The sequence below is a fragment of the Adiantum capillus-veneris genome, chromosome 16 (assembly GCF_014529385.1).
Source record: "Adiantum capillus-veneris isolate H3 chromosome 16, ASM1452938v2, whole genome shotgun sequence".
NCBI lineage: Eukaryota > Viridiplantae > Streptophyta > Polypodiopsida > Polypodiales > Pteridaceae > Adiantum > Adiantum capillus-veneris.
Genome location: NC_140946.1, coordinates 121623101 through 121828100, shown reverse-complemented (window position 1 = coordinate 121828100; position 205000 = coordinate 121623101). Strand labels below are relative to the sequence as shown.

At 45.4% G+C, this 205000-nt stretch overlaps 1 protein-coding gene and 1 pseudogene across 2 annotated transcripts; both read right to left on the bottom strand.

Annotated features, from left to right (window-relative positions):
* Positions 1-43738: 43738 nt before the first annotated feature.
* On the bottom strand, positions 43739-44601 carry LOC147439771 (uncharacterized; annotated as a pseudogene).
* A 5884-nt stretch (positions 44602-50485) lies between these two features.
* LOC147439770 (uncharacterized) lies at positions 50486-189271 on the bottom strand. 2 transcript variants are annotated; one of them, XM_086485539.1, is made up of 11 exons: positions 187762-189271; positions 142331-142522; positions 128376-128457; positions 128099-128290; positions 101818-101931; positions 101542-101635; positions 101291-101448; positions 71554-71988; positions 51541-51879; positions 51175-51249; positions 50486-50981 (listed from the first exon to the last, which is right to left on the bottom strand). In XM_086485539.1, the coding sequence occupies exons 1-11, from the start codon at positions 189207-189209 to the stop codon at positions 50844-50846; spliced, it is 3267 nt and encodes a 1088-aa protein (XP_086341665.1). In that variant the 5' UTR covers positions 189210-189271; the 3' UTR covers positions 50486-50843. The 2 variants fall into 2 exon arrangements, with proteins under 2 accessions (XP_086341665.1, XP_086341664.1); XM_086485538.1 differs by lacking the exon at positions 142331-142522 and having other exon boundaries at positions 50486-51879.
* Positions 189272-205000: the final 15729 nt, after the last annotated feature.

The window sequence follows — 205000 nt, the reverse complement described above, 5'->3', positions numbered from 1 at the left end:
AGGCTATACAGGTGGTCGGGCAGCGTATTACTACACCTACACAGCAATGGCACTAGCTCTTGGTAGACAAAACCCAGATGAACTTTTAGAGTATGGCAAACATCTCATGATTCGTTACAAGGGTGACGTGCCAAAAAACAAAATTGAACCTACAAAATCTTGATACACTTCAAGTAGCAATTGTATAAGATCATGTATTACATAAATTTTGTACAATGTCATCCACTCAGAGTATCTTTCTCCACTTGTGATTCACATACACCATTGTCTCTCTCCACCTTCGTTGACTTTCACGAGCTCCGGAGTTGTTGTATGCCATTGATCTTTTAGCTTTTTGTTGTTGTAAATGTCTGATGGCTTGTGCTGTTGCTGAATTTGCCAAGACTTCTTTTGCCTGCATTCGATGAATGATTCTACGATAGAACCATTCAAATAGTTCTCTCAAACTGTTAGCCTTGATTCGAGAGCCACCATGTCGTGTGTGCCTGAAACAAGCATTTCTCGCCATGTAATGAGACTTTTCCATCCCTTGGGTATTCCATATTGCCGGGTTCCCATACTTCTGTATAAAATATGGCAAATGATTGAAGATGATGTGCTGGATATGAAAACAGATTAGTTAGAATGTTTTACAGTCACATATTTGCACATAAGAGAGAAAGAAATACATTATAATACCATGTAGTGAGTAATCTGGGTGTCTGTCCATGCTGTCTTGAATGATTTTTTCAGAAGGTTGAGATTTTCCTTGAACTTGTTCATATCACCTTGTGACCAGTCATCTTTGTCGCACATCAAAAATAGGATGTCTATTGATCGCCAAACCTCAGCCTTCGCGTTACGAGTAGTTGGTTCGTGGTCTTTGACTGCAATATGTAGCTTTTTCCAGCTCTGATACTCTGCCTTGCTAACATAAGATGTGTTATATATTTTTCCATGTTTTGTTAGCTTTGGATCTCTTGTACCTTGGGGCTTAGATAAAAACCTCCGTGCCTTCACCCCACCGATGGATGGTTTGCATGGGACATCCTTCTCAGCAGTTGATCTCTTTTCATCCCGCTGGATTTTCACATTGCCACCATAAAGCCCCATATCCGACAGTACCATTTCTAAGCACTGCAGGGCTACTTGTCGTTCTGCGGAGTTCTTAATCTTCCAAGCAAACCCGATGTATAAGTAGACCAATTTCTCCACAATTCTACAAAGGGCATGCATTGTACAAATGTGGACATTCACAAGTGGTATTTTCAAAACCGGTCGAAAAGCAGGATCCTCAATGTGACGTGTTGGAGCTTTTCTCCACCACTTTGGGTCCATGACCTTTGCAGGCTCCATGCAGAACAAACACGGTGACTTTGCCATTGCACCCATTCCACAATTATACATGCACTTTAATGTTTTAAGGTAACCTGCAAGATGCCACTGAACTTGAAAGTCTCCCCTTCCATCTAGACGTAGTACCTCTCCTTGGTTAGTCTGTCGATCAATCACCTCCGGAATATTAACACCCAATATAGAATCTCATGATCTTCTTTCTTTACCTGCAACACAAAATAAATGAGACTTAAGTAGATCTGAACATTTGAGCTTACTTGAGAATGTCGCTTACCTCAAACGCACCAAGCCACCATATGTTAGATTCCGATTGAACACTAAAATATAAAGGATCATCACTGGGACACTTTGAGAGGGCTCTATTCATTAAAGTAATAGTAACACGCTCTAGCTTTTTCTCTTTAACAAGCTCACACTCATCCAGTTTTAACACAAAATGTAATAGCCCACGTGACTCTTCAAATGTGATGTTGTAAAACTCCACCATTCTCTTCTGTAGTATCCGCAGGTCCATAAAAATATTGTTGAACTCATCATATGCCATGTTCGCTCCATGGCCACTGTAAGTTGCTTTAATATGAAAGGGCTGTCCAAGATAGTCTCCCTGTGCCTCGTTAGGCTGAAGCCTCTCTTTCCAAACACTTGAGGCTGATGGTAGAAGTTTGGATTTTATACCCTTCCTAACAAAGATGGATGAGACAGACTTTTGGATAGCCGAATATCCTCTTTTGCTTACACCAAGTGAATCAAGTGTGCCTTGTATCTCTTTTGCAGGCACTGAGTTCTCTGAAATAAAGCGGTCCACTACATTTCGTTGTAGAACCTTAAACTTCTTGTCATGTACTATATCTGCTGCCAGGCTTCTACTTATAAGTGGCTTCAATCTCTTTCCTATATTGGCTTTGGGGTCAATGTTTTCCTTGTCAGGATAGATTGAATCTTTACATGAAGACAATGCATAAGTAAATAACAGAAAATTTGCTTCACTAACACTATTTAGGCACATGAAAACAATGCATAACAAGAAAAAACAAAAAGATTACTTAACTAAGACAATGTAGCCAACCAAGAAGCATCACCTTAATGCTCGGATTCTTTTCTTGAGACCTCCTGATGCAACCTGCAATGTTTCAAGATTGCGCAATTTCTTCTTTCGCATACGACCACCCAAGATGGTGTCCTTCATTTGACAACTTCGCACCTTTCCTTTCAGTTCTTGTACCTCTGTTTTATGTTGCAAAATGGTAACCTGATCTGTAGAATGTAAATGTGAAAGTCGAACAATCTCACATTGTTGAGCTTGGAGAATGCTCTTGTAAGTTTCAGCTTCTCTTGTAAGTGATTTACAATAACCCAGAAGGCCCTTTTCTCCATCACCAGCACAGGTCAATAAGCTTGTAGGATTGACAAACGGTGGAGACGCATTAGTTATTGGATTCTTTGGGTAGAGAGAGCCTCTCGTCCAGATATCTATGTGTTTAGCTCCTTGAGCTCTGAGCGTGTCTATGGAAGCGGGAGGTATATGTGTGTTGGTTTTACTGCGCTTAATCAATGGTTGGTACTCATTGTCCAAATCAATGTGAAGGTGATATTTGGCTCGTTTCTGGGTAACATTTGTGCCATTTGAGGAGTGTGCCATTAGCCAAATGTGCAGGTTTAATGGAAAGTGAATAGCGGCTGCGGATTCGTCCCTCCATGTTAGCCTCATTCCCTCCATATTGACGAGGTTCATTCAATGCAACTGAAAAGAGGATTATCCCTCAATCACTACGAACGAATGTTCAGAAGAGTAAGGAATCTACTTAAAGTACACTTTTTGAAGTTTTACTATGAAAGACCCAACTCTTTTATTTGCCATTTTTTCTAGAGAGAGAGTGCAAAAAATACATTTTCTTAGAAGGCCCTCCAAATGACCTCCGAAATTTCCTAATGGCTGGCAGCACTTCGTCTGGCAATTTTGATAATAAGGGCAAAAAGAAGATGCCTTGCCATTATTGTAAACTAATGATCACTTGATCAAGCAATGTCCGAAATTGAAGACAAAAGAGGCTAAGAAGAAGAGGCTGGATCCACTAGTGGGTCCAATACAAGTGCATCGATTGTAGAGTCTTCTGTCAAAGGATATTGTGACGCTAATGTTGATTTAGAATGGGCATTTAGTGCCGAGTGCACTTATGATCCTATTGTCCATGATGCATGTATATCAGTTGATGCAGATTCACATGTGTGGTATTTTGACAGCGGTGCTACAAAGCACATTACCTCACGTTTACCTCTATTGAGTCTGTCCCTCATGGGAATACGGTGACTTGTGCCAACAATACCTCTTATCCTATTCAAGGAGTTGGAAATATTGTGCTTACTGTTTCAAATGGTAGTTCCTTCACACTTGTTGATGCACTTTATGTACCTGGGATCAAGAGGAATCTTTTGTATGTATCTGCACTTGCTAGACTTGGACTTGTAGTCAAATTTGTGGATGACAGATGTATTGTTCATGATCTCAGTTTTGGTGATGAAATTGTTGCATCTGGACTTTTGTGCCATGGGTTGTATAAGCTCACTTTGTATGACAAGTAAGGACAAAATTTTGCAAATGCATTTGCAGATTCAAGGGCTGTTTTAGATGCAAAACTGTGGCATGCACGTTTTGGGCATTTGAATTTTGCCAGTTTGCTGCGTTTGTAGAAATATGATATGGTTGCTTCTTTGCCGCCTCTTGAAGCACCTGTCAAACAAGTTCGTGAAGGCTGTATTTTGGGTAAAATGAAGTGTTCTAAGTTTCCAAAGGATGGGTCAGTTCGTGCTACATGCAGATTGCAACTTGTGCATAGTGATGTTCGTGGGTCTATGCAAACTCCGTCCTTGGGAAATTACTTGTAGTTTATGACTTTCATTGATGATTACTCCAGGCATGCATGGGTATATCCGTTGAAATCTAAGTCCGAAGTGTTCATGTGCTTCAAGCAATTTATTGCTATGGCTGAAAATGTCTCAAAATGTACTATGGACACCCTCCGTTCTGATCGAGGGGGGAGTATACATCTCATGAATTTTATGCATTTCTGGCTAGTCGTGGGATAAAACACCAATGTACAGTGCCTTATACACGTCAGCAAAATGGTGTTGCTGAGAGGAAAAATAGATCACTTACAGAAATGGCACGATGTATGGTCAAAAGTCAAGCTTTGCTGCATTCTTTTTGGTTTGAGGCCATCATGTGTGCCACTTATGTACTAAACAGGTGTCCTACAAAAGCTTTGCAGTCTATTACTCCATATGAAGCATGGCATGATAGAAAGCCTTCTATTGAGCACATGCGTGTTTTTGGATGTTTGACATATGCTTTGGTGCCACAAGCACATCGCATAAAATTGGATGATAAGGTTGTCAAATGTATTTTTGTTGGTTATAGTGCTGAAAGAAAAGGTTACTGGTTGTATCATCCACAAACAAAGCGTATTATGGTTTCACTGGATGTTGTGTTTGGAAGATTTTGTTCAGTCTTTGTTGTCATGTACTAGAGACAATAACGTAAGCTCATAGGACATTTATGAAACTTTGTTGCCTCTTTTCAATGGTGGAAGTTCGAATGTAAATTCCAATGAGGCAAATGTACAACAGGTGGGGGTTTCTGAAAATGTTACAGATCAGCCTATTACTGATGTAGATATCCATGATGTACTTGATGAGGAAAGGGCTGAAAATGAGCAGGCTAGAGGTATGCCAAAATGGCTAGTGCATACATTGTGTGACAGTAAATTGGATGCACCTTTGCCTAGTTATACTCGTTCAGGCTCTTGCCATGCATCTTATGCATCAGATTGTTATGCTTTGACTATGTCTAGCCTATATTGAGGAACCTTTGTCTTTTGATGAAGCACATAATTCAAAAAATTGGATGGCTTCCATGCAATTAGAATATGATGCACTTATAGAAAATGACACATGGACTTTATGTGATTTGCCTCCTGACAAAAAGGCCATTGGTACAAAGTGGGTTTACAAGTTGAAGTGGAAGCCGGATGGTGAGGTTGATCGCCATAAGGCGCGACTTGTCGCAAAAGGCTATGTGCAAAAAAAAGGCATAGATTATGAAGAAACTTTTACTCCCACTTGTCGTATGACTACTGTTCATTTTCCATGTGCATTGGCAGCTCATTTTGGTTGGGATGTACATCAGTGAGACATTGTTACCGCTTTCTTGAATGGTGACATATTTGAGGAAAGTTTATGTAACGCAGCCTCACGGTTTGGTCAAGAAAGGACAAGCGTGCAGATGTAAGAAGGCTTTGTGTGGGTTGAAGCAATCTCCTTGTGCTCAGTCTAAGAAAGTTGACACTCATTTGGTCAAACGAGGCTTTTGTAACAGTCCAACAGATAGCACATTGTATGTCAAGCATGAGGGCAATGTACTTCTCATTGTTGTTCTTTATGTGAATGATTTGCTGATCACTGGTCCCAATGAGGCACGTATTACTGAATTTAAGGTTGATTTGAATGCTACTTTCAAGACGAAAGATTTGGGGTTGTTGCATCATTACTTGGACATGCAGTTTAAGCAGTGTGATGGTGGTATTGCCTTGTGTCAGAAAAGTTACATAGAGACACTGCTATGTAAGTTTGGACTTGAGGATTGCAAACCTATAGCCACTCCCATGGAAGCAGGTTTGAAGTTGAGTCTACATGATGCTGATGATCCTATTGATGTCACTCTTTACCAAACTACTGTTGGTTGCCTCATTTATGTATGCAACAGGAGGCCGGATATTCAGTTTGCAGTCTCATAGGTCATCAAATTTATGCATAGCCCAGGGTCTAATCATTGGCAGGCTGTCAAAAGAATTTTCCGCTACTTGAGTGGCACTTTACATCTTGTCTTGTTTTATCCCAAGGGGGGATCATTGCCGCCAAACTTACATGCTTTTTCAGCAGACTCAGATTGGACTAGTTGTTTTGACACACGAGTGTCCATAACTGGTTTTTGTTTCATGCTTGGCAGTTCATGTATATCATGGTTGAGCAAGAAGCAACCTACTATGGCCACTCTAGTTGTGAGGCTGAGTACAGGGCAGTCTTCATAGCTACGATTGAGTGTGTATGGCTCAGACGCCTTATGGACTGATTTGGGTGTTGGACAAGACACTGCGAACACTATCTACATTGAAAGTCAGAGTGCATTGGCAGTTGTGAGGAACCCAATTTTTCATGCTCGCACAAAGCACATTGAGGTGCATTACCACTATGTCACAGAGAGGCTCTCAGCAGGAGGGATCAGATTGGCTTATGTGCCAACACACGACAACCTTGCATATCTTTTCACAAAGGCATTGTCTTGTGAGTAGTTCGAAGCTTTCCAAAAAGCTTTGGGCTTACTCCCCTTTGTGGACTAATCATGTCCTCAGGGCATGACATTTCCCTTTACTCATGTGCTAGCTCTCATTCACCGCATCACTCTAGGAGGAATTTGTCACCATATACATGTGGTAGTGATGAGCGTGAACACACATGGGACCGTCGGGGCATTTTTTCCCTTTGTAGGAGGTTTTTTCCCCCGTGCATTGTATATACGCCCATTCATTCTAGGCTATCTATCTTTCCATTGCACACTAAGTAATACACTCTTTGTTGTGTGCCTTGAGCTTCCTTCATCTTCTCCAAGTTGTGTGAGTGTTTTCCTGCAACCCTAATTCCAACATTTGCTGGCAACAACTCATCTACAAATTTTGGTGAAAAAGGAAAGAAGAAAACGTGTTGCCGTTATTACAAGGGTAATGATCACTTCATAAAGCAATGTTCTAAGTTGGCAAAAGAGGCCAAGAAGAAAGAGGTTGGATCTACTATAAGTGCATCTATTGTAGAATCTTTTGAAAATGGAGATTGTGTTGTTGATGTAGATGCAAAGTGGGTATTTAGTGCAGAGTGAACTTATGATCCTTCTATCCATGATGCATGTATATTGTTAGTTTCTACAAACTCACATGTTTGGTACTTTGATAGTGGTGCTACAAAGCACATTACTTCACGTCGTGACTTGTTTTCCTCTCTCGAGGCAAACAAGTTTGGTACTTTGGTAGTGGTGCTACAAATTGCTTCACATCGTGACTTGTTTGCCTCTCTCGAGGCTATCCCTCGGGGGAGTACGGCCACTTGTGCCAACAATGACTCTTATCTAGTCAAGGACGTTGAAAAGATTGTGCTAATTATTGTGAATGGTAGTTCTTTTCGACTTGTTGATACACTTTATGTACCAAGGATAAAATGCACATGTAAATGATGCACTTGATGAGGACATGACTGAAAGCGAGGAAGTTAGAGGTATGCCAAAATGGTTGGTGCATAGTTTGCGTGACCCTAAATTGGATGCACCTTTGTCTAGTTGTATGCGTTCGGGCTCTCACTATGGTATTTGTGCATTGGATTGCTATGCTTTGGCTATGTCAAATATGTATGATGAGGATGAACCTCTTACATTTGATGAATCACAAAATTCAGATAATTGGATGGCTCCTATGCAAAATGAATGTGGTGCACTTATGAACAACAACACTTGGACTTTATGTGACTTGCCTTTCGGCAAGAATGCCATTGATGCAAAGTGGATCTATAAGCTAAAACGTTAGCTGGATGGTATTATTGATTGCTACAATACAAGACTTGTTGCAAAAGGTTATGCTCAACAAAAGGGAATTGATTAATGAAGAGATTTTTTATCCCACTTATCGTATGACTAGTGTTCATTTCTTTTGTGCATTGGTAGCTTATTTTGTAAGGGATAGTAGTTAGACATTAAAACTACTTTCTTAAATGGTGTCTCATTTGAGGAAGTGTATGTAATTCAGCCACGTTGTTTTGTTAAGAAAGGACAAGAAACAAAAGTGTGCACATGTATAAAGCATTATATGGTTAAAAAAAATCTTGTAACGATTGGTTTGAAAAGATGGATAATCATTTGACTGCATGTGGCTTTAGAAATAGTCCAACTTATAGTACTTTGTATGTAAAATGTGTAGATAATTTCTATCTTTTTGTTGTTGTGCATGTCGATGATTTACTTATCACTCATCTGAATGAGACACATATTGCTGAATTTAAGACTGAATTGAATGCCACATTTGAGACGTTAGATTTTTGGCTTTTGCATCATTATTTGGGCATTCAATTTAAGCAGTGTGATGAAGGTATTATGCTATCTCAGACAAAGTATGTATAACTTTGCTAGATAAATTTGGACTTGATGATTGCAAGCCAATTGCCACTCCTATAGAAGCTGCTTGACCAAAGCGCTTGTGAAGACATCTATTGGGTTGCAAGATTGCTACATGTTGGCCAGTCTTAGAGTCCGACGAGTTATAATTGGGAACCACTCAATCTATAATAGATGGATCAAACTCACCAGATTTGGGAACGTGCTGCAAATAAACGCGTTTTATCCATCACACAACATGCTTGCATTGATTACAAGGACATAAGATCCTTGTTGAGAGATAGGTGTTTCGGTTGGATGGCCCCACATCCTCGTCTCTACTCATAATGAATGTAAAAACCTTATAACCTGGACATAAATTTAATCTTCTATTGGGATCATCCGTCTTTTATCTCTCTCTCTCTCTCTCTCTCTCTCTCTCTCTCTCTCTCTCTCTCTCTCTCTCTGACTGTCTCTGTTCACACTGTAAACTACCTCACATTCTCTAGTCATGTCCGATCCCCGCACACCTCGGTCTAGAGGTGCACGGAGATCAGAACCACCGGGTTATAATCTCGTCTTTATTAGTCAATGCCTATATTTATGGATACGAGAAATCTACACACCCACGTCTACACGATAGTGCATGTAGTGGACAAAACCCCTTTGCCTCTTCTCTAGCTATAGCAATTCACAGCATCTTAACATCTCTTCACAACAGATCCTTGTTCGAGGGATTACTTAGCACATTACATATTGGCCTCCAATCTGAGTATCATACCGTTGAAATATTTCCAACTTAAGGTCGTATCCGTAGAGAGGAAGAGAGGGATCACCGTTCGCCTACCTCTGATTTTTTTCCGTAATCCCAAAGGTAGACTTTAATATAAAAACTAAATCCAAAATCTAACCTAATTGAACATATGGTGATTCTGAGCTTTTCCTCTGCTTCCTTGCATCAAGCATTTCTTTGAATGTAAGTCCATGACCGCCCTAGCATCATGGCACGAGGAGAATAGATCTTCGGATGGTGTGCTACGGATTCTTGCAAATTGTGTAGCCTGGAAACATATAGACGATACATGGCGGGATTTTGCAAGGGAAGCTCGAAATTTGTGCATAGGCCTGGCTATGGATGGCATAAATCCATTTGGTTAGAGATCAACATCTTACAGTGTATGGCCCATTGTCATCGTCAACTACAACATTCCCCCGTGGTTGACTACCAAGAAGGGGCACCTGTTTCTAAGCTTGATTGTGCCAGGCGGTATAAAGCGAAGAATATGGATGTGTATCTTTGTCCACTATTAGAAGAGCTACAACAATTATGGATTGGCATAGAAGTGGTGGATATGAGCTGACACACAGGTCGACGGAATGCTTTGATCAAAGGCATTCTAATGTGGACCATGCATGACTATCTCGGACTAACAGAATGCCCAGGTGATTTACACTCAAACTCAAACACTATAAATCTTGGTTTTTCTCAAGCTTATCTATTGTCATGTGTATACATGCAGGGATTCAAATAAGCGGATACAGAGCATGTGTCACATGTGGACCTAGACTTAATGCACGTCGGGCGCCCTCATTGAAGAAGCAAATCTACGAAGGTCATCAAGCGTATCTTCTAGAGAATCATGAGTTACACAACAGCTTTTTGGGAAGAGAGTCACCAAGGATGTCTGCACAAGCATGGTTAGAGTAGAAGGAGATGTGTGATGACGGTTTGCCCCCAGGGATAAAGAGACTCTCTCTATGGTATGAGTTACCGTATTGGCCCAGACTCATGATCAATCACTTGCTCGATCCAATGCAAATATTCAAGAATGTGGGTAATCTGCTGTGGGACCATTTGACCGGCAAGAAAGATACTTTGGGAGCGAGGGTTGACCTTAGAAATGTGGATCGTATGGAGCAATATTGGCTGCAAACAGCTCCCGATGGATCGATAAAACTCCCTAACGCACCATGGATTTTGACAAGAGCCCAAGAACGCAAAGTAAAAGAGACCATTTGATATATGCGGACCCCCACTGGTGTAATGCACTCGCTCCGAACGTGTTTCACTAAAGAAGGGAAGCTTATTGGTTTGAAGTCACACGACTGGCATAAAATGTGTCAGGTATGTTTGAAGTGAAATATATCATAGTGGAGGTTGGGTAAAAAATTCGTGTGTGGACTTTAATATCATTGTTTGATGTGTTTTGCAGTTTATTTTACCGGTGGCCATTGAGGGATGTTTGTCTCCTGACGTCCTACAAACTTGTGAAGTTGGTGCAATGGATCTCACAAAAGGAGATCAATGTAGACTCCATACCATTCACCAAACTAAACGCTGTGGAGGTTATGTGCATGTTTGAGAAACACTTTCCTACTACCATGCTAACCATTTAGGTACATCTTCTTGTTCACATAGTTGATGAGGTGGAAATAGCTGACACAATACATTCCAGATGGATGTTCTTTTTAGAACGTTTCATGAAAACACTCAAGGGATATGTGCGTTAGAAGGCACATCCAAAGGGTAGCATGGCACAAGGTTGGCTGGTATCAGAGTCCTTGTTTATATTGGAGAGTGGCTAGACGGATTTGATAAAACCCGAGACACGCTATGGTGAACCATAGATAATGAGTGCATATCTGGGATTTTCATGTGCAATCTCATTGTTGAGAAAAAGATGACGGAAGATCTAGAGGCTAAAATCAACCGATTTTGCATGCTTCACAATCCAGTGATGTAAAAGTGGATTTCACAATACGAGGATGCAAAGCAAGAGCGACAAAGGGCACGAATCGAGTGGAGACGGGGAAGACGACCACCGATGCATTATCCGGCGGGTGTGGAGAGCCTACCAACATTCATGAGCTTAAGATGGTTTCACAACCAATTGAAAAGCGCACAACAGTGCGGTGAAGAAGTGACTGAGGAGGAGTGGGAGTACTCTCGGGGTTGCGCGACCAAGGTAAGTTTGCAATGTATGACTAGCAACTTTCTAGCTGCTTGAACGACAACTCATAATCTTAAGTCATACATAGTAGCATGGTGAAAAGGTCGACATTTTAGGGTGGAACGGATCGACAAAAAGCGTTTTACTCAAGATTGTGGAATCATAGCAAAATTTGAATAGTCTAGTCGACGACGGTCCTCTGATGCAGATCTTGTGGTGGCGAAACTCACTTACTTTGGCACGCTACAAGAGATTTTGAGGATCGATTATAGAGGACTTTTTTTCGACTTGTTCAACGTGCAATGGTTCAAGATATACATGGAGGGTCACAACGCTACGGTGCGCACAGGAGAGTTTAGTTTCCTTGAGGTGGATTCAACTAAAAAATGGATCGACCTAAGAGACACTTTCGTACTACCCGAGCATTGTGAACAAGTAAGTCTGTAAATAGTTAACATCCAATTTTAAAAGTTATGTGCTTGGAAGCTCTCATGTAAGTTATGTGCCTCTGGCAGGTGATATTTTATCCTACAAAGTCTGCATCAAACTGGTGGTACGTCATAGAGGTAGCTCCTCGTAGTGCATGGACGTATGAGGGCTACCATGTGCCAATCACAGCGGCATCAATGGAGGAGATCGGAGAAGATGCTCAGTCAGAAGCCGTTGAGGTGGTGCCAGACGAGCATCAAGATGCTACTCTCTATGGGATGCATGCAGAGGATCTACAAAATGAAACGGAGGATGTCTGCCTAAATGAAACGGAGGACGTCTGCCTAAACGGAGAGCTCTATATAGATATAGGGAGTTATGCTGAGCTATGGGAGGATGAGAGAGAGACCTCTTAAAGCCATAAACATTGTATTTGAACAATTTTGCTCCGTTTTATAATATATATTGTATTCACGTGGCTTTTTGTCCATTCTTATCTATATGCTATACTTGAGAAATTCAAATCGTGTTTAATCATCATTGCGTCAACTCTAGGTATGCTCCAGGTATGTTCTCACAAGCAGGGACACTCCTCGGTGTGTTGTGAAAGTTTGATATGCTGACGGAGCACTGCGCTCCGAGTGAGATGGAGACTGAGGCTACAATCACGAAGGAGGTGATCCGTCTCTGCTCATAGATGTTGCTCCTCCCTCCACTAGATCTAGTTGATCGGGTGAAAGAGGCGCTAAGAAGCACTACTCTGGGGCCAGAGTAGTGCTTCTTAGCGCCTCTTTCACCCGATCAACTAGATCTAGTGGAGGGAGGAGCAACATCTATGAGTAGAGACAGATCACCTCCTTCGCGATTGCAACCTTAGTCTCCATTGCACTCGAAGCGCAGTGCTTTTACAAGATACGTAGAATGCACATGGGAGACAAATTCACAAGAACTTCATAGGAATCTCTCTACACAAGAATCCCTCCCCCTTTATGAGTCCTCTCTCTCTCTCTCTATACATATGATCTATAGTATAGATTATAACTTGTCCATGTTTTCTTCTACCATTCAATGTCAAGATTAATTGTTTGTGTGTTTAATGGAGGTATGGATGATGGCGATTTTCTTTCTTCTTTATTACCCCAACAGAGGAAGTGGTACAAGGAGTGTCATCGCTCTGGAGCACCATCACGTCGTTCCACTCCTTTAGCATCTCCCTCTGTTTCGGAGCATTCAACACACTCCAAAGCTTCGGTGTTGACGAGACGATCTTCACACTCGTCTAGGCACTGTTGCTCTAGTGGTGGCGGCGACGGTTGCTATGGGGATGCTGCCGCTGATGTCTCGACACCGCCTCATGTTCGACGAGGCTCCTTACCTTCCCCTTCTTTGCCCGTCCCCACACCGGCCACGACATCGCTATCTACGCCACATTTTGCGCAACTATCGGCCGTTCCTGGCTACACACCACTAGCTACTTCTCTGCGAGTCACCCCATTCGACACTCCTCGCATCGGGGCCCAGAATCCAGTGGAGACACACTGACGTCCGTACCCCCATCGAGACACCACTAGAGACCCCTGCCAAGACACCCAGGTTCACGCATCACAGGCGAAAGGGCTTGCCGTACTCGATCGACATCAGCGGCGGCATCATCATGGATGACGAAGGTAAGAAGGTGATCTCGTGCATGCGCAGCCTTTGCTCTTAGGTGTTTAGACACTAGATACTAAACACTTGGAGTGAAGTGCCAAATAAATTAAAAGATAGAATCATCAGCATGCTGGATGAAGAGTTTCCCGTGTCAAGTCGGGATGAGCGTTTCAATGAAGACCTGATGAAGGTTTGAATGCGCAAATACTGCAAGCACAAGTGTTTTGAAGTACAAAAAGCAATAAAGCATGGGTCGAACAGACCAGATTGGCTGGCCAAAGAAGATTGGAAGAATGTGAAGCGAGCAGTGAATACGGAGAAGCTTCTGGTAATGGTTCTTGATTTATAAAATTCTTGCTATTCGCAAGCACTTTGCCTTGGCGTGATTCATACTTTAATATATGCAGGGCTAACAACTTCGGGATACAATGCATGTCCAATTTGCGGGCAGTCTTTGGATGTGCACTATTCTGCCTCTCTTCGAAAGACAATTTATCAAGGCCACCACCGTTATCTTCCAGATGGCCATCACTTGCGCGAAGGTCAGCTTGGTCGTGTCGAATGTCGTCCTATGCATGTACAAGAGTGGCGTCGCCGATGGGAGCAACATGAGGGGCAACCTGTTCCAGGAATGAAACGTTTGTCTATTCTGCATACGTTGCCGTACTGGGGTGATCTACTAATTAACCATTTGTTGGATCCAATGCATATATTCAAGAATGTGGGAGAGCTCCTCTGGAAGAAAGTCATGGGAATGAAAGACAATCGAGCTTCACGAGATGATTTGCAGTCAGTTGGAAAGATGCCAGAGCTGTGGCCTTTCACCAATGCAGCTGGCCAAATAAAACTTCCAAGAGCACCATGGGTATTGCTAAAAAACGAAGAGCGACAAGTTAAAAGGGTGATTTCAGAGTTCAGGATGCCAACAAGATATACGCAATGTCTCAAGACAACATTCACCCCTGACGATCAACTGTCAGGACTGAAATCGCACGACTGGCATAAGTTCTTGCAATTCATTCTTCCAATTGCGATCAAGGGGTGTTTAACGGAGGAAGTGCGGACCTGCATATACAAGATTTCAGAGTTAGTGCGGTGGATCTCTTCCAAGGAGATACGGGAGGAATCTATTGCATTCGCAAGGGCTAACTCCATTGAGGCAGTTTGCATGATTGAGAAGTATCTACCCACGAGCTGCCTAACTATCCAAATGCACTTGCTCGTCCATGTAGTAGATGAGGTTGCAGTGGCAGGTACAGTCCACAGCCGTTGGATGTTCTTTCTAGAGCGGTTCATGGAAACACTTAAGGGTTTTGTTCGCCAAAAAGCGCGTCCAGAGGGGAGCATGGCAAAAGGATGGCCGGTGCAAGAGTCTCTTGTATTGACGACCGAATTTCTATCTGTTTCTGACCCAGAAATGCCTCGACTATGGAGCGATGAGGAGGATGCAAGACTGGTGGGAGAGGAGCCGCAAGGGCAAGGGGTGCCGAAGAAAATGAACGACGCCATGCGAGAAAAGATCATGAAGTTCTATATACTAAATTCAGTGCCGATGCAAAAATGGCTTGAAAGGTGCGAAGAAGAGAAAGAGAGACGCAATAGGGAGCGACACGATTTTAGGCGAAGCCGAACGACTAGAGGCTTACCCTTGCCAGACTATCTCGCTCCTCTACCTGAATTTCCTACAATGGCATGGTTGGACAAGACAGTGAGAGCAGCTCGACAGATCGGAGAACCCATATCTCTAGAAGAGGAAGAGCTGGCTATTGGATGTGACTGGAAGTATCATACATACATGGCACTGTGGTCGCATGGAAAGCATTTCAGAACACAACAAATTGACAATAGAAGAAACACGTTTGACAGTGGGGTAATGGTTAGTTTCATGCAAAAGAGCAGGGCCAGTGCCAGAGACACGAATGAGAGCACTAGCAACCTGGATTACTGTGGTCTAGTGTGAGATATTCTGAAAGTCAGCTTCAGGCGGTTTGAGATGTTTTTGTTGGATGTGAAGTGGTTCAAGATGATTACTTCTGGTCACAATGCAACGGTATGCAGAGATGGAAACAAACTTGTGCAAATAGATTCTACAAAGGTTTGGACAGATGCGAGCGACACATTTGCTCTCCCTGAACATTGCGAGCAAGTGGTCTTTGTACCGGACCCTCGAGAGCGACAATGGTGGTTTGTGGTTCAGGTTGCTCCAAGAAATAAACAAGTATTTGAAGGGCAAGAGCTCCTGGAGGAAAGTCAGTCAGACGACGTCCATACTACTGTGACATTAGATGAGATGGACGAAGGTATGGCAGAGGAAGCTGACAGATATACGAGGGATGACGCAGACGAGGTAGAATTGACACTTGTAGATGAAGATGCAATGGATGAAGACAATCTACCAGAACGAGTTGGGGCAGAGTTATGTTTGCTAGTAGAGATAGACGATGATACAGTGCAAGATCTTATCGATGATGCTTCACTCGTCGAGGCCTAGACCTGTAAGTGTTTGTGTGAAGACGTTGATTTAAAATTAAGCTTAAAGTTAATTTAAACAAAGGTATTCTGACGCTTTATTTTACTTTCTTTGTGCAGGACTTTAGTATGGCAGACCAGTTTCCAGATCCCGCTTCTATGAGTGCAGATGCATTCATGGGCTTCGTCACACGGATGACGCCTGCTCAGATGGTAGAGGCTTCTCAGTGCTGGGTAGCCAGGGGCACGGGTACTACGCCTCCGGGCTTCACACCCGAGGGTCCGACGCCTATGGGGGGGACACCTAGGGGGGGGACGCTTACGGGTACGACGCTTGCTTCTCCCATCACGGCCGCTTTGACACCTAGGGGTGCATCAGAGGCGGGTACGTCCTCATCTCTGCAGCACATGCGCACTCGCCGATCTCGGCGATCGTCAGGTGGAGGTGGTGGTTGTTGTGGAGGAGGTCCACAGATGCTTCGACCCCGCCTCGCTCACGACCCCCATCCTACCCAGGCACACCTCTCGACACACCTCTTGGCACACCTCGGACACCTTGGGGGGCACACGATCCTAATGCATCCAATCTCTATACTGTATGGGAAGACGGTTTAGTTGACATGGATAGAGTCGGGACTGAGATGAGACAGTGGATTTGCTAGCTCGTGGAGCTGCAGTTTTCGACCAGCATTCTGACGCATTGGCTTGAGCAGGATGAGGACAAAGTCAGTTACATAGTGGAGACCATCCTGAGAGAGTACCAGCCTGCTCCGGGTTCAAAGGCTGTTCCGAGGAGGTGGATCAAGGGTGTTGCACGGGACACCGTGAAACATCGACGAGATGCAACTGGGCAGGCTTGCAGGACCGGCTTGCCGAAGCCTTCGGGCATCCCACACGAGACGTGGCTGTGCAGATCAGGGAGGATGAGCGGACAGTGGACACGCGGTTCAGACAGCAGCGTCAGGCCGTGCAGATACGACAGATGACCAGGGGGACATCTCATCTTGGCAGCGGAGGCTTCGACACCTTTCGCTATGAGTTTGCGAGTTTCTAATCCAATCCTAACTATGGAATTTTTAAAAACGCGATGAATCATGTATTCTTATTACTTTGATTTTTGTATAAACGCAGAATCTTGCGATGCATCGAGCCCTGACACGCCAGGAGGAGACAGATGGATATCGCAGAGGTATCTATGAAGTATTGAATGATCTTGATGCTTCAGGAGAGCCTGTAGAGTGGGAGGCCTTAGAGTCTCGCTGATCACTTGAGGTGAGATGTTAATATGTGTGAGTTGATTTAATTAAGTAAGTATATGTGAAGTAATATCAATACTAATTTTGTGACTTGTCCTATGTGCAGGTTGTGACGCCTAGTCATCAGTGGACCGGATTTCATATATGCTTTGTGAGACACAGACACGCTTCTGTGTCTCTTTTTTGTATAGACATATACGGTTATGGTTATTATTCAGACAGTTTTTGTTTTCCTTATGGTTATGGTTATTGTCATTGTCATTGTATAGACATGGTTATTTCTTCTATTCTTGTATAGACATGCATGGTTATGGTTCTTGTTTTGTTTATGGTTATGTTTAACTTTCTGCTTATGCTTATGGTTATTGTTAATTTTGTTTATGGTTATGGTTATCTGCATTATGGTTTTGATCAAAGTGGTTATGGCCGGTTATGGTTTTAATTTGGTTATGGTTTTGCACAAATTAAGTTCGTTATGGTTATGCTTTTAAGTTGATACGGTTATGGTTTTGCACAAAGTTCATTTCATTTCTTTCATTGGCCTTAAATCTCATGTGAGATCCTACATGGATAGCATGTAGGAGGCGTATACATGATATGGTTTGTTTTGAAAAGTTTATGTAAAAACGAAGGGAACTCTGCCGAAATTTCTGCAGGAGCACGGTTGATTTTGGTGTTGCTCGCTTTCTTGGGCAGAGGACAGGCAGTCTGGCTGTGGCTGTGTCCATCTTTTCATTGGGCACATGCCAAGCTGCCTATCCTCTGCCCAAGAATTTTTTTTCTGTTATGGTTGTCGCTATGCACGTCGCTAAGCTCGTCGAAATATGCGTCGATAATATTACCTTTCGACGCGTATATCGACGCATATAGCGACGATTTCGTAGGGACGCGTATATCGACGGACTTTTCGACGGAATGTGTCGAAACTTGCGTCGAAGGTCCCCTTTTTTGTTGTAGTGGATGACCGTAGCACATGGCAACAAGTCAGGAACTTTGTACACTTTACATGTTTCAAACATTAAAAATCATGTAATTAATGTGATTGAGTAGCCAAGTGTGTCACTGTGGCATCGTAGGTTGGGACATATGTCAAAAAGAGGAATGGAAATACTTTCTCGTTATGGTTATTTGCTTGGATTTTCATTTCAAGATTTTGAGTTTTGTGAGCATTGTGTTTATGGTAAGCAAACACAGGAACCGCACAGATCAAAGAGGAATCGTAGGGACGAACGGTTAGCTCTTGTGCACAGTGATCTATGCGGACCAATGCCTAGTTTGTCACTAGGGGGAGCAGCGTACTTTTGTACATTCATAGATGACTATTCTCGCAAAGTATGGGTTTATTTTGTGAAGCACAAGGATGAGGTGCTCAAGGTCTTTAAGACATTCTTGCAGCTTGTGGAGAATCAGAGTGGTCAGAAGCTAAAGTGCTTGAGAACTGACAATGGTGGAGAGTACGTTTCCAAGACTTTTGTGAAGCAAAAGGGATAAAGCAAGAACTTACTGCACCATATAATTCTTCACAAAATGGAGTTGCAGAACGTATGAATAGGACCATACAAGAGAAGGTTAGAAGCATGTTGTCAAATGCTGAGTTGCCTGATGGATTTTGGGTGGAAGCAGTGGCTACAACAGTCCATTTGATCTACAGGTCTCCTAGTAGGGTTCTGGATAAGAGTGAAGTGGCCGAGATGCTATGGACAGGCGAGGCACCTTCGTATAAGCATCTCAGAGTCTTTGGTTGTGAAGCTTATAGCCATATTTCTAAGGATTTGAGGAATAAGTTAGAACCAAAGAGCAGGAAGTGTATATTTCTTGGCTACGGAGAATTGGGCAAGATGGGTTACCGGCTTTGGGATCCTGAGTCCAAAAAATTTATTCGTAGCAATGATGTGCATTTCAATGAAGCCAAGTTTCACGCTAAGCCAGAGAAGACAGAGGAGATCGAAAGAGTTGTCTTCAGGGAAGATGGACCTAGTGCTAGCACATCAAGATAGCATGGTCAGGCTCAGGAACAGCCTATAGTGGCTAGAGAGGCAGAATCAGTTGTGGTGAGACGTTATGAGCGTGTCTCCAAACCACTTGATCGTTATGTGCCACCTCTAAATTATGTCATGCTCACGGATTGCGGAGAACCATCTTGTTACAAGGAGGCATTACAAGTGGTTGACTCGAAAAAATGGCAGTTGGCCATGCAATCAGAGATGACGGCTCTGCATAAGAATCAAACGTGGGATTTGGTTCAATTGCCAGAGGGCAAGAAAGCTCTACCTTGTAAGTGGGTTTACATGTATAAGCTTACTCCTCATGATGGACAGCCAAAATACAAAGCACGGTTGGTTGCTAAGGGTTTTAAACAAGAACACATAATATATTTTGATGAAGTCTTTTCACCGGTTGTCAAGATGACAACATTGAGAAGTGTACTTGCCAAACATGATTTGCATTTACATTAGATGGATGTGAAAACAACATTTCTTCATGGAGATTTGCATGAGGAGGTTTATATGCATTAGCTAGAAGGGTATGTTGAGAAAGGCAAAGAGAAATTGGTATGTCGTTTGAGAAAGAGTCTCTATGGCAAGTTTCACCAATTTATGCTTTCTCAAGGATACAAGAGAAGTGAAACAGATCATTGCTTGTATACTCGACAAGCTAAGGATGGTAGCTTGATAATCCTCATCTTGTATGTGGATGACATGTTACTTGCTGGTAGACAAGTGGCAGAAATTTCAGCTCTTAAGTCAAAAATGGCAAAGGTTTTTGACATGAAAGACATGGGTGAGGCAAGTCATATACTGGGTATGCGTATCCAGCGAGATAGGTCGAAGAAGATGCTTTACTTATCTCAGGAAGAGTATATTGACAAGGTGTTGCAACATTTTCATGTGGACAGGGGAAAGGCATTGATGACACCATTGCCGTCATATGTGAAATCAAGCAACCAAGATTGCCCACAGTCTGAGGTGGAAAAGGTTGAAATGGATACGGTGCCGTATGCGTCTGCATGTGGGAGTTTGATGTATGCAATGATTTCTACACGTCTGGATATTGCATTTGCAGTGGGAGTGGTTAGTAGATATATGTCAAATCTCGGCAAGAAACATTGGGAGGTAGTGAAAGGTATCATGAGATACTTAAAACATACAAAGAGTATGCGTATATGCTATGGTAGTCAGTATTTGAATGTTAGAGGATACACTGACTCAGATTATGCAGGAGACTTGGATAAGAGGAGATCTACATCAGGCTATGTCTTTACATTGGCTGGAGGTGCCATATCATGGCGATCTCGATTACAAGATTGTATTACGCAGTCTACTATAGAAGCTGAGTATGTTGCAGCAAATGAGGCATGCAAAGAAGCTAGTTGGCTTGGTAGATTGGTAGCAGACTTGGGAATCAAAGTAGATATGCCAGAGTTATATTGTGATAGTCAAAGTGCTATATAATTGGCAAAGAATCCAATGTTCCATTCGAACTAAGAATATTGATGTGAAATATCACTTCATTAGGGAAGTACTTGAAGACAAGCAGATACAACTGATGAAGATCCACACTAAGGACAATCCCGTTGATCTACTCACAAAGGGACTTCCAGGAGAGGTCGTGAGTTATTGGGCATTGGATAGATGGCAGCCATGTAAATCTTTGTACATTTATGTTCATAGATTTACAGTTACTTAAAGTGCCACATTGGACTTTAAGTGGGAGGTTGTTGGGATTAAAGCCCAAGTGGCCTCTTATACGGATATGGTCGGCCGCCCGCCTAACTTGCTTATCACTAACTCTTTGTATATACTCACTTATACTTGTGTGAATATTAAGATTTGGGAGATAACCCTTCAACGAATTCTTTGCGTACTGTGTAAGCTCTCTGTGTGTGTGTGTGTGTGAGTCGATCTAAGCTCCGCTCCGCGACTTCAATTTTGTAATTATATGTTTATACTTACAGAAAGTACGTCTTATTGTTTTTTTTTTGCAGAATCTGACAAATACACCACTTGGATGCGATGAGATGTCTGATTAGACGACGTCAGTCTAGCCGTAGCCAGATAGCATTAGTTTCCTTTTGTCATAGCATGTATAATGAGATGATGTCTATACGTCTTTTTGTAACTATTGGAAAACCATGTATTTTCTCAGTAATGACAATTGTGTTGTAACTATTACATTTGCAAAGCTTAACAATCAAGTGATTTTGCCTATAATGTGCATAATTATCATTGATTTACTTTTGTCAATTTACTTTCGTCCAATTACTTTTGTCTGTTTTGTATCTTTATTCTGCAAATACTATGCATGATGGAGTTAATGGTTATATTGTCTTATGAGTGACTACTTTGGGTCTATACCTTGCACTTTTTTTCAAAGGTGAATCTGGGCTTATCTTGGATTCATTTAGGTTTACTCTATTCTGGAGACATTCAATATGGTTGATGGGTGAATGCCTTGCCACCCAAAACATTTTACTCTCAAGCGTCGCTATAAGTGTTTCTATATAAGGTTCTGCAACGTTGCTATAAACGTCGCTACAAAAGGACTGTAACAGTTGCTATAAGCATCGATATATGCGTCGCTATATAGCGACGTTCCGGTAGCGACACTGTTAGCGACAATCTTAGCGACACCGGGGAGTATAAAAATCCAATGTATTTTCGTCACTAAAAACGTCATAAGTGCACATAACCTCTTATAGTGAATCAATTCCGATTTGGCATGGCTGTCATACCATCTGCCACGAGTCGCAGTCCCCCCCCTCCCCCCGCGGGGCCGATTTGGTGTAGTTGTCATACCATCTGCTGCCCCGAGTCCTGACAGTCTGCTAATGGCCCGCATTATTCAATAGCTTTGACCTTGCTTTAGCTTCTGAGTCCTTGCGACGGTCTTCAGTACTTGGCGCTGCCCATTACTCTCACGGCCACTCTGTCTACCTGATAAGGTCTCTTCTTCCTCTTGAGGATATTGCCTATTGAAATGTAGCCATTTTAGCAATATTAGCCTACATTTTAATTAGCCTCTATATTAGCCCAATAAGGGAAGAATAAGAAAACTATCACCAAAGAAAAGTAGGGCCTACTCTCTAGATATAATCACATATGCTTGCATCTTGAAGGCATGTGCAATTATGGAAGAAGTTGACCGATAAGTTAGACATAAGCAAACAAGTTAATAAAGAGATTGCAAGTGAAGGATTCTTGGGCAAATAACATTGTGCTTAGGATTTCTTTGATTGACATGTACGTCAACTTTAGAAGAGGGGTTTTCTTTATATTAGCTTTGGAAAAAAAAAACATTGTGCTTAGGATTTCTTTGATTGACATGTATGGCAAGTTTAGAGCAATCTTAAGTTAATAGGTTCTCTCTCAAAAGACATGCAAGAATCTCTCTCTCTCTCTCTCTCTCTCTCTCTCTCCCCCCCCCCCCCCCCCCCCCCCCCCCTTCAAGTTCACCAATGGTGGGTATATTTTGAAGGCATATGACAAATGTAGAACATGGGAAAAAAATTCATGGCACAATTAAGAACTAGAGGCCATTAAAGTAGCATGATACATGGTAGAGCTTTTTTGATATCTGTAAATGCAATCACCAATGTGTGCTTTTGAAGATGTGGCATTATAAAATACCTTTACATGGGCAAAAAAATACATATGATATTGTTGTACAATGTTGTCATTGACTTTGGTGGCCTTATATAACTTTTCTCTTAGTGGCTTCGACTGCGGGATTCCTATTTACATCAGCATGATTGGTGTAAGATTTGTTTATGGTAGACACCATATAAGAACATAAAAGTAAAAACTTACATCACATGGAATCCTCCCTAATTTGTACATGAGCCGTGGACATGCTGCTTCTACAAAGCTGAATATTGTTTTTCTTTTGGTCTTCCTTGATTGCTAGGGCATACAAGACCAACAACCTTTGTAGGTAACTCCTTTTGTAATGATCCCTTGCCATACCATATGTCCATCTCCAAAACATGTTGCTCATGACATTCATCTTTCAATAAACGACAACAAGGGAAATGCTTCATGTCAAACTCCCACATGTCGTAGCTAACAACTTCTACTTGAAACATTTTCATGCATTCATACTGCCCTTTGGAACATCTGATGTGCATTTTACACCTTGTAGCTCACAAAAACATTTTGCATTGATCTCTGACCATACACACATGAAAAAGACTAAGCCAGAGCCCTTGGCCCTCATACCTCCACCATTGCTTGTGGAGAATTTCCATGCACATATGGCACTTAGTTTATCACTAGGTTTGTGCTTGAGCCACAAAGTGGCTTGGAATCTCATTCTATAAAATTGGCACTAAGACTATCCATTTCTCAAGAAACCGTGATCATAGGATATCATTGATATCCTATGCCTTATTCGAATAAGCTCTTTTGTCTCCAAATGTTGGTTTAAGATTATTACATACTTTATTGATAAGAGAGACATTTATAGAAAATTGTGGTTTTTGTTTAGGCCGATTTCCTGTATTCTTGACCGATTTTTTGTGCTCTTCAACTTTGCGGAAGAAAGTTCTCTCAAAATCTTTATCGATTTTGAGATATATACATCGCTTAAACTGCCTGCATGTTGTGTAGGACAGTAGGCTGCAAATTTTGTAGATCAAATTTCTCTTGGTTAGAACCAATGTTTCAGGTCGATTCTTGTTACTTCGAAACGTTTTCGCGTGCTCTATAACTTTTTGTAGAATAAGTTTTTTGCAAATTTCGCACGATTTGGGAGATATCTACTTCAAACAACAGGGTGGTCTACTTTTGCACGATCTTCGGCATATGGATTTTCATTGCAAACTCTTTCTGCAATCTTTGTTACATGCATATTAAGATCTTGAGGGTCTATTAAATCAGAAAAATCACGGCAACGGTTAAAAGAACATTTATGTGGTTGATGTAAGATCTTATGTGGTTTATGTATTGATGAAAATATGCAAAGCCTATTGTTGAGGGTCATGGTAAGGTTTTATTGAGTTGGGGGATTCTCAAATATGGAGATCTTTTCGGTGATATAGATTTTGGAGTGCACCTCTGATATCCCCATAGTTTCGGCATCGATATAGGATGTAGGGTTTATGCGGTAAGTACAATATTGGTGTGCATTTGTTGACCTGCCATTGTTGTCATCTTTATGCGTATGCGTTTGACGGTGTCTAGTTGGTCAAAGAAACTCTTTTAAAGTTGGAGGAGACACTAACAATGACAGTTTTTTGAGATTTTATCTTGCGAGTTTAGCCACTTTGATGTGTACTTCAAATATAGGTCAGTTTTCTAGGGGAGACTATTATCTTGTTTAGTTCAGCGGATCTACCACTTCCGTTCTTTGCCGAGTGATGGCTTCATCATCGGAGAACTCTTTGTTCAACATTGAGAAGTTAGGAGTGTGTTTTTGTAGCGAGCTTCTAATTTTGAGCTTTTGCAATCAAACAATTTTTGCAAGCTTTTTGACATTTAATTTAGAGCCTTTCTTTAATGGCACAAAATACTAAATGTCAAAAAATCCACAAAATTTTTTTAGCGAGCTTTTTGACATTTAATCTAGAGCATTTTTTTAATGGTACAAAATACTAAACCAAAAAGCATACATTTATATACGATAAGACACCAAAAAACATACATAAGTTCCACAAAGTCTTAACTTTAAGCTTGAACATCTGACAACGTATGAACCTTAAAGCATACATCTAACAAGAGAGAAATTCAATGCTCAATGCCCAAATAATATTCTCTTAAAACTAGGGTTATGTAAACATGAGCCACTTTTGTGGCTATAAGAAACTTTTTTGTAAATTCTCATAGATCACAAACAATCTCATTAAAGTCTTTCAGAGATGTTTTCTCAAGGCATATAGGGAGTTAGAAAAAAAAAGAAACATAGGCTACAATGCAATCGTTTGTCGTCTTCCCATGAGTACACCTATCACATGGATTGTGGGGTCTAGCATTCCGAGTTGGAATCGGCTAGATACACGTTAACTATCCCATCTCTTCCTCCTTGCCTGTGAATACTTGGATATTAGTGACAATCTAGTGGTGCTAGCTTGGAGGGACCATGCCTTCCAATTGTCTAGCCCAAGCACATGGGTTTTTCTTGGACCATTCGGTGGTGTTTGTGTGTTCCTCTCCATTTAGTATGAAAAATGGTCGCGCAACATTAGGAGAAATATGAACCTTGCATGGGCCTTGTAAGGAATCCTAATTTTTAGGGATTAAGGCTAATGTTGTGTGGGGTTTAGGGGGCAAGGGCATTGAAGAAGGTAGTTTTGAGTAGGCTTTTCTAGCCTTTTTTTAAGACAAATGTAGGATGTGGACCTAAAGGGTTGCTTTCTCTCTCTAGCGTTTTTTAAAGTGAAGGAAGCATAGGGGTGTGTCCACATCAGCAATTCCGTGGGTCAAAAAGAGTCAAAATTTGACTTTTTAAAAAAATTTTCATTTTTATTTGTTTTTTACTTAAAACTCCCTCCCAACATATATACATATCCAAAAATCATTTTTTGACCCATTTTTTAACCAACAAGCTTAGAAAGTCCATTTTTTCAAAAATCTTTTCTCCCAAAAAGTAATAAACATTTTGTTCTCTCATCCTCCTCCCTCCTCCCTCCTCTCTCCCTCTCTGCCCCTACCTTCCTCCTCCCCCCCAATCTCTCCCTTCCCTCCCTCCCTCCTTCTCTCCTCCCATTCTGCTCGACCTCTCTACCCTTCCCCCTCTATCTTTTCATCATTTGCTTCCTCACACAACAGCTTCCATGGTGCTCACGGACATCACAAATGGTTTGCTTCCACCACCACGTACTCCGCACACCAAAAGCATACATATTCGCTTACCCACGGCATTTGCACCGAAGACCACTAGTGAAGGTGATCAAAGGTCATCACAGGAACGTCGCACCGCTTGTGAGACCAATGTTGACATTTGGGTGGATGGCCATTTGTACCCTTACGATCCTATAAGCCGCTTCCATCCACCGTTTAATAGCCTTTCCACATTTCTTCAATTTCTTGGGAGGGGAGAAGCAGGCTTGTTAGGCTATTGCAAGCGGCTGTGTATGGGTGCAGGTGCTTCTTTGCATATGTGGATGCACGAATGTCAAGCTCTTCACCTCAAGACGACGGCATTACAAGAGAGTGTTGCCTCTTCGGAGAGGGTAGTTAAAAGTCTTGAACAACAAATGCAAGAAAAGGAGTCCCACATCCAGAAGCTTACCAACACCATCACATACTTGAAAGAAACACCCCTTGGTGCAAGGGAACGCAAACGCCCGTATTCATCCATTGAAACTCTTGCACATTCCGGAGGAGCACGCAAACGACGAGTTATAGCCACAAGGTGATTTGGTCTTTACTTGCATGCTGCATTCTTAATTCACACTATTTTCTAACATTTATGTTTATTTGTTGCTAGAAACTTCATCCAGGAGGCATGCGGCGGAACAAGCCAAGATAATCGAGTCAACCTTCTCACTAGTTGTCTCAATACCGAGGACGTTATTTCTATCTTACAATCACCTGGAGATAAGCACATTAAGGATGCAGTCACCAAGGACCTTATGCGTAAATTAAGAAATGTGGTTAATGATGATGACGTTCAACAAGCTTGTGATGAGGCTGGAATCAGCACCAAAGCCTATCAAGCTATTTTTCAACTCCTAAAGGATGCCCTCAAAGAACATGGCATTGTGGAAAACCTATTTCCCGTTCCTCACAAGGTCAAGCTCGCAAAGAAGGCCACAAACGAAGATGTGTTCTCCCGCATTGGGACATACCTACACATTGAGGACACAATGCCAACTTCCCTTTATGCTTCGTGTGCAACAAACACAAGGGGAAAAGGTAAGAAACAATCCATAAGACCTTCGAATAAGGGCTTTTCTTACACAATGTGGAACAATATTTTCGTGGATCTTAGAAGGCTTCAAGAAGCCATGCTTAGATTTTACGAGTTACCTGAAGAAGGTGACACACTTTACTTTTTTCTTTGGTATTATTCTTTTCATAGAAGCTGAAGTTTAAGGTCTTAGCACTATTTATTTTGTAGTGCTTGGCACAAAAGTCGCTTTTGTGCTGAAACTCGATGAGTGTCAAATAGTGAAAGGCCGAAGGTTAGAGAGGCTAAGTGTCACTCTAATGAACGAGGCCCTTCTGCAAACCAAGCGAAGGGATTCAGTCGAGCCATATCCCACCCTATCTTTTAGCGTGCAATCAGAGAAAGACATTTGGTGGTTGGGTGCTATTGAGGTGCCCAAAGAGACCAATGGAGTACTTTCGTGGATTTTTGAGAGAACTCCATGGATCACAGAAGTAATACACTCCCAAATTGCAGGTCAGAAGTTGGAGATTGAGGGCTTTGGTAGTTATGATGTGGAGTGGCACTTAGGTGGGGATTTGAAGACCATAAAGTGTTTGCTTGGCTGCAAACAAGGGGCTTCTTCTCTCATGCCTTGTCCATTTTGCACTCGAGGGTACAAACCTAATGGACAAAAATCACATAAGAGCACTGCAAAGGCCAGTTACATGCTTCCATGGCAAGGGCATGGAGAACAAGGGTTAGATTGTCATGATGTCGGAGATGAAGGTAGAGAATGGGAAGCGTCTATTATGAGATGTCCCATGCTCAATGCCCCAGACCGTGATCAAAAGGACCACACTTGGAATCCAATCTTTCGATTTCCTCTATCGAATGTACATTTTTGTACATTACACGCATTCATGCGTATTTTTGATAGGCTATTGAAGCTTCACATTGACTATGCTTTCACAATGAAACCGTTGGAAAAGTCCCAGGAAGCGATCGAAAGAGTGGAGTGACTCTTGAATTCCATTGGCTGTCACGGTGGAAATGTGTCTATAGTTGCTGCAAAGAACACAGGGGAGGCCCATGAAATTGCTCAACAAGTATCAATGAGTGGACAAAAAGCTAGACACTTTTTGAAGAAATTTTCCCAAGGAAAGCCAAGTCGATATGATGCTCAAAGCAGCTCCAACTAGCAGGCAGGTAACCTTTGGGAGCTTTGGAAGGAGTTATGCAAAGCTACTACTGACAATGATTCAAATGGCGAGCTTGCAAACAAGCGCAAGCAAGTTTGGGCCCATTTTGATAAAATGGTCAAGCTTATGAGCCTTAACAACACAACAGAAGAACAACGGCAATCATTTCAAGAAGCTTTGGCGGATTTTACCAAGGTCTTCACCCTTTCTTGGGGTGAAAATAACATCACACATTACATGGTAAGTCATTCATGGTGTATTCATTACAAGGGATTGTTTTTATTTACTAATGTGGATCGTTTGCTCATGTGAACAGCATATCTTGTTTGCGCATGGTGCATTTTTTATGCACAAGTATGGATCGCTTGAAATTTTTAGCACTCAAGGCATGGAGAAGTCCCATTATCGAGCAAGGGGAGTGTACTTCAAAAATACTCGACATGGTGGTGGAATGGTGCAATCCAATTATTTGGAGGAGATGTTCAACTGGTTTTTTCGCACAACATTTGCTCGTAAGCTCACAATGGAGCGTGCGCGACAATCCAAGATTGCTATTGAAGTGCGCAAATGGAGTCGTCAAGAGCATAGCAACAAGTGGCAAATGTCGCAAGGTCCCACCAAGCATGCTGCATGGCGGTGATGCAGAGTGCGACAAGGATCAAAGTGGATACTGCGCGAGTCACTAAACGTGAACGCAGGGTCCAACTCTTAGCGACATGTTTATTTAAAAAATAATACTTCTTTTAAAAAAATTAGTGTGAACAGGGCCCTTTTTAAATGGGCCCTTATAAATATTGCATGCTCTCATAAATCACTCATTTCTTAAGAACAGGTGAGCTCTTACCAACGAAATGGCGCGCACCAAACAAACCGCGAAAGAGCATCCGCCTGCCAACAAAAACACCCTCCAAGGATGTGAGAAGCCGTCATGGCTTAAAGGCACAAGAAAACGGCCACGAACACCTGGCCGTTCCAGAAACTCTTCTGGTAGTGGGCATGGTGGTAGGGCACGAGAGTCATCAAGGACTGTTGAATCTCCACCTCCTCAAGATATAACACCTAGAAAGAGAATGAAGCAACGTGCCCAGCGCTGGAGAGAAGGAGAGGGCCAGCAAACATCAGAGTCTGATAGGGAGCAGCCGTCGCGCCCCCAATCACAAGCAGGACCATCCAGGACTCGGGTGGTCAATACAGACACCGAATCAGAGAGTGAGCCACCATGGCTGCGAGAAAAAATACCGCGCACACACCGGGTGGCCGTTGGGGGGAAGACATTGCCTCAAGGCAAGGGAGCTCTCCCCACACGACAAGATCGGCAACCAAGGGAAGAGGAAGAATCAGAACAGGCTGCAGAACCAGCCCCTAAGCATGTAAACAGACGCAAGTCTAAGTTTTTCAAGAAGCCTTCACGCCGCCCGCTAGCAAATGTGCAAGTGCCCCCAAGACAACCGCAGCGGCGCAGAAAAATAGCAAGGGCATTTGCAGAAATCCGCCACTACCAGAAGACGATGGAGCTCTTGATTCGACGCGCCCCCTTTGCTCGCACTGTGAAGGAAGTGCTTCAAAGCTATGGAAATCAGTATAGAATGCAAGCAATAGCGCTAGAGGCTATTCAAGAAGCTGCAGAGGCCCACATCATTTCAGTGTTGGAAGATACCAACCTATGTGCCATTCATGCAAAGCGAGTGACAATACAGCCAAAAGATATGCAGCTTGCACGACGATTGCGACGAGACTTCGAGCATTAGCCGAAGTTACCCCTCTTTTTGTATTGCACACCCTTATCTTTGTAATGATTTGACTTTCCAATGACAATATGATCAACAGTTGTGTCTACTCTGTCTATTATCTTTGTAATTTCAAGTTCTGTATGTAATTGTGGTCAATTTCAGTAAATTTGTGCATTTTAAGTACCCTTAGGGGTAGATAAGCCTACAAGGGGCAGAAAAAGGCCTGGCCACAAGGGCGCGCAAATGGCCCATCCAAAACTGATGGATGGGCCATTTGCGCGCCCTTGTGGCCAAGCCTTTTTTTGCCCCTTGTAGGCTTATCTACCCCCAAGGGTACTTAAAATAACCAAATTTACTAAAACCTATTGGTTTTGCATCAATATTTTATATGGATCCTTATGGACACCTTTTTTTGGTCATTTCAAGCTTTGAATTCCTTATAGGATATCAAAACAAATAACATATTGTGAAACCAAGTGTCCAATGTAATTTGACTTTTTGGTGCAAGGGTGTAGTAGGTAGAGCTAAAGCAAGTGATAGTTTGCTGGAAACTTCATTTCATAATTGATTTGAGCTTTTCTAGTGTCCTTGAGTGTGAACATATACTGGAATTGCCATAAAAAGGTTGCATTTAAATGAATGATGCAAAACCAATCCATTGCAATAAATTTGTGCTTTTTAAGTACCCTAGGGGGTAGATTGGCCTATAAGGGGCAAAAAAATGCCTGGCCACAAGGGCGCGCAAATGGCCCATCCAAAACTGATGGATGGGCCATTTGCGCGCCCTTGTGGCCAGGCATTTTTTGCCCCTTATAGGCTAATCTAACCCCCTAGGGTACTTAAAAATCACAATTATACTCAAATTGACTGCAATTACATACCTTGAAATAACAAAGTCAAAAAACAATTCATATCACCAATTGAAACAATTTTCAAGATTGACAAGTCAGATTGAAAAGAATTTGCAATATAGAGAGACAATTTCAAATATTTTTTATTCCTTCTAGCACGGTGATTTTACATCATGTATCTGAGGAGTTCAGAATTTTTTTGACCATTTCCTGGCGCCTATTTTGCGCGTAAGGCAACTCCCCAGTCAAGAGGGACTGCGCTATGGCATTTGGGTCAGTTGAGCCAATGGAAGCATGTATCCCTATCTGGGTAAGCACTTTACCACGAAAGCCAGTGCCAAACGCTGTGCATACAAGGGATCTACGCACTAGGAACACTTGATGCGCAGTTTGAGCAATGGTACTCAAACACAAAAACATGCTCAAAGGTTTTAACGACCAAGTCATAAAATGGGCTTGGGGAGTAAATTCATTATGGATAATGGCCACATCGCCAGGGGGGAGTTGTCCGAGGTAATGCGCAAGGGAAGCTTGAGGTCCAAAGCCCGTCTGCTTGCCACCCGTCCTTGCAGCAAAATCATCAACCTCCACAACATCCTGTCATAAACCGATGAAGGTTGAGAAAAAAGACAACGAAGGATAAAATAGTAACATGAAAATTAGGATACAGTTTACCTCCTGCTCCTTGTCATCCTCCTCCCTGTTGCCCTTTGCATCCAAGTCAATGGTCCCATGCACCACAGATACAAGCTTTGGATCATCAAATGGGAGGTTGCATAATGGCATAGGCATCCTAGCAGCCTCAACCTTGGCTTGCGTGGCTTGGAAATCTTCATCAGCCACGTGCAACTGCTCTGCTGCCAGGACCTCCGCACATACAACTGCAATAGTGTCAGCAACAGAGTCCCCATCTGGCAAGAGCTTGCTTTCTAGGGCATCTGGCGTATTGTCTAAGGGACATTTGCTGCTGTTGCATAGCACGCTCAAGCATTCATCCATGCGCAGGCCAAATGCTTTTTCCAAATCATGCAGGAACACAAACTCCTCCCCATCCACTAACACTGAGGAGAAGCGGCTAATTTCTACCTCTGGGATAGCCACATCCGTCAGTGGTAGTGGCACTGGAGTGTCACTAGGGCCAGCAGCAACTATGGATTTCTCAACCACTTCCTCAAGATCCCTAGGGTACTCGAGCTGGTGTGCTTTTCCTTCCACTGCAGGGTTCATGGGGATAACCTGCTGCTCCTTGGTGTCCTTGATAAAGGACCCAACTTGAAGGTGTGGTAAGCGGAGCTCCTCCAAATTAGGTTCCTCGCTCACCAAGAAGATAAATGTTGCGAGCCGAGAAAGGTACTCCACCCCCAACTTGAGCTTATTGAGCGCTGACACCCCAGGGGCTTGCTCGTCCAAGTAATGGCATGCATTGGTTGCAATTTCTTGGAATCGTTACAACCGCTTGGCGAATGGGCGATCACCTTTGTGTATATAGCGCAAAAGATCGCAAGGCACCCAGATCCCTGCATGTGGGGGGATAGATACAAAATATTTTATGATGTGCTCCTCCATGAACGCAGAAATCTCCTCAAATGCATCCATGTAAAGGGCAACTGTCGCGTCAAGGTCAGGGAGACGAGTAAAAAAGGTGTGGAGGTCCAACTTCCCTTTGTATTTGGTGTCCTCGAGGAAGAGGATGAAGCGTGACAAAGGGGTGGATGTGGGTACAGATGCAGAGGCTGTGGCAGCATCCATGTTTAGCCTGGGGTGTGGATAGAGAGTGGAGGAGCTCAGGAGTTGCAAAAGTGAAAATAGTGAATGAGTTAGGTGGCCCCCCTTTTATAATGTACCCTTTTTTTAAGACATTAAAAAAAAAAATGCACTTTCACCAAAAAATGATTTCTCATCCCAATGCAAAAAATTACATTCAAAGGCATGATTTACCGAAGCAAATCATGTTGATTACAGCGGGGATCAATATGAAAATTGCAAGAGTTACAAAGTTATAAGATCGATAGCATAGTTCCATCTATCCCCCAATCCTCCTCGACCTTCAATTTGTCTTCCATTCTCTTCCCAATCTGCGGACATTCATTACAATAAGCATCTAATGATCGACAAACCATGATGTATTGAAAATGTGGTGGAAGGATTCTCACCTTGTGACCTTGTAAACGAAATTGTGCTTGTTGAAGGGCCTCAAAACCCATAATAACCAAATGTTCTCGAACATTACTGAGAGTCCAATGCTTGTTCACTTGGACTGCCTCCAAAGCATCGTTGGGCATCTTCACTGCAATGTCAAAGTTTGCAATAGCGCCGTCTACACTCTGTAAGGGAGTCCACACTCCAAGCTTGCACATCCAACGATCATAGTGAAATCGTATGTACAAGGAGGTGCGGGATTTCAAATAGTGCATTCCAATACCTGAAGCTCCAACCTTACAACGGTACCAGTCCCCGTTGTGCATGCCCTCCACAAAACCCCAGTCCTCTTCTAAAAGCCTTCCTAATTCCTCGTAATGCGCATCTTTACATACAAGCATTGTGGTAGTCTCCACAAATCCAAACTCTTTAAAAATGTGCACAAAACAATGAACAGGCAAACACCAGCTCAAGCCCACAGACCTAGAAGCTTTAGAGTATTTCGAAGAGTTTTGGACATCCATTATCATCTTTTGCTTGAAAGATGCTATCGACCACAAATCTGGGACCGGCCACTCCATACTTAATAAGGAAGTTACTTTGATGGGTTCAAGCGTTCCAAATGCTTGTGTAGAAGTAGGGACAATATAGGAGTGAGAATAGAAGAAAATCCTTCTTTGAACCAGTTTGGTTGGGCAAAGATGCGGGAACATTATTGCTCCAATATCCGCATGTATAGCATTGAATGTGCCGGAGAGACTATGTAGTGGCTGCTCCTCCACCAACGTGGATGGAAATATGACTATAAATGCATAACAAATGTTAAGTATGAATCCATAATAACATTACACTATGATTTCACACCTAGCTTTGTATTCTCAAAACATGTACTTACAATGTGTTGGAAATCGAGGTGGTTGTTGCAAGTGCATGGTTGACATTGAGAAAACATGTTGCACAATGGCTATGGTCCCCTTGTCTTTGAGGTTCTTGAAACCAAGGAGCTTTCCTTTCCAATGAAGATCCAAGTTTGCACGATTCCGCACACGATGAGGGCCAACAGTAGATGGTTGCATGTATACCCAAGCACCTTTGGTGAACTCTTGTGGCACCCACTCATCATCTACACCTCTAGTGTTGTGGCATGCAAGTGCTGTGACCTCATCCTTTGGTCGCCTTTGCGAAGTAGAGTTGGCCATGGTTGAGCAAAGCAAACTAGGAGGAGGAGAAGAACCTTGCTTGTTGCTACAATGTAGGTGTGATAAAGTGATATGAGAAAATGGTCAACCCTTGTGGCAATGGGAGGAGAAGGTGGACAACCCTTGCTTGGTGTGGCACTGGGAGGAAAAGGTGGATAAGCCTTGCTTGGTGTGGCAATGGAAGGTGGTAGGGGAGGAGAGAGGAGCTTCCTTGTTGTAGCAATGGAGATGGTGTAAAGAGAGAGAGTGTTGGAGTAGAGGATGAGTGTGATGGTTGCAACCAAGGAGAGGTTGGAAAAGGGGTTCTAGAGAGAGAAAATCCCTTTTTGCCTAATAACTAATTTTGGGGGAGCTCTGGATAGCAAAAAAAGATTTTTTAAAAGTTTTTAAAAAATTTTGAATTTTAGGGTTTTTGGATGCACGTTTTGACTTTTTGAGATCAAAAAATGCTTTTTTGACCATAAAATAGTTTTAGGGGGGTTTTCAGAAGATGAAATTTGAGTTTTGAAATTTTTCATTTTTGGAATTTTTTCAAAACCGGATCAAAAAGGAGGGAAGTTGGAGGTTCCATATGGCCCACCCCCCCCCCCCCCCCCCCCCCCCCCCCCCCCCCCCCCTCCCCCACCCCACCTTCTTACTAGGTAAGAGCCCATTTAAAAAGTGTAAGACTACTTTGTCCCCCTACATTTTTGAGGGCATAGAGTGTGTCCACCACCCTCTTCTCATTGGCTGGCCTCTAATTAACCTTAATCCCAAAGGGCCCCTAGAGGGTTCATATTTTTCCTAATGATGAGTAATGGTCCAAGAAAAATCCATGTGCTTGGCGTATAGGCCTGGCTATGGATGGCGTAAATCCATTTGGTCAGAGATTAACGTCTTACAGTGTATGGTCGGTTGTCATCGTCACCTACAACATCCCCCCGTGGTTGACTACCAAGAAGGGGCACCTGTTTCTAAGCTTGATTGTGCCGGGGTGGTATAAAGTGAAGAAGCATAATGAAAATGTTGGATTCATTTATGCTTTTTTTCCCCCCTGCAACAACTGGTAGTGGTGTCATAAAATATAATATCTAACTTTACCAAATGATTTTCTCATATTAAACTGATCACTTAATATGGAAAGATAAAAGGGGACCAAGAGTTAGGATATATATATGTGCTTCTAGACCTATCTCAATAGGGGACCAAAAGGAGAAATGGTTGCATCTCAATAGGGGTCCAAAAGGAGACGGTCTACCAAAGAGCAATGTGTAATAAGTGCTTCTAGGTTTACCTCAACAAGGGACCAAGAGGAGAGATGGTTACATCTCAATAGGGGTCCAAAAGGAGGTAGTTTATCAAAGAGCAATGTGCATCTAGTGGAGCTTAAAAGACCTTAGAATTAGCTTCATTAAAGACCTCCAAAATTTAGTGTTAAAAAAGTCCTTTGACCTTACGCAAGGTAGGGCTAACCTCGAGGTGGGAATCCTACTTAAGCATGAGGTGCTAAGATGCTTAAAGTGGTCATGGGAACCTTGTCCAAAGCTTGAGGTGATTTTTATGCTTAAATGACTAAGGTTTTTGAAATGTTAAATTCAAAGATAAATTCTCAAGAGGCATGAAAGTTTCATGCTTGATTGACTAAGGCTTGAAGTATTCAATTCAAACAAATGACTTAAGAAGCATAAAAGACACATGTTTGCTTGATTGACTAAGTCCTTGAAGTATTTAATTCAAGCAAATGACTTAATAAACATAAAAGACACATGTTCAAATGACTCTCCACATATGGCCCTCATGATGTGCTTGAATGCTATTGGATAGGTTTTAAAGGGGTCTAATGAGAATTTAGATACATAAAAATAAATAATTAGGTTCTTTCTCTCAAAGAGGAAAAGGAAGACACATGTCCAAATGAAATAATAAAATAGAGAGAGAGAGAGAGAGAGAGAGAGAGAGAGAGAGAGAGAGAGCTGTGGACCAAGCATGAGAGGGGGGTATACTCTCCCACACACACATACACATACACACACACACACACACACACACATTCTCTCATTGTGTGGAGTGCAAAGTGCAAGAGCTCCATCTCCTTCTTCAAGCTTGTTGAGAAGTGGAGAGCCTACACCAACACTCTTGGCTATGAAATGCAAATCCAACCAAGAGCCATGCTTCAATGCTTAAGCTTGCCATCTTCTTCATCTTCATTACTATGCTATTATGCTATGCTAAGCAAGAAGAGTGATGATAAGTGAGGAACTATTTTTTTCTCCTATGAATGATTCTTCTTCTTCTTCCCTATCCTCATTCCCTGCTAGCTCTCTCCATCTTCGAAGGTGTTTGAGGCCTTGGCACTGTGGCTTGGGATAGTTAATGCTTTTTGCAAAGTTTATGTTATGCTCGTGATGCATGAAGCTTTCCATCTTCATAGCATTACCAAGGTCACAAGGAACACAAAGATTGTTGTGACAAGTCTCTCTTGATGGGAGAATCTATAATACAAACGCCTTTTGAAGTTGAAGGGGGGACTGGCTCCAAGTAAATCCGGTCCTCAACTATTGTCATGTTCTCTAATACTCTCTCTCTTGCAAAAGTATTGTTCATGCCAAGTTAATTAAGTACTATGTTCATGTTGTTACCATCAATTAAGTTCACCCTCTATGTTCTCAAAGTAATCTCACAAAAATGCTCACTCTAATTCTCTTAATTCCATTATTTTCAAAGTTCATACGCCATTTCCGTTACATTAGTATCAGAGTATTTGGTTTCTCTTTTCTTGCTTAAGAAGAGAGATCCTTATGTAGACTATTAATGGTTGATTTTGTTAATTATATTAGGGTAAGTGGGATTGGGATCTATTATCGGTTTTGTTGAGCCCACTATGTGGGATGTGGTGCACACCTCGACAGCTCCTTTGGTCTTAATAATGGGATCTTTTTAGACTTGCCTATAGCTTTACCATTAATGAGCCATAAGAAGTCTGAAAGGAGCTATCCCTCGGCAATTCTGCTATGCTAGACCCATCCCACTACTCTCTATAATTAACCAATTCGAGCCGTGGGTGTAGATACTTTAGTGCTTATTTTCAAAGGCTAAGAGGAGTAGCAACTAAGGTTTTGAATTGCGAAAGAATACACTAAGTAAACACATAAGTATAATTAGCATGGCCGACAATAACCACGAGAGTAGAATGAACATTGATAGCTTTGATTTTGCACATGAAGGTGCTACTGATGATGCCCCCATGTTTATCAATTATCTTATTACTAGGTTGCATCAAGCTATGGGAACCCTACTTTGCAAGCCGAAGTTACCTAACAACTTCGTGCTTATGGGATTTCTCTTCCTCTCCAAGAGGAGAGAGAGAGACTCCCAAAAGAAGACTCTCTCCCATAAGAGAGGAGGAATCCAAAGAACAACAAAGAAGTGAATCCCTAAGTTCCTCTAAAGATATATAGCTCCATGAAGACGACGGTTTAGACTATGCCAACTCCTTCCAAGAGGAAACGGTCAACCCATAGTCCTTCCCCTCGTCATTCCAAAAGGGAAGAGAAGAAACAAAGGAAGAAAAAGGCAAGAAAGAGGTCACCGTCTTCTCTTTCTTCTTCACCTTCCTCCTCTTCCGGCGAAAACAATAGTTATTCTCCTAGAGAATACAAGAGGAGAGGACATTGCAAAACTTATCCTGCATGGCGAAGATCCCAAAAGCTTAAGAAATTCAAAGGGGGAGGAAAGAGTATCGCTTTTCTGACCTATGATGGCACCTTTGGTGCCACCAACAAAGTATTGGCCTTCATCCAACAATTTGATGAGAACTTTGGAGATGAGGGCTTCACGGAGTCCTCCAAGTTATGCCATGTAGCTATGCACTCCCAGAAATCTACTCGTCAATTGTGGGCTAGCCTTCATGAGAACGGCGAGGCCCCAAAGACATGGAAAACTCTACGAGTTTCCATCATGAAGCAATTCCTTGCAAGCGATGCAAAGGACATAGTGCTTACCAAATGGCGGAGTTTGAAGCTACTCTTCAATGAGTCTATCCACAAATATGTAAAAAAGTTTTGGGATTTACTTCTCAAAGCTACAGTCTTTCAAAGGATAGACTTCATCGAAGAAAAGCAACAATTTTGTGTGGTATTACCTGAAGAAATGGCCGAGTATGTCAACTCACAACGGCCTACCACTATCACCAAAGTCATCCACCAGACTATGGTTGCTTCAATGATCGATTTCCAACAAGGGGCGAGAAGAAATTTCAAGCCCATGAAAAACAAGGATCGAAATGAAGCTAAAGGGAAGAGCAATGCTCAAAACTCTTCCCAATGCAACACAAACACCAACCAACAACAAGGCCAAGGAGAAAGGAGCTTACAAAGGTAAAAATAAGCTCTCTCCTAAAGAATTGGAGGCCTTTCATAAAGACCATAAATGCTTTAAGTGTGGGGAGCAAGGACATGGTTATCGTTCTTGCCCCAAAAGACATGTACTCAATGACACTCCTAGAGCTTCCATGGTTGAAGCTCCGAAAGAGGATACTCATTGCAAAGGCTCATTCCTCTCCTATGCTTGGGAAAAAGTAAGGGAGCATGATGCCTTCATCTTGTTTGACCCTGGCTCTACTCACAACTTCATATCAATGGAGTTGGCCACCAAGTTGGACATTCAAGCTTTTGAGATGGGAGATACTGTAACTACTGACACAACTTTCAAGAGATAGCAAGCCTCCCTTACTCCCTTGATTGGGAAGTTGAGGCTTCATGTCCAAAGCTACGTTGACAAAGAAGTTTTCTTTTTTAATCTCTCCTCTCCAACATGAGGATGTTATCCTAGCACCATGGTTCAATTACATGGCTGCCAAATTGAAGTCCCCTGAAAGGAGAATCTATTTCACCTACAAGAAAAAGAGCATGTACGTAGATGCTAATGATTCGGGGAACACCATATCCCTGGTAAATACGCTTGCTTTTGATAAGTCAATGAAAAGCTCTATTTTTGCGTATATGATTTTTGTTAGAGAATCTGTAAATGATTCTAAAGTTTTCACAAGTATCAATAAAGGGAATCAAGAGGAATTAGAGTTGTCTAATTTCCTAAATGGATTCCAAGATGTTTTCATTGATGACATCCCTAGTGAGCTACCTCCAAAACGAGGGGATGATGACCATGCAACAGATCTTCTACTAGGAAGCTCACCGCCTAATAAACCTCCTTATTGAGTTTCACAAGCTCAACAAGAGGAGATCATGATACAAGTGCATGAATTGGTGGAAAAAGGAATGGAGAGGCCTAGCTTCTCTCCATTCTGTTCATCAATACTTTTAGTACAAAAGAAAGATGGCACATATCACATGTGTGTCGACTTAGAGCACTAAATAACATCAATACAAAAAAATGATTTTTCGTGCTGCAGGTAGAAGATCTATTTGCAAGTTTTGGCCTGAAAAATGCTCTAGCCGCATTCAAACTCACGATGGACAAAAATCTTCAGGCCACTCAAATTCTCTTGAGGAGTACAAGTGACACCTCCAGGTAATCTTTCAAGTTATGAGAGAGAATACGCTTTTCATTAATCAAAAGAAAAGTGAATTTTTTCTACAAGAGATTCAATATTTAGGTCACATTATCTCTCAAGATGGTATATGTATGAATCCATCAAAGTTGGAAGTAATAAAAGCATGGCCTAATCTAAGGAATCTGCATGAGCTAAGAAGCTTTATTGGTATGTGTGCATACAATAGACGCTTAATAGCAAAATTCTCTTAAATGGTAGGACCTTGCATGACTTAACAAGGAAGAACGTTAAGTACTCATGGATTGCTAAAGGACAAAATGCTTTTGACAAGCTCAAAGAGAAGATTACCTCCCAACCAGTCCTTATGCTTCCGGATCTCTCAAAGCCATTTGAGGTTCAATGTGATGCTTGTGGTGATTGCCTTGGAGCAGTTTTGCTTCAAGAAGGGCATGCCATAGCATACGAGAGCCGAAGGCTCAATGCTGAGGAACGGGTCTTGGGCATATACAAAAAATAGCTTTTAGCTGTTCTACATGTCCTAGACACAGGGAAGCACTATCTCTTGGGGGCTCCATTCATCCTACGAATGGATCACAAAGCCTCAAATTCATGACACAAACCAAGCTCTCCGACAAACAAATCAGGTGGGAAAATTTTCTTTCCCAATTTAAATTTTATATTGCTCACATTATTGGCAAGCACAATCAAGTGGTCGATGCACTTTCACAACGGCCAAGGATAAATATGGGGTCTTTAACAACTCACAATGATCTATCTTTTATGATAGATGAGTATGCTACTGACCAAGATTTTAAGTAGGTAATTACAGCCTTTGCATTAGGGAAGAAAAAAAGAACAATTCGCCTTGGAGGATGGTTATCTTCCAAACAACAATAGGCTATGTGTTACTCATCAATACACTAAGAAAGTCATATACGAATCCCATGCTTCTCCTTATGCGGGGCAAAGAGGGATTCCATAATCTCCTCTTCAAGGAGTAGAAATGTATTTCTGTTGGTCTACCATGAAAAGTAAACATGCAAGAGTATGTTTCAAAATGCGTGGTATACCAAAAATTGAAATTTGATCGAGGGAAGCAACTTGGATTATTTCAGTCAACATGCTTAGCAAGAAAACACACTCTATGTCTGTCAAAAAGACTATTAAGGAACATCAAACGGTAACCCCCTGTAGATCTCAAATTTTCAAGTATCATGGCTTGCCAACATCCATAGTGTCGGACAAAGATCTTAAAATGACCAGTAATTTCTAGAAGAGTCTCTTTGAGAATCTAGGAAGTAGGTTAAATTTCTCTTTTGGCTTATCATCCACAAACGGATGACCAAAGTGAAATAACTAACGATTCTTGAATCTTCTAAAAGTCTCTATCATAGAAGTAGATCAACGTTCTCAATTAGAGAAGTACCTACCTCTTATAGAGTATCCGTACAATAACATTGTACATACTTCTATAGGAAAAGCACATTTCGAGGTTAAAGAGGGAAAATCCAAAAGTCCCCTACTACTTAAGGTATATGGGAAGATCTTCGCTGCTGATGAATATAGTCGAGACTTACAAAAATCTTTTCCAAAGATTAAAAAGGGTTATATCCATCTTATAGAATGCAAAAAGGGCTGCTGCTAATAAGCACAAAAGAGCCTTAGCCTTTAAGAAAAATGATTGGGTTTTGCTAAAGTTTCTCAAAGCTTATCTAAAGCATACTACGGGTAAGATTCCTACAGGCCACCAAGAGTATTATGTTAAACTAGCAAAAAGATACTATGGTCCTTTTTAAATTTTTAGGCCAATCAATGAGATAGCTTATCAATTAAAGTTGCCCAACCATTGGCTCATTCACAATGTTAACCATGTGAGCCTACTCAAGCCTTACAAAGGAGAGCCACAAAAAGAACCAATAATGGAGGACCCGCTAGAGATCAAAGATCAAGAAGAGGTGATGCAGTCCGAATCGATTCTTATGATTTCAAGAGAGAGATAATGTCATAAAATATAATATCTAACTTTACCAAATGACAAAGCTTGAGGTGATTTTTATGCTTAAATGACTAAGGTTTTTGAAATGTTAAATTCAAAGATTCTCAAGAGGCATGAACATTTCTATGCTTGATTGACTAAGGGTTGAAGTATTCAATTCAAAACAAATGACTTAAGAAGCATAAAAGACACATGCTTGCTTGATCGACTAAGTCTTTGAAGTATGCAATTCAATCAAATGACTTAATAAGCATAAAAGATACACGTTCAGACCCTCATGATGTGCTTGAATGCTATTGGATAGGTTTTAAAGGGATCAAATGAGAATTTAGATATATAAAAATAAATAATTAAGTTCTTTCTTTCAAAGAGTAAAAAGAGGATACATATTTAAATGAAATAATATTATGAGAGAGAGAGAGAGAGAGAGAGAGAGAGAGAGAGAGAGAGAGAGAGAGAGAGAGAGAGAGGTGGACCAAGCATGAGAGGAGGGGTATACTCTCCCACGCGCGCGCACACACACACACACACACACACACACACACACACACACACACACTCTCATTGTGTGGAGTGCAAAGTGCAAGAGCTCCATCTCCTTCTCCAAGCTTGTTGAGAAGTGGAGAGCCTACATCAATACTCTTGGCTATGGAATGCAAATCCAACCAAGAGCCATGCGTCAATGCTTAAGCTTGCCATCTTCTTTATCTTCATTACTATGCTATTATGCTATGCTAAGCAAGAAGAGTGATGATAAGTGAAGAACTATTTCTTTCTCCTATGGATGATTCTTCTTCCTCTTCCCTACCCTCATTCCCCGCTAGCTCTCTCCACCTTCGAAGGTGTTTGAGGCCTTGGGATTGTGGCTTAGGATAATTAATGCTTTTTGCAAAGTTTATGCTATACTCTACTGGGAGAACCTAAAATAAATTCATATCTTCAGAGATACTTCAGCATCTTTGAGTAGGACATTAGCAAAGAAAATCACACATTACACATAACACTATAGAGTAGGAGTCTCCCATTCAATTCTTTTAGAACAAAACTTTGGAGTCACATTCAATCACAAATGGAAAAAGGAGTCGATTGCTGTGCAAAGCTGCAGGCTGATATTTCATTTTGAAGAAAAACAGTTTCACATAAACTTCAATTTCTTGAGAAACAATTTTACATAACCTTCGATTTCGCCAATGACTTTGAGCTCCACATGCTTAACGATAATAAGACGTCATGCGACAGAAAATAAAAGAGAGTGACAGAAGATAATTGCAAACAAAATCAACGACGAATTCTATTACTCATGTTATTGAAGCGTGTTACAATAGCATTGAGCCTATTTAGTTGTATCTTAAGAGATGCCACCTCTCTACGTATACTGTGAACTTGCTCTTCAAGCTGAGTGATTTGGACATCAGTGACATTTATTTGAAAATCACTTATCATGGTATTAATATTTTCTATGGAATTGGTTATGAATGTGCGAAGTGTGGTAGAGTCCTCCACAGTGTCTCCACGAAGCTGGTGCCACATCTACAAGAGTATTTCCTGCAGTCTTTCCATCGTTGCATCCTCTTCAAAGGTTTGCTGTTCAGAATGTTGGGTATCAGCATTTTCGCAGGGACTACTCTCCATGGAAGCTGCAGCGGACAAGAAGATTGTGAGATAACGCTAATAGAAACAAAAGTAAATGACATGACAACATCTACTATACATCATTCTAGCTAGCAATAGTAGTCACTCCTCTCTTCGTTACAAGAGGAATGAAATTAGCGCCTAAGATGTCGTCGCTTTCATCGTCACTGTCGTCGAAAAAAATGGTCTCTTTCTCTTTTGAACTTCCCGGGTTGCTGCCCAAGGTGTCATGCGGAGGTAACGACGAGGGACCAGGAAACGCATCCAGATTCACAGGGTAGGAGGGCGAAGGATGCCGTGGGATAGCTAGATTTGTGTGGTCACTGTAAACAAACGAGGAACAAGTAAACAACCAATGATGACAGAGAAGATTTTGCACGAAACAAGAGAGATCCTTCTGCAAGCATACCTATGAGTTTCTTGCTAGCGTCTGAGAAACCAATCGACTCGAGGTTGCGCATTGGTGTATGCTTCGTCGAGCACGAAAATATCGATCACATCCTGATACGAAACTGTGGACGAGAAGATCATGCACTGCCAGAGTGCCTTAATCTTCTTCATCGACATGCCACGGCCTTGAAAAGACGTTATCCAAGATGAAGAGGGATAATATTTGCCGGATCTCAACATGTGATGCAAAGTGGAGAGGAAGTTGTTACCGACTGGATGTTGTAGGTGGAACTTCCAATACATGAGCGCTCGGTCGAAGATGTTAGTGTGCGTCAAGCACACGCGGTTCTTGAGCTCATCAGTCCCATACCGCGTGTAGAGCAGAATACCCTTGTTGATATCATCAACGGAAACATTGTGTGCGAAGTTTTCGTAATGTGGCCGATCCATGTCTTTCATGCAGTAACCAAGCATGCCATGGAACGTATGCATATTTTTTTGCTTCAAAGCACGGCATAAAACGTTAGCGCCTATGGGGCTATCTGTCTCCCAACCCAAATACTGCTTAATTTTCTTGCTGACGGCAACAATAGATGTCGCCATCACGCGCACCACCATCTGAAAGTGGAGGTGGAAAACAGTGCCGCCGCGCTCAATGGAGCACATGCCGGCAACTGCCTCCTCCTCCAAGAACATTTTAAGCCTCGGAAACAAGGCAACATCGATATCGTTACCGCCTGTTGAAACTGTCACACTCAACTCCAACATCTTCTTCGGCTTGCCTCTTTCCCTTCGAGCCATTTTCTCCTCCTCCGAAATTCTTGGCCTCCCACGGCCCCTCTTCGAAGCAGAAGGGCTAGCCGCTTCACCGGACCGCGTGAGGTTTTTCATTCTAGCCATGACGCGGACAAACTACGCAAAAACTACTTTTACCAGACAAGACAATAGGTGTAACCAATTTGCCTATTCGTCAATGTAAATGGCAATCACCTTCTGCAAATGCTAAGTTGCTTAAGAAACTGAAAAAAAATGAGGTTATTACCTTCTGCGTGGGGTCGGCAGCTTATGGAATTAATTGAAAATGAAGCTTTCACAGCATCTCCGCCGATTAAGGCTGTAAGAGAAACAGGCTGGCTGCGCCGCTTGAGCACCCCTGCCTGCGCCGCTTCAGCCTTGATGACCTCCCATCAACTGCGCTCTCTCTCTCCCTCTTGACGCTTGCGACAACTGCTCACTAGCGTTGTACAGGATACGCCTTGGTGACGACGACCGCTATGCAACGTGCAATTCTGACGCTACTACACTTGCAGCGACCTCCTTGACGCACAGGGAGGTGAACCTGCGGCAAGTGCAGCAGGTCTGTCATGCACGCCAGCCACGACTACAATCTCCCTTTTAAATTAAACAGCGCAGCCTCAAACTTGCGTTCTCGACGGCCATGACTGAACCATGCACATGCATAACCAAAACAGCTGCCAATCCAACGAAATCGATTGCTTTTCCTTCTCCAATGCCCCTTCGCTTTTCCATCTTTCGTTAATGTATCCAGTTTCTGATTTTACGCCAAATGGTACCTCCTACTCGCGATGCATGAATCTTTCCATCTTCATAGCATCACCAAGGTCACAAGGAACACAAAGATTATATTGTAACATGTCTTTTTTGACGGGAGAATCTATAATACAAACACCTTTTGGAGGGAAGACCCGCTCCTAGTAAATCCGGTCCTCGACTATTGTCATGTTCTCTAATACTCTCTCTTACAAAAATATTGTTCATACCAAGTTAATTAAGTACCATGTTCATGTTGCTACCATCAATTAAGTTCACCCTCTATGTTCTCAAAGTAATCTCACAAAAATGCTCTCTCTAATTCTCTTAATTTCCTTATTCTCAAAGTTCATAGGCCATTTTCATTACATTAGTATCAGAGCATTTGGTTTCTCTTTTCTTGCTTAAGAAGAGAGGTCCTTAAGTAGCCTATTAATGGTTGATTTTGTTAATTATATTAGGGTAAGTGGGACTGGGATCTGTTATCGGTTTTGTTGAACCCACTATGTGGGATATGGTGCACACCTCGAGAGCTTTGGTCTTAATAATGTGACCTTTTTAGATTTGCCTATGGCTTTACCATTATTGAGCCATAAGAAGTCCGAAAGGAGCTATCCCTTGACAATTCTGCTATGTTAGACCCACCCCACTACTCTCTATAATTAACCAATTCGAACCGTGGGTGTAGATACTTAAGTGCTTATTTTCAAAAGCTAAGAGTAGCAACTAAGGTTTTGAATTGCCAAAGAATACACTAAGTAAACACATAAGTATAAATAGCATGGCTGACAATAACCAAGAGAGTGGAATGAACACTGATAACTTTGATTTTGCACATGTTTTAAGCCTCAAAAACATTTATATTACTAAATTTAAAAGCCAGTTTTGTGGCTTCTTACTATTTTTTTAAAAATAATTTTTTATATTTTACACTTTTTGGAGATAAATGATATACTAAAAATTTCCTCCATGGAAGCTTGTTCCACAAGCTTTATCTCTTCCATTCAAAGTTGCTCCTACCCCTTTATCTCTACAAACTAATACCTTTGAGATTGTTATCACCCTCGTATCCAAAGCAATCTCCATGCTCTAATGTTAGACTTATTTAAACACCAAGAGACGTCTATGCCTTCACAAGACTCACCAACATTACTTCACATATTCAGATGATAAATGATAGTCAGAGTTAGACAATGAAGAAACACACAGACAAATAAACCAAGTCTCATTGCTCCTTCTAGAGGGTCATTGTAATGATCAACTATTTGTCAATAAACTTATGACTCAAAATGCTTTCGAGTTTAAAGGAGCATTAATTGTGAGATTACATTCATTTTTAAGGACGGGGCCTTCCCTTGTCATCAATTGAATTACTCCTGATAATAGCACGGTGAAGGTTCATGTTGGCATTTTAAAATGATAAAATAATGAGGAAGTCAAGTAATGTAAGGCTATGAAATGAAGGGACCTTCCGACAAAAAAAATCGATGCTTCGCATGAGAAGTTAGGTCTAATTAATATAGGAAATAATACAATATGAAAAGTACATCTAACTCTCTTCTTCTCTAATGCTTGTTTTAGAAAGCCAATAAGGTCTCTTTTTGAGCACAGAAGTTTATAATGAAGTGGGTCCCAACAACTGTACATATTTGATTTAATCTCTTTCAATTATATCTCAACTATACACTTGCTTTGAGACGGGTGCGTGCTGGAACATCCAATCACATCATTTGTTGAGAGAGTCATTGGGCTTGTGTAAAAAATTCTCCCATGTTTCTTTGTCTCTTCAATCTTGAAAATCTTGGATAACAGGCATTACTTCATATCCATCAATCCTCTCTTCCTTGCTCTTGGTTGCGATTGTGTGTATGCCCTTGTTGTATCAAATGGACTGAGACATTCTCAAGTTGATTGGTGATTCGATTGAGCAAGTCTTGCTGATCTTCAATTGGTTCTTGTGGTTGAATCCTCTAGGCGGCTGTTGTAGGTGATGCTAGAGGTGGTCGGGTCCTAACGGCTTCCTCTTCATCGATATTCTTGGCTTGTAGGTGCAACTTCTTGTCTTTAAAGCGGGCCACTTCAACTGCTAGCTCATACGTAGCAAGAAACCTTCCCTTCACCTTCTCTTTAAGAGTTGGCCATAACTCAGCCTAAACCGATCCTTCTTTAGAAAATCAGGTGCCTCCTCATCCTCTCTTAGCGATGCAACCCATCGCTCCCATAAATCTAGAAACTTTGACTCATATGATGCATATTCTAGCATACTACCCTGCTTCAACTCTGTCAACAATTGCCATAGCTTCTCTGATGTTGTACCCTCTCCAAAACGCTTGACAAAGGCTGCTCTTAATAAGTCCCACTGTTCTTTGGTTTCTTGTGCCAAGGCATTGTATCATGATCTTGCCTCCACCTTCATTAGAAGTGGGAAGATGCGCAAGCGCGAAACATCATCATCTCTCGCAGAGATGATACATGCTATTTCCAAGTTGTCTAGAAAGTCTGCAGCATCCTCACCCACCTTACCAATAAAGGTTGGAAATGCTACACTTGCCATTGTGAGAGTGAGAAAATTAACTCGACTTAGATTTTTTAATTTATTTTTTATGTATAGAGATTCAATACATGAGTGCTCGGTGGATGGAAAACATACTATACAAGGATGAAAATAACTACATCAAAAGACACTTCATGATTAATCATAGGGAGGATAAAGGGTAGAGAAGAGGTGTTTATCTCTTGCAGTCGTTCTCTACCAAACATGGTTGTAATGATCTGATGATAAAACATCTTGCGGTCCAAGATTACTTTGATTGATTGAATTCGTTGTGGTGCATAAGTTTGGTTCCTTGCAAAAGGTTGATGTGCTGGGTCCATCACATGATAATTCGGAAAGGCTCTCTCCTTTGTGGTGGAAGGTTATAATCGGAGATGTAGAGCTCTTGGTAGTCAAGGTCAAATTTATAGTACCACAGGACAAGGTTGTCTTCGTCTTCTAGCTCTAGGACTGCCCCTCTAGCAAGCTCTTGGAAAAGCTTGAACTCTTTCTCTTTGAGCAACTTCACTTTCCTGCAAGATAGAGTGCCATGTAGTATATACACAAGTGTGATGAGGTAGGTGGTGAGTCTTACCACTTGTATTAATCCAAGTTGGATGGATACATAGCAAGCTATAAAGTCATCATAGCCTTGATTCACAAGCAACACTCCTTGAAGGTGGAGGGTCTTGTCTTTCCGCCAAGCAAAACCAATGTCAAAAACCTTGTCGATGACAAGCTCCGTCACTTCACTCGGTAGACGACGTAGAATCCATGCTGCTGTTTTTAGTTCCTTACTCATGAGATGAGAGTGAGGTATAGAAAGACTTTGGAGGATTTACTCTTTTGTTTTGGAGACGGGGTGATTGTCGGCACTTGAAAACCCTTGAATCTTTTGGTGCAAGGGAGAGGGAGGGACCACGCGTTCGTAGTAACTTCCTCAAGTTGTGAAGGCTTGTTGTGGATGTAGGTGAAATAGGTAACAAAGATAGGGACGTAGATGTAGAGAAGCCTGGTGCTACTTGAAAGCCTACCGTTGTGAGAACGCCTGTGCGGATGTCGAGGGAGAAAATGATGACCTTTTCTTCACTTTGGGTTGCACTCATATCGAAGGTGCGATTTTTGGCTACAATGTGAGCATGATACAGCTTGTACCTTGCTTTTACGCTTGCGGGGATGATGAAAAATGTAAACAATTTGAGTAAGGAAAGAGAGTCTTACCACCTCTTCTATGCTAACAATACAACACCCTGACAAGAGTGTCTTGATGACTTGAGTCAAACCTTCTTGAAGCTCCTCCTCTTCAGTGCTCCAATTAGAGAATTCAAGAAGCCACTCGTCCATAAAGAGAAGTAAACATGTCAGCCTTGTAAAATGAAAGTCTTGAGTTCGATCCTCCGTGGGGACACCAAATGAGAGGCGGAAGTGAAAAAATAGACGCAGTGGCCTCTACACCAAGATTATGCACAATGGTCTCATCATGGGGGATACACAATAGGGACACCACCTATCAAGATATGCGGCTAAGACGCATACAGATACACAATGAAGCATGCCATGGAAAACAATTTCAAGATCCACGCCCAAATGTAGAATGGGGTGGTCAGAGAATAAGGTGAGAGGAGTGGTGAATGAGTGAGAATGAGCTTGCTACTCGTGCATGTTAGTAAGGAAGATAATGAGGTAGGGAAAATTTACGAGTATGCTCACTTATCATACAAGAGGTGGCGAATCCGCACACCTCAAGATGGAAGTAGCAAGATGATAAGAATATGAAAGGGAGAGAAAGAGTGTGTGTATGGTGACGATTCCGCACACCTTTATATAAGCAGAAAAAAAAAGCAAGGAACAAGCATATACCATACTCACAATGAGATGTATCCAAAACGACACAAAGTATGACACCAAGATGGAGTGTGTTGATTGCTTGGAAAAGATGAATACAATAGGTAACGTATGGTCGAAAAATGAGAAGGAGACAAAATCGTAAGAGGCATAATGGAGAGATGGGAGTTGATGGCGAGGAATATCATGAGTGTGTCTACCCTTCTTCTTCTTGAAATTGTGCCTTCAACCCTTAATTACAAGTGGTGTGGAAGTGTGGTGCTCATCTTTTGTGTATGGTGATGGTGATAATGATGGTGTTGTGATTATGTGATTAGGGTTCATGCTACAAGCATGTAGCACAAGAGTGTGTATGGATAGGGGTGTGTGTGTGTTTTTTTTTTTTTTTTTTTAAGTGAACTCTCATGGCCTCCTTATATAGGGAAAGAGGGAAGGTTTTAGCAATATTTCTAATTGAGGTGAGTGTCCCACTCTGGTGACTAGCAAAATGGGGTGCATGTGACTGTGGCTCCCATCTTGTCATATCATTCAAGAAAACTAGAACATTGTGAAACCTCTTTGCTTTTACACTTGAAAGAATTAGAGCTTCATAGAAGCACAAATATGTTGCCTCTCCTGACTTTCTAAGCCTTCATCAGCCACATTGATCTACATCAATGAAAAGTTAATTGAGCAGAAAAAGCGAAAGATTCCTTTAAAAACTGAACTCATCATGTTGATGGAAGCGCGACCGAGCTACCACTCTTGAATTTCCAAGCCTTTGTAACATATCATCAGCCACATTGATCTGCAAGAAAATTTAATTGAGCAAAAGATTTGAACCCATCATGTTGATGCAAGCAAGGATGCGGTAAATGACCTGAACTCTCTTGATAATTCATTTATCTCCTTCAAGGAGCGAAAGCATAAAAAAGTTGCAAAAATATTCGACACTCATTCATTATTCGAGTAGCAGAGCTTGGATGAATAACTCAAATATAAGGAGAGATGAACTCAGCTATATGCATTGCTACTAATTCTAGATAGGGTGGAGACAGTGTCATAGCACATTTAACATCAACCCACAACATGCTCCACATCTGCTTCTTGAGGTAACCCCATTACAAACAGGTTGATCTTAGTCTTTCTTTCTTCTTGTGTTTCTTCATTGTCTTCTTCCACTTTCTCCTCAATCACTTGCACCTCTCATTGAAGAAAATGGCAGTTAAATCTCGGCATGCTTGAGCTCATCAACTAGCCAGGGCCCAGCACTGTGCATCCTCTTCAAAATGCAACAAGCACTGGCTCTGAGCTCTGCTGGATTGTATTCATAAAAAAACCTCAGCTCTGATGACCTGAAAACCTGCTGCATTTGAAATCACTTAGATTTCTGGCGTGCCTATTAATGAGAGGAGGAAGTCAGCTGTTGTTGTGTGATGTCAGAATGAAAATACCATGGCTTCAAAACTTCTTTTGTCCGCCTTAATAACCTTGGTACCACCGAGCTGGTAATTAACAATACAACTTCTTGTTATTTCGTGCAAAGAAAAACATACCCCAGCTTTTGTTGTGATTGCTTTAAACTCGACAGCACCAACTTGAGGGCTACTCTGTTCATGCTTCAGAAATCCCTATGCATGAGGTTAAGCATGTCTGGTGTTGAATCACTGCCGCATAACTGCTAGGCCTTTGATATTTTTACATTGGTTGCTCTCTCTCTCTCTCTCTCTCTCTCTCTCTCTCTCTCTCTCTCTAATAGCCTCATCTGTTCCACAGATCCAGCAACACTTAAGAAGCAATCTGATTTATGATGGCGTTGCCTTCCCCTGTCATACATTGAATGACTTGTAATAATAATAAGAGCTCTTTCCAAGCAATTTTTTTTGTTATGATGCGGGCCCCACCAGATGTACGAAATTTACCAAATCTCTTTCAGCTGTGTCTCCGCCGTACACTTGCTTGGAAAAATGTGCCTGCTTGAACATCCAATCACATAACTCTTTGTGAAATATGCGGTAAATCAGAGAGTCATTGGCCTCGTGTAAAAAATTATCCCATGTTTCTTTGTCTGTTTGATCTTGAAGATCTTGGATAACAGGCATTACTTCATATCCATCTATCCTCATATCATTCAAAAAAACTAGAGCATTGTGAAACCTCTTTGCTTGTACACACGAAAGAATTAGAGCTTCATAGAAGCGCAAGTGTGCTACCTCTCCTGACTTTCTAAGCCTTTGTAACATATCATCAGCCACATTGATCTGCATCAAAGAAAATTTAATTGAGCAGAAAGAGCATAAGATTACTTTATAAACTGAACTCATCATGTTGATGGAAGGATTCTGTGAGACCTCTTCCACTCTCTCGATATTTCATTTATCTACTTTTAGGTGCAAAGCATCAAAAGAAACAGCAAGTTCCTACACTCATACATTATGGTAAGCCATAACTATTCATTATTCAAGTAACAGAGCTTGGATGATGTATAACTCAAAACTAAAGAGTTGAACTCAGCTGATTTATGTGTATTATACACTTGACTGTTGCCAGCATAAGTTTCTCTATTGGTTAGATAGAGTGGAGACAACGACATAAACAAGACAGCAAGAAAGAAAGAAAGAGAAAAGACAATAATTGGAATTTCAAAGAGGCAATGTGGCCTATGAGAAGCCTACAGCTACAAGGCTACTAACTATGTATGTAATAACTAGGCTTTCACATTCACCACACCTGCAGCAGCCGTTGCCCTACCATTGCTTTCACATTCGGGTCATTCATTGCTTTTGCATGCTGCAAACAGCTGTACCCATTTGCATACAACCAGGTTGCATTCAGCTGGCCTGCTCGCAGAATTGCAGAGTTAGCGCATTCTTCATTTGGAGATTCGAGAGTACAAGTGATGTCTGCGACGTGGCCTTGCCTCCTTACAACGGACATAAGAGAGAGAAACAGAAAGCTCTTGGCTAGAGACTCAGATCAGCCAAGCTAGAGACTATGATTTCCATACACAAAGACAGGAGATCATTGAGCTTGAGGAGCGACGACATGATTATCTTTCTCATAGACAGGCTTATGAGTGGACTGAGGTCAGGGATTGGGTCATTAGGAGGTTCTTTAAGAACAGTCCATCCCATTGTTCCTGGTCAAGAATTTGTCTGTGAAGACGGAAGGAGAGCACACTGGCAAAGGAGCCTGAGGAGATTAGAGATATCGCTACTGCTTTTAAATGGTAACCTCCTTAAGGATCCTTTCGGTAAAGATGATTTTAGGAGAGAGCTTTGGGCCCATATCAGACAGAGTGTCACAGATAGCATGTGTTGGCTTGGAGAAGAGGCTTCTCACAGAGAATGTGGTGTTTGATGCTTTGTGGGCACTCTTTTGTCGCAGTTGTCCTGGGAAGGATGGCCTCACTCCAGTGTTATTGAAAGCTTCCTTTTTTTTTTTTCCGAGAAAATGATCCTTCCATTAGTTAAGTAAAACTGCCCATAGGGCTACAAAACCACCTCCTACTAGAGAGGGCTACATCAAAAGCATGGGAAGACTCTCCTAGTGAGTAAACAAAATATGTACAATGAGGCTAAATCACAAAATGGGAGGAGGAGCCACACAGGTGGCCTGTAGTGCCATCTGGGCACACCCTGGACCACGGTGAAGAAGGGCCCTGGGCGCCAGAGTCACAGGAAAGCCTCTCTGCTCTCCCGCATGCGGTCGGAGCTGCCCTGCAGTCTCTCGAATTGACCCGTGAGAGTATGGATCAACTCCAGCCAAGAGTCACGAACAGTCTCCATCGGTGGGACAGCCTCGAAGATGCGGAAGCAATGGCCCGCCAAATGAACCAGAGTGTCAGGCCACAAACGAGCTCCCAACACACCTCTCTCTCACTGCAGGACTCCTGAGGGGTAAGCTCTGTAGCACACTGAAGTGTAGATCGACCCCCCTGGATCACTATCATCCTGCTGGTGGAGGATAGCTAAAACTGGAGTGCAAGGCCCATGAGGGTGGACCAGGAAGCAGCACCCCAAGTGTACTATCGCGCTGTGGAAAGAGCTGGCATCAGTAGAAGACCCTAAGCCAAACCTGCTGTGCCATGGGGCAGTCCCACAGACAGTGACACTGACTCTTCAAAGGATGGTCACAAGCTGCACAGGCTACCGAAAAGCCACTATGTACCAGCCAACTCCCCACGGCTGTAGCTCTGTGTGCAACTAGCCACTAGAACAAAGTGACTCGCCTCGGCTGTCTGGAGTCCCACAATCGCTCCCAAAAGCTAGACAAGAACTCAGTCGTGAGATCCTCCTCCTGCCAATGAAGTGCTGCAGCAGGGCGAGCCTCTCTCCGTGCTGCCAGTATGTGTCGCCCCAGTCGAACAGTGTACTGAAAGAAAGGGATCCCAGGGTGGTCGGTTGAAGAGAAGGGATCTCTCCAAAACCACTCTCCAAGGTCCCACTGCACTCGTGTCAAAGGGAAGCTCTCCCAAGCCCAAAGCCTCGAGTGGCCTGTCTCAAGATCTGCTGGGTCAGGATCCGTGACACAGGTCCTCCCACGGATGCCTACTATTCGTATCCTCTGAAAATAGCACTCTACAACCTGTGGAGCCTCTACTGAGACTCTGTGTAGTCGACCCTCGCCCTGGATCTTAAAGAACATGGGGGGTACGGACTCCGAGCAAGCACGAATTGCGATGAGGACCTCCAATTGCGTGAAGGCCCCCATCCATCTAGGAGCTGCTGTCTCTAGAGGGGTGAGTCACTTTGCTGGTAGAGCCTCGGTAATGTCCTAGCACATGCTCTGCACCCCTCTCTCTCATGCCTCGTAGCTGGATGCTCTATGCCTCCTTTGGCAACCTGAAAACTAAAGCTAGTCGCCGAGAGTGCGGGCTGGGCCCTCTGCCATGGGACCCCAAGAAACATGGGGCCTACTACCAACCAAGTGGCCTCTCTGAGTGCTAACCATGGGGTTCCAAACAAGGTGTTGTCTCAAGCGCTCCTCCGTGCAAGTGGGCTGGTGCTGCTCTAGGCCACTCCGCAACTGCTCCCAAGAGCGAAGCAGGTTCGCAGCAAATCGATCCTCCAACCTCCTGCTCACACCAACTCTTTGCATCTTTGTAAAGATCCACCTTGTGGAAGGGCTCCAAGGGCCTCCTGCATGAGGAACTCGAGCTCGAAGCCGTTGAAGCAACAACTCCTTCCAGGGCTCCTCCCCTAGAAGCAGTCCTCTGACGACAAACTTCCCAAGGATTGCTCTCATCTACTGTGTTGGGTTGATGATCCCCAACCCCCCCTGAGAACACGGTAAGGTGATGACCTTCCAGGCTACTTAGGCCCGGGCTAATTGTGTGTTGCGCCCTCACCAAAGAAAGTTCCTGATCAGCCTCTCTAGCTGGCTAATGCAGGAGCTCGAGAAGATCCAGCAAGATGTGATGTACCACAAAGTAGCCAATAGCATCTGGTTGGCCACTATAACTCTGCCTACCAAAGAGAGCCGTGCCGAACTCCAATGCAACAACTTCCTCCTAATGGACAGGAGGAGGGCAGCAGTCTGCTGCTCAGGGACAAGTCTAGGCCAACCTGACAACCCAGGTAACGAACTACAATCCTTGGGGGGAATCCATCTGAAACCCTCACCTAATGACGAATCAGGCGTAGGAGCACTGCCAGCCTAGAAAGATACTGTCTTCCACCAGTTGATCAGTGCGCCTGATGCACAACAGAACACCTCAAGAGCCTGCTCACGCTTGTGCAAATTGGCCTCCTTGCCCTCCAAGTACAAGGCTGAGTCGTCAGTAAACTTAGCGTCAAGAAGCTCATCTGTCCTAATAGGAAGCTCAAGACCACGCAAACCAACCTGCTGAGAAGTCAAAAATCTGCTCATTACCTCAGCATAGGACAGAAAGAGGAAGGGGGCAAGAGGTCAACCCTGTCTGACTGAACGCGTGAGTAAGAAGCGTTCTCCTCTTCCCCCTCCCAAGAGCACCTGACTGTGCGCACGCCTATAGAGAGCTCACACCTCTGATCCAAGCATCTGAGAAACCCATCCTATGTAGAGTGCTCTCCATGAAGTCCCAGTCAACTCTGTCGTAGGCACCAGATCCTCTCCTCGAAGACGCGCGAGGGCAGATGCCTCCCAAAAAGTGAAGATGTTGTCAAGGATACTACGCTCCTTGACAAAACGTGTCTGGGTCCTCAAGCTCAGAGCCTTTGCTAGAATTTTGTAGGATGAGTTGAAAATGGTAATGGGTCGCCACTGTCGAATCTCATCCAAGGAGCCTCCCTCCTTGGGAATCAGGTAGATCAAGCCCTCACTCATGCTGTCAGGCATCTCACTAGTGTGCAAAACGTACTGGAATGCGCTGCAAAGATCTGAACCAAGCAAGTCCCAATACTCCAAGAAAAAGCTGGGAGTCAAACCATCCTTCCCTACCTTGGGGGAGTGATCTGAGGGCCTCAGGGAGCTCCTCTAGCTAGAGGGGAAGATCAAGTCTCTGTTGCGTCTCCTCAGTAATAACAAGGCAAGGCATCTGTGCCCAAACTTACTCTCTGCATGCATCCTGACGCTCTAGCTGAGTCTCAACATACAATAGATCACGGTGGAAGTCAGTAGCAATTGCACGCATATCCTCAGACTTTGTAGCAACTGATCCGTCGGATCTAATTGACTAACACTAGTGTGTGCATGGCGTGGCCCCATTGTCTCAAGAAACTCCCCAGTAACTCTATCAACCACCTAGGTCCACTGAGATGCCTGCCGATGGAAGGCAAACTCATGACGCCGCTCCTCAATGCTAGCCCAGCTTCTGTCTAGCATGCTGCATCTGCTCCTCCAATTAAGGATTGTCTGGATGCTGCTCCTGCATCCTCTGCAAGTAAACAATGCCCCGTCAAAGACGCTTCTCCTCCTCTCACGCTGCAACCAAAGCGAGCTGCAGACTCCTGAAAGAAGAAGCGACTAAGCTCAGCCAACAATCCAAAGGCCACTCTACTGACAGGGGTGTCCTGCATGTCCATGCTCTCAGTCCAAAGTGCCTCCATATGCTCTCTAAGCTCTGGATCCAGCAAGATCCTCTCGGGGATGCGTAGCATAGCATCGCACCTCCCCTCCTCTGTCTGTTTGTCACACTGAAAATCTGTAGCGCGGATAACGTGTCGTGCTCTCTACAGTGTGGGTGCCCCTCAGTGCAATGTGCGTGACAATCTCACTCAACAAATGGAAACTCTCTCAAACAGAATGAAACACAGAAACAATGGATCACAACAGAGACAAAACAGTGGACCAGAACATGTGGACTCGACTAGCTCAAAGAACCATGTACAGACTCTGGCGTGGCAGCACACTCAGCTCCAGCCCAGGACTCACAGGTACAAAATGGGGTGTCGAGGCTCAGATGTGCAGGGATGGTGAAGCAGTGCTTTGTGTAAGACTCGCTACCTAGATGATGAACCGACCATCTATATAAGATAATGATAATGACCCAACGGCTACTACTCATAGATACAATCATAAAGAGCCACCAACGGCTCATAAATGTCGGCCAGCTAAGTGTGACCTGGCCACATGTCCACTAGGCCACCATCCGTATCCCTGCCACGTGTCACTACCCAGAGTGTCCGTCCAGTGTGAACAGACGGAACCAACTGTACTAGCTGTAACTGTGTCCTGTGAAAGTGACACTGTAGCTTGCTACAGGTTGCCCGCCACAAGACTAGTCACCGTCTCGATGAGCCAAAACTGAATGAAACTGCAAAAGTAACTATATGTACAATGAAAGGTGGGACAAGAGCACAGTCCTGTCACCCAAGGGAAAGTGTCGTCGCCACTGCTGCTCCAGAAGTATCCGGATCGGGAGGAGCCATTAGATCGATTGTGTAACTATGCGGTTGCTGTACTGTGCTTTGCATAACCTGGCTTCCTGTGGTTGTAGCAGCCATCTGCTGCACAACGGATGGAAGCACCTGCCCTGAAGTAAACTCCGGACGCCTAGTAACACAACCATGGTGGTGTGCACCAGCAACACCGTCACAACAAGGAACACTCTGGCTCTGCATGTGTGGCATCTGGACCTGAGACCCCTGCTGAGTAAAGTACTGGAACTGGGGCTGTGGGTCGTGTCCCATGAACTGCTGAGAGGGCTGAGAGGGACCTGCTGGGTAGTGTCCCATGAACTGCTGAGAGGGACTTGCTGGCGCTGCAAAGCCTGCTGGATTCTGGACTTGTATCCCTGGCCCAGTCCATCCATATCCCACAGGAGCCTGGGTAGGCGTGTTACCATACATAAGCATTTCTTGAAATCCCTGCACCTGTGCTTTTAGGTCATCAATAATCCTCGACTTTATCTTCAATGCCTGCTGTAGTGCAAAAATCGTTGCATCTCGATCTGCGATGGCACTCTCGGCAACTCGCAGAGATCCCTCCATAGCTGCGTATGTGGCGGAGTGATACTGGTGGGTTGCAGCTAGCTGCTCCGCGCCTAGCTCGATGGTGGCAATAGCAGCTCTGGAGTCCTGAAGTAACTTCTCTGAAAGCTGAAACAGAGAAGTGGAGTCGGTCCTACTTGAAGATCCCTCAGATGGATGTGATGTTGGAGGGCGCACAGGTGGCACAGCCAGCGAGCTAGAAGTAGGTACAGTTGGTGTAGTAGGTGCCTCGGAGATTGGTGTTGTAGGTGGAGCGAGAGATATGTTGACCGTGTATGAGTGAAGATGGGAGAAGAAGGAAGAGGATCCTGTATGGGTGAAGTGACCATCCTGTCCTGGGGAGCGGCAATAGACACTGATGCCGGCATAGCAGAACCAGGGGTAGAAGTAGACGTGTGACGCTGAAGATGTACCCTAGTCTGCTAGCTCTCAGAAACTGGTTGTTAGGGAATAAAGGCCTAAGTGCCTTGTACTTATTAACTTATAAGTTAAAAGACTTATAAGTGAGGGGGCCCAAGTGTGAATGGCCCCCTAGTCACTTACTCATATACTCAAAGGTCAAGCCCAAAAATTAGCCAGCGTGACTTTTCCCATATCTCTCTACGAGCTCTCTCTCTCTCTCACGTTTTCTCTCTGCGTGAGCTTCTTCTGCGCCAATCTCCTCTTCTCCTTCACTCTCATTGCATAGAGTAGTAAGTGGGCTCTCTCTCCTGCTCCCCCACACATGGTATCAGAGCTTTAGGGTTTCCAAGAGAGCCATTCTCGCAACACAGATCAGAATTCTGTTCTTGCTCGCTGCGGGAAGGATATTCAACCATTTTCGATTAACTCTGTCGCGAAGGGATCCTCTCACCGTGTAGAATCGACCTCCGGTGACAGTTTCCCCAAAATTAGGGTTTCAAAAACTGGCGAACAGCAGCCTATTTCTGCTGAAATTGACCAATTTCGGGGTCAATTTGATGCAATTTCATTAGGGCAAGTCTCACACGTCAATCTTACAGGTGTTTCCACCAACGAGGTTCTGAAAATTCAGCAAAACAGGTGTTTACAGGTCTGATTTTTGCCCCAAAACAGGGAATTTCAGCAAGCAAATGATGTATACACCTTGTGGAAACCTTTGGTAAGGGTTTGGCAGTGAATGTACGCCGTTTTGGGGTGATTTCGCGTGAAATTTGCTCGCTGTTTTTCTGTAACAGCAAGTTGTTTTTTGCCCGATTGCGCACATTTGGGCGTGTTTAGGTCGGCAAAACAGGGTTTCAGTGTTTGCAATCACTCAGAATGGCTTCTAGCAGTGAAAGTGGCAATTTGTTGCACATTCGCAAGCTAGAAGGTGCCCATAACTTTGCTATATGGAAGAAGCAATGTTATAATGTGATGTTGCAGAAGAAACAGGCGAAACCTATTAAGTTACAGGGTGTGAAACCGGTTGATATGGAGGTTGAAGAATGGGAAGAAGTGGACGAGTTGACTCGCTCCACGATCATGCTTTCGGTGTCTGACAATTTACTCTTCAATGTAGAGAATGAGCAGACAGCATGGGGCATGTGGAAGCGTTTAGACGAGTTGTATGCACAGCAGAGTGCTGCCAGTAAAGTGTATTGGCTTAAGAAGCTTATGGATCTCCGCATGAAGGAGGGCACGCACATGTCAGTGCACCTCAATGAATTCAATTCTATTTTCAGCCAACTGACAGAGCTGAAATTCACGATTGATGAGGAGTTCAAAGCTACTTTTCTGCTATGCACATTGCCCGAGAGTTGGGATGTATTCCGGACAGCTCTTAGTAACTCAAGTGCGTCACTTAAGTATGCAGATGTAGAGAGTTCTCTCTTGATGGAAGAGATGAACAGGAAGAACACCACAGGTGGGTCTTCTAATGCATTGCACTTGAGAGGCAGGTCTCAACAGAGGGAGAAATCTGACAGTAAGGACAGGGCACGCAACAAATCTCGTAGGAAAGATGTTGTGTGTCATCATTGTGGAAAGAAAGGGCATTATAAACGGGAATGCTATGAGTGGAAGAAAGAGAAGAACAAGGGTGCTGAAACTGATGCAAAGGACAAGGGAAATGCCAAGAAGAGCACTGTGTTGATTGAGGAAATCAATGTTGCTAGTAGTTGTGACAGTGACAGCAGCACTGATGTACTCAATGCCTATTTTGTGGATGCACATACCCTTGCTATGGGTTCTGATGTGGACATGCATACTTGGATTCTTGATTCAGGTGCCTCCTTTCATGTAACACCTCATAGGGATTGGTTTACACAGTACTCAGGTGAGGTGCAGGGCACTGTTTATTTGGGAGATAACTATGCATGTGACATTGCAGGTATTGGCAGTGTCCAGTTTTCCTTTGCTGATGGTATGACTTTTGTTTTGCACAAAGTGCGCCATGTGCCACAACTCAAGAAGAGTTTGATTAGTACAGGGGAGTTTGATTAGTACAGGGCAGCTAGATGATGCAGGCTATCACACCACTTTTGGTGATAGCAAGTGGAAAATTTGTAAAGGGGCCCGGATTGTAGCCAAGGGTTGTAAATCGGACACTTTGTATCCTTTGCATGTATCTAGTGTGCGTGACCATGTTGTCGCCGTAACCAAGCAGCCAAGTGTTTCTTTGTGGCATGGCCGGTTGGGACACATGAGTAAAAGAGGAATGGAAACTCTGTCTCGTTGTGGTTATTTGCCGTGTTTGAGGTATGCTGATTTTTCTCATTGTGAGCACTGTATTTATGGTAAGCACAGTCAAACACCGCACAAAAGGTCTCTTTCTTTGAAGCCTGACAGGTTAGACTTAGTGCATTCCGATGTATGTGAAATGCCACAGTTGTCCTTAGGGGGAAAGAAATATTTTGTCTCGTTTATCGATGATGCTACACGTAAGGTGTGGCTGTATCCAATACGTGCTAAAAGCGATGTTTTGGATACTTTCAAGAAGTTTCTTGCGTTTGTTGAGAATCAAACTGACAAGAAGCTTAGGTCTTTGCGCTCAGACAATGGGGGGGAGTATGTATCAAAAGCATTTATTGACTTTTGTGCTACTAAAGGTATTAAAAGAGAGCTCACGGCTCCTTTTAATCCCTCTCAGAATGGAGTTGCAGAGAGGTTGAACCGGACTATCCAAGAGAAAGTTCGGAGTATGCTGTCACATGCTGCATTACCTCATGGTTTTTGGGCAGAAGCTGTGCAAACAGCTATTCACTTGATTAATCGCTCACCTAGCAAGGCTTTGGGTGGAAAGGTGCCTGAGGAGGTGTGGTCTGGCAAGCCACCCTCATATGCACATTTAAGAGTGTTTGGTTGTGAGGCCTATGTTCACATCCGGAGTGAACTGCGCACCAAACTAGAACCAAAGTCTCATAAATGTATTTTCCTAGGATATGGTGAGGATGGTGAAATGGGGTATAGATTATGGGATCCCGCATTATGGAAAATCATACGCAGCAATGATGTCATCTTCAATGAGAATTGCATGCACAAACAGCCCACAAAGGTCGAGGAAGTGCGCCGGGTTGTTTTTCGTGAAGATGTTACATATGGACAGCCAAGAAGGCCCAATGTTCAGCAGCCTTTACATGCTGAAAATGGTGCTGAAAATCAGCCATTAGCTGCTGAAAATCAGCCCCAACAAGTTGCCATTGATGCACCACAGGTAGGGGAACAGGTTGATGCTCCTAGACCGCCCGTTGTTGCGATGCAACCGGCTGAACAGCCTGCTGTTTTTGATGGTTTACAGGCTGAAAATCCACCTGCTATGGATCATTGGGTGCGTAGGTCTACTCGGGTGACAAGGCCCCCCGATAGATATGAACCGTCTTTGGACTATGTCATGCTTACTGATTGTGGTGAGCCGTCTTGCTATAAAGAGGCTATGCAACGGGAAGACAGTAAGAAATGGTTCAAAGCAATGGTTTCGGAAATGCAGTCTTTGGAGAAAAACCATACATGGGACTTGGTTGATTTGCCTAAAGGGCATAAGGCTCTGCCATGTAAATGGGTTTACAAGACCAAGGTCACATCTGATGCTTCTTCTAAGTACAAGGCACGTTTGGTTGCTAAAGGGTACAAGCAAAAGCATGGTGTTGATTTTGATGAGATTTTTTCTCCTGTTGTAAAGCTTGCCACATTACGTCTTGTTTTAGGCCCGGTTGCTTCTGAAGATATGGAGTTAAAGCAAATGGATGTCAAAACAGCGTTTTTGCATGGCGATTTGCTTGAGATGATCTATATGATGCAGCCAGAAGGTTTTGTGTCAAAGGGGCAAGAGAAGAAAGTATGTAGACTCTTGAAGAGCTTGTATGGTTTGAAATAGTCTCCCCGTGCATGGTATCACAAGTTTGATACATTCATGAGGTCTCAAGGATACAAAAGAAGTAATTCTGATCACTGTTTGTATATCAAAACGGCAAGTGATGGATCTCTTCTATTGCTGATTTTGTATGTTGATGACATGCTTATTGCGGGTAACAATGTCACGGAGTTGGATGCATTACAGCAAAGCTTAAAGAATCGCTTTGACATGAAGGATCTTGGTGATGCTAATCATATTTTGGGCATGCATATCTCTCGAGATAGACCCAACAAACATCTGTATCTATCTCAACGAGATTATGTTAATAAGGTGCTACATCGCTTTCATATGGATGGGGGAAAGGCACTTGGTACTCCGCTGCCTCCATATGTAAAACTGACTGCACATGACTGCCCAAACACAGATGATATGCGGGCTGAAATGGCCAAGATTCCTTATGCATCAGCCGTTGGCAGTTTGATGTATGCTATGGTTGCTACACGGCCGGACATTGCATTTGCGGTGGGAGTGGTAAGCAGGTACATGAGCAATCCTGGCAAAAAGCATTGGGAAGCAGTGAAGTGTATCTTGAGATACTTGAAAGGCACTAAAGACTTGTGCATTTGTTTTGGGAAGAGTGAGACATCTGTGCATGGCTTTACAGATGCAGATTTTGCTGGACATCCAGATTGCAGAAAGTCTACCTCTGGATATGTGTTTACATTCACAGGAGGTGCAGTTTCTTGGATTTCTCGACTGCAAAAATGTGTTGCTTTGTCTACCACTGAGGCTGAGTATGTGGCTGCCACTGAGGCATGCAAAGAAGCTTTGTGGCTCATGCGTTTGGTAGAAGATCTTGGCATTAAGTCACCGGTTCCTGTGCTACACTGTGATAGTCAAAGTGCTATTATGCTTGCAAGGAATCCTGTTTTTCATGCCAAGACAAAGCACATAGAGGTGAAGTATCATTTTATCAGAAGTGTGCTTGATGACAAGAGCATTACACTTGTCAAGGTGCACACAGATGACAATCTTGCAGATCTTTTGACCAAGAGTCTTCCAGCAGAGCGGTTTGCATATTGCCGTCAGATGATGGGTGTTGGAGGAGTAAGTGCATGATCAGCTGATGTATTATAGTTAGTTGATTCTTTGATCTCCCAAGGTACATTGCCTTTAGGTGGGAGGTTGTTAGGGAATAAAGGCCTAAGTGCCTTGTACTTATTAACTTATAAGTTAAAAGACTTATAAGTGAGGGGGCCCAAGTGTGAATGGCCCCCTAGTCACTTACTCATATACTCAAAGGTCAAGCCCAAAAATTAGCCAGCGTGACTTTTCCCAAATCTCTCTACGAGCTCTCTCTCTCTCTCACGTTTTCTCTCTGCGTGAGCTTCTTCTGCGCCAATCTCCTCTTCTCCTTCACTCTCATTGCATAGAGTAGTAAGTGGGCTCTCTCTCCTGCTCCCCCACACTGGCAAGGAGAGTAGAGACTTCACTGTATCCTTCACCACTTTCGCCTTGATCTTCTTTTTCTTGGTGACTGTGGGGTCAACCTGCATGCTCACGGTTTTCCTTTTCCCTTTCGAGGTTCCCTGCTCTTCATCCACTTCATTGATGTTAATAGGTATGTTTATGACCCATGCCAAGAGAGGTGCCGCAAAACATTTAAAACTTAACTGCACAGACTGCACTTGGGGCCGAAATCTTTTAGCCCTAGACTGCAAAGAGCTGAAGAGAATTTGGTGGAATCCACATGGGGTAGTGTGGATTAAACAGTATAGCCCGTCGCAGTGGGAGAATGTAGTGAGAAGATTAGTTTTTTCCTTGTCTTCTTTGGCATCTCGAGCCAGAAAGTAATACCTGAAAATTGCGAGAAGTCGTCTGTTTCGCTCATAATTTGGGTGATCTGAACTCAATAGCTCGACATGCTTGAATTGTCGCATCCTTGGACAGTAAAGAGAAAGTGCGAGTAGTAGACTTCACAGCAGGAAAGTTGGTCATACCCATGGCATGGTCAATCCTTGTAGCTGTTAGCTTGTGGCCCCGGACCTTTGGAAAGTCTTTCAACAGTTGATGTATCAGCTCTGCTAGAACCGTATCAGGTAAATCTGCATCAGCCAATGCTGTGAGGCCCAGAGTCCGTAGCTGAGCAGTCGAAAGCACCTCACTGAGAGATGGTTGAGGTTGCTGCATATGAAAATTTAATGAGAATGCTGTGCGATTTTTCGAAGAAGCAGGCCTCTTGATTTCATGAGTGATGATTGGCTGTTTGTCTTTTTTCTGAGCCACTTTTGAATGTTCCTCCTGATCACTGGAAGCACCTGACTCGGAATTTACATCTGAATCATCAGATGCTGCTGAGTCTGCTTTGTAGCTCTCATCACTTGGGTCACTGGAGGTAAAGTCATCTATGTCATGGTTGCTGCTGCTGCTTGCAGATACTTCCTCTGCTTCGCTCTCTGATTCTGCAACCAAAGCTTTCCTCTTCTTCAACTCTACCTTTTTCTTGCTACTTCCTTCTGGCTGTTTCTCCTGTTGCTTGCTACCTCTTGCCATGGTGAGGTCGGGTGGATGACAAACAGTGAGCAGTTGAGTGGACCAAGTGATGAAAAGCACCACGATCAGACGGAGGCCAAGGTGGAGTATAGACCCGATTTGGATTTGGCTAGGCAACCTCTGGACAGAAGGGGACTTGGGGTGATTTATTGTGAGGCTGGGCGAGTGGGTGGGTAGAGGGTAGGGGCGAGGGGGTATAGGGTAGGGGCGAGAGTTAGAGGGTAGGGGCGAGAGGTGTGCTGAGAGGGTAGGCGCGAGAGGGTAGAGGGTAGGGGCGAGAGTTAGAGGGTAGGGGCGAGGGGTATAGGGTAGGGGCGAGAGGGGGTGCTGGGAGAGGGTAGGGGCGAGGGGTATAGGGTAGGGGCGAGAGGGGTGCTGAGAGGGTAGGGGCAAGGGGTATAGGGTAGGGGCGAGAGGGGGTGCTGAGAGGGTAGGGGCGAGAGAGGGGGTGCTTGGTAGGGGCGAGGGGTAGAGGGTAGGCGAGAGGTAGGGAAAATTGAACAGGGGCGAATTATGAAGGATAGGCGAATTTTACAAGGGACTGAGGCGAATCCAGGCAGAGGAGTGCGAATTTCACAGGCCCAAATTCTGGCAGCCTTGCAGCCGGCAGCTATGAAAAAGGGACGAATTGGGAGGGAAGGGAGCCGAAGTTGGAGAGAGCAGAGGAGGGCGAATTTAAGAGATAGGGGAGGGAGACTTATTGGACAAATTGGATGATTGGCAGCCAATGCTGAAGACGAAAACTTGAGTTGTGCCCCTCCGGTGAGGATACCATACATCACTTTGCACACCTTAGAGAGAGGCATACAAGCATGTCTTGGAAATTTGCCCATTGTGACCACAGTGGGAACAATGCTCAGCCATTTTCGAAGAAGGCCAAGCAAGGCCAAGACTAAGAACTTACTTACCAAATCTTTACGGACAAACTACTTATATGTGGCAGACCTTGAGAGGAGTTAGTACCCTTAAAGAAAAGATCACCAAAGAGGCTAGGAGCTTCACTGGATAACACTGATGATAGAACAATTAGAGAAAGAGTGATTGAATTGTAAGAAGTTGAAGACAATGCCCAATTACCGAGACTGAGTGGGAAATGATACTTCAGACTGAAAGATGGAAACTTCTACAAACCTAGCAGAGATTGAGACATAGCAGAACCTTCCGTTCTGGTGGTGGAAAGGTAGTTGGGATGAGAGAGATGGGATATTTGAACCAACATATGGCGAAATGCTGCACATTGCTTACTCAGAGTAATAGCACTTGATTCTGGAGCCATTTACCAGAGGCAGTGGGACACCTTCTAAAGTGACTAACTGGACTGCCCCCTGTGGTAAAATCTCGTCCACCACGAATGGCCCTTGCCAAGCTGGAACCAGCTTCTTTGCTTTTTTCAAATATTTTGCCTGATAGAGTAGCACCAATGTGCCTTGCGTTATTTTCGGCTTTCTGAGGTGGCGATCATGCCACGCTTTGCGACGAAGTTGCTCCTCTTGCAGAGCATGAGAAGCTAAAAGGCGGCTTTCATCCAATAAGGTAAAACGGGATATAGAAGCAGCTTCCATGCCCCAACTTGCACGCAAACTGCCCACCCTAGGGGATCCGGAGTTGAACTCAAATGGAGCTATGGCTTCCAAACCGAAAGCGAGTTGAAAAGGCGTGTAATTCGTTGTTGCTTTGAAAGATGTGCGGTATGCCCAAAGAGTGCCGTGCACAGCCTGAGTCCATGATGCTGGATGGAGATGACATGCTTTCCTCAGGAGTGCGATCAGAACCTTGTTGGTGCCCTCGGCCTGCCCATTGGTTCTAGGGTAATAAGAGCACGACCTGCGATGAAAAATCTTGTAATTGGCCAGTAAAGTTGAGATCATGTCATTGACAAAATGACTGCCCCTATCATTGGTGATCTCTAAGGGACATCCAAATCTACATAAAATGTTTTCATATAAAAATTTGGCTACTGTATTGCCAGTGCAATCTACTGTCGCTAGTACCTCCGCCCACTTTGTTGCATAGTCTGTAGCCACTAGCAGATATTTGCGATTACCTGGTTGAGCCGAGGGATATATTGGACCCACAAAGTCCAAGCCCCATCTCTCAAAAGGTAGCTACGCCATCGAGACCTGCAGAGGACGGTTGGATTGCTTACTTGGCTTCGGCCCACAGCGCTGGCACACATCGCAAACCTTTGAATATGCTATTGCATCCTTAAAAACGTAGGGCCACCATAGACCACTCTGCAGAATCTTCTGGGCAGTGATGTGACCAGGGTAATGGCCACCAGTGGGACCATTGTGGGCATCCTCCAGAATATGCTCCACCTCATGAGGCGAGACACAACGCTTCAGAACACCATCTGGTCCCGATTTGTAGAGATGACCCCCAATCAGAGTGAAAGGCCTGGACTTCAACAGCAATCTCCTCTTCTGTAGTGGAGATGCCTTCTCTGGGTACAGCCCAGTAGATAGAAAATGTAGGACCTCGCCGTACCATTCCGGCGTTGTATCGATTTTAAAAAGACTGCTATCTGGAAAGTCATCCGCAATCCCGGTAGCTTCTTCACCTATGTGAATGCGAGAGAGGTGGTCAGCCATTACATGATGCTTACCAGGACGGAGTACCACTTCAAAATCAAACTCTTGGAATAGGAGGAGCCATTGCCATACTCGACCTGCGACCTGTGGCTTATTAAGCAGATAGCGCAAGGCATGGTGATCAGTAATAATTGTGAAGTGGACCCCTAGCAAATAGGGACGAAATTTTTGTAGAGCATACACTATAGCCAAACCTTCCCTCTCTGTGGTGCTATAGTTGCGCTCTGCTTTGGTGAGCAGGCGACTTGCATAATGTACAGGGCGATCCAAGTTGAACTCTTTGCTAGGCTAAGTCAGCACAACACCCACAGCCAGCAGACTGGCATCTGTATGCACATGAAAAGGTAGGGCCCAATCCGGGGAAACTAGAATAGGCGCTTCAGTGAGGCGTTTTTTGAGGTATGCAAATGCCTCGGCCTCAGGTGTTGACCACTGGAAGGGAACAGCAGCACTGGTGAGCCGGGTCAATGGTTGAGCCACCTGTGCATACATACGTATAAACCTGCGATGATAGCCGGTGTGGCCCACAAAGCTCTGAACACCTTTGGGATTTATGGGAGGAGGTAACTTCAAGATGGCCACTATCTTCTTTGGGTCAGGTGCCAAACCTTGAGCAGACACCACATGGCCCAACAGTGTGCCCTCTGTGACCAAAAAATGACACTTGTTCGGATTGAGCTTCAAACGTGCCTCTCTGCACCTGAGGAAGACTGCAGAGAGCTGAGCAAGATACTCCTTTAGATTTTCTACTGGGGTCGAACATTGAGCACCCGAGAAGGTGGAAAAGTCGTCCATGAATATGCAAAGGTGATCAGTAAGCAGAGGACAAAAGATGAGGTATACTAAGTGATTGAAAGAAGGCGGTGCATTTTTAAGCCCAAAAGACATTCTAGTGTAGATGAAAATACCCAAGGGAGTCACAAAAGCTGTTTTGATTTGGTCGTCAGGATGTATTCCTAACTGATTGTAGCCGCTGAACCTGTCCATAAAACTATACAATAAATGGCCAGCGACATCTTCGAGGACTCTCTCAGTGAAAGGTGTCGGAAATCCATCCGGGATTGTGACCTTATTCAGAGCCCGGTAGTCGACGCAAACTCGAATTTTGTTGGACTGCTTCTTTGGGGCAATAACCATAGGGGACAACCATTCTGAGTGCTCTACTGGTACAATAATACCTGCTTCTTGCATTTTTTCCAACTCGATTTTGACTGCTTCTGCATACTTGGGATTCAGTTTGTAAGCCCGTCCTCTGACTGGCTTAGCCCCCTCAGCCAGAGGAATTGTGTGGACTCCTAGCTCTGCTAGGATTCCTTCCAAATCGTGGTAAGACCAGGCAAACACATCCTTGAAAGAGCGCACGAAAGAGATTACCAGGTCGTGTAGAGCAGGGTGATCCCATAACCAAGTGGCTAACAAGATGGGCTGATGGTTGTCAGGGCCGCCTAGGTTGACCTCTCTGACTGGGTCAGGTGGTGCAGTAGGCGAGGCTGCGTCAGGGAGAGAAGACCGTGCCGCCTCTGTTAGCTTCTGGACATTATGAGCTGGCGTCTGATCAATGTTGAAATCAACATACTCTTCCTGCAACCATCCTGATGGAAGCTCTGCAAATGGTAAATCCTCAGATACCTCAAAGTGCTCCGGCATGGGTGGAGAGTCAGATGGAGTAGAGGCTAAAGAAGGAGCTGGGGTGTTGGCCAACTCTTGCAAGGGAGACTTTTTCCCCCTTCTATGGTGGGTTATACGCTCACCCAGGCCGACGGTTTCCATCAAGGGACCCTCTGAAGGATGGGCACCAGAGACCGGTCCACTTGGTTCTGGCTCACTTGGCTGACGGGGATTACTGGCTTCAGCTGTAGCTTCAGGTTTAGCTTCAGGTGTAGGGTCAGGGGGAGAGGGTGAATCTGTTGGCAAAGGAGAAACTTACTACAATAACCAAAGCATCAGTGCCTCGGGCTGCTAGAAAGAGGACGTGGACCCGAAAGCAAGCATCCTCTAGGTCGAGAGAAGAGTCACCATGGAAGCGTGTGAAGCTGTAGTCGAAGAGGTCCCATCGTCTGCGAATGTCAAAGCTGGTCAAACCTCGAGGGACTGCTACAAAAGGAGAGGTCTGAACCAGAAGTGGCATCCTCAGGTGGGGCTGTCCCTCCCGAGCCATGCGACTCGTAGCGAAAGCACTACCAAGAGATTGTCTCGCTGCGGATGTGTGTCCAATCCCATGCATCTGAGGAGGAGTGTGGGATGGGTCGGGTGATGAGGCTGAGGGAGGTGGGGGTGAGGGTGGAGGAGGGGGAGGAGGAGGAGGCCGAGAGGAGGAGTTTGAGGGTGGAGAGGAGGGAGGCAGTGGAGGTGGTGGAGCTGAGGTGGAGGAGGCCTCCTGAGGGGGCTCTTGCTGGAGGGGGTCGAAACGGTTCCCTATCGGAACCCAATGTTGCTGAGCTGAAGGAGGTCGGTCACCAGGGGGGCAGTGTGGTGAGCCCGTCCTTGTTGACGGCGGCCGAGCACCTGCTACCAATCGTCAACTCTCTCATCGCTGGTCTTTGTCGAGGTACCAACCTGTGTGTCCGGGGTACTTGTCTGCTGGGCATGCTCAGCTTTGGGAGGCTACGCATGCGCTGTGGATTGAGATCTCTTGCGAGGACATGCCTTTGCTAAGTGGACCATCTTCCTGCAAATGAAGCATTGGTTCGAGAGTCCCGAATACTCCACCCTCTGGCGTAACCATCCCCCACTCACTCTAGGTAGAAGGATCACCTTCGGGAGAGTGGGTGTCACGAACCAGAACGTGTACTGTAGGAAAACCGGCAGCCTTGGCTGCAACTGAAGCTGCCGTGTGCGGGGTCTCCAAGTCTGTCCCGATCTCGGAACCAATCCTGAAAAGAAGCGGTAAGTACTCCCTTTGTAGGCCAAGGAAGCAGACAGAAATAGGCAAGTCTGCATCCTCGACAAGACCATCTAATGCTTGATCGAAACCATGGCGCCATTGTTGGAAATGAGCTCTGACCGCTCGGATGGCCAACGGGCTCATCGAGATGACCTTGGCAGCCATCTCAGGAGTCTCAAACTCTTTCTGATAGTATCCTTGCCCGAGAAGCTGGATGTCAGTGATCTTCCCCACCTCTGCTAAAGGCGGGCCTGCAGAAGGTGGTGTACCTCTCCGCGACTCAGATGACTGCCAATAATCTTGCAGATGACCGAGGTGGCCTGAAGGCGCTCCACCTCTGCTGCAAGGCTTGCTTGCTCTGCTGGTGACATAGCAAGTCGGATGGTAGGCTCGGTGGGGTTGGGCGAGGGGGCTTCATCTGAGTCCCTTTGTGGCGGAGCACGAGCTTCCATCTGTGTCTGCTTACTGTTGATGGAAGGGAGTGTCGACACTGAACTTAATGGTGAGAGTCCTTTCGCTCAAGGGATGCAGAGCAACAGAGACAGTGCCGGGAGAGAATGGAAGGCGACTGACGGAGGGGGGGGGGCGCTGCACCTGCTCAGGTGTGCAGGGCTGGGCGGGCAACGCGAGCGAGGGAGAAGCAGGCGGGGGTGGACGTGAGCGAGAGAAGGGGGCAGGGTGGGGGGGTAAGCGCGAGCGAGGAGGGTGAGGGACGAGCAGTGAAGCGTGCGCAGAGCAGCAGCAAGCGAGCAGCTTCGTACACATAACTTATTGAGAGCTTCTTGTCCGTAATGCCTCAAAGCTTGATAGAGGGTCTAGTATATAAAGGAGAAGGAACGCTAGATGACATTCAGCAGTGGAAACCCATTATGATCCTCAAAGCCAACAAGATTCTTGCAAGACTCTGAGTGTGACGGTTCAGCCACTCCTTGGGGAATCAATGCAAGATACATAGACCAGATTTGTCGAGGAGAAAGCTAAGATAGTATCCTTGACAACGTCTTCACTTTTTGATAGGCGATTGCTCTAGCTCATATGTGTGGTGAGGACATGGTGGTGCGGAAGGGGACGTATTGTATATGGTTGATGGGCCAGAGGGCAGACTGAGACCCTTAAACCAGCATTCTTGGGATCTTACAAATGTAAAACAAACAGAACAAACCATCAAGAAGAAAAGACCACTATTTCAATTGATCAGAAGTTACCTTTTTTTGCCGTGCTACTTTCAGAAGTAACCACTGATTTGTTCTTCCACATAGATAATAGCCTTGTGATATCATGTCCCAATAAACTGCATCAAAATAGCCCCATTGTTCTGACACAACAGCTGCCTTCAACATTAACTCAAAGGTAAAAGAATCACAAGAAAGTCTCGTAGCATTATCAAAGAGAATACAAGAGTCCAGTTTTCCTTTTTTGACGCCTTCATAAACCTTTTTTGCCTCTTCAAACATCTTATTCCACCCATAAATCTTGATCATCTCATTACATGTACGCACATTTGGGACACATGTCTGTTGCATGTGCTTGAACAGAAAGATAGCATCCTGAATCTGTCCCACTCTATGACATGTTCGAATCAACCCTGTGAAGGTTACAACATCTGGCTTACTGGAAGGTGATTCTTTAATTCTTCTCACCTGCAACACCCAATTCAATGTCAGAGAGGGCCTACCAGACCCCTTTGCTTTTTTAGAGGTGCTTAAATAGCAATCAGCTCCTTTCTTCTCTTTTCCTAAAGGTTAACACAATTGCTAAAAGCATCAAGTAAATTGTAGCACAATACTGAAGCTCATGACAAAAAATAGCATGGAGATGGAAAGATTGAGTGAAAGAAGTCCAATCCACAAAGAAAACAGTGTGAGCTTAACATGTTACCATGTTGAAAAGACTCTTAAAATGACAGCGTAGAAATAGCGGGGGGGGGGAAAACCATGCTCAGCAATTTTCATACTCCAGCACAAGCTAAATACTCCAATGCTACTTGCCTTAGACTTTTCCTGAAGATTTACGAGAACGACATTGGACTTATGTCATATGAAATGCTCGAAGCATGAAAACATACTTCTGATGTACCATGAGGACAACTTGGCAGCTTTGAATCAGCTGTAGAGACTGAGTCAAGGCGAGCAATTTGGGGAACATAGAGTAGATGCCTTTTTTAGTCCTTTTATCTCATGTGCTTTTGAGATCTCACCCCAAATAGAACATGAAAGTGTGGAATAAAAACATTTGTATTGATATCATATCATATATGTAGGACTACAGTTGGTGAGAGAATGCAAAACCTGGGTCTCGACGCACTTGGAAATGTGGACCAATACTGTTGACTCCTCCCACACAAAGTGACAGTGAAGCCAACTGTTGAATCAATAGCCTCCTCCCCTCTAGCTGGCTCCAAGAAGAAATGAACTCTAATAGGGGGGTGTGATATCTACCTTTGTATCGCTAAGATAACGCATGAAGGAGTAGCCAAAACCTCTATCCTCTGAGGCTCATATAAAAGCCAACCAATCCTCCAAGACTTGGGGAGGAGGGCAGGAGGGGGTGGGTGGGGGAGGGGGGTTACGTCCCCAGACATCAGGATGGGCGCCTACAGTTATGTCCGGCCAGTGTGCTCATGGCCCTTTGGTTAGGAAGTCCTATAAATAGGACTTGAGCCTCATTTGTGAGACATCTTGTGTGATCACCCCACTTGGCCCTTGGCAGCTCTACCCGCACACTCGTATTGGTGTGGGCGGGGTCGCTTGGCTGTAGGCTCCTAGGATCGGGGGTGAGCCCGTGTTGGCTCTATGGCTAGGAGGTGAACCTGATGTTGCCGTGGTGGGTAGACTGCTTCCTCTTTTGCTTTGGACACGCCTTGTCGCCGCAGAAGTGGCCGGTTTGGTGGCAGTCGAAACAGCGGTTCTTCTTTTGATCCTCCATGCAAGCTGCCTTTGAATTTCCGTCATGCTTCGGTTTCTTCTGCGGAGGGTCCAATGATTGACTTGTGGCTGCCGAAGCGTTTGAATGCTTATACATTGACGTGGAGGGACCACGGCAGGGAGTCTCCCCATCCTTCGGGCCACCTCCACAAGCCGCCAAGGTATTTTCATAGTTCTTGGCAAACTTGTAGATGTCCTTGAGCGAAGTGATGGGATTCCGCAATACCTCATTTTGGTAAGCCGGCGGTAATTTAAACAGATAAAGCATCTGCAATATAACCTGCGGATTCTCCAAGGCTTTCGTCTTGTGGACGAAGTCCTTGAATTCCTGTGAGTAAGCGTCCAGGGTTTTCTTACACATCTCCGACTTGAACAGCTTCTTGAAGCACTCGATCTTATCGACTTGCACAAAGCGAGCACGAAAGACCCGTCTGGAAGTCTGCCCAAGTCCTTGGCTTAGGTTGTAACCCAACCCACCATGCATATGCCTTGCCCTGGAGCATGATTTGTATTTGACTAATGCCTTGGGCATCAGTGTAATGATACAAATCAAAGTAGGCTATCGATTTCGCCAACCATGAGTCGATGGCGGTCTCCTCACATTTCTTTTTTTTTTTCCTTTGAAGGGGTCGGGATGGAACTTAAGAGGCAAAGTGCTCATGGCCGTGGGCGAAAACGGGACTTGCGTGGCACACAACTCCCCAAGTTGCCTCTGCATCTTTGCTAACTGCTGCTGCAGTATAGCGATGAGAGATGCGTAGGAGGCAGAAGACGGGGGAGAAAGAACCTCGGGACGAAGCCCGTGCATGCGTGTGGAATCGGGAGGAGAAAGAGGCGTCTCTTCATGGGTTGATGCGTCTATCTATCTTTCTCTCTCTTTGTGTGTGTGTAAGCACAAACATACATGCACCTTCATGCTCCATCTCTTCTAAGGTTGTGTTGCGTGGGCGTCAAGCTCACGCGCACAGAGCCTGCCTAACGCACGTAGCTGCACCTTGCAGCTCTATAGAGAGAGAGAGAGAGAGAGAGAGAGAGAGAGAGAGAGAGAGAGAGAGAGAGAGAGAGAGAGAGAGAAATGAAATGTTATATTAACGTCTTCAAAAGGCCATAGTGACCTATGAGACCAGAAAGTTACAAGGTGGTGGATCTAATACAAAGTCAGAGTAACAAAATAACCTAACAACAGTACAAAACAAAGATATTTACTATGGGATCCTAGATTGGTCGATGTGAGCTAAGCAAAAAACTAAGCAAAAATGGGCGGCTTGTTGGGATAGCTGAATCACAAGAGATCTAGCATCGGTCGTTGGCGAATCTCATCAATTTCCTCCATGGTTAGTAGTCTGACCGAGCGTCGTGCATGCCTGGCCAGCGTGCTCCGAATCTTTTGACGTAGCCTCCGTCGATGCTGTGTAGTCCTTCGCAGTCGTGGGCGCCTGGCTTTCCCCAGTTCAATCGCTCAGTCGATCAGGGTGCCTCTGGTGTGAGACGAGGGGGAGCAAGGAGCTCTGCTGTGGAAATGGCTCTTGCGGCTGTCCCGTGTCTGCTCTGAAGAAGTCTATGATCCGTCTTTGAGACTGGCTAGCCTCGCCATTCATCAGGCTCTCTCTGTGTCTGCGCAGCTCGAGCAAGAACAAACCTAGGCATCTATGATCTTTGTATCCCATTATTCTTGAGAGTGGTCCAAAACCCTCTCTGAACAAGCAATGGAAGCGGCATCGTATCTCGTAGTAGACGGGGCAGCGGCATGTATAATGCAGCTCTATCTCAGGTTCCATGTCACACAAGGGGCATGTCCTGGCCTTTGCTGGTACTCCGCTGTATCTCCTAGTTTCAATCCGCAGCTGGTGAGACGATGTGCGTAACTGGCCAATAGCACATCGTATCCCATGAGACAAGTGGGTATCCATGTATCTTGGTCTCGTCACAAAGCCATCTTCCGTAAGCTGGAGAAGGTGGTCTCTGTAGAAAGCCATCTTCGTGCCCAATTCTTGTGCTGGTTGTATCCATGTCCTCCTGGTGTCTAGCTGGGTCAGGTCTTGGCGGATGAGCTTGGTGATCTCCGACTGTGTAAGAATGAGAGATGGTGCATCCAATGAGTACTGGAATGGTGGCAGCCTGTCTATGTTGAACCCATGCGCTTGAAACCATGATGTCATCTCCCCATACCAGCATGTTGTATCTCCTTGTATGGCTAACTGTCGAGAGGACTCAAGTGCTATGCGAGCATATCTGTCTCTGGGAAGTTCCCATGTGAGGTTTATGAAGGAGACTGATCTGGTGAGCACCTCCACCACCCACCACTGGTGGGGGGGCCGCTAGCTCTGCTCGGATAATGGCCCATGGTACTGATGCCTTGGCTCTAATGAGCCGCGAGATCATAGAGGCGAGAGGTTTCTCAATGTTCCCCCATCCGTCTGTGCGACCCGACCTCCTGTGGTGATCCAATGAAGGTCCCCATATCTCAGCCCCATAGAGCAATGCTGAAGCCACCAAGGTGTCAAAGAGCCAAAGCTTCGCCCGGGGTTCCTGAAATTGAACCTGCGAACACATCCTCTCCAATCTACCCAAAGCTGCATGGGCTCTAGTCAGTCTGGTCTCTGCTGCTCTTCTGAGTGAGAATGTAGGTCCGCTAAAAACCACTCCAAGGTAAGTGTAAGCGTCTGTGTACTCCACAGTCTCCTGGCCGTATGTGAATGTAGGTGCTGACCTCCTGATCCATTGTGGGGTGGTATTAAACACCATAACCTTGGTTTTACCAAGGTTGACAGACAAACCACTTTCGTGGGCAAACGTATGCAAAACATCCAATTGACGTTGCATTCCCTCTGGCGATTCGGAGATCAACACAATATCATCAGCATATAACAAAAGTGGAATCCATGTCCCTGCCAGCTGTGCACCTTTATCCCCATCGCTATCAATGTAGTCAGAAACCTCATCCACATACATACCGAAAAGAGTAGGAGAGAGCGGGCAGCCCTCCTTCACCCCAATAGTGGAGTGAACCGGTGTAGAAAGTCCCTCCGGGGTGCGTAGATGCCCTACTACTGATCTGTACAATGCCATGATCCCCCAAATGAGCTCTGTGGGTACTCCCATTTCCTGTAATCTGCGCATCAATCTAGCTCTGGGTACTGTGTCAAAAGCTTTGCGGAAGTCCACAAAGCTACAATAGATCCATCTCCCATGAGATCTGCCTTCCTTGATGATGGCCCTGAGTGTCAAGATATGGTCAAGAGTAGAGAAGCCTCTCCTGAACCCTGCCTGCCCAGTTGCACGCATTCCTTCCCTCTCTGCCCATCTACTCAGCTGTTGCTCAAGAATGGATGTATACAACCGTGCCAGTGTGTGCCCAATCATAATAGTGCGATACTTCCCAGGCTCCATGGGGTCTCCTGACTTGAAGATAGGTACGATCGTAGATAGGCTCCAAGTGTCCGGTAGGCCCTCACACATGGCACAGTTAAACATAACTGCTAGAAGCTCTGCTAGTAGGTCTTTGGCATGCATGAAATGCTCAACGACTAAGCCATCATGATCATATGCTCTCCCAGTCCTCATCCTGTCAATAGCTTTCTTCACCATCTCAACGGTGAAAAAAGCACATGTGTGTGGGCATGGGTCGGGGGGGGGGTTGGGGAGGGGCGGCTGTCCAGGTACTGTGTACAAAGATGATGCGTACTGACCCCAGGTCTCTATGGAGGAAATAGCAGAGGGGGGGGGGGGGGGGGGGGGGGGGGGGGGGGGCTGCTCATGAAAGAGCCGCCACGCCTCACGCAAGTCCTGACTCAAGAATAGCTGATATAGATCCTGCTCGAGTCGAGCCAAAAAAGCCCTCTTCTTCCGCCGTACCAGGCGTCTGAAGTCAATCTGTGACTGTTTGTGAGTGACGTCCCCCAAAAGCACCTCCCTCTGAAGTCTGGCTCTAGTCTGGCGGCACTCCTCATCGTACCAGCTGTTCTGAGGCATGCTTCTTGATCGGCGGCTTTGCTTAGGCTGGGTGTGTGGGTATGCTTCTGCTGCTGCCTCATGTAATGTCTGTGTCAGTATAGTAGTTAGCTCCTCCAGAGGTCGCCCCGGGTCCTCAGTGCATAGGCGTCTGTAGATCCCGTCCATGTATACAAAATCCATCTCCCGTGTGAATGTGTAGCGAGTAGGGGCTGCTACCCGTGGCCTGTGTGCTACACTGAACTGGAAAGAGATGGTCATCGACACCAGAGCATGATCTACTGCTACCCCGACCGGTCTGGGCCCAACTGTGAGATCCTGGATACTAGAGATGAGATTCGGCTGTGCCATGACATAGTCCACTGTGCTGGCTCCATGCCTATGTGGGAAGCATGTAAAACCTCCCGTAGCAGGAAATCTCTGTAGGCCGTTCAAGATGGCCAATCCATGTGCAGTGCCCATGTCTATCAGGTGTCGCCCATACTCAGTATATTCCACATCGTGTGATAGTCTGGACAGGCCCGTCTCCACAACATCTAGCTCTCTTAGCATCTCCTTTGAAGTATCATAAAACACTGCCTGGTGATGGGCAGTCCTAGCATTGAAGTCCCCTAGGATGATAATGTCACCATCCCTAGAGAACTCCCATATGTCATCATCCAAAATAGAGAAAGGGGAATGTCCTCTGGGTGATGCATAAACTGATGTACTCGGCGGAAGTAGCAAATAGCTAGGTAGAGATATCTGCTGTCTCTGCTTTCAATCTCACCCACATGTACCTAGCCTGCTCATCCCTGCGGGCTATATGTATCAATGGCTGTAGATCCTCTCTAAATAACACTGCCACTCCCCCCGAGCCCCGCCCTTTGTGCTCTGAGCGTGTCTCCTGTCTGTAAGCTGTCTCCCACCTGTATCCACTGATGTGAGGCATGGATTGCCCAGGGGCCTGGTGTGTCTCAGAGTAAAAGATGATGTCTCTTCCAGTAAAGCTATCCTCAAAAGCACCTACATCAAGACGCATAGATCCATTACAGTTCTAGGCAGCCACTTTGAGTGTGGTCCCATAAGTCTCGCACCGTCATGTGGAGCGTCGCTCTAGTATTACCACTTTTCCATCTCGGTAAAAGGCAATCTTGCCTTTTCCCCTTGCCGTTCTAATCTCCGGCATTACTTCTTGCATATGAGCGATCTGCGAGAGGGTGAGATCATCCCCGAGAAAGATGCCAAGTCTCTTTAAGAGTTGGCCTTTTCTTCAAGAAGGACTTCTTTGCTTCCATGGAGGGAAAACAGAGGATGAGTGCTCTTTCTTTTGAGGTTTCTCCACTGCTTCCATTTTTCTTTATGTTGCCCACTCTCCATGCCCTTGTGTGGGTCGGCTCATGAACCCCCATCAAGGTTGTGAGTTCGTTTACTCCTTCGTCCACATTGCCTTTGTCTTTAAGACCGCAAATTCTTACATGTAAAGCGCGCACCCGTCTCCTTTGCTCCTTCTCTAGTGTCTGATTAATGATAGTGGGTGTGAACGTGGGCGTTATCTCCTTGCCTTTTCCTTTCTTGGCCACCTTGATCCATTTCTCGGCTTCATCCGCCTTCTGTTGAGTTTTGGTAAGAACATCCACCCAAGAAGTCGTCATTTCTTTGTGTTGCTCTTCTCCCTCTTTGATGGCCCGTACTTGCTCCTTGATTGTGTTGATTTCTTCGATTACTGAGGGTTGCAGTTCGCCCTCTTCCAGTGTGTTTCTTGATCGTGCTTGGCGAGATCTTTCTTGAGCGACGCAATCTCTTCCTCTTGAGTCGTCACTTGGTCTTCCAACGTACTTATCTTGCTCTCTTGGATCAGCACGCGTCCTTCGAGCATGTTTATTGTGCCCAAGAGATTGCGGTTCATCTTGGTAATGATCTCTGTCATTTCCTCTTTGCACTTTTGAATGGCATCCTCTAGGGGGTCGGCTTTATCGTTTAGCTTCCTCATGCTTGATCGCCGTCCGCCAAGGATTCACTAAACGTACGTGTGCACCCACACTAGGAGCGGGCGCGGTAGCTGGGCGAGTGGGGGAGCATGGGGCGGTATGGCAAGGGAGGGGGAGCGATAGAGTGCAGACGAGAGAGAGAGAGAGAGGGGGAAGAAGGGGGGGGGGGGGGGGGGGGGGGGGGGGGGGGGGGGGGGGGGGGGGGGGGGGGATATATTAACGTCTTCAAAAGGCCAAATTGACCTATGAGACCAAGCTGATACAACATAGTGAGTCTGATGCCATGTCCCGAGAAAAAAATAAAAAAATAAAATAAAAATAAAAATGACTTTCTACGTGTAGAAGAAAGGGTGGGACATCCTACGCGTAGAAGAAGAAGGGGGGGGGGGGGACATCCTACGCGTAGAAGGAGCTGTAGGCAGAGTGAGGGGGGGGCGGGGTTGCAGAGGTAGCGCGAGGGGAGGCGGCAGCGTAGGGGTAGAGAGAGCAGGAGCGGGAGGGTAGGGCAACGAGCAGGGGCGGGGGGAGCCGGGCAGCGAGCAAAGCGAGGAGGGGGCGGGCACAGCAACGCAGAGGCGGCAGCGCAGAGAGAGAGCAGTAGAAGCAGCGCGAGGGGAGGTGGCAAAAGCAGCGCAAGGGGAGCAGCAGAGAGAGAGAGAGAGAGAGAGAGAGAGAGAGAGAGAGAGAGAGAGAGAGAGAGAGAGAGAGAGAGAGAGAGAGAGAGAGAGAGAGAGAGATGAAAATGAAATGAAATGTTATATTAACGTCTTCAAAAGGCCAAAGTGACCTATGAGACCAGAAAGTTACAATGTGGTGGATCTGATACAAAGTCAGAGTAACAAGATGACAAAATGACATAATGACATAATGACAAAATGACAATAAAATACTGTAGAATCCTAAACTGCTAGGTGTGAACTAAGCAGCTAAACAGCTAGCTGCGATAGCTAGATCACAGGAGATCCAGCATCGGTCGCTGCCGAATCTCATCAATCTCCTCCATGGTCAGTAGTCTGACCGGGCGTCGTGCATGTCGAGCCAAAGTGATCCGAATCCTCTGATGTAGCCTCCGTCGATGTTGTGTAGTCCTCCGCACTCGTGGGCGTCTGGATCTCCCCAGCTCAGTCGCTCGGTCGATCAGTGTGCCTCTCGTGTAAGGCGATGATCTCTGCTGTGGTAGTAACTCCTCCGGGTGTCCAGTGGCAGCTCTAAAGAAGTCTGTGATTTGTCTGAGAGACTGGCTAGTCTCTCCTCTCATCAGGCTCTCTCTGTGTCTGCGCAGCTCGAGCAAAAACAAACCCAGGCATCTGTGATCCTCGTACCGCATGACTCTAGAGAATGGTCCAAAGCCCTCTCTGAACAAGCAATGGAAGCGGCCTCGTATCTCGTAGTAGACGGGGCAGTGGCATGTGTAGTGCAACTCTGTCTCAGGCTCGATGTCACATAGGGGGCATGTCCTGGCCTCTGCTGGTACTCCGCTGTATCTCCCAGTATCGATCCGCAGCTGGTATGAAGATGTGCGTATCTGGCCAATAGCACATCGTATCCCATGAGATAAGTGGGTGTCCATGTATCTGGGCCTCGTCACAAAACCATCCTCCGTAAGCTGGAGGAGATGCTCTCTGTAGAAAGCCATCTTCGTGCCCAGCTCCTGTGCTGGCTGTATCCATGTCCTCTTGGTATCTAACTGAGTCAAGTTTTGGCGAATGAGCCTGGTGATCTCGGACTGTGTAAGAGTCAGAGAGGGCGCATCCAGTGAGTACTGGAAGGGAGGCAATCTGTCTATGCTGAACCCATGCGCTTGAAACCATGATGTCATCTCCCCATACCAGCATGCTGTATCTCCCTGCATGGCTAACTGTCGAGAGGACTCAAGTGCAAGGCATGCATATCTGTCTCTAAGAAGTTCCCACATGTAGTGTATGAAGGAGACAGATCTGGTGAGCGCCTCAACCACTAGGGGGGGGGCAGCTAGCTCTGCTCGTACAATAGCACGTGGTACTGAAGCCTTGGCTCTAATGAGCCGCGAGATCATAGAGACCAGAGGATTCTCCATGTCCCCCCATCCATCACTGCGGCCTAGCCTCCCGTGATGATCCAGTGAAGGTCGCCAAATCTCAGCTCCATAAAGCAATGCAGAAGCCAGCAAAGTTTCAAAGAGCCAAAGCTTCGTCCGAGGCTCCTGAAACTGAACCTGTGAACACATCCTTTCCAGTCTACCCAATGCTGCATGGGCTCTGGTCAATCTAGTCTCTGCTGCCCTCCTCAATGAAAATGCTGGCCGACTAAAAACCACTCCAAGGTAAGTGTAAGCATCTGTATACTCCACCTTCTCCTGGCCGTATGTGAATGCGGGCGCTGACCTCTTGATCCACTGTGGGGTGGTATTAAATACCATGACCTTGGTTTTGCCAAGGTTGACGGACAAACCACTTTCCTGAGCAAACCTATGCAAAGCATCCAAGTGATGTTGCATCCCCTCCGGAGAGTCGGAGATCAACACAATATCATCAGCATATAACAAGTGGAATCCATGTCCCTGCCAGCTGTGCACCTCTATCACCATCTCTCTCAATGTAGTCAGAAACCTCATCCACATACATACCAAATAGAGTAGGAGAGAGCGGGCAGCCCTGCTTCACCCCAATAGTGGAGTAAACCGATGTGGATAGACCCTCTGGGGTGCGTACATGCCCCACTACTGACTTGTATAATGCCATGACCCCCCAAATGAGCTCTGTGGGTACTCCCATCTGCTGTAATCTGCGCATCAATCTAGCTCTGGGCACTGTGTCAAATGCTTTGCGGAAATCCACAAAGCTACAATAGAGAGAGAGAGAGAGCAACTAGATTGATAGATCATAGGACTAAACTCAATTTCAACACATCTACCTTTAAAAATATAATTTCAACAATATTACTAAAATTCAATGCCAATTATGAATAGAATATAGGGAAAATTACCAAAATACCCCTCTAATTTGTGGAAATTTCCAAAATACCCCTCAAATTTCAAAAATTACCAAAACACCCTTCCATCTATTTTGGTTGGATTGTTCAAGATTTTCTAATCTTTATTCATTAGATCCGTTTTTGAGTGCTTAGCATGTAATTTGTCACAAATTACCTTGCAAAAAGGGCGATTATGTCTAAAAATAATGAAGAAATTCATCTCCAAAGCCTACGTAACACACCCAAATTCTAGTTTTAGCATCTTGTATTGATAGACAATCTGTCTTCTTATGAAAAGCTACAAATTTTTTCGTCTTTCAAGAAATTTAATCTCACAACCAGGGGTACTTTGGGAATTTTGGAAAAATTGAAGGGCATTTTGGGAATTTGTGACAAAATATTTGGGGTGTTTTGAGAATTTTTGAAATTTGAGGGGTATTTTGGTAATTTTCCCTAGAATATAACATCCTTGCTAACACACAAAGAGATTCAACATATAAAACCAACTCATTACAAAATTCCACGCAAATCACTTCCCTCATTTTGGTCAGAGCAACAGTATTATAGGACATGTGAAAAGCTACAATTTTGTGTTCTTCATGAACTCCTCATTTATTTGGTTATCATCCATTTTCTCCTTTTCTTTTGAGCTCTTCCCAATTCTCCACCATGTTGTAAGTGGCGCCATTCTCGTGCGGAGAAGCATCGTGTGACGCCATGGCGCTTGGATGTGCGAGTAAATACGAGAGTATGTAGCAAAGGCTCGCTTGGGAAAAGGCGTCCAAGCCATGAAATAATTAGTAACAACAAGTAGCAGGGGAAAGAGAGAACATAGGAGATAGGGCGAGAGATTTTTTGTTTTTTTCACGCGCGAGTGTCACAAATTGCTGACGTGTCAAGTCACTGAAGAACGGAGCCAACCTGCAGATCCCGGCCGAGGGGCCTAAACCCTAAGATGCAGAAGCAATAAAAGAAGAAGAAGCGGATGAAGTTTCCACTAACTTATGGGACTCCGTCTCGATGGGGCCCAAGTGACATAGAGGCATTAAAATAAAGTTGGACCCAGCACACACACATACACAGAGGCTAGTTTGCGAGTAGCTTGATGACGTGGTAGATTGTACAGAATTCCGCATTTCACGCTGGCTGCTGACGTAGCAGAGCTATACAAATTCTTGCTTTTGCGCTAGCAGCTATGGAGCACCTGCTTTTGAAGACCAGTTGCTTTTGAGTTCGAAAGATTTTCATATAACTGCTTTTTATGGCCAAGGGCCTTTAAATATGAGCTAAGGGCTCATTCTCTGGCACGCTTCAGTACGAAGGTGCAGAGGGTGGAGTACCGGCATTGTACTGAGTTCAAATAATATAAAGCAATACCGAAAGGGGCGCCAAGGTTTGGGGGGCCAATACTCTCTGAGGTGGAACTTCGCCACTCCCCGTGCCGTCTCTCTTTTTTAGTTCAGTTGTTATTGAAGTGCTAAAGGTCTGTCGCACGTGGTGCCCGTCCTGTGATAGCGAGATGGGGTTGCAGTAACGTAAGTGTTACGCCTAGACTCGCCTGCGTGAATGAATTATAGGGCCCGGGGGGGGAGGGGGTTTGAAGATGCTAATTGCCCTAGGGTTTGACAGGGCGGTTCCAACTTATAGCCGGTTGATGAGTAAAAAAAGTGCGAAGTGCAAGGGGCCACCCCATTTTGTTAATAGGGCCTATTCACACTTAAGTTTTAAAAAATGAGTCGGACGGAGCATAAAAAAACGCCGCCCTCGCGCTGTCTTCCTATGCCGCCCTTGTGTGTACGACTTTGCAGACCAGTGTGCTGTCTTTGTAAGCCACGACTCTGCGCAACCCTGCTGCCCCTGCCCTGGAGCCTGTGCGCCCGCGTGCAGCCAATCCTACATGTGCCAGGACAACGCTGCAAGAACTGACGCATGCCGCCCTACAAGCTCTAAGTAGGTTCAGCTCTTGCTGCACTTGTTGTTGCGGCCTCTTCTCTCAAACAAAACTTGGTACAACAGTACCCTAAATATAAGCGTGTTCAAGGTATATGTAAATGGAAGCACCTGGTTAAATCACCATTCCCCAAACACAAAACCACATAATGCCTACGGAGGGTGCTGCCATGTCCTCAGGGTGGCAACTCCCGAGGTCACCCTCAAGAGCACACAGCTTTCGGAGAGGACAAGAAGACACACCAAGCATCCATGTGATTGCTACTGACAATCAACATCCCACACACGAAAACCTGCGAGAAAAAACTCACCAAGTTTCACCACTGGCTAGCATGTGCCCCCTTGCCCTCCTCTCTCGCTAGTAGCGTCCTATACCACCTTATACGGGAGTTGGGAGAGCCTATCAGGCTGGACCGTCACGGCCCCATGAGCTCTAGTGGTTTTGTGCACGTTGCCATGTCGTGCATCCGAGCAGGAAGGAGCTCTGATACCAATGTAAGTCCCTCGCCGGATCCAATCCTGCACACATGACATGACACAAGCCAAACTCACACCTAGACACACGTAATGAGCGGACATCAAGCTCACCTCCCAGCCATAGAGCCAACACGGGCTCACCCCCGAGTCTGAGAGCCTGCAGTCAAGCGTGCTAGCATCTGCCACAAGGGCCGGTGTCCCATACCACCCTGCCCATAGGACTTCATAACCAAAGGGCCATGTTCACACTGGCCGGACATAACTGCAGTCGCCCATCCTGATGTTTGGGTGTAACAAGGGGGGGGGGGGGAATGTGGCATTAGAGGCTGGGATGAGACGATGGTGGAAGCGGGGAGGTGACGGGGGTAGGGGTGGGTGGATGGCAGGCCAGCATGAGGGGTTGGTGCTGCTATCAGTGCCAATTGGATCAGTCACTGAAGGTTGGGTCGCATCCTCCTAATGAGGCTGCTCTTGACGACCCATAGGATCGAACTGGCTCCTTGTAGGAACCCAATTCTGAGCTTGTTGTCCATTGTCCCCAAGCCAAAGACGTGCGGCCTTGATGGTCTCGTACCTCCTGCCAACCATGATCATCCTATGCTCTTGAGGTCGATAGCTAGATGTCTGTTAAGGCTGTAGCTGTATGCTGCTTACCTTGCTGCTACTTCATATACCGAGGCTGGTGCACTCAATGAGGTCTGTGATGAGGGCAAGCCTTCACTAGATGAAAGACTGATTGGGTAGCCCCGAGTACTCGACTCTCTCTAATCCCACCAATACCAACTGTCATTAGCAATGTCTCGTTTAGGAGGGCATGGTGTTGTGTGCAATGGAAGTGGTTGATGGTGAATGCTCAAGATGTGTGCTCACTGTGTACTCAAGGTTCCTTTTATTGCATGAGAGAGTTCCTTGTACTTCATGAGAGAGATGTGCAATAGACTAGAGAAAAAAGAGAGAATAATGCTCTATGAGTGAAGGTTCTTTGAGTGATAAAGAGAGAGAGGAAGACTAACACCGGATAGGGTCCCAAACCCCCTCCAAGGGCCCCCCTCTCTATCGCTAGAGAGGTATTTGCTTTAGATTGCACAAATGCTAATACAATGGTCCTAGATGCTAGGGTGCTGACGAGATCTTGCTACTGATGCTTGGATCTGAGAGACTAGGGGCTGAAATGCAAAAGCGCTCGTGGCACTGACAAGATTTGCAACCGTTGATGAGGCTATGGCTAATCTACTATGGCCGCCATCGAGGGTGGGCTGAAAACTGAAAAACACTGGCTGATCTGAGGGATGAATCTCAAAACGCTGGTGTGACTGTTGGATTTGCGACGGTATGGCGAGGTAATGGCCGAAAACTGCTAACGCTAGGGCTGATCTGGTATTGCAGTCTAGATCTAGTACTGTAGGCTGATGCTAGGCAAAAACGCCAAGGTTGTTGGAGGTGATGGTGGAAAACGCTAGCATGCTGAGGTACTGCCGGTACTTGGTACTTGGACTGAGGGTACTGACTTATTATTGAAAAGTGACCCCTAGGGTCACTTATATATGGAATTAAAACTGGTTCGGGCAATGCCAATTAAAAAACCACGATTTTAGTTGGCTGGCTAAAATGTCACTTATTAGTAAGTTAATGAACTCACTTATAAGAGGTGGCTTCACATGCATGTAAAAACCTAGGATGGATATTAATGCAGGAACACTCCCCCGGTGCCTAACCTAGCAGACATTGGCTGTGCTCATGTGCAATCAGAGGGTATGCAACTAATCTAAATGCCTGGACAAGCACTGCTTGTCTTGCGTACAGGCTCGCAAGGGTGCCTGAACACTTCCTAGGCTGCCCTAAACCCTAGAGGTAGGAGTTAGCTTGTCCACATGCACATAGGGTTAGATGTGCACGTGACACATGGGGATCTCGAACCAAAATCCGAACGGTGGGTAAACCTGCTACTTTCTGGGACCACTGTCACAGGTGTCCTCAAGGACTTAATAAACGATCCAATATGGTCCCCCATCCAAGGAAGCAAGGGAAGGTTCAAGGTACTAACGAAGCAAATTAGAGAAGCATATCAAAATTAGAAAGTCTGCCTCCTCGAAAGTGAAATCATTTGCATAGTTGAAACCATGCACCTCTGTCTAAAATAGACCCCCAAAGGGAATGGGCATTTTCAGGTCCCCATTCCTCGTTTCCATCCGAATTTTCCGTTCCGTGTTTCAAATGTGAGTATCCGAAACAGGGAATGGCATTTAATGCATGTTGCCGTTCCGTGTTCCCTGTTCCGATTTCCCGTTCCGGATAACTATGATAGAAGTACCTTGCCCACCATATCTTGACCCTCAAAGGTTAGCTGGTAGTAGCCTTGACCAAGAATTTGTAGGTCTATAAGCCTGCCACCTCGGTTAAGAGGAGAACTTGCACCAGATCTCAAGCATTCCCTTGAATAGGACGAGTGCTGACTATCCTACAAATGACAGAGATCGCTAGGCTACGTCACTTTCTCTTCCAACAATAGAGAAAGTTGAATGGAAGCCCCCGCAAGGGTAGGCAAGGGGGGCTTTGTACCATCCCTCTGTGGCACAGAAGCTAAGGTCTCCATTTGTGTCTACAACTACTGTAGGGAGGAAGGAGTGAGTGAACACGGAGAAACCTCTCTGGTGTGTGTGTGCAAGCGTGTGAGATTGAGGGTGAATGTGAGTGAAGGATGAACGCTGGTCGCCACCGAGCAGTGTAGAGCATGGGAGCAAAAGGCGAGGGGGGCGGTGCATGAGCGGGGAGCACAGGTGGAGGTTGTGAGATAGTGGAAGAGTGGGCTGCGGGGGGGGGGGGTAAGGGGGGTGGGCTGTGAGCTACGAGGAGGGGAGAGGTGAAGTGGTCTAGCAGTCTAGTAGGTCAGGTTGACTAGTACAAGGAGGACAACTATCTGGGCAAGGAGGTCTTCTCCCCACTAAGGTCGTTGGTTCATAGTCTTCTTATGTGTAGATGATACAAGAAAATCTAAAGACTGTTCCAATATTCTCAAGAGTCCTCTGCAATACTACCATAGGAAGCGACAACCTTTCTTATCCAGAAGAAGCCCTCCCCTCCACTTCCACTACCTTCCTAGGCATCCACCTTAGCCACCTAGGTCTTCATCACCCTTGTTACCTCTTTTACCACACACTTTACAAACTCTAGCATTCTCTCTAGAGGCAGCTCTAGAGTACACAGAGCTCGCAACAATTGTGCAAGACCTAACCAGCGTTCTGGCCAGAGTTAATATTAAGTTTCCTACATCAAAAAGTCTCTCTAAAGAAGATCCAAATTCGTAGAGGTCATGATGAGAACAAAGGCACTAGTAGTTAAGCTTCCCCAGCAGCCATGGGACTTTATGGTAAAGAAGAAAAGGCTCTTCCCAAGGCTTCCCAACAGAAGCTAAGAAGGTCACTTAAACCTGATGCTACACTGGATGAGTTTGTTGTTGAAGCCACTAGAATTGAAGGAGCAAGGAGACTCTTCAGAGTCCCTCTTGGAGTTGGGCCGGCTTCAATTTTTTTGGAAAGTGCATCTGACCCTCTGGTTTCTTTACGCAAGGAACTGGAGGCACTCAAGCTGCAGCAAGATTTTCAAGGGGGAAGATCTCTCTCTTGACAAGATAAGTCTTCACAACAAGAAGCATTGGATTGGCTTAAGACGGAGCTCGAAGAGCTCAAAGCACAGCAAGACTCTGAGGCCTAGTCTGGTGCAGCTCATGTCGTTCCATAGGGCATCCTCCCCAAGAATGCCCCCTTAGAGCTTATTGCCACTTTTGTGAGAAAGATGGACATAAGGATAAAGCTTGTTACTATCTCAAGGGGCTTTGACACCTTCAACAAAGTCTAGCTCCTACTCTTCAACATGGGTGGGCTCCTGCATCGAACATTGTCTCTCCCTATAGTCCCCAAAGTCACGACTCACATCTTGTCGACCCCTCCTATGCAAGGTAGTTTTCTAGATTCAAGATTTTATCATGCTAAGACCATCTCTGGCACCTCACAGCTGCTGCTGCTTCCCAAGCCGTCCCTGAGCAAACACAATGACCACCCGATCCTCCTCCTCGCCCACCCAACCACCCTATCTTACACTACATATGTGGTGAGTATGGGCACAATCATAGCAATTGTAAAGGATCTTCACCATGCCGACTTTTCCCTGATGCAAAGGACCAGTGGAACAAGGATTGCCCAAAGCAATGTGCTTCTACATCCAGTCAAGGCCAGAGCCAATTTGACTTCACCTTCCCAAATACCAATTTGATAGCGTCATTACCTCTACGATGCCCACTTTGTGGTATGGACTGACCACCATTCTTTGAAATATCTCTATGATCAACTTGGCCTTTGAGGTCACAAGGCAAGGTGGGCCGAGCTCATGCAAGAGTTTGACTTTGAGATACGCTACTGTAAGGGCGCTACCAATGTGGTGGCCGATGCCCTTAGTAGGATCTTGGAGGTGAATGTTCCTTCGTTTATTGAAATCTTGACTGACTTCTATCTCTCTCTCAAAGGGCATTGCCGGATAGATCCTGAAATTAGAGATTACGTAGCCCAAAGAGCAATGGCGGTCCAAATGCCCGCCACCTTGCTAGGGAGCGAAAGGTAGCAGAAAAGTATCCCATTTGTGGTAGATAACTTTTCAAGCAAGGCAAAGTATGTGTGCCTGTTGATAAGATATAATCTCTATGGTTTGCCGAAGGAAACTGTCAGTGACCATGATCCCAATTCCATTGGTAATTTCTGGTAAACGGTCTTCCAAAAATTGGAGACCCGTTCGTTCATGTCGTCCTCGGATCCTGAAACTCATGAAGTTTGAACAAATGAAACACACTAATCAGACGATGGGGACATGCTTCACGCTGTGAGCGGGATGAAAACACACACAGCGTCTCTATAACGACCCGACACACACTCTTGGGAAGATACACACACACACTATGGGGCACCACTCGGCTTACACAACACACCTGGCCGAGACAGGGAACACACCTCTGGAGTGAGAGGAGAGAGACTATCCACTTGCCCACTCCACACAGACACACACATACACACACACACACCCAAAAAACTCAGCTCAAAAGAGGAGAATTTCTGATGTTTAGATACAATTGAGCTTGGGCCAACACCAATGGGGCAAACAGCTCACACAATATGGGTAAAATAAGCCAGATACAATCACAAACTGGAGCAGAAACTTCGCTCATAGGAGAAACTTACACAGAAAAACAGCAGGAAAAGAGTGAGGAATTTGGCAAAATGGACAGCGCCATCGCGTCCGAAACAGCCCAAAACCCAAGTCTACAATGTCAAAGTGCTCAAATCCGCCGACCTCGGATGAGCAGTTTACGGCCAAAACAGGCTCCAAAATGAGCAAAAACACACCTGCGGCTGTTCCTCCTCTCTTCTCCACGTTTTTTCTGGTCTTCTCTCTATTTTTTCAGTTCCCACACTTAGCTTTATTACTTGGGCACCCTTGGCCTTTTAGATGACCTCAAACGGACCCCGAACAGGTCAAAAACTGACCTCGCAGTGCATAGTTGTCACCCTTTTTGCATCATCCGCACACCTGGCACTCAGTTTTTCCAAATAATGCATCCCGCAACCACGTGAAGTGGCCCCAAAAAGTGGTCCTCATGAAGACCTTTTCTGCAGAACTCTCACAAGAAAACACCCACGTTGTGTCCTCCTCATCCGCGTGCAAATATTGACCTCGTTCGCCCTCCTAACGCCACTAGATGCCATCTGACGCACCTGCTGACCTCACGTCGTCGGCCCGCGGATAGCTTCCTCGAGAAGTTTTACGCGCTATAAACTCCTCATTATTGTAGAAAAACACAGTGGTACTGGTAATAGTGAAAATCGATGCACTATGTACATGCTGTCCTACCTGTACACATGTGGGCCCCACGTAACCACCTGGCTATGGAAATTGGGCAATCCTTTATTCGATGCACCATACATGTATATGTACATATGCGCAATCCCTTGCTCCAAAAAACTCCTAACATAATTTGCCCACCCCCTAGCCTGCTAGAGCATTCATGCTCAGCAGCAGCACTAGTAGATGCTCATTCCACCTGGATCAAAAGGCCAAAGGCATATTGCCTCATTCACAAGAAGCATCAAAACACCACACCTACATTTGTTAACAATCAACCAAAATGCACCATAGGCATATCCAACTAACACATCCGCCCTATCTGGAGTTCCAAACGCATAAATATTGCATGCCACATTCAACCCAACCGATAGAGACAACTCAAGTGACTCATCACCTGGCATCTTGGCTTCACCAGCCATAGCAACAACCTGAAAATCATGCACCCAAGTAGCTAAAAGCATTGTGTGAAGGTAAACTTGTTGATATCCAAAGCACAAAAGTATCCCCGCAGCACACATATCCCTAGCATAGGCATCCACATAGCTGAGATTGGACTCATATATGCCAAACCCCTTCTCATCATCATAAGCATACTCATCATCACACATAACTTCATCCACATCAAATAATCTATGGCTACACCACTATCCATAGCTTCTAGCATGGGTTCATCAGTCTCCAAGAATACAGATCTCTGCTCTAAACCACAATCATGCTCATAAATCGGTTCAATCACTGCACATACATCAAAATATGGCTTCAAAATAAGCTCCACATCCAACAAATCCACAAAATGGCTCTCAACCTTGCCCTCTTCCCTAATTTCCAAGGAACTAGTATCCAAAGATACGTGCTCATCATCAATAACCTCAACCTCACACTCACCCCAGAATCACAAGGTACACAAGTAGCCAATGCATCCTCTTCAAGACTTTTCAATCCTGTATCCAAAGCGTTACTCACCTCTTTAGGCTCTTCCATAAACCTGTCAACCTGCAAGACCTCTTTACGCTTCACAATAGACCTTGGGAAGAAACGAGAAACATCATAGGATAGGCTACTTTTCACCTGCTTAGGCTTAACTTCATCTTCCATGTCAAATCCACCTTGCACATGCATACCTGTACTAATACCATGTTCCTCAAGACGCTTACACTTCCATTCCTTGTGCTTTGCAATGCATACCGCATCTTCAAAAGACTCGGGCCTCTTCAACTCAACCTCGAACCGCAACCAAGGTGACAAACCACCAACAAAAAAACTTTTCTTCAATGAACAAGGGGGGTTTCATCCTAAGAGCAACACACCAACGAGTCCATAAATCTGTAAAACCTTGTACATAGGCATCAACACCTTGACAAGAACCTTGCTTAAGAGCATTGAGCTCATTCCATACTGCATTTGCATCTTCAAAAACCTGGAAACGCTCCAAAAAAGCTTCTATAAACTTGTCAAGACTCAAACCATAAGAAGAAGCCACTGCTTCTTTAGCTTCCAAATCCATGAACCAAACACGGGCCTCATCTTTCAAAAGCAATCCAAATAGCCTCAAAATCTTGTCCTCATCACACATTTTGTTGCTTATGCATGCCACCTCGACTTGCTCTAGAAAGTCTTCCGCATCTTCACCACTTCTTCCATGAAATTCCGGATAAGAGAAAGCCATGGCTACCCAAGTTTAATGCTTTGAGAACCCCTTCGAACACACGTGCAAGAACCCAAAACTTTTTACTAACCAATCCCCAGAAACCTCAATGGAGCTCAGCTTTAGATGAGAACAAACACATGCACATCAAATAAGTTTTCATAGTTGATCATCGGAATTACAACAGGCAAAGGACATTCCAGGATCTCTCTCAATCTTCTTGGCCCAAACATAAAGACTATGCGCTGCTGGAAAAAGATCTTCCTAGACACATGAACATTAATCTGAATTCTTTGAGTTAAATGAAAAGGAGTGAACTGAGGGCCATTTTGATCATCCATTAAAGCCAACCATGAAGCTCCCAAGAAGGCACACCTGACTCAACCTCTGATTTTGCCAAAATTTCAGCAGCATAACAACATAAATGGCTCAAAATACCAAAAAACCAGCCATCATAACTTCGGAAAATTTCGACAGAGTTTCCCCAGAAGTAGAGCAGTAGGAACCCAAAATATAGACTGTCTATGTATGCATAAACTGTCAACAATAGAACCCGAGCATCAAGTAGGAATCACTAGTACATAGCCTATGGCGAGGTCACAAAAAGGGTGCTCCAGCTACCTGTATCACCGAAAGGATCTCCACATTTGAGAATCTCCCAGCTCAATAAAAACCTCACGCTATCGACCCTCACACGAAGGCTAATGCAAATCGCATATAGTCAAGTCTCAGAAATGACTATCTTCCAGACCAAGTCTCAGAAATGGCTGGGACTGCCAAATACAACCAAGTATGGCTCCACAAATGCGTACAATGGCAGTTTCCACAAGTAACGTACAATTCAGCAGACAATGCGCTCAAATAGGCGCCAAGTGATGCATTCCCACAACAACTGCAAGTGACATCACTGCTAGTATATCACTGTACTCCAGCTACCTGTACCTATGTGAATCACCTGTACCAGTATCTGTACCTGTAACCGTAACCTGTAACCTGTAATCTGCAACCTGCAACCTGTAACCCCGAATCTCGAAGCTTGAAGCTCGACGCAGAAGGTACTCGAAGAAGATCCTCCGTGGGGGCACCAAAAGAATGTGAGCGGGATGAAAACACACACAGCGCCTCTATAACGATCCGACACACACTCTTGGGAAGATACACACACACACACTATGGGGCACCACTCGGCTTACACAACACACCTGGCCGAGACAGGGAACACACCTCTGGAGTGAGAGGAGAGAGACTATCCACTTGCCCACTCCACACAGACACACACATACACACACACACACCCAAAAAACTCAGCTCAAAAGAGGAGAATTTCTGATGTTTAGATACAATTGAGCTTGGGCCAACACCAATGGGGCAAACAACTCACACAATATAGGTAAAATAAGCCAGATACAATCACAAACTGGAGCAGAAACTTCGCTCATAGGAGAAACTTACACAGAAAAACAGCAGGAAAAGAGTGAGGAATTTGGCAAAATGGACAGCGCCATCGCGTCCGGAACGGCCCAAAACCCAAGTCTACAATGTCAAAGTGCTCAAATCCGACCTCGGATGAGCAGTTTACGGCCAAAACAGGCTTCAAAATGAGCAAAAACACACCTGCAGCTGTTCCTCCTCTCTTCTCCACGTTTTTTCTGGTCTTCTCTCTATTTTTTCAGTTCCCACACTTAGCTTTATTACTTGGGCACCCTTGGCCTTTTAGATGACCTCAAACGGACCCCGAACAGGTCAAAAACTGACCTCGCAGTGCATAGTTGTCACCCTTTTTGCATCATCCGCACACCTGGCACTCAGTTTTTCCAAATAATGCATCCCGCAACCACGTGAAGTGGCCCCAAAAAGTGGTCCTCATGATGACCTTTCTGCAGAACTCTCACAAGAAAACACCCACGTTGTGTCCGTCCTCATCCGCGTGCAAATATTGACCTCGTTCGCCCTCCTAACGCCACTAGATGCCATCTGACGCACCTGCTGACCTCACGTCGTCGGCCCGCGGATAGCTTCCTCGAGAAGTTTTACGCGCTATAAACTCCTCATTATTGTAGAAAAACACAGTGGTACTGGTAATAGTGAAAATCGATGCACTATGTACATGCTGTCCTACCTGTACACATGTGGGCCCCACGTAACCACCTGGCTATGGAAATTGGGCAATCCTTTATTCGATGCACCATACATGTATATGTACATATGCGCAATCCCTTGCTCCAAAAAACTCCTAACAACGCATATGTCTCTTGTCATCAATTTGATGGGAACGTTATCTCCCACAGATTGAATTTGCTTATAACAATACACTCGGCTACTGGTTATAGCCTGTTCATGCTTATGTACCATTATGAGTTGAAGCCACCAATTGCCATTGGGCCGATTTCTCGCACAACATGCAAGAAATGCTCGTGATCACTAAGGAAAGCATAAAGACCACTCAAGATTGGGCTACCTTATATGCTAACCAACATCGACAACCTCGTGACCTCCAGGAGGGAATGTGGGTGTACCTAAAGGTACCTAAGGATTCTGAACTCCATATTGGCCAATGCTCAAAATTATCTTCGCGATATTGTGGGCCATTCCAAATTATCAAGAAGATTAGTAATGTCTCCTACAAATTGGATCCACCCTCCAACATTACTGTCCATCACGTGCACGGTGCTTCACATTAGCCGCTTGAAGGAGTGGTTGGGAGAGGATGAACAAGTTGTTCCTCTCGAGGAAGTCCCGAGTTTAGAGGACACCGCTTCTTACATTCCACTTGAACCCGAATCAGTTTTTGATCAAAGGGTCAAGTGGTCTCGAAAGACTTCTTACCCCGAGTATTTGATCGAGTAGAAGCATAGATGTGAGTCCACTGTAACTTGGGAATTGATGCAATCATTTGACAAAACATTTCCCTGGTTTCATAACTGAGGATATTGCTAAGGACAACAATTAAAAATTAGGGGGAAGTGTTATGTCCCTAGACATCAGGATGGGCACTTAAGCTATGTCAAATGTGAACATGGCCCTATGGTTAGGGCTATTAAGGAATCCTATAAATAGGACCCTCAGATCATTTGTGAGCCTCATAAATAGAATTTATCACTTGATACTGAAGCCAATCGATATAAATATAAATAAGTAAATAAATAAATAAATTATATAATTAAATAAATAATAATAATTATATATATATATATATATATATATAATTATATTTTATATATATATATATAAATAAAATTATATATATATATATATATATATATATATATATATATATATATATATATATATATATATATAGAGAGAGAGAGAGAGAGAGAGAGAGAGAGAGAGAGAGTATTGGGGACCAAAGATGGGTTGGTCCCTCTCCCCCTCTATCTTTACTATTACGAAGAAGTCTTTATACAAGCACTTGAACCAAACATATTACCATGTCCGTTCTAGATCAGACTTGATGGTACTCGGAAGCCTCTGCTTCCTAATCTCACGGCAAAACCCCTAGTCCTAGGAACCTCAATACCTTACTCAGACTTAGGGCATTGCATCCCTATAACTCTATGTCCAGAGTCCTCTTCCGTAGAAATCTTAGCAACAACTCTGATATCTTGGACATGAAGTCCCTCCTTGGGAATCTTACTCCTGGACTCACCTTTCAGACTCAGGGAATGACATTCCTATAAATATTTTGAATCTATTCCCACAGTCCTCTTCCGTAGAAATCTTAGTAGCAACTCTGCTATCCTGGACGTGAAGTCCCTCCCCTGGTAGCCTACTTCTTTTTGTTTTTTGTTGAGGCTATAACTCTGCTATAGCCACTCACCCACTGTTGGTTTATCTTGATCACTTGACTTCTATTGAGCGTCTTCATGGTTTGCAGTTACCTTTGGGTCGTACCTTCGTTGGCCCGTTGTTTATGCCTCGTAATCAAAAGGCTGGTGTTGAAGTGATTATGGAATTTTTGGAGCTTTTTGGCATTGCGGCTGGCTTAAAGTCAACTTTTGTAAATCAAAGCTTTTGCCCCTTTGTTCTTCTAATTCTATTGTGGCAAGGTGAGATTGTTTCTCCAAACATGATTACGAGGCATTTGGGTTACCCAATTGGATGGAATGTCACTCATTCTCAGAAAGTGGATTGCGTTATGCAACGTTTGAATGTCAAATTACACTACTGGAAGTTATCCACTTGGCCGTTACATGTTTGTCTGCGAATTGTTCAGAGCATCTTGTTGGCATATGTTCAGTTCTTTTTGCCACTGATGCATTGGCCTCGTCGTTCTATTGTCCCATCTGTGGCGGACCCATACTCAGAAAAAAGGCTTGTGCTTGATGTCTATGGAGAAGCTTTGCACTCCTAAACGCCTGGGTGGCCTTAACATCTTGGATTTGCGTAGGCATGTTCTTGCTCGGAAAGCTACGTTGTTGCCTACACTTGCGCAACAAATTCAGCCTTGGACTCTTATGTTTGCATACCTTGGTCAGCATGTTGTTACTTCCTCTTTTGGCCATTGTCAACCATCTATCTGGGAGGTGGTTTTCGGCAAGATGGAAGGGTACATTCCTGGCTGTCCTCTTGCTGTCTGCCTAGAAAGAGGTCACGATTCATCTTTCATGGAATCCTCGGCAGGAAGGTGATTCGATTCGTTTGGAGAGTCTCCATTGGAGCCGAGCATTTTCTCTTACTTTGGTCGACCGCTCCCCTTGCCAGGCTTACTTTCTCTCCGGCCGTGGTATTCGTGTGGTTGAGGATGTAGTCGATGAGGCTGGATATACCTTTGAGTTTCCATTCGCCGTTCGTCGTTTTGGATTGGGCATGCATTACCGTCAGTTTTGGAGAGAACTTCAAAGTATGTTGCTTGACTTTTTGCCAGTTTCGGCTTTACCTGCTGGTGATCGCATGTCTGATTGGGATCTTCGGGAAAGCCTTTTCGAGATATTTCTACGGCTCGAATTTATGCTCTTCTTCTACCACAATCATGGCTTGCTGATCATTGCAATGCCCTTTGGCACATCATAAATCTGATCTCTGGTGGAGGAAGCTTCTCTCTGCCTTGTGGAAAAGCCGTCTGCCTTTGAAGGAGCGACTGTTTCTTTGGCGCTGTTTGCTTAGAGTGCTTCTTGTTGGCACTTTTCTTAGGGTGCGTCATATTCGCCCCTCCTCTTGCGTCCGTTGCTCCATTGCAGAAGAGGATATTTGCCACCTGTTGTGGGATTGCTGCATTACTAAAGACTTCCTTCGTTGTGTATCGGCCTGTATGCGGCTCTGCTTTCCTAGGGTTGTTTTTCACAAAAGGTTCTGGGTATTTGGTATTTTCTCTTCGGCCCTACAGCGTTTTGCGGTCTTCTTTATGTAGGTTAGATACTGGGCTTATTGGACCCTGTGGAGTCAGCGTAATGCTTACATGTTTCGTCGTATGACACTTGACCACGAAGTCATTGAGACACATTCATTTTGCCTAGAGAGGAGGGAGGACTAGGGATTATTGATCCAGAGATGTACAACAAGGCATTGCTTACGAAGCTCATAGTACGCGAATTGTTTCCAGGGGTAGTTTCTGCACCATGCTGTCACATACCTCTCCTCACTTTGGATCTTTAGATACTACCGGTGTTTGGCACCCGATCATCAGATTCATCTTCACAAATGCACCCTTGGATACATCCGATTTGTCATCATTTACGCGCTGCACGGATTTGGAATTATGTCTTCCTTTGATTCGCCACCTGCCTTCGTGTGTCGAGGAGGTAGCGAGGTAGCCACATGTATGGAATGCATATGTGACAGATTCACAAGGCCATCAGCTAGGCGAGCGGACATACATTGAATGGCTGAGATGGGATGATGGGCTAGCAGGCTCTTTACAATGTTGGTTAGATGCCTCCTTGGTTGGGGCACATGTGATTGGAGCTACCTACGGGATCCGCAGAGGGGTTGCTGCCCCTATGAGAGAGATTGACGAGGCTATTCCACATGACTGGCAGGCAGGCCCTCAGTGGGGGACAGACTCTTTTACTTTCTCATCACGGATGGTGGGTGTACTTCGATCCTCACTTAGGAGACTCGATTGTTGCTCAATAGGGGACTCTCCTCTTTAGCATTGCGGAGACTCGCCATCTTGGACGTCACATCATATTGGAGTTATAGGGTGAGGTTTCGCCTGATCAACAATCGATTGCCCATTGGCAACCTGTTAGAGTGGTAGGTTCTTTCCAGAGGAGGTATGTGTTGACTCTGTTTTCACTGTTGAGGACTTTGGAGATTGTGGATTTGGCAAGGAACGCCACTTGTTCAGTTGGACTGGGATTGTGGTGAGGCAGCGGCCTACGTTGAGCGATGATGGAGCCTCTCTACCCTTTTTGAGTGGTCTGTCTCGCTCGGGAGGAGGCTTCTTTCATAGACATGCCACCCTCCTCACCGTTCACAACAGTCAAAGGTATGGCAGGATCAACGCATCCTCCCCGCAAGATATATTTTTTCATGTGGATGATAGCACATGCAGGATTGCCTATTGATACTTGTCAGCAGTCACCGGTCATGATCCGACTTGTCAAAGATGTACTTCAGAGCTCGAGTCTTTGAGGCAATGTTTCTGGGTTTGTCCTTATGCGTAGCAAGTGTGGATGGAAATTTGTTGTTTGTTGAGTAGAGTGGGCATCCATGATGGATTCGTGACATGGGGGCCAATTGCATGGCTTTTGCAGTTTCCAGGGTCACACACCTTTTTTTAAGGCTTGCCCACAGATCTGGTCTTCCTGCTTACCCCCTTGGGTTACAGACCGGGCACTCTACAAGTGATTCCAGATGAAAGTCAACAGTTGGATTTCTGCCAACGAGAGACAATTTTCACCACATATGCAGTATCACGCTTTGGACCATGTGGAAGGCTCGATGTGCACACATTCTGGGCTCACAATCCTCCTCTACGTGCATTATTTTGATAGCCATCTGGACAGAGCTCCTGCATACTCTTCGCAGGCTCCTCTAGGGCAGCAGAGCAGCCTTGATGCGTCTTTCCTCACACATGGGGGCGTTTGTCAATTCTTTTCCGTTGGGATCAGGGTCACATCACATGGCATTATGCACCTTCACAGTGGTTCATTTTACATTCATCATACATACTACCTTGATGTTTACATATACCTAGATGAATCCAGGATAAGCCCAGATTCACCCTTAAAAGTAAAGTGCAAGGTACAGACCAATGGTAGTCACCCACAAGACAATATAACCATCAGCTTCATCATGCATAGTATTGACTAAATACCACGACATCCCCACTAACGTTGTCCGTGCCCAATAGTGGGTGTAGAACTAGGTACTAACATATGCTCCCAAACACAACACACACCACACGCGCACACACACGAACATGTATCAACACAAAGTTCAACGTACTGAGTTTCTGTCATGACTCTGGAGATCAAGGGCAGACTCAGCCATAATGAAGCCTAGCACTAAAAGAAGCATTAAATCGGAAAAATTAGCACAAAAATGAGGTAGTTGATAGGGCATACGCACCACAAAAGATAGAAAGAATTAGCACAATATCAACTGGTCGTAACTCGGACGAAATAGCCTACACATTGTCACTCCTCCTTTGTACTTCCTCTTGGTGATAGGCCATTGAGCGTCTCTCAAAGTCTCTCAAAGTCTCTTATATACACAGAATACAACCCCTTTTCTCGCCCTCAAAAAAAACAAAAAACAAAAATAAAATCTTTACTCCTGGATCCCAACTGAGAGTCTACCACTCTCGGATCTAAGGATCCAATCCCGAAATCTAGGGTGCGAAACCCTTGCGCTGATCTGGCTCTGTTGCCACAGAGCTCTTTTCTCCCGTAGAGGCTCATGCCTTCCTATGCTCCTACTTTCTTGTGCAGAGTAAGTGTCCTGTGCAAACAAACACTCATCCCCAGAAGAGATCTCTACGCTGAGAATCCTCTCTTCCAATCCTACACACAGAAGAGGTGTGCTCTTGGGTCTCCTTCTTGTAAATCAACCTCGTCTACGACATTTATGGGCTGAAAACAGAGAAAAACAGCAGCTTGTCGCAATGGAAACAACCTCCAAAGGCACTTCTTCGCAATGGAACTCGCCTACTTGGTCCACGAGACGTTTGGTGCACTTTGGGCAGCCATAGGGGTCGTCCGCGGCATGGTCTTGGCTATGCACAGATGCAATGCAAACATAGACTCCTTAACGGGAAAGCATCTGCTTTTCCAAAAAGAAACTCGTTTTTTTAGAAAGTAACTGCATTTCCTCAAAGCTTACTTAGACCCATCTTAACCACTCAACAGAAAGTTGTGCACTAGGTGGCGCAGACATGCCATGACTCCAGTGAAAAGTCATGCAGGATGTAGTAAACCACGTTGTCGCAAGGGCTTGATTCACCACAAGGGCTCTGCAGTCAAAGACGAATGCAAGAAAGACCAATGACAAAGCTTCCTCTTGATAGAGGCTCAAACTCCTGCTCATTAGACACATCAATGGTGACATGAAAATATCTGCAAGTTTATCCTCTTTGCAGCCATGTGAAATTGTCCACCCCATGCCTGTCAACTCCTGCAAGAAAACTAAAAGACTTGTGCCAGTTGATGAGCGCACCAGCGATCAAGCAAAAGGTAGCAAGGGCATCCCATAAACTATTCAATGTGTATGTGTCATGTGCAAAAAGCAAAGTGTCATTTGGATAGCAAAGCGTCATTTGGATGCATGAAAAAATACAGAAGTGTTATGCATATGGCACTCCACAAAGAGTAACAAAGTAACCATTGCTCTTAGAAGTACATCAGATGCCAAACATTCACGCAGCACAGCACCCTACACCATAACAATATACACCTAACGCAAACAAAGAAACTTGTGAACCTGATGCGGTAACTACTCCTTGACAACATGTGTCAACAAAAAACAGTTGACTTTTTGTCAAATCAAAGTATGGCTTTTTTTGCAGGCAAGACAGAGAATCCACAACCTAAAAGACTCGGAATGAAGTGTCAACAACAAAACAACAATTTAATTAGGACTACAAAACTTGCACTGTGCAATTTTGAATATACTGCTTTGTCCAGTGCAAGACCTTAAACATGCATAGCTTGGATAATAGCTACAACGTCGTTGCTGATTTGTCCAAACAGTAAACAGAAGACCGTCACATTTATCGTACATGAGGGAACAGTGAACATACCTGGGCAAGAGCCTCTTTCAATTTTCCTGCTATGCAAAAGCTGCATGCCAATGCAAAGTACACACTTGCAGTTCCAACAATTCCTGATGCTTCCATCTCCTTCACTAGCTCTGATGCCTCCTCAATCATTTTTTCATTTCCAAAAGCCTCTACCAGACCTGCAATTTATGAAACAGATTAGAAAACAAACCTGTGCTTCCCTAGCTGTGGTTTTTTCTGGTTTCATCAGCCAAAAAGAGAACTAGCTTTACATGTATAAGTTTGTGCATTTGGAGGAAATCCAGCCCGTTCCATTCTTTTGTAAAATCGAACCACCTGATCAAAACTCTTCGCTTTCACCATAGCCTGCAAGTCCAGGAAATTTTTAAGCATTTCAATTGCTGTTGGTCAGATTAGAACATGTAGGTATCTTAGCACGGAAGCTAAGAAAGAAGGGGGGATGAAGGTGGCTTTTTTGTTGATGATGGTGGTGGGTTGTTTTTGGGGAAGAGGAAGGGGGGGTGAGGGATCCTATATTGCAACCTCACCTCTATAGTTAGACCAAAGGTGGCACCATTCGGTTTCATCCCCGTCTTCTCAAACTCTTCCCATGTCCAGAACACTCCCGTCCATTCTTTAGTTGCAATACAAGCAGTCAGAACCTTTCCAAAATACAAAAAAAGGTTTTGTCAAGAGGAAAAAACACACTCTTTCATTCCTAAAAGCAGAAAAAGAAATACTTTATTGCTAATTGAACGACCAAAGTATGCAGTCAATAAACACGAAGTCCACCATGCTTCGAAAATACCTACTACAATTCAGCACTTCAAGCACTGTTGCATATGGGTCTGGCATTAAGTTAAGCAGATTTGGTGGCAGATTGCATCTATGCTACAGTGTGCTAGCCAAGGAAGTCACGAGACTGGCAGTATTCATTGAACAGAAATAGCCCCAGACACTCATGATTGTGCATTTTTATGATTGATTTCTAAGACCCTCGTTTGGACACTTGAGATCGTCCAGCTGCCATTTGGTAAACCTGAGGGCACCTGTAGTAGGACAGTAAGTCTTGTGGTCTCTGTGAGAGGGGTTGCCTCTATGCAATATGATGAAGTCTACACACACACACACACACACACTCTTTTTTTCTGTAAATCTGCTTTGATTAATTGACGAGTGGGAAACCTCAAAGCGAGGAAAACCCACGAAAAGAAAGGGATATAAAACACGGAGCACTATGAGGCTCTGAAGGCTAGAAACAGTCAAAAGTAAATCATATAGATATAAGAGTGATGTCTCCAGCGTCATAGGCAAAATGCAGCGCTTGACCAAGAGATAATTTGAAATAGGGAAAGGGGTCAACAAAAGTGCCCTGGAACATTAAGGAGTTCCTATGATGCCAGATGGCCCACATAGTCCAAAATCTGACCCTGGTGAATAAGACCGCAAACTGAGATTGTGGTGACCCAAAAAGCCAAAATCGTTTGTGAAAAGAGCCGGAAGGAAAACGCAGTCGAAGAGCAGTCAACACTTGCCGAATGAAGGCTCTGGAGTGACGACAACACCACAGTAAGTGTGGCACGGTCTCCTCAGCTTCAAGGCATCTGGGGCAGCGGGAAGGCGCAATATGCCGAGCATGCAACACACTGCCAACAGGTAGAGCTCCCACCAAGCACCGCCACAAGAAAACACGTTCCTTCAGAGGCAGATGACTCTGCCAAATGCGAGACAATGTGTGTTGCCACCTCAAGGATGACTCGGAAAGCGACCACAGCTGATTACCCCGATGCACAATCCATGCATCAGACTGAAGGATGGCATAGACACTGGCAGCTGAGATGCAGTTCAATCTAGTAGTAGACAGATTCCAATCAGAGAAGCGAGAGTCCACATCCAGAGGAGGAATGGGTGAATGAGCAGCAAGCATCCTTTGAATCTCCCGCCAGAGAGGAGAATAGTGAAGGCCCAACCGAAAGCGGGAGACGGCATCAACGAAAGAAAGAACATAACCCAAGTCATCAACCACCTGATGCACCTGACAGATTCCTTTTTGGGAAAGAAAATACGCTTGGCGAGGAGACTGTTGAACCAAAGTCGAAGCAAAAACCCTGCTCCAATGCAGACCCTCCAGGCAAAGAGAATTACCCCCAGAGGATTGTCGACCATCCAGGCCAAATGCGAAGTGACAACCTTCCAATCAACAATTAGAGAAGAAGTAAATGGACATCCAGGAATGTGTCCTTCAAGCTTCCCAAAAACAACATCCCAATAAGTCGGTTTCCAACGACCAAAAGAAGGGGTGACAATGTGCAAACACAAATGTGTGACCATGAGAGCCCAGTGTTGCTGCTGCTCCACCAAAACTGACAACAACATAGCTTTCCGAGCCAGAAGATGACGTCTCAAGTCCAAAATATTCAACCCTCTGAGCCGCTTGGGAGAACACAGCTTGTCCATAGATAGAAACCGAAGGCCCCTCTTGCTAGACGAGGTCCACCAAAAATACTCTAAAATATTGGACATGAGGGATTGCAAGCGCAATCGAGGCCAGGATAACAAAGGCAAGTAAAACTGTAGATAAGCCACAAGGATGCATTGGACAATCCTGAGACGCACATGAAGTGGCCACGTGGACAATTTCCAATAATTCAACTTGGAATGCAGACGTTGGATCACCCAATCCATTTTCTTCATAGCCGATACATTCCAACCCAGCAGATAACCCAAATGGTGAACCAGAACATGTGGAGGAACAATCTCCCCAGGCCACAATATCTTATGCTAGTCACACTCTTTCAGAGACAATAGCTTGGATTTGCAAAAGTTAACTTTGAGACCTGCTGCCAATCCAAACAAGTGAAGAGTATGCATAATCTACTGTACATCATCATAGTTATTACGAGGCATGAACAAAGAGTCATCTGCATAAGCCTGACCAGCAAACTGTCGACCAGAAGGTAAAGGCAGGCCATGTAGCCTATCAGTGGAGGTCAAGGAATCCAAATACATAAACAAGGGATGAGTAGCGATAGCATAAAGCAAAGCACTCAGAGGGCAGCCCTGCCTTACCGACCGTCCCAAAGTCCAAGATTCTGTGAGAAAACCATCCAGCAAGCCTGCAGAAGTACTGTATGCATACAAGAAAAGCACGACACGGGATAGACTAGGCCCAACGCCCAAACGTCTCATGGTATCCGCGATGTAATCCCAAAGAACAAAATCAAATGCCTTTTCAATGTCGATCTGCATGATTAAGACATCCTGTCGAGTATATTTTGCATATTCCAAACGACCCAAATCAAGCAAGCTGGCATACAATTCCGACTCAGTGTAAACAGCTTCCAAGTCTTGAGCCTGCCGCATCGAAAGAATGGATGTAACATGTGATAGAAACATGTGACGTGCTTGGCGAGCTCTCTCGTGGGAGGAGAAGGGGCCTCAAAAATCTTGCCATAATGAGAGTGTAGGGCTAGTGCTAGCTCTCAGAAAGTGGAGGTCCACTCCCCTGATGGTAATTTAACTCTCCGTATAGCTTGAGACTGCCTCGAGTGATGCAAATGCTGAAAGAATTGTTTAGAAGCACATCCTTTATCTACAAAAGCCTCTTGACGAGCTTGAGTCTGCCATTTGACTCCTTTAGTTTGAACCTCAGTAGAAGATTTCGAAGGCAAGCGAGGTTGAGGGGCAGGGAGGGTTGAAGGAGGTGGTTGCAGATTTGGTTCGGACATTCGGACTGCATATGACAAAATTTGCCACATCGGAAGCAAGAATTTGCAAACTTGCCCCATTTAAGCTTAAATGGGCGCTTTCCAACCACTGCATCCCTGGAATCGATCGAAATACCTGCTGGAGTGGGAAAATCCGTGTCCCACAGAATACAAAAACGGTTTGTGTTTGCGTCCAGCTTAGGAGGGCAAATGACTTTACCCAGTTGAGCAGCCAACAAAGGAAGAAAATGACGCCAAGTGCGAGGAAAGTCGACCACCTCAACCCAGACAGGACACTTGTAACGAATGAGACTTTGATAGTCCTTGATAAGAGCCCAGGGCAGCACATGAGTCATCTGCGTATTGAAGAAAAGAGGAGACATTTCCAGCAGAGCATCCCGAGCATCCATGTCAGCCAGCAAGACTTCGTAGAACCCTCGCGCTCCAAAGTAAACCCCTCGGACTGCTTGCCGTTTGAGTAGGCAATCAACCCATTGGCCTACATCCTGAGCCGTAGGCATTCTACCCGAGAAAAAAAGAATCACCGCGTTGAGTGCATATTGAGCAACAGGATCCATAAGCTCCTGTATAGGGATGCGCACTTCCATGACAGGAGCGGATCCTTCTCAGGTTTGACGTGCATCTTTGAAGCCCTCATGCAAACATTCTTTGATAAGACTCAAAGCATCCATCTCCGAAGTTTACATGGCTTTCCGACGCTTATATATACACTGATCGGTCGAATCCATGTGAAGCTCTCTCACACACACACGCACACACGTCCATAGCTGAACACTCAGAGAGCAAGGTGGATACACTGCAATACAGTCAAAGCACACCACAAAACACCATACGAGAACACTTTTAACATACTGAGAAAAAGGAGCGACTCACTGTATTGGCACTGCTAAACAGCTACTACAAGCCCATGACAAGAGATTGATCGCTAATGACCAGTTGGCAGCACTCCAAGCTCGAGACCAAGACTCGGAGTACACGTACAATGGGAGTGCAAAGGCTAAGGTGCAATGGAGGGGTGGTGCTGACTCTAGACTCCGACTAGTATTCTGTAGAGAGCACTACAACTGACTCATAATGACTGAAGATACTGGCTTCGGCTTTAGACACAGATGGAGGCTCTTGCCCAGCCTCAAAGGGACTCACATGAAGCCAACCCCGCAGAGCCCACCATCCGACTTGCCTTTTCGCTGACAGAGCAAGTGAGCCTTGCAGTAGAGGTGGAGTGCCTTCAAGCCACTTCTGTCATCTGCAAGATTATCGGCACTCACCCCAGTAGAGATGAGGTGTGTGATCTCTTCCAGGTCCGCCTTCTCTTAAAGATCATTGACGTATAGTTCCTCGGGCATGGCTACTACCATATCGTGTTTGAGACTCCCGAGATGGCAACCAAGGTCATTTCGATGAGCCCGCAGGCCATCCGAGTTGTCAAGGCCCATTTTTGACAGTGATGCCATGGTTTCCCTGGTCAAAGCTTCCGATGTTCTTGTCAAGAAGGCAGACTTTCCCATTTCGGTCTGCTTCTTCGACGTGAGGAGAGAGTACGTCTTGCTGTTATCCAGGATTGGTTCTTAGATTGGGACCTCTTGGAGACATTGCGCACGACAGTAGGTATACCTCCGGTACATGTTTTGGTTTGGGACACCCACTCTCTCCCGAAGGTAGTCCTACTGCCTAGGGTGAGTGGTGGATGGTTCTGCGAGAGCGTGGAGTATTCGGGACTAGTGCTTCATATGTAGACATAAGGGCCATCTTGGGAAGGCTTGTCCTCGCAGGAGAACACGAGCCATGCCACAGACTCAGCCTACCAAGGCTGGCCAGGCACAACAGACAGACTCATGGTGCACACGCTGGCACCATTTCACAAACAAGTGCCCGTTCAACTGATGGCTGGCTGCAGGTGCATGGCCATCTCCTGACCTCAAGGCAACTTGCTTCAGAGTACATGTTCTTTTCCTAGCAGCCAAAGGTGGGGATGCCTTGGACACAACAATTGGTTTCTCTTTTCTGCAATGTGGCAGGGATCACATAGAGTTGACTGTGCATACAATAGTAGATTGCCTCCGTGTCCAAGCTCTTGAGTTCCCTCACCACAAGGGCAACTTGGAGTAGTGACAGACTTGATACAGACCCTATGGCCACTGGCCAAGTTCTCTTTGACGCTGCCTGACGTAGCAGTTTGTAGACACATTGTGGATTGATCATGGGCCAAACAGACACTTCAAGCTCGCCTATCTCAGGGATGCTCAAATGAGGACTACTCGCCATCCAAGCAGGACTTGAAGATTGCAAGGTTGGCTGCTGCGGCAACATTGGTTTTCTCTCATTGACCCCATGAGGATTGTCCATGGAATATGCAGTTGCTTAGTAGATTGCAGTTTTTACGTATGAGGGGTCGACTGAGACAAGAGCTTCAGAGATGCCTTGTGGGTGGCACGATAGATATGCTTTAGGAGCATCACCTTTGTGAGGGCCGTATTTGGCGTTGTGGACAGATCTTGTGTGACTGCTATGAGACTTTAGTCAGCTGCTTTTGGACCTCAAGGCATTCAGGGAGACGTATGTATGACTATATGGCAGAAGGCAATTGTGGGCAGAGGTATTATTGTGCCAAGTAGGGCCCAGTGGATCACTATGCAGGTTCAAGGTTGCCTTGTGGGCTTCTTGAACATTTATGCGCCCAACTATGTGAGTGCATGGGTTGAGTTTTGGTCACATATTGAGCAGTGGTGCATTGGGGGGGGGGGGGACTTCAATATGATTGAGGACCCTTTAGATAGGAGTGGGGGCAACCATGCTACTGTACATGGAGCTGAGTTGGCTGTTTGAGAGTACCTCTGTATGACTCTGGGGATTTCGAATGTATGGCAGCATGCAGGCCTTGTGCAGCCTTCAGACAACCTCTGTTTCTCTCAATTCGATCGCAGAGTAGGAGGAGCGAATCTATCTAGGATAGATCGTTTTTACGCTAGTGACTCTACGATATGGGCAGTTCAATATGCATTTTGGCAAAGACTACTTTCTCTGATCATACACCAATGATTCTTACTTTGTCAGATAGATAGAAGAGAGAGTACCAATCCAGGATTGCTTCTGAGATTGGGACCTTGCACACGACAGTAGGTATACCTACGATACATGTTTTGGTTCAAGACACCCACTCTCTCCCGAAGGTAGTCCTACTGCCTAGGGTGAGTCGTGGATGGTTCCGCGAGAGCGTGGAGTATTCGGGACTCCCAAACCAGTGCTTCATACGTAGACAAATGGGCCATCTTGCGAAAGCTTGTCCTCACAGGAGACCCCGACCCACGCAACAAAAAATCTCAGGGTGCACACGCTGGCACCTCTTCACAAACAGGTGCTTGTTTAACTGATGGCTGGCTGCAGGTGCATGGCCGTCTCCGTCAAGGACAGCCTCGCCATACAGGCCCCCCTGGTGGCTGACCTACGATAGGCTAGCAACATTGGGTTCTTATAATTACCTGATTTGACCCTCTTATCTAAGGACACTCCTCCCACCTCAGCCTTGCCCCCGCCAACTCCCCGGCCTCCCCCGCCTCCCGACTCCACCACTCTGCCTCCACCTCCCCCACCCTCCCATGACCTATTACAAACTTGGACACTCCAAGTCAAGATTCTACCGCGACACAGCAGAGATTCAGTGTTCACAATTCACACTTGATTCGACACGGCCCGGTGTAGTTCCGTGCCTAGAGATATTGGCCCCAAAGACTGGCGCCCCTTTCGGTATTTCTTTTTGTATTAATCTGTGTTCAAAGTACAAGAGAGTGGGAGGGTGCTCACTCTTAGACTCTGCGTCCAGATGCTCTGAGAAGTGAGGGCCCTACCCACTTATTTATAGGTTACAAGGGATGCCCAAAAGCAGAGCCCCAAAATCAGTAATCAAAAGCTTCTAAAATTAAAGCATCGAGTTCCAAAAGCTATCCTAAAAACTCAGCCAACGTAAAATCTGTAATTCCGTACGCTTTGCCACGTCAGCAATGCAGCGGATTTTGCACGGAAAATTCCGGGTCTCCCCCTCGAGCTTGTCTCCGCGTTTCACGTTTGCTGCCAGCCAGTATGAGCGTGTCCGGGCATGCCACATCACCAGTTTGTGACATCACCCCATTAGCCCCTCACCCTCGTCTTTTCACCCATCTTATACCCCACCACCGGCTCACGGAATAGGACAGTCCTCAGCAGCTCGGATCTCTTCGCAATGGTTTTGCCACGAGCCAACTGGCTGGAGGGGGACAACCCTACATGAGGACGGCACTTTTGGTGCTGTCCCTCGTGGGCTAACCAATTTTGATAGTCGTCGGTGATGGGATTTCTTCAACTACGACTTTACATGCTTTCTTGGCTACCCATCTCCTGACCTCAAGGCAACTTGCTTCAGAGTACATGTTCTTTTTCTAGCAGCCAAAGGTGGGGATGCCTTGGACACAACAGTTGGTTTCTCTTTTCTGCAATGTGGCAGGATCACATAGAGTTGATTGTGCATACTGTAGTGGATTGCCTCTGTGTCCAAGATCTTGAGTTCTCTCACCACATGGGCAACTTGGGAGTGACAGACTTGATACAGACCCTATGGGCCATGGCCATTGGCCGAGTTCTCTTTGACGCCGCCTAATGTAGCAGGTTGTAGACACATTGTGGTATACTTTTATGTAGACACCCAGAGTTCGCCTTGCTATGTATATGTACATGAGGATACCTGAATAGAGGATGTAGCTCTACGGAATGCACGTGCATCTTGAGCATGGGTCAAGCAGACACTTCAGGCTTGCCTATCTTGGGATGCTCAAATGCGGACTACTCCCCAACCAAGCGGAATTGAAGATTGCAAGGTTGGCTGCTGCGACATCGGTTTTCTCTCATTGACCCCATGAGGATTGTCTCATGGAATATGCAGGGGCTTGGTGAACCAAGATTTTACGTAAGAGGGGTCGACTGAGACAAGAGCTTCACAAAGTTATACTTATGCTCTAGGAGCATCATCTTTGTGAGAGTTGTATTTGGCGTTGTGGACAGATATTGTGTGGACATTATGAGACACTTTAGTCAGCTGCTTAGGATCTCAAGGCATTCAGGGAGGCGTATATATGACTATTGCAGACTCATGGCAAAAGCCCATTGTGGGCAGAGGTATTATTGTGCCAAGCAGGGCCCAATGGATCACTATGCAAGTTCAAGGTAGCCTTGTGGGCTTCTTGAACATTAATGTGCCCAACTATGTGAGTGCACGGACTGAGTTTTGGTCACATATTGTGGAGTCTTTGCCTCAAGCAATGGTGCATTAGGGAGGACTTCAACATGCTTGAGGACCCTTCAGATAGGATTGGGGGCAACCATGCTACCGTACGCAGAGCTGAGTTGGTTGTTTGGGAGTGCTTATGTATGACTTTGACGATTTTGAATGTATGGTAGCATGCAGGCTTTGTACAGCGTTCAGGCAGTCTCTCTTTCTCTCGGTTCGATCGCAGAGTAAGAGGAGTGAATCTATCTAGGATAGATCATTTTTACGCTAGCGACCACATCTATGACAAGTTCAATATACATTTTGACAAGGACTACTTTCTCAGATAATGCGCCAATGATTCTTACTTTGTCAGATAGATAGTGGAGTGGAAGTCTTATGCTACATATACCGGAGAGGATTTTTCTGGAAATAGAGCTCGGAGAGTAGGTTGTGGTGCTTTGAACAACGAGTCTAGACAAACCGGGCCACCCTGTTGCTAGAGCGGTCATTGACCTTGTGGAGCTTAGTCGTTTCTTTCTTCAAGAGTTGGCTACGATACTTCTTGACACAGTCAAAGTTATCCGAAAAGCATATGCGATGGGCAAACATTCTTTCTATGTTCCACTTCCAGATTATGCATGTGGAAGGCAAGAAGAATGTGGTGGCTGATGTGTTATCAAGAAAGCCACAAATTTCAGCTGTGTCAATTCCTTATCATCATGAGCTTGATGACATGAAGGAACAATATGCTATTGATGAAGATTTTGCAAGGATCTTTGAACAGTTGCAAGATGGACAATGCCATGAGCACTACCTCCTCAAGGATGGTTTTATGATGATGCATGGTAGACTATGTGTCACTAGGCCATTGCGACATTAGGTTATGATAGAAAGCCATGTCCCACCGTATGTAGGGCACCGTGGAATTGATGCGACAGTGAAAGCGGTAGAGACATTCTGTTATTGGCCTACTTTGAGGAGAGACGTGGATGCCTTTATGCGAGCATGCGTGATTTGCCATGTGTCAAGTTTGACAGGTAAAAGGAAACACGGTTATTACAACCACTGCCGATTCCGAATAAGCCATGGGAAAGCATTGCTATGAAATTTATTCTTGATCTTCCAAGAACACCGACAGGGAATGACGGTATATGGACCATTATTTGCAGGTTCAGCAAGCAGGCCCATTTTATTCCTGTCTCAGGAAAAAGATAAAATCTGACCAGATGGCACGACGATTCATGTACAATGTGTTTAAGTTACCATGGTATACCATAGTCGATTGTCAGTCGCATGACGAGTTTGTTTTGGAGAGGATTGTTTGAGAACATGGGCACTACGCTCAAGTTCTCGTCTTCGTTTCATCCACAAACTGATGGTGGACACTCAGAAGAGGCTAATTCTACTGTCTTGGATCTGCTGAAATGTTATGTGTCAGATAATAAGGGCAAGTGGGAACAGTATTTGCCTATGCTTGAGTGTGTGTACAACAATACGGTGCATTCCTCCATAGGCAAGGCACCTTTTGAGATTGTTGAAGGTGGCAAAAAGGTTCCTCCCATTTTGCATACAAAGCACAATTTTTTTGAGGCAGATCGATATGTTGAGAACATGGATGAATGGAAGAGGGTTCCTCTTCAAAAGGCTCTTGCCTTGGCGAACATGCATAAAACCCATAAAATGTACATGGTCATCTGAGAAGCCCAACTAGTGGGGCATTACCATTCGTGTAAAGGAGAGAGAGAGAGAGAGAGAGAGAGAGAGAGAGAGAGAGAGAGAGATGCATGAGAGAAAATCATCACGCTACATGAAACAAGGGAGAAGGCAGACTTTCCTTCAAAGCTTCAAACCTGAAAATCCACTCAAAGAAACTGACAATCAGCCTCCCTTCTCATATTTGGGCGCCCCTAGCTAGGATGAGGTTTCTGGATGTGTGTTGGCCTGCAGGTTGCTCTCCGACCGCCATGTGTCCATTTACTAGTCTGATTCCAGGGCTGATCGGCCCCAACCATCTTGTGGCTGCCTATCCTTGACTCCTACGGGTGAAACTCTCAGTCAACAATTGTTTCACACTGGCCATGCAATGTCCGGGCATTTGTGATTTCAAAAAGAGAGTCCCAAAAATTAAATAAAAATCAAGGGAAGGAAACCAACAAATAAAGTTAGTGTTTGTCACAAACACTAACTTTGGGCCATTGTTAGTGCTAACTTTAGTTCTAGGCGTGTGAGTCGCCTATGATATAGTGCCCTAAAAGCCAGTTGGTTGCTCTCCAAGATGAAGTGATGTAAGCGGGCTACGTGAATCCTTAATGACTTTGGGGCACTTGCTGAGTGTCAACACCTTCTCTGCCAGCACCTCTCAGCCAAGAAGGTATTGGCCAAGAGGTGCTGACACTGTGGACACTAAAACCAGTCTACTCTGGCAAAGATTATCACTCTGTTTGCTACAAGAAGCTGCACCACCCAAGAGAGAAGTTGTGCAGAATGACGCAATCGAAGTGATTGATGGTTATAACTTAGGATGAGTGCTCAATGCAATTTGAAGGTTCCTTTTTCTTGATGAGAGAGTTCCTTCTACTTCATAAGAGATGTTGTGAGTGAAGGTTCTGTGAGTGTTAGAGAGAGAAAGAAGACTTAACACTCGATGGGGCACCAAACCCCCCTCGAAGGGGCCCCCTCTCTATCGCTAAGGAGGTAATTGCTTTAGATAGATTGCACAAATGTTGATACCATGGATCTGATTTGACTTGGATCTGCAAACTGACGAAGAGGCTAGGGCTGAAATCTGGAAGCATAGGCTGAAATGTGCAAAAACCCAGGGGCTGATCTACTCCTACGGTGTAGATCTACAAGCGCTATGGGTGCTGATGTAAAAGCTGATGCTTGCAAGTTCTAGGAAATACCAGGGTACTTGAAAACGCCAGGGTGCTAAGAAACTGCAGGTACTGAACGTATGCTTTGAGTGGAGGCCAAGGGCTGTCTATATAGCCCCTGGCGACGCTGGGTTGAGCAGAGTAAGGGCCAGAAGACACCCATGACTTGCTGATAAATATGTGTATCACTTATTAACCTGTGCTTAATGAACAATCGTGCTACATCTTGTGCTATGACTCTGGCCATACAAGGGACTAACATGCAAAACTTGTTGAAATGATCAACGATTATTAAGCATTGTGTATTTCTTAAATGCAAACTAGGTGGAAGTTTAGTCACAAAATCCATAGAAATGTCCTAAAATGAGCTTTGAGAATAGGCAAAGGCATCAAAAAAGACCTTCTTGCTTACCCCTAGGGGATTTTACTTTTTGACAAATGGAACACTGTTAAAACACATCTTTTCGCATTTTAAGAATCTTTCTACTTGTTCTAGAGTGGTAATCATGCCTCTGTGCCCACCCATGAGTGCATCATCTGCATCGTGCAAATGTGGCTAACCTAAGAGAAGGTAACGCAAAAAGACGGTGACGAAAATACAAGAGACCATCATGAATGAGACAGTTGTTGGACCCTTGAGAGGCACGAGCCTACAACCATTGGTTACCAAACTCGGAATCTGTATACTGATTTTTCAGGTTGTGTCAAGATCTGTCCTTTGTGACTTAATGCATTTGCAATGGCGTTAGCTTTACTAGGAACATATTCAATCAAACCACCAAATTGCTCAAAAAAATTGAGACCGCCTTGCTTGGCCATCACTCCAATGTGCACTAGGCATAGACTAGAGCCACTTGAGGGCTTGATGATCAGTACAAACAATAAAATCTCTACCATATAAAAAATGCTTTTAATCCTTGAGAGAATGGATGAAAGAGAGAAGTTCCTTATCGTACATTGAGTAATTCTTTTCTACACTGTTTCACTTTCTACTGAGAAATGCAATTGGACTGCCATGCTACTGCAACATAGCTTCTATGACGACGTTGCTCTCATCCGTCCATACCTCGAAGAGGTCATCCCAAATGGCGAGGATGACAGAGGTTCAATCACTGCAACCCTGAGAGCTTCGAAAGCCTCAACGGCTGGCTTGGGCAAGACAACGCATTGACGACGAGTCTTAACCCTTTTCAAAACATCAGTTGTTGGTGCAGCAATGCGTGCACAATTCTCTATACACGAACTATATGCCTAAAGAAGAACGAATATCATATTTTGTTTCCGACAAATCCCAATTGCGAACTTATTCTAACTTTGCGGGGTCCAGCTTGACATTGTTTGCAGAGATGATATAGCCTAGATAAGTAACCTCAGTCAAAAAAAATTCCAACTTCTCAGCTGCATTATACAAATGGCACTCATTTAAACGAGCTAAAACCTTCTCTATATCCCGTTCGTGCCGTTCTCATGATGCAAAAAAAATGAAAATGTCATCTAGAAAAATAAACACACATGCCGATCATGTCACCAAAACGACCTACAATGAGACAATCAAAAGTACCCACGACATCTGTCAGTACAAAAGGCATAACAACATACTCCCACTGCCCTTGCTCAGTCCTAAAGGCAGTTTGGTATGTCGCCTTCTTCCATTAGTTCGATGTGATGATTCTCTAGCCGCTAAGGAGGGAGATGGGGTGGGAGATCATCATGCAACAATAGATACTTAGACCAACCTGAATTTTGTTATGTAGTCTTGAGGTCCTGAGCCACTAAAGTGGCATAAATGAACGCCGCTTGAGCTCCTCGACGTAGCCCACGCTTAGCTTGCACATGAGAGAATAGAGGCAAAGAATGGATGCCCTGCTCACCACAAATGACCACGGGAGAGACATCCGCCTGAGAGATAGCGAACATATTGTCATCCCAATCTATTTGTGGCTTATGCTCACGAAACCATTTAATGCCTAAAATCATATCACATCCAGGTAGAGGAGACACAACAAACTTACGACGAAAAGCTGCTTGTTGAACAGAGACAAGCACACTAGGACATTCATGCATGATTGAAGAGTTCATGCCAGGAGCGAATCTAGACACATCAATGAATGTTGCTAGAGTAGCTTCTAAGCGTATCCTCTTCACAAGAAATCACAAATCACATCATGCACACTGCCAAGATCATAACACGACCATAACACTTGATGAGAGACTCCTTAGGATGATAATCAAAAACTTGGGGTGCACTACTGGGCTCAAGCATAACACTAACAAAAGATGTGGATTCTTTCTTAGGTGATTCCTTAGGACAATCTTTTTTCATGTGACTCTATAGTGACACTTACAACAACTTCCTTCTTTTCCGTAAGTGGTTCTTTCTTCAAGACTTAACCAACCTCCTACGATTCCTTTAGCAAATTTTTTTATCAAGAGTTAACTTAGGGGTTTCCTAATCTTTAGCTTTCTTTTATTATCACTATTAGCTGAAGAATGTTGTGCTTTAGGTGTAGAGAAAGATTGAAAAGAAGAACTACCATTGTTTTTACCATTCTGTTGGTTCTAAGAGTTATGCACGGTAATTGAAGATGACTTGTTCTCCTTAAGCTTACCTTTGTTATGCTTCATTTCTTGTGCAAGCGCGATACTGACGGGGGCATTCAGTAGGGTTGAAGACTTTCACATCGTAATTGATGTACTCATCGAAACCAAGAGGAAAGCCTCCTTGTGATCCGCATCCGACTTACATAATTGCACATCTAGCTGCAAAATATGCTTAGAAAAAGACACAACATAAGTCTCATTTTGCTTGAGAGCTTGCCAATCCTCCTCAACCGATCAAGGTACTATGGTGGCATAAAACGCGCCTTGAGCTTGCCTTGGAAGTCGACCTAACTGAAAGGTAGTGGCTCGCCATCCGTGGCACGCTCAAGGTACTCGGCCATCTGTGCCTCTTGCCAAGCTTGATACCAATTAATGGCATCACCCAACAAATAAATGGCACCAATCAAAACTTCACTGTTACTCTTAGTAGCAAAATAAGTGTTAAATTGATGCAACCAAGAATAAATCATAGATGCATACATCCTACCATCATACTTATTGAAAGTCAGCTTTTCAATGACTACATTGTTGGAATCATCGTCTCTACCTGGTCTACATGATGACTTGTCGACCTCCTTGAGTGGATCGCTCTTCAAGGAGAGCACATGTAGGACCAAGTCTTGCATGCATTGGTCTCGCAGCGCCTCACGCTCTAGCTCCATAGCGGCCCTCCTTTCTTCAACTGCTATGCATTGAGCTTCGTGTGCCTCCCGAGTCCCACGCTACAGCTCCATAGCTACACTCCTTTCTTCAACAACTACACGTTGAGCTTCGCGTTCCCTGTCCACGGCAGCCCATTGAGCCTCCTTTTCCCTTTTGGCTTCAGCTTGCTAAGCTTCCTTTCTGTTTTTGGCTGTGGCTTGGTGAGCCTCTTGCTGTAGCATCATCTCCATCATGGACTTTACCAAAGCCTCCTTAGAATTTGGTGCAATCCTTGGCGTAGATGGGAACGGGGGAGGATCCGGAGAAGGTCCTCTTGATGTAGAGACTTCTTCTCCAATTCCACTCTCATCACCTTCACGCAAAGTATCCATTCCCCTTCGGGTGATGACCATACACTGAGTACTGAGATACTTAGGGTACTTAGGTACTTGGGGTTCTTGGTACTTGTTACTGCTTGCAAACTGCATTTAAGAAGGCTTTTCGCTTACCCAAGCTCAACTCCTTCCTATGGGTGCACCCCTTGGTAGCCTTGCGCTCACATCAAGGTTGCTTCTTCCCACCTCACATCGATTGGCCTGCTGCAATGTGCAAGGTCTGCTATCAATGAGTCAAAAAGAGGAACGAGGGGAGGCTGGACAAGCTCTTCTGTTCTCGGTTAGCTGCAACTCTTCAAAAACATAGATTAGAGAGATCGACATGACCAAGTGGTCTTTGGTTACATGCAATCTCAAACAAGCAAAAAAATTATATAGTTCTTTTATGGCTTACTGGCCCTTGAAACAGAGCAATGAAGACGGGAGCGCCCGATACGTGATGGACTAAGGGTGGGAGTGGCTAATAAGTCTAGGGTAGGGACATGAATATTCTTTGAGAAAACAAATATGAGAGAGGTTCTTTAGGTTCTTTTCTTGAGTGATGATACCGAACACTGCCAAAGAGCTCTGATACCAATGTTATGTGCATCGAAAGTGATTTATGGTGATAACTTAGGATGAGTGCTCAATGCATACTCAAGGTTCCTTTTTCTTCATGAGAGTTCTGTTTACTTCATGAGAGACATGTGCAAACACTAAGGGAGAGAAGAGAGAGGGAGAGAGATAATGTGAGTGATGGAGAGAGAGAGAAGACTAATACCGAATGGGGTTCCAAACCCTCTCTATCGCCATAGCGATATTTGTTTTAGATTGTACAAATGCTGATACAATAGATCTAGATGATGAGATGTTGACGAGATCTTTCGGTGGATGGTTGGATCTGCGAGGCTAAGCGTTGAAGACTGAAAACACTAGGGCTGATCTGGCTTGGATCTACAAACTAACGATGTGGCTAGGACTGAAAATCAATGATGCATAGGCTGAAATGTGCAAAAACGCTCGGGTTGATGTGTTCCTACAGTGTAGATCTGCAAGCGCTATGGGTGCTGATGTAAAAACACTCATGGCCGATGTAAAAACGCTGATGCTTGCAAGTTCTAGGAAATGCCAGGGTGCTGAGGTACTGCGGATTGAACTGGGTACTGAACTTATGCTTTCAGTGGAGGCCAAGGGTTACCTATTGTAAGGTGCAACGGATGTGAATGTTGAACTTTGCTCAAGATGAGTGCTCCGAACTGTGCTCAAGAGTTCCTTTTTACTTACAGAAGGGAGAGCCTTCCGTTCCTTTAGTGAGAGAGTGCAAATGATCGCAATAAAGTGGGTAAACACTGTGAATGAAGGTGCAAGACTAAGAGATACATAGAGAAGAATACGACAGCAAAATGTTGTCAAACCCTCCTCCGAAGGCCCCCGCTCTCTATGGAAAGAGCGGTCTACTATTTATTGCACAAATCTCTACAATGCAATGGACTTGCCGACAATGAGAACGGCGATGAGACGGGCTGAAAACTGAAAACGCTAAGGGCTGAAATCTGCAAATCTTGTATCTGCTGAATTCTGACTCTATGTCAATGACGACGGCGATGACAACGATGCGACGACGACGCGCTGAAAACGCAGATGCTGAAATCTGCGAATAGCGGGCTGAATCTGCAAACTCATGCTGATCTGGCCATGTGGCGAGGATCTGCTGTGGGAAGGTGAGATCTGCGAGGTTCGGGGGCAGCGGTACGAAGTCTATATGCTGAAAACGGAAAACGCTGATGCAGAAAAGGGGCTTGTCGCCAGGAATCTGCAAAACGCTAGGCTATCCTGCTGATCCAGAAACGCTAGGCTGATTTGCTCATCTGCTACAAAAACGCTAGGTTGAATGCTGGGATCTGTTAACGCTAGGGCTGATCTGCAATTGCAAAACGCTAGGCTTGATCTATGAAGAAACGCTAGTTGTCTTGCCGGGGAGTCTTGCTGAGAAGGTGCATTTCACATGTGGTCTGCTGCCTCTTCTGCCAGAAAGTGCTAGCGCTAGGTTTCTTATATATTAGCTTGGCCAATTTGCCCTTCCCAGTTTCCCAACAAAGTCACTTATTAATAATAAGTGAAAAATGGCTAAAATAGGGAAAATAGGTTTTCTGCACTGTAAAATGCTCCTGATGGAATCTGATGGTAATGTTGAGGATCATGTTGTGTGCAACCAGAGGATATGCATCTACTCAAAGTGTCTGGACATGCATGGTCTGTGAACAGACTCACAAAAGTGCCAGAACACTTCCTAAGCTAGGCTGACTGAAGTCATGAAGTAGATTGTCCACATGCACATAGGGTTAGATGTGCACGTGACATCCCCTCCTTTTAAAGTGAGGTACTGGTACCGATTTGCATGGCTTCCTTGTAAGCTGCCAACATTTCGAGATAATCTTTGAAAAACTCTTCATCAACCCACACTGCTTCGTGGGTTCCTCGATTCTTGAACTTCAAAAAGTACTGTCTCACTTGCTTCTTTGAACCATGGCGAAACCAATGCAACAACACTTGCTCCGGCTCCATGACTTCAGCTTCATCGATGATCTCCGATTCTTCTTCTTTTGAAATGTCCTTTGGAGGTGTTCCCTAAAACACTTTCAACCATGAAACACTTTCAACCAAGAAACATGAAAAACGTTGTGCATTGACCATGAGTTAGGTAATTGCAATTTCATTGAAACCTCATTTATCTTTTTAATGATAGGAAATGGACCATACATTCTGAAAGACAACTTTGGACACTTCTTTCCAACTTGCTTAAGACGTTGCTTCGTGATTCTTAAATACACCCAATCCCTTCATTGATCAAAACATCCTGACGATGCTTATTAGCCTACCGTGAGTAAGACTCTTGAGCCTTGCTTAGCCGAAGCTTCACACTCTTAGAAATCTCATTCAACGACTGACTTTCAGCATCAGGCATTTGACTGACTGAGCGAGCCAAAGTGACTTGAACGGACGACCAAAAGCTGCCTCATACGGTGTTCGACCAATGGCAGAGGAAAAAGAGTCATTCAAAATAGCCTGAACTAATGGGAGATAGAGCTCCCAATGAGATTGCTGATCATGCACATATGACTTTAAAACATAAAAAGCCGACTGATTGTAAATCTCTATCTGAGGACACTCTCGTGGAAGCAATTATCAAGGTCAACGACATTCTACAACCAATCAATATCAAGCCAGAATCTATCTCTTGGATTGACAACACACATCGACATGTGCCTAGCACTATCTTCTCACTTTCAAGGATAAAGAGGAGCGGATGAAGCTGTCGCGACAATCCCGCCTCCTCAAGGGAATAAATGTCTGGATCACCGAGGAGCTAACCACAAGTCAACTCAAGCTTTAAAAAAAAGAGCTTTTGTTGGAGTATGGACTAACCCTATCTCCATGGTCTGTTTTCACTGATGGTGGTGTGACACCACAAATTTGGTCGTTCTCTTGCCATTTTGTGATTTGTCAGTATTAGTTGTGGGACAGGTTTGCAAACACTTTTCGGGTGGTATTCTTGATGTTCGACAACAAATTTGTCAAGATCCCATGGGTGGCAGGTTTGCATGCAGCGTCAATAGCTGGTGGGGACGTTTAGTTTCTACTTCCACGGTCAACAACTTTTGGATGCTTCTCCCGTACGTCCCCTTGAAGAGCTCCAACCTTGGAGCAGCCCATTCCGATCTTAGTGGGCATGTTGCAGTTCCCTTGGGTGGTTCCTTTAATCTTATCTTGAAACTTGGTGTTATGTTGGGTATTGTTTGTTGATTGCACAATTCAGTGGTGGGTATATTCCCTTCAACACAAATGGTAAGGACAATTTTGTTGAAGATTTTAAGGAAGCAAGTTACAACAGTGGGAGTATATAGACTCTTCCGACTTTGGCATATTGTATTGGATTGTACCTTCAAGGTGATCTTGGAAGATGCAGAGGAGTACTAGACATGTGGTTTGATCCTCCAGAGTTTGCTTGAGTAGCTAGGTCCTATTGGACCCCCACAACTTCTTTGGCAAACATGACCCTCTGGTGACAACCTTTCCGTTCCTCCGATCCTTGGCAATTCGAGTTTACTGATGGCGTCTGTCACAAAATGATGGCATGGCATGACCAGATGGATAAAAGACTACTCTATAAGTTGTTCCCAACTTATGGGTCCCCATCCGATGGGGCCTAGGGGACACATAAATAAATGAAAAAGAGAGAAGGCCCAAATCGCGTGGAACTGAGATGACGTGGTAGATTTCCGTAAATTGCGCTGATTGGCTAACGTGGTAGGCTGTATGGAAACCCGCGATTTGCACTGCCAGCTTTTGGTGCTGATGCTTTTGGGCCAGATGCTTTTGAGGAGCTTTCCATGTAACTGCTTTTGAGAAGGCCTAGGGCCTATAAATATGTACCTAGAGGCTCTCTTCCCTCAATTTTGAGGGGAGCACTGAGCAGAGAAGAACATCTGTCTTTGTATAAAAATAAATACCGAAAGGGGAGCCAGACTTTGGACCAATACCTCTAGGCATGGAACTACGCCGGGCCGTGTCGTCTCTTGTTAAATTGTGACAAAGTTTATTAAGTGATTCTCTCGTGTGTCGTGCCGGATTTCCGGCTTGGGGTGTCCAAGTCTATTACAATGGTATCAAAGCTTAGTAGATTTTCCTTCCAAGGAGAATCCGATCCCTTCTACTGCGACACACATGGATTCCGTCGACGAATCCCGCAAGGATCAGAACAACCCACCTGACAACTCCAGGTCGGGAGAAAACATGGAAGATTCAAACGGACGACAACCACCTCCTGGAGATTCGGACGAAGAGTACGGGCCACCCCGACCCACGGAGTATGAACAAATGGAGATTCAGCGTCAACAGCAGGTTGATGCCTTTGCTCGACGGATGCTCCAATATTCTAAAGATCCCCAATATGTGAAATTTTTGACCCGGCACCCGATTGATGAGATGCATTCTTGATGGCGTGTGGCCATCGATTCACCTTTGAAGCCAGCTTTGAAGAAAGCTCCTGTTCCATGGATGTACATTGAAGATGAACTAGACGACGTAATCGACAGACTAGTCAACCGACTCCTGAAGGCTAAGAAGCATTCAAAGGAACACAGCCGATCAGCAGACTACCCTGGCTATTTGGGTCACAAGTTTGCTTTTACAAATGCACGAAAAACAAAGAAACGTGTACGCTTTGAGGGTGTGTCCAATTCGTCCTCATCCTCTTCTGATAGTTCCGACAGCTCTTCCTCTTCTAATTCCAATGATGATGAAAGAAAGGGCAAGAAAGGACGAAAGATCAAGGGAAAGAAACGACGAAGGATCCAAAGACATGGAAAAAACAAGAAGAAGTCCAAGAAAAGCATATCCCACCGAAGATCTCGGAAATATTTAGATAGCTTGGCGGAGACTTCATCCTCTTTTGAGAGTTCGGGCTCCGATAAACCGATGTTTTATTCTAAGAGGAAGCATTTGTAAAGAGCCAACCAATTTGACTTTCACGAGGACAAGAGCAAGAAAACCAAAGATTTCAAGGAGGGTGGACAAGCACTTAAGTTTGATACTTTTTCACGCTTCTGAGATACCCACAAGGCCCTCGCTTTTATTCAACAATTCGAGATAGCTTATTCTTGAGGGCGCTATTCAGAGCACTCCAAGGTTCGGAGGGCAGCATCCTAATTGAAAGGAAATGCACAGACATGGTGGTCCACTCTCTTGCTACCGAAGGAAGCACCGACAAAGTGGTTGAAGTTCAAGCGACTTTTGACTTCCTCTTGGCTCACTCAGAAGTACGAACATGATGTGATTACCTCTTGGAATCACCTCCGACTAATCAAGGAAGTTACTTTGGATACTTATTGTCATAGATTTTGGGATACCTTCTTACCGGCCTCTTCTTTTAAAAAGATTACTTTTAGGAATAGATCGAGCGATTTTGCTATGGATTACCAAAAGAGATTCAAGACTATTGTCTCAACCAGAAGTTTGTCTCTATTCAGAGACTTATGGGACATGCTAAGCAACGATTTGGAATGCATGCCGGCTCATTGACTTATCCTACGGACAGGATAGTATCCACCTCAACACGACAAAAGTCTGCCAGTGAAGAAAATGAATCAAGGGAACCGGATGATAGCTCATCACAGGAGTCTGGAGAATCAGATGGTAGCACATCCAAAGGTTCCGATGAACTAAGGGAACTATCTGTAAATTCATCAGAGGATTCCGGAGAAGAAAGGGGATCAAATGATAGTGCGTCTCAGGGTTTCGATGATTGAGACTGACGTGCCAATGGACAAGGGAAGCTAGCGAAGCTACCCATAGGTCCCAGGGCACAAGGAAAGAAAGGAAAAGGGGAATCAACTGGTAATCAGTGATTTCCCCAGACCCAGGATGAGAGTTTTAAAGCAGATTAGTATGATTTAGATCTTGATAATGCTTTTGCCAAGGTGGATGAGGCTCTTGAGAAGTCTCAAGCAAGGCATAAGAAGGCAGCGGACAAGCATCGATGCCACTTGCAACTAAAGGAAGATGATTGGGTGCTCTTACGGTTTGAGAAGGCACACCTAAGGAAACAAAAGGGAAAGGAGCTCCAGATTCAAGAGAACATCAATGATGTATCCTTCAGAATGAAGTTGCCAGATACTTGGAAGATTCAAAATGAGTTTCGTGTGTCGACAGGGAGCTTGAGGAGCAACCTGAAGTAGAAGAGAGCGAGGAGATTCTTGTTCCAGACCATATATTGGCTCACAAGCAAAGGAAAGAGAAAGGTAAATTGAACGGCAATTCTTAGAGAAATTCAAGAACTATCCGGCATTGGATGCGAAGTGGATGGAGGAGGAGGACCTAGCAAATACTCCTCAGATACTGAAACTTTACCTTGAGGATTTCAGTCTAGCTTCAACTATTCCGAGAGATCCCGCAGATCAGCCAAGGTTGAATCTGGTGCAGATGGGACTACATGAGGGGAGTCACTCCGTTCCTTTGTCACAAGTTACCCAGATGGAATGAAGTCGTTGATTTTCCTTTGGATTTCAGGGATACTGACAGGCTGACAGTATGACTTTATGAAAGAAGTGCTTTGACATGGGAATTCCCGGAATGATTCTGATTTACATGTGCTCTCTCATGTGAGTCGTGTCTGAGTGCAAGTTTGAAAGACGATATAACTGCAACATTTCGTTCTTGAGATTCCATATGAGATGGACATGATAGCAATAAGAATTAGTCAATCCGACATCAGTGAGATCCGGTATCGATCTAGATGCGATTGCTAAACAGGTTACCGAGAGATCATAGTCTGAGATCTCGATGAACTTTTGAATGTGATGTGGATGCTTAATGACTGTCGTCTATGTGCAAGTGCTATATTTGTGTCGTCTAGTGCGTCAGTACTTAGAGTCAGTGTCTACTAAACTAGTTTGTGGCTTGTGTCTCATTTTGCAGGCGTAATTGAGGGCGATTACAATTCTTTCAAGAGGGGGGTTATGTCACAAAATGATGATGTGGCATGACCAGATGGATAAAAGACTATTTTATAAGTTGTTCCCAACTTATGGGGTCCCGTCCGATGGGACCCAAGGGACACATAAATAAATGAAAAAGAGAGAAGGACCAAATCGCATGGAACTGCTGATTTTCGTAAATTGAGTTGATTGCCTGACATGGCAGGCTGTACAAAAATCCGCGATTTGTGCTACCAGTTTTTGGCGCTGATGCTTTTGGGCCAGAAGCTTTTCATGTAACTGCTTTTGAAAAGGCCTAGGGCCTAAAAATATGTACCTAGAGGCTCTCTTCCCTCAACTTTGCGGGGAGCACTGAGCAGAGAAGAACCTCTGTCTTTGTACTTGATCAAGCATTAATATAAAAATAAATACCGAAAGGGGCGCCAGACTTTGGGACCAATACCTCTAGGCACGGAACTACGCCAGGCAGTGTCGTCTCTTATTAAATTGTGACTGAGTTTATTAAGCGATTCTCTCGTGTGTCGTGCCAGATTTTCGGCTTGGGGTGTCCAAGTCTGTTACAGTATGATCCTCTTTGGATCTAGAGTGTTGCTATTCAGTTACAAAGAAAACAGCTTTACTCAAGGGTGTTAGATTTCTTTCTGGTGGTACTTATCCTCGTTTCCCAAGATTGAGCGGAAAGGGGGGGGGGGGCTTCCTATCTTTTGAGGGGGATCTCGCCTTTGGCTCTAGAGTTTTTAGTGACATTGTTTGCTTTGTTCCAGCATGGGATTGAGTCAGCTGCTACCTCAGAGCGGGACTCTAGGTTATTATCTTCAGTTGACTTTCTGTGCTCCATTTAGCGGAGTACCACATACGGTGTCTTCAAGTCCTTGGTTTCCTTGTCCATTTCTTGTGGCTTTGAATGTTGTGTTTTAGCCCACAGTGCAGTTAGTATTCGGACAGATGTTTTCTTGACCCACTTCAGTGGTTGCTTCGTCTTTTGGATTTGTATAGAGACAATTTCTCTTTCCAATGCATCTAAGCAGTAGTTTTGGTGCTTTTGTCTTTCAGATTGATCCCTAGCGACGACTGAACCATTTAGGACATACCCACTTCCCTTATCCTTAGACTAGGATGTAGTTTCTTAAAGGTGGACAGTGGTCCTTAAACTGGGCTCCAATCACAATTAGCCATGGCATTCATCCAAGTGAGGAGATGTTCTTCTCAATTCCATTCAGAGTCACCTACCTTCGGTGATCCAAATACATAGGATAGGGACTCTTGGAGAGTTGTGGCACTTATCCATGGTCCGTTGTTCTCCCTTTAGAGGGGGATGTGAAGTCAGCTTGGGAGTCATTTTCCGGGAGTACTTCCTTTCACTTCTAGTCTATATGGTGTCTTTCTATAGCACCTTGTTCTTCTCTTGCAGAACTTGGTTGCAGGGTTTCTTGATTGTGCTGTATTAGTTGCAGTCTCACTGTTGATGTTCCTTTCTAATGGACTATGTTTCCGATTTGCTCTGAGAGTGGGGCGATATTCTTTTGGGATGTGTTCCAGACACATGAAGATCAGTAGCAATTTTCCGATGGAGTTTCTTGAGGCACAGTTTGTAGTTCATCATGATATATGATGGCGGTGGCACTTCTTTGGTTCTTTGTCATCAGATAGCTCATTTCTTAGTAGCCTCGATTGTCTGCATTCTTTGGACTTCCCATAGCAGCTTGGAGATTCTGGCACGTAGTATGTGACCAGAGGTGCAAGTTTTCGACTCTTTCCTCGAAGGTGGAGCACTTGAGAGTTGGGAAATGATCCAGCTACCTAGAGTTATGCCTTTACTCTCTGTTATGATGCTTTCTCTTGCAGCGGCCAGCAATAGTGCCTTCTGCAGTTTCCGGCTGTGCAATTTGTGAGTTAGTTGAGTTGAGGAGATTCTTGTTAGAGCTGGTTTCTTCTCTAGTGAGTAGCATTTTACTTCTCGGACGTCTTGTGAGGGTAGCAATTGGATCGTATATTGAAGGATACTTTTCTACTGCAGAGATTTGTTGCAGATATCCTCATCCACAAAACCCACACCTTGCACTTGCAGATTGCTCACTCCAACCTCCTGGTCTGTCTTCCTTTCCAGGAGTTGAGAGGGGTGTTAGAGTTATGGCATCTCTCTCGATTCGTCCAAGTCGGTCCCGGTTTCTCCCAAGGACAGGTAATAGGGAGTGAGGGCCGTTTGGTGGCTGTGCCCGATCGGAGTGAAGTTGTTTTCTTATGTCGAGATGTGTCTAGCCATGTTTAGCTTCGGTTTTGGCTTCTTTCCATGGCCTGTAGACTCCTGTAGGTTGGAGGCATTTTTCCCAGCTTGAATATCTTTTTCCCCATGAACACATTATGCCTCTAGTACCCATCTGCCATATTTCCCTATTTTCCAATCGTGGGGGACTGGTGGACAGCTGGCCAACCTGGAGACTTGGGACTACATATGAGTGGGCAGGGGTACCATAGGGAGAGAGTGTGCATAGAGCCCTTGTTGTGCAAGGCGCCCCGAGTGGGAAGCCCTAGGGTGATGCATGGGTAGGCGGGTACATTTGCTTGCGTTTCAAAGCAGCACCTCCTAGCGTTTTTCATGGAGCCCAATGTTCTTCACCATGAGCAGGGAAGCACCACTGGCAGGTGAGATGGGCAGTAGGGGGCTTCCCCTTGCGCTTTCGTCTCATAGCATCTTCACCGAGGACGATGTGATCATCCAGATGCAGAGCACCACAATCGAGGTGCAGGCAATGCAGAGGATATGCTCCATGCTCTCTAGATGGCATCCATACCATGAGACATGTCTTTCTCCCTACAGATCAGTTCTCTTGCTAGGAGATCCCACCAAAGCCTTGCTTTCATAGGAGGCTGGGGTGGCAGTGCATGTTGAGCCCGAGTTAGTGGTCTCGTGTGTAGGAGCAGTGGGTAGTAGCAGTCACAATTGTGTGTACCTTGGGTCTATCCATTGAGGCATGTCAGTTCTATGCCGGACCCGGGACACCCCTTGGTCACTCGTTTTGGCAGTCTATTATCAGCACGGAGAGCCTTTCCCAGATCTCTCTTTCGCTCTCATTCTCGAATGTCCTATCTCTTTGTACCTCAGCGATCTCTCTTCTCCACAATTGCCTTGTTCATGTATGTGGCATTGCAGGTGTTCTCTAGTGTCAGAGGATCTTATCGGAGTCGAGCCAGATCAGAGTCAAGGTGTCCACCGGATCGGAGGCCAGTTCTTGTCTTCATTGCAGCTTTTGCTGCCTATTCTGACAAGGAGAAGATCGCAATCAGGAGAAAAATTACAGTTCATTGTAGAGTAGTTGCGTTGGGTGCCTCTTAAGGTAGAAACTCGAACGGCAAGTGGGGATGAGAGCTATCACAGAACTGGAAGCGCACGATAATATTAAATATTCAAGATAAACCCATTTTCATATAAGAACCCTGAGAAAATAGACACACATCGACACAATATTGCAGACCATAAGATGGGCCGGTCCCCCATAAAGAGATATCTTTATCTTTGGGGTATGTTATTTTTACTAGAACATGGACTGGAAATAGAGTGTTACTGCTCTCTCTGCCATCCTAACTCTTAGTCTTACAGAAAGAGAACAAATTCTCTATCATTATGAGAGGATAACAAGATCCTTTCTCAGCTGAAATATCATGGATGACACTATGGACTGAAGTCCCTGCCATTCTGAAGGAGACTCAATTCCCACAAAACGTTCCTATTTAATTATTCTTGGCCAACAATGAAATGCATAAAACAAGTTTGTGGCCACAATTAAGAACTATAAAATGTTTAGATTGATTAGTTTGTCTTTGTTGAATTTCAGTATTTCTTGTAAACAATCATAATTAATTACCACAAATACTTACAGCATTGTACACAAAAATGTCTGGATGCAAGGATGGATTCCAGTTTATCATTCGTATGAATTTAATTGGTTTCGGAGGCCCAACTTTGAGGGATTCAATGAGGTGAAGAAGCTCTCTCAGCTGTCCCGCTTGACCCAAAATAGTCGCAATTGCACGATATGCCGCCATATCAGGGTAAGAAGAGAAATTCTCCTAGAGCACATAGAAAGGTCATTTGATAGTTGATCTAACAAACTGTTAATATTGCAAGTAAAGTTGGGAAAGGGAGAGAATTTACACGCATCACATCAAAAACATTCAGGGCTTCCACATGCCTTCTTGCTTTGCCGAGTATTGAAAGCAAAGTGGTTAGCACAAACCTGCAGAATCCATATAAAAGTGAAAATCTAGCAACTAACCTAGGAAGAATGAACTGTTGCACAATAGCATCGCAAAAGTTCAACTTTCCAGATAATCATAACACAAATATAACAATCTTGAACTTTAAATAACAGAGGACACAAACAGGGTCTATTCTAAATCAGAATCCATTTAAGAAATTATTGGACAAGCTGTTATAGATCAGAGTTACCGGGGAACGGCATTTTAGGGCCTTGGAACGCCGGAATGGCGTTCCGGCCGGCTGGAGGTTTCTGGAACGCGTCGGAACGGAACGGCGTTCCGGCTGAAAGCTGTCACCGGAACGGACTGGAATGGGACGGAACGGGCCGGAACGGCCCCAACGGCAGTTTTTGAAATTTAAAAAAATGACTGTTGGGCAGCCAACAGCCATTTTCAGCAGTGAAAAAAGTATATAATGCCCCCCTCCTCCCCCATTCTTCACACACTCATCAAGCCTCAAGACCCATTCTCCCTTGCTTGAGCCTTGCTCTCAACTCTCAAGCCAAGCTCATTCTCCCTAGCTTGCTCTCAACTCTCAAGCCATAGTGTGGCGCCGCGGCATGCCTCAAGGCTCAAGCTCTCAACCTCTCTCTCTCTCTTGGGCTAACTTCTAAGTTCTAACCCTCAACTTTCAAGGCTCAAGGCTCAAGCTCTCTTTCAAGCTCTCACGGAATCAAGCGGCAAGCCTCTCTCTCAAGCCCTCTGTCTCTCTCAAAGTTCAAGATCAAGCTCTCTCTTTCACGGATAATCCATCATCCATGGCCTCTTCTTCTCGTTCAACCCCCTCCGTTCATGCGGGCAACACTCAAAAGGCGAAGGAATGGTCGTGGTGGGATGAAGTGACCTGGGAGGGCACCTTGTCGGTGGCGGGAGGTTCTCGTGCATGGGGATGCAAGCTATGCTCTTACACGCGGAAAGGGGGGCATGACAAAGTGAGGGCACACTTTCTTCGAGTGCCGGGACATGAGGTGAAATTTTGTGCCAACGTAACCATCGAGAAGAGGAAGGAGCTCGAGGAAAAGGATCGGCAATTCAACCATAAAGCCAAGCCGGCACGCAAAGGTATTGATCCAAAGACCCTCATTTTCCCTTCTTCCTCTCTACCCGGTGTAGGTGTTGGTGCATCTTCAAAAGGTCCAATTCGTCGCCAAAAGACCCTTGCCACCTCTTGGGACCCAAAGAAGAAGGAAGAGGTGGATGCGGCCGTGGCCCGATTCTTCTATCACGACCATATCCCATTTGTCGCAGCGAGGTATGTTCATTGTTTTATGATTCATCAATCTTCTCTCTCATTTCTTCCGTTATCGTCGTTTCCACTTTTTTGATACTAACCTCTTCTATGTTTGATCGAAATAGGTCGGAGTATTGGAAAGTCATGGTGCAACGGATAGGAGAGTATGGCACCGGCTATGTGCCGCCATCTTCAGAGGCTCTCCGAACCACCTTGCTCGATCGAGAGAAGGCTATTGTGGAGCAAGCAACCCACAACATTCAGCGTCTTTGGGCAAAACATGGTGTTTCCCTCATTGCTGACGGGTGGAGCGATACAAGGAAGAGATCTATCCATGGTCTCGTCGCATACTCCAGTGGAGAGATGTACTTTGTGCACTCTCATGATGCCACTGAGAGTGGCAAGTCCGCCGATGTCCTCTCTGCAGAGTGGACAGCGGCCATAGAAACCATCGGTGAGCAACACGTGGTGGCCTTTGTCACAGATGGGGAGGCATCAAACACGGCAGCAGCAGCTATCATAGAGGGCCACTATCCGCATGTGACAGTGTGCTTTTGCATGGCACACTGCTTGAACAACCTTCTAAAAGACATCGGCAAGCTAGACTGGATTGCTCCAGTCATTGCTGATGCAGTGAAGATGGTTACTTTCATCAACAATCACAACTTGGTTCGGAGTGAGTACCTCAAGAGGTCAGGCGGCAAAGTGCTTCTAAAGTATTCAGATACCCGCTTCGCATTCAACTTTCTTCTTGTACGCAGGCTGTCTGAATGTCAAAATGCGGTCCGACAGGTCTTCATCAGTGATGAGTTCACCACCTCCCCCTATGCAAAGACAGTTGCAGGGATTTTGTGCAAGGATAAGGCAGAGGATCTTGAGTTCTGGAAGGAGCTCAAGAGTCTAGATGCACAGGTAAAACCGGTGGTTCATTTGCTTCGAGTTCTGGATGGCATGGATCCTTGCATTGGCAAGATTTATGAGGCAATGGACCGCATGATTGAGCAGCTTGCACAGCTTGAGCCGAACGCAGAGCGATATGAGGAGATCCATGCGCTTTGCAGCTCGAGGTGGAATTCATATGCCTCTCCTTTACACGGGGCAGCGTACATGGTGGATCCAGAGTTCCAAGGTGCAGGGCAAGAGACAGATAGGGAAGTCATGAACCAATTTACAGAGATCTTAAACAAGATGGTTCTAGACAGAGATGGGCGACGCATTGTCAGAGATCAGCTAAGACAGTACAGAGAGATGCGGGGGTCATTTGGCAGTCCAGATGCTCAGATTGATCGCAGGAAAATAGGTTCAGTGCTTTGGTGGGAGGACTATGGCTATGATGGCCTTGAGCTTCAGAGATTGGCGATCCGTATTCTCAGCCAGTCAGTTAGTACCTCATGCTTGGAGCAATTGTGGAGTACCTTTAGCCACATTGCTTCCAAGAAGAGAAATCGGCTTGGAGTGGAGAAGGCTAATGATCTTGTCTTCGTCAGCGCAAATTTGAAAATGCTTTGCAAGTGTACAGACAAACAAACAGATCCTTTTACACAGTGGGAGATGGAGCAAGAGGCTTCTCAGGCGGGTGGAGATGCACATCCACCAACACCAGGTACTTCATCTGTGGCTGAGATCGAGCCGGACCTAGACCTCGATGATGAGGAATGGGAGGATGTGCATGATTTACAGCCAGCTACTACGGATTGGGAGGCCTCTCAGGCTAGTGGCTCTTGAGTCTTGAGTCTTTGCCATTTATCCACCTTTTTGTATGGCTGCTTGAGCCTTGCCCTCTTTGCCATTTGTAGCTACTAGCATCTTTATGGTATTTGTCACCTTCAGTCTTTTGGTATTGTGGTCACTGAAGTCTGGTTTGAACTTTGCCCCCCTTTGGTTTTTTTGTAGCACCTTGGCCGCTGGCGGCCCTTGAGGCTTGTTACTATGTTAGCCATAATTAATTCCAAAGTGTTATCTCTGACTACTACTCTTGCAATTATTTGAGAGCATTGTGTATGTACTATGGGCATTGTGTTTGCTCATTGTTGTTCATCTGGCTATGTACTCTGGGAACCTCACATCCCAATCAAGTCATAATAAGGTTAAATGGTCTTCGAATCGTGTTTTTTGTGGGTATTAGAGTCAAAGAACTCTAATACTACTTGTATTCAAACACATAACGCTAAAAAAAAAAATATTTGGGTGTTTTTTTAGCCTGCCGTTCCCGTTCCCCCGTTCCGCAGGGAGGCCTGTCGCCATTCCCGTTCCGCGTTCCGGGTAACTCTGTTATAGATATGTATATCTAAGATATGAAAACCTTTAAGCATTCATGAAGGTGGTACATAGCTCCATCTTTCTCTACCTTTCTTTTTGTTGCTCGACTCCATTTCATATAAGCTTTCTTTGATAAAGACCACTTGTTTGTCATTCTGTGAGTTGTATTGTAAGCCCAACATTGAAGTAGAGGTAGAAAAAGAGAAAATCCCTACTATACGTTGACATCTAAGACAGAAAACAACAAGATAAACTGAAATCATGTGCTGTTGTTCACGTTTCCACAATATTTGAGAAACTCCAACAAGGAAACAGAACTGGACAATTGAAACCAAATGAAGTGGTCAAAACAAGTGTCAAAGATGAAGAATATCTCAGCAAAACCAATATCGCATTAATCATAGCCAGAGCTCTATATAGAATCATCCAAAGGTAGTCTCAAAGTAGGTTCTGATCAGTTGTCTAGAAAAACGTTTCTTGAATTATGTAAGCACTGCATATTCTTAGTAACCATTTTATATTCTCGACCAAAACCTAGAACAAATTGGAAACAAACCAATGCCTTTGCCAGCAGCCTGTTTGCCTGACTTATCGGTTCCTCTTTCTTACCTATAACAACGTTTCTCACGTGCACATCTAACTCTATGTGCATGTGGACAAGCTGTACTTACTTCTAGGGTTTAAGTCAGCCTAAGAAGTGTTCTGGCACCTTTGTGAGCCTTTACAGAGGACGTGCATGTCCAGGTACTTAAGAGTAGTTGCATACCCTCTGATTGCACAACCCATTAGCACTAGCATCAGTACCCAGCACCAAGCATAAGCATTTTCACCGCAAGGACTCTTTTCCCTACCGCGTGACCAACCCTTCACAAGGGATTTTATTAATTAAATGACACTTCATCTCCCAATTCATGGGGGTATTATTGGGGGCTGCCCTACCCAGTTTTGTGCACCTATATAATCAGCCCCTTGGGCACCAGAAGAAGGCAGAGGAGCAGAGCAAGGTGCCTCTCAAAGTACCCCAGCAGTCCAGCGTTTCTGCAGCCCTGCAGCAGCGATTTCAGCCAAGGAAAGACACCACCAGCCTAAGTGTTTTTCAGCCTTAGCCTCGCAGAACCCACACCCGACCCGCAGCAGATCCTCGCCGTATTCAGCCACCATCGTCAGCAGATCCCCATTGTTTTTGCATTCAGCCATAGCCTCGTTGTACAAGCACCTCAACCAAGCATCGTCACCGCCATCGCCATCGTCGTTGTCGTCATCACAAGTACAGATCTCAGCCCTAGTCCAGCGATTCAGATTTCAGCCTCAAGCATCAGTAGCTTTCTGATTTCAGCCCATTAGCATCGTCGTCGTCGACAAGCATCACAGCATTTAGAACCATTGTACTAGACTTTGTGCAATCTAAAGAAAATACCTCTCTAGCAGTAGAGAGGGGCCGTTGGAGGGGGGTTTGAGATACAGAGACATAGAGACGCTCTATTGAGTGGGCAAAGACAGAGACAGTCTCAGAGACGCATCTCAGATTTCTTCAGCCTGAGTACCATAGAGGTAGAGGGGACACCACCATCACAGAGCTCGGTTCCCACCCATACACACACCAGCAGTACTCTCATTGATCGAGCTATAGAGTTAGGGAGATCGAGACGACCGCGACTGAGGAGGGGAGCCACGCAGCACCGACGGAGATTGCGGCAGAGGATCCACAGGATTCTAGCACGACACCCAGAGTGTCGATCAAGATAGGCTTCATGCTACTGCTATATTGTATCATGGTGACACTTATCCCCACTTTGTACCTTTATGGCATGATACCATTGATCAGCCTACCAGCCACCCATAGGAGTCGGTAGCACTCCTATCAGTTTCTTTGTTCGTAGTTTTCTTTGTTTGTACCCAGACTTGGTACTAGACTCATCATTGTAATCAGTTGGTCTCATAGGTCATTTTGGCCTTTTGTAGACGTTAATATATCATTTCATTTCATTTCTCTCTCTCTCTCTCTCTCTCTCTCTCTCTCTCTCTCTCTCTCTCTCTCTCTCTCTCTCTCTCTCTCCCCCCCCCCCCCCCCCACCCCCCATTTTGAGAACAGTTTCACTGGGAAGGACATCATCTTCTACTCAGAGACGCACCAGGACCCTGGAAAGTCAATGCCACGGGTTAGTGGATACAGATGGGAGACAGCTTGCATAAAGGAGACTCGATCAGAGCACAAAGGACGGGGCTCAGGGGGAGTGGCAGTTTTATTCAAGGAGGAGTTGCACCCATTGATACATGTTGCCTGCAGAGATGAGAAGGCTAGGTGAGATTGCGAGTTGAGACAAGCAGATACCTAACATTGCCATATGCCACTTTCCTCCTAGTACATCTGTCTACACACCACCTGGAGGACAGCAGTCCCCCTTTGCTATTTTGGATGATGACATATAAGAGTTTTCTAGAGATGGCATTATCATTCTAGGTGACTTCAATGCTAGAACTGCTCAACAGTAGACTGTATTTTATGATACTTCAGAGGAGATGTTGAGGGAGCTCGATATTGCAGAGATGGGCCTATCTAGACTGTCAGAGGATGTGGAGCATACTGAGTATGGACGACACTTGATAGACATGGGATCTGCACATGGATTTGGCCATTTGGAATGGCCTACAGAGGTTTCCAGCTACAGGTGGTTTTACGTGCTTCCCACACAGATGTGGAGCCAATACAATGGATTATGTCATGGCACAGCCTAGCTTTATCTCTAGTATCCAGGACCTCACAATTGGACCCAGACTTGTTGGCGTAGCAGTGGATCACGCCCTTCTGTCGATGACCATCTCTTTCCATTTCAATGTAGCACACACGCCACCGATAGCAGCTCCCACCAGCTACACCTTTACTTGAGAGACGGACTCTGTCTATATTGATGGGATTTACAGACGCTTGTGCACTGAGGAGCCAGGGCGACCTCTGGAGGAGCTCCTATACGGACACAGACATTGCATGATGCAGCAGTAGAGGCATACCCACAAACACAGCCTGAGCAAAGATGGCGTTCTGGGAGCATGCCCCAGAATAGCTGGTATGATGAGGAGTGCTGCGAGACGAGAGCTAGACTCCAAAGAGAGGTACTTTTGGGAGACCTCACTCACAGAAATTCACAGGTTGCCTTTGGACGCCTAGTGCGGCGGAAGAAGAGGGCTTTTTTGGCACGAACAGAGCAGGATCTATATCAGCTATTCTTGAGTCACGACTCAATTGAGGCATGGAGACTCTTCCATAAGCACTCCACTCCTTGGTCCATCTCTTCTACAGAGGCCTGGGGCCAGTATGCATCATCCTTGTACACAATGCCTGGACAGCCACCTCTTCCCGACCCCCCTGAGTCATGCCCACACTCATGTGCTTTTTTCACCGTTGAGATGGTGAAGAAGGCCATTGATAGGATGAGGACCGGGAGAGCATATGATCATGATAATTTGGTAGCAGACCATTTTAAAACATGCGAGGGATTCGCTTGTAGAGCTTATAGCGATGATGTTTAACCGTGCCATGTGTGAGGGCCTGCCTGATACTTGGAGCTTATCCACTATTGTGCCTATCTTCAAGTCAAGAGACCCTATGGAGCATGGGAACTACCGCACTATCATGATTGGACACACACTGGTATGGTTGTACGCATCTATTCTTGAGCAGCAATTGAGTAGATGGGCAGAGTGGGAGGGTGTACGAGCCGCAGGCCATCCACTCTTGATCACATTCTGACACCCAGAGCCATTATTCAGGAGGGCAAGGCACATGGGAGACGGATTTATTGCAGCTTTGTGGACTTCTGCAAAGCATTTGACACAGTACCCAGAGCTAGATTGATGTGCACGCTGCACGAGATTGGAGTGCCTATAGAGCTGATTTGGGGGATCATGGCACTATACAGGTCAATAGTGGGACATGTACGCACGTTAGAGGGGCTATCTACTTTAGTTCACTCCACTATCGGGGTGAAACAGGGATGCCCACTATCTCCTACACTTTTTCGTATGTATGTGGATAAGGTTTTAGACTACATTGAGAGAGATGGTGATAGAGGTGCCCAATTGGCAGAGACATGGAGTCCACTATTGTTATATGCTGATGAAATTGTGTTGATTTCTGACTCTCCAGAGGGGATGCGGCGTCATTTGGATGCATTGTAGAGATGATGCATACTGGCCCCAGGCCTCTGTAGAAGTGATGGCGGGGTGGGGGGGGGGGGGGAGTGCTCATGAAAGAGCCACCACGCCTCACGTGAGTCCTGACTCAAGAATAGCTGGTATAGATCCTGCTCTAGGCGAGCCAAAAATGCCCTCTTCTTCCGCCGCACTAGGCGTCGGAAGTCAATCTGTGACTGTCTGTGAGTGATGTCCCCCAAAAGCACCTCCCTCTGAAGTCTAGCTCTAATGTTTCGGCATTCCTCATCATACCAACTGTTTTGGGCCATGCTCCCCTAACGGCATCTCTGCTCAGGCTGGGTATGTGGGTATGCCTCTGCTCCTGCATCATGGAGTGTCTGTGTCAGTATAGTAGTAAGCTTCTCCAGAGGTCGCCCTAGCTCCTCTGTGCACAGGCGTCTGTAGATCCCATCTATGTATACAGAGTCCGTCTCCCATGTGAAGGTGTAGCGAGTAGGGGCTGCTACCCGTAGCCTATGTGCTACACTAAACTGAAAAGAGATGGTCAACGACACAAGAGCATGGTCCACTACCACACCAACAGGTTGGGTCCAACCGTGAGATCCTGGATACTAGAGATGAGGCTCAGCTATGCCATGACATAATCCACTGTGATGGCTCCATGTCTGTGTGGAAAGCATGTAAAACCCCCCGCAGCACGAAATCTCTGTAGGCCATTCAAGATGGCCAATCCATGTGCAGTCCCCATGTCTATCAAGTGTCGTTCATACTCAGTGTGTTCTCCGTCCTGTGATAATCTGGATAGGCCCGTCTCTGCAACATCCAACTCTCTCAGCATCTCCTCTGAAGTATCATAAAATACTGTCTGATGATGGGCAGTCCTAGCATTGAAATCTCCTAGAATGATGATGTCACCATCTCTAGAGCACTCCCATAAGTCATCATCGAAAATAGAGAAGGGTCCTCTGCGTGGTGCATAAACTGACGTACTCAAGGGGAAGTAGCAAATAGCAATGTAAAGATATCTGTCTGTCTCTGCTCTCAATCTCACCCACATGTACCTAGCTTGCTCATCCCTGCGGGCTATATGTATCAATGGCTGCAACTCCTCCCTGAATAACACTGCCACTCCTCCTGAGCCCCGCCCTCTGTGCTCTGATCGTGTCTCCTATCTACAAGCTGTCTCCCATCTATATCCACTAATGTGAGGCATAGATTGCCCCGGGGCCTGATGTGTCTCAGAGTAGAAGACGATGTCTCTTCTCGTAAAACTATCCTCAAAAGCACCCATATCAACGCACATAGATCCATTACAATTCCAGGTGGCAACTTTGAGTGTGGTCCCATAGGTCTCGCACCGTCATGTGGAGCGCTGCTCTACAATCACCACCCGGCCATCTCTGTAGAAGGCCGTCTTTCCCTTCTCCCTTGCCGCTTGAATCTCTGGCATTACCTCTCTCATATGCGCAAGCTGTGTGAGAGTGAGGTCATCTCCAAGGAATATGCCCGTTTTCTTTAGTGTAGGGCGCTTCTTCAAGAAGTCCTTCTTTGCCTCCATGGATGGGAAACGGATGATTAAAGCTCTCCCTTTTGAAGTCTCCCCATTGCCATGTGTCTTCTTCCCTACCCTCCATGCCTTTGTATGAGTAGCCTCACTACCCATCATGCGGAGAAGTTCTTCGACTTCCCCTTCCACATCATCTCGGTCTTTTAGACCGGTTACTCTTATATGCAAGGCTCTAGTTTTCCTTCGTTGCTCTTCTTCTATAGTCATGTTGATGATTGTAGGAGTGGGGACGGATGTGGTTTCTTTCCCTTTCCCTTTCTTAGCAACTTCTATCCATTTCTCGGCCTCGTCCGCCTTCTTCTGCGTCTTCGTGATCACATCCATCCACGAAGACGTCTATACCACCTTCTGTTTCTCCTCCTCTGTGATCATCCGTACCTGCTCCTTGATGACCTTGATCTCCTCTATCACCGAGGGCTGGAATTCCCCTTCTTCCAGTCCACTGCTTACTCTATCCGCAAGCTCTCGCTTGAGGGCTGTGACCTCTTCTCTAAGTGCTTGTGAATCCTCCTTAAGTGCTTGTAGCTCTGCGTGAAAGTCCTCTTTCTCCTTCTTCCATTGCGCGCCTTCATTGAGAAACATTTGGTTGGCCTTCTCTTTCCACCATCCCTCCGTCTCTGCTTTCCATTCTTTCATCTCTGCTGGCTGGTATGACTGCGCAACCAAAAGGAGATATATTAAGGAGCCTTTAGCTCATGACCCCCTCAACAACATACATATCTCGGGTAGTGTCAACCCGGATCAGAAAACCTGCTGCATACATTCGGAATCCAAGAAACCAAAGCCAGCGCTGGCTCAGCTGAGACCAGGCGGCATCCACAACACAGCCCCTTATGGGCGATACGAATCAAGGAGACAATATGCAAACAGGCACCCCTCGGTCTGCCTGCAACTTGCTCTTCCACAGAGAGAGAGAGAGAGAGAGAGAGAGAGAGAGAGAGAGAGAGAGAGAGAGAGAGAGAGAGAGAAATGAAATGAAATGAAATGATATATTAACGTCTTCAAAAGGCCAAAATGACCATCGAGACCAAGCCGTTACAACATAGTGAATCTGATACCATGTCCGGAATCAAAAAGAACTGAAACAAAATACAATGTGTAGTACAATGAAAGAAGGGGGGAAGATATGGTGGAGGTCCATCCTCATCTGCACTCTGGACGTCGAGAGAGTATGGCTCGAATCCTCTGCTGTAGTCTCCGTAGAGAGAGAGAGAGAGAGAGAGAGAGAGAGAGAGAGAGAGAGAGAGAGAGAGCACCTTACGCAATGGTTGGCTGGAGCACCTTACGCGAGAGAGAGAGAGAGAGCGAGAGAGGATGGGCTCCCCCACCCCGAAAAGAGTATCTTTATTGATCAGGAGAAGTCACCATACAAGAACATGAACCGGCCGTATTTCCACGTTTCATTCTAGTTCTCAGACTCAATGAAACTCTGATGAAACTCGGAAGCCTTTGTTTCCTAAACTCAGGGGAAAAACTATAACTCTATCCTAACTCTATACCCACAGTCCTCTCCAGTAGAAATCTTAACATCTCCTTCTTGGGAATCCCTACACCCTGAAACTCGAGTCTACAACTCCCAGATCTGTGGATCTACTCCCAATCTTAGGGTGCGGAACCCTATGGGCTGATTTGGCTATGTTCCCACAAAGCCCTTTTCTCTTGCTGAGGCACTTGCCTTCCTTTGCTCCTACTTCCTCGTGCGACGGGAGAACACCTGCTATAAAGGTTTGAAACTCGGAAAGTAACTCCTTACAAGAGAACTCTGTGTGGAGGACCTTCCCTTACATCTACACACCAAAAAGGCGTGCTCTCAGGTTCCTTCTCATAGATCAGCCCCATCTATGATGTTTAGGGCTGAAAACAGAGAGAACCAGCAACTGGCAGCATAGTCAGTCAGCCATACTTCAGATTGCTTCTGTCAAGCACACTGCCCAAACATTCCAAAGAGCCAATTTCATTGTGAAACAAAAATAAAGATCGTTGCAAGGCTAACATCTCATGCTCTTTGTCGCTGACTGCCAAAGATGCCCATAATTAAAGGAATGGCCAATTTCTGGTCTCCGCTCCTTGTTCCCATTCCAAAGCCCCGTTCCGTGTTTCAGACATGAGTATCCAAAAACAGAGAATAGCATTTCATGCACATTGCCGTTCCCCGTTCCCTGTTCCAATTTCCAGTTTTGGGTGAGTTGTAACTATGAAGATGTCATCAAATCATCCTATAATATAATCACCTAAAACAATAAAAGAATTATGCTCCAAAGAAGGATTAGATGAGCTAGAAGGTTTGTTCAAAGGACCATTTCCTCCTCTATACCTGCTATCCCATGGTATACCCACCTCCCCTCTTATTAAATTGCAATGTAGTAGAAGGTTGCAGAAAACCACCTGAACGAGGTCTCAACTTATAGGAGTGAGATTGATTACTTTCTCGCCATTGTGTTGCAAGCTTATCAAATATTAGTGCAGGCCGATGTTGCAAGGAGCTTCAAGCATATGTATGAGGAGGTTCGACCACCAAGGCCTGACTCCTTACATGCCCCATCTCAACACCTGGCTTGCGGCCCTTGCAAGAGACCAATTCTTGCCATTGGCCCTCTTCTTGCATAAGTTGTTTGCCCTTATCATTAGACATAACTAATGTATGCAATTTGTTGCTTGGCAGCCAATCTCCTCATATATTCATGTGAGGATCATTGTGAGCGGGAATTTGCCAACACACAAACATCCTGAGTCAACATATGCCCACGAATGTCAACAGCCAACCATTTACATTCTCCTATGAAATAACCCAATCCACTACATCTAAAGAAAAAATGACTATCAAAAGCACCCCATTTAAGTTTGAAGTACAAACTATGCAAGCTTGGTGGGGCAATATGAAACCAATTCAACCTCTTTTTGGAAATATCCCAAGCATGCACAATCTATTCCTGTTCATCGTCTTATGGTAGGTGGCACAAACATCTTACTAAAACGTTGCATAATGGGATACAGGAGTTGTCAACACATAGCTAGGCAATTCTGCACGTCTACCCATATGGGACATTCCTGCTGGAGGATTGTGTGAGATAGTTTACTGAGGAGATCTGGAGAGAGACAATCCAGAGACAGATTACTGATTTCTTCACACCAGACACTGGACAGATAGAGGAGCAGCCAACATTGCAAAGCTCAGCTCATACTCACACCCGCGGTACTCTCATCGACCGAGCATTGGAGCTAGGGAGATCGAGCCGCCCAGGATTGAGGAGAGGAGCTTCACATCATCAACGGAGACTACAACAGAGGATTCGAGCCATACTATCTCGACATCCAGAGTACAGATGAGGATGGATTCATCACCCATTGTATCTCTCTTGTATTGCGCACCCATTGTATCAATGATCACACATACCCTACACAGCTCCAGCTAGTAACACTTCTAGATTCAATTTAGTATCTCTTTTTTTTTTGTACTCAAACATGGTATAAAATTCACCAGTATGTAACAGATTGGTCTCATAGGTCATTTTGGCCTTTTGAAGACATTAATATATCATTTCATTTCATCTCGTTCTTCCGCACGCTCCTTTGTCACCACACCTTCCGTTGCACTTTGATATGGTATTAAAGCCTAGGCTTGACAATCTCCATATTTTGGCCATATGCCCCCAAAGGAAGCCTATGGCAAAACTATGGCAATTGTGCAGCTCTGGACGGACGAGATGGAATCCGATTGCAATGAAACTTCGCGGCAGTGTGGGGGTTGGTATATTACCCACCCTTACAAAGTTTCATTGCCATCTGACACTTCGTCGGTGCTGTGTTGCACAATCGCCATGTTTTGGCCATAGGTGAAAGTCGGGAACTTTACATAGTTATGTAAAATGCTAACAAGTGTGGCGTTTTGTTACTTTGGCAAACCTTTTTTCAGGTGTGTTGAGTTGCTTGCATAGTAAAAGGGAATAGGAAGCAGGGACAAGGAAGGGAACAGTGAGCAGATAGGAAGAAGCAACTTAAAAAATAGAGTAGATAATGTAGGCATGGGCACTATCGAGTATGGGGAGCTTTAGGTAATAGATGAAGAGAGTACAAAAAATAGTTGAAAAGAGTCCACCTCAATGAGAGAAAAGTTTTGAACTGTAAAGGGCTATATGCAAGTGCCTAGGACAACCCCCTATAAGTGGAAATGAGAGAAACCCTACAAGCTTGATTGTATTTTCCAGTAAACTTGATTCCTTAATTGAATAGGGGCTGTTCATCTGCTTGCACACAGGTTACCTCACAATAGGACACGCCATCCCTATCCATGATTCCCCAGACCAGCTATCATGCGTAATAAAGGTTGCAAAGGGGAAGTTCAACCATTCCCAACCGTCCTGCGTGGCAATCCTGACATCCCAATATGACGTCCTCCCCATCCCATGTCACATGGTGGTTGGTTGGAGCATCAGAACTTTAATACAACAAAAGAGTCTCTGTTGGTTGCCATTTATTCTGAATGGAGATTCGTGCAATTAGGAGAACAAATATGCATATGCACACCACATTGAAGAAGAATGCTCGAGTTAAAAAGCGTAGGTGCATCAACATTATTATGCAACAATAAACAAGCATTCACATACATGCTTAAATCCGATTCATACTCAATGATAGGACATACATGCTTGCATGAAACTGATAGTGCTGACGTTTGTGCACCCATTGAACCACTTGCATGGCTCTACGCCAATTACCCTTCTCACCCAAAATCTGGATAATCCTGATAACTCTGTCTTCAGTTAATTTCATTTTGCCAGTGTGCATCAATCTTGAAAAGTGCAATTTTGATGTCCAATAGTTTATTTCATGCAACCTGAAACCCAAAAAAATCACTAAGGTAAACCATTTTCCCTTAAGTCTTTAAGTCACGATCAAAAGACCCAGAACTGTAAAAGAAAGAACAAGATAAAACTACTAAACTGCAAATATGTTCCTTTCTATTAAAGCTACTCCTTAACACAGTTTAACCCCTTACCAATATCTGTGCAAAAACTTCCACGTCGTAAATTAGTTACAACCGTTTCTCCTGCAGAAAACATTACTGATTAAGCAGATGTCTCTTACATTTGTCGTGAACCTAGCTAGCCATGTTTCACCCACTCTCATGTAAAGTGATCATTTTTATGGCTTTCGAGACCATGGCTGGGCATTCTATTAGCCCATCCATTATTGTTGTCTATGCGAAAAGCTCTGCAAGCATATCTCTGGCATGTATAAAATGCTCTGCTTTGAAGCCCTCATGATCATAAGCTCTCCTAGTCCTCATCGTGCAGTAAAAGGAAGGGAGAGCCTTCCTTGACGTAATGAGAGATTGTGCAATAGACCAAAACAAAGACAATGGACAATTGTAAGAGAAAGTGCTGAGAGAGAGAAATGAAATGAAATGAAATGTTATATTAACGGCTTCGAAAGGCCAAAATGACCTATGAGACCAAAAAGTTACAATTGGTGAATATGATACCATGTCTGTGTACGGAAAGTACAAAGAACTAAAACTAAAACGCTAAAACACTAAGGAAATGAATCTGAAGCTGATCAGGAACTGAAATGAGAGAGAGAGAGAGAGAGAGAAGATCGACACCAGATGGGGTCTCAAACCCCCCTCAAAGGGGTCCCCCTCTCTATTGCAAGAGAGGTATTTGCTTTAAATTGCACAAAGTCTCGTACAATGGTTCTAAATAGATGCTTGTCGACAACGACAACGATGACAATGATGACGAGACGATGCCGAAGACGCTAATGGACTGAGACTGCGAGGCTAATGGGCCGAAAACTGAAAACGCTAGGGATGCTAATGGGATTCTACAAGGGCTGATCTACTGTTGTCGGTGTCAGGATATTGGGTTTAAGGTGCAACGGAAATTATAGATTAACTAGAGTAATCAATCAATTGTGTAACATTGAGCATATTCGAGCATGACAATTGCAAAGCATGCATTACTTAGATTCAATCACACATCACACACATGCACTGAAACTATAAGAAAGAGAGAGAGAGAGAGAGAGAGATTCGACATGAGTTGAGGCCTTGACTTTTTGGAGTCGGCCCCCCCGCCGATAGGACTTTGTATTAATAAATTCTTCTTCTTCAGAAGAGCTTCTGATCAACACAACTGACTAATCGCACTTTTAACTGCACAAATTGAAGAGATGAAAGCTCTAAAATTTGGTAGAGTTTGCGATTACATTTTTCACCTAAAACACCTCGTTGAACTCAATCCCAAGGCCCTAAACACCTCGTGGGTAATAGGATCTACGGGGATTAAGCAGCAAGAATCAGGTTGGAAAGAAGATATGTAAGCATTAAGAAGTAGTAACCTGCATAGTTAAATAGTATAAACTTGAGCAGCCATAGCTATAGAAACTGTTTGGGAGAGAGCGAGAGAAGATGATGAGCCTTGAGGAGAGCATGGAGAGCTTCTTTTGGCTGAGGATTGCATGAAGCTTCATGAGACAGGAAGACATAAGTTGCTCTCTCCAGCGCACCCTGCAGAAAACGCAGGAAACTCTCTCTTGTGGTCCTCAAATGAAAAAACTATGAACTAAAAAGTTGTCCATCTTGCCGTTTCCGATAAGCCTAGAGGACCCTTTTTACGGAAACGCTTTCTTTTTCGAGTTATTCCAAAAATACTTACCCTAGGTTCTGAAAAAGCAGTTTTCTACTTTTATGAGCCACTCCTCTCACCTTATCTTTTGCATGGGAGGCTTGTGAACCACAACCCTTATCTCCACATAGCTTTAGATTCGCAAGTGTGGATACTAACACCTTGGTTTCCATTCCCACCTTTTGGTTATCCTTCTCACTTTCAGTGGCTTTTGGGATCCATGGACTCTTTTGGAGTCGCTAATATCCCGTCTTCGCCCCATAAGGTCCTGATTGAATCCTTATCGAATTTTGTTGGCACTTGTGAAGAATGCATTCAAATTTTGGAACTCTCTAGTTCACAAACACATTTCTTTGCCTGTTTTACATAATTGGTCCTTCTACTATTTTTATTTCTCTCACTAGAATGGCTAATTCTAGCAAGAGAAAATTCATTTAAGTAGACAAAAAATGAAATTTGGTGACATTACTCCACCCTTGAAATCATAGGCGACCTTGATTGTGCTTCTATGCAAGAGAGGTATCTTTGGTCCATTGGCTTTTTGCTCAAGATCCACTTTTAGCACATTCAACATCGTTCCAAAGTAGATGACCAATCTACTTGGTACTTGGGAGAAAATATGCCGCAAGTATGTCTACCCTATTAGCACTATCACCTTTCCGTAGTAGATTGCAAGTCTACTCGGTACTCGGGAGAAATTTTACCGCAAGTGTGCAACATTGGTATGCATACTCATTACATTTAAACATTAATGAAGAACTTAAGAAAACAGGGTTCAAAAGTGAGAATCATGTTTTTCTTCATTGCATTTTCATTGAATACATCGATGTAAAACCGTTAGGGCTTTGCATGCAATTCATTGTAGGTAGCTACAAGTGACATACTATCCTTCAATTGTGGCTCTTGCATCCATTTCGCATCTTCAAAAGGGTAGCTTTTAAATTTAATAAGATACTTACATAGTATGTTACCATTGCGTAGCACCTTGTCTTCGTGGTGGATTATATGCTCCGGTTGCAATATCTTTTCAGCCCTTCAAATTCTGGAGAATCTTCTGCTATTGGCTCTTGTGGTGGATCACCCTTGTAGTCCTTTAGTAGACTTACATGGAATGTATTATGGATTGGCCAATGAGAGGGTAGATTGCCCTACTTACTTTTCCAACAAAAGTCACTTATTAATAAATAAGTGAAAAATGTGTACCTTGGCAAAAAGGGTTCTATGCTCTTGAAATGCTCATGATGGCTACTGAATGTTGTGTTAATGATCATGTTGTGTGCAATCAGAGGGTATGCAAATATTTCAAGTACCTGGACATGCACGGCCTGCGCACAGGCTCACAAGGGTGCCAGAACACTTCCTAGGCTAATCTGAACCCTAGAACTGGGATAGCTTGTCCACATGCACATAGGGTTAGATGTGCACGTGACAAAAAGTGGCTATCATCAAATACAAATTGTACCAAAAGATATTCACAAGACAGCCTTCAAGACCACCTTTGGCTTGTATGGATATATTGTCATGCCTTTTGGGTTGACAAATGCTCCAGCCACATTCAATCGAATGATAGAAAGAATTTTTTGTGTACATAGGGCTTACACTGGAGTCTTCTTTGATGATATCATACTCTTTAAGTCCTTATAAAAACACAAAGAGCATCTCAAACAGTGTTTCAAGCATTGCAAGAGAATCAATTATTCATTAATCGCAAAAAGAGTGAATTCTTCTTAGAAGAGATTCAACATTTAGGTCATATTAATATATTATCTCAAAGGATGGTATCTGTATGGATCCACAAAAGCTTGAGGTGATAAATGAGATGGCCTGAACCAAGGAATCTACATGAGCTACGAAGTTTTATTGAAATGTGCTCATACTATAGAAGATTAGATTCATTTCAAAATTCTCGGCCATAGCAAGACCATTACACAAGAAGAACGTCAAGTATATATGAACTGAAAAGGAGAGAGAAGCTTTCACTAAGCTTAAAGAGAGACTCACGACTCAATCCATCTTAGTGCTAGCAGACCTCTCAAAGCCATTTGAGGTCCATTGTGATGCAAGTGGCGATTGCCTTGAAGCGGTATTGCTTCAAGAAGCGAAAGAACTACAAAAGAAAACCATTGGGTACTCAGTAGAGGCAGAAGAAGCAGGAACACAAGGAGGCAAGCACCTAGAAGTCATGCAACAGCTCAGCAGGAACCCTAACATTTTTCTCAAGAAGAAGAAGGCCCAGATCAGCGTGGCGTTTTTAGTTTTCAGTAGACAGCCCAACGTTTTCAGTTTTCAGCCGTAGCCTCGCGAGAACCCGCTCCCACCCGGTTGCAGATCCTCGCCAGATTCCCCATCTAGTCCCAGATCAGCCTAGCGTTTTCAGAATTCAGCAGATCAGCCAACATTTTCAGAATTCAGCCAGATCAGCCAGCGTTTTTGCATTTCAGCATTAGTGCGACTCGGTGGTTGTAGATCCAAGCCGCAGTGCCGCCATAGTAGCAGATCCATAGCAGAATATCTAGCATTTTCAGTTTTCAGCCTTGACGCCGTCATCATTGACACCATCGTCGTCGTCGACATCGCCATCGTCATTGCAGATCCCTATCTTGACGACGACACATTCGTCACCATTGTCGCAAATCCGAACTTGATGACGACACCATCGTCGTCATCGTCATAATCTCCATTTTCATCATCGACATCGTCGTCGACATAGTCATCATCAAGTACTACAGCATGTAGACCATTGTACCAGATTGTGCAATCCATAGCATAGACCTCGCTCGCCATACAGAGGGGGGTCCTTGGAGGAGGGTTTGAGAACCGCTTGGTGTCGTCTCTCTCTCTCTCTCTCTCTCTCTCTCTCTCTCTCTCTCTCTCTCCTTTTTTTTTTTTTTTTTGGAAAAATCAGGGCTGTATATTACTGAGTACAATATAATCCCCAGCGGATGCCAAAATAGCCTATCACGTGGGGTGTACAAGCTGAATGTAAGGGTGAGAGCCACTATAGTGACAACTCGACTAGAACAATCTCATGGTGGTCTGTGTGATGAGTGGAGGAGAAACCACCGAGGGGGGGCATAATGCCATGTAATCTGGCCACCTGTAAGTGTGAAGAAGAGTGGAGATCGGGCCCAACGCCGAAGGAAGGCAAATCGACGAGCCTCGGCTGCTCGAGATGTACCTGATGAAGAATCCCACTGCCAAATCACGGTGTGAATGAAGTCCAGCCAAATGGCAGTGAGGGTATCCTGAAGGAGCTGTGGAGCCGCACTGAGAATGTGAAGACAACGAGCTCTCCAAACATTCCATAGTGTAATGCTAGTGATGACTGAAAAAACTTCATCACGTGTCTGAGGATCCCCCTGCCAAGCAATCTGTGGTAACATAGCCAAAGTCCCTCGCCGATAACCAGTCGAGGTAAGCATAAGAGCTGGATCTGTGTCTGAGCCCTCGTAGAAAAGATGCGGTCCGGGCATCGGCATCAACCATGAGACAAATCCCCAAGTGAGAAATCCATGCTGAACACCGGCTCTGCTAAGTAAAAAGAAAACTGCTAGCCACACTACATGAGAAGATGAGCATGACCAAAGACAGTGTGCAGGTGACTCATGTAGTCACAAAGGACAGCGAGTACATAACAGATCATGACCCATAGTAGCTAGCCAAGTCCCAACTGGAAGTCCTGCATGTGCAATCATCCACATGAAAAAAGAAATACGACGAGCCGCATATAAATCCCAGATGGCTGACCAAAACTACTGTAGATAGGCATGGGAGAGACCTGAATGTAACCAGAAACGCATACGAGTGGGCTGCTCTGGGTGCTGTCTCATCAATGCTAATCTTCCAATTCTGACAGTGTACTCAAAGAATGATATAGGTGCACCGGTGGGGTTAGAGTGAGGCCAATGCCACTCTCCTGGGTCCCAATAAAGCTGAGATAGGGCACGACCCTCCCACACCCAAAGCCTCCAAAGTGCGGCATCAGCGGAAGCGAAACGGGGGTCAACACAACGACGCTTCCCGCGGGAGCCAACTACTCGTATGGCCTCCCATCGAGCGCCGGGGTAGACAAGGTGCGGAGAGGTGGTATCATATGTCAATCTAGCATGAATCCCCTGAGAGTAGTCAGTATCAACTGTGAACACCATGGTGTCTAAACGAACTAATAAGAGAGTGCTCTGAGCAAAGAGACCTTCCCAGCCACTATGTGGAGGCATCTGAACCGTGCCGCGCATGACTGCGTCCCACTGTGAAGGAACGGCAGAGTCAATCTCAAGCAGTCTGTCTGTCACCTCGCAACCAATGTCATAATGTTCTGCCACAAAATCTGCATCTAGCATACGTGTCTCATGAAACAACCGCATAGAGGCAGCAGGGCTAGTGTCCCAAGCAGCCCAATCAATGTGAGTCCTCTCTCCAAGCTGACGGGGTGGATTAACCGAAGAATCAAGAACTGCATCATTCCAAATGAGAGGCTGGCGCTCAATCTCCTCACGACATGAGGGAGGTGAGCGTATGATAGCCCGTCGCATGGAAACCCAAATCTGAAGGAGCGATCGGATGAAGGGTGAGAGAGTGCTAGTGAACAAGGGGGCATCCGTAAAGAGAAAATGATACCCTGTATGCCAAGTATGACCATCTCTAGTGCCGAGGCGTGGAGTCGCTGTGCAAAGAGCGGCCTGAAGAAGCATCTTCCAAGGTTCTTGGCCGGGAAAAAGACCCTGAACAATAAGCTTGGTAAGAAGGGCGCGGCTCTGTAATTCTAGATCAATAATGCCAAGGCCTCCCTCTGACCTAGGACGAATAATCGTGGACCAGCGAACTCGAGCACGAGTATCAGTAGTCCCATCTGTGCCACTCCATAAAAAGTTCCGCACTAGTCGGCGGATCTGAGCTATCACACCAGAATGTAGCATCCAACAAGAGGCCGTATACCATACTGTAGCCAGAATGACCTAGTTGGTCTCTCTCTCTCTCTCTCTCTCTCTCTCTCTCTCTCTCTCTCTCTCTCTCTCAACACTCTCATTCACAGTAGCATTCACTTTGTTTGTGATCATTGCACTTGCACTCTCTCTCTAGGAAGAACGGAAGGCTCTCCCTTTCGTAAGTAAAAGGAACCCTTGAGCACAGTTCGGAGCACTCATCTTGAGCACTATCAACATTCACTTCCGCTACACCTTGCATTGGTATCAGAGCTTTTTGGCAGTGTTCTGTATCACTCAAGGAAAGAATCACAAGAATTTTTTTGCTTGTTGCGGTGGCACATAACCCAAGTCCACTTGGGCGTGTCGATTCCTAATTGTGTTTTTAAAAAGTGACAGGTACCCCAAGAAAGAAGGGCTTGTCCAGCCTCCCCTTGTTCCTCTTTTCACTCATTGAGAGCGGACCGTGCACTTAGCAGCCGGCCAATCGACGTGAGGTGGGAAAACGAAACTTTGGTGTGAGCGCAAGGCCGCCAAGGGGAGTCGAGCTCGGGTAAGAGAAAAGCCTTCTCAAACACCGATTGCAAGCTAAAGAACTCAAGAACTTAAAAAACGCAAGTTCCTCAAGAACTTAAGTACCCAAGATCTCAGTGTACGGTCATCACCCGAAGCGGAATGGATACTTTGCGTGAAGGTGATGAGAGTGGAGTTGGTGAAGAAGAAGTTTCTACACCAAGAGGATTGTTCTCCGATCCTCCCCCATCCCCATCTACGCCACGGGTTGCACCAAATCCTATGGAGGCTTTGGTCAAGTTGATGATGGACATGATGCTGCAACAAGAGGCGCAATGCGCCGCCATGGAGCAAGCGCAAAGCTCAACGCATAGCGGCCGAAGAAAAACGAGCGGCTATGGAGTTAGAGCGTGACGCGCAAAGAGACCAACGCATGCAAGAGTTGGTCCTACATGTACTCACCTCGAAATCCAAGCCAGTCAAGGATGTGGACGGTTCATCAAGTAGCACAAGTAGAGATGCAGACCCCAACAATTCAGTCACTGAGAAGTTGACGTTAGTAAGTATGACGGTAAGATGGATGCTAATGTTATTCATTCTTGGTTGCATCAACTTAATGCTTACTTTGTGACAACTAAGAAAACAGGAAATAGCAAAGTTTTGACGGCAGCCATGTATCTTACCAATGATGCCATTAATTGGTATCAAGCGTGGCAAGAGACACATTTGGCCGCGCACCTAGAGGAAGCCTTTGAAGGCGTGCCCCTTTCTTTCAATTGGGCCGACTTCCAAAACAAGCTCAAGGCGCGGTTTATGCCACCTCAGTACCAGTGTGACATAAAAACGCGTTTCATACAGATGAAACTCCGAAACTCCGAAACATATGAAACATTTTGCCGAAACGCATGAAACGGACAAGCATTTTTTACGAAACGTTTAAAATTGGGGCTTTTTTTCCATTTTTTTGAGGTTTAGCTCCAGTTAACAGATGATTGTGGTCCGTAAAACTTATGATTTGTGACATTGAATTAAGTTTGAACTTCGTTCAATAGAAGTACTTTGCTAAATGAATCAATGATGCATCAGTTATGATTCATGAAACTAGTGGCTGTGTTTTAACTTTCATCAATACTAAACATCTCTTTGATCGTGCTCGCTTGAGGTCGCTTCTAAGCAGTGCGCACGTCTCTCTCTCTCTCTCTCTCTCTCTCTCTCTCTCTCTCTCTCTCTCTCTCTCTCTCTCTCTCTTGTGGAGATTAAAGTCTAGAATCATGTGTGCTACATTGTATACATATTTATCATATTTTATCAATACATAATTTAATGTCGTTTATGAAACCTGTTTCATGTTTTTGACGCTATGAAATGAAACGTTTCAAAACCTCTAAACCCCGAAACGACCGAAACCACGAAACGTTTCATGTCACACTGCTCAGTACTTAGCGCGCGATTGAAAGAAGATTGGCGCAATCTCAAGCAAAATGGTATGCCAGTTCTGTCTTTCTCCAACCGTATTTTGCAGCTCGGCACCCAATTACGCAAATTGGATGAAGAGCGCAAAGAGGCATTTCTTTTCGGGTTGGACGAGTTTATCAAGTTCGAAGTCAAAGTCCTCGACCCAATAGATCTCAACAAGGCGGTAGCGATTTCTCTCGCACAGGAGATGAAGCACAATAAAGGTAAGCCTAAGGAGAACAAGTCTTCTCACAGTACCTCTCAAAATTCCCAGAACCCGCAAAACGGTAAGAACAACGGTAATTCTCCTAATCAATCTTCCTATATTTCTCAAGCACAAAATTCTCACAATGAACCTAAGGGAAAAAGAAAGCTAAAAGTCAAGAAAACCCTAAGTCGACGCTTGATGAAAAATCTGCTCAAGGAATTTTAGGAAGCTGGTTAACTCTTGAAGAACGAGCCGAATATGCACGAGACAAAAGATGTTTTGAATGTCACAATAAAGGTCACATGAAAAGAAATTGTCCTAAGAAAGCATCCAACGAACCTACAGAACCCAAAGAACCCACAACACCAACAACTACCACAAGCACTTTAGTGGACCACACTGATTCTCCACATGTCTCTGACATACACATTGATGAGTCTCTCATGAAATGTTATGGTCATGTGAAGGGTCAACGTTTTGTCATATTGTTTGATTCAGGCAGTATGCATGATGTGATTAGTGATTCTCTTGTAGAAAGAGCCCGCTTAGAGATTAGCCAGAGAACTCCTCTCGAGGTGTCGGGCTTCGCTCCCGGTATGGACTCTCTCATTACACGAGAGTGCGTTGTGTTATTCACTGTTTAGCAAGCTTCTTTCCGTAGAAGATTTGTTGTGTCTCCTCTCTCAGGTTGTGATATGATTTTGGGCATTCGATGGTTTCGTGAACATAACCCTCTCATTGATTGGACAGACAATACGCTCACCCTAAGTGCCAAAAGTGACTCTCCCATGATCATTCGTTGTGAGGAGGGTCTTCATTCTTTACCTCTCATTTCTCATGTGCAGGCGAAGCTTGAAAAGAAACATGAGAAGGAGACTCTCTCAGTCCTTTCTTCTCCAAATCACGACACGTATTTTTTGCATGATAGAGATGTGATTGTTCGCAAGGATGATAATTTTTCTAGTGAAGCTAACCTCATCGCAGATACAATCGGTCACGCAGGACCGATCTTGGCTCTCGAGTCGAGGTCCAAAGAACCCACTCAGGAAGTATTGTGTGTTCGCATGATTAGTTCGTACGCATTGTTCGAGTTTCTCATTCGTGACTGTTTCTTGTATTTTCATCACCGTCTTTATGTGTTCCCTTTTCACAGGCATGCCGTATTGTACGATGCACATGATTCACTCATGGATGAGCACGGATGTATGCGGATCACTCTCGAAAAGAAAAAAAGTTTGCATTCAAGGAATTCACATTGTTTCTCGATTGTTCGTTTTGTCAATCACTTTTACAAGTTTCTTCCTTGGCATGATACAATCTCAGAAAGAGTACGAGCAAGATTGTCCATCAAGCATCGGCATTTCCGTTGTGATTTGTGGTTTAGGTCGAAAAGTCAAGTTTTGATCCCACTATTTGCGTGTGTTTTGTGGACGGTTTGGCACTCCGTCACTTTGTTCATTTGCATTGCATGCACAGCTTTAGATTGGCAAGTGTGGATAATAACACCTGGGCTCCCATTCCCACCTTTTGGTTATCCTTCTCACTTTTGGAGGCTTTCGTTATCCGTTTTGGACTTTTTGGACTCGGTAATATCCCGTCTTCGTCCCATAAGATCTCGATTGAATCCTTATCGAATTCCGTTGGCACTTGTGAAGAATGCATTCAAATTTTGGAACTCTCTAGTTCACAAACACATTCCTTTGCCTGTTGTACATAATTGGTCATTCTACTATTTTTATTTTTCTCACTAGAATGGCCAAGAGAAAATTTATTTAAGTAGACCAAAAATGAAATTTGGTGACAATCGGCCACTACAATAGCTGAAAACTGAAAAACGTTGGCTGAACTAAGGGCTGAAAACGGCTGAAAACTGAAAACGCTGATGTGGCTGTGATGGGAAGGGCGACGACAACGAAGCTATGGCTGTCCGTTGTGGATCTGTTGCGGGATGCCGAGGGAAAAGCAAAAACACTACTGCTGCTTAAACGTTGATGGCTGATTTGGAAAACGCTAGTGATGATGCCAACCCCAGGTGCTTGGTACTGCTAATTCTTGAGAGGCACGGTTACTGCTCCTCTGGCTTCTTCTGGGGCTTCTTCTATAGGTACAAATGCCTGGGTCGGGCAACCATCCCAACAAATCCCACGATCTGGGTATAAAAGGTCTTGTAAGAGGTGGGTCACGCGCAGTTGGGGAAAATAGTTCCGTGCGGTGCAAAATGCTTATGCTTGGTGCTAGGTACTGATGCTAATGCTAATGGGTTGTGCAATCAGAGGGTATGCCTGGACATGCACGTCTTGCGTACCGACTCACAAAGGTACCAGAAGTTCTTTTTACCGGGGAACGCCCGTTTAGGGGAGAGAAACGCCGGAACCGCCGGAACGGCGTTTCGGGCCTCAATCAAGCAAGGGAACGTTTCTAAACGGATGGCCGTTCCGGACAAGCAGTTGATACCGGCCCGGAACAGCCCGGAATGACCAAATTTTCAGAATTTGTTCTTGTGAGCCAAATGTTCAGGTTTTGGTTTTCTATCTTGTGAGCCTCTGGCTTATTAGATGCCCCTCCCCCCACCCCTTACCTTCACAATGCACACAAGGATCAAGCTTTCAAGGGCCAAGCCCAAGCTCTATCCTCTCGAGTCTCGACTCTCAAGCTCTAGCCTCTTTCAAACTCTCAAGTCCACATAGTACAAGCTCTCTCCCTATCTCTCTCGAGCTCTCCCTCTTTCTCTCTCTCCCTCTCCTTGTCCCCCTCTCTCCCTCTCAAGCTCTCAAGTCTACATGGCACACGTCGTGCCACGTTTGCCGTAGTAATGTTGAATGGTCTTCAAATCAAGGTTTTTGTGAGTATTAGAGTCAAAGGAGTCAAGGACTCTAATACTACTTGTTTTCAATCACACAAAGCTAAAAATTGCATTATTTGGGTGTTTTTTATGCTTCCCGTTCCTATTCCGGAACCCTCCTCGTTCACCCGTTCCGCGGAGAGGCACGTTGCCGTTCTCGTTCCGCATTCCAGGTAAATATGGCCAGAAGACTTCCTAGGCTTACCTAAACCCTAGAGGTAGGTACAACTTGTCCACATGCACATAGGGTTAGATGTGCACGTGACATCTTGTCAATGGCTTTCCTTACCATCTTTGTAGTAAAGAAAACACAAGTATGTGGCCATGGCTCTAGGGGGTCTGGAAGCGGTGGCTCTCTAGGAATCATATACAAAGATGTCGCATACTGACCCCAAACCTCCATAGACGTGATTTCAGGAGGAGCTAGAGTCTTCATGCCTCCCCTCGTTGCTCAAGAACAGCTGGTAAAGATCGTGCTCTAATTGAGCCAAGAAAGCCCGCTTCTTCCGTCGCACTAGGCGCCAGAAGGCAATTCGTGACTGTTGATAGGTGATGCCTCCAAGGAGTACCTCTATCTGGAGCCGTGCTCTCATGTCTCTACACTCCTCATGCTACCAGCTGTTCTGGGGCACTCTCCCAAAGGGCAATCTCTGCACAAGCTGAGTGTGTGGGTATGCCTAATGTGCTGCATCATGCAAAGTCTCTGTCAATATGTGAGTGAACTCATCTAGAGGGCGGCCTGACAACACATACATACATACATACATACATATATATATATATATATATATATATATATATATATATATATATATATATATATATATATATATATATATATATATATATATATATATATATATATATATATATATACCCTAGAGGTAGGTAGAGCTTGTCCACATGCACAACAAACAAGTGACAACCCATTGGTCTTTTCGGACAGAGAAGAATATTTGATCTCTTTGCCTGGTGACCCTAAACCGACAGGGCTTAAGGCTACACATCCTGTTATGTCTCTAGAGGACACTAAGTTATGCCATGAAGAGATTGATCGTCTACTTGCAGATGGATTAATTGCTCCATCCAATCCAGCAATGAATTCGCATGTCAAGGCATTTTATGTAAATAATCACTCTGAACAAAAAAGAGGAAAGAAGAGATTGGTGATTAATTACAAACCTATAAATGACTGGCTGGAACACAAAAGATTTCCTTTGCCACTAAAAGATGAATTGCTATGACGGATAAAGAATTGTTGGGTCTTTTCCAAGTTTGACCTAAAGAGGAGCCTCTGGCAGTTCAAGATCAAGCCTCAGGACAGATACAAAACCAGTTTTATTGTCCCCCAAGGTATGTACGAGTGGAAAGTGCTTGGAAGCTAGCTCCTTCTCTCTGTCAGGAACGAATAGAAATTCTCTTTGCTGACTGTAAAGAATTTCTACTTCTCTATATTGATGATATCCTGGTCTACTCTAAAGATGTTCAGAGCCATGTTAAGCACCTTAACTCTTTATACAAAAGCTGCACAAGACAAGGTTGGTGCTTAGCTTAAAGAAGATAGAGCTTTGTAAGCCACAGGTAGAGTTTTTGGGAATTGAAATTTCTGCAGGATGTATTAAAATGCAAGAACATGTATTGCACAAGCTACGAAGTTTTCCCAATCAACTCAAGGATCGCAAAGAAGTCCAATCCTTTATTGGATGTTTACAATAGATTGCTCCTCAATACCCTCAAGTGGCAAAGGACTTATTACCCTTCAAAAGTCTTGAAAGAAGTAAAAATTTATTTTGGTCTAATGAGCTATCACAGGCAATGATAAAGATCAAGCAGGTTTGCCAGAATCTTCCTCCCCTCAACATCCCTACTAATAAACCTCTTACTATTCGGATGCCTCTGAAGAAGCATGGGGAGGCATTCTCTGCGAAGATCATAATGGAACCCCCATTATCTGTGGAGGTTTCAGGGCGCTTCAAGAATGCAGAGATCTGGTACCATTCAATTCAAAAAGAACTCTTGGCGGGAGTCAATGCTGTTTTATCCTTTCGCCTATTCCTCCTCATGGGAATGCCTTTTACACTTCGAAGTGACCTCAAACACTTTGATAAATTCCTTAAAGAAAAGAATGTTGTTAAAGTCGAGAATGCTCGAATTTACCGATGAGCCTACAAGCTCAGTCACTTCAATATTTCCTATGAATATATTCCCGGGCATAAAAATAATATTGCGGATTTTCTCTCTCGTATAAAAAGTGACCAAAGCATTGATGTCATACAGAAGGAATAAAGAAAGATCAGCAATGATGCAAGCAAAACCCACTACTAAAAAAGGGCACTTTACCTAAGAATGTAACACGTCGTCTCGTGTAAATATCACACAAGTGCCCAATCCTCTATAAAAAGGAGGCCTTGCTTCGTTGAAGAGAGAGAGTTTTTTTAGCAAGCTCACTATCCTTTAGTTACTATCTCTTTACCATCTCCATAGCTCTCAGACCTTTACCCCTTGTAACCATTTTCCACCATTGTCAATATAAGTATCTTCAGGGTTTGACTGTGTATCTATTGTCTCTGTGTTGTCTTTGTGATCTCTGTATTCTCTGTATTTCCGCCCTAAATTGGTATCAGAGCCATTGGTGTGTATAGATTATGATTAGCAGTGTGAGGTATCACTAGTCAACTCTGAGTGCTCGTGAGGATTGCCTAGAATTTGTGGTTGGAGCTTCCTTCGTTGTTTAGTCATCGTCGCTAGGCTTGGAGCCGCTTAGATATAGACATCATCAGCTCTTTCAGACTCCTTTTATCCCACTATCTAGTGCTCTACATATCCGCAATCCATTGACACCCTAGAGAGCTAGCTACTTAGTTGGCATAATCAACTATTCAACATGGCAATGATCATATCATCCTTCAAGAGACTCCTCTCTGACAACGTCGAGATTGAAGAAGCCAAATTGAAGAAGCCAACCCTACTGGCAAATGGAGTTCACCTAAGGTTTCTACTTCCCAGGTATATAAGCATAACAAAGTTTTTTCTCTTCCCTGTACCATGAAACTAATGGTAAACTAACCATCAAAGATAGTGATTCTGATAATCACATAATCAATCTGTTCGAAGAACTCTCCGAGTTTAGAAAGAAGGCATTAAGCAAAGGACATCAATTTGTGCACATAGGCTATATTGCCATGGGCATAATACCTTTGTTTCGAAAAGGCCTTAATGCTTCTTGTATAGGAGCCCTACTTGATACTAGGCATAGAAACTTACGTGACAATTAGCGTCTTGCAAGGAAGTTTGTCTAACCGTCCAATCTACATAGAATGTTTTCCTAACTTTCCTTGTAGTTTCACTGATAAATATTTTGATGAGGTAATCTCTCTCCTCATTAAAACACATGGTTTAGATCTGAAACATGACTCTGACCATCTTCAGATAGCATATCGTATGATAATCCGCACTATCAATACTTGTCTATCTTCAGTATATAACTCTGGTTATTTGAGAGACAATGAATCTCTAATCCGAGGTCAGAATATTGTTACCAAAATGGATGATACAACTTTGGGTAGTCTGCCTGAAATGGTGAATTGGCAAGAAGTTGAATTTCCTGCAAAATGGAAATTGGATATCTCGAAGACTCTGCTCAATGAGGTACAGCAACCAGTCGCTTTAAACATTCAACAGCTTGGATCTATTGCACAATACAAACTCTTAGGCAGATCCAAATCCAGAAAAGAGATAGCTTCTGTCATTTGAGAAAACAGTATACCAGAGGTCCTTCGGATCATCTAAATATCCAACTAGTCAAGCCTCTGCTTCAACTTCTCATCGGCGCCATTCTCCTCCAGCATTGGCATGTATTCATCCAGAAACCTATAAAGATTATGAAGGGTTGTTTCGATGCAAACTCTGTAATCGCATCATGGCCTCTGAATTTGTCTCTAATGGTATTGATCTCCTTACAAAGGCAGCAGTTAACAAAAAGGATCTTACTCACAGTCTTCCTTATATCGTCCCGTCTCTAAATACTCGCTTGCAACCCTTAGAGTCAACCTCTAACTGGCATACTAATGCCCTAAAAGAGATCGCACTCCTGCAATATCAAGTACTCTCTAAGCTTTCTCTTACCACTTCCCACATCTTTTTTCCCCGGGAGGTATCTATATCTCCTTCAGATAAAGGCAAAGCACCAATAAGCGATATGCAGCAGAGAGGTTTGCAATAAGCCATTAATTTTGGTGGTGGCTCGCAACATAAGGATTTTCCTCGCATGTTTTCCACAGTGTTAAAAGAACCTGTGATTGCTTCTATCTCTAGCTTCCCTCCAGACATGTCATCTTTTATGGTAGAAGACATTGAAGATGGGTTTAATCCCTATAATCGTTGGGGAGGAAATGTTGAAATACAACCATGGCAGCAAAGGCAGGCAATGGGAGTAGTCGTCAGAACCATTCACCTGAAGACATGTAATTGACAGTTGTGTTGAGTATGAAGAACAGGAATTGGATGAACTCGATATAGTCATTCCTCACATATTCCCAACTCCAAAAAGTCATTCCTCACATATTCCCAACTCCAAAAGAATCTTCTAATAATTCTTCAAACATCAGTTCTGAAGATAAAATTCGAATTCTGAATCTAGTCAAAATGCAGACAGAGGATGTCTAGATTGAAACCCCTTCATTATTCTCTTCTACGACTCTAAAAGGAGTTTCCAAGATTGGAGATATGAGCATTCTTGACATTGATGGATTAAATCAGGATAAGGTATGGAAAGTCTTTGAATTCATCTAAACTCTGCACACTACGGAATTCATTACAAAGACTTGACACAAAGACAATCACTATCTATGATCATAGCAGGATTTCAAGGCATACTTAGAGCATGGTGGGATGATCTAAGTGCAGATAGCAGAAACTTTGACAATGTTATTTCACTGTTCTTTGCAGCTTTAGTCATGCAGCTCCTTAAGTCAACCAACAAGATTCAAGAAAGGAACAAAGAAGCCTTCTTTAGAAGCAAGCTATGTGACTTAACTCGGATTAAAAAATATCAGCAACATATGACTCATCTGATGTACCAGTTCCCTAGCAGATACTTCAAATCAGAATACAAGCAGTATTATCTGAATTCTTTCCCAAAATCATTTGCAAATTTAGTAAAAGAAAGAATCAAAGTAGCTGATTTACATCTGGACAAAAATATTTCCATAGCTCAGATAAATGTTTTCATTGATGAAGTCACTGATCTGGAATGTGCCAGAATCAAGATGAAGAAGGATATCAAGCAAGTAAAAGGATTCAGCTCACACTTTTGCAACAAGGAAACAAAGGTCAAAACCTTTGGCTGCAGAGATAAAAGTAAATGCAATTGCAGGGTTAAGCCCAGACAAAACAAATATGGAAAAAGATTCAACGTAGCACGCCACAAGCGCAAGCTAAGCAAAGAAGAAAGAAAGCAAGTCAAGTGCTACATTTACAACAAGCAAGGGCATACCGCCCCAGAATGCCCTCAAAGGAAAAAATAAATTGAAAATGCAGTGCTGAAAGATAAATATGAGTATGAGGTAATTTATTGCAATACTCTGCAACATAACGACATTCCAATTGTTGAATATGCAGAGTATGAGTCTGATCAAGAACAATCTGAAGACGATTCAACATCAACTTCATCACAGGATATTGAAATGTAAAATTTCTCTGACGATAGTGAGCCAATGATAACCAATGTGCTAAAGAAACCTTTTTCATTCCCACAAAGAAAAAGATATGTTCCATCATCTACATCAAGCTCTAGTCATTACTCTTCTGATGAAACAGAATCCTGGCAACAAGAGCAGCGTCCTTTAAAGCTTAATCTATCTCGCAAGGAGCAACAAAAGTATACTCCACTCCCCATGTTCAGAAACATGGTTGAGCAAGCAAATACCATCACTCAACAAGAAGAATGGAAAGCATTTATGCATCCAAGACTTAGGCCTATTACAAGAAATCAAAGGCAAGAAGTCATGCATAACTATGAAGGTCGAAGTCATCCTCGCAATCAAATCCCTACTTCGACAGTCCATCCGGAAGCATCTACATCAGCTTCACATCCAATAAACGAAGCAACTGACTACATACAAATTTGTAGTAAAAATGACAAAGCCATCTTAGAAGCCATCCAATAGGTAAACACTAAATGTGAACAATTCCATCTTCAGTAGCTATCTGTTCAATCTCAACTTGCAGCTACTGAAGCTAAAGTAGATCAAGTCTATGGGATAGTTCAACATTTGTCCGACAGCGCTGCATTGGCACAAATTGCTAATGAACCTACAACAGATTGGATCCCCGAACGCAATATCAATGGATGCCATATCCTTCAGTTCAATCCAGCCTACAACAGAGCATACTATTCTGAGGTATGGATAAAATTCCCCCAATAACAATCCTTTCAAGTGGATGCTCTTTGAAATTATGGCTATGTTATTTCCTATATCAACCAAGCACTGGTTCCAGCACACCTTGTCCAAAGCCTGTCTTATGGCATCACCGTTTCATATGCTAATAATTCAAAGGGACGCATCAACAAAATAAGTCTTTGTAAGCTGGTATTAGGGAATGCTAAAATACCCATTCGCCTTTTGAGACAGAGAAGAATATTTGATCTCTTTGCCTGGTGACCCTAAACCGACAGGGCTTAAGGTTATACATCCTGGTATGTCTCTAGAGGACACTCTACTTGCAAATGGATTAATTGCTCTATCCAACAATGAATTCGCATATCAGGCATTTTATGTAAATAATCACTCTGAATAAAAAAGAGGAAAAAAGAGATTGGTGATTAATTACAAACCTATAAATGACTGGCTGGAACACAAAAGATTTCCTTTGTCCCTAAAAGATGAATTGCTACAACGGATAAAGAATTGTCGGGTCTTTTCCAAGTTTGACCTAAAGAGTGGCTTTTGGCAGTTCAAGATCAAGCTTCAGGACAGATACAAAACTAGTTTTGCTATCCCCTAAGGTATGTACGAGTGGAATGTGCTTCCTATGAAACTCAAGCCAGCTTCTTCTCTCTATTAGGATCGGATAGAAATTCTCTTTGCTGATTGTAAAGAATTTCTACTTCTCTACATTGATGATATCCTGGTCTACTCTACAGATGTTCAGAGCCATGTTAAGCACCTTTAACTCTTTATACAAAAGCTGCACAAGACAGGGTTGGTGCTTAGCTTAAAGAAGATAGAGCTCTGTAAGCCACGGGTAGAGTTTTTGGGAATTGAAATTTCTGTAGGATGTATTAAAATGCAAGAACATGTATTGCACAAGCTACAAAGTTTTCCCAATCAACTCGAGGATCGCAAAGAAGTCCAATCCTTTATTGGATGTTTACAATAGATTGCTCCTCAATACCCTCAAGTGGCCAAGGACAAGAAGTAAAAAATTCTTTTGGTCTGATGAGCTATCATAGGCAGTGATAAAGATCAAGCAGGTTTGCCAAAATCTTCCTCCCCTCAACATCCCTACTGATAAACCTCTTATGGTCTATTCCGATGCCTCTGAAGAAGCATGGGGAGGCATTCTCTGCGAAAATCATAATGGAACCCCCATTATCTGTGGATGGGCTTCAGAGCGCTTCAAGGATGCAGAGATCTGGTACCATTCAATTCAAAAAGAATTCTTGGCGGGAGTCAATGCTGTTTTATCCTTTCGCCTTTCCTCCTCATGGGAATTCCTTTTACACTCCGAAGTGATCTCAAACACTTTAATAAATTCCTAAAAGAAAAGAATGCTGGTAAAGTCAGAAATGCTCGAATTTACCGATAGGCCTACAAGCTCAGTCACTTCGATATTTCCTATGAATATATTCCCGGGCATAAAAATAATATTGCAGATCTTCTCTCTCGTATAAAAAGTGACCAAAGCATTAAGAAGGAATAAAGAAAGATCAGCAATGATGCAAGCAAAACCCACGACTGGAAAAAGGCACTTTACCTAAGAATATAACACGTCGCCTCGTGTAAATATCACGCAAGTGCCCAATCCTCTATAAAAAGGAGACCTTTCTTCATTGAAGAGAGAGAGTTTTTTGAGCAAGCTCGCTATCCTTTAGTTACTATGTCTTTACCGTCCCCATAGCTCTCAGGCCTTTACCCCTTGTAACCATTTTCCACCATTGTCAATATAAGTATCTTCACGGTTTGACAGTGTATCTATTGTCTCTGTGTTGTCTCTATGATCTCTGTATTCAGTTAAACCCTGAAGATACTTATATTGACAATGGTGGAAAATGGTTACAAGGGATAAAGGCCTGAGAGCTATGGAGATGGTAAAGAGATAGTAACTAAAGGATAGTGAGCTTGCTCAAAAAACTCTCCCTCTTCAATGAAGCAAGGCCTCCTTTTTATAGAGGATTGGGCACTTGCGTGATATTTACACGAGGCAACGTGTTACATTCTTAGGTAAAGTGCCTCTTTTCAGTAGTGGGCTTTGCTTGCATCATTGCTGATCTTTCTTTACTCCTTCTGTATGACATCAGTGCTTTGGTTATTTTTTATACGAGAGAGAAGATTTGCAATATTATTTTATGCCCGGGAATATATTCATAGGAAATATCGAAGTGACTGAGCTTGTAGGCCCATCGGTAAATTCGAGCATTTGAGACTTTACCAGCATTCTTTTCTTTTAGGAGTTTATCACAGTGTTTGAGGTCACTTCAAAGTGTAAAAGGCATTCCTATGAGGAATAGGTGAAAGGATAAAACAGCATTGACTCATGCCAAGAGTTCTTTTTGAATTGAATGGTACCGGATCTCTGCATCCTTGAAGCGCCCTGAAGCCCATCGACAGATAATGGGGATTCCATTATGATTTTCGCAGAGAATGCCTCCCCATGCTACTTCAGAGACATCGGAATAGACCATAAGAGGTTTATCAGTAGGAATGTTGAGGGAAGGAAGATTCTGGCAAATCTGCTTGATCTTTATCACTGCATGTGACAGCTCATCAGACCAAAAGAAATTTTTACTTCTTTCAAGACTTCTGAAGGATAATAAGTCTTTGGCCACTTGAGGGTATTGAGGAGCAATCCATTGTAAACATCTAATAAAGGATTGGACTTCTTTGCGATTCTTGAGTTGATTGGGAAAACTTTGTAGCTTGTGCAGTACATGTTCTTGCATTTTAATACATCCTGCAGAAATTTCAATTCCCGAAAACTCTACCTGTGGCTTAAAGAGCTCTATTTTCTTTAAGCTAAGCACCAACCCTGTCTTGTGCAGCTGTATAAAGGGTTGAAGGTGCTTAACATGGCTCTGAACATCTTTAGAGTAGACTAGGATATCATCAATTTACAGAAGTAGAAATCTTTACAGTCAGCAAAGAGAATTTCTATCCGTTCCTCACAGAGAGAAAGAGTTGGCTTGAGTCTCATAGGAAGCACTTTCCACTCGTACATACCTCAGGGGTCCCTTTGAATTATCAGCATATGAAACGGTGATGCCAAAAGACAGGCTTTGGACAAGGTGTGCTGGAACCAGTGCTTGGTTGATATAGGAAATAACAGAGCCAGAATCCCAAAAGAGCATCCACTTGAAAGGATTGTTCTTGGGGAAATTTAATCCATACCTCAGAATAGTATGCTCTATTGCAGGCTGGATTGAACTGAAGGATATGGCATCCATTGATAGTACGTTCGAACATCCTCCGGGTAACCTCCGTCATTTGCAAGATTCTCGGCACCAGACCCAGCAGGAGAGCTACGTAATCTTCTTGTAGCGCAGATAATGTGCCGTGCTCTCTACAATGGGTAGTCCTCAGTGCAATGTGCGTGACAATCTCCTTCAAACAGACTGAATCTCCCTCAAACAGACTGAACAGAAAGGAACAATAGACGTCAACAGAGCTCGCAAAGACACAACAGCAGACCAGAACATATGACTCGACTATCTCAAAGACTGATACAGACTCTAGCGTGGCAGCACACTCAGCTCCAGCCCAGGACTCACAGGTACAATGGGGGTGTCGAGGCTCAGATGTGCCGGGATGGTGAAGACATGCTCTGTGTGAAGACCCACTCTAGACGACTACGTACAAGATAATGCCACTGGCCCCAAAACGACTACTCATATATACAATCATCAAGAGCCACCAACGGCTCATAAAGAACATCATCTAAGTCTATCCCCACTGGGTGGCGGTGGTGACCTGGCCACGATGTCCACTAGACCACCCTGCCACGTGTCTCTGCCCAAGTGTGAACCGACCAGACCAAAGACCAACTGACCAAAGCCAACTGTAAACTATTGTCGTGTGAAAGTGAAAGTGACACTGTAGCAAGCTACAGGTTGCCCGCCACAAGACCGCTGCCCGTCCCGGAGAGCGGAACTGAAGAACTGACATATCTGCGATCTACTGTTGGTGGTCGGATGATGGAGGAGGAGGAGGAGGAGGAGGCTGATAGTAAGGTGGGTAAGGAGATGGAGGCCAAGTGTATGGTGAGGGGTAGTGGCCATGAGGAGGGTACATCGGGTATGGAGTAGCCACCCCATGAGCAGCAGGCTGCGTCATGTGAGACGGTTGAGGGTGAGTAGGTGGAGCTGGTGGAAACCTGGGAAAAGACTGGGCAGGCTGCGAGGGTGGAACAAGTTGTTGGAATCCCGAGAAGCCGTAGAAGTGCTAAGGAAAGGCTGGGGATTGGGAGGGGGAGGCCATAGAGGGACCCTGAAATTGTGATGAGACCGATCCTGTTGGCTTAGACTCCATATTGGTAGGATTTGCTTTCTCTGCTGTTTAAGAATCCCCTGAATGTGCTTTGGAAACGTCCATCTGTGTCGGTATCTGTGTTGCCATAGCAGGAACTTACGGAGAAACCGGGGTTGTAGTTGTAGTTGTAGCTGTAGCTGGAACTGCCTGTGAAATGGCTACAGCTTGGTATTTTGCACAAGAAGGACATAGTGTATGTACCACCGGAGAGAGGTCCTGAACTGTTGCGGTCATATCGTTTGCCTCTTTTAACTGTTTTTGCTGAGTGTGGACAATATGTTTGAGGTCCACTACCTGTTGAGTTAAGATTCTTATGCGATCTTGAGCTGTAGCAATGAAATTGTCCCTATCCATCGCTCGTTGAAGATGAGTTTGCACTTCCCTTGTCATACCGTCATAGCAAGCGCAATGCAGATCGTTGGTACCTTGCAATGAGAGGGCTGCATTGATAATTGTCGAAATGGCTCTTCTGTCTGCCTCTAAAAGTCTGTCGGCCTGAGGCGCAAAAGTATCATATATGTCATGCTTGTCAGATGTAGGCGTCCCAGAGCTAGATGCCCCTGCAGTATCCTTCGGTGCCCAAGCATTATACCTAGGTGCCCCTGCACTAAGAGTAGTACGTGGTGTTGGCGACACAACTGGAGGTTGTGTTTTAGTGACTACAACACTACTCACAAGAGGTGGTGTGAAAGTTGGGGTGGCCACAGAAGTAGACATACGCACTGCTGGTGTTGTAGTATGGACGTCACAGATTTTGACCTGTGATTCTGAGAAAGGTAGTGTTGCCAGCTGCTCAGATGAATCTTTTTGTACCTTTGCCCTCTTACGCAAGATGCCTTTCCCTTTGGCCATTTTGGAACGGTCTTGCTCTTTTGGATCATCTTGAGGTTGAGAATTGCTCTTGCATCTGTCTTTTGCTGCATAATCTGTACTACCCAATACATAATAGGCACTGCATAGCAATTGAACCTTTCCGCTTTGCCTTTACGCTGAGTCCGAAAACGCTTTGCCCTGTCCTGTAGCACGTTAAACAGCAAATTGTGAAATGGGTACGGCAGGCAGTGGTAGAGACAAAAAAGAGCATCGCATATTGCTGGAGAACCTACAGAAGATGGAACCCCTGTTCTTTCCGGTGCTCGCAGTAAAAAATAATACTGTAACACTGAATACAGTTGCTAACTCCTATGATAGTCTGGGTGTGAGTCCAGCAAAAGTTCCTGACAAGCATTTGTAGTTTCTTCTGGTGAGAGATTCGAGAAGGTTTTGGTTGCGGGCAGAGGTGCCAGCACAGTCAAGCCTGTCCGATATCCTCAGCTGTAAGTGCAGTATCATTCAGCTTGTGTATCAGTTGCTGCTGAGAGAAGACATCCTTGAGTGCTGGATTCGGAGCCTGTAAATGATATATCATTATTAAAGGTACCTTGGAGAGGGCACCAGACGGGCGAGGCACCTAGAGAGTGGTCACTCTGTCAGCAGTGACTGACTGTGGTGAATCTTCCTCTGAAGATTCCTCTGAAATCTGCTCTGAACTAGGAGTATAGTCTGATTTACTGTCAGAGCTATCCCCAGAGGCAGAGGACTCTTCCTCTGATTGCAGATGCTTTTCTCTATTCCGAGTACGAACCATCTTACTAAACTGTGCGGGGACTTCTAGCGAGAAATTGGAGTAGCAGGGCGCAGGAGCTCACCTGGCGATGGGAAGACTGTGGCGCTTCTGATATGAAGAAGTTGAGGCTGATTTACTTTTAAGTTGAACCTAAAGTAGCTTTCCAGTTTTTTAAAAGGTGCTTTTAAGGTTTTTTTTTTGGTTTGGGCTTTGATTGCTTTTGCGCAAGCCAGGAGGCTAGGTTGGGGGCGGGCGATTAGGGGTTGAAGGGCGAGGACCAAGGCGAGAGGGAAGTAATTGGTGAGGGAGAAAGTGGGCCAGGGCGAGGGGCTAGGGGCGAGGGACAGGGCAAGGGCAAGGGCGAGGGGATGGGAAGGGGCTAGGGACGAGGGGCGAGGGGATGGGAGAGGGCGAGGGCGAGAGGTGATAGGGTTTAGGCGAGGGCGAGAGGGTGAGGGGGGCGAGGGCGAGGGCGAGGGGGAAAGGGCAAGGGGCGAGGGGATGGGAGAGGGCGAGGGTGAGGGGAGAGGGTGGGGGGGGCGAGGGCAAGAGGATGGGAAAGGTGAGGGCGAGGGGCGAGGGGATGCGAGAGGGTGAGGGCGAGGGGGTGGGAGGGTTAGGGCTAGGGCGAGGGCGAGAGGGTGAGGGGGCTAGGGCGAGGGGCGAGGGGATGGGAAAGGGCGAGGGCGAGGGGAAAGTGGGAAGGTTAGGGCGAGAGGCGAGAGGACGGGAGGGTTAGGGCGAGAGCGAGGGAAAGGGGGAAGGGGATTTTTAGGGCGAGGGAAAGGGGAAAGGGGAGGGTTAGGGCGAGGGTGAGGGAAAGGGGAGGGTTAGGGCGAGGCTAGGGGCTAGGACTAGGAAGGTAATGGCTAGGTTAGCATTAAAAAAGCGAGGCTAGGAAGGTAATGGCTAGGGTTAGCATTAAAAAAGGCGAGGCTAGGGGCTAGGGCTAGGAAGGTAATTGCTAGGGTGAGCATTAGGGCTAGGGGAGGGGGTTGAGAGAGAGACAAGCGGAGGGTAGAAAAAAAACAGGTAGCTTTAATGCCTGGGAAACTGTCCCAGAGACCTTAAAGATTTAGCTAGACCAAAATAATAGAAAGCATTGATAAAACCGAGGTACTCAGAAAGAGTCAGCAATTTCAGATAAAACGCGAAGTATCATCCTATATAAATACCCCACTCAAAGCATTTATGCATCTCCAAGAACTGAGTTTAACTTGAGAGCAAAAGCTGAGAAAAGGACCTCAGTCAGATTGAGGAGATTAGGTTATGCCCAAGAAAGACAGAGATTGAAGACAAAGAGTGAAGGATAGAGTTGATCCAATTCCAAAATCAAACCCATTGAGCTGTCTAATGAGAGGGTGTAAGCATAGGGTGTATGAGATAAGATGAAAAGGAACAACAAGATGCCGATGATAGTGATTCCGAAGTTATTTACAGGTTTAGGAATCAGCGAAGCTCAACACTTGAATGTAGCTCAGTTAGACCCTTGAGCGGCAGCTTAAGCATGATAGCATTTTATCCGAGATCCATTGACTAAAGGCAACGGAACTCCTTCGAGAGTAGCTAATTGTACAGCGCCGTGGGGTAGAATCTCCATCACCTTATATGGTCCTTGCCATGCTGGGACCAACTTCTTTGCTTTTTTCAGAAACTTGGCCTGATAAAGTAGCACCAGTGCTCCTTGCGTTATTTGCACCTTCCTGAGATGGCGATCATGCCAGGCTTTACGACGAAGTTGCTCTGCTTCTAGAGCCAGTGAAGCCAAACCTCGGCTTTCCTCCAAAAGGAAAAGACGAGAGACAGATGCCGACCCCAAATTTCCATTAGCACGAAGACTCCCCACTCGCGAGGATCCTGAGTTGAATTCGAAAGGTGCTATTGCTTCCAAACCGAAAGCCCATTGAAATGGGGTGTGATTGGTTGTGGCTTTGAAAGAAGTTCGATAAGCCCAAAGTGTACCGTGGATAGCTTGAGCCCAAGTCGAGGGATGAAGATAACATGCTTTCCGTAGGAGTGCTATCAGAACCTTATTAGTGCTCTATGCCTGCCCGTTTGCTCTAGGGTAATAGGAACAAGATTTTCTGTGAAAAATCTTGTAGTTGGCCAACAAGGTAGAAATTGTTTCATTCACAAAGTGACTACCCCTGTCACTGGTGATTTCCAAGGGACATCCAAACCTGCACAAAATATTTTCGTAGAGAAACTTGGCTACCGTCGTGCCAGTGCAGTCCGTTGTTGCAAGTACCTCTGCCCACTTTGTTGCGTAGTCGATAGCCACCAAGAGATACTTCCGATTGCCGGGTTGGGCACAGGGAGTAATTGGGCCTACAAAATCTATGCCCCATCTCTCAAAGGGTTGCCATGCCATAGAGACCTACAGAGGACGGTTTGACTGTTTGCTTGGTTTAGGGCCACAGCGCTGACATACATCACATACCTTTACATAGGCAATTGCATCGCGGAAAATATAGGGCCACCATAAGCCACACTGGAGAATCTTTTGTGCAGTAATATGGCCAGGGTAATGGCCACCAGTGGGACCACTATGGGCATCCTCTAAAATATACTCGACTTCATGAGGGGAGACACACCGCCTCAGAACACCATCCTGCCCTGATTTGTATAGCTGGCCCCCAATGAGAGTGAAAGGCCTAGACTTCAGCAACAGGCGTCTCTTCTGCAGGGGAGAAGCATTCTCTGGGTAGAGGCCAGTAGAAAGCAGATGCAAAACATCGCCGTACCATTCCAGTGTGGTATCTACCTTAAAGAGACTGCTATCAGGAAAGTCGTCAGCAACCCCTGTTGCTTCTTCACTAGTGTGAACGCGAGAAAGGTGGTCAGCGAGGACATGATGTTTGCCGGGCCTGAGTACCACTTCGAAATCGAACTCTTGAAATAAGAGTAGCCATCGCCATACTCTACTTGCAACCTGCGGCTTGTTGAGCAGATATCGCAGGGCATGGTGATCAGTAATAACTGTGAAGTGGACCCCTAGTAAGTAGTGCCGAAATTTTTGCAGAGCATACACAATAGCTAAACCTTCCCTTTCTGTGGTGCTATAGTTGCACTGCCTTGGTGAGTAGGCGACTTGCATAGTGAACAGGGCGATCCAGCTTATACTCCTTACTAGGTTGAGTCAGCACTGCACCCACAGCCAGTTGACTGGCATTTGTATGCACATGAAAGGTGAGAGACCAATCGGGAGCTACTAAGATAGGCGCTTCAGTGAGGCGTTTTTTAAGGTATGCAAAAGCTTCAGCCTCTGCCTTTGACCATTGAAAGGGAACAGCAGCACTGGTTAGGCGGGTCAGGGGTTGAGCCACCTGTGCATACATGCGTATAAACCTGCGATGATACCCTGTGTGGCCTACAAAGCTCTGTACCCCTTTTGGGTTGATGGAAGGTGGTAACTTTAAGATTGCCACAATCTTCTCTGGGTCAGGCGCTAAACCTTTAGCAGACACCACATGGCCTAGAAGTGTGCCTTCAGTAACCAAAAAATGACATTTGTTAGGATTTAGCTTTAGGCGTGCCTCTCTGCACCTGAGGAAGACAGCAGAGAGCTGAGCGAGGTGTTCCTCTAGGTTTTCCACTGGGGTTGAACATTGAGCACCTGAGAAGGTCAAAAAATCGTCCATGAAGATGCGAAGATGATCCGTAAGCAGAGGACAAAAGATGAGATATACCACCCTATTGAAAGAAGGTGGGGCATTTTTCAACCCAAAAGACATTCGAGTGTATATAAAAATACCCCAGGGAGTCACAAAGGCCGTTTTCAGCTGATCACCTAGATGGATGCCCAACTGATTGTATCCACTAAACCCATCCATGAAACTGTACAATACATGCCCTGCTACATCTTCGAGCACACGCTCAGTGAAAGGTGTTGGGAAACCATCTGGGATAGTTACCTTATTCAGAGCACGGTAATCGACGCACACACGGATTTTGTTGGATTGCTTCTTAGGCGCTATCACCATGGGTGATAACCACTCAGAGTGCTCCACAGGTACTATGATCCCTGCCTCTTGCATTTTTTCTAACTCTGCCTTGACCGCCTCAGCATGCTTCGGGTTGAGCTTGTAAGCTCGGCCTCTTACAGACTTAGCCCCTTCAACCAGAGGTATAGTGTGGACACCCAATTTTGGTGGAATCCCCTCTAAATCCTTGTAGGACCAAGCAAAAACATCTTTAAAAGAGTGTATGAAAGAGACTACCTTATTTAGTAATGCGGGATGCTCCCATAACCAAGCTGCTAACAGTACGTGCTGAGGGTGGATCTCCCAGGTTGACTTCTCTGACCGGGTCCGGGGGTGTAGCTGGAGAGGGTGCTTCTGAAGATGAGAGGTGAGCTGCCTCTTGGAGCTTCAAGACATCATGTGCAGGTGTTTGATCTGCATACTCTTCTTGTAACCATCCCTGTGGGAGCTTCTCGAAGGGTAAATCTTCAGATGCAGACGTCATGACAGAGTGCTTTTGAGGGGGGTCCGACTTGGGAGATGCTCCAGGAAGGGGGAAATCTTTGGCGAGTGCATGCAGAGGAGATTTCTTCCCCCTTCGGTGGTGTGTTATAGGTTCCCCAAGTCCGAGGGCTTCCATCGGTGGGTCATTCGAAGCATGAGAATTTGGGGCTGACACACTTACTTCTTCGACTGTTGTACTGTCTGCTGTAGGACTTTGGACATCTGTGTCCTCCTGAGGAGTTTGAAGAGAGAGTGTTGCTGGAGGCACAGGTAAGTTTTGAGTAGAGACCATGTAGCATGGCATCGAAGTGGTAGCTTCCAACCACTGTAGTAGCAGGTCCTCGTCAGACCCGTCAGGTGGGATGGGCTGCTCAGGGTCGGGGTTGGACTGTACTGACAATGAGCTGTGCTAAGCCACTAGATCCATCCCTCCTTCAAGCCGGATTGGTTGCATTTGGGAGCCGGGAGTGTGTATCCACATTGCGTCGTTTCCCCAATCATGAAGTGCCTTAGTATGCCGCAACCATGGTCTACCAATCAGCAAAGGAAATCCTCCCTCCACTTGAGGAAGACTGACCACCACAAAATCCAAGCTAAATGTGAAGTCCTGTACCTTCAAAGGCACCTTCTCTACTATGCCCACAGGATAGACTGTCCTCTGGTCTGCCAATGTAACAATGAATGGAGCAGGGCGAGTAGGATGCAGACCTAAGGCTGACATGGTAAATTCAGGCATTAGATTGATTCCAGACCCACCATCCACTATGACGCCTGAGAATGACTGCCCAAGAATAGATACAGTAAGACGTGGACTTTTATAGTCGGTGAGGGGAGCAACTGGATATGAAATCATGTAGGACTCTAGGGGCTGCACAAGTAGGTGCCCGCCACTAGGCCCTGTACCAGGGTACAAAGACTGAATTATTGAGAGGGTGTCACTTCTAAGGGTTGCATCTAGCCGGAGCATCTCATAAAAAGACACTTGCTGAAAGGTGTTCTTCAAGATTGCTTCCGCTGTGGGCCTAGCTTCTACAACCTGGAACTCCTCAGAAACTTTGACCTGTTGCAAGTCGGCTACTGCTGCCACGAAGGCTCCATCAATGTCCGAAAGCATCGAGATTGGCCTATTCTTTGCACCACTTACGGGTGCGACATTTTGAACAGGTTGCTGAAGTGTTGGACCGGATGGTCCCGTTGGCAAACTTAAACCCAGGGCTGCTCTTTGTGCTCGAGTGAGCACCCCCAGTAGGCTCTGCTGCTTGTTGTGGCTGAATTGTATGTGTAGCAGGTGCTGGCTGAGGGGTGGTGTTCATTGTGATCAGATTGATTTTCGGGAATGTAAACTCTTGTTGATTTTGATTTGGGCCTGAAGATGAGGATGCCCTTTGTTTGGGACAATCTTTACAGTAGTTTTCCTTAGACTCCGAACAATGTCTGCAAGGAGGAGACCCTTCAGGTAAAGGACACTTACTTTGGTAATGCCCATATTCACCGCATCTGTAGCATAGGATTGGCGGATTAGACGGACGAAACGGGGGACGAGGTGGTCGCTGCTCTTGTTGTTGCATGGTGCTAGAGGTTGAGGTGTAGAAACTTTGGGGAACTGAGGGAGTACTGGCATGATAAAAGCTGCGGGGTGCAAAGTTGTTGAGCATACCTTGCTGCATAGGGGGTGTTGTCAACACAGGAAGCAACGGGTTTTGATGGCCGTAGGGTGAGACCATGTTGGATGCAGGTGCTAGCCCTTGTTGGAGAGAAGGACCTAGATTTTGTTGTATTTGGCGCAATCCTTTGATATAGTAACAATCCTTATCTTCGTGCCCAGATTTTTCGCAGAAGTGGCAATAAGCCCGAAGGGGACAGTCCTGTGGAGGATGTCCAGGAGAGCAACAAGAGCTGCACCATACCATAGCTTTGGTCTCTTGTTGAGACCGAAGCTCTTCTAGTTCTCTCTTGATTTGATCGAAAGCCTCCAGGTGCAATGGTTTCTCTCGTCTCAGAGAGATTGATTTCTCTTCTTGGAGGGCGCGTTGTAGTTTAAGGGCTTCGAGTTCCCTGCGCAAGGAAGTCAAAGGATCAACAAGACTTCCTTCGGAGAACACAGAGGGAGTATCTATGTGAGGAGAGTTGTTGAACAGCTTCCTAGCCCCCTCTATTCTAGTAGCAGCTTCGATGAATTCCTCCAGAGTGGCGCCAGGTCGGAGGCTCTCCCGGAGTTTTTGCTGAGAGGTTTTTGGAAGCGCCTTCTCCACCCACTTCTTAACCATGAATTCACCAGGTTGCTGGGGAAGCTTGGCAACCAGAGACTTGGTTTTGGTCATAAGCTCCGCAAAAGTCTCCTCTAGCTGGAGCACCATGTTGGCCAACTCATCCAACACTTTCTCTTGGTAGTCGCCCGGCCTGAAAGCTGCACAAAACTGTTGTCTTAAGTCTACCCAAGTTGCAAAATGATTCTCTGCAAACTGGTTGTACCATTTGTCTGCTGAGCCGTCCAAGGTGGATGGAAAAAGTACCAAATAAGCATCTTCCCTGTTAAGACCACGTCCTCTACAAAGAGATACGAACCTCCGTGCGCATGGTCGTCCGCATCTTCCGAGGAGAGTCCTTTGAAGGTTGGGAACTTGATGTTTACCTTGGCCAACACGCTAGCCAACGCCTCCATGGCCCCTTGTTGCTCAATAGCCTGCTGTAGCAGAATAGGAGAGAGCTTTACTGGAGAAGGTGATCTGGAAGATGTGGAACCGGATGAAGGAATGGGAGATGAAGGAATGGGGGATGGCGTATATGGAGGTAAGGTTGATGAGGTTAATGGACTTCTAATAGATACCACCGGGCGTCTTCTGTTATAGTGCTTCAGAGGGCTCAGTAGTGCGCTTTGACGCTCAACTGACCGCCTTGTATGTCTCATGCAATGAACAGTGAACACACAGGTCTAACACAGAACAAGTGAGGATAGTGACTAGACCACCTGGTCCAAGACCATTGCCTAGACCACCTAGCTGGTAGGACGAGGAGGGTTGGACTAGGGCGAGGACTAGACCAGGACCAAAGACCACGAACCAGGGACGAGGACTAGGACTTGGACCAGGGCGAGAGAGGACCAGACTTGCAAACTATCTACACAGTGTAAGCAAGTGTGCAGGGCCAGGTAACAACCGATTAGCTTCACAATTTTATTCCCACAAGAGTGAGACTTCCTTTGAGGTCCCACCGTGATCGCCAAAATGAGAGCACCTGTAGCGCGGATAATGTGTCGTGCTCTCTACAGGGGGTAGTCCTCAGTGCAATGTGCGTGACAATCTCGCTCAAACAGACTGAATCTCCCTCAAACAGACTGAACAGAAAGGAACAATAGACGTCAACAGAGCTCGCAAAGACACAACAGCAGGCCAGAACATATAACTCGACTATCTCAAAGACTGATACAGACTCTGGCGTGGCAGCACACTCAGCTCCAGCCCAGGACTCACAGGTACAATGGGGGTGTCGAGGCTCAGATGTGCCGGGATGGTGAAGACGTGCTCTGTGTGAAGACCCACTCTAGACAACTAAGTACAAGATAATGCCACTGGCCCCAAAACGACTACTCATATGTACAATCATCAAGAGCCACCAACGGCTCATAAAGAACATCATCTAAGTCTATCCCCACTGGGTGGCGGTGGTGACCTGGCCACGATGTCCACTAGACCACCCTGCCACGTGTCTCTGCCCAAGTGTGAACCGACTAGACCAAAGACCAACTGACCAAAGCCCAACTGTAAACTACTGTCGTGTGAAAGTGAAAGTGACACTGTAGCAGGCTACACTTCTCCAGGGCCCCCTTTTTGCAGAGGTGGGAAAGATCTTGGATGTTCAGTTCCTCGGACGCGGCTACTATCAGATAGAGTTTGAGACCTCCGAGATGGCGTCCAAGGTCATCGCGATTAGCCCCTTGACCATCCAAGCAGTTCAAGCCCACTTTCGACAGTGGAGACATGGTTTTGACCCAGCTTCAGATGTTCTGGTAGAGAAGGCAGACCTTTCCATCTCCGTCTGCTTTCCTGGTTTGAGGAGGGAGTACCTACCACTTTTGTCCAGGATAGGCTCACAGATTGGGACTGTCCTGGAGACACCTCGCACGGCAGCCTCAGTAACTGCCAAGGCGGCTGGCATTTCCTCAGTACGTGTTCTGGTTAGGGACACCCACACTCTCTCGAAGGTCATCCTACTTCCTTGGGTGATTGGAGGTTGGTTCCGACAGAGCGTGGAGTATTCGGGCCTCCCGAATCAGTGTTTCATTTGTCGACAGATGGGCCATATTGCGAAGGCCTCTCCACGGAGGAGGCCCCGACCTACACCACAGGCACAACCCCAGCCCTCAAGGGCTGGCTAGCAACAGCAGGCAGAGTCACAGAGTACGCATGTAGAGCCACCTTCCGAGCCTGGGGCTCAAGCAGAGGAGGGCTGGCAGCAGGTTTGTGGTCGACGTCGGCAGGGGCCACCGCGCCAGCCTGGCACTCAGAGTGGTCCTCAAGCTGCTGCCTAGCAGTAGTGGGTTCCCACGAGAAATCGATTCAACCCTCTTCAGTCCCTGCTCCAAAGGTCCCTGCTCCAGCCTCACCCTCGACAGCCCCTCCTCCCCCGAGTTCCCCCCTCCCTCTGCCTCTCCATCTCGCCCTCCTACCTTTGCCGATCCCCCTCGCCCCCCCTCTCCCCCTTCTTACCCTTCTTCCCCTCACCTCCTCTTGCTCCAGTCCCCTAGCCGTCCTAGGGGGCAGGGCCATCCTCGACTGCTAGGAGATCTCTTGGCAGCGCCTTTCCCACGAGTCGCTTGGCGAGAGAGAGACAGCCTTTCTTGCAACCCCCTCTTCAGGTGCAGACGTCTCCCTTTGCAACAATTCCTCGTGGTCTGACGAGCTTCGACATTCGTCGTCGTTGAGATTTCTTTGCCTACGACTTTACACGGTTTCTCGGGTACTCCTCACCAGACCTTGAGGCAGCCTGTTTCAGAGTTCATGTATTGTTCCTTAAAGCTAGGGGGATAGAGGCCTTGGACTCGGCGGTTGGCTTCTCTTTTTGCCTATGCGGCAGGGACCAGATTGAGTGGCTTATAGACTCAGTGTTGGAGTGGCTGCAGACACAAGCGCTAGAGTTCTCTCATCACATGGAAGTCCTAGGGGTTACAGACTTGCTTCAGACTCTTTGGCCATTGGCCAAGTTTTCTGTGACACCTCCAGACGCAGCAAGATGTAGACACACTGTGGTTCACTCCTTTGCTGACACGCAGAGCCCGCCATGCTATGTACACATACATGAGGACTCCTTGACAGAGGAGGTTGCTTTACACACGGCTCGGTCTACTTGGGCTAGGGCTAGACACTCTTTGCAGTCACGCCTATCTCAAGGATGCTTGGATGCGGATTACTCCCCGTCCAAACCTGCCTCGAAGATAGCACGGTTAGCTGTTGCGGTAGCATCAGTTCTCTCTCACTCCCCATGCATGGAACGTACAGGGATTAGGTGGGCCCCAGTTTCAGCGTCAGAGGGGCCGACTGCATCAGGAGCTTCAGCGATGCCTTGTGGGAGGAGAGATTGACCTTCTTATGCTACAGGAGCATCATCTGTGTGAGAGCCGCATTAGACGTTGTGGTCAGCTTTTGCGTAGACAATATGAGACTTTCTGGTCAGCTGCATTTGGACCTGGAGGCATCGAGGGCGGGGTATGTATTGCGGATTCTTTGCAGCAGGCGATTGTGGACAAAGGGATCATTGTGCCAAGCAGGGCTCAATGGATCACTATGAAGGTTCAGGGTTGTCTCGTGGGCTTCCTGAACATCTATGCGCACAATGTGGCGAGTGCACATGTAGAGTTTTGGTCTCAGATTGTTGAGTCTTTGCCGCAGGCAGAGCAATGGTGCATAGGGGGTGACTTCAACATGTTGGAGGACCCCTCTGGCAAGATTGGTGGTAGCCATACTACTGTGCATGGAGTTAGCTGGCAGCTTGGGAGAGGTTTTGTATGACTGCGGGTTTCATATGTGTGGCAGCATTCTAGCTTTGTGAGGCCCCGAGACAGCCTAGCCTTCTCTCGTGTCGGACCACAGAGTGGGAGGAGTGAATCTATCTTGGATAGATCGCTTCTACACTAGTGACCACTTCTGTGACTTGGGTGGGATAGTTGGCATTCTGGCAGGGACTTCCTTTTCAGACTATGCACAAGTGATCCTCACAGTGACTGACAGGCAAAGGAGAGGGAGCACGATGCTACGCATCCCTGAGAGGGTCTTGCTGGACTCTGCGCTCAGAGAGCCAGTGGAGGCTCTTTGGACAGAGAGCTTAGACATGCAGGATTCTCCTGCTGGCAGGGTGGCCTCATGACTTGCTCAGCTTAGTCTATTCTTTCTTCAGGTATCTTCGGCTCGCCTGGCTGCAGCAAGAGAGGAGGAGCAGCGCCTCCGACGGGGCGTTGCTTCCTTGCAGAGGATGCAAGAGCAGCATCCAGACAGTCCTTGGTTGGAGGAGCAGTCACAGCAGGCTTGCCAGGAGCTCGTCAGCACAGAGGAGAGGCGCCATGAGTTCGCTTTCCATCGACAGGCATCTCAATGGACCCAGGTGGGTGACAGAGTGACAGGCGCTTTCTTTGAGGCAGTGGGACCCCGGCATTCGCATGCCAAGGTCAGCCAATTGAGGAGGCCAGACGGGTCAGTTGCTTCAGAGCCAGAGGATATACGTGTAGTTGCTACTGACTTCTACTGTGATCTGCTATCTGCGGAGCCTCAGTCAGAGCATCAGGATGCATGCAGAGAGCAGGTGTGGGCACAGATGCCTTGTCTTGTGACTGAGGAGATGCGCCAGAGGCTTGAGCTACCTCTTCAGCTAGAGGAGCTACACACGGCTCTTAGAGCACTCCCCCGTGGTAGCTATCCAGGTGAGGATGGCTTCACTCCCAGCTTTTTCTTGGAGTACTAGGACTTGCTTGGCTCAGATCTTTGCAGTGCTTTTCAGTTCATCTTGCACACAGTAGAGATGCCTGACAGCATGAGTGAGGGCCTGATTTACCTCAGTCCCAAGGAGGGTGGCTCCTTGGATGAGATTCGACAGTGGCGCCCCATCACCATCCTCAACTCAGCCTACAAAATTCTTGCCAAGGCTCTTAGTTTGAGGATTCAGCCACTTCTAGAGAGCATTATACATGGGACACAGACAGGTTTTGTCAAGGAGCGTAGTATCCTTGACAACATCTTTACTTTTTGGGAGGCTTCTGCCCTGCGCGGCTCCGTGGTGAGGATCTGGTGATACTTCTTCTCAATTTTGAGAAGGCCTACAACAAAGTTGACTGGGACTTTTTGGAGGGCACTCTACGCAAGATGGGCTTCTCAGATGCTTGGATCAGAGGTGTGTCAGCTCTGTATAGACGGGCACACAGTCAGGTACTTTTGTCAGGAGGTGGAGGTGTGTCAGCTCTGTACAGACGGGCACACATTCAGGTACTTTGTCAGGAGGTAGAGGTGATCGTTTCATGCTCACACATTCAGTCAGACAGGGCTGCCCTCTTGTCCCCTTCCTCTTTCTGTTCTATGAAAAGGCGATGAGCAGGTTTTTGGTTTCAGAGCACGTTGGTTTACGTGGCTTAGCGCTCCCTATTCGGGGAGATGAGCTACTAGACGCTGAGTTTGCAGACGACTCAGCCTTGCACTTGGATGGCCAAGAGGCCAACCTTCACAGGTGTGAGCAGGCTCTTTAGACTTTTTGTTGTGCATCAGGCGCACTGATCAACTGGAGAAAGACACTGGCTTTCTCGGTTGGTAGTGCTCCTACGCCTGATTGGATGCCAGGTGAGGGTTTCAGGTGGATTCCCCTAGGGACTGCAATTCGGTACTTGGGCTGTCAGGTTGGTTTGGACTTGTCTCCCGAGCAACAGAGTGCTCCCCTCCTCCTGTCTATCAGGAGGAAGTTGTTACATTGGAGTTCCGCACGACTTTCTCTGGCAGGCAGAGTTGTAGTGGCCAACCAGGTGTTGTTGGCTACTATGTGGTACATCACTTCTTGTTGGATCTTTTTGAGTTCTTGTATCAGCCAGGTAGAGAGGCGATCAAGAACTTCTTTTGGCCAGGGCGCGACACTCAGATAACCCGGGCCAAAGTGGCATGGCAAGTCATCACTCTTCCTCGTTCTTAGGGCGGATTGGGGATCATACACCCAGCACAGCAGTGCAGAGCCCTTCTTGGGAAGTTTATCGTCAGAGGACTTCTTCCAGGTGAGGAGCCCTGGAAGGAGTTCTTGCTTCAACGGCTTAGTGCTAGGGTGCCTCAGGCTGGAGGCCCCTGGCAACCCTCAACTAGATGGATTTTCACAGAGATGTGCAGAGTTGGCTTGAGCAGGATACTGGAGGACCGTTTTGCAAATGAGCCTCCTCCGATCTTGGGAGCAACTGCAGAGAGGCCAGGAGCAATGTCAGCCTACTTGCACGAAGGAGCGCCTGAGATAGCCCCTTGTTTGGAACCCCATGGTTAGCACTCAGAGAGGCCACTTGGTTGGTAGTCGGCCTCATGTTTCCTGGGGTCCCATGGCAGAGGGTCCAACACGCACTTTAGGTGACTGGCTATAGTTTTCAGGCTTGTCAGAGGAGCTTCAGGACATTCAGCTACTACAGGGCATGAGAGGGGTGCACAGCATGTGTCAGGACATCTCAGAGGCAGTACCAGTTGAGTGGCTCACACCTCTCGAGTCAATAGCGCCCAGATGGATGGATGGGGGCCTTCACGCGACTGGAGGTTCTCATCTCAGTTCGAGCTTGCTCAGAGACTATACTCTCCCTGTTTTTCGAGCTACACGGTGAGGGACGCTTACACCAAGTTGCAGTAGAGGCCCCACAGGTGGCAGAGTGCTGTTTTCAGAGGATCCGAGTGGTGGGCATATAGATCCCGACCAAGCAGCTCTTGAGACTGGCCACTGGAGACTGTGGGCTTGGGAGAGCTGTCCACTGGCACGAGTACAGTGGGATCCTGGAGAGTGGCTTTGGAGGGACCCTTTCTCCTCAGCAGACCATCCAGGTGTCCCTTTCTTTCAGTACACTATTCGATTGGGACGTCACATACTGGCAGCACAGAGAGAGGCTCGTCCTGGTGCAGCACCTCATTGGCAAGAGGAGGGTCTCACAGCTGAGTTCTTGGCAGCTTTTTGAAAGAGGCTGTGGGACTCCAGACAGCCGAGGCAAGTCACTTCGTTCCAGTGGCTGGTTGCACACCGAGCTACAGCAGTTGGGAGCTCGCTTGTACATAGAGTGCTCTCGGCAGCATGTGTAGCTTGTGACATCTTGTGGAGAGTCAGCGTCACTGTCTTTGGGACTGTCCTTTGGCACAGCAGGTGTCGCTTCGTGTTCTTCGGTTGATGTCAGCTCTTTCCACAGCTCGGCAGTACACTTGGGGGGCGGCTGCTTGGTCCACTCTCACGGGCCCGACACTTCAGTTTGAGCTATCCTCCATGCTCCACCAGCAAGATGATAGTGATGCAGGGGGGTCGACCTACACTCCAGCCTACTGCAGAGCGTACTCTTTAGAGTGGTGCAGAGTGAGAGGAGTGTTGGGAGCTCATCAGCGGCCTGACACTCTGGTTCATCTGGCGGGCCTGCTACTTCCGCATCTTTGAGGCTCGCCTTGTACCACCAGCAGAGACTGTTCGGGATCTTTGGCTAGAGCTGATCTATACTCTCGGAGGACAGTTCGAGAGACTCCAGGGCAGCTTCGACCGCATGCGGGAGCGCAGAGAGGCTTTCCTTAGACTCTTGCGTCTTGGGCCTTTTTTCACCATGGTCCAGGTGTGCTCAGATGGCACTACCGTCCACCTGTGTGGCTTTTCCCTCCTCCCATCTCTTGATTTAGCCTCATTGTACATATGTTGTTTTTTCATTGGGAGAGTCTCCCCATCATGATTGTTATAGCCCTCTCTTGTAGAGGTGGTTGTAGCCCTATGGCCAGCTTCATTAACTAATAGAAGGATCTTTTTCTCGGAAAAAAAGCCTCATGTTTAGTTGGACCCGGATCCGAGAGCATGGCAGTGGCCTTCGTTGAGCGATGATGACGCCCCTCTATCCTTTTTTGAGTACACAGTGTCCCTTGGGAGGAGGCTTCTTTTGCATATCTGGCATCCACCTCATCATCCACGCAAGTTCGAGGTGTGGCAGGATCAGTGCATCCACCCCGCTTTCCAGCAGCAATTTTGGTCCTGCATCTGGACCCTCCAGATCAACCGCAGGATATGTTTTTTCATGTGGATGATAACACATATTGGATTGCCTGTAGGTACTTGGTCAGTAGTCATTGGTCATTATCTGACTTGTCAGAGACGTACTCTGGAGCTTGAGTCTTTGAGGCATTGTTTCTGGGTTTGTCCATATGCGCAACTAGTGTGGATGGCAGTTTGTTGTTTGTTGATTAGAGTGGGCATCCATGATGGGTTTGTGACGTGGGGGCTAGTTGCATGGCTCTTGCAATTTCCGGGATCACACACCTTTTTTCAGGGCTTGCCGACAGATCCGGTCTTCCTGCTTACTCTCTTAGAATATAGACCAGGTACTCTATAGATGATACTAGTTGCAGGACATGAGTTGGATTTCTGCCACTGAGACGCGGTTTTCACCACGATATGCAGCATCACGCTTTGGACCATGTGGAAGGCTCGTTGTGCCCACATTCTGGGCTCTCTCAGATTCTTCAGCTGGCTCCTCCAGGGAAGTGGAGCAGCGTTGATGCGCCTCTCTTCACAGATGGGCGAGATCGTCAGTTTTTTCCGTCGAGATCATGGCCACATCACATGGCTGGTTGCAGATTAGAGCCGTGGCAGTGCAACAGTAGCAGGCAAAATGCCTAGCGTTTTTGCATCAAGGACCTAGATCAGCCCCTAGCGTTTTTGGATCAGCAGTCAACATAGTGTTTTTGCAGATTCACCGCGATGGAACACCAAGAAGCACCAGCGTTTTCAGTTTTCAGCAGTTAGACATCGCAGTATAAGCCCCGAACCTCGCAAATCTCAACTTCCCGCAGCACATCCTCGCCGCACGGTCAGATCCCGCATAGTTTGCAGATTCAGCCCGGAAAACGCAGATTTCAGCATCTGCATTTTCAGCGCGTGGTCGTTGCATCGTCGTCATCGCCATCATCACCGACATAGAGTCAAAATTCAGCAGATAAAGGTTTGCAGATTTCAGCCCTTAACATTTTCAGATTTCAGTCTGTCTCGTCGTCATCCTCATCGTCGTCGACATCGTCGGCAAGTCCAAGCATTGTAGAGATTTGTGCAATCAATAGTAGACTGCTCTCGCCATAGAGAGTGGGGCCTTCGGAAGAGGGTTTTGACAACATTCTGGTGTCGTATTCTTCTCTCTCTATGTAACAAACCGCTGACGTGTCAAAGCCTAAAGAATGGAGCCAACTTACAGATGTGGTCGAGGGGCCTAAACTATCACAAAGTGATGACGTGGCTGCCCGAGAGCAAAAACCCTAACCCTAATTTCTGCCAAAAGCCCTAACTGCTGAAACCCTAATTCTGGAAATCCTAACCCTAAAATCTGCAAACCCTAATTCTAGAAACCCTAACCCTAAAACTGTAAAAACCCTAACCCTAACCCTAAGGGCAGCAGGGAGATTTCCGCGCTTTGCGCTGGCTGATGACGTGGCAGGCTTTACAGATTTCTGTAAATTACGCTGGCAGCTTTCGGCATTGCTTTTTGGACTAGAAGCTTTTGAGTTTTGAAGGCTTTTCACTATAACTGCTTTTTAGGCCAAGGGCCTTTAAATATGAGGCTAGGGCTCATTCTCTGGCATGTTTCCTGGAGAAGGTGCAGAGTCTGGAGTACCGGCTTGTACTGTGTTGATGTAATATAAAGAAATACCGAAAGGGGCGCCAAGGTTTGGGGCCAATACTCTCTGGGGTGGAATTCCGCCACTCCGTGTCGCGTGTTGTCTCTCTCTCTCTCAGTTCAGTTGTTATTTGAAGTGCTTAAAGTTGTTTAGTCTATTCTTTTCTATTGGCACGTGGTGGCCCGCCTTGTGACACTCTATCTCTCACTCTCAGCACCTTCATTCACAGTGTTCATCACTTTGTTTGTGTCCATTGCACTCTCTCACTAAAGGAACGGAAGGCTCTCCCTTCCATAAGTAAAAGGAACCCTTGAGCACAGTTCGGAACACTCATCTTGAGCAAAGTTCAACATTCACTTCCGCTGCACCTTACACCTGAGACTTGGAGGTTGTCTACTATTGTGCCTATCTTCAAGGCAGGTGATCCTATAGAGCCTGGTAATTACCGCACTATTATGGTTGGGCACACATTGGCACGGTTGTATGCATCCATTCTTGGGCAGCAGTAGAGTAATTGGGCAAAGGGTGAGTGTGTACGGGCAAAGGGCCAGGCCGGTTTTAGGATGGGTTGCTCCACTCTTGATCAAATTTCAACACTCAGAGCCATCATTGAGGAGGGCAGGTCACATGGGAGACGGATTTATTGTAGCTTTGTGGATTTCCGTGAAGCATTTGACATGGTACCGAGAGCTTGATTGATGCGCAGACTGCAAGAGATGGGGGTGCCCATAGTGTTGATTTGGGGGATTATGGCTCTATACAGATCAGTGATGGGACATGTACGCACCCTGGTGGGGATATCTGATTTAGTTCACTCCATTGGGGTGGAACGGTTGCCCATTGTCTCCTACATGTATGTTGATGTGGTGTCTAATTACATTGACAGAGAGGGTGATATGTTAGGTGCAGCGAAATTATTGTTTGCGCTTTGCTCAAGATGAGTGCTCCGAACTGTGCTCAAGGTTTCTTTTAGTTCTTATGGAAGGGAGAGCCTTCCGTTCTTAATGGAAAGTGCTATGATCATGAACAAAGTGAATGGACAATGTGCGTGCAAGTGTATGAGACTGAGAGATAGAGAGAGAAGAGAGATACGACACCAGAGACGTTGTAAAACCCTCCTCCGAAGGCCCCACTCTCGTCGGAGAGAGTGGTCTACTTATTGATTGCACAAGAGGTACAATGCGGATGCAATGGACTAATGCAACTTGGGACTATGCTGATGACGACAACGGTGATGACGACAACGACTTTATGGCTGAAATCTGTGGTCTTCTATTTGCTGATTTTCGGGGCTGTTTCGGTGGCTAAAAATGACTGTTTTGGCTGCGTTTTCGAGGGCTGAAAATGGGGGTCTTCTGCAAGGCTTCAAGGGCTAAATCTGCTACTGTGTCTAATGCTGAAAACGCTGCAGTTCTGATGCAAAATAGGCTGAAAACCAAAAACGCTGGCTTCCTCTCTAGCGTTAGTGAAAAACGTTGGTTGTCCGGGATCTGCTGGCGATCATGGCTGGGAACCAAAAACGCTGCCTTGTCTGGGGCACTGATGGCGATCATGGGAAAAACGCCAGGGCTGAGTATGGCGATGAAGGAGACCAACAAACGCAAGGGGGTTCTGGGCTCACCAAGGGGAACTTGGAGAGTTCTTGCTGAGAAGGTGCCTGTTGAGCGGGAAGCTCCTGTTGCCTCTTCTGCCAAATAGTGCTAGCTCTAGTTTGCTTATATACAAACTTAGCAAAATTGCCCTACCTACTTTTGCTGGAAAGTCAGTTAAAAATAATAAGTGAAAAATACCAAAAATAGGAAAAATAGGAAAAATGCATTGGAGAATTCCCCTAACTGATTCTAATGGATTCTGATGGGAATTCCGATGATCATGCTGTGTGCAACCAGAGGATATGCATCTACACTAAGTGACTGGGCATGCACGGTCTACGAATAGACTCACAAAAGTACCAGATCACTTCTAAATCTAGACTGACTGGACTGACTGAACCCTGATCATGTTGTAGCTTGTCCACGGACACATAGGGTTGGATGTGTCACGTGACATGATAGAGGTGCCCAGCTGGCAGGGACGTGGATCCCATTGTTGTTAAATGCTAATGATATTGTGTTGATCTTGACTCACCAGAGGGTATGCAGCGACAATTGGATGCATTACACAATTTTGCAGAGGATAGTGAATTGTCTGTAAACCTTGGTAAAACCAAGGTTATGGTGTTTAACACCACACCACAGTGGATCAGGAGATCAACACCGACTTTCACATATGGTCAGGAGATTGTACAGTATATAAATGCATACACGTACCTTGGGGTTGTCTTCATTGGGCCGAGGTTTTCTTTGGGGAGTGCAGAAGAGACTAGACTAACTAGAGCTTATGCGGCCTTGGGAGGCTTGGAGAGGATGTGTTCGCAGGTTCAGTTCCAGGAACCTCAGACAAAGTTATGGCTCTTTGATACTTTAGTAGCCTCAGCTATGTTGTATGGGGTACAAATATGGGGACCTTCTGCTGCAGGCCAGGATGATTGGAGACGTATGGAGAGGCCCTTGGTATCTATGATCTCTCCACTGATCAGAGCCAAGGCCTCCGTACCCCACGCTATCATTCAAGCAGAGCTAGCTGCCCCTCCTATGGAGATTGAGGCGCTAACCAGACTAATCTCCTTTGTGCACAGCTTGTGGCATACTACTAGAGACAGATATGCTAGACTGGACTTGAGTCTTCCAAACAGGTAGCTCTTCAGAGGGACACTTCATGCTGGTATGCACAGATGACATCATGGTTTCAGATGCATGGCTTCACCATGGACAAGTTGCCCCCTTTCCAGTACTCTCTTCAGACACCCTCGATGTCTCTTACACGGGTGGAGATTACTAGACTCATTCGTCAAGACCTGATCCAGCTGGATACCAAGAAGATATGGATAGAGCTGCCACAAGTGTTGGTCACGAAGATGGCTTTCTATAGAGAGCATCTTCTCCACCTCATGGGAGATGGGTTTGTGATTTGACCCAGCTACATGGATACACATATGTCTCATGGTTTGCGGTGTGCCATTGGTCAGATACGCACATCCTCACATCAGCTGGAAATTGAGACTGGTAGATTCAGAGGGATACTAGCAGACAGTAGAATATGCCGCGTATGCCAGCTAGAGCCAAAGACAGAGCTATATTACATATGTCATTGCACAGTGTACTATGAGATTCGCGGTCGTTTCCATTGCTCATTCAGAGAGGGTTTCCGTCATTTCTCTAGGGTCATGAGTTATGAGGATCAGAGATGTCTTGGGCTAAATCTACTTGAGTTACACAGATATAGAGACACTTTACTGGGGAGAGCTAGAGAGAGACAATCCCAGAGAGTCAGACACATTACAGAATTCTATTCACTAGATATGGGACAGCCAGAGGAGCAACCATCACTCCAGAGCTTGAGCCACTCATTCGACCACTATCGGCACTCTCATCGACCGAGCAATGGAGCCAGACGGCCATGATTGAGGAGAGGGGCTACACAGCATCGACGGAGACTACAACAGAGGATTCAAGCCAAACTCTCTCGACATCCAGAGTGCAGATGAGGATGGATTCTAGTAGTAGTAGTAGTAGTATTTTTGTTCTATTCTTTTTGTACCCAGACATGGTATCAGATTCACTATTTTGTAACACATTGGTCTCATAGGTCATTTTGGCCTTTTGAAGATGTTAATATAATATTTCATTTCATTCTCTCTCTCTCTCTCTCTCTCTCTCTCTCTCTCTCTCTCTCTCTCTCTCTCTCTCTCTCTCTCTCTCTCTGTGTGTGTGTGAGATCGACCGAGCGACTGAGCTGGGGAGATCCAGACGCCCACGACTGCGGAGGACTACACAGCATCGGCGGAGGCTGCATCAGAGGATTCGGATCACTTTGGCTCGACATGCACGACGCCCGGTCAAACTACTGGCCATGGAGGAGATTGATGAGATCCGCCAGCGACCGATGCTGGATCTCTTGTGATCTAGCTATCCCAGCTAGCTGCTTAGTTCACACCTAGTAGTTTAGGATCCCATAGTATTTTATTGTGACATTTGTCATTTCATTTTTGTCATCTTGTTACTCTGACTTTGTATCAGATCCACCACATTGTAACTTTCTGGTCTCATAGGTCACTTTGGCCTTTTGAAGACGTTAATATAACATTTCATTTCATTTCTCTCTCTCTCTCTCTCTCTCTCTCTCTCTCTCTCTCTCTCTCTCTCTCTCTCTCTCTCTCTCTCTCTCTCTCTCTCTCTCTCTCTCTCTCTCTCTCTCTCTCTCTCTCTCTCTCTCTCTCCCCACACACACACACACAAATTGTCTATTGAAATAAACATCTCAATGGCACAGCCTCGAGATAAATATTTGTTTTCCTTTTAAAACGAAAGATAGCTCGAATAGTGCATTTTCAAATGGCCACCAGTGAATAGTCACACATTATTGCGGACCCAACCATTGGTTCAGAACATGGAAGTTGCACACTTCCACCTAGATAACACAAAAGGGTGTGAGAGATTTGGTGGATCATCTCCTGAGTTTATGTCAAAAGCAACCACATCTCCGAACTGGACCAACCTTCCACAAACTGGGAGCACTTCTAATTTCTCAGACGCCGAAGAAATCAGTCCACTTGCTTAAGGTGGTTGTTGAAGGCTGTATAACTGAGTGCATCTCCATCTGGAAGATGAGCAAAAAACATTTTCTCGTTTTGCTATTTTGGGGTTTCGATGTTTCAAACGTTTTGTTAATAAGAGCCATGTGACTTCTTCTGATGTTTGAATAAAAGAACACAACATTAACATGAGGCACAGAGGTAAGAAGAGAGTTACCTAGCAGCTAATCTTTGAATCTTCCTGTCTTCCGCAAGGACTGCTAGCCCATTGAATGTTAAGGTTGATGAATCATGTAATGCATCCTCGGAGTCTCCTTCTTCCTCAAGGACAGACAGATCGCCTCTTCGTACACCAAGAATCCTTTCTTTAACCTCTCTTGAGAAAGGGGCCTTCCGTTGTTTAACTACTCCAATCCCTTTCATCCAAATCTCACGTTTCTTTGGCACTTCTTGAATCTCATCATCTACAAACTTTTCTATTTCTGCTGTCGGCAATTCTTTGTTGGTGATATAGCGCTCTTTTGAAGCAGGAGAATGTTTCATGTCAAAAGATTGGAGATTCCCAGACAAATTGTCTCGGTCTACAGGCGTAGATGTGAACAAGTTTGAGGCTGATATATTTGTGAAGTTGTGTGAGTCAATCGTACTACTCATGTCACTATCTAAAAGATCATCCAGGTCATGAGCTGTATAGGTATGTCTATCTCTGTGATCAGACACTTGAAGACTACTTTTGACAGGGCTGTTAGGTTGCATTGAATCTCCATCCTCCCTCAATGACTTGCACTTTAAGTTGTGCTCATAACCAGTTTGAGGGATTGTGCTCCCACCATAGTAACTGCTTAAATCCCTCGTAAAACTGTCTGTATCCTCTATGAACTTCAGGTTAACCGCTTGCTCCCGTTCTTGTAGCTCTTGTGAAACTTCAATCTGTTTAGCAAAATGATTGCCACTCCAAGGATACAAGACTTCAGAATCACGGCCCTGTGGTAACAACACACCTCGTTTTTCTGACATGCGATTCAACACCGATGCCTGAGTGACACTCTGCTTGTAAATCCAGACTGGTTCAGAAATCGCTTGACCATAGCCAGTATAAGCATAACCCATTTCCGTTTCTGTCTTGATCGATTTCATTCGAGCCCACATTTTCGTGCCTTTCTTTTGCAATGATGAGGCTTTTTTGGGTGCACGCATGCTAGCATTACCATCATCACCATCATAAACAGCAATCCTCTTGGTAGGGCGAGCTTCATCGACAAAAGACAAGAAATCGTCAGCTTCATCTTCTTCACTCTGAGCAGCACTAAGTCTACATTTCTCGAGTGCAACTTGGTCTTCGGGCCAATCATACCACACAGGGTCTGTGACCCTCCCTTCTCTCTCTCTCTCTTTTCGTGCTTTCCGATTATCCTTCGATGCCTCCTTCTTCTTGACATGATGAATAATTTTGGGAGTCACCTGGATGCCCTGCTTCCGCAATCTGTAGACAGCCTTGGAGACTTCGGGTGAGAGGTTGGCATTGCACTGCGCTTGCTGGAGAAGACGAGGGAAGGGCTGAGAGGCTGTAGCAGTGTTGCGCAACAGAGCCTGCTGTTGTCGTGGAAGAAAAGACTTGCTCAAGCAGCTTGAAGATGAAATGGCGTCAACAGCACACGCAGGCATTTGCCACCTCGAGAGGCCTAAGCAACCGAGCCACCCAATTTGTGGAAATTCCCAAAATGCCCCTCAAATTTTTAAAAACTCACAATAAGTATCATGTTTCGATGGAGTAAAACGAAAAGCTTTTTCGATGTTGTTTGTCTAAAATTAATGAGAAATTGCATCTAAAATCCTAGTTCTATCGTTTGCTATTGAGGGGGAACCACTCTTCCTATGAGAAGCTGCAAAAAAAAGCTATCTTTGGAGATGTCTTGGGAATGTTGGTGGAATGATTGCAGGGCAGTTTGGGAATTTTTGGGCAAGTATGAGCGGGAGGAAATTCGAGGGGTATTTTGACAATTTCCACAAATTTTAGGAGTATTTTGATACTTTTCCCTAAATCCAATATGCACAACCCAACTTCATCATGACAAGTAGGCTACAACTTGTTTTGAATTGGAATTCAAGCTCATACAACCAAGCATGTACCTACGATTTTAGAAAAATAATCTATATGTGGGAATCGTGCAAATTTCGTTTCTAATTGAAGAGCAAAAGAAAGATTTGTTAGATGTCGTCGCCCCGCATGGCCTTTCACAACAAGCAACATTGACAACTGAGGGACGAGGGGAGGAGGGAGAAGGTCCATGTGTGTGGGTGCAAGTCCAGGTCCCTGCACACAGAGCGTCGGCAAGTGAAGGACGACGGGAGGAGGGGCTAGACCTAGTGCGATTTCTCTTTTTTTAAATAAAATTAAGGGAGCATGTAGCAACGTACCGACCCTGCTTGAATGGATAGCTCAGAGGATGTAGAGTGAATCAATCTATTGGCCCGTGTTCAAACACTACTCTAAGGTTTTCGAGTGAAATATGTTCCAGAAGGTGAGCAACAAAGGAATCTTATAAGATTCTCACGTACTATAATAAGAGTATGTATCCACGATTTTTGAAAATACATACTTTTTTTTTCCCAAAAAAAGATCCTTCTATTAGTTAATGAAACTGCCCATAGGGCTACAACCACCTCTTCAAGAGAGGGCTACAACAACCATGATGGGGAGACTCTCCCAATGAAAAAACAACATATGTACAATGAGGCTAAATCAAGAGATGGGAGGAGGGAAAACCCACACAGGTGGTCAGTAGTGCCATCGCAGTACACCCTGGACCATGGTGTAGAAAGGCCCAGGACGCCAGAGTCGAAGGAAAACCTCTCTGCGCTCCCACATGCGGTCGGAGCTGCCCTGTAGTCTCTCAAGCTGTCCTATGAGAGTGTGGATCAGCTCTAGCCAAAGATCGCGAACAGTCTCTACTGGTGGCACAGGGCGAGCCTCAAAGATGTGGAAGCAACGGGCCCGCCAGATGAACCAAAGTGTCAGGCCACTGATGAGCTCCCAACACTCCTCTCTCTCACTGCACCACTCTTGTGGGGTAAGCTCTGTGGCAGGCTGGAGTGTAGGTCGCCCCCCCCCCTGCATCACTATCATCCTGTTGGTGGAAGATAGCTCAAACTAAAGTGTTGGGTCTGTGAGGGTGGACCAAGCCGCTGCTCCCCAAGTGTATTGTCGGCCGTGGAGAGAGCAGGCATCAGCCGAAGAACATGAAGCCACACCTGATGTGCCAAAGGACAGTCCCAAAGACAGTGATGTTGACTCTCCACAAGATGGTCACAAGCTGCACATGCGGCCGAGAGACCACTATGCACTAGCCAGCTCCCAACTGCTCTAGCTCTGTGTGCAACCAGCCACTGAAACAAGGTGACTCGCCTCGGCTGTCTGGAGTCCCACAACCTCTCCCAAAAGGCTGCCAAGAACTCAGCTGTGAGACCCTCCTCCTGCCAATGAGGTGATGCAGCGGGGCGGGCCTCTCTTTGTGCTGCTAGTATGTGACGTCCCAGTCGAACAGTGTACTAAAAGAACGGGACACTTGGGTGGTCTGCAAAAGAGAAAGGGTACCTCCAAAGCCACTCTCCAGGATCCCATTGTACTCGTGCCAGTGGACAGCACGCCCAAGCCCATAGTCTCAAGTGTCCAGTCTCAAGAGATGCTGGGTCAGGATCGATGACACAAGTCCTCCCATAGATGCCCACCACTCGGATCCTCTGAAAGCAGCACTCTGCCACCTGCAAAGCCTCTACTCCAACTCGCCGTAAGCGTCCCTCACCCTGTAACTCGAAAAAGAGGGGTGGAACAGTCTTTGAGCAGGCCTCGACTGAGATGAGAACCTCCAATCCTGTGAAGGATCCCATCCACCTGCGTGCTACTGGCTCGAGAGGTGTGAGCCACTCAGCTGGAATTGCCTCTGAGATGTCCTGGCACATGCTCTGCACCCCTCTCATGCCCTGTAGAGCTAGAAACCCTGCAACTCCTCTGACAAGCCTGAAAACTCTAACCAGTCACCCAAAGAGCGCACTGGACCCGCTGCCATGGGACCCCAGGAAACATGAGGCCGACTACCAACCAAGTGGCCTCTCTGAGTGCTAACCATGGGGTTCCAAACAAGGGACTGTCGTAGGTGCTCCTCCGTGCAAGTAGGTTGTCACTACTCCAGGCCTCACCGCAAGTGCTCCCAAGATCGAAGCAAATTCACAGCGAAGCGGTCCTCCAGCCTCCTGCTCAAACCAACTTTGCGCATCTCTGTGAAGATCCATCTGGTCGAAGGTCGCCAGGGGACTCCAGCCTGAGTCACCCTAGCACGAAGCCACTGTAGCAAGAACTCCTTCCAAGGATCCTCACCTGGAAGAAGTCCTCTGACTATGAACTTCCCAAGAAGGGCTCTACTCTGTTGTGCTGGGTCAATGATCCCAAGCCCTCCCTGTGAACAAGGAAGAGTGATGACCTGCCAAGCCACTTTGGCTCGGGCTATCTGAGTGTCACGTTCTGACCAAAGGAAGTTCTTGATCAGCCTCTCTACCTAGCTGATACAAGAACTCGAGAAGATCCAGCAGGAAGTGATGTACCACATAGTCGCCAACAACACCTGGTTGGCCATTACTACTCTACCAGCCAAAGAAAGTCGTGTTGAGCTCCAGTGTAACAACTTCCTCCTGATAGACAGGAGGAGGGGAGCAATCTGCTGCTCGGGAGACAAGTCCAGACCAACCTGACAGCCCAAGTACCCAATTGCAGTCCCTGGGGGAATCCACCTAAAACCCTCTCCTGGCATCCAATCGGGCATAGGAGCACTACCAACCAAGAAATCCACTGTCTTTCTCCAGTTTATCAGTGCGCCAGATGCACAACAGAAGGTCTCAAGAGCCTGCTCACACCTGTGAAGATTGGCCTCCTAGCCATCCAAGTACAAGGCTGAGTCGTCAGCAAACTCAGCGTCCAAAAGCTCATCTTCCGAATAGGAAGTGCTAAGCCCCGCAAACCAACCTGTTGCGACACCAAGAACCTGCTCATCGCCTCATAGAAGAGAAAGAGGAAGGGGGCAAGAGGGCAGCCCTGTCTGACCAAACATGTGAGCATGAAACGATCACCTCTACCTTCTGACAAAAGTACCTGATTGTGTGCTCGCATGTACAAAGCTGACACCCCTCTGATCCAAGCATCTGAGAAGCCCATCCTGCGTAGAGTGCCCTCCAGAAAGTCCCAGTCAACTCTGTCGTAGGCCTTCTCAAAATCGAGAAGAAGAATCACCATATCCTCACCATGAAGCCTCGCTAAGACAGAAGCCTCCCAAAAAGTAAAGATGTTGTCAAGGATACTACGCTCCTTGACAAAACCAGTCTGGGCCCCATGTATAAGGCTCTCTAGAAGTGGCTGGATCCTCAAACTTAGAGCCTTGGCAAGAATTTTGTAGGCTGAGTTGAGGATGGTGATGGGGCGCCACTGTCAAATCTCATCCAAGGAGCCACCCTCCTTGGGAATGAGGTAGATCAGACCCTCACTCATGTTGTCAGGCATCTCTCCTGTGTGCAAGATATACCGGAAAGCACTGCAGAGATCAGGGCCAAGCAAGTCCCAGTACTCCAAGAAAAAACTGGGAGTCAAGCCATCCTCACCTGGACACCTACCACGGGGAAGTGCACTAAGAGCTGTGTGCAACTCCTCAAGCTGAAGTGGAAGCTCAAGTCTCTGGTGCATCTCCTAAGTCACAAGGCAAGGCATCTGCGCCCACACCTGCTCCCTGCATGCATCCTGACTCTCTGACTGAGGCTCTGCAGATAGTAACTCGCGGTAAAAGTCAGTAGCAACTGCGTGCATGTCCTCTGGCTCAGAAGCAACTGACCGTCGTACCTCCTCAACTAATTGACCTTGGCATGCGTATGCCGAGGTCCCATTGCCTCGAAAAAAGCACCAATCACTCTGTCACCCACCTGTGTCCACTGAGATGCTTGTTGGTGAAAAGAAAACTCATGGCGCCACTCCTCTGTGCCACCAAGCTCCTGTTGAGCCTGTTGTAACTGCTCCTCCAACCAAGGACTTTCTGGATGCTGCTCCTGCATCCTTTGCAAGGAAGCAACGCCCCGTCTGAGACGCTGCTCCTCCTCTCTTGCTGCAGTTAGGCGAGTCAAGGACTCCTGGAAAAAGAAACGACTAAGTTGAGCTAGTCCTGAGGCCACTCTTTCAATCAGCAAGAGAACAAAGCTCTCTGTCCAAAGAGCCTCTACTCGCTCTCTGAGTGCAGAGTCCAGTAAAACCCTCTCAGAGATGCATAGAATCGTGCTCCCCCGCCTCTGCCTATCTGTCACTTTGAGGATCACTAGTGCACGGTCCGAGAAGGAAGTCCTTGCCAGGATGCCAACTGTCCTACCCGAGTCACAGAAAAAGTCACTAATGTAGAAGCAATCTATCCGCGATAGATTCACTCCTCCCACTCTGCGGTCCGAATGAGAGAAGGCCAGGCTGTCTGGGGGCCTCACAAAGCTAGAGTGCTGCCACACATCCAAAACCCTCAAAGTCATACAAAACCTCTACCAAGCTACCAGCTCAACTCCCTGCATAGTAGTGTGGCTACCACCAATCCTGTCAAAAGGGTCCTCCAACATGTTGAAGTCACCCACCCCCAATGCACCACTGCTCTGCTTGTGGCAGAGACTCAACAATCTGTGACCAAAACCCACAGGCAACCCTGAACCTGCATAGTGATCCACTAAGCTCTGCCTCGCACAATAATCCCTCTTCCCACAATGGCCTGCTGTAGAGACTCGGCAATAGTCATACATACCCCACCCTGGATGCCTCTAGGTCCAAAAGCAGCTGACCAAAAAGTCTCATAGCGACCACACAAAATCTGACCACAACGCCGAATGTGGCTCTCACAAAGATGATGCTCCTGCAGCATAAGAATGTCAATCTCACCACCCACAAGGCATCTCTGCAGCTCCTGACGCAGGTGACCCCTATGTCGCTGAAATTGGGTCCCTCCTAATCCCTGCACATTCCATGAGATGATCCTCATGGAGTCAGTGAGAGAAAATAGATGCTGCAACAACAGCCAACCTCACTATCTTTGAGGCCGGTTTGGATGGGGAGTAATCCGCATCCGAACAACCTCTAGACAAGCGCGCAAGAAGTGACTGTCCCGCCCAGGCCCAAGCCGAGCGTGCAGCCCGAAGGGCTACATCCTCTGTCCAAGAATCCTCATGCACAAAAACATAACACGGAGGGCACTGAGTGTCAGCAAACAAGTGTACCACAATGTGCCTGCAACCTGCTGCATCTGGAGGTCTCACGATGAAGTTGGCAAGAGGCCAAAGTGTCTGTACCAGATCTGTCACTACTAAGTCCCCTGTGTGGTGTGAGAACTCAATAGCCTGTTTCTGGAGCCAGTCCAGGACTGTGTGCTGGGTCCACTGTGTGGTATCCCTACCACACAACAGAAAGGAGAAACCCACCGCTGTGTCCAAGGCCTCACTGCCTCTAGCTGCAAGAAAGAGGACGTGAACTCGAAAGCTGGCCTCCTCCAACTCGGAAGAGGAATCACCCAAAAACTGAGTGACGCTGTAAGCGAAGAAATCCCAGCATCTGCGAATGTCGAAGCTGGTCAGACCTCTGGGGATCGCTGCAAAGGGAGAAGTGAGCACCAAAAAAGGTGGCCTCAAGTGGGGCTGTCCCTCACGAGCCACACGGCTTGTAGCGAAAGCACTACCAAGAGAACGCCTCGCGGCAGAAGCGTGGCTAGTACCCTATATCTGAGGAGGAGTGGCGGAGGGGTCCGGAGACGAGGCTATGGGCCCCATCGAGGAGAGGGGAGGGGCGGGGGATGAAGGTGGAGGGGGGGGGGGGGGGGGGGGGGGGGGGGGGGGAGAGGCGGGGGAGTAGCGGTTGAGGGTGGAGGAGGTGGTGGTGGAGGAACAGAAGTGGACGGGGCCTCCTCAGGCAGGTCTCGCTGAAGGGGGTCAAAACGGTTCCCAGTCGGAACCCAGTGCTGCTGAGCTGCAGCAGGTCGGCCACCAGGAGGAGCAATGGGTGAGCTCTCCCCTCACGACGGCGGCCAGGCACCTCCTGCCAACCATCAGATGGCTGGTCACTAGTCTCTGTCGAAGTACCAGCCCGTGTATCCTGTGTACCTGGTTGCTTGGCCTGCTCAGCCTTGGGCGGCTGCGCATGCGCTGCTGCTCGAGGTCTCCTGCGAGGACAGCCCTTTTCCATATGGCCCATCTGTCTGCAAATGAAACACTGGTTCGGGAGACCTGAATACTCCACACTATGTGTAATCTATCCCCCACTCACCCTAGGCAGTACCACCTTGGGGAGGGAGTGTGTGTCACGAACAAGGACCCGCACAGTAGGTAGACCTACGGCCTTGGGCACAACTGAAGCTGTCGTGCGTGGAGACTCCAAAACTGTCCCGAACATGAACCAATCCTGGGTAGGAGGGGATGGTACTCTCACCTCAAGCCTGGAAAGCAAACCGAAATCAGCAAGTCTGCCTCCTCCTCGAGCACATCTATAGTAGGGTCGAAACCGTGATGCCAACGTCAGAAGTAAGCTCGAGGTGCTCTGATGCCGAGCGGGCTCATCTAGATCACTTTGGTTGCCATGTCTGCAGACTCGAACTCGACCTGGTAGTACCCTCTCCCGAGGATCTGGACATCTGTAATCTTGCTTACATTGGAGAGAAGACGGGCCTGTAGTAGATCCCGAACTTCGTCCCGACTGGGCCGAGTGCCAATGATTTTACAGATAACCGAAGTGGCCTACAAGCGCTCCACTTTGGCCATGAAGCTTGCTTGCTCTTCTGGCGCAAGAGCAAGTCGAAGGGTCGGCTCCGCGGTGTCGGGTGAGGGGGCTTCTGTGGAGTCCCTCTGAGGTGGAGCAGAGGCCGCCATTCTGTGTCTGCTGCTGAGAGGATAGGGTCGTTGGTGGCGAGGCGAATGCCAGCAAGCTGAAAAACAGCCTACAGGCTTGAAGAAGGTGAAAAAGGGGTGGAAAAAAGGGGGCGGGGGGTGTAATAGGGCTGAGGCAAGGGGGCAGGAGGTTGAAGTGGGGGAATGGTAGGTAAGCTGCGAGGAGTGAGTGAGGGAATGGTGGGGCAGGCTGCAGGTAGCGCAAGGAGGGAGTGCGCGGTGGGTGTGCAGGCCCAAGGCAGCGCGAGGGCGTGGTGGACAGCTCAGGGCAGCGCGAGGCAGTGCAAGTGGGGAGAGATGGGGCGGGGCTGGCAGGTTCAGAGCAGCGCGAAGGGAAGCAGGGAGGTGGGCAGCGATAGTGAGCGCGTGAGAGCAGCAATAGAGAGCCCTTCTTCACTTTGGCAAAGCATTTGAAAATACATACTTAAAGAGAGTCTATTCGAGATTCTTTAGGGAGGTAATTTTTAGTCGGTGACCCAAATTCAATTTTAAATACAGCATTAAGGGTTTCTCTAGCCGTGTGTCTCTCTCTTTCGTATTAGTTTGCATGCAATGACTCTCTCTCTCTCTCTCTCCTCTCACACCATACATTTGCCTCTTGTGCAAGAGACACTTGTAGGTGGATAAGCCAAGCTATACTAGTGGTCGTAGGGCACCTGGGCAGTAAAGGCCAACGGTAGGCCGGTAAGCCAAGATGTGTTGGTACACAATAGGTGTAGGGTAATATGTGGACAGGTGATGGAGGAGAGGTAGGGTAAGTCACGATGTTTTGGTATGCAACAAGTGGTAGGGCAATACTCAGGCGATTGATGGAGGAGAGGCAGGGTAAGTAGGATGTTTTGGTACGTGGCAGGTGGAAGGACAATACTTGGGCACGTGATGGAGAAGAGGTAGAGTAAGCCAAGATGTTTTGGTACGCCTCAGGTGGTAAGGAAATACTCGGGCAGTGGGTAACAAGGCATCTTTCAAGGGTAGCAAAGGGCTCTGGGTCGAGGTGCCAGAGTGCAACCAACAGTGGGCTAGGTTGGTTAACGTGTGGATTGGCTTTTTTCTTTTAAGGGGGACAGGGAGCACGAAATTTTATTGTTATTGTTCATTTTTTAAAATGGTGTCATTAATGTCTACCCAATCTCATAAAAATAAAAAGCCTTTCAAAACATCTTGGTGAGTTTAGGAAATGAAAAAACACACGAAAGTGAAAAGACTTTTTATGTCCATACAAAATGGTGTTCGGCTTCACATTGATATATTTTGTTTATCTTCTCCTTTATTGGCATGTTAAAAGCATAGTGAGCTATGGGTGAAGGTAGTTCAATTTTTCATTGCTTGACAAGCGTCCCAAGGGGCCTCACAAAGAAAGACATGATAGTCTTTTAAATGCTACTAGTATGTGACCCGTGCGTTGCCACGACTACATGTGTGTCAATTGAAGCAATCATTGTTCTCCTTCCCTTCACAGAGAGGGCAAATGCCTATGATTCTCATGTGAGCTTTGATAGCTCTTTAATACACTTGTGCATCAACCATCACTATAACTACTTTGTAGATGACGATGTATGACAACACAAAAGGTCTAAGTGCCCTCCACATTCACATCAACCAAGCACAAATCTATCTTTTGGATCAACATTGTGTCTACCTTTTCAAGTGTAAGATCGAACAACTAATGTAGTGTAGTTACTCTCCACATTCTTGTGGATTGACCAAGGACAAATCTCCTTCTAGTTGGTCATGCCAAGCTCCGACATACTCCTCCTAATCATGGCAAGTTTGTCCCTCCCCCCCTACCCGCACACTCCCCCCCCCCCCCCCCCCCCCCCTCTCTCTCTATCTATGTGTGTGTGTGTGTGTGTGTGTGTGTGTGTGTGTGTGTGTGTGTGTTGTGCGCGCGCGCGTGTGTGTGTGTGTTGAGTTCAAGAATTATCAGGTCAATTTGAGGTCTCTTGGGAATGAATTAAGTAATGGGCTTCCTTCGCATGATGTCTTGTCTTAACATCCTATGTTTCTCTCTAAGGAGGCGGTGAATTTGCGATTAGGCTAGAGACGTCCCCCTCACACAATTGATATGGGACCCTCATGTGAGTGGTAGTAGCCCTCTAAATAGACTAATAGAGAGTTGGTATCCTTCTTTGGATATATTGTTTGCATTGAACGACGAATTCTTCATATGCATTAGCATCTCCTCTCACCATCCTTACCAATCAAGGCATTGGTCATGATATTAACTCTCCCATGCTCCTCTCGTGTAGTTTTGGTCTTGCATTTGGGGCATCACAGTCAACTAAGTCATCAACTGCTATTTGCTGGCACTTAGGATGCATGTACCAGCCATGACCCAACATGCCAACATTACACCACATAGTAGTAGAAGAAACTTTGCCATTGGTATGCACAAGTGATTTGGTGAGTAGTGTGTCATTTGCTTCTCAAAGGCAGTATTCGTAATGGGTGTGTGACCTGGGGGTGATTGCATGGCTATAACAACTTTGTTTTTATATGTGGGTAAATTTCAAAATTTACAGGTTGGATTGCACTCAATCTAGCTAGCATGTACACTTGCATCTACCAAGACTCTTCGCATAGATTTGTGTACATTTAGGCACCATTGGCACCTTAAAATGTGAGGGCAATGAAAGCAAAAAATCTCACTCAATTGTTTCTCTTTGCAAGAGTTTTGGGCATCATGCTAGAAGACAGGGCATGCTCCAAAATACACACACACACACACACACACACACACACACACACACACACACACACACACATATATACACACATGCATGTTCTTCTTTGAGAGAGAAGACTGTATTCAACCATTCACATGCTTGCCCTTACCCGTTTTTTATACAATAGTAGCCATTTGGCTTAACTCCCACTCCCTTAAATGTGAGACAGAGCATCGAGGCACTACATGGAGGAGAGTCTCTTTTTGTATGCGAATTATATCCCTTAACAATAGAGTGCGATCATCATACCCTACATGAGTGCTCAGCTTTTGATCACATCAAACTTGCTTTACAACCCATACCATGGCCTACATCCCTTTCTCTCCTAGCCACCTCATGGATTCAACTTGTCAGTGGTGGCCACCCTTCTATCCATAGTCTTCAAACATGTTACATGTTGTACTCGGTTTCATAGGTCAATCTGATCTTTAAGGATGATCTCTCTCTCTCTCTCTCTCTCTCTCTCTCTCTAACCTTTGAGGTCACTGTGTCCCCCTCTTCTTGTATAAGTATGTGAGCATGCAAGCCCTTGAGTTCAAAAATCAACATTCATCGGCGACAATTTTTAGGTCTCTTGTGATCTTCTTCTTCTTCTTCTTCTTCTTCTCTCTCTCTCTCTCTCTCTCTCCTAACTTGCGATCAACATGACGACTTGTTGCCAACAATGTTTGGATTGGATAAGGTTTGCCTAAACTTAATAGCTAAGAGTCGAGATTAGTCGGTCTTAAGATTAACGGGTCTCAAACCAAGTCAGTAGGAAGAAAAATGTCTCTCTCTCTCTCTCTCTCTCTCTCTCTCTCTCTCTCTCTCTCTCTCTCTCTCGGGCTACATGTCTAGTTTGTAGTATTAAAATGAAGCATGTGAGAGGCGAAGAGCCTGGTCGCGTGTACCAGCAAGCCTGCTTTCTGTCTGGTCACGAGTCGACTCTTCTCTCTCTACCTATCTAATCTTGGTAGTTAAGAGCCTCGGAAGGGGCATAGCCTTTCACATGGTTGACTTTTGAGGCCCTCTCGGTTAGTAGAAACTTGCTCAAGATGTGTCTCATTACTCAGTCAAATCAAGCATTTATCTTCAAAAAGCCAATGGTTTTCTTCACTTGTAAACAAAGTTGGAAGGCTATTTAGCCGTTCCAAAGTGACCAGGCTTTAAATGTAAGCAAAATGACATGGAGGTAGTCCTACAATGGAAGCACATGCATGGAGGCAGCCCTACAATAAGACACTGGAGTCATCATTTCTAGGGGGAGGCAAAGGGCCCACATTAGGTATGCAACACCAAGGAGGATCCAAATGAGCAAAGGATTGCTAATTCCAAGACCAAGGCCAATACTCTTGATTGGAAATGATCATCCTCCAATGTTATGGAAAAATCATTTTTTCAAACATACAAATTGCTTTTCTTTAATTTTCCAAGAGGAAATTTAGAAAATTACGTTTATTTTGCAAGTTTTTACACTATTTTTCTCTATTTTGGGGCAGGATTTCTCCTTCTCCCCTTGCCCTCAACCGGCATTTGTGGAATTGAAAACAACACGATATTAAGTTGAGACACATTTTTCCCAAACACTGAATGAAAGACCCGCCTTGCATGACTGTTGCCTTGAGCCCTGTAGCAGCAGGCAATGCCACCTGTCCCCTTGTAGAACCCCTTTTTTCTTGCCTATGTCTGGAGTTCGAGATGTGAAAACTTGCGAAAGCTAAAAAGCCTGGATGGTCACGTTGGAGCTCTCAACATTGTAGCATCTGCTGACTGGCCAAAAAAATACGAAGAAAGTGTGGAGACGGATGTGGGACTCTCTCTCTCTCTCTCTCTCTCTCTCTCTCTCTCTCTCGTGGTGTGGTGGACCGTAACTAGAGCTCGTTTGGATCAAGAGTAGCAGACTGGCAGCGATAGAGGAATAGGTGGCTCAGCAAGCGCTTGTGGGGAGTGGGACATGTATTGGATTCAGAGTCGTCCTCGCCAGCAGAGATTTGAGGTTGTATAAGGATGTGGGGCTCGTGGCGAATCAGCTCTTGGCAGCGAGGGGTGTTGATAGAGGAGACTACATGAGGTCTATTGTGGCAACATTTGAGAAGTTGTACATGAAGTAAGTGGTGGGTTGTGTTCATGATCGAGTTTGGGGGGGGGGGGGGGGGGGGGGGGCATTCTCTGTCAAGCGCCAAGGCCAATCAATGGCACTCTCTCTCTCTGTCAAACAAAAATAGACACACACACACCTTAGCAGGACTAAATGGGATTTTCTCTTTGTGTGTGTGTGTGTGTGTGTCAAACCTACGACACACACGACCGTGCTGTAGAAAATGAAACTTGATCTCTCTCTCTCTCTCTCTAACTTGCGATATGCCGCATCCCCTCCCTCTCTCTAACTCTCATACACATGCACGTTCGAGGTGGACCGACGTGTGGCACAACTTGTTGCTCGTTATTTTCCGAAGCTGCAAAGTAGAGTCACCCTTTACAAAAACAAAAGTAATCACCCTTCAAAATTGAAGGATGGAGTGCAACTCCATGGCCTAGCTAAAGAGTGTAAATAATATATATATATGTATATAATACTAAGTATTGTGACTTTTTGAAAGAAGTGAGAAGTCAAAACTAAGTCTTTTCATTTTCTACCAACACTGCACTTCACTTACCCTTCACTTTTACATTTCAAACCAAATGTTTCTCAAGTTCTTGAAATGAAGAAGAGAGTGACACATGGATGCCCTCTCCTTCCTTTAAAATTTTAAGCTCAATTATATAGACTAGTATGTAATCCGCGCGTTGTTGCAGTCAAGAAAAGCATGGTTATTGGATTTCTCTCTCTCTCTCTCTCTCACACACACACACAGTCATGTGTAGGTAGGTGTGTGTGTCAAAACTAAGTCTTTTCATTTTCTACCATCACTGCACTTGCACTTGCACTTGCACTTGCACTTGCTACTTACCCTTCACTTTTACATTTCAAACCAAATGTTTCTTAAGTTCTTGAATTGAAGGAGAGAGGGACACATGGATGTCCTCTCCTTCCTTTAAAATTTTAAGCTCAATTATATAGACTAGTATGTAACCCGTGCGTTGATGCGGCCAAGAAAAGCATTGTTATTGGATCTCTCTCTCTCTCTCTCTCTCTCTCTCTCACACACACACACACACACACACACACACACACACATACACACACACACAAACACACACACACACACGAAGTCATATAGAGATAGGTGTGTGTGTATCTACATGTCCATGTATGAGGAGAATGAAACTGTACACATACACTTACCCACATGCACACATGCCTTGGGATAGACGTAAAACATTTGTAGCTTCTCCAAATATGTGAAGATAAAGTAGTAGGAGGTAAGCGCTCCTAGAAGCTAAAACAATATTGCTAGCCACGGAAGAAGCCCCAATGCATCCAATGTTAAGATGCTCTACATCCTTGCATCCCCAATTAAGGTCTTTTTGTATTCACCATTCAAGAAAAGGACTCATTTTAAACTTTTTCTTCAATTACGACATCACCATCATAACCTGTAGATAAATATCTCTCAGCATGTCGGCCCCCACAATGCTCTAATTTACAGGGAAGTGCCATCGCTACTGTTGGGGGGTGAGAGAGTGCATGGAGAAGAATGCGCCCCCTAGGTTTGGACAATCGAATGGGCTCCTACATCTCTCTGTCTCTCTCTCTCTCTCTCTCTCTCTCTCACACACACACACACACACACACACACACACACACATTTCACCACCTGTTGTTGATAGCGTTTTTAAAGTATCAAATTAAAATTTCCAAGCTTAGTTCACACTTGCTGGTACACACACACACATTCCACCACTTGCTAGTAGCCTTTTTAAGCATCAAATTGAGGTGTATTATGCCATAGGTTGTCGACGCTCTGGGTTTTATAAAAGGGGACCCACAACTTTTTGTTGCTAGACATGGGATAGGACCCTTAAAAGGGTATGATGGTTACAAGGCATGGGTAAAATAATTACTTACTACTTTCATTTACCATGCCATGAGGCACTTGGGTTAACTTACTGTGCCACACGACATCGCGGGCGGCTACTCTTTTCCACATTTCCCCAAGGGGAGCTCGATCTACTCAGTATACGCTGCAGGCAATTAGCCACGAGTGATGGCGGCCTTCCTTTATTTTTTATTTAAAGAGGTGAGGGCGCTTTCTGCCCCTCACTTAGCTCTGCGTGTGTTTTACTTGTGTTAAGAGTGAGGACCGTGTGTTTTTTACCTCTGTTGCACCCAGCATGGAGCTTACAACTCAGCCAACTCAGGTTGGTCACTAAGCTTAGCATCAATGATCTTGTTTCTGTCATTTTTTAATTAAATGGTAAGTGTTGTTTCATAAAAATGCATGTACTTCGCAAATGATGTACTTAAATAGTCGAAATGGCTATAATTAGTATTGCATGGTATAAATGGTTGGACCTCTGTGTGGTTGGCTCAGTTTGACAATAAAAAGCATTACTAAGGGGTTGTTCCTCGTTCTTCAGCCTGGTAAGGACCACTACAGTGGTCGGCTATGACTTACATCACATGGTAAAGGTGGTTTGGTTGTTCATTATTCAACTGCAGGCACATGAATTTAAAAAAAAAAAGGGGTTTTCTTACTCGATAGTCATTGTTTTTTCATTTTACTCTAAATGACGGCACTTAAGCAAAAATCTAGAAATTTTTGGCTGCATAATCGGCCGCTTAGACTGATGAAATAAAACCATTGTGTGGTTGGCCTTGACTAAATATAGCACTTCTGAGGATTAATGCTCCTTGCTGCTTAACCAGGTAAAATCCATCATATGGGTTGGCTAAGTTTATATGGTAAGGGCTCAATGGGCTAAGCAAGCATAAGGTAATGATACCACTACTGCTTACGGTGGCTCTACATTGTACATTGGTTGGGGGTTAGCCGATTGGCTTGTGGCATACTAGCTGTACTTTATTGTTTACTGGTCTTTTTTGGACTTGGCAAAGATACCAGCTGTTCTCTTTCACTTAGCACATGAATTATTGTTGAAAATCGGGGGTGTGTCCCAATTACGTAATTGACTTTCTGATAAAAGTTGAATCAGGGGAATGTTCTGGGTGAGATCCTCACTGGATGCGTACTGCCGCTAGACTTGGTGGTTTATTGATGCTATATTATTTCAATAGTCCTATAAATAGGGTAAAAATAAAAAAAAAGCGCATAAAAAACACACACACTTAATTTTTTGATACACTTGGTCTAGCTAGATATCGTGTTTATATCTAAAGATCTCTGCTAATTGGTTTACTCATCAGAGAATGAAGGTAAGTAACATTTGAGGAAGGAAAATGGCATAAACCCTAATTAGGGTTAAACTTTGTCAGTAAATAATTTAAAAAAACTTGTTGGTTATGCTTAAAGGAAATTTCATTTATACTGCTTTTGCTTTATAGCAAAGTGAGTATGAAGCTTCATCAATGGAGCTAGTTCTAAAGGTAGTATGACCTTCTAAAAACCCTTACACTTTGGGTGAAAAAATAAATACTTTGGATTAAGGCTTGAAAGGTTTTTTAAAACCTCATTAAAGATGGACATGGATAACAACTGGTATAGTCCACTTGATGCTTGCAAAACACATTCAAGCCTAACATATATGTTGTCTTGTTTGGATGGATGCAAGTAATGACTCTATCTTATCTTTGGAGATTTTTTTTGGCTTTAAGCAGTTGTCCTTTCATGATTACACATACACTTATGGCAAGGGAAGTACTTCTGATATCTGTATATGGTCATACTAAAAAACCTTACACTTTGGGTGATA

Bases quoted from the DNA above. Each gene is read 5' to 3' on its own strand.
- LOC147439770 (XM_086485539.1), bottom strand. From the start codon at position 189,209: ATGCCTGCGTGTGCTGTTGACGCCATTTCATCTTCAAGCTGCTTGAGC. The intron at 101,932-128,098 runs GTAAGTATTTGT...TATTTTGGAAAG, and splicing joins ACATTTTTGTGTACAATGCT to GTTCTGACTGCTTGTATTGC. The intron at 51,880-71,553 runs GTAACTTCTGAT...TCTTTGATGCAG, and splicing joins AAGTAGCACGGCAAAAAAAG to ATCAATGTGGCTGATGATAT.